We start from the raw sequence: 288,358 nt of genomic DNA on the forward strand, positions 1-288,358 counted from the left end.
CTGCTTGAAAACACTTGATGGATTGTAGCAGGATTACAGTGAACATGCAGGACTTTGGAGCAGGAGATGGCTTCCCTCCTACAGCTGATGAACACAGAACCACCTAACACTGAGCCTGACTCATTCAACCTGCTTCGCCTTTCAGCCAAACACACATGCTGGTTGATGGGGGATGAAAAACAGCAATATGGGTACAGGGACCAGTGGTAATCCAAGAGAGAGCAAAGATGAGGTGCCTCTTGGGTATCAAGTCTCCAGTTCTTGGCAGATGGTCAGTCTCAGGGCTTAGTGGCTGAGTCACAAATCACTAGCTTCCTGATTTAAAGGGACAGACTTTTTTTTTTTTTTTAGTTATTTAAAGTTTACCCCTGGGGGTTTCTTCACACTGTTAAGGAGTGAAAAGACAGTCTGTAGCAGAGCCCCAGTAAAACTAGAAAGAAGCCTGTAACATGCTAGAGACTTTATGTGAGCATCAGCTGCCAATTCTAGGATTTACATGGAGGAGACCACCACCCACAAGGGACTGCACCACTACAGCACTTCTCTCCATGGGATCAGCCAGCAGCCGGCCATGCTACACTCCTCAGTCTCCCACCAAGGCGCTGCTCCCAGAGCCAAAAACAATATAATCTGGAGCCGACGGTTAGAAAGAGCACTCCGCTCACCTCACAGCAGCCCAAACCACCCCCTCTCTGCTATGTCACGTTATTTACTGGGCTCCTTTGCAATTGCGTATTGTCAGGCCCGGACCTGTTTAATATTACCACGTCATTTCTTTTTCCCTTTGAATATTTTCTTCTTTCAGCTGCGTTCTCACTTGCAATTTAACAGCTTAGTCTCAATTTGTTACTTCCTGATGAAGTTTTAAACCTCGCTAAGTCGCTTAATTGGCTATTACCTTGGTTTCTGTCATAGAATTTCAATTTTCTACTCAAAGGGGTAATGCCAAAAGACTAATTTAAATGGATCTGGGATCCTGCAGTCTTAGTTGCTATCAAATCATTTGAAGGAATCAAGACCTCTAACCTATGCTGCCGGCACTACTGTTGCACAAAAAAGTGCAAAGGCCTCAGCAACTGCTCTGGCATTCACTTAATTTACTGAGAGATAGTCCAGTGGGTGCAATCTCTCAGGATATTCCAAGCATCTGGACAGCAATGATGGCACATTGCTGCCCCACAACAGTAAGGAAGAAGCCAAACCCACAAGAAAGCAGGGTCTTTCCTTGCAGTAGTTCATCCAAGTGCCAACGTCAAAGCCAGAGGAAGCTTCCTACTGAGGGTACAAGGAACAAATTACAAGCCCCCAAATGATGTGTACAAGACCAAGGGCAAGAAGAAGAACATCTGGTAATGAGAAAGTATGGGTAGGTGAGCCTGTGAGTAACCAGGCAACCAGAAAAGCTATCATGTAAAATAAGGCCTGAATAATACTAGGGTTTTCTGCCATCAACTCCCGAGTTTACTCTTAGCAACGGCCAGCTAGTTAAAATATGGTCTTGTATTACAATTGTGGTTTATTCCCCTTAATAAAATTGCAGCAAAGAGACCATTTAGTCACACAAGATCATTTTTTCAGTAAAGAAAGTACAAATTTCCTTTTATTATAACCATAAAGAGGGATTACTTTAACAATTAGCTGTATGTTCAGCAGTCAGGAATATATCTGTGCCACATAAAGTCAATTCTCTTACTGCTAAAGAAAGAACATTTTTTCTTAACAAAGCACTGTGTGCTTACAGGATGTTTATTGTCTTCTATTACAGTTATCTTGACAGAGAAGCCTCAGGATACAGAATAAAGCTCTACTCTTGGACCAAAATAGGAGGCAACATTTTTATTTAAAAAAATTAAAAACAGCAAGTTTCTAGTCAGATAATATAAAGCATCTTAAATTAATCTTTTGAAAGTATTTACACTATTTGTAAACGTAAATATCTGAAACTGTACATGTTTAAACAAATGTTCATTTAGCAAACAGGCTGTATAAATTGACTGTTCTTCTAATCTTTCAACCAGCTGTCCTAGAGCTGTCTGACTGCTCTAGAGGTGAAAAGATTTCACACAGAAGAGAGACTACTATAATGGTTTACCCTTCACATCTTTTCTGTACAATGTACTAAATCAGTCATAACTCTGTACAGCGATCATGCAATCCTTCTGTAAAACTTTTTAAAAACCTCAAATATACATATATTACAAGGCATTGGACATTATTTTACAGCCTATATTTCTACACAAGTATAAAGAAAGGGTAAGTTTTCTTCCTCGTTAGTTCCTTTAGTTAATTTTAAGGAGTTATGGAAGGTCCTATAAGTACCATTTATGTACCTCAGCACCATTGCTGCAACACTTCTCATGGTAGCTTTAAATCCTAATATTTTAGTCTCCAGCCATCTGATTTATAACAGCAAAATTGTCATATCAAAACACCACTGATGTGCACGGAAATATCAACATAATTCAAGCTACAGAACAGATTTTATAAATAAATTTAAAAAATCTGCCATGTAAATCACCATATTTTTCTTTTGCAGTGCTGCACAAGACAGACTTATACACTGAGATACCCTAGAGCTGCTTTTAATGTTTCATTCTATTAATGGAAAAGCATTTAGCATTCAACTTTCTGAAACAGTGTACCAATTAATGCATATTGAACACGGTGCATTGTTTACCAGTTACTGAGTAGTTCTCTTATCCCCTTACTTACCATGGTGATTTGATGGTGCTTTCACATTCATTTCTAACACCCCCTCACCTGTATTAACCTTTATTCCAGCACACAAGTTCCAGTCCCAGCCCTGCTCCACCGTGAGGACAGCAGCCCACTTTAAACAATGCAACACACCATTTGATCTTGGGTAAGGCAAAGAAAACAACTCTAACCTGAAACTAGCATGCCTGAGAACCTCAATGTTAAGTCTTGCCTTTACTGTAAAGCATCTGAAAACACAGTTCCCTCAGAAACAACAGAAATTATATTGCACAGCTTTCCGTTGCAAATCTCATGCATCTGAGATTCTTTACAAAGAATAGGTTAGAGCATGAACCTACAGGTCAGACCTTACGAGCTCCCAGTCACGAGAGTATAAAAAGAATTAACACATCAGGTGATTCTGTGAAATGAGGTGTTTCAAGAAGTTCAAGGAAAATAAAGTCTTCCCAACTAACCAGCTCCAAATTATGTTCAAGCACATGGTGGATAACCGGGATTCTCAGAGGGGTTAAAAAAATTGGAGCATGCCTACTAAAATCAAGTTGACATATCCAATGTGTTTATCTCCAAGCCCTGCAAATACCTACTCCTTTCTCCATTTGATTTCCTGCACTTTATTTACAGTGTGTCTTTGAAAAATGCTGCTTTTCACTGCATACATCAGCTTATTAAAGGAAAACAAGAAAGGATTTTTTTTAAACAAACAAGAAAACAGAATTCCAACCTTGAAGATTTTTGTGACTGGAAAAGGCAGTAATTGATCTTGCACAAGAATGACCAGCAAAGGGTTTTTTGCATTGTTATTTCCCTCTCCTCAAGCCATTAAATAACAAGACCTTCAAGGAATCTATAGAACTGATTTTCCCCCCACACACTAAATCAGAGTTAAGCAGCCTGAAGAGTTTTAATGCAGACTGGGCTGCACAGTGGGATCCTTTGTTTACTCCAAACAAACACCTTCACATCCCCTTCACTGCTGGGCATTCAGCTGAAATTTCCTTCAAGCAGCCTCACTGTTGGGCTACTTGGACATCGACAAAAGTAAGTTCACCTGAAAGACAAAGTGAAAGCCCACATTAGACAGAACAGCTAAGTTCAAGATCTGATGTCTGATATTTTAACCTTTAAAAAGAAATCCTAAGAAGTGCCTAAGGATTTACAGAAACTAGGAGAACCATTAGAAGTCAACTGGCCAAGATTTCCAGTCATCTCCCTACTCATGGGCTTCCTAACATGCAACTGTTGACCATGCTGACTAGTTCTTTCAGCAGTCACAACCTATTGTGTTAAAGCTTCTAAAAGACTGCATGCATTCTCAATGGATTCAAGGAAAAAATAATGCACTGGCAAAAAATGACAGTAACCATTTTCGTTGCTATTTAAAGCGCATTCAAAATCCTTTACAATACTTGTTTCCCTACAAATTACAATATGGTTTTCTACGCACTTCAGTTTGTAGGAAAAGTGACTCTAAGGATCAACAGATAAACAGTGTTAGAGGAAGCCAACTCCTCTATGACAATCCCACCTCTTTCCAGTGTATCACTCCTGCTCTGTGCTCCACAATAGTTACCACACTTCTCTATTGTTACATTCACTGCAGACAAATTCCTATTAACACTAAGTTTATCTGTTTAAATATTGGCGAATTGGGATAGTCAAGACTCTATCCACATTCTCTGGACCACTAAGGTCAAATCTACTTGGTTTCTGTCAGAGTATCCTAATACAGAGAATACTTAACACCAATCATCTCTGGGACTAAAGACCTTATTCACAGAGTTAAGTTTCCATAAATATCTGTACATTTTCTCAATGCAATTTACTTCAAATGGACCCTTATAATTCATTCCCACCGCTTCCTAAATGTAATTCCTTTGTATGCGCAGAGGCGTGTGGTTTTTTTTAAAGCATATTTACTACCTCTGATTCCTCCCCAAAAGATAAGGCCCCAAAATGGATGAAGTCTTCCAGCTGACTCTTTGCCAAGACATTGTACAGCCCAATCCCCCGCAACAGCAATCACCACCTTCAACTTAAAAATTGTCTTAACATATTCATTCAAAAAGAGAAAAAAAACAACCAAGAACTTTTAACTGAGAGTTCAGATTAACCCCGGATGATCAAATCCAGGGCTTTCAGGGGATAAAAAAGGAAAAGGATTCTGAACAACAAAAATATTAAAGTGAAAAGTTAATGACTTGTTGCTTTTTTAAAAAAAAGCCAGCCATGTGAAAGAGCGACGGATAAAACAAGGAGCTTCAATACATACCTGTTCCATTGAAGGACATGCTATGATCTGGAGATCTTCATTACTAAATTCTTCCTTTAACAAAGCATGGAGTTTCTGGAACATTTGCTGAATGTTATTCTTTTAAAAAGGGAAAGAATATAAAGAATCAATACTGAAATAACACAAAACTTATCTCAAACATAAGCTAGAATAAGCATGATGTACACAGAATAGCTACTGAAGTGACCAGGCCAGGAGATGTGGCAGAGCTTTAAGAGGTTTTCCTCTAAAACAAGCCCCAGAAGAGCAGCAAAGAACCCCAGCTGGCTGCGAAAAAAACCCTTCACCTAAGATGTGCTGAACTGAAACACTAAGTCCTACAGATTTAAAGGTTAAAGAACTCAAACTTGGTTCTTCTTGTGGGTTCACAAATGGGGTCCCTGCTGAATCTGCATCACCCTCCCTGTCACCAGTGCTTCTACCCATGAATAGCTGACCAAGTTTACAACAAGTAGGAGATGTACAGAATGAACATAACATGTCCTAGGTAGGCTGAATACACGGAAGAGCAGGACAGCATTTTTTTTTAATCTAAAAACATACCATTAGGGTTTTTTTTTTTGTCATATGCCTTTTCAACAGGCCCTTCACATCAGGGGCACCACGCTGACTGCAATGTTCTATTCACTGCTGCGTGTGCATGGTATTTGTCACGTGTTTACTGGCTGCACTGCTAGCCTAGAATAACTCTATGTACATACGTATACACACACACAAAAATAGGCTGAATGATCCTACAAAATGTGTTTAAAATCTTTAACTAAATTAAGGTCCAACAGCTACAGAAAAACATGTTGATGTATATCTAATAATACTCACCCTAACTGGCTTAAACAAAATGAATTCCGTATCTTTATTGGACAAGTATAATGACATGCTTCGTAACGTTGACGGCAGCTTTGTTTTTATTGTCTTGTAAGTGGAAGAGACCAGATCATTGACCTTTGCTGAAAGTAAAAGTAAACATGATTAACAGACTAAAATGCCCTTCTGCCAGTTGAAATCCACATTCCAGAAGATCATCTCCACTTTACTGGGGCTGATCATAACCACAATGCGGAGTGAAAAGGAAAGAGGAGGTGACTGGGCTGTACAGTGTCATCTCATCACATGACCACAACATGCCAGACAAGGCTCTTTTCTCAGGATCTGCTCAAGACATGACCCCTCTTTCCCTGTAGTAAATCCATCCAACCCATTTCTGCCAGCTCCCCACATCCTCCAGAAGTTCCTGAAGTTGCAGCCTTCCAACAGCAACAAAGGTCTACTTAGGCTTCCTTCTAGAAAACTTCCTTACCTGGAAAAGTGACTGCTGGGGAATAAATAGTGCTAGTAAAGAGAACAGCATATCACAACTTCTCCTTACTGTCCATATGCCATGTCTGCAAGAAGAAATGCTGCATAGCCATCTGGATTATGAATCAACCAGACAGGAATCCTGTCTCAGACAAGACTGTGTTTCTTTACTGCTAAATATTTTAATGGTTTTACAAAATCTTTGCTCCAGGGGCAGGGGAAATATATATTTCATTGCTTTAAATTCCCAAAGTTAACATATTATGTTTTCTTCCTAAATTTCTACAGTATCTAAATTTTCTTCCACCTACTCCTGCTTCCCAGACAAATGACCCCAGGAAACAGCACAAGCTCTGCTTACATCTGCCTCTACACACATAATTATCTCCAAACAAATGTTAAAAATACTCCTGAACAAGCAGGAAATAAGGAAGAGCTCAAGTTAGCCCTTGAGATTGACTGAACTGTGGAGCAGCACTGAATTATGAATGAATATGGCTGGCTTTGCATTTTAAGAACATGATGCAACAGAAGGTTCCAATGTATGAATTGGAATAATAAGATATGTCAGTGCCATGCGTAAGCACAACTTTGTAACATGAACAGTAAAACCACCCAGGAACATCTTAATTAGGCCACACTACCAAATCTCCTTATGAAACATTTGCAATTGAGTTCTTAGGAAGAGGGAAACAAAGCTGGATTCCATTTTCAGATAGTCACAGAAAAACTGAAGAGGAAATAGTTACCAAATGTATGGATAATAAGAGCTTCAATATTGACTCACTTTTTCCTATAAAAGCAAAAGTTTTATCTTAATGTAAGCAAATAATTTCTTAAGCACATTCTGTATTCAGTTGTGAAAATGCTGTTTTCATGCAAGAACAGTCACAGCCTGAGAAATGCTGAAGTCATTCATCATCTGCACCAATTAAGTGCATACTCTGAAGTTTGCCAGGATTCGATTTAGAAGAATCTTAAGACATTTAAACTAGAATATAGGTCAAAACGTAAGCCAAGATTTTCAAGAAAAAGGTAGAGAGTTCTTAGGTACTCAGAATTTTCCAAATCAATCATATTCTCAAAATCCACATTAAAATGCCCAACTTTTCAGATTACTATTTTTTAGAAGTCATGCACTGAAGCATGCATAGAGACAAATGACATTCTGAAATACTCTAGCTCCATATAATGCAGCTTATATTGCTCTACTAAAAATGATGAGTGGAAGGGGTCTTTTTTTTTTCACTTGAGGAGAAATTTTCAGAAGAAGTCTCAAAAAAGTAAATGAGTGTGGCTTTACTAACATACAAGCATCTCGGAGGTAACATGAAGAGCACAAAACAAAGCAAATACCTGGTTGTGCCCAAGGTTGCTGGGAAAGGCTGTACTTGGGACCTCCTTGCGTGGCCATTGTTTTTAAAGCAGCCACCTAAAACAATCACAATCAACAAAATGGTATTTATTTCTTTTGGTTGAAATCACAACAAAATGACCCAGTAACAATTGCACAAGTCTCTCAGACACTGCAGTTACCTTACTGAATCTTCCCCCCTCTCTCTTTTTTATGGTTTGGCTTAACAACAAAGAGGGGAAGAAGCTTGACAGAAATGCAATTCAAGCACAACCATGATCACTTCTGCAAAGTAAATTCCAATGGGATCAAATTTACAAAGATACATAGGCATGTGGAGAAACCTCAGCAGGGATTTATACTTAGGAAGGTCAGGCAAACTCCCCAAAGTCCCAATGAATAAAATCAGGATCATCTGGACAACTCTATCAGTTTCACCAGTTACCCATCTATATTTTAGGCATCTTAATGGCCCTTCACCCCAGTACTACAGGCATCAGTAAGTTTAACAATGCAATCTTCTGAATTCTCAAAAGTCAGCAACTGGCATGTTTCTGGTATCCATGCAACACTGTAGCCCCAACTGCTGAGATGTCATGCTATAAAACCACTTATACTCAGCACACAAGGATCCACAACACACTTCTTATTTTCCAGGATAGATCCTGCTGTGTGATTTTCTCCAGATGTCTATGAATCCTAAGTTCTAGAGCAGGTTCTAGGAAGAACTATATTGTAACACAATGCCTTTTTGTTCCTGACTCCTACAATATCTGATCTTTCCACCCAAGTCTTGTCAGGAACTTTTGTTACAAACTGGACTTAGGAGGAAAGTCCTGCTCAGACAACATCTCGCTGGTCTGAAACTTACTGAAAATTGACAACCTTTAACAAATGTAACAGCCATATTCTCAGACCTCCCTTAAAAGCTACATGACCTGAGACTGTTTTTGAAGGCTTATAAATTCAGCAAGAATTGGATAGTAGGCCTCCTGCAAACAGAAAAGCTTCTGTCAAATTTCACAGACCTGTTTCAACTCAATGAAACAGGAAAAACTTCTTGATGAAAAAGCATCAAGAGTTGCTTTTAAAAACAAACTAAGGTTCATTCCTTTAATCCTTAGTCTCAAAAATGCCTGGACAATTCTCGTTGAAACTTAAAAGGAAACATGATCTTAAAATGGGAAATGCGATCATCTTCAGCTAACCAGACAGTACTAGCAGACTCTCTTATATTTGATTTAAAAAACAATTCCTTGACCTACCAGTTTTTCAGTTAAATTAATAAACATACAACACCTTTGTACCTTTGTCATGAACTCCTCCAGCTGCTCTATAAACTGTTTGGTCTGCTGCTGAATAAACTGCTCACAAGCTGATTTCAGATGACGATCTACATCTTTTTTAGAGTCGATATAATGTTCTCTGATTTCTGGAGTACCCTTGAACAGAAGACAACAATTCTCTCCTTTTTATTTGCCAGACATCACCACCCTTTAAATGACTAAGTTTTTCTTATGCAGTTAACGACTCTGTATTACCTCCAGTAAGAACTGTATCAAGGCGTTGTTGCTGTTTAGCCTAAAAAATCTTGAAACTGTCTTTGGGTTCAGGATTTTAAATGCTGCATCTGTGAAACAAAGTCACTCACATTGTAAGTAGATGGGATTCAGCTACAGGAATCTAAAACACTAATCACTCATTTACTCATTAAAATGGCATAGCATGATTACCTCTAAAAACATTAGGGATCCCACTACTGCTAGGTGTACATGCACGGGCATGCACAAGTGCACACGCACAGAAATGCACAGACACACACACACAGTTTGATCCACTACTTCTCAGTTGAACATTGTTCTGGGTACAGTAAACCCAGTTCCAGTGGTTGCACAGTCTAAACAGATAAATACATTACCTAAAGTAACAACTGACTGCTACTAGTTGTAATGCAGGAAATACTGCGAGCTCGCTTCCATTTGTAACTCTATCTACAAGTGAAAAAGATTTCACGCAAGTAGCAGACTAAGCAGTTAAAGAAAGACAAGCAGAATTTGGCCCATGCTGCCTTGGAATACCAAGTATGGTTGCACAAAATAACTCAGAACTGGCACCGTCTTCCTGTGTAGTTAATTTCTGTAGTTAGGACTATACAACAAAACATCATTTATAGTCTCTGCAGAAGTCGCAAAAAGGAAAAGCAGTTACGTCTGCAGGTAGCACAAGATATTGAAATTATTCCTACAGTGTCGGATGTCAACCTTAAATCTAGTCAAACTGGGGGGGAAAAATATCAATACATATCAATACAGTTTCAGTAGTGCCTGTGGCCCCAATATCATTCATTTATCATCCTATATCTCAAACTGTTTTTTTAATTTTAGAAGTAGTTCTCTGCCCCTGTTTCTGTGTAAAACAATGGGAGGGAAAACATGCACAACTTAAAGGAGTGCTGTCAAAGGCATTAAACAAAGAGCAAACAGCAGGCACACAGGCTTGGCACTAAACTAAGAGTCTGCGGTCCTATGTAGTTAAAGGCGACAGCAGAGGAAGATTCATTTCCTTCTCTGAATTATTTCCTAGAAACTTCACTGATTCCCAAAGAGCCTAAGTTCTTAATTAGATGCCTAAGAGCTAATCAGTGTGAAAACCTCTCCCCACTGTGTCTTTCAGTTATAACAACCTTAGCATTATACTATTAAAAAAAAAGTGTTGAAGCTTGACTTTTACATTAAGGAATGTCCCTTTATCTATGAATCCCAAGTTATACCTACGTGCAGAAAGCTTGGCTAGAAGTCAGTAAAACTCCTATCAGCCACGTTATTTTTGCTTCCACAATTCAACACAAATATAAAGTCTCTAAAGCCCTACTGGCTTATGCTATACTGCATTAAGAATTAAGCACAACTTACATCTTTTCAACCCCCACACATAGCACAAAGTGTTTTTCATTACTTACCACCATCAGCTGCAAAGCACTGGCTGGCACAAAAATTTATTCAATTAAATAGAGAACAAACTTGTATGTCAGCCAGGATAAGACACCAAAAGGATGTATTTACCCTCTAACCTCTAGTCAACTAGAAACTACTCAACAGGTAGGAGGTTTCATTGATGTTCAAATGCAACAGGTGAAATGGTTAGTGTAAGAATTTCTCACTTCAAAGTTAAAACAGCAGCATATTAGATAGCAGGAAAGAAAAGTTACTTCTTCAGCTTTTTCTTCTGGAATGGAAGTAAAACCTGACAAGCTTCTGATTACTTTTCCCTTTATATTTATAAATTTGAAAATTCTACGACCCTTCACTTTTCCATTGAGAATTTTTTTCCATGCATTTCACAAAGCAAGCATAGTACAGTTTTAAAAGCCAGGGCCATTGCTCTCAATTTTCCCTTCCTACAAGAGGCATGCTTACTTCATAAAACTATTCAACAATACTGCTTATTACATTTGCAACAAAAGAAACCATTTCCTAAACCAAACCTCACAGAAAATCTTAATTTATTCTAGGCAAGTCAACTATGAATTTTTAAATTAACCAGCTAAACAGCAGTAACAAAAGTTATTCTTGTAAAAGGTCAGTAAAGGGGAGAGACATCTCTGTGAAACGGAAATGTAAAGATTACTTAGCTGTTCTTAAAAAGACTGCAAACACAAGTTATATCAGCAGCAAAAAGCACAGTCAAATGCATTTCATACAAAAAGTGAAGAAGTTGTTAGACATCTTGAATTGCCCTTAGAGGTGCCTTTTTTTTTGCTTCAGAAAAAATAAGAACAAAGCAAGAGATTAGAGCAAGCACACAGGTCATTGCAGGTGAACATAAAATAAACCCAGAACTACTGCTAGCACATTAAGGGAGGACAATCCCATCCCATTCTGTAGCCAGCAACTGTTTAGTACCTCTAGTTTTCTTAAGGTCCAGGGAAATTTCCTTAATGGTGAATTCAGTGTGGAAAGGAGCAATTTGTTCACGAAGAATCAAAAGGTGTTTTATTAAGAAAAGCTGTCCATCAACCTGGGTCTACAGCACAAGAAAAAGAACATGCATCATATGTTTAAAAAAACAAATAAACAAAAAAAACCCCAATAAATGAACAGCACAGTTTCAATACCTCCACTTTTATCAGTTACTTATTATAACAAAATTAATTCTAATAGTCTTACAAGTTTTTCCCATTAGTCTGTAGCACCATTAACTACACTCTGGGACCAAGAAGCCCCACTTTGGTACTATTCCTAATACATTGTTCTACTGAAGCAGACTTTATTCATGCTCCTTAGAAGAGCTGGATTATACAGCTGTATTACCAAGTCCACGTTATGTACAGGTTTGAGAGATTATTTGAGATACAACCTAATTCTTCATAACTTAGTTGCTTTATATAATTCATATTTCATGTAATTCATAACTTACAATTGAAAAACATCAGGGCTAGATGATTAGAAAAAATCAGGACAGATAATCAAGGTTATTGCAGAAACATTAACTGTGCTATTGTGCATTCTTCTCGTATCATTAAATGTAAAGCTTAGTTAATTTCTAAACAGTATAGCAAAGACACAAAGAATAAAACAAGGCCAAGTTTTCACCACTGAGACAATCGGTTTTGCACTGCTTTTTATTTTAGCTATGTGGTTTATACTGCATGCAGCTTTTAATCTTTAAAGTTCATGGCTCACTGAGGTAATTGGAGGAGGATTCGAGAATACTTATTTGCTTTGCAAGCTGGAAGAGAACTTTTCTTGACATAATATTGTTAAAACAGTAAAGAAATTATTTATTAAAACTGTAAATTTAAAACTAAGAGTGTTACTAAAAATAAGTGGTGGAAGGGTTTTGAGTGTTCTTTTGTTTGTTTTTAATTCGTATATGCATGATTTCACCTGATAATATCAAATTAACATGCACCAAGAGCACAGGGATACAGATCCCAGTCCTGGGCCAACCTGTCTAGAGCTCACTGCAGGATCAGTTTCAGTCTCTACAGTCAAGACTAACCTGATGTTTAGTGCTGGAATGGATAATTAACTGTAGAGCTCTGTATTATATATGAACTGGTTAACTGCTCAAGTTCAAAGGAAACGTTTGGATTTTTTTTTAAAGATATGTTTACAAGATTATATTTTTAAAAGGACACTGTCCGAAGAAATACACACTTCAAAACAATTCTTCACTTCTAATAGCAACTGTAACTTCTTTCCATTACTAAGTATTTACTCTTTATAAAAAATCACCAAGTTTAGCCTACTAAGACTGTTTCTTTTTTTTTTTTTTTGGTATCAATTTCACTTCTTGGCTGTTAGGAATTAGCAAATTGGTACAGTATTTTTATTAAAGAAACTGCAACAGGGAAAAAAAGGTTTCATCTAATTAAAGTTACATTTAAGGCATAAATACCTTCATGAAACTGCTTCAAACCTGAGGAACAGATCATAGGAAACCTTTTGATTATAGACAGATCTGATCAATGAATACTTATCAAATCTCCCCAAGGAAGTTAATACTTCGAAAAATATTTGAAAACTAAAAAAAACAGAGAAAGGCAATGACAACAAAGAAATATAAGGAGCAGAAATTTCTATCAGAATTTTTCTTTAGGGGTCACTTGACTGAATTCTTGTCCGTTACAGCAGCCTGTAACCATAATATGCAATTCTGCTTTTCAGATGGGCTTATATATGAACTTTTATCTTTGTTTTATAATATCTTACCGTAACTAAAAGCTAGCAATTCCTTCAGATCTCTCGGGACAGAGTAACATACTTTAACAGAGATTTCAATAGAATTCCAAAAAACTACTGAATTGCTTTTGGTATACATGAGGAAAAAAAAATCATATCCAAAGCACACATTCTGACCTTATTTTTGCCGATAGAATCTGCAGCTCCCAGCAGCGAGTGAATGCAGGCAGATAAAGCCTCTTGTGATAATCCCTGAAACACTGCCCTCTGCAGGGATGAAAACAGACAAAAAAAGTGTTCACAAAGCTTGAGTAGAATTCAGAGTTGTGGCTTGTGAAGTATATGCTTACGGGAACACAAAACTACAGGCTAATTTGCTAAGAGCACGTTGTCTAAATGTAGTAAAACAGGATGGAGCCTTCAAATATAAAAGCCTGCTACTGCACCTAGTTAGACTGGTATACACTTAAGCAAGCCCTATCCAGCCTCCGGCTGGTGCACCCAGCTAGCGACAGGGTCAGTGACACCCAACGCTACCTGCACAAGTAACGCTCACTGGGAAACCTTAGATGCTTCATGTGTCAGAGGAGCAGCGGGTGCAATTTAAACCTGCAATAAACGTGAGATCATTTGAGTGAGCTTAACCCCAAGAAAAGTCAAATTACCTCACATTTGTCACAGGTTAGTAAACAAACATGACAGCCGCCATGGCCCAAGTGACACAGAGTAACTCACTAAGCTGCAGCAACTAGATCATACTGAGCTGTACAGTTCAGAGCTGGCCTCCTTCTCCCAGCAGTCCAAGGTAGCAGCCCTGACTGTCCCAAGAGTTGTCAGTACTTCATTCATTTCCTCTCCTCTCTAGAGGAAGCCAGCAAGCCATACTAATTCTACTAAAATACCTCAGGGCAAAGCAAGAAAGAAAAAAAAACCCACAAAACCAGACTGTGTAGACACACCGCAAATGAGCTATGCAAACAACTGAAAAATAACCTCTCCTCCAAAGGTCCGGTCAGGAACATCACAGCAAATATTCATCTACCTTAACAAGGCTCACATATTAAGTAATAAGGTATTACTATTTTCTAGTTTATTTTTAAGCAAGTAACATCCTGGCAGCAGTTCACGTAACACCTCTCAACAATATGTTGAAATGCATTAACATGTATTTAATAAGACAGAACACATAGAAAAGCAAAAAACATTTGCAGCAAGTTTGTCAGAGGCTTACTCGCCTTTTATGTTGGTAGGTGACAAACAAAATCAGCTTTTAAAGGGAAAGTCTCAAAATACTGATGAAGCAAATACTGCATTTGTTTTTGTTAGATGTGCAGATTCCTACTGCCTTAAACACTGGATAATGTAAACAGTTGTTTAGTATCTATACATCAGTTTCCTAAATTTTTAAAGATGTAATGATGTGCCACAAAAAATTGAAGACATTTAGAAAACGCAGAAATAGAATCATCATTTTTAATACCAGAAACATCACCTTGTGTGACGTCCTGCAAAGACATAGCAAGAAACACACTCCCCGAGTGGTTTCAGCAACAAGTTCACTCTAACTGACTTAGAACTTTCTGCTTTCACCTGTCTCATTCTCTCCTCAACTCCAGTGTGATGAGCATCTTAAGCATCAGAAATTGAAATATCTCTATAATAGCAAATGCTATAGATATACAAACCAATGCCTTTTTTCTAATTCTACAGATACAAAATTGTCTTGGAAATGATGACCTACATTTGTCAGTTTACTTGGTTTACATAAAGATACCGCAAAAAGATTAACAAGAAATAGCAGGGGCCAGTGATTATCCATTCCTAATTTAGATTAAAATATTTAGAGCTGGTGCTACATGCTTCATGATTTCACCTGAAACAGTAGATAAAGAAATATTTGCGTACGTCTATGCATCTGTACAGTTTGGAGAGGCACACTAGAGTCCTTCTGACAGTAGGATACCACATTCCATGCAGATCCGCTGGTGAAATCGTCGTCTGGTGCCTGGGATTAAGAGATTCTGCTGAACCTATTTAAAAGTAAAATACACACATGAAAAACTTATCTATCTGTCCTTTCGACTGAAGGAGACTGCAATATGGACTGCACTTTATATTGATCCCTATAGTAACATAACATATTTTATTACACCGAAATTGCTTAGTTTTTTTCCTTCTCAGCAGGTCAGAACTAGGTTCTGTGAAAGACATGAATTCGCTTTCAGGGATGGTTCAGCCTTACCCTTTTCTAATGAATGAGTTTTACAGGCGTGTCTCCAATGACCCCCTCACTTAGCTCAGCAGCTGAAAATGGTCAGACAAAGTTACTGACAAAAGGTGTATAGGAGAAAGGGGACTTCCCAGGGAACTCTGGGAGATGCTCAGAAAAAAGAAAAACAATCCTTCCAACAATTTTACTTTGTCACGCTTTTCCTTCTGCTGTGGATGATCTTACAATGACTGCAGAAGTGCAGGGTTTAGACATCATGTTATTAAAGGCAAAAATGATTCTGTCATGGGGTTTTCTGTAAACATTAAAAAAAGCCCACCTCCTGGACAACCTTTGTAATATCTCTGTATGCGCAAAATGAATTTTCCCAGAAGATGACAGATAGAAGTCTTGTATTATTCTCATTTTCCCCTTAGATGTTGGGAAATGGCTGAGCCAATAGCATGAAAGCCTTGATTCCTATTCGCAACATTCAAAAAAGTTAAAAGTTTCACCTGCTGATGTAATAAGCCCTTGTGAGTTGTTTATGTGGTCAATGTGCGGAATTGTCTAAAAATAATCCAGTAATATCCTTCCCCCTTTTGCAATAAAAAAGTTATTGTCACAGGTCTGTCAGACCTTGGGTGTTCTGTCTGAGGTTCCTAAGCTACCTGCTAGTCACTTCAGCTCCTTCTGCAGGCACTGAAAAGGGAGAGGCACACCTCTGAGGGGCGACTAATCCCCATCATCTCGGAGATCTTAGAATGGGATGAAGGACATCATATAGGTTCCTCCCTTCTCCTGAAGGCTGGTGGGGTCTGCGTGACTTGCTACTTGCCTCAGGCTGGGCATGCGGCATATGAACCCTGCTCTTCACAGGGTTTGTGGACTCTTAACTCAAAATAGCCAGCAAGATCTGTGCACACCTTGCAAGCCAAAAGCAAGAAACTGCCAGGTAATCAAAAGAAATACGAGAACCAGCTGAAAAAGAACTAAGAAAAATGCTGCTGGGAAACACCACCATTCTGACAAATGATAAAATAAAAGGAGAAATTCTTCACAGATCTTAGACATATATTTAAAGGGTTGTAACACTCAAATGACTGACATTAAACGAACCAAATTCCATGGAATTTGCTCCCAGTTCACTGTAATTTACAGACACAGGGGTCACAGATATTTAAAAAGTCAAGGACTGTATCATGAATTACTGCAATAGCTAAAACTATTAGCTGGTTTTAGTAAGTATAAACATATTCAAAGGAAAAAGTCACTTCTCCAGTTAAAGGCACACACAAAACCACTCCTGAATACCTGAAGTATTCATTTAACAAATGAATTTTGCTTGACAAACCAAAACCAACCTTCTCATCTTAGCACAGTTAACAAACAGGAACATCCTTAAGTACACATCTTGGTGGCAGGGGCATTTTGCAGTAGGTAATATAGAAGCTCACTTTTATACAAAGTATAATAGATGCTGTCAACTACAGAAGCAGTTGCTGCAAAGAATGGATTACACTGCAGCACAAGAAAATGTCACAGCCACCAAAAACATAAAATTAATTTTCTCCTCATTCCAAAAAGTTAACAACCCCTAGACAAAGTTTACCTCTCAAAATCTGAAGTTCTCTGGGAAATTAACTCTTTAAGATACATGCAAGTTTCTCACTGATGGTTCAAGTTAATGCTCACTCACCATAAGCTTTATGCATCAATTTGGCAGTGTGATATGCAAATATATTTCAAGACATACCAGATTTAACTAAGCTGCAGGACTCTGGATCTTCTAGCCGGACATCTGAAAACGAAGCTTCAGATGGCAGCTTCTTCTGTTCATCTTTTAAGCTCTGTGCAATTTGCTGCAAAGAAAAATACCGTGTAATTTTTTTTTTTTTTAAGAACCATTATATTTCTCTATTTATAATAGAGAAAGAAGTAATAAATTGTAAAAGAAGTCTGCTACATTCAGATCACCAGTATTTTAGAGAAATGAAAACACAGCAAAGACAGCTTCTACAACAGTAGCAGAAACATGTTAACATCAATTTAAGACTCAGAAGCATTATACAGATCTGTGTAAAGTGCAGTTCTTTCCATTTTGCCCATTTTTACTGATCCATAAAGATTAACCAGTCAAGCACCTAGAAACAGAAGTTCAAACCAGGGGAACCCAATTCAACGCTTAATTGGATTTCATACAGATAATCTCCATGATGGCTTTATTCCTATAAACGTTATGTGCAGATAGCCCTGAAGTGCTCTCTAGTTTACTCCCTGCAGTTCAACAAAAAGCTTTCCTAACATTACTCAACATTTTTATACTTCAACCTTTTTCACCAATTGGCCTGCTTCAAAGCAGCTACAGACAGCAAGAATGAGGAAAGAACTGCATTAATATTTGAGCAGAACAGCATAAGAAATAGCTCTGCCCTGTGCTTTTAACATTTTAATAATTTAGTTATCCAGACAAAAGGTCTCCCTAAATACGAAAGTTTCAATGTTTAAAAGCAATCAAGCAGCAAAATGAATCCCAAACCAGGTGAAAAACAGAGTCTTACGAAGACATACAAAGAACACCATATTTCTCTCTCTAGAATGAACTGTAAAACTCATTTTCTTCTTCTCCCTAACTGAATGGTCATAGAACCCTAATCAGAAAATAAGGCCTGGTGTAGACTAGGATGCTGCACTGCTTGCCTAGTTATGCACAAGTATAACTAACATTATAAAATTCTCACAATCTTTTTTTTCTCCAGTTATACTGATGCAAGTTTAGGGGAAAACAAAACAAAACAAAAAAACACTGCAGTCCTAACAGTTTTAATAGTATAACTTTTGATCACCATCCATCACGAAGAGAGGGATCACATTTAGCTGTATTTTGCATGGTGGACTTTTCAATTACTTGTTTTGGCTTTTTCTTTAAGAACTTTTATTAGTCATTAAACTTTCAGAATAAAATGCACGGATTCCATAAAACTCACCAGCTTAGGGATTATGTGCTTTCCTAAAAACCTATGAATCTCATTTATAATCACCAAAAGATAAATTTTAACATAACAGTTTTAAATGTATATAAAGACAAGTTTATAGCAATGTGAACTCAACACTGAGAAAGTTCTCACAATGCCTGTCAGGTTAGAAGCGAGAATTGCAAACAATAAGGTACAGTTATACAATGTTAACTTCTTCCAGACCACGGGCAATAAATATAAAACAAGCTTTACAGGAAAGAAAAGCTCTGATTCTGAAGTCAAGTAACAGCTTCTCTGCTGACTGGTCAGCTGCAAATAAATCCTACAATTTTCTGAGCACTAAGAGCAGAACAGAGGAACAAAGTCCCAGTCTTACTAGTCCATGCCAGAATTGCCATTCTTAGTCAACTCAATCCTTCAATAGATCAGGTCTCTTTTTATGAAATGAATGGCAACTGCTGTTTTGGAGGATTTTTAGTATGCCTAATCCCTTCCATGTAATACTAGCTTTCAGCTGCATATCAAATGCAGTTTGCTTTAGTCAAAAACTAATTTAAGGACCTTCATTGACCACTTATTTTATTCTGTGAGTAGTTTCATTCTCAAATCTTTTATCACTTTAGTATTCACCATTTAAAATAAATAGAATTAGTACGATTCTTTTCAATAGGAACATCGACTCAGAGGGCTTAGAATGACTACTAAAATGGCTAATAATAAGAGCTTGAAAAAGGTTACTGGAAACCATTGCTGACCTGTTAAGTTATCTAAAGGTACAACCAAACCTCTCCCCAAGTCCATCTGTGCATAGTGTGCACACATGCATACCAAACACTAGCTGACCAGTAATTCTGAAAACACACCTGTAGCTAACTGTGCGTGTCTAAGCTTCTCTCTTAAAAAAAATAAAAACCAAAAAACCATATATCTAGTAATAGCTGCTACTCATGAAAGTAAATAAAAAATTACTATTGTGAAAGGAAAATTTACAAGCTTCTAGTTTAGATAATATTGTTAACTGTGAGAACTACAGCCAGTTTTGCTGAGCTGGATGTAAAGTGTTCTTTGACACTGAGTTTGGGGTCATAATTTAAAATCAGCAGATGCCACTTTGATGGTGCCAGTAATACTACCCACAGGTAAGAACTGAAAAAAAACATCTGCAATGCACTATACTACACAACTGTATATACTGTCTATTAAAAAAAAAAAAAAATCAAGGACAACATATAAACTGATACCTCCATCATTTCCAACTTGTCAGGATATGCAAGATCCCCTGGAGCAGGCTTGTAACCTATGATATCAGTCTGAATATAAATGTGTGTCCTGTAGACAAGACGCTCTTGTACATCCTCTAACATCTGCTTGACACCAGCAGCAAATGCACCCAGTTGCTCAGCTGAAAAAAGACACAAATTTGTTAATTTCATTACAAAAACAATTTTATGAATGCAAAGGTTTAAGTATCTCACATAGAACTGTCACAAAAGTGATCTGCTGCAGAAGTCAGAACATTTTTGAAACAGCAGCATGCAAATAAATTTGTGACATATCAGGAATTACAGAACTTCATTTTGGAGTCACTTCAACTCTCTAAATTTTCATCAGACTGGGGAAATTCAATCTCAAACTGAAAACCTCAGCCACCATGTTAAGTTTTCAGATTATTTGAAAGAGTTATCAGAACTAGAAGCATAAGAGCAGCATTTCTGCCTGGATACCAAACCTATGTGCTTCTTTGGTTTTATCATACCCAGTGTCTGCAGGGTGCCTGTCAAGAATTGACAAGCAAACTCATCTACCTATCCCAGTAGAACAGATGACCCAGAGCAGCTCAAGTCCAGCTTTAGAACTATTGTATCCACCTAAATTTTAGTAGTAGAAAGTCTCTCCTTAAGATTAGCCTAAAGACTATGCTACAACTTTTTCCTCATTCCCAATAGTGTTACAATTGTACTTGCAGGAAAATGAACAATTTATGATACCTGCACAGTTTCCGAGATGAGTTTCTCTGCCAGTTGGGAGATGAGTTTTATATACCAGCTACCAAGTGTGACTTCTATTCATTGCTTGTTCAAAGTTAGGACTGTGAAATGATTCCATTATACATTGGTAATACCAAGAAAATGAGTTACCAGACTTTTAATGATGGTCAGCCCACTTCTATGAGACCATGAACTTGGAACACTTTCAAAACTCTGAAGTTTCTATCAATTACATAACCCCTCTGCTAACATCACAATCTTTAGCATGGGAACCGCTATGTCAAGGAAAGAGAGAAAGAGGGAAAAAAAGAAAAAGAAAAGACACACCACCAAATAGGTTTGAATTCCTTTTGTTTCATCATCATGTATACAGAAGGCTCTACATGGATGGGTCAACTATAGCAATTTATTTACTTGAAAAGATCCATTTAAATCAACCCTGATACATGTATACACACTGGCTGGAAGGCTGCTTGCATTAGTACAGTTTATAGGTAATAGGACTCTACAACACCAGTGTATTACTTTAAATAAAGATAAAACAAAGACCTTGAAAATACAGATCTTTCTATTATAAATAGAGAAACAATTTATTTAAAATAACCTTATCTCATCATTGAGATATTTAAGGCCCATTAGAAAACAAAACAAAAAATCCAGGGAGTTTGCCTCTGCAATTCAATAACACTTTTTATCATCAATTAGGAAGACAGCTAAAAACAATCAGATTCCGCCTATGAGTTACCATTGTTCTGTACATGATCTTCAAGCATCTCATTTTTGAGAATCCCACAGAGTTCAGACAGAGTCTCTAAATGAATAACATGGATGATCATTGGCCTCAGAACATCATATAATGAAAGACACAACTTCTCCAAGAGTTCACTGTGAAGAAAAAATAAAACATAGCATTATAAGCCACACTTTCAGGATCTCAAAATACCAAACTAAAATTGTATCACAAACAGGTTCCTTTATGGCAAAGGTTTTTAAAGTGAGGGCAAGAAAGCAATGCAACAGAGTATCATAGAAGTCCTTGAAAACAGCTGCTTAATGAACAACCCCCTGAGCTCCTGACAGGTCTTTTAAGAGATACAGAATACCAATCACTTAAAATTGGGGTAGAGTTTTGAATTCATCAACAAAAAGAACGCTTGACCTATCACAAGGGGAAGATGTTGCAAATTGATTTACCTGGCTTCTGCATAAAGAAATGTGCCTGCTGAGCTCAGAACCATATCCCCACTCCCCCCTTGAGAAAAGTCTCATCCAATTTCAAGTATTCAATAGTTTATGAGAACCAGGAACAGAAGCTTGGTAACCTCTACTGAAGTATTCTCAGCACCTACGGTAGCTATTCTCAACATTGTGAGACACACCTTCCAACCTAACTGAAGTTATCAAACCAGTACAAAATGCAACACCACCAAAAATTCCCACTTCTGTTTATTTGTTAAATAATCATTTCTTGTTTTAAATGATGCGTTAACTAAGGACATGTAATATTCACTGTAGGCTATATTTGCCACTCCCAGTGCTCCCTTTACTAATCATGTATTAGCTGATAATGCTGTTGACATTATCTGAAAATTTAAATCATCTCCCAGTTTAAACAAGGAAGTATCAAACAGTAAGGATATTTAAGTATTTACAGTTTGGAACAGCTAGTTTACTACAGTATAAAAAAATCCTTAAACTTCCTTGTTTTGTTCTTTATGTTCTGAAAAGGACACTCAGTTCCTTTCAGAACATGAACAAAAAATGTTAGTAGGAAAAACATTTTGAATCCGTCTCGTATGGCATTCCATAGCTTTAGGAGCAACTTGGTAAGACAGTAACTCTCCTCAAGTTAAAAGCACAAACCAAGAAGAAAGTTTCAACAGCCTAATTAAACACAACACTATCTCAGATCTCTACTCTTGTCCAGATTTTTGGTAAGCTCTTAGACCTGTACACAGACACCTAACTAATATTTCTTCAGATCATCTCAGCATTTTACAAAAAAGAGGCTATTTATTATGCACCTAAGAAAAGCCTAATACAGTATCTACTTTTCAAAACATTCCTTTCAAAATAAAATTCAGATGCAAGCAAAAAAGGGAAGTAGGTTGTTATGACAAGGGATATCAACTTTCCATCAAGATTCACAAATTACCAAAGTTGTTATTATTCTTGGTTTGAAGTGCAATAGTGATGAAATTTCTGTTTGAACAATATTTTACACCAATTTCAATTAAGGACACTTACTTCAGGAGTTGAACTAAGTTAGCTAAATTGGGTTCTTAAGCCAATTCAGTTAGGTCACCTCTAAACCCGAGTATGTCCAGCATAAGACCTCAATTTTTCAGAAAAGAGTTCCGCTTAAACTGAGCAGGAAAAAAGAAAAAGCAGCATCACAACCACAGCAACTCATACTCCCAAGAAAGAAGGGACAGACTGAGGGTAGAATTACTTTATCTACTTGAGACATACTTACAAAAGTAATCACTTAGCAGATCCTAAAGACACTGCAAATATAGTATAGTTCTGTTCTTCTGAGCATCCTAAGCTTAGCTCCTCCACGACTGTTTTAATATCCTCCCTTTTCTCAGGCTCCTGCTTAGAGGAGTATTCCTCCAGACTCCACTGAATGTCTTGGGCTTGAAGTCTTTTGTGGGTTTTGGATATCATTTAGATCTCTGGCAGTATGACTCATTTTTAGTGAGCCTCTATGCATTTCTGTTTTTGTTTTAGTTTTAGATGACAGGGAGGGTAGCAGGTAGGTTTTTTTCCAGGTTACACTTACTCAGCTCAAACTCCACTGACTTGATACTAAGATAATGCAACACTCAAAACAATTGTCTCAGTTATATTAACAGGAATATGCTTTATTTATGAACTTCATAGCAAGGGAACATGACCTGCCCAAATTTTAAAATTAAATGTCATTAAAACATACCAGCAAATTGGAGAAGGGGAACAACCTACTCAATTGTTCACCTTTCAAAGCTCTGTTGTAAAAAAGCTTATCATACTTTTAGGATGCAATTTCTATGCAAAGACAAACACCCTGTCTCTCTTCCAGATCTAGGTGAAGCAGATTCAGATCTCATCATTCCCAGATATCTGCTATCCTGCCTTCAGTTCAGGTCATAGACAGGAAAATGCAAATATTCCTTGTCTACAAAGTCAGCTCGTTAACCCTAAATCCCTGATGAAAATGGCTGAAGTTTATCAACTTAATTTTACACTGAAGTAGATGAAAAGCACTTCTGCAATTCACTGTGCAAACCTTAGGCATGGAGGCAATATGAAAACAGCTGAGAGCTGTAGCACTGTAAACTTCTACAGCTATTTCTGTGCGTCTATCTCTTTCAAATCATTTACTCAGATAACTTATGGATAATTTATCAACTTTGCTTGAAGAAAAAGAACCCCAAGAACATCAAAATCTGAAGCATAAAGTAATTTAAGTTTTTTTTTCCTTGCTGGTTCTTACCAAACAACTTCAACACAACTGTATTTGCCATATAATGCTGACTGCTATTATCACAGCACAGTAAATACTAAACGCAGTAAAAGAAAAACCAGTATGTACCACCTACTCCAGCTTTGGTGTTGGTTTTGTGAAGAACTCATTGTAAAGCTGGTGTTCATCTTGGCATACATGGACCATAAAGGCACAACCACTTCGTACCTGTATTCAGAGAAATACATATACTTGATTATTAAACTATTTTCCTTGCACCAATACTGAAGGAAGCATTACAGACACTATTACTACAGCTAGGATTAAACTGAAGTTTTGTGGAATTCAGAATTACTCAGATCAAGTATCAAACTAAGGACTTAGAAGATTTTATTAGCCAAAAAAAGCTCATTGTGCAGCTGCTGTTCCTTTTTGTTTCTCGTAAAATTTAACACAGTTTACGTTTTTGCAAACACCCCTTTGTGAGGTTTGTTTCAGAGCAGATACAGAAGAATCTTCCACAAAAAGAATCTTTCACAAATAGAATATGGAATCTTCCACAAAACACACAACACTACCTGAAAATATTAACAAAAAATTCACATGATTTAAAATCGTAAACAAAACTGACAATTCTACATGTAAGCAGTTGAATTAAACAAATGAATTCTGCTGAGAGAGAAGAAAAAAAAAAGAAAATATAACAACACACCCAAAACACACCACTATTTTTCCTACCAGAGCACAATGATCTCTGTTGTTCTGACTGGTTAATTCCGTAACAGTGCTAGCGATACTTGGACCAAGCAAAAGCTCCCTCTGGTCGAGGTAACACTGATGGATTTCATTGAGAAGTTGTTGATACCTGGCCAAACAAACCAGAAATTAAAACAGTAACTGCATACTGAGGCTTATTTCCTGTTAAGCACAACATTCATTATAATATCCTCTTTCAAGTCTACAATTATGTAACTTGAAAATTTTAAGGTTTTTAGATTTTCAAATTTTAAAACTTTCTTTTAAATGAAGTATATGTTAAACACAGCGTTTTAACAAAATATAAAGACTTTCAAAAGTTAAAATATTTGAAAATAAATTATGTAGACATACTCACTCTGGCATTTTCTCAGATCTTTGCTCTATTTGCTCAATAAGAGTCTAGTCAATAAAGAGAAAAAAAAGAATCATCAGTAATCAAATTTCTCTGATCATTGGAAAGTAGTTTGGAAAATTCTTTTTTCATGGACAGCTAATACACAATCGTTGCATTCACCAGTAATGAATTTAAAACCCATTTTCATGGCTTCCCCATTAGCAATTAGTTACCAGTCTACTTACTCTGACTTTGGGAGCAGCTGCTCTGAATTTTACATAAAACAGTGTGAAGGCATTGTCAGTATTTGGCACAGCTGAAGGATCCTAAAAGAAGAGATGAGTAATTCATTAAAAAAGGAAAATGCTGTATTTGGCTTCTAGTAACAACTGGCTGAGATAATTAGGCTCTAAAACAGGAAATGGGTTCTTCACATTTATATTGTCAGCTGAATAACTCTTCACTGCTTTCCACCCAGAAAGACATGCTTGTTTCAGAACTCTGATAAAGCCAGATGGAAGAACAAAACCCATAACAAAACCAAAGACTCAACCAAAGGTCTCAACAGCAGAAGTAACACTTTCAGTAATTACTGCATTCTCCATTAGAGATAATGATTTTCCCTGGACCTGCTACACTTCCACAGATTAAACTGCAACAATCAGTAGAACTGAAATAGGACAGAAATCTCTCTTTTATGCATCAGTCTTGGAGCTGAGAAGTAAGTTTCAACTGGAATGCCAGGTTTTGAGGCAGCAGCCCCTGCAGCTCCTCAGCTTAGCTAGGTGGACCACTAAGACTTGAATGTATTCTAGCACTAACAAAGCAGAGCAAGCAGAGACCCAAGACAGCTGCCAGGCTTTCTTCCCCTTATGCCTACTAACCTACAGAGAAACAACAGCACCTCTCCCTTTAAACATAGTGAGGACAGGAAAACTCTTCCACCTTCCCCCACTCCTCCCTTCATTCTACGATCAACCTGACCATCCCCTTCTACAAACGCAACAAAATTCCCAAAGTTCACATTGCAGGAATAACAAAGAAGAATGTCAAGACCTCATCAGCCCCTCTGCAGTTCTCACCAGACCTCTTTTGTGTTCCAATAGGAAATCACATCACCTGATCACAACTGAAATCTCACTTGGTTCAGTACTCCACTTCCAGCAGAAGCACAAATTAGATGTTTCAACAAAATATGCAAAATCCATGTAGCTAGTAAGGGGGAGGTCATCTGTCTCCTAAGAGAGGTTTTCTCCTTGACTTTCAATAACTAAGCAGCAGTTCAAACCCAGAAGTGAGAGGTTTAATTACTTTCTGTAGACATGCTTAGAGATATCCAATCTCACCTGAACTCAACTCAGCCATAGCAATCCAGTGGCATCAAGCCAAGTCCTGCACCTACAGCACTAAACTACAATACTTTTTTAAAAAAATTAAGAAATTAGTTTTGTACCAAACATCGACAACATTCAGGGCCAATTAACCAAGGTCTTTAATCCAAGAGTATCCTTTAGCAATAGTTTCCATGAATATTGTCTAAAAACTCTTTATTTGTATCAGTTCTCAATTTTAGCACCTTTCAGTTTCACTGGTTATCCCTCATGACACTTACTTTGAGTTATAATAGGTCTGAGCACAAAGCACACAACAGTTAATTGGAAAAAGAAAGAAAGCAAGTAGAAGGAGATAACTCATTCTCCTCCTTATCCTCTGCTAAGATACTGCAGCACTACTAATAAAGTTTTTATGAGACCAAAAAAATGTCCCTATTGCCATTGGAGTTAGTGGGAGTCAATCACCTACCTCTTCCCTGCGACTCTCAAACATCGTTACTATTTTAAAACTGACCGAAAGACACTGCTAAAACCAGCAGGAACTTGCCACAGTTACTCTGCAGATAGCACAAAACATTGCAAACTTATCCCAAAATACTTGCCGTCTGATACCAGAAGAGTCACATCATGAACTCTCAGGTTTTTGGTTTTAAACAGGTTTTATCCTGCAATTCCCCTGTTCTTGCTTTCATCCTTCAAGTATTCCCTGCAACGCTCCATGTCTCCTGTGATGCATCTCCAAAGTGGAATCTCCGCAGTGTTCAAATGTTTCTTGCACACCCTCCTCACTTGGCAGCACAGGCAGCTTAGACTATGGCTGATGCACAGTAACCAGGGCGCTAACTGGTTCAGGCAAACATGCTCTCTGGACCAGTTGGTTGCTGCCTCTCAGCAGTTTTAACTTGCATGCTTACCCATTCCTGGCCTTCAGTGAAGTTACTGCTCATGTACCAAGCCTTCAATTTGCAGGAACTTTTTAATCTTGTACTCATCACTATGCCTCTGTCAGATATGGCTGCAACTTGGCCAATCAATACAAGCACTGTGGTATGGAGGACAGAACTGACCTATTTTCACATGCAACTGCTGACACCTCCCTTCCTCCTCCTTCCCCTCCCCAAAAAACAATAGAGAAGAAAACTATCTGTATTACAACAGACATTTCAGTACAGCTCAAGTTACCACTTACTGATTTGCCTTACCCTTTTCATTAACTGGCTTGTGAGGTTCTGTAGTGTGTTCACAGTGTATGTCTTGATCAGGTGCATAGCTTTAGAAAGGCATTGCTTAAACTTGGTCAAATATACAGGATAGTCTTTAAAGTTTGGCTGTAAGAAATAAGAAATCCATTTTAAATATGAACAATAAAAGACAGTTGCAAAATTTATCAAAACTTAAGATACTTGTTTACTAGCTAGAAATGTTGGTTTGTACAAACTGAAAGTGGTATTTCATAAATATTAAGCAGAAGAATAGTAAGTATATTCAGTTAAAATACCTCAATTGTATAAACTGCCATCTTTGCTTTCTTACTGTAGTTAGCAAAGAGACTATTTTGCAGGAAAAGAAAAACAAAAAGTTTCAATAGATGGTTTTGAAATAGTATTAAGATTTAACTAAAACCAATATTGAATTACTTACATGTGAAGAAATATATGCAATACAATCATCAAGCTTAGCCAGCATGGGAATGAATCCTTCACTGTTCACAGACAGCGTAGGGGAGTTCAATTTCTTTGGAAAATAAGACGATGCATCAATTGCAAGGAACCAAAACAACTTACTTAAAGTTTTAAAGATTAGTATACTTTCACTTTTTAAGACTATTAAAAGTGAAATATTACTTACTGTGCTAACATTTTCCAGCTCATTAAAATAAGAAAGTTTCTGCTGGATGTTTTCAGCCAGGTCAACAAGCTCTGACTATTCGAAAACAATAAAAAAAGATAATCAGTAACCCAGCAAGTAGTTTAAATTTTAGAAATTAAGTCTTCAGCCTCCCTCTCCCCAAAGTCAAGACATAAAAAGCTCTCAGCACACACCAGTGTTAACTAGCTCCAAATAACCTGCATCCAAATAAGTACAATAAAAAATGGCAGAATACAGCAGTGCTCTCTCTCATCAGAGAAACACATATTACTGTATTTGTATTTAAAAATGTGTATTCTCTATGTTTTTCAGCATTCCACAGATACTACCACACACAAATAGCAGGCCTGTCATCAGTATTACAAAGAACTCAGGAAATCCTGTATTTCAATATTGGAGCCTTTAAAAATTCTCCCTTAGCCAGTTTTTGGGTATCTCCCATAAAAATGCAAAAAAAAAAAATCCATGTAGATTTTCAGGGACAGTAACTTTGAAGACTTTAATCTACTTGCAAACCCTGCTTCTCTGTACATCAAAACAGCACACTTGCAAACGCACTGCATCCAGCAGACCTTCCAAAGGGTCACGAAGCATGTAGAACAAACAGTGAGGATGGTCAAAAGCTGTTGGGACTATATTTTGGTCTGTGTATTTTTGTCTTAACAAAAATGCCTGACAATCTACAACATGGAGGACTTCACAACCAATTTCAAGACTTTGGCTAGTGTTTCTAATTCTGACTTAAGAGTTTGAGGCCTTTCTTCTATCAGCTATCCTGGAAAACTGGTTCTATTTCCACAAAGATGTACAGTTACCACAGCAGCTGGGGATGAAGGCAGCACATACTAACAAAAATTTGCTTGTTTCCGTTCTCCAAAAAGACAACAAAAGCATCTTCTCTAGCATCATTCTATTACAAGATATTTCTTTTTTTAAAACATAGACCTGTTCTGATTTCACTATGATTTGTTAACAGGTTCATTCCTACCTATTAAGAATGCGATGTCTCTACTATTTAGAGTTTCTGCTTTATTAAGTGCATTCATACAGTATTTAAAATGACTCAGCAGTTCATGAGTAAAAGCAAAGATGACAACAAAGTTCTGTGATGCTCCCCCCCCTCCCCCCCCCAGAAAAGCAACAATTAAGACTGGTTTTGAAGCAGGATCTCTTATGATGACAAGCTCTGAAAGGCTTAGATTTTGATTCATGCTGGACCATGCTTCAACAACCTTATGTCACCAATATTTTGAGACCTAAAAAGGCATCTTCATTATACTACTGTTGGAACAACTCATGAGGAAAAAGAAAATATCTAGGAGATAAGCTGGTAACTTCAAAAAAAAAAAAAAAAAAACCCTCTCTCCTTGCAAAAAAAACAGTTCAAAATACTCCTGTAAGTAATATGAATTACTAATCTCAATACTTGTCAGGCATCAATTACAGAAGCCCTCATCAGCTAGCTACCCTTCTTGATTAAAGTGTAAATCAACATGTACTGAACGTTTTACACAGAGAGCCTGACCCTCCAGCTGGAGGTGAAACACATTGATGGGGTCCCACACAAAGGAGGGACTGTCACCACAACTCACAAGTTTCTTCAGCCTAAGAAAAAGGAATTTTACTTTATCGCACCTTAGAAGCTTCCAGCAACCCTCCCAGCAAAGATTACCTGCTCCTTCAAAAGTTGTTCACAGGCTTCATGTAGTGTTCCTGTCTTTGTCGACACAAAAAGATACTGTTTCTGCAATGACTCTAGATGCTGAAGGGCACTATTCACATCATTCAGTATAGCATCGCACTGCTCCTGAAACCCAGACAAGTAATCCCTCATCTGTCTAGAGAAAGAGAACCAAAAGATAACAAAAGTAAAATTACACTTTCCATATTTGCAAATTCAACAGCCTACAGTGACACTGGCACTATCTTTCCCTGAGAGAAACCAGTTCTGGGGAAAAAAAGACCACTTGCACGAAGCAAGTGTGCACAATGAGCAGATACTTCCTGACCTGCAGATGTAAAGCCATAGGGTTCGGAACAGCCACTGCAGTAACTCTGGTTCCCTGATATCCCTTATAGCAAGCCTACCCAGAAAGCAGCAGCATGTCTAGAGACTAGTCTAGAGACTAGTGCACACACTGTCTAACTGAGCAGCACAAACATGCTGACCACTGCAGGCTACTGCTAACAGCTAAATTCTACCTGCCTTGCTTTCAATAGGGGTGTTAATTTGGGTTTCTTCTTCTATACAACTTTTAATTTCCATTTAGAAATGAATTTTACTTTTCTAAAGTAGCTGCAATTAACCAGATGATTCAAAAGTTATCATGAGGATTGAAAGAGGCTGAAATCAAAAAGGTTCAGTATCTAATGTCGCCAAGTCTGTCTAAAGCTCAATACAGATATAAACTCTAAACGATTATTAAATATTTGCCAAGCATAACATTTAAATAAGAAATAATTTAAAATGAATTACTCCTGGATGACAGGTGAAACCACTGTGTTCTACCTTGCCATGTACAAAGCAGTATGTAAAACCACAACTCTGTCTCATGCAAACCTTTAGTGTACAACAGGCAGAGAAATAACTCATTTTCCTCCTGCAGGTAATTACAGAATTGCCATCCTACAAACCACCCTGCACCCATGATACACCAAAGTATCTGTATGCATTACAAATGCCAAGTGTACAGATGCCCTCTTTTTTTTTTAGGTTGTTAATGATCTGAACTCAGTATAAGCTTAAATCTCTGATTTTAGGAAATAACATGCTCAAACATCAAAACAAGAAGGGAAGAGACAGATCAGATTAAAGCACAAAAACAGGACAGGGGAATACAGCAGGGAAAGTTCTTAAAGTTTCAAAATACAGGTCAGTTTTCATAAAAGCCATTAGCAGATTTTGCTGAGCCATTCAGTCATGCTTCAGATAAGACTCTTGAGAATGTGAAAGTCAGTGTGAAGGCGTTCTTCTGAGCCTGGTGGAAGAGTCAGTTAGACAGAAACAGATGAGAATGCCATGCCCCAAAAGCGGAGCTGAGCAATGTGTCAAAGAACGCTGGGAATGTGAATACAGACTCACAGACATAGCCACTGGTGAACTAAACTGTGATATCTGCACCCATTTACCCAGTCTCTCCATCACAGGATGCCATTTTGACAGCAGCTGTTGAAAAGGCATGTGATAGTCCTTAAACTGCCATTGTCTACAGTCCAGCCTATAAGTCAAAACTAATTTTAATTTGTCTTAATATATCATTGGGCAGGTCAGAAAGAAATCTGTGTTCCTTGTAACTGCCCTGTCACAAGGCCAACAGCCTTCAGGATGGGGCATACAGCTGTGGGAAGGAAATAACTTCAGCTGTTCCAATACATTTACCGACAGTTTAATTTGAATGTGTGCTAACATTATACAGACAAGATGAAGGTCTTTGAGGTTTAAATTGTTTACAGTGAAAGCAAATGAGGAAGAATACATACCTGTACTTTGCACCTTCATCTTGATCCATCTGTGTCTGTAGTTGAGCAAACCATGAGAAGAACTAGAAGAGATTTTATGGTGTCAACAGCACAGATCTTATGTGCAATAAGTTAGAAAAAAAAAGTCTATGAAACAGAAATTCAGAAAATGAACTGCACCATTTCTCTTGATAAAGATAGTGAGATTTAAGAACTTAATTGCTAAGGAAGAAACAGAAGAATAACTCCACCACTAAGCTAAATAGGAAAGATTGAATTTCATTGGATCTTATTTGCATAGGAACAAGGCTGTTACACTAGAAAGAGATTTTTGTCTATTATGAGCAACGTCACTTTACTGAAGTGATGCCTTACCCTCACATAAGACTCCACTCAAAAAGGGGAAAGTATCTGTTACTTCAGAGCTAAGACATCAACTTTTTTTTTTCTAAGTTTCTTCTTATACCTTGAACACTAATAAAATAATTTAACTAAACCACCAAAAGCTAGGCAGGAGACACAGAAATTCCTGTTCTCTGAAAAAGATTACAGTAACTTTGAGGAGATTCAGCATCATTTACCTGCTGTGCTGTTTCAATTCTTTCATCCTCCATTCCCAGTATGGCAAATCCTTTCATGAGAACATCCTCTGTAGATTCTGGCACTGCGGCCGTCAGTGTAACAGTTAGCGACTGCGATGTTAGACTGCACAAATCTTCAATTGGAAGCTGCTCATGAAAATCCACAAACTTTAGTTAAATGACTTACTAAAAATAATTATATTCAGTTCAACTACAGTAAACTCAATCCACAGCATTAACTTCAGAAAATCACATTTTGTTTTGGAAAAAAAAAAAAAAATGTAATGGACATTTTATAAACCTATGCAACAATAAACCAACAGCCAGCATACCAATATATTCAAAAATACCTAACAAATTTTTTCCGTTACACTCAGAAAACATTAAATGGCATTTTGTATTAGTATATGTTTGTCTAAAGAACTAAAATTGAACGTACAGGTACCTGACATACTGATGAAGTATACATTAATCTCCAGCTGAACTAGCTATATATCCAGACAAATGCACTAAAGTATCTGAACACAGAAGAATTCAGAACTCATGTAGAAGCAAAAACAAATGTCACTATTGTTTGCACTGTGCAACACCACCACAGTACAGGAACCATCAGATTTTTTTGCCAGGTATTCAGAGAAAATTCAAGGCTTAACAATGCTAGAACTTATTGAGGACATGCATATTCTTTCAAACATTTCTAATGAAGAAGTTAAGCTAAAAAGAAAGGTTCTTCTAGAAAGGCTCTGCTGAATAGGAGTTATTAGCCACAACAATTTTTTTTAAGCAGGAAAAATACAGAAAAAGTAACTTCAGAGTAATCTTGTTTAAATATAATTGGAAACTTTATTAGTTTATATTGCAAAATGAGTTCAAGAAATGAAATACTGTTACATCATTTTAATTAGCATAATACCCTTTGGTTCACTGACAATTAAAGGATGTTTTCTGAGTTGCTGAGAACATGAGCAACAGAAAAACAGAAAACACTAAAAACGAATGAAAAGAGAAGCAAATCCTTGTATCTCTCTAGAAAATTACTCACTTAGTAAAATTCTTGCTTAGTAAAATATTCATTGTCTGAGAACGTTAGTCTGGTAAAGAAAGACCGATCAGTGTTTCAAATATTTGAGAACTTGACCTCTCTTTTTCAATTTCCACATATACCACCCCAAAATGTTTCTGGGTGAAAAAAATGGAGTCGGGATGAATAGTCACCAATAATGGAACTGAGATTTCAATCATATTTCCAGAAGTAAAAATTGAGTAGGCAGGACCCTAATCATGAAGTCAAGAATTAATTCTCTTGTAAAGAGAATCAGAGCCTATTTTTTCTAAAAAGCTGAGAGCCACCACCCCAATGCACTTCAGCAGGAGCCAAGACTGCCTGAAGCCCTCAAACTTCATGACATTCCAGCTGTCCTAACTGTAAAATGCAGTAACTGCCTTGTTGTAAAGGTGTTTTAGATCCTTAAGAACATCCTCCAATAGCAGGACATTCTTCTACAGTCATTTTGGATATCTGCCAGCATTTACTTTCCTACAGCTGCAAACAGCTTACAGAAGACAGAAACCGGAAATTCTGAACAGAACAGGTTCTGAAACCAAACAGCTGTATTTCAAGAAGGAATGGTTTTACCCTCCCTTTGTTATTGAAACTTTCAAACACTTGTTGGCACCCAACTTTGTTAACTTTCTGGTACTATAACTTATGTTACAATCCTTTTCAAATAGAAAACCTCTCATGAAAAAAGACAAGTTACAAAAGGCTGTAAACAGTCTTTTCTGAAAGCAAATCAAAAACTTCCTGTACGTTTAACTAGTGGATCTTAAACATGCTATTGAGAGCTTAATATGTCTTTTTTTCTTTTGGTAGAATAGTTTTTTCCTCACTATTCTGATTTGCATCAAGAAATTAAATATATTCAGAGTGGTGTGTAAGAAGAACTGTAAGTATGTAATACTGTTTAATAGCAAGAAAGCAGGCAAGCCTGACTTCCTAGCAGGATATTCACAGCACTTAAATACACTTTGCCACTAATTTTCTACAGGAACCAAGAAGTAAAGGAAATATTATAATGCACAAGTATAGCTTAACATTGTACTGAGCTGCTTAAATAAAAGCCAATTTTATCTCAAATTAGATTAACTTCCCTCTTGTTAAACAATTGTTTCCCAATGCAAATCAATACAATGCTGATTTTAGCATGGCAAAGAAATGCAAACATTTCATTCCTCCTCCCCTTGCAGAGATCACAGCAAGGAAGCATTCATGAATAACTCACCAACTTGTCAGGGTTTCTTTAATATTTTATAACTGTATGGGAGATCATGTCTTCCATTGTAATAATGGATGGACAGACTTTTCACCACTATTACTAGTTGTATATGGCATGCTAAATCTTTCTTAAATTGTTACAGAAAGTGACATTGCTCTCACAGTAGCTATGAATTGATTTGGACCAAGTTAAAAGGATGAGAAAGGTGACTGTGGTCAAAGCGCTCAACTTCAAGAGGACAAACCCTGACGAACTAAGGGAACTAGTTAGCGAACACGACCAGTGCGAGGAGCCCATGAACAGTCCTCGGATTTTCTTTTAGGAGAGAAGCTGCAAAAACTGCCTGTGAACCCCCCTGCGAGCAGGGGTGGGCAGGCACTGCACCGAGCACTGCTGGACACAGCACCCGGGAGAGGGGAAGGAAGAGGGCCTGCGGAAGAAGGAGAAACCGGGCGACGAGCACGGAGGGCGGCTTCGGCCGCCAAGACGGGCGAAGGCACCGCGCTGCAGACGAGACACCCCGAGCCCCGCGGGGAAAGGGGAGAGCGCGGGGCGCCGCGCAGCGAGCCCCGCGGGAGGGGCCCGCCCGGCCCCGGCCCCTCGGCCGCGCAGCCCCGGGCACCCCGGGGCCGGGCCGCCGCCGGGCGACGTGGCGCCTCGCGGCCGGCAGAGCCGCTAGGGCCGGGGCCGCGCCGCCGCCCCTCACCTCAGGCGGCACCGGGAGGTTCTCGGCCGCCGCCTTAAGCTCCAGCACCGAGTCCGTCTGGCGGTCGCTGAGCGGCGCCGCGGGCTGCGGGCGGCGGTCCCACAGGCTCAGCTTGTCCCGCGTATCCCGGTCCGCCAGCTCCGGGGGCGGCGGCTCCGCCATGCTGGCGCGGGCGGCGGCGGCACTTCCGGCCGCGTCCAACAGCTGCCGGGGGGGCGAGGAGCGGGGCGGAACGGCCCGAGCGCGGCGGCGCTTCCGGGGGGAGGCACGTTCCGCGTCGCGTGGCGGCGACGCCATTGGAGGGGAGGAGAAGTGCGTCACCGAGGGACGGGAAGGAGCGGGGCGGTAGCGGGCGCGCGGCGGCGCTGGGCGCCCCCTGCGGGCCGGGAGGCCCAGCCCGGGGGCGGGGGGGGCGCAGCCCCGCCGCCGCCCCCAGCCCTGCCCAACTCCTTACACACGCATCCAGCCCCCCCAGGCGTCACCACGGAAAAGCATGCGGCTGCCACCAACGTGTTCAGCAGCTGCACATGCTGCTCGAGCCCTGCAGTGCCCAGCTGCTTCAACCAGGCACGGTGCCAGTGACCAGGAAAAGGCCAGACCCCGCCGGTCCCTCTTCCCAAGGTGTCGGACCTTCTGCCTGCATACAAGCCCCCAGCAGCAGCTCTGATCTCATTTAAGCTAAAGCAACCTGAAAGAGGAGAATTGTGCAGTGGCACATAACTACAGCTGTACACATCAGATTTAGTTTGACACCACAGTTAAAGCTGATTTAACAGCTGCCTGGCACTAAGAAGCAACTGTTCTCTCTCCCCTTTTGTCAGCATTGGCACATGTCCAGCCTTGAAGTAGGCCAGTTCAGGGAGCTAAATCAACAGATAAATCACTTTTCTGCAGTGGTAGCTTTACTGGCACACCCTCATAAAGGTCAGGAAAGCACCAGCAGTAATATAAAGAGGCAGGTAAATGAGAACACCTCACCCCTTCCTTCAATTTTGATAGCATCTTTGCTACAAACTACATTGCTGGAACTGGTTCTTACTCCATTTTCCACAGCATCACCTATTAGCTAGGACTGCTCACTCACCATGCCTCAACCTGCTGCACACTATGTTCTTTACTATGGAAATACACTCTTTTTAAAATAAACTTAAGTCTTTTATCATTACACATTCAATTAAAACCTAATCCAGACATGATGGAAATGGAAAGAGAGCTTGAAGAAATAGCTTGAGATGGTCTCTGCAGCAGTCACCTGCAGCTGACATCTCGAACACTTCAGTTCCCTGTTTTGATGCCTCTGGCACTTTGTAGCTCATTCCACAGCCCCTCTTGCATCGCGATCTTCAACTTCTGAAAGGTAACTGGTGCAAGATGTTATTGTGCTGTTGTTCTGAACTGGCAGGTCTCACCCCTTCAGAGCTGTTTATCACAGGCTTGTTGCTATCGGTCTAATAATTTATGAGGAAGGGGAGAGCCTTTATTCTTGCTGTGGCCATTAACCTTATGAGCCCAAGAACCACATACCTCCATCCACATTTGCACATAGCTTTACATTAGATTAGGAAGAGCCAGGCTTGCTGATTGAGCAGTAGCTTGTTCAGCCTTCCTCTTCTCCTGCCTCCCTCGCTGATCCTCAGCTACACTGACCAGGCATGGTCAAACTAGAGCCTGAGCCTGTCACTGTCTCTTCCCCCCTCCACCCAGCCTATAGCTTTCCCACACAACTCTGCACTTCAACACACCATTACCTGCAAACAGCCAAGATAGCAGCAGAGTTTGGACCTGAGCACAGGCTCAAGCATATAGCTAATATCCTGAACAAAACAGTATTCCCAGACTCCTTTAAGTATGAACACTAGAAATCCACAAAGGTTACAGGTGTAATATTAGCACTTAGTCTAGCTGGTTACTTGAGCAATAAATACATTTTCCATTACATAAAACCAAGTTAACTGATCTGCTGAAGACCAAGCAGTCTTCACTGAGTGGGCAATCGTCTCACAGTTTAAGACATGTGAGAACAGTGAAAGCATACAGTTAGTGTTATTCAACAAGTAGGTTACAGGAACATAAGCTTTTAACTACAGGAACTTTAGTCTGACTTGGCTAAATAACTAATTACATCATACAGTTTAATGCCAGCAATGGTTAATGGTTCCTTTGTTAATCTTAAAGTATTTCAAGTGTCCCCTTGGATTTGAAACTTAGAATCTGAAAGCAATTGTTCAGAGTGATTCATTGCATAGTTTTAAAACTTTTAATAGGCTTAAATGCAAAACATACAGTTGGTTTACATCCTGTACAAAATATTTACAAATATTTCTATTAAAGCATAGAAACAGCTGTAAGGAAAAACTAAGTGCACATGAGCATACCCATATACATAGAAAACATTTTTGTGCCTTAGGAAAGAAAGTGCCTTGTGCATTTAAAAAAAATTCACTTTGTGAATTCAAAATCAGCAATTAAGTGACAATAGTAATTTTGAAATTGCAGTAAGATTACTTTAAGTGGAATGTACAATTAAGCAACATGCTTTAAAAGACATTTTAATATACTACATTGTCACAAAAATGCAAATCCATGCACCCTGCTTTGCTATCTTCTGTAAACACAGATGGAGCATCCTACAACTTGCATGTCATATTCCCTTGCTTGGCATTCAACAACATAAGAACCTTGACAATAACTGTTCAGCTAATGGCACTGAAGTTCTGAGATACATTTAAACCAAAAAGTAATGTTCTAAGGGAGTTGCGATTTCTATAAAAATGTTAACTTGTATGTAACAGCAACTTGGGCCTGTTTGTTAGAAAGTGCTTAAGAGTTCAGGCCTGAGGTTTGTTTTTTAAAAAGGAAAGTACCCTTTGCATTAGACTTTCTTTTTTCCAGGGGTTTTGATCTTTTTACATAGGTACCTCCATTAATCAGCCCGAGCTGCTCAGTGCAAGACTTGCATCTTTCAGAAGATATGTAAGAGAGTAACTGTTACAAGCAGTTCTTCCCAACAATGGAAGAAGCATGAAAGTTTCTCTGCAAGACAGGCAGATGAGTATGGACTTGTCTGAACTTCATTCCTAAGTAAAAATTTACATATGAATGTTCAAGAACCCCTTATGCTGAAAAACAAGAATGATGCATTTGAAGAGCAACTTTCCTTAAACTATGCAAAACTGACAACTGTACCACCAAACTTAACTGAAGTTGGATTACTCCCAGCAAGTTATGTTGACATCTTAAACTTAGAACACAGTTAAGCTCTAAAACCAGAAGCAGATTTTTCTGCAGCAGGTATTTTGCTAGACTGAAAAGCAAAGATGTCTTGTTACACTGTCAGTTTATATCTTTGGAGCTTCTAAATAGCCATTATGGCAGCCACAAATATTACACATTCAGAAGACAGGAAAAGCCCAGTTCTTTGGTACTACCCATCTACCTTCAGAGAAAGATGGTTCTTTCCCTTTAAAAAAGAACCTAAAAAAGCAACAGCAAGAACACTTTCAAGTTGCAATACAGATCTTCACATTCAAGATCACTTAGAGTTGACAAAGTATTCCAGCAAGTTCGGTTCAGTCTTGAAAGTAGTGCACATCATCCATTGAATTATGTGATCACTGTTACAGGAGCCAGTGTTTGCCTTGAAGTCACTTCTAGGTAGTCCTAACTTACAGTAATCTTGTGATGAACTTTTTCTTTTGCCAGCATCTCAGACACTAAGAGAAGGTACTCAAGAGCAATTTAAGTTACTCTAAATTCAAATAGTACATGAGCAGAATTCATAACAGTTCAACACATCAGAAGTCTAATTTCTTCAGCTGTTCATATGTCAGAAAGAACTGGAGCAGTTAATCAAGGAAAAGTTTCCGGTTCACCACTCAGTGCAAAGTAGTCACTACATTCACTAAAGGACAGTGACTTGTGTGTGAAATTTCATTCTGCTGTTAGTTCCCTTGTATATGATGTGGCTTGTTGACCATTTTTATTATGCAATACTCTGCAGAACAATGAAACCTGCTTCAGGGCACTGCTATACATCAAAAGCTTCAAGGATAGTGAATCCAATTGCTTTCCCATTCCTGTTCCTGAGGATTTTAAAGAGAACTGAGGAGGCAGGAGGCCATATTATGCAAGCACTTAGATTCTTGAGTCACTCAGCTTTAATAGCCTAAAACAGGTTTGCTTATAGGAAGGAGCATTACTACCAACTCACTTAGCAGCCAACTGCTTAGAGCCCTGTGAAACAGATTAACAAAGTTGTGCAAGACAGACTGAAATAAAGAGATTAAGGCCAACTGCCAACAGTTTTACCTGTTCTGGAAATAACCCCCACTCCTAACTGTCTGGTAGGAAACAGACATAATTGTTTTGCAAGGAGATAATATTCAAAGATTCACCCTGCGTAATGCATTACATACATGGCATCTGACTGGAAGCAGTTGACTGAAGAAATGAACTAAACATTCCATTCATGAAAAAGGGAACATTTATAGTGATGTAACAATTTCCATATGAAACATTCTAACCATCTATTCACCACCATTCAGTCATCTATTAATACTTGCTGTTGTATAGCTAGTTAAGAGTTTCACACCTTTGAAAAGGATACAATAATATTCCAAGGACCAAGCCTCAACCAGTTTGGCCAAAATCCTTTATATAAAGCAAAAAAGCCTTCATTCTTCCATGTCTGGAAAAAGCAAGAACACATAAGCGCTTACAGCATTCTGCACTAGTCTAGACAGTATCACAGCTAAAGGGAGTCTGTACCACCAAAGGAAGCATTAGTGCCACTAATCTTAATGGAAGTGTTGTCTGTTCAGACAGGGAAGCGTTTCACTTTGTAATTAATAATTCTTGCAGCACTAGTGTACCCCAGAAGAGAAAGAGGTAGTCTCACATTTAGTATCCAATCTGAATTTGTCCAAATCACATCCTTGGCCTTCTCTATTCAAAACCTTTCATAGAGCTGCACATGAGCCTGCTGCTTACACTAGGCATCTCTTGTGAAAGGTTTTTCAACTTGTTGACTTCAGATTCACACTGGGCAAGTTAAAAAAAATACTTACTCCAATGCCTCTTCTTGTTTTCTAAGTCAGTCAGCTATTTCACACTGACATTCAGAAGAGTAAGTGCCACAGTTTATGCATATTCATTCCACCTCTTGCTTTAAATCAAAATCAGGGAAAAAAAGGACAAATGGGGACAGCCAGGGCAGTTCCACTCTCAGCCTCTATGAGTGTATTTTAAAAGTTAGTAAAAACTTGTGTGTGCAAGCAATAAGATAAGTGACTACAGATTTGGTTTCCTGGGTCAAGCTTCCTTTAACTTGGCTCAGATTTCTTTACTGTAGAATTTACTGCAGCATCCTGGAGAAAGGAGACATGCATCCAGCCCCTCCTTGCTGCTCATCCACCATTTGACTAACAGGAGTTTAGAATAGTGGTACCCTACGGTGCTGCATAGCAGAAGGAATGCAATTGCCAAGCAAGGCAGTATAACAGTAAACTTATGAAATAGCCTTCAGATACCTTGCAGAAGAGTGACTCTCAGCATTCAGAATTTTGTTTTCTTGCAGTTCAACCTACTAACTGCCAAAGCTGCTTTTGACAGAACTGTCTTCCCTCTACCAGCATCAGGTAGCTGACAAACTCCCTAACTAAGCGAAGCTCCAGCTTGCTCTAGGAAGAGAACCTGAACAAAACTTCCCCATAACAAGGGTTTGAAGTCTGTTGTGTTCTCCAGTCTCCCTTGTTTCTAGAGGGAAGCTTCATAAGCAGGATTTGAACTCCAGTCTGACTCCTTTACAAAAAAAACTGTTGGCAACTTTCCCATCAGCTAGCAGTAAGGTTTTTGCAACCTTCTCTCCCCATCAGGGAGTCCTAGATCTCTTGCACTTTTCTGCTTTGTCCACTCTGCAGCTAGGACATCAACAGCTCCTATCCACCCTTCTCTATATGCAGGACCATCCTGCTCCCTTGACATTGCCTTTGTCTATACTAGGCTTTCCATTATCTAGAGTGCAACAGAATGCAACCTTATGCCTCAGAAAATGTTGTTCAAGAACTAAGTATGAAATAATTGTTTTAGCGTTCTAACAATGTTTAAAACTAAGTAAAAGACAATACCATCAAGAGATTCAGTCTTCTGATGCAAGTACTGAAAGGAAATAAAATGCATCTGCAGTACATATACTATACCAACCACTTTCCTGACATTCTATCAGGACAGTACTTATTTTTTAAACCAAATGCATTATTGGCAATATAGCCCTTTCAAGTGTAAGTTAAATTAAAAAAGCATCTTTAGGAGTTGTGTGGATTAATTTCTAGAGAATTTTAGAACAATTTCAAGTTCCACACCAAAATTCTTGCTTGATGGTACAAGCTTCTACTTATGTTGGTATGCAAACTGTACTTACTTGTAACAAGCAATTCAAAGTACCCTTGTAGCTTGAGTGTGTCCCATTTCGTTGGCTTTGATTCATCATGCGTGTCCTCACAACATCAACTGGGTTAGATGCAATGGCTCCAGCTAACCCACAAGTAAAACTTGAGCTAATGAGAGAAAGCATTAATGAAGCTTGACCTACCACATTTAAAGATGCATAAGAATTCCTCTAAACAATGCCATAGTAATGAGTGCTTTTAATGCTTTTAGTTAAAAGTTACATCAGGTAATAGATGCTAAAACTACTCTTCATTTACTACAAAGCATCATTCTGAAGTCTTGATATACAAACCTTGTATATGGTACTGTATATTTGAACAGATGTTTACGCATCTGAGAAAAGAAAACATTTGAATGGAACTTTCCTCTAATATCAATTTGCACAACTTAAATGTTCTGAACATTTACAAAATAAAATTCCATTTTGGATTTTTCAAAAAAATTAGCTTCCCTGTTACATGCTACAATTTGAGAAGCTACTGCATTAAGAAATACATCAGAAGTATATTTACATCTGGATTGATAAAACAGAATTGGATTGCTGTTTTATCTTCTATCTTCTGAAGAGTTCAAAATTAGAAGATTCATTTCCTAGGATGAATTTTGAGTTATGCAGCTGAGTAACGTAGGCAGTTATAGCTATACAAACTTACAGGAAGTGAGTATATACTGTGTCTCCCATAAATCCAGACACGATTATGTGCTTCTTGGTAAGGTCATATACTGGCAGCTCCACTCCAACAACAATAGCTGCTCTCTGTGCCGTCAGGGATACTCCCTGGCAAAAAGAGTATAGCTGAAGGTTAAAGCAGCCTTTGTGCACTGTCAGCTTTTCTAATACAAAGCAACACACCACAAGAGTGCGTTAACACATTTAAGAATATTGTAAATTAAAAATGACCTTAACTTAGCATAGGTCTTAGATGCATGCTCATAAAACATGTAGGTTCAAATAGGTAAAGCTCTTTCCCACATTGAATGGCAATTTCAGTTTCTTTATGCTACTCCATCTCTGTTTAGCCTCCAGATTTTCTTATATCAATGATCAACTAAGATCTCAGGCAGGTGGTACTAGCTACCTTTACTTGTTCAAGTTTTCCATTAGTTGTAAGGAAGATGAAAGGAAAAGCAAAATGGAGATCACTAAACTTTTCAGAGAAAAATACACTAATTGAAAAATACTTTTCAGCTGTTTCAGAATAGCATTCCATTATTACAGCCAGTGACTGTATGACAACTAAAGAGTTTAATTGGCCTAAAAGAACCTATAAGACTGAGTACAAAAACTCCTGAGCTGGAGGGGATGTTTATTAGTACCTTTACTTCCAAATGTTCTTTAGTATTTTTGGAAAGAGCAGAGCATACAGATTAAGAGATGTTTTACACACAGTTCTTGATTTAGTCCCAGAGATCATTACCCCAACTTAAGCCTCCAAGTTTGTTTGCCCTTTTTTTAAAAAGTGGGAGCAATACTTCGAGACTGACAGCAACCCTTTGCCAAAATGTGCTGTAACACCAGTGGTAAGACAGTCATGACAATCTATATACATCTTGGCTGTTGCTCTCTCCATATTTTGGTTGGAAACACTGTAGAAATAAATTAAGTTCAGCTGAGCAAGAATTAAGAAAATACAGGATAATACTTCAGGATAAATAATTCAAAAACTTGCCTTCCATAATCCTTTAGTGCCTTCCTTTTGGTAGATCTGTATAAAGTTGCCCATCATTCCTCCTTGTATCATACTACCTTGGGCTTGCATTCTGATCTGAGATTCATTTGAAGATCAGAATAGAAAACAAACACTTTTCAAATAAGATCAGTAATAGTTTAGCACAGTTGTATCATTGTAAATTACTAGCTTAAGTAAAATCAATTTTCTCCTTGAATACAAATTGACAGCTGGTATTACCATAAGCATGATGCGATCTTTGCAAGTGCCTTAGCTATCCTCTGCCTGCAGCGGCTAATTTTGAATGTGTATGTGGTGTAGTTCTTAGCTGCATTAAGTCATTTCTATTTCTATACTCATCTCCATTTAGATTAGACTGACAGATGGTTTCTGCAAAATGTCCTTTATAATGTTCTCACAGGAACATCTTAAAATGAAAGGTTAAAAAGATTAAGGTTTCAGCTAGTAAGAACCAACTTTTGGTCTTTGACCATGTCCTTGGGAAACTGCCCTTTTAACTGCCAGATATATACATTTGGTGAAAAGCAAGTCAGTATATGGACATAACTATGGGAAATGACTAGCTGAACCAATGCTCAAAACAGAAATGAAATTATGATTAGAAGCAGCCACGTAAGTCACATGTTAATTTTGTAAGTTAAATACCACTAATCCTTTTTATTAACTGGAAAAAGGTCCCCAAGTATCATTAAACTAACAGATTTTAAAGAGGCAATGGTTTCGCAGATTCAGTTCAAATGACTGATAACTAGCTGGAGCACTATTTCCAGGAGCACTGGACTACAAAGCCTCTAGCAGAAACAAAAAGAACTTGACCTATGGGATTTTCTCAAGAATCACATAACCCAAATACCAATCACTGAAATTCTCACCTCTGAAGTGACCTTTTCATATTTTAAGCTCTAGAATCATTCTAGAGTAACAGTATTACAAGAAAATTAAACTCCCAGATTAAAATATGCAGTGGGGCTTCCACACACATTATAGCATGAAAGTTACAGTAAGAGTAATCTTAAATGATTCTTTTTTCCAAAAAGAAATAGCACATGGATCCAACTACCTCTCCAGCCATCAGTTTCCCAGGACATACTTCTAAATAATTAGTGTGGACCAGAAGGTTGTTGCAAGAATTCAGGACTGACTACATTCTTGAAAAGGTAGTTTAAGAAATGAGAATAAATGTTACAAAACAGAATCCCACATGCATCATCAGATTCTGCATTTCTTCAAGACAAGAAACTATACTAAGGACAAACTATGTAAAGCATAATTACCTTTAAGACATCTGTAGGGTTGGCAATAGATGATGAAATTACTCCCGAAAGAATGCCACACAGAACATTTATCATCAGGGTTTCATCTACTCCATGAACAGAGAAAAAAGTTTAGCTGCAGATTTATAAAGCATAAGAGGCATCATGGCAGGATGCTGCCTCCCCTCCTATAACTAGAGACAGCTGACTACAGAAGTCTTAAAATCTGCTCTGATGCAAGTTTCCCTTGCTGGCTCACTTTGTTGTATTTGCTACATGGAATGTCTTCTTAAGACTTATTCAAACCACGGCAATAAGATAACAAATGGAAACAACCACCTCCAAGCAAACCAGTCTAACCAAAATTGGAAAAAAGCACCCTCACCTTCTGGACGCTCAACAATCATTCTTTTCAAACTTTGATAAGTGCCTATTTTTATAGTTCCATATGAAGCCTGGCGTAGCATTGCAGGTGCAATCCTGTAAAAATAGGCAGTAACAGTATTTACAACTTAAAATTGTCAAAGATTGAAGGATTAGCAAATACTTTAGACTGACCACAAGATATCTACCACTGAAAGGTTTGTTCATTTAAATTTTCAATTTAAACTCACTGTAGACAAAACAAGGCTTTTTATACAAAGTCTACAAGAACATGAATGAACAGTGGAAGGATTATTTTAGAGCATGCTTCAACATGTGGTCTATAAAATAGCAGGCAAACTTGTCTGAAATAACTGCAGACTACTTACCCCCCTGCCACAGTTGTTTTTTGGAAGAAAAGCACACTTATTCACATACAAAAATAGAGAAAAATGGGCTAACCCATGTTCATTTACTCTGTTTCCTAAATGAAAATTAGAACAACTGTAGCAATACTGCATAGAATAAGTTTATATTTAGCTGTATTTTTTATTTTAAAATAACTCATTTCTGAGCTGAAATGCTGATGTAGAATACTTCAATCTTTTCACTCTAAGCTTGAGCTTTTAGTTTCTTAATTCTCTGGTGAGAACATTACATTTTCTCCAAATACCTTGTAAAACAAACTCAAGAGTTTGAATACTATGGTTTATGCTCATTATCAGACTGTTCAGAAACCACTACAAGTCAATTAGTTTATTTTACCCAGAGTACAGTGCTTTCAATCCTTCTTCTTTGCATATTCTCACTAGTGCATGCACCATTCCACGGTAGCGGATCTCTTTATATTTGGCATCATTAACTTGACCTTGAACTTGCAGACGTGTTTTGGTCAGATCAATTGGGAAAGTACCTTAAAAAAATAAAATTGGGGAGAAAGTCTATTAAGTTAATCAAATTCTTTCCTAACCAAACACGAAGAACATCACATGAGAAACCACAGCCTTTATTATACACCAAAATATATAAAATTGCTCCTGAACAGGGAAGTGTATCATCTCTATTACCAAAGCTTTCTGTTGAAAACAGTACATTCTATGTTACCTTGTTTTTCTAAACCAAGATCAGAAGCCCTACCTGCTTCCTATCCATTTGTTTTATGCTCAGAAAAGCTATCATTATGTTTTCAAGCAACATGGTGTTGCCTGGTTATAAAAAGCTACACCAGATGGGACACTACAATCACAATAAACCAAAAAAGTTGCACAAGTCTGTATTCTTCCAGTGTCTTTGAAGAAAATTTCATTAAAGGGAAAGAAATAGATGCTATACAGCAAGTTATACAGATTCTAATCTAGGATCTAGAAAGCAATAGCAGCACTACCCATTTCTATTATTGTTTTTCCAGGCCATTGACATTGTCCATATTCTTAGTCTTCCCTTTATTAAAGAACTCTATAAAGTATAATATTCCACCACACCTTCTTCTTTACTAAAGGACTACCTCAACATTCAGTATTCACCTAAACACTAAGAATCAGAATAAGCTACCTCCTTTCTAACCAGGTTTACCAGGAAAGCATGACTTCCATGGATTGCCCATCTTTCCCAGGAAACTTTTTGCACTATTGGCCACTATCAAATCAAATAAGACAGAGGTCTCAACTCAAGTTTGAGCAAGATTCATGAGAAGAGATGAGGCAGAAGATGAACAGAATAGTAGTCTTATTTAGCAAGTAGGTGCTTACATCAGATAGACTCACAAATGGAGTCTAACATAAGATATCAGACTACTTATGAAAATAACCATTTTGCTACTTACAAAAATACAGTTTTCCTTTATTTTCATATATATCTATATCAGATAAGATTTAAAAGGATGCTAGTATTTTAGGTTTGCCTTTAGATTAGGCACTTAAATGTCAAATGCATTATTTCACCACAGTAACTATTCTATGTAATACACTAAATAAATGTAAGTGTTCAAGTTGAATCAGCCACTGCCATTCAAGAAAAAGGAATGTAAACTGCAACAGAGCTACTCAAAAAAAGCTAAAAGAACAGTTTTACTAGCTAAGAGCTTAGCTTATCTACTCTAGCAAAACAAAGGGTGTGTAGACCTATGAGCATTGTCTATAAATAGATCAAACACTGAACAAGAGATAGAAGCCAAAGGACAAAGTTTGTATACAAACAAGACTGAGATATGAGTTTACAAAAAAGTGTTTCAACATTATAACAAGGTTCTGAGCAACTCTGCAATCCGTAGTGGAGGAAAAACTCCTATGCTCTACTCTAAAGACAACCATATAATACAGCATCATTGATTGACTTGATGGAACCGAGCTTGTTTTAGAAGGGACCCTCTGAGTTAAGAAAATCATGTAAACAGTTAAAAGAAATGCTTACCACATTCTGCGGTAATTGATGCTAAACCTCCATAGATAAATGGCTTCCAGTTCAGTGCTGACATTATTGATTCTTCTTTCTGTGAAAGACAACAATGATTTAAAGCTTCTATGAATAAAGCTAGTTTTATATAAACACATGCATCTGCAACATTTGTCAATTACAGCACTAGGTGGGGTGCATATGCTAACATTTAATACAACTTTGCATTATCCATTTAAGCTGGACTTGGCAAACATGCTAAGGGTAACAAAGCATTTAGTACCTTTGACAACCAGAACAAAGATAATATTGCAGAAAGGCATCTGGGTTCAAATCAGTGTCTCTTTGGGCAAATCAGTTTTCTGGTTCAATCAGTTGTTTGGTTCAATCAATTGTCTTTGGGCAACCATTATCCTCATTGTGAAAGGTGGAAGTAGTTCATCTTCCAGACATGATCTTAAGGAGCATTGTAATGAATAACTTCTGCTAATTCTGACCAAGCTTAAATTAGTTTGACTACGTCCTGGATTCAAGTGGCATTTTAAGACAGTCATTAAACTTCTGTCCCTTCTTTCTCATATCAAGATTAAGATGTACAGAAAATATGGGAACACAGTATATTCTGCTTCCATTACAGTATTCATTCCTGCTAATGTTACATGAAACTAGCATATACAGATGCATAAGGCCTTTTACAGTAAAAGGCTATTCCAACTTAGAAGTTAATGAAGTGACTTTGACAAACAAGTGACTGCAAATGGTAAATATTTTATGATATATGCTTTGCAAGAGGCTAAAGTAATCCAATGATAATCTTAGAAAAGAGATAAGAATTGCAAACCAGACTAGTCCAGCCCATTCAAGATTGCCCTTCCCAAAACCAGTAGGTCTCTTCACAGCTTATCTTTCCCCTTACTCATAAACAAACACTCTCTGCTTCCATTTTCTATAACATCCTCCTAAACCCTTGGATTCTCCAATCTTTTGCCGATGAGTTTCATGGAATAACTGTATTCAACACTGTACTTCACTTGCATTTCCACTTCCTGTTACTTTGTTTATTCAGCTGTACCATCCAGCTTAAAAGGAGTCCCAGACACTTTCACCAGTTATTTGGCACTGCTTATTCTAAAGATGAACCTGCTTTGGCCACTTCCTCCAACCAGAAGTGCCAGTAATACAGCATCCAAATGAAGTTAACAGAAGGTGCACATACTGAGCATGCCTAATGAATAGTTACTGCAGACCTACTTTTCCTCTGTCATCTTTATTTTACAAAAAAATTACCTGTCTTCAGTCTTCTGACACTCAGAGTAGGATATAGGAACTCACAGCACACATTTCAAATACTCCAACAAATCAGTAGAAATTCAGCTTACTCTTCAGGCTTCTGAAGAGAAAACCACTGATGTAAAAAAACAGAAGAAAGGGCAAACAAGGGCACTCACTATATTGCCAAAAGGAGAGCAGCAGAGTGATCAGGAACCACTGGCATAGACTGTGCCAGTTTTTGGATACAAAAGCAGCAGAGCCACATCATGTGTATATGATACTGCACCAGAGGGAAGCCACTTCCAGCTCCAAGTACCTTATATTCCTCTGTGCTGCCATGATTTATGACAGACCCATGATTAACAGGGGTAGAGCCAAGCTCAGTTTTCCCTACCACCAGCCACACATACTCCTTTGCTTTTAATAGACCTTATTATCCAGATTAAAAATACCAGTTAACTTTTTACTTTCAACATACTGAGATACATTTTATATCTATCACAAATATAACAGTTAACACAAAACTTTAAAAGATACCTGTACTATTGTTTATATTTTATATTGCATTCACCCTAAGCAATGAAAACTCAGTTTTCCCCTGTAATTCTGGTGCATTAACACATGTATAAGTATGCAAACTCTATAAATAAAATCTTCTATTTAGATACATTTACTAATACTAGCTGAATGAAGTTTGGATACACATAGGCTACCCAGAGAGACATTTTTAGAGAGCACTTTTCCTTTGACTTATCCCAAGATAAACACCTTGCATATTTGCTGCCAAGGTTTGTACCTCTGAAGGGCTTACAATATTGGTCTCTGCCTGTCATTTGGGTCAAACCAGCAACTCAGTCTTCCCATTTATTTCTACCTTCCATCCCTTCCACCTTTCCCTACTTACAGAAAGAAATGCAGTGGCAGAGCTTGGTTCAAAAAAGAACAAGCAACTTTTTTTTAATCTCTTACCCAGAATTTCTTCCCTACACTGGTAAGAAAAATAGTAAGCATCTCCTTAGAAGAACTTCATATTACATGCTTGAGTTGCAAGAAATTAAAAACAGAGTCCAGCCATCATTATAGATTAAACTGATGTCCTTAATTTTACTAGGAAAAAAAAGAAATAGTCCTTACCAAAAAAAATACTGTGTAGTTCTCTGAAGCTAAGAGGACCCAGTAAGGTGGCAAAGTAATACTAATCAGTACAGGACACTGGGTTACATTAATACAGAGAGTCCTCCATACACTATTTGCAAAAGTCAATGCTATTTTGATTGCTTTTACTTAGCAACTTGATAGAAATAAAATGAAAAGCCCAAGTTTAGTAATAGAACACATTACTGAAAACGAATAGAGTTCTCTAAGGGAGAACAGACTTCAGAAGTCTAACATCAAGTTCTTCACTGGTTAACTTTAAGGCTCACAAATCTCACTCATTAGGCACAACAGACTACACCCCAAATCATAACAGTTTTAACTTTTTAAAATGGATTTGACCCTTCAACGCTACAGAAGACTTATGTTAGATGACTTATTCGTCCAAAGAGTTAGTACTTGCAATATAAGCATGCCTATACAGACATGATTAAAGAGTACCTTCTGACTGCACAGATCACACTTTTCAAATGCATAGTGCTTAGGCATCCTCAAACATGATGCAGTCAGGACTAAAACTAGCAGCCATTGTATTAAGCACTAACAAAATACCAGCTGTCTTAAAAATACGGAAGTCAGTGAAACTCCCTGCAACCAAAGGCATCCCCTGAGAAGCACTGCCAGTCTATAAAGACCTGTAGCCAGAAAGACGCAGCAACAGCTTCTAGGAAGCAAAAGGAAAGCAACAACGAGTGCGCCGATTAACTTCCTCTTGGTGATGAGCAGCCAAAAAAACGAAGCCTACCTTCCTCCAGCCTCGGTACGAGATCAAGAGCATCAGGAGAGCAAAATAAAGAGGCGAGCGAAGCTGTACGCCAGTGACCGGGAGAAGAACTGGGAAACCCAGAAGGGTGCCAAGCAAAGCTCTCCACCCCCCCACCCCCCTCCTGAAGGGGGCTCAGGGAAGCTAACTTGATACACATAGGGCGGAGAAATGCCTCCGCCCGGCCGGCGAGGCGGCAGGGACCGGCGAGGCGCACGTGGCCGAAGGGCCACGTGCGCCTCGCCGGTCCCTGCCGCCTCGCCGGCCGGAGGACGGGAGGGGACACTCAATCCCCCCGGGCTGAAGAGACGACTGCGGCCACCTCCCCACTCACCGGCGAGGCCTGCCCGTCGGCTCCCGGCGCAACCGCCGCCACGCAGAGCCAGACACCCGGCACCGCCCCGCGGCTTATAAAGCCCTGCCCCCTCCCCCGCCTCCGCCGCGCCTCAACGCAGCCGTCGCCGACGCCCCGCCCCGGGCTGGCAGCCGTTGGGGAGCGCGGAGCCCCGCCCCGGGCTGGCAGCCGTTGGGGAGCGCGGAGCCCCGCCCCGCGCTGCGGGTGGGGGAAGGGGAGCGGGCGGGTTCACGGGATGGAGAAAGCAGGCGGGAATGGGGGGATGGGGCGGCTTAAGGGGCGGTGAGGGGGCAGCTTGGTTCTGGGCGCTGTGGAGCAGGGCCAGGTCGAGAGGTGCATAAAGCCTTTTGCAGTGAAAAACATTTCCTCCTCCGTACAGGAGGGAAAAGGAGGGGTTTAAGATTGCAGGAAACTCAGCAAGCCACCTACGAGCGAAATCCTCTTGGCCCATCTCCAGAGTGGCCAGAGCAAGCGCTGAGCCGTCCTGTCATAAACTTGGAAAAAAATAATCGCCCTGCTCTTCTAGTCAGAAGTTTCTCCCTGTGGTGATGGCCTTGAGAGACTCCTGACTGGAAAGGCAGGGAGGTATTTTCCACTGGTTTGTTTGACAATACCGTTCCAGGTGACTGGAACAGGCACCTCAGGTTTTTCAGTGCTGCTGAGTTAATGAATAGGTCGCTCACCCCTCAGGCTTTCTCTTTATCATTAACTACAATAAGTTGACGGTGTCCCTCGGTTTACAGTTGCATGGCCATCTGTGCTGCCCGGTGACACTGCACCATTTTCTGGGTTAAGCTTCCTTAAATCAGTGTAGGAACCACAGATGTATGTTCTGCAGAGGAACAGAAAGAGGGAGTGCAGGTTTAAATACCCAGCTCCTTTGCTGTTAGAAATACCCTGGTGGGTATTTTTAATTAAACAGTTCCACAGATGATTTTTAGCATGGGGTTCTATGCAATTCTAAATATGCCTCTTTGCATTACTGCCACTGAAAGTATGCGCACAATACCTTATCTGTATGTTGCATCACTTAATATGATTATATATCCAGTTCCCTTCCCGAAGGATCCCAAAGCATTTTACAGAACATCAGCTGTAGCCACCATAATGCAGCCCTGTCAGAGGAGGAATGTGGAGGCTTTTTAAAAGGGTAGGTCTCAGTCTCTTGACAGGCAGCAGTGACCCATTCCTTAAGCCTGGAAGAGAACCAGAACCAGCCCATTCCCTTGGTTCAGAGCCCAGGACTCCCTGTGAAATGGCTGAAATAGCTCTCTTTCCACTCCACCAGCCCTTCCCCGAAAGGCAGTCTATTCTGACAGCTCTGTATTTTCCTTTTCTGACTGAAGGAAAGACATGCTGGTGGGATCTACCTGGATAGCGCAGCGCCACTGCTGCTGTCACTCAGCTGCTTCGCAAGTAGAGGGGGATGCCTCACCCCTGAAGGGGAAAATCGTCCTTCAGTACTGCTCCCCCTGCTAACCTCCAGACAAGGCTTGCAGCAGAGAAACTTTATTTAAGCTTGCCAGCTTGTGGAAGAAGGGGGTAATGCCCATTCAGCTCTCACTAGTAAGCTTGCTATTGCTCACAATAATCTATTCTTATCAGTAAAAGTGTCAATCCAAAGTTTGGATTCCAAGGCTGTAAATGCTTCATACAGTGGAAATAGGTCTGTATTACCAGCAATGTCCATTAGAGACCTATTCTCTCAGAAACTGTAAACTTTCAATTGTTATGGCATGGACAGTCCCACAGAGCTTTTACTCCAACTGCAGTATTTCAAAGTTGTCTTTGCAGAGGGGTCTCAAAGAAGAACAATACAAACTTAACCCTCAGAATTGGTACTTGTGTTCAGACCCCCTTTTGAAACTCCTCAGCAACTTTACTTTCCAGGTTTTTTATCTACAGCAGAATGGATCTTATTTGAAGTCAGTTTTGAATGGCTCCTTTCTTCTTTTCGCACAGACATCATTTGGACTGATTCTAACTCTGAATGATTTTGCAGGACTGCCAGTTCTGTTTTCAGACTTACCAAATTTCTGTCTGACTTCCCAATTTTCTCCTTTTAAGAAGGACTTCAACTCCAGTTTGACCTTAAGTTGTCCCTAGCATTTAGCCAGCTCCTTCTGTTGTTTTTTATCAGCTTAGATGCAAACCGGTTCCTGCTCACATGTTACAGCTTGCATCCAATCACATTTCTAAGGTATCTGTTAGTACTCAACCATGTACTTCTGACGAAAAAGGAATTCAAGATGACTTCTGATATGTTCAGTGACTCTTGTATGGGTCCTCTGAATAACCCTGTTCCCTGAATTTCCGACCCTGTATATGCTATGAGATACTTAGCACTTTTATCAACAGCCAATAAAGTCTTTCTGGCAAGCTGCCCTAGAGTCTGACATCAGAGCCATATCACTACTAACCACCCAGTAGTTGACTTTGGTGCTCAGCATCTTTTCACATGTCTCTGTGTGACCCATGTGTGCTACTGGTCACATGGTCCTACAGCGGTTTTGCCCAAAAGCCAGAGCTTTTCTGCTGAGGTGTGCAGGGCTAAGGTTTGATTGCACAGTTCCCAGACCCCTAATCTTACTGCTCCTGAGTTTCTGCCCACATTTTTTGTGTTTCTTTTTTAAACAAAACAGGTTCATTCTCAAACAATTCTACCAAAGAGCTGTACTTTTTGTGCCTTGATTCTTGCTTCACTATGTTTCCACTACTGCCTACAATGGAAAATCATTTCTGTTCTGCTCTCTGCAATGAAGACAGTTTTGTCCAGTGTCCTACTGCTTAGATGAATGGTTAGTGAAGTGATCCAAATGGTTACAGCCATTATTCAAACTGGCTTATCATTTTGTCACCCACTCGTCACCACCAGTTTTCTTTGTCCCATGGAAACTTCTATAAATTATTAATCAAATAATTCATCTGCTTTGTTCATGTCCCATTGGCTGCACAGTGGAAACAAATCTAGCACATGGAAGTCAACTGCTCCCTGCCCTGGCACAGCTTTCCCATCTTCTGTGTTTGCACTTTCTGTCTCTTGTTCTGACCAGCCGGTATTTACCAAAAAGCCTTTATGTTTTTGGAGCTGACTTCCTGAAGTACTCCAGATTTTCAGTAGACTTTGTCATCCCAGTATTTACTATTCATTTGCCAAGAGTTCAAAATCTCAGATAATCAGTGCTCTGGTACAAACAAGCACATAAAAAATATTGTCTCTGGGTCGTCAGCTCGTCTTGTCTCATGCTGGATCCTCACAAGCCTTGGTTAAGCCTTCATGGCAGGCCAGGTGCCAGTAGTCTGTGCTGTAGTACTGTTGATGGTCCAGACCTCCCTCATTCTTCTTCAGTCTATAAGCAGATTGATCTTAGCCATCAGTTTATTACCAAGGAATAAACCCAGATGATGAAACACAAGTGTTTGCACACTGAGTCCTGCAGGTACTTCCCTTCTATGTTTACAAAGATTGCCCACTTCCCTCACCTCACTCTATGTTCTTGATTCTCTATGTTTTGAACATAGTGAGATTCTTCCTGTAAGGCAATAGGATATCCAGCAGTCATTTCATCATAGCAAATATAGCTGTCTTCCTCCACCACAGAATGCTGGAAGGTTAAATACATTGTACTTCCAGAGAGCAGTAGAAAGCTAACATGTAGGGAAAATTCAGTTAGAAGAAATATAAGTTCACACTTAGATAAGAAAGGAAGATGCAGATACAGGCTAGGGAACAACTGGTTAGAGAGCAGTATGCAGAAAAGGATTTAATCTGACACTCAGTCATGCAGCAGATGATGCTGTTGGAAAAAAAAAAAAAGAAAACTCAACATGCTATTGGCATGTTTAAAAATATAAGACATGTTAAATAATCCTTCCGTTGTGTTTGCCACAGGCAAAGTCTCAGGTGGAGCACCATGTCCAGTTCCATGTGATGCATTTCAGGAGGGGTGTAGATCAGCTGGAAGGATTGCAGAGAGGAGCTAGGAGAATAAGGAGAGGGCCACAAAACATGATCTGCGAGGGGAGGAGACTTGTTTATTTCAAAGAAGAGAAGACTGAAGGTAACCATCTTCAAGCATGTGAAAGCCACACAAAGGAAAGGAATAATCTGTTCCCCACAACTTACACTAGACATTAAAACAGACTTCCTAATGATATGGACAGTGAACTGCTAGGAGAGACTGACTGGGATGCTCATAGAGCCTTTGGCATCACAGGCTTTTAAAAACTGTTAAAGCAGCTTTTTATCCGGAGTGGCAGTCTGGATGATCCTGCCCTAGCATAGGGACAGACTCTCAAGGACTTTTCCAGCCTTTTTTTTTCTGTAATTCAGTGACATTTCCTGCTCCGGCTTCTAGCACATGCCATGAAGGCATACAATGCCAATATTGTCTCATAGTTTCTAACTTAGTAAGGGACTCTGCTGGGCAAAGCTCAAGGAGAAAGGAAAGCGAAAGCAGGAATAACAGTAAATGCTATCCCCTAGCCTTTTTGTTAATAAATAATTTTGAATATCTTATTTGGACTCTTGCATTGGCAAAGTCTTTATAATATCCTAGTTTTGTGGATATAGAATGAGCATGGTGTTTGCTTGTAATGTTTAGAGGTGAAGTGTAGGTAATATTTAGTTGAAAGAACTAAGAATAGTTCTGGGCTTTGAGTGGAAGATAGAGTCATACAGCATGAGTTCCCAGCAAGGCAATTCTAGTTAATGTAAACCTGTGATCCAGATGAAATTTTCTGAAAGTGTTGCAATCTTCCAACAGGTCCGAGGAAATTGATTTTCCTTCATTTCTGAGACTCTCTACAGAGATAATAATTTCTGTGTGTCAGGGAAAAGCAAGGGCTGGCTGCTCCGCAAAGGAACGTGAGCCAGGACTGGAGCACAACATCAAGGCAGGCGCAAGCAGTGACATCACCGGCAAGGAGCCAGGATGTGATCAGGATCAGGGCCAGAAACAGAGGTCAGAATCAGATACGGCCCACTGATCACCCGGCAAGTCCGTAGTGATGAGCAAGGTCCAAGGCCAAGCTAAGAAGCTGAGCCGGCAGGTCCAGGTCAGGGCAAGACACGTGGGGGTCTGAAACCGGGCACAGACGTACCTGCTGCACAGCTGAGATGTAGCACAGGTGGGGGCCAGCAGTACAGCCTCAGCTTAAAGCAGTTCCCAAGGGCAAGGAGGGGCAGGCATTCCCTTCTAGTTTTCTTCACAACGGCTCTTAGCAGTGAAGGAGCTGACCTTGGACACAGCCCACTAAACTCCTTAACTTAGCCAACGAAACTCCTAGAAGGGAGATGCGCTTTGGGCTCTGACACTATGTATGTCACGGTGTTGGATTTAAGAGGTTATTTGAATGAGCAAATGAAAAGCTGTTAGAGATTCTCAAATAGGAAGGCACTGGAGAAGACTTATTCACAATACTTTCTAAGAGCAACAGGCTATCTGAAAAGCAGGCTGTTGTCCTCTGACTGTTTGCCAAATAAAGATCAGTCACAATTGCTTCACAGAAGCTTTCCTCCAACATGGCAGTGTGGCTAAACAAGTAGCAGCTGGAAGAAACGATGCCAGTTTGAATGATAACAGATGCAAAACAAAGAAGAGCAAACATGCTTCTATGCCCTACTAAAAGTCAGGCAGCACATGATACAAGATACTGATCTAACCTTTCCCACAGTTGATGATCCAATGTTGAATGAAGGACAGAGAAGTCAGTATTACTCCAAAAAACAGTCATATGGTACATATTGTATGTTTTCCATCACTTCAAGTATACCTCAAATTCCTTACTTGGCAGTACTCAAAAGCCTGGGATAATAGGAAGCATCTGCTGGGTGAAATACGCATTTGTGCTTGACAGTCCTGTGAAAGCAGCATTGCAGTTGGAGTAATTTTGCAATAGCAGAAATGCTACTCATACAAGACAGTGGACAGTCAGATGTGGGGGCCAGATGACCTCGAACAATGTCCTTCACAATGCGGGATTTAGGCTGATCAAAGCATAAAAAAACAGAGTAGGAAAATTTCAAACTTTCAGTGCTGTTACTTTTTAAATTTAAAGCATACAAAAGAGCCTCACTATTTTCTTTCCTGATTTCCAACTTTTGATAATTTTCTCACAGTGTTTATAGCATATTTTGTATTAAATCATTACCCAAATGATCTGGCTTTTCTTCTGTTTACCATAGCCTGGCTTTAGGTAACCCAGATTTTCCTATCAGCATTTGAATATTGTTTTCTTCTTTTTAAATTTAAAAATGTACTTTACAAAATGATGTAAAATGCCAGATTTAAGCAGCATCAGGATCTTTTGGAAATAAAAAGGTTTTGAAAAGATAGGACACTTTGTAGAGAAATACTTTATTGCTTCACAAGCATGCTGATTCACAGCATGAAGACACCAGTGTCCCAAAACTAACACTGTTTGGCCAAGATAAGCTGATTGCCATTAATCTTGCTGGACAGCAGGGGAAAACAACTGTAGGATTTTGTCCTTACAGTAGTCATTTGACATCAAAAATTCATCTTGGACAAATCTCCCAGGATCTCTAGTGTGCACTGGGATTCCTTGCTGATGTCAGACTCTTGCGAGGCAGCATCCACAGGTAGGACTCACATCTCCACTCACTTGCAGCACTAGAGCCTGCTGTAGTGTGGAAGTGGTGGTCTTCCAGGGGCCGAATGGGTGCAGACTGCAGTGCTAGGCGGCATCTGTGGAAACAGGAGAGCTGACGTGCATTCAAGCATCTCCTTCCATTCCCCATAGCTGTCCTTCTCTGCAAGGTGTCCAGAGGATACCGGCTTTCAGATTCACTGTGGCTTATGCGGCAGCATCAGTTTGTGTGGCAAAGTGTCTCACAGCTGCAATGAGGGTATTTTGCAACATGGCAGCACAGATGTTCATTGCCAAAAAGAAAGACGGACCTTTCCCTTCCTACATCTCTCTCCTATTCCCAGACATGGTTCTGGCCCTTCGCTCACACCAGGGATAGCTCTTGTCTGACTGGGAAGCAGATTCAACTCACTAAGTTTGCAGAATGTACCCATCAAAAACCTAGCCCTTTGCCATCCGAGTGAACTGAATTGGCTTTACATTGGCACCAGAGCCAATATCACAGAAGCGGCAGAGGTGCGTGACATGGAGTGGGTTCACCCTTTTTGGAAGCATCAAACTATTAGATTGGCTCAACACCTCATGGGACATAGCCACATTATGCTATGCCTGGCACAGCAAACAACATTTGGGTGTTGCAGTGTGCATACTGATTTACAGCCATGTCCTGATATCTCTGACCTCCCAACCGGCTTGCAGTGTGGACAGGAGGCTGCATGAACCATCAGACTTCACACACTGCCCTAACAACCTTTCCCTACCTTTGTCAAGGTGAGAACAGAGATGGCAAACCAGGCAGAGCCACCGTGCAGCCCAGGTCCAGCCTGCAGGCCTTCGGCTGGACCAAATGTAAAAGATCGTCTAAGAGCTTGGGATGGACTTCTTCAGTACAGCTGAAAACACAGTTAGAGACTAGCTAATTCATGCAGGAGATGGATTGGCCTTGTTTAAGATCTAAATCCATGGGAATCCAGTCCTGTAGGATCAAAGAACCAGCCTACAAATTTCCCTGCTTTTAATTTCAAGTGCAAAGCCAGGAAGAAGACAGGGTGAAGAGAGACAAAACGTCAGTTGAGAGAGATGTAGACAAACAAGAGAAGACAGTGCAAATGAAGGCTGAGACAAAAGACACAAGGAGAACAGACATGTATTAATTGTGCCTGGTCTCAGACTGGCTGAAAGGAAAAGAGGGTTTTTGCAAGTGAAAAGAATAAGGGTTCTTTTGAAAATAGATGGGCTGCTGCTTCTGTAATACTTGTGACATGAGGATTAGGGCATTTAGGTGGCCTGTTCTAGAGGAAATCACTGCTGGGGAGAGCTACCTCTCTTGCCACCTTCAGCAGTCTGAGAGCCAAAATACTGCAAGGAAAGTGCTTGGAGGCTGAGCTGAACTTCTTGGAAGAAGTCCTGAGGGACCTGGGAAGGTGGCAGCACCATGCTGTCACACCTTGGGAGGCCCAGGATGGCCATCCATCAGCCCCACTTGGAGAGCAGACCGTTGCAGTAGGTTATATATTTCCCAGATGGAGTTAAATTTTGGGGGGTTGTAATACCTGTACATTTTATGGGAAACTAGCCCAGCTCTTACAGTTCTGACACATCCTGATTTTATATGGTTCCCAAAGACCTTCTAGATCCACTGTTTTTATTATTTTTATGTCTTAAATTGTAGCACATCGTCCTTACCCAGAAAAGCTTCTGTAATATATGTATTATATGTGTATGAAAATTTGGTAAATATACAGGCTATGCAACTTTTTTTCATCTGCTTCTCAGTAATACGTAGGTGACAGCACTTTTGCTGATGTGGATTGTCACTGCAGACTTCATAGTAACACTGCATTTCAGAGTTTATAAAGAGGATGCTCTGTATTTCTAATGTCCTGGAGTGTGGAAGCAGTTCCAAAAGCAGGGGAACCCCAGAAGATGGCCTTTAATCAATATGTGTACAGTATGTGAAAGAAGTGGAGAGGTGCATTAGCAAAGACAGAGCAGTGGGGTGTACAATATAGAAGACTGATTTTACTCTCTATATACTGTCTGCAAATAGTACAGGGATTTAAATGGTGTTGTTAAAGACTAGGTAGGGAAGAGTCATGGCAGGGTGTAGACTTCTGCAGCTCAACCTGGTTTATCTGAACAAAGCTTATTCAATTAGCTCAGCAAGTCTCTAATCAGCAAAGATCTTAGTTTAACCACTGCCTGCATCACTACTACAGAAAGATACAGCTCCCGAGCTGAGCTGCCCTCTCATCCGACTGTGCTAAAACATAGTTATGTGTCAGCTAAATGCTAACATCCCTAACTTCAAAGGATATCAAGTGACAGATTAGTTGTATATGAAAAGCATTATAAGCTTATCCAGACATTTGCACTGGATACCTGCCCAGAATGGTTCTAAGAATTTACTTAAGCCACTGTGATCTCTGCAGCACTTCTGCATTGTGCTGAGATCCCATACAAAAAGTGATACAAGACAGAGCTGCAACAGTAATTAGACCTCCAAAACTTCCCTTACATGTTGCAGGAAGACAGCATTAGGAACTGAATACTCGGCATGCTATCACAAGGGTAGCACTTCTCTTAACAGGAGAAATCAAAATCAAAACTCTTATGATCAAAGCTGTTCTGTGCTTCTGTGCCACAGATTTTTATTTTGCTGTTTTGCATTAGAAACAATGGGACCATTTTTATAAATAACATTCTTGGTCAAAATTGGTTTACCCAGAAAGTTCAGCTGAACAGCTTCTTTGCTACTTAATTCTTCTAAATCCTCTCCAAAACACATCAGTTCTCTGAAAAATAATTGATCAGACAGGCCACAACATTTTTTCTCCTGTCCAATGGTCTTTCTCCCAAGGGTTTTAGCAATCCTGGAGCACATATACCAGGTTTGGAGGTATTTGTCGTTTGCTGACCAGTGGCAATGGGATCAGGCTCTAGACCTGCTCACTGTTCATTCAGAATACACTTGTTTCTTCTCTCCTTTTCCCTTTTTATTTACTTCAGTTGCATTGAAACAACTGGCAATGTAAATGTTAATGAATGCAAGGCTTATTAAATGGACCTAGGTTTGCCTCCAAGCTTTAGCTGATCCTCTTAGCCATGTGGGGAGTGTACTGCGGGAATGTTTCAAAAGCCAGAGCTTTGCTTAAATTGGAGGGCAGAGGTGGAAGGTTGATTATTACTCTGTGAAGTTTCCAGGACAGAAGTTTTAGTGGAGAAAACAGGAAAAAAACCTCATGTCTTGAATGAAAATCAATGGCAAAATAACGTCCCCCCCAGATTTTTGTCAAGACACTAACAACTACTCATGCTAAACCAAGGGTCTAACCTCACATCTTCAAAGGAGGTGAACATTATGGCTAGAAACCATAATGTTAAAATGCTTCATATGCACTGCAAAAGATAGAGCTGAATTTATAGAGCAGCTGATCCTTCCTACTGTACATTAAGCCTAGAGACATGCTGTTAACACCAAGTATTGCACTCTAAAATTAGAAATGTAGGTTTGAACTTTGCTCTGAGCTCATGTAGGCTTTACTCAGTCAATTCTAGTTGACTGTGGCTATTGGGGCGAGGAGTCAAAGACAGCAGGACATAATAGTAGTCACTTTGCATTTTTGATGACAGACACTGGCAGGTTTTATTCATACTAATGCATTGGGCCTTCTTAGCTCCAGTGTGTTTCCATTTTAAAACATGCTCAAGCATATACTAAAATGTTTGCCATCATTGAATGCCAGATATCCAAATATAGATACTCTCCACCCGTCTCCCAACCTTACTTCATACGTGAAGAGGTGCTTCCAAACATGAACTTTAAAAGATTCAGGCTTCAGAGGGCAGTCAGGAGCTCTGTGGGATAAGTAAAAGTAAATAATAAATCTCCCTTCTCAGAACTGCATCTCATCTCTCTCTCCCCATGTTTTGAGCGCAGGTTTGAACGTCTGAACTCTTCCCAGAGTAGCACATGACAGAGCGACTTTGTTCCAAATTCCAAAACTGTCTTCCAGAAACCTGTCCTGACCAGAGGTGGGAGCCAGTGCAAACAGCATGACCTTACTCAGGGTCATTCTGCACTGGTATATTAAAAAGTAAGCCTTTTGCTTTCTGCTTTACACCTCCATAACTACATTAATGGCTTCATGTGCAAGTTATTGCAAGCAATATAAAGAGAAAAAAATACAGCACCTACAAAATAAAAGTGTGATCACAAAAAATATGGAAAAGAATGCAAATTAAAGCTGTTTTTGTATTTGTAGAGAATGCACAAGGGCCTGTAGCAAATGTATCGTGATTTTTGGTAACACAGTGCTGTATTTTATATCAACTGTGCATGAATCATGAATACTTTTTAACATAAACCTTGTCTATGGAATACAAACTTACTGTGCCTTAACACATTCCAGATATTCAGCTCAAATGCTCTTCCTTGCAGAGCAAGCATTGAAAAACAAGCAGGAATCACAGAATCACAGAATCACAGAATCGCTGAGGTTGGAAGGGACCTCTGGAGATCATCTAGTCCAACCCCCCTGCTCAGCAGGGTCACCTAGAGCACATTGCACAGGATTGCATCCAGGCGCGTTTTGAATATCTCCAGAGAAGGAGACTCCACCACCTCTCGGGGCAACCTGTTCCAGTGCTCTGTCACCCTCACAGTGAAAAAGTTTTTCCTCATGTTCAGATGGAACTGTCTGTGTTTCAGTTTGTGCACATTGCCTCGCGTCCTGTCGCTCGGCACCACTGAAAAGAGTCTGGTCCCATCCTCTCGACACCCTCCCTTTAGATATTTGCATACATTGATAAGGTCTCCTCTCAGCCTTCTCTTCTCCAAGCTAAACAGGCCCAGCTCTCTCAGCCTTTCCTCATAAGAGAGATGCTCCAGTCCCCTAATCATCTTGGTAGCCCTTCGCTGGACTTGCTCCAGTAGTGCCACATCCCTCTTGTACTGGGGAGCCCAGAACTGGACGCAGTACTCCAGATGTGGCCTCACCAGGGCTGAGTAGAGGGGGAGAATCACCTCCCTCGACCTGCTGGCAACACTCTTCCTGATGCACCCCAGGATACCATTGGCCTTCTTGGCCACAAGGGCACATTGCTGCCTCATGCTTAACTTGGTGTCCACCAGCACTCCCAGGTCCTTCTCCACAGAGCTGCTTTCCAGCAGGTCAGCCCCCAACCTGTACTGGTGACTGGGGTTATTCCTCCCCAGGTGCAGGACCCTGCACTTCCCTTTGTTGAACTTCATGAGGTTCCTCTCTGCCCGCCTCTCCAGCCTGTCCAAGTCTCTTTGAATGGCAGCACAGCCCTCTGGTGTATCAGCCACTCCTCCCAGTTTTGGATCGTCAGCAAACTTGCTGAGGGTGCACTCTGTGCCTTCATCCAGGTCATTGATGAAGAAGTTGAACAAGACTGGACCCAGTACTGACCCCTGGGGGACACCGCTAGCTACAGGCCTCCAACTAGACTCTGTGCCACTGATCACAACTCTCTGAGCTCTGCCATTCAGCCAGTTCTCAATCCACCTCACTGTCCACTCATCTAGCCCACACTTCCTGAGCTTGTCTGTGAGGATGCTATGGGAGACAGTGTCAAAAGCCTTGCTGAAGTCTAGGTAGACAACATCCACTGCTCTCCCCTCATCTACCCAGCCAGTCATTCCATCATAGAAGGCTATCAGATTGGTTAGGCATGATTTCCCCTTGGTGAAGCCATGCTGACTACTCCTGATCACCTTCTTTTCCTCCACATGTGTGGAGATGGCTTCCAGGATGAGCTGCTCCATCACCTTTCCAGGGATGGACGTGAGGCTGACTGGCCTGTAGTTCCCTGGGTCCTCCTTCTTGCCCTTTTTGAAGACTGGGGTGACATTGGCTTTCTTCCAGTCCTCGGGCACCTCTCCTGTCCTCCATGACCTTTCAAAGATGATGGAGAGTGGCTTAGCAATAATGTCCGCCAGCTCCCTCAGCACTCGTGGGTGCATTCCATCAGGGCCCATGGATTTGTGGGTGTCAAGTTTGCTTAAATGATCTCTAACCCACTCCTCCTCCACCAAGGGAAAGTCTTCCTCTCTCCAGACTTTCTCTCTTGCCTCCAGGGTCTGGGGTTCCTGAGGGCTGGCCTGAGCAGTAAAGACTGAAGCAAAGAAGGCATTCAGTAACTCTGCCTTCTCTGCATCCTTCGTCACCAGGGCACCCACACCATTCAGCAAAGGGCCCACATTTTCCCTAGTCTTCCTCTTGCTACTGATGTATTTGAAGAAGCCCTTCTTGCTGTCCTTGACATCTCTAGCCAGATTTAATTCCAAACGGGCCTTAGCCTTCCTCGTTGCATCCCTGCATACTCTGACAACATTCCTATATTCCTCCCAAGTGGCCTGTCCCCCTTTCCACTTTCTGTATACTTCCTTCTTCTGGTTGAGTTTTGCCAGGAGCTCCTTGCTCATCCATGCAGGTCTCCTGCCTCCTTTGCTTGACTTCCTACTCATAGGGATGCACCGCTCTTGAGCCTGGAGGAAGTGATGTTTGAATATTAACCAGCTCTCTTGAACACTCCTACCTTCTAGGGCCCTCACCCATGGGATTCCTCCAAGTAGGTCCCTGAAGAGGCCAAAGTTTGCTCTCCTGAAGTCCAGGGTTGCAATCCTACTTGGTGCCCTGCTGCCTCCTCGCAGGATCCTGAACTCCACCATCTCATGGTCACTGCAGCCAAGGCAGCCCCCAACCTTCACATCTTCCACCAGTCCTTCTTTGTTTGTTAGTACGAGGTCCAGCAGCACACCTCTCCTTGTTGGCTCCTCCACCACCTGTGTTAAGAAGTTGTCACCAATGCTCTGCAGGAACCTCCAGGACTGTTTGTGCCTAGCTGTGTTGTCTTTCCAGCAGATATCGGGGTGGTTGAAGTCCCCCATGAGAACCAGGGCCTGGGATCGTGAGGCTACTTCCAGCTGTCTGTAGAAGGCCTCATCGACTTCCTCATCCTGATCAGGTGGCCTGTAGTAAACACCCACAACAGTGTCACCCATGCTAGCCTGCCCTTTGATCCTTACCCATAAGCTCTCGACTCGCTCTTCATCCATCCCTAGGCACAGCTCCACAGGAAACCACAGAAAACTGTACCCAAAATTTTGCAAGTCTTCATTGGTTTGGTTGATTTCCTATTATTATACTCCATTAACATAAGAATATGTTTGAACTAAGTCAAAATAAAACCCTGGTGTCACTTACTAGAGCTTGCAAAATAAAACATTGCATTGTAAATCTCAACTCCTGTCTTTCAAGCTGCATGATTACATAATTTAACAGCTACACTCAATATTACTTCTGTATCATGCACCAGACAAAAACAGAACACAGATATTGCCCATTCCTTACCTCTCAGATTTCTACTATACATGTGCATTAAAAGCTTAAAGTAAGCTGATCACCAGTACCTTCTCTGTGGGTTATAAATGCAAATCCATGTGCGTAATACATGCAGTCTGCAGCTTTCATTTTTTTCATGTAACAGAATTACGTAGAGCTAACATCAGTTAACACTGTGTGTGCCTTAATATAATTTTTAATTCTTTGAGATAGATCTATGGATGATAACAGTATTGTTGAAATACTGTGGGAATAGCACAAAACTCTGCCTCTCTCTCCTTTGTACCTCCTGATAAATCCATGGCTATTCCTAGTTGCAGGTTCTTAAGTTAGTAGGTCCTTTATATTAATGGTATAACAGGGCAAATAAAAGACTTCAAAATTCAGCAAGAAGAACAAAAGGAATCATATTACATAACCTTTCCACGCTAAACACCTATTTTTACAAATACTGGCATATGTGCTCAAAGAATAGGTCGATCTACTCATAGCAGGTAAGTAAAACGCAGGCATGGTTGCTAAACAGAGGCACAAGTATCCATGCTGTTTGTCTTTACTTATTCAGGTTAGAGTCTGGCTGTGGTAAAGTCTCAGCAAAAAATGTGGTTGTGACAGGACTGAAATTGCATTGATAATGAGAAGAGGCTGGAGCAGTGCCTGCTGTTGTTCACATCTGTACAACTGGGCTCAAGAGAGGACGAGTACAATTCTTACATGCTTTGTAATACACAGCCCTCTTCCTCAATGCTTTAGAAAGGTCTCATCCCATATACTGCACTTCAGTGCTCTTAGTAATGTGTCTTCACAGCACTTTTGTGTGGTCAGACTTACTGCCTACAGGCCCAATTTATGAATAAAGGGACTGAAACCAAAATATTGAAGCTCAAACTGAGTGTGAAGATCAAGACCTGAACATCACAAGATGCTTCTACCACCTCTGAGAATCAGGAATAAATTACCTAGACTCCTAAATACAGATTTATAAACTCAGTACTGAACACCATAGAAAGCAACACTGCTCCAGCAGGGCTGGGACATGGGACTTCCAGGTTGTCAATCCAAAACTCAGCCCTTTTCATACTCCTCTTTCAGGGTTAACATTCTGAAACCTGGGTATGCAGGGCCAAATGCCACACTCTGAAAACAAACCTTGCAACTCTGAGAAAATCAAATTCTTGTGTTGGCACCACTGACATTCTTTATCATGGTAGTATCTCAGGTTCTCATTATCTTTGTTGAATAACCACTATCTTCTCCATATCTTTGTTTCCCAACCTGTGGAAAAATGTATTAATAATTTGTCACAATTATGCTAAATCAAAATAGAAGCTATGAATGAAGAAGCATACACGGTCAGCATAGCTACCAACTGTAATGGCTATTTTGGGAATGGAGCATAGGAATCAAGGAAATGACGAAGAATAATCTCCATGGCCCTTAATTTTAAGTGGGCCACAACAACCAGAAAGCCTTTGTGTTTGGGCTTTTCATGTGAAAGCCTCAAAAATGAATTGCATGTAAAAATCACTGCCTCTGAGCTTCTGTCTGTCTATGTGAAACTCCAATTAGTACAGACACATTGTACCCACAAGGTGGTTTCTCTGGAAAAGCTGACCCTCAGGAAAATAGCTTCCCTGTAAGCCAGGACTGCGTGCAAAAAACTGAAATGAGGGCTTTTGTGTTTAGCAGCAGAAGGACTGTTCAATGAAGCAATGGAGAATCTTTTCTTTCTGTCAGCACTAGCCTTACATGAAGCATGCAAGTGTGGGCTTTGGATAAAAGCCAAGTCCTTAAATAGCACTGACTCCCAGCAGAGAAAGCTAAAGGAGTAGATAATAAACTCAGATTAACAGAAGAAAGAAAAACTGTCTGCATTTGCATGGCATTACTCTTAAGTGGCTCACCCTCCTTCCTTTGCCCCACCACAGAAGAGTCCTTCACGAGTTTGAAAGCAGAAGCCAATTTCTGCCCTGCTCTCTGGGGGCCAACCATCGCTTCAGGCAGCACTGGCACACCAAACTCTCTCCCGGCTCTAGCCACGTGTCTGCAACACCCACTGTAACGAAACCTAACTCCTTAAATTCTCTCTCAGGTGTTAAGCACAAAACCATTAATGAATGATGAGGAAATGCACCAAAAGACAAGCAGAATAATTTACATACATTTGATGTTCAGCATACTGCATCTGTTGCATGGTTTTCATATTCATGCTGTTCTCAGTGGAGAATCATTTGCTTTGTGTTATAACAGCATATGCCCCCAAGCCTCTTTCTTTTCTCTATGTCCTCTTGCTCCTGTATATATTCATTATTTCAATGGGATTTCTTCCTGCCCTCCCATCCCCATAGAATAATAATGATTTGTTCTATCAACCCTCACAGTAGGTGGATAAACATTACTAGGCTCATTTCATGCATGGGGAATCTGAGACAGAAGGGTTATGCACTGACTGCAGTCACAGAGAAGAGTGGCTGTAAATGCCAGTTTTGGCACACAGGAATTTCTTTCTTGCCTCCCAGGTGCATGCTGTGCTCCTGCCAGCACTTGTTGAGCTTTTTAAAACTGAAGGACAGCATAACCTTTTAGGAAAAAAATAACAAAAGATATCAGCCACCATGTGCAGCATCACCACAATGATTTTCATTTACAGCAGAAAAATATGCATGCTCAATTTTGGATGTGCGAGTATGTCTTTCCCGCCCCTGACATGCTTTGCTTGCTTACAGGCATCTAAATGTTTGCAGGTGTAGTTGTGCATGTATGTGTGGATGGCCCTGACAGGAATTTTGCTGTCGTCTAATGCCTGAGGAGCCACAGGTAGAGGAATACAGGACTAGAACGTTCTGCAGAGCAACTCAGAAATAACACAGACAGAGGGGCCTGTGGCTGCCCAAAAAGACTATGAAGGGTGGATGTGATTTCTTGGCATGTGATTTCTTGGCGTACAAAGCAGCCTCTGTAATCCTTCGCTTATCTAGGGATATCCAACACTACCTTGGCTGGGCACTTGATCAGCAAGGAAGCTGATGGCAGCAAACGCACCTGACACGTGAGGGTTTGCTTGCTCTTTCAAATGTCAAAACCAAGTCAGAACTATGAGACAGCAAAATTAGGCTGGGAAAAATCCTCGGGGAGGCAGCTAATGAGATTAGCATAGCTGGGAGCTGGTGAGGCAGAGCGGGCAGAGGTCCTCCCTCACCTCAGCATGGCCCCACAGCTTGCCAAGGGTTATTTCAGGCCAACAGCCAGAGAAGATTTCTCTGCCTCATCACAGCCTTCTTACCCCCTCTCCCTTCCCAGAAATTCAGATGTCCCTCCCTGACCCTGCACTTGATTGATAAGCTAGTAAAGAGTATTCAAGGATACAGGAGATTGGTTCCAAACCCATTACCCATCAAACCCTACAGATCTATGAAGAAGAAGGTATATTTTGTCAGGCTCATGTGTGACCCCTATGCCTACAGGAGCTGCTCGTTGCTGCTTATTTATGTAGTGGTAGCATCTGCTTGGGTTCTTGTAGATCATAATTCAGTGGTGTCTGTAGGGTCCATGCCCCATTGTGCATAGAACAGCCATACTGGACCAGACCAAATGCTCACCTAATGCAGTCTCCTGCCTCAGACAATGCTTTACAGCAGATGCATAAAGGGAAAAAAAGAAGGAATAGGGCAAGCATATAGGAATATTTCAGTACTGTATTCCCCAGCCTCCAGCAGTCCTTGGCTGAAGGGCTTTTTCCTGAGCCAGAAGTGCTTAATAGCCCTTTCTGCATTTTTTCCATGACTCTTTATAATTGCTATTGCAATCATCTAAATTTTTGGCATCCACAACATCCTGAAGCAATAAGTTCCACAGTATGACTGCACACATTGTATGAAAAGGAACCTCCTTTTGTTTGTTCTGAACCTGTCATCTCATAATTTTTTGATGTTTCCATAATTCCTGTATGCTGAGAGGCAGTGAAGTAGAACGAGGCAGGCTGAGGGAAAAGAATCTAAGCATGAGACGGAAATCACGGAAATCCACTTTACCAAAGGTTATGATCCAGCCTATAGCTACAGCACTCACAGGGGGATGGGAACACCCAGGCCTCAGCCCCTGTTTCAGTAAATGTTTGTTCTGCAGAGGACGTGGGGAGTCTGCATCATCAGGGTTTTGAAGAACAAGGCAGACAAACATCTCCCCAGAGTGGTGCATGTCTAACTAATCCCTCCAAGGCATGAAGACTGGCTGATTGACTTCTCAAGGTCTTTTCTAACCGTAATCTTTACATGCCTAAGATTATCAGCCCTCTCACAAAAAAACAAACAAACAAAAAAACCCCAAACCTTATTTTCTCTGAGCATTTCGGTGGGAGACAATTTGCAAAGAGCTTCTCCTACAATCCTTCACCATTTCATAATGCATCCTAAAATAAAGCTGTACCATTCTAGAACAATATAAACCAGAGCAATCCAAAATCACTCAAAAGCTGGGTGATATGTCTTAACCCTCAGAAACGTCCTTTGTCACTCAAGTCCATTTTTCATTTTCACAGAAGGGGGGATAAAGTAGTCACAGAGTCCTTACTAGAAAATAATAAATAATATCTGTCTTGGGATCTGGCCTTGAAAAGAACAGCAGGTTTGTATTGGTGACTAGCAAGTATTATGAACTTCAGTTACTGGACTGCAGCTTAGGAAGCTGTTTTCCAAAATGACATCTCTTAGTCCTGTTACCTGCTTCCTCTACAATATTTTAAATGATGGGATGCCAAATGATGGGATGCACAGCTGGGATGCCAAAAAGGTTGATCCATCTATTTACTTATAATGGCATCTTTATTCCTAACGTTCACCTGCAGTGTCTGCAGCAAGGTTTGCTTTATAAGCAAAACTGAGGGCATTCCTTATTTACTGCCTACATCCGTTGGCAAATCCACTGCCATAATTTTAGGAATGACACTGTCACATGCCACATGCTCTGAAGATTATCTTTTCTATTGACAAAACCTCCTAGAGCTCACACCTCATAACAACAAGCTAGAAAGCATACAGCAATGGATTAAAACTGCAGAATCAATTTCAGACTTCAAAACTTTTGTGAAGCAAATGCCATTCTGAAAAATGGCAACCTAGTGAGTTTAACAGGGCAGGATTAGCCACTTTAATGGTTAAAAACTCACTAGACCTGAGTTGTTCACATGGGAATGCTAATAACCTCAAGAAAACAGTGTTTTTGTGCAGCGTCGGACTGGCTGGGAGCCCAGAAAGGTCGTATCAGTTACCAGCCTACGATCAAACTTTCCTTGCACTGGTTCTGGGGCATTTCAGGTAATTTAGGAATGACACCAGTGGAAAAAGCTCTGGCCTCCTACCAGTGACAGCTTGAGCAGTGCCCTGCCTGCCATCCACCGGCTCCCGTCTCGCCACCTAGTGGGGTATCTCCATATATCACAGGCACCCAAATAAGCAGAAAGTGGTGTATCTGGAGAGCAAACGCAGAAATCTAGTGGGGGCAAAATCTTTTCTGAGTCCTCTTCATGGGGCTCCCCAAGTTAACTGAGGCCATAGTTCAGCCCAATGTCTTCAGGCAGAAAATAGGCAATAGGCAGGGGTTTTATTTGGCCTTAGAAGAAAGCTATTCAAATTTACAGGAGTTTCTGTATATAGCAGCCTAACCTTGGGTCAGGCTGCAGGAAAAACAGCTAAGGTGTGAGACAAGGCATGAGCAGCCTCACTAGGGCCCTCTTCCCTCCGTGGCTTGGGAGCCACATTTACACTCGGGCCCTTCCCTTGGTCCCAGCCCCAGTGTTGCTGCAGCAATGCCTGTTTCTGTCCCTGTACCCCGCTGAACCCAACCCTGACCAACTGACTGAACTTCCCAGCTTGACCTTGGACCGGCCTTGTCACTGCGGGCCTGTGTGGTGGTCACTGGGCTCTCGGCCGACCCTGGCCACTGTTCCTGGACCCACTCTGTTCACCTTGCATGGGGACCTTGTCAGTGAGGATGCTGCCCTGCCTGCCTCAACGTCACCTTCGGCTCCCGGCTCCTCTTCCCCTGTGGAGCAGCCCTTGTTGCTCCCTGCCATGTGGGATTCAATTCACTTAACATCTGTACAATATCTATGATTTCAATAAGTGCAATGAGCTCATTTTACAGACATTACTGCCAAAAGCACGTCCTACTGTCCCAAATTCTCTCCTTCGGCCCATCTCCCGCCACATATTCTTGCTACTTACTTTGTGCTATCTCTGGCACTCACTGGATCCCTCTGTGAGCTGATTCAGCTCGGTAACTTTGCAGGAAGCTAACACAGGGAGTTGGGGGGAAAGGATCAATTCCTGTTAGATTAATGAGCTACACTGGCTCATGGAAGGGTGTGCAGAGTGCCAGGGCCAGCCCAAGGAAGGGGGCAGGTGTAAGGGGAGCAAGACCTCCCCCTTCGGGTATCTAAAACACCACGGATGAATCGCACTATAGAAATGCCCATTTATTTCCAGTGACTACAAAGGAATCTAATGATGAGTCATCTCTACTGTGGATATTAAATAGGATGAATTCCACCCTCTTTTTTTCCAAAGCAATTGAACCAGTCAGTCATGCATTGCTTTTAGAGTTGTGGATGAATTCATAGCTCTTGCACTGTGCTGTAAGAGCAACCAGAGAGACTCAGGCTCTGTGCACACAGATTAAGCATAAGCAGAGCCTGATCACTGCAAGCACATGTTGTTAAACCACTGCTCCCCTTTGCCTCAGGGTTGGCATGGAAGGAGCCCTTTCTGCAGTGCATTTGACTCAAGGGACTGTATAACACTGTATTCAAATAGAACTAAAAATAGAGGATTGTACAGGATTAAAGCTTTGGGCACTGCAGAACCTGAATACTTTCCCCTGTGTGCACATGTGAATTCCACACAGACGCATCCTGCCATGCGGGACAATGAATGCATTCCCTTCTGATAATGTCCCTTTTCCAAACTTTCTTGCCCATTCCAATTAGGAATAAGAGGATATCATTTTTATCCTAATTGCACATCCATTTTAGACAGGTGTAAATGGCAGGATGTAGTACAACTAAGAATCACTGATCATGTAGAATAGGGCTGGAAAGGACCTAGAGACAGTCTGTCACAGGGCAAGATCAAATGTGGCTACACCTTCGGGCAGCATCTTTGCTTTACAGTCCTTATCTTAGCAATTTCAGTCCTGTTTTTCCTGAAAAGCAATAGTTGCAGTGCAGGCCAATGTGACACCCTCACATATCCCCACTGGCAGGGTTCTAGGTAAGCTAACTAGTGCATTTAATGTCACAGATAAAAATCGGGTTTTTTGCTATGCAGTGACCTCTCTGTCTGTCTGAAGAAGTGCAGCCAGCTGTCCTCAAGAGAAGTAAGAGCTGTGGGTGTAAAACAACAGAAGCAGCAGAGGATTTTCAGGAATCCAGCTACAACAGGAAGAATTGTAAATGCTGTAAACAGTAGGGTAACAACATCTACATTTCTGCTGAGGAGTGATTTCTAAGCTGAAGACCTTTCTTCCATTCTAAAAAGCGATGCCTTTGTTTGGGATATCATTATCTATCTAATCTAGTCTAATGTATTCCATTATTTGTGAATAGCTCAAACCTGATAAACTACACTGGTTATCAAACCTGAACTTCTTCCAAGTGCCAGTATTGAGCTCTGGGAATCTGGCTTAATACACTGCCAAAATAGATCTAAATTACGAATTTTGACTCGAGATCCCAAGGTCTCCAATGACTGACAGAGACAGGAAAGCTGGCTGTATTGTGTAACCTAAAATGCCTCAAAGAGTCAAACTGATAGCCTGGTTCTCTGGGGTCAGTTCCCATTGACCAGTGAGGGAGCAGGGCAGGCCAGGACAGCCAGGGCCAGGGGCAGCCCTGAGACCAGGGCATCAGGCATCTCCATGGGGACAGGAATGGGCCAAGGCCAGAAGGGGCCAAGGCCGGGCCAGGAAGTCAGCCCATGGGTCAGGGTCTGGATCGGGCCTGGTGAGGGTAACCGTGATGACCAAACATGTCTGTGGTGATGGGGTCAGGATGAGGCCGCACCAGACAGTTTGCCTGCTGTTGGGAGTCCAGATCAGTGGGGCCTGTGGCCAGGGAGAGGCACTGCTGTGGCTCTGCCTGAACTGAAAAAAGGCACTATTAGGGGCTGCCAAATCCAGCAGCCTGGTAGAGGTGACGCTGCTGCAGCTCCATGCACCCAGGTCTAACCAGGAGAGGGGCTGAGCATGTATTCCCCACAGGCACACACACACACCTACAACACATACATACATAGACACACGGCTGGTCACACAGGTTGACACAGACAGAAACCCTCAGCACTCACATAAACACAAACAGCACCAACGGCCTCACCCTGTTGCCCACTCTGGCTGATCAGGATGAAAGTCTGTTAATAGGAAATATATACGTATATACAATGTGGATCCCTCCAGCAGGTGGGCTTAGACATGCAGTCTATCCAGCAACTGGCTCTTGGATCCCAGGTCTCCCCAGCTGCTGGTACCTGGGTTCATGAGCCCCCATGGCCCCACTCCAGTTGCTGGCACTCAGACCCCCTTGCACACACCACCACACATACAGACACATGCCCTGGGCATCCTACCAGACACACAGTGGCCCTGGATCCTCGCTCTCCTCACTTGCCTCCCATACAGAGACACACACACAAACAGGTCTCTCAAGCAGCTGACCTGGACCCTCTAGTCCTTCTGGTAGCCAGCTTCTCCAGCTGTCTCACTCACAGACACACACTATACCTGGCTCCCTGGACACTTAACCTACTTGCCGGCTAGTCCAGCTTGATATTTGCTAGTGATCACAGCTGATGTATGCACCCTCACTTGCTCCAGTTGCTGGCACCCCAGACACGCAGCCCCTATGGCCTGCGGTCTGACTCCAGCTGCTGGCACTTAGGCCTCCACACACACTCAGGCAGACATGGAAGAGCCCCTCACTTGGGAAAATAGTTAGAAATGGAGCTTAAAGAGAAGACAGGACCGACTGCACTGATCAGGCACAGGGCACGGCCAGACAAGTGTGCTGACTGGCAACCTTCCTACACATGACCAGCTCCTTTTATCCCCTTATCCTTCTATTTTTCCCATGCTTGTTCCTCACCAAACCACCCTGATCCCTCCCTTTCCCTGCCTTTGCTTTGTTTCCTCCCCGAAACATCCCATAATAAGTCTGATGCAATCCCAAAATGCTCGTCCCCTGCATCCCACAGCAAGTCCCACACCTGTAGGCAGTAACTCCCTCAGTGTGCAGGGTGGTCCGAAGAGCTTCTCCCATTGACTCATGGTAACGGGTGTCCCCCTATCCTGGCCCCTGGGGCTGATGCTCTCCTGGGACAGCCCTGGGAAGAGGCGGGTGGGGGTCTCCTGTGATGGGCCTGGGAGCAGCCAGCTAAGGGCATTATTTGGGTTGCCTTCCTGGCATTGTTCCTCTGTGCTCCTTTGTATATGTGGAGGAAAGCTTATCACGTAACTTAGAGGCACACCAACAACATAGCTCGGGCAGGGCCTATGTGATGAGGCCTGAGCTGAAGGGGGGCCTACGGGCAGGGTATGGATGGGAGTCCCCAGTGAGGCTGGTCAGGGCCACTAAGGCCCTGAAAGCAGCCTCCGCTCCCAGCAAGGTGTGTCGTCACACCTTACAGGGGTCTGGGCTCAGAAGGGACTTGCTGTAGAGGGACTGAATTGCTGTTGGCTGTCATGGGGCTACTTCAGGGAACATAGAGGCAGCGCAGGGACAGGGAACTGGGAGAGGGGCATGGCTGGGGGGACTTGGATCCAGGTGAGGCTGGGGGGGTCTGGTAACCCCTGGGGGGCAGGAGCAGAGGCTGGGCAGGCTTGGGGGTAAGGGAGGATGCTCAAGCTGCCCCTGGGGAATCCTGGAAGTCAGGTGGTCTTGGGGGGATTGAGCCAAGCTGCCCTCAGGGAGACCTAGAGGCTGGGTGGGCTTGTGAGGGGCCTGGGCCTGGGCAGGCATGGGGCAAGGCCTGGCAGGGCCCCACTGCCGCTCCACTGTGTGTAAGGGGCAGCCGGCCAAAGAGCATGCCCTGCTGCCTCTGACACAGGGATCAGGGAGCAACAGAAACGCTGTGCTGGTGCAAACTGGAAGCCAGTTTCAAGGCAAGGCGTGAGAGCCCACACAGATCATCTGACCCAAAAAGGTGCTGGGAAGTCCCAGCTCCTGGGGAGCTGAGAACACCCTACTACTGCTGACCCAAGTCCAACACAAATGACCACAGGAAGGCTGCCTCTCCACCACATCCAAAAATGATGTAAAATATTTTCATTACTATGTGACTTTCAAAGCCTCCTTGAAGGTTGGGGGGAAGACCCTGCTCCTGTGCCTTATCTCACTGCCCAGCCTCATTTCTCTTCCTCCTTCCTCATGTCTCAGCCATTTCTGCATACTGGACCGGACAGGAGACTCAGCTGTAGGCAGGATCACCTCCCTTCTCATACAGTTCAATGGGAGTTGCAATGATGGGCAGAAAACATACTGTTTACTTAGTGAAAGAATGGCAAACTACCAGCTGTCATCTGCCATTTTAATCCAAGGAACAAATAATTAGTTGAGCACACTCACATCTAGATACTTATACTTGATGGAATTAACAACACTGCAATAATCCATGACTAGCTGAGATGCATCTTCCTGAGAAAGGTTTCTTGTGAGAATCTGCAGACTCATGCCTAGAAAATCCTGCTGAAACGATATTAAAACCTCCATCTAGAAAAACACACGACTTCCATCAGTTCATGGGGATTCACAAGTTCCCAAGGATGAGGCATGCTGTCAAGAAAACCTGTCACAACATTTAAATGTCAACTGGCATCTAAAATGCCCCCTGCTGCAGAGGAACCACCTTTTTAAACAACCATGTTGGAATGTATTAACCCTGGCTCAATGCAAGAGGTGCTTGAAGGGGCTGCCTGCACAAAAAGCAGTTGTAGAGCATGACATTTGTCTTCAAATTATGCTGTTTTCTGAAAAAAATGATTTTAATACATTTTCTAATCTATTCCATCACAAGGTATCAGTACATGCCATATAGTTTTCTGTTAATATAGCATCACAGGAAATTCTCAGCAACAGTACCTCAGAGTAGTGCTTCTTGCAAAGCCTACACCAGTTAAAATATATCCAAGATTGGTCCTGGGATTTATTCAGGGTTGTCTGAGTTTAAATCAGCTTTAAAAGCAAGACAGTTAAAGGGATGCAAAAACTTTTCATGTCAACATTCTTAATTTCATTTAAAGCTTTTTAAACTTGATATTGATTTAGCTTAACTCCAAATCAAATTAGTGTTCAGACAGGAGCCTTGACCTATTTAACTAACATATTTTTAAATAATATCTCCCATCTCACAGCTGCAACTCTGAATACGGAAAAGACCAAAAGGCAAAGCAACTTGAAGGGCCATCTACCTTACCAGTAGTGGCTAAGGGTTTCTGCCTTGATCCCAGTAAATGGAGTCAAGCACTGAATTTTTAAGAAGTTTCAATATTACCAGAAATATTCATTTTTCTAGAACAACCTCTTCAAAATACAACCCAGTGAAGAAAATCTACGAACAGGATGTTTTTAGCTGCATATTACACTACAGAGAAGGAGCCAAATGTTCCCCTGTCACTCAGCCCACTGCTAAAGATGTAAATTCCTCTTTCCCCAAGGTGGCAAGGCTTGTAAGAAGTGAGAATATCTTTTATCAGGCCAGCTGATACTGGGAAAAAAACAGATATGCTTTTGGGCAGAAGCCCCTTCTTCAAGTCTGAAATAGCAGTAACAGTCTTAAAAGTGAAACCTCGTAGAGAACTATGCTAACAAATACAATTAGATTATGTAACCAGCTAGACAGTCTGAGAAAAAAAGGTCATTGATATCTGTGGAGCAAAGGAAGGGATAGCAGGGGAGGAGGAGATAACACACTAGCTCTTCTGGCATATACAGAGAGAGCGATGAGTAATTTACTGCCTGCGGAGGTGTGAGGGACAGGGAATTGTATCCTATGTCTCAATATCACTATCAGCTCCATGATTCTTAGCGTTCATTATGCATTTTAGGTCTCACAATGTCTTTTGAAGGTATTTTATCAATCTCCCCCATGAATCAGGGTTCAAGGGAGGACTATATTTATTCCCAACTGTAACAAGCTGTTGCAGAAAAATATGTGGACAGGGAAAAAAAGTCACCTAAAATATTATTTTCTTTACTATCCTTCTGCTTTCATCTCAATCCCTGATTGCTGGGCCTCTCCCTAATCACTGGAAAAATAAGAGAAAACGTACCTGATTTTCTTTCCTGCCCCAATCAATCCTTCAGCAGGCATAGGAATGGTGCCTCTGAGCATACCCTACTCATTTTATCCGAAGAGCAATAAAGGAGGAGTCTCACAGCTTCTTAATTCTTTGTCCGTTAAAAGATACAATTTGCCTGGAGAAGGCACAAGTCTCAGCATGACGAATACATGTAATGCCCATAACTACAAGGTATCAGGAGCTATTGTATGTCCTGGCTCATCAGGAGAGGGGGAACGCAGCCAGAATTGCAATACTCATTACAGATGATGGAGATCATGGGGAGATACTCTGCAGGTGAGAAGGCAACAGCTGGAAACAGGTCAGGACAGCCGATACAGTACATACATTATCAGGCTGTTAATAGTGTGAACACAGCTGATGACACAGTGCCATGAAACACCCCCGGCTGCTGTGGGAGATACAGACCAGCACTTCCTAAAAATGCCTGGGAAAGGCTTAAAGCATTTCTCCTTGAACAGCGAACTCGCGTCAAGAGTAGGAATGAGATTCATGCCCAGATAATGAAAGATCAGCAAGAGGAAAAAGGCTACTGCTGCTGCACAGATTTGCAAGTCAAAGCACACGGAGCCCTGCTACACTGATAAACCATCTTCACCTCTCTATGCCTGGCTTTAGACATTGCATAAACAGGGTTTCTCCTAACTTCAGCAACTGGGAGTGCTGAACCTGTCTTTTTCAGTGTTTATGTTGCTTACAGATTTATGCAAAACAAATGGTGCATTCTGACAATTTGCTGGGTTCCTTATAGGACTACTTGCAATTTCCTCCCTCTCCCCAGCGTACAGATACAACTGTCCTTTAGGGATGGTTCTATTTACATGTGCAGGAAAGTGATTTATGCTAGCAGCAAACTTCCCGTCCGCCAAAAGATGCTGGCTACTTAAATGACTCTAATGGTTTAATTGTAGGGTCGGCACTTAAAACAGGCCGGCTTCTCTGCAAGGGAATTCCTTTGTTCTCTAGCTGCCTACGCGTGACAGCACTTGGAGGGGGGAATGCAGAGAGTCTTCTTCAGTGCCAGGATGGAAAATAAATCGAGTTTCCCTGAAACTCCCTGACGCCCTTCCTTCCGCCGCGCCGCCGAGCCCCGCGCACCCCGCTCCTGCGGACTCCATCTCGGAAAGCCCCCGGCTCCACACAGCAGCAGTGCTGGCAGGAGCAGCCCCGGAGGCTCCGCTCGTCTCCCCTCCCCCCGCCCAACGGCCGGCGCCGCGTCGCGCGCCCGCCGCGGGGAGGATGTGCGTGCGGGCGACGTCACAGCGTCGGGCGCGCGGAGGCGCGCCGCGGCTGATGACGCGGCGGGGACGTGCCCGCTATATGAGCTCCGCGAGGCGCTGACTCGGCCCTTTCCGCCTCGCTCCCGCCCGCTCTCGGGTCGCTGCGCAGAGACCAGCGCCGCCGCCGCTCCCGCCGCCCAGCGCCGCCACCATGATCATCTACCGGGACTGCATCAGCCGTAAGTGCGGGGGCACGGTTTGGCGGGGGGAGAGGGGCGGCACGGGGCGGGGGAGGGGAGAGGGGGGGAGCAGCCCGCCGGGGCCTGGGCCCGGCTGCCGGGGCCTGGCGGTGCCGCGCATGTGCAGTGGGGCTGCCGCGGGCGGGGGGGTGGAGCGGAGCGCCCGGAGCGGGGCGTTGGGGCCCGGGGCGCTGGAGGCCGGAAGACCCGGGCCCGGAGCGCGGCGCGGGGGCGGCGGGCGGCGGCGGTGGCTGACGCGGCGGCGCCCGGCTGTGTTGTCCCCGCAGAGGACGAGATGTTCTCGGACATCTACAAGATCCGGGAGGTGGCGAACGGCCTGTGCCTGGAAGTGGAGGGGAAGGTGAGCGCCCGGCGCGGGGTGGCGGGGAGGGCGGGGGGAGCGGCGTGCCCCGTGCTCGGGGCTGCGGTCAGACCCCTCTCGCTTCGCTGTGGCTCTGGCGTCGTGCCCTGCTGTCAGGTCACAGATGCGTAAGAGCAGTCGTGTGAAGGTTTGTGCAGAGCCTTTAAGTTTTTTGATGTCTCTAATCTAGATGGTCACCAGGACAGAGGGTCAAATTGATGACTCTCTAATTGGTGGCAATGCCTCTGCTGAAGGTCCTGAGGGAGATGGAACAGAAGCCACGGTCATAACTGGTGTTGATATAGTAATAAACCACCACCTGCAGGAAACCAGCTTTACAAAAGAATCGTACAAGAAGTACATCAAGGACTACATGAAAGCGTAAGTGCCAGTAGGTTGGGTTTTTTCTTCCTTTAAACCAGGTTGCAAAATCTTTAGCTTGTCAAGATTTTAAAAACATCTACTAGGAATAAAGTTCACCAATGCTGTTAGTTCTGAGGCAAGTGCCAAACTGGCTGTGAACTTCAGGAATGTCTTAATACTTGGCAAAACTGGAGCAGTAAAGAATTGATACTGGGATATCTAAGTTTATCTTGGCTGAATTACAGTACAGGACTTAGTCATGTGCTTCGGCTGTTATTTGTAACCTGGCTGTTGTCTTTCTGATTCCTTGATGCCAAACCCTTGGAGTGGCAACAAAAGTTTCCAGAAACTTGCCTAATTTGATGCTAGGTTAATGTGTATGAATGGATCTTTTGGCTAATTCAAAGTACAATTTCTAGTGCTCACCTTTCATTTAGAGTGAGGTGAAGATACCTTCTCTGTGACCCTGATGATGACCTCTTGCTGCTGCGGAAATGGCTTGCTAACATCTATCTAGCACTAATCTAAACGTAAAATGAGCCTAATGCAAGTGGCAGAGACTGATCTGCTAATTCTCTAGCAAGGCAAAGTTAAAAATTTGGTGGCTCTTAGAGGAACGAGGGAAGCATAGCCACACTGAACAATTTCTCTGCTAGTGACTTCATTTCTGGTATGAAGCGATGCTGCACAGTGAAGTTAACAGGCTAGAAGATGTTTTCAAAGAAAAATTTGTTTTTTCTTTTCCTAGAATCAAAGCCAGACTTGAGGAACATAAGCCAGAGAGAGTAAAGCCTTTCATGACAGGGGCTGCAGAACAAATCAAACACATCCTTGCTAACTTCAAAAACTACCAGGTAAAGAAACTTAATGTTCACTTACAGCAGTATTGCAGTGATATGAGTTGAAATTGGATTAGTTGCTGAGCTAGCTTGTTGACTTTTGAGGGCTCCTGTCATAAGGACATGTAATGTACTCTTAGAGTATCAGAGCCCTGAGAGATAGGGAGGAGAAATACTGAATGGCTTAGACGTATTTGAATCTGCAGTTAGCTTTCAACACTGCTTCCGTTTGTAGTTATCAGCATTTAGGAAATGTGGAGTTATAAAGACTTGACAAGCAGGTTGCTTAGGCCCCTGCTCTGTCTTAGTCTGCTGTTTACAGTAATTGTGGTAATGTTATTTGGTGCTGAAATGGACTTGAGGCTACAAATTGCAGAAGGCAAAATCCCTGCAGCTGGTCAGGGAGACTCCTACGCTGAACTTGGAGGTGTAGTAGCTTCTGTGTATGATGGGTACTGTCTCCTGAAATAGCTCCTTGAATATCTCAGTAACATGTTTCTTTGAAGTTCTTTGTAGGTGAGAACATGAATCCAGATGGTATGGTGGCTCTTCTGGATTTCCGTGAGGATGGCGTGACCCCATATATGATTTTCTTTAAGGATGGCTTAGAAATAGAGAAATGTGTAAGTACTGACCTAAATCAAATAAATGTGCTTAACTGCGTGGCTAGCTTTTTCAACTCATCACTTGTTCTGCTATGTTCCTGTTAAAATTTAAAAGTAGTTACCAGTTTAAAAACTTAGTTTATGCAAGTACAGCCTAATTGCTGCTGTATATTATGCTAAGTGGCTGAAACTTCCCTTCTGTACTACAGAATCATATTAAAGGGGGACATATTTTCACTGCAGTGGTTCACAGTGACTTAATAGCTAAGGAATGCAGGAAGAGCTGCCTTGGTGAGATGTGTGTAATTGGTAATGGTTTTAAGCTGTTAGTTTAAGGACAATGTCCTCTGAAATGGAGTACTTCTACTTTGGATTCCTCTTGTGTAGGTTAATTATGGAGCACCTTAAATGATGATGTTCCATCCTCTTTCACTTAATCTGATGGCCTTATTTTGTTATGCAACAACTGTCTGTTTAAATATTGCCCTGAATTTGAGAACATGGTGATACTTGACTGAGTACTTAACCTTATTCTATCTGGAAGCTCCAACTGTCTGAGCTCAGGCAGCTCTTGTGGTCTGCTTTCTCTTAATTATTCTGGATTTGAATGTGGTTGTAATGAAACAGTATTCAGATCTTGAATACTCTTTCGTATTTTGCCTTATTTTGAGAGCTGCATGATTCATTGGTGATCCCACACTGCTAGCCAGTCTCGCCTTGCCCAGTTATTGCAGACTTATGAAGCCTGTTTATAGCCGGCTAAACTTATCTGTAAAGCCTCTTATAAGCTTTTTGGTATGCAAGTCATCTAAAGATGAACCAACTTCTACTTTGACACAATAAGCCAGTAGAGGAACAATTTTACTGGCAGAAATAGACATACCAGCTCCTGCAGCCTGACTTAAGTGTGATGTCTGTCATGGTCCCTAGAACAGACAGTAACCTGGAAGCACTTCCTCTGAGCAGAGGCTTGTGTGCATCTCATACTTGGGCAGACCTTTTGGATATGTAAGATAACTGCATTTACTTTTGGATGGGTTAAAAGATTAGCAGCAGGCCATTCCAGTGGAAAAAACTGCTACAGCTTCTTAATACCTCTCAGAAGAGGCAGCACATATGTCATAAGCTTTAATACCTGTTTAGGACATGCTCTTATTCAAGAGGAAATCTGAAACTTGCTGTGTCAAGCAAGAAGGATGTGAATGAGCATTCTGTCTGGCTTGATCAAAGGCTGATGTTAGTTGTTCTGCATGGTCATAAAAGTGCTCAGCATCCTCTGATAGACCATGAGCAATTTTCCTGTTGCTCTCTGGTTTGCACTGAGATGCAAAAATAACTTCCTTGCACTTTCTGCCTGCCTGACTGTGTGGCAGCTCAGATTGAATTAGGGAACATGCAAATAAGTTACAGAAGCTTACCATGATTGTCGTGACCTCCAACTAACAATTGCTACTCTTGTTACAGTAACGAATCAAACAGTATGATTTTTGGATCACCTGTCTTCATAGCTGGCTGCTGTTTCTTCTTCATCAGCACAACACCAGGACTCAGCAATGTCTAACAACTGGACTGATGTCATCTTGAGCTTTATTCACTTATTTTGACCCTGATTTGGAGTGGAGGCATTGTTTTAAAAAGAAAACAAAACCAAACATCTGTCATGTAGGCTGTCTAAAATAAAACTCATTTAAACCCATTCTAGGTGATGCCTCTTGGTCTAGTGTGTTTCTTAAGGTGACTTTACAGGACAGGTTGCAGCAAGATCTTTGTCCAAGGATCTGATACTGTTAATAGTATAGCCTGGTCCTAGGTCACTACAACTTGACTGTCTTCAGATAGACTTCACGCAGTTTCTACTTGTGGCATTGGAGTGCAAGAGCAGGCTGAGGTGAATAAGGCAAAGCTCCAAGAAATGTCGTCATAATGAAGTGGACCTTCTTCATCTCTCACGATTGTACAGAGACTTCTCTCTCTGGAAGAGACACCAAAATTAATAAAAAAAACAAAATGGAATATGCACTATTCAAGCTGAGTGCTGGCTGAGCTTCTTTATCAGACAAGGATATTTGAGTCTGTCCTCAGTTATAGTATGACTTCATCAATCATCCTACCTTAATCTTGGAGCAAGAGTCCAACACCAGCACTCTGCCTCTGAGCACAGGTAGTGGGAACATGGTGGGGGGAATTACTAGGTTTTCCCCCACTTACACCACTTAGCCTGGCTGTGGTACTAGTTCCTTTTGTATTTGGCAGGTATTCAGGAGTGGATTAAATAGGCCTCATTCAAGTTATGGGATTGAATTTCTTTCCTTGCCCTCTCTTCAGGGAGAGAAATGGCTGAAGAGCATAGAGCTCTCCTGAGATTATTAGTTATATAGAAGGGGTATGTCTGGATTTAAGATTACCGGAATATTTATAACTTGCTGTTCCTGCTGTGTTCCCCACCGAGCAATGCATCTATTTGACAGACCTGGAGCAAATGTCCATTGCTTTTCTGGTTCTTACAGAGATGCAACAGTAATGGGTTCCTTGCGCTTTCTACCTGTCTGGTCTTGTGGCAGCCTGGATTGAATAAAGGAATACAAATGCTTTTGTATAGCCCAAATTAGGAAAAGGAGGGTTTATGCTGCTGCTGCTGCTGCTTGACAATAAGATTCTGCCTGCCTGCCCAGAGCAAAACTAGGCTTATTTAAGGGGCATTGCCTTAGACTGGAAGTCATGATCTATTATTTCCTACTACAGTGGTAGTGCTATAGGAGATGTAGCTATCTAAAAAGGGAGGGCATGACCCACTCATTAGCTGTTGATATATGAGGCCTCAAGCCTTGAACTTTAGTGGATTTTTAATTTAGCATCTTGTCTGGCTTGTATCAGGCTTTTGCGCTGCTGGAGGGTTGAGGTCGAGGTAGGTTGCTGTAGGGGTAAGATAGACCGGAGGCAGCAGGCTGGGGGGAGTGAGATACTGTCTGTGGAGGTGGGAGCAGAGTGTGCTCAGAACAGTTATCATCTCTGAGGTTACCATCTGTTTAAACACACCCTATTTTAGTTATGTGAGAACTTCATTTACATATGTATTTCCTTTAGCTTTCACAAGAAAGGGTCTTGAGCCAGCTGTACTTCTGGCTGTGATACTATTTTGGTGTAACCTTCTGTGCAATGCGGATGAAAGCTTACCCCATCCGGAAGCAGCTGAAAGGCAGCGAGGAGGCATGTTCAAAGTCCGGATAAATTCACTGTGAGCCAGTTCTTGGTTCTCTTGCAGAGGGTTGGTTTAACCAGGCGGGGTGATGAGGATGTTGTCCTACCCTTCCCATTGCACCTCAGTTAAAAACTGTTAGCTTTAAGGATGGAGAGACTTAAGCACTTGCTTAGTTTGTGAGACTCTTGCTTCTCACCAGAGTAAGTTAGTGGGGGGCAGAGCAGTGTTTGCGTAGCTGTGTGGCCCCTGAGTTAGCTGCGCAGTGCCAAGTGTCCTGCAGCTAATACTGCTGGCTCCCATTTCCAGTGAGTCAAAGTGCTTAAAACTCAGCAGAGCTGGGAAGCGGGACTGAAAGCAGCTTGCCTCCCCCCCACCCGGCTGCTTGTCTGGTTTTACTGGGGCTATGGACCTTAGGCAAGGCTTGAGGCATGAGCCTGGAGCAAATGAGTGTGGCAGCTCTGTACAAATGGAGAGGGGCTGCTTTGACAAGCAGGTGCTTAAGAGCATGATGAAAGCAGCCTTGCTACCAGGTTAAATGGCTTACAGGAACCTGTGTGCCATCTTGTCTATTTGCACTTCAGTCTCACTGGAATATTTAATTGATATATAAACATGCCTAACAAGCAGGTTAAAAGCTCTTGTGAATCTCGTATGCTCTTGTGCATGGCAGGGCATCTGATGAAAGTCTTTTAGCTAGGATAACCTGTTTTGGTTAGAGCCTCTTGTGGGAAAGTGTTTGCCTCTCCAGCAGGCTGTGAGAAGTGGTTTTCCTCTTGGCTGCACCATACTTGCCAAAAATGCAAGGCTGGCTGCAGTCTCTCGGGGAAAAGGGCAAGTTTTGCTGTTCTGTGGTGTCAAGGCTGCAAGTCTCGAGGGAGGACAGGTTAAATGACTCTGACAGCAGTAAGGCAGTGGTCTCACTTAGCTGCTCTGCCCCTTAATGGAAGGCAAGGGAAAATCAGGTTGCCGTTCCTGGAGTTAAATAGAAGAGTCACTACAGGCTTTTAAGTGGGAGAGCTGTTGTCAATAAATGCACTTATAAACTGTCCATGACACTAGCTGAGTTAGCAATCTGTACAGCCAGGTATCCCAGTCCTTCCTCTGGCTCCTCACTCTCCGTTTCTCCAGTGTGGCCCTCTTTTCCGGTCCCTTTTCTTCATATCATGCAGCTGTTTCTGGGGCAAAGAGGCTGAAATGATTTGGTAAGGGGAGAGTTTATACCAGCGTAGCACCGCAGCTTTGGAGTTACTGAACTGATAAAAATCCTCAGTCATAACAAATTACCCTGGTGTTACTTAAATATAGGTCGAACTGAAGGACAGCTTAAAAACACACCCTTGTCTTGTTTTAAAACATGTGCTTGTTGGGCCTGTATCTCGCATTCCTGGGCAGATACTTTCGGTGGCTAGAAGGGCTCTGGTGCTGGGAAAGGATTCAAGTAGCTTTTCTCCTGAGTGTCGAAGAGCGGGTTAAGTGGCCAGTGAAAATCTCCTCTGCTTTCGACGGCTCAGGTTTCCGGCCCCGCGCACTGGCGGGGCTGGAAGACCGCTCGCGCCCCTCTTGCTTTCGGTCGTGCACCAGCCGAAAGGCAGCTGGCTGCAGGGGAGGGAAGGCGGGTTGGTAAGGGAAAAAAAAAAAGGGAAGGAAAAAAAAGAAGTCCTCCCTTTTTTTGTCTCGTACTTTTCGTGCTTGTGCGTGTGATGCACCAGGGCCGTAGGAAGAAACGGCTTTGGTGGGCGCAGGTCCTGCTTGGCCTCTTTTCGGCCGTTCGGCAACCTTACATCTCCGCTGCCGCCTCGGTGCCTATTTTTCTGAACAGTTTTGCTGCTCCAGCTGTGTCTTCCTCACCGTGGCTCAGCCCTCTGCAAATCCACCCTTTTCCGCCCTTTTAAAGCTCTCCTCTCTAGCCGTGGCCATCGGGGCCGAGTGGTTTGGCGGGCTAAAAGCCAAGTGCTAGTGGAAAATCCCGCCTGCTGTAGGCCAGCGGACGGGCTATTAAAACCCTCGTGCGACAGCAGCTGTTTCTTGCTCCTCTGCCAGCCTGCTTGGAGGAGAAGGCGCTCAGGCTCGCAGCTGTTTCTGTAACGGGAGGAACATTTGGCATGCTGGCGAGAAAAGCTGATGGGGCCATAAAAGCCAGATGCCCCCATCAGCCCCTTTAGGTACCCGGCTGTGCGAGCTCGAGTGCAGCAGATTTTTTTTTTTTTCCGTGTGGCTTAGGTCTAGGCCAGGCAGGACTTATCATAAGCCTAGGACATGGTTGTTGCCAGAGAAGGAAAATTAGAATTTTTTTTTTAAAGGGGAGGAAAAATAAAAAAGCCACAACTTGCTCCCCTCCCATTAGTAAGTCCCTGATAGTTGAGTTGCATCAGGCTGGCTCATTGCAGTTCTGGCACTGTTTTTAATGCTAGCTGTCTAGGGAGGTTGCTTTGATTAAATAGCAATAATATCATCTGCATCAAGACTCCTCAGCTTTCTTGCATTGCTATTGATCACTTTTAGGGCAGGTAAGAGGCCCCCCTGCCATTAACCTCCCCGTGCACTTCGGCTCTGCAGCCAGTTCCCCTGGGACGTGTCTGCAATTGTAAACCGGGATGTTTAATCCTCCACCAGGCAGCAAATAAATCTCCACGTCGCCACTAGCCCGCAGCAGGAGAGCGGCAGTTAAACCCTACGTTAATTTAGCTCGGAGATAAATGTCGCAGTAGGAGGGAAAAAAAAAAAAACAGCCAAGCCTTGGACATCTTTGTCATGAAATGGCCCAAAATCCATTGCCGGGAGCAGAAACTTGCTGAATCGCGGTGCCTGCTCTGGCAGGTTCATTTTCCCTTGCTCTCCCGTCGGCAGACTGACAAACCTCCTGCGAAGTCGCTGCTCTTGCTTAGCCGGCTCCCGCGGCGAGAGCTGCGCGGGGGCCGCAGCCGCCTGCTCCCCCACCGGGGAGCTGCAGCTCCAAGGCCACGGCCGGTCGCCCTGGCGGGTGTTGGAGGCCCTGGCCAGGGGATGCTCGTGTATCGCAGGCCAATCGCTTCAGAAAAGACCTCGAGGAGGAAATCTCCAGGGTCGCTGCTGGCCGGTGGCGTTCGGAGGGGTCAGGAGAGCCCCTCCGCCGCCTCCCCCCAGCGGCCCTGGCAGCCCTCTCTGTCTGCAGCCACAAATAGCCTCTTCCCAGGGCTATTCCTGGCCGGGACATGGGGTAAGGCTCTCCAGGAATCCACACTTGGGTTTATATGAGCCTCTCTGGAAAAAAAAAAAAAAAAAAAAAGACCTTAAATTAGACCCGTGAAGCCCAAGGCACAGCGGGCTTCGCAGGTCGGGAACGAGCCCAGCAGCAGGACGCAGTGCTGCTGTCACCAGCTGCCTGGGAAGCAGCGGTAACACCCGAAAGACGTGCCACTGGGGACCAACTCCAAACAGAGCAAGGCTTCGGTGCCTCTCTCTGCTACCTGCTTTCCTCACCTTTGAAGCAAAAGGGGCCTGATTTTAAAAAAGCCCTTTTTTTTTAAGCATAATTCCTACACAAATGTGGATTTTGTCCAGGTCAGGAATGCATTTCCCAGGACTTAGGCTAAAACTCAAACCAAGCGCGAGGCCTCTGGAATTATTTTATTTCAATAGGGTGGTTCCCTGTCACATGCTGCAAAGGCAGAAAACCATGCAGGATTTACGTTTTTTTTGGTTTAACTGCAAATGATCTCTCCCTCTGGCTCGGGATGGGTTGCAGGACGCCACCCTCGGCGTTTGTCCGCCCCGCAGGAAAGAAAGCCCCACCGAAACGTCAGCCCCGCGCCAGAGGAAGCCCCGCGCGGACCGGGGTGACGCGCTGCCAGAGCGGCCGGAGGCTGGGACGCTCCCATGGGGTGGTGTGGCCAGACACCAGACCGCCCGCAGTTAGGGGTTTGGTGGGGGCCGAACGGGACGAAGAGCAGCATTGTGGGGCGTCAAGAGCCTGTATGTGACTAACCGGTTCGAAGGTTTTCTTTTCCGCGTGGCTGTTCGAGTCGTCCCTTGCTCATCCCACGGTACCGACACCGCTGCCGGCACAGACCCGCGGCGCTCAGCTGGCTCGGCACGGGGTCTCCTCCCAGGACCCTGCGGGTTTTTGGTGCTGCCGTTAGGACCAACGCAACGGCTCACTCGCATGAAGAAATACTCACCTCTCCCCCTGAACAACAGCATCACAGGATCAGCCAGGAGAAATTTTAACAGGCAGCGCACCCAGTCTCAGCTTACTCCTCCCCTCATGGAAATCAAACGCATTTCCAGGCAGGAGCTGCTGAACAAGTCGGCAGATCTCCGCCAGGGCCCCATTTCATCCATGCTAGGTGTTTAAGGACACTACCTGCACTGCAGCTGTCTGGGCTGGCTGGTTCTCCAAAGGCCACCGGTGGAGCCACCTGCCCAGCGCTCGGCTCGCAGGGGCTCCAGCCTTTTCCTGTGCTGCCGCTATGCGCAGTACGGCCCCAGTGCTCGGTCCCGCTCCGTTCATTTTATCCTAGCTCAGAGAGGTGTTGCCTAGCAGCGATTTGGCAGAGGCCCAGCTGGCTTGGAGAAAGGATTCGCTCTTGCTTCTTTTGTCACTTTAAATCAACTCTTTTCCCCTGCCTGCTCCTTCGATGTTGGGTACGGGATTAGCTCATTGCCTTGCAGTTGCTGAAAGCATCGTTAAAGTTGCGAGGGAAGCAGATCGTTATGTTTCCTGAAGCTGACCTGCCCTAGCGAAGCAGAGCTGAGGCTGCCCTGCCCGGTTTTGTGTCCGAACTCCCCACGAGACGGTGGTGATGCACAGGGAGCCCCTTGCTCAAGGCACTGCCGGGTTCTGCGCTGCTCTGCAGCGGGCAAGCACCGCTCACCGCGGCCTCCCTCATGCTCGGGCTTGCCCGCTTCCCTACTCAAATCCCATTCCAAGGAATGTGCTTCGGCTTCAGAGGTCAAACTTTTATAATGGGTTACAGGTGAAAAGGAATGGCAGTTCACTTCCCTTTGTGACTGAAAGCCAGATATCGCAATTTCCCCTCGCTCCTATTTATTTGCCTCCGATTGCAAACACAGCAGCTGCAAAAGCAGAAGCAGCTGCAAGTCCCTATCTGACACGTTCAAAATCAGAAAGCGCCTCTCTCAGCAAGCTGGGCTCATCCAAAGGATGTATTTTGGCTTTTAGGACCAGTATGATCAGTACCAAGCTTGTGCTAGGGTTTGTTGAACTGGGATGGAGAACAGGGTGGCTCCAAGTTCAGCTGAGGGTGCTTAGCTTGCTCATCACATGAGATCTAAGCATGGTTAGTTGAAATGATGTTGAATATCATCTGCATTCATCCTTGTCCAAGTGGGACAAGGATGTTCAATCCTTGTCCAAGTGGGATGGACATCTGCTAATAACAGCATCTTCTCACGAAAGCCAGGCCTGCTCCAGATGTGCTGTTAGGTCATGGGAGTGAGAAACGCAGCAGGTTGCACCCAAGCAAGGGGCAGAGCAAGCCTCCAGGTGAGTCTGGAGAAATGCTCAGCTCCATGAACGCATCAGCGAGCAAAACAGTTTGTTAGGAGTCAATAAATAGTGAGTAACGAAAATGCCATCTCAGCGACAGGCACATGCGAGCGTGGGCGGCCACAACTGACACACGCGAGAGGCATGTTCGGCTGGAGCCAGCTCCAGGCAGCTGGTAAAGACAAGACGTGGCTGACTCAAAGCATGGCAGGGAGCGCCTGCTGGGGCCAACACAGCGCGTGAGCGTGGCTCCCGCTCCAAACGACGACGCTCACCTTTTTGTGTCAAAACCTCGGTGTCAGACGTGCGGTTCTCACAGATGTGGGACTTGCTCCCGGCCTGCTGCTAATAGTCACGTGTTGCTGCCTAGGTGCAAAACAAAAGCAATCACTTTTTTGTTCAAAAAAGACAAGAATTTTCGGGTCAGCCTCTTTCTGCTTGGTACTTTCTGCCCCTTTCCTCACGCTGCGTTTCTCCAGCCTGTCTTGCCGTCAGGCTGCGAGACATCAGGGGTGTTTCCATGTGGCAACGCTGAGGAGGAGACAGCGGAGAAAGGCTGATGTTCAGACCCATGAGTCCACCAGGTCTGTAAGAGAAGAGAAGGGAAGGGAGCGAAGCAGCACTGGGACCACCTTGCAGAGGACATTTAGGCTTTTTCAGGTTCAAATCCACCCAGCCCCTTCCCACTTAGCAGTGCCATCTCCAGGCACTTCTCTTTTCAGCTGCTTGCAGCCCATTGGCATGAGGGATCTCTGCACTGGTGTAGCCGGGCATTTACAACAGCAAAACTATTTTGGTGCAAAATCCTTCATCAGTGGCAAATTCCTGTATTAAAGCTGCCTAAAACAATTAGCCCCATTCCCCTGGGGAGAGACTGCTTGCTGATCTAATGCCAGCATTAAAATGGGATATCACTTTTTGACACCTCCCCACTCCCAGGCTGCGTTGCAGAGTGCGGCTGCTAACATTTCAGGGATGCCTAGTGCACGTTTCTGTGCGTGCAGTCCCCGTGCCTGCAACACCATCCTGAACAGCGGGAATCCCCGGTGCTACCCCACCTTGAATCACACTGCAGCGAAGAGCTCCCCTCGCTCCTCACATCTGCTACTGCACAGATCGCTCGCAGTCACCGTGCATAAAATTTCTGATGACTCAAAGAACTGCTCGATAGGGAGAAGTAACATGAGAGAGCAGACGCACTTTTAATTTTAACGGCATTTACTTCAACTAGCACCTATGGGACCTGCTCGTGGATCAGTGTTTTGACTGCTAATATTAAAGAACATCTGCACTAGCAAAGGGTTGGGCAGCGAGCAGAGACAACAGCACATGGGAAGACCAGCAGGGAATGTCTTCATCACTGCTGTGAGTTCACAGTCTAAATCAATCAAATTGCGGGGGCCGGGGAATCAGAAATGAACGCCTACAAGCCTCCTCATCCTCTCTCTCAGCAGATGGTAATCCTGTTAATAGCCCTTGCAGTAGGTCCCCTTGCAGAACAAGTGGAGCAGAACTAGGGATTTTTGCTGGTTATTATGTGCTGGATCCAAACGAAGTTGCTCCGAACGCTATATATTTATCGCAGTCTAGCCTGAAGTTGGGCCAGTTCCCCGGTACCTTGAGTTATAGCAGAAGGGAGAATTCAGGGCCAAAAGCAGTGCATCCACCCCGCTGCTTCTGTCTCCAGGGCAATGTGTGCTGCAAGACACAGCTGCTCGGCTGCAGGCTGGTGACGAAGTGCCATCAGCACGGCCTGGGTCCCGGCGATACAAGGGAGAGTCTTTCATCACACAGGTCGGCACCTCTGCGGGCTGCTTGTGCTCTGCTCTCAAGCCATGTGGATTTTGTGCCTCTCTTGGGACTAGAATTCCCGTTGCACACTAACAAGCTAGAAAGCCTTCAAAATCATGCTGGAAGCAGGAAAGAAGTGTTTAATGAGCTGTCTGGCTTCCAGACTGTGCACTGGATATCGTCTTCTAGTTCATGCTGGCCTAAAGTTTCATAGTTGTTTTTTGAAATGGAGTTTCCTCATTGTCCTGCTTCTCATTTTATCTTGAAAACCGGCAGTGTTACTTGAAGAGAAGCCTGCAAGTAAAACAAGGTGCCTTGACTTTCCTTAATCTTTTTGTTCCTTGTTGGTTGAAAACTCTACTGCTAGTTTACTTCTAGCACTCTCCATATTTTTAATGATGCCCATAAAAATTAATTTTATGTAAAATAAAAACCAATATGCTCTATACCCTTAATATTTCCTTAATATTAAGGAAAGACTATTTACTCTGTCCAAAGACACTCTGCAGGTCAATGAAACACCTACTTTTACTTAGATATTTATCGCATTTCATGATATTTTGACTAATTATGCCCCTCTCAACTGAAGACAAGTTGTGAAACAGTGAACTCAGATAAAAACAAAAAGTATATCCAAAAAACTTTCCTGCTAGGTTAATCCTGCTAGCTTTAAGCCCACTAAAGGTAATTAATTTTTCCCCTCTAAAATGGTGCTGTTGTTTTTAACCTGTGACCGTGAATCACAGCATTGCTAAAGCAAGAATTGCACAGCGTTCCCCTGCACAGTTTTATCTGGCCACCTGAGGAGCAACACAAACGAGAACCCAAACCGGAATTTCTAGGCATCTTAGCTGCTCAAACATGGCACCAACGCAGCAGCGGAGCCCACCTCACTAAAAGGAAGAGTCTCAGCCTACGATGCTCGAGACACAAGTCTCTGGAGGGCTTGAACAGCACGGGAAAGACAGCAACGCGTGCAGGCTCTGGCTCTGGCGGGGGAGCACATAATGTACCGCAGCTAAAAAAGGACGCCGACTTCCTGGGTTCCTTTCAGCATCCTCAAATATCTCCCACAGCAGTTACTGGATACTGCTAGCAGAATCTGAGGAGACAGGAGTAAATGGCAATATTTATGAAAGCACATGCAAACCCATGGCACATGGTCTGCTTTCTGAAAAGACTCCGTAGTCCATCTACTACAGATTTGACAGCTCAGGTCTTAGAAAGTTGGGAACCAGCTGGAAGCACGTGGGTACACAGATACTTACCCGAGCAATTCCAAATAACCGAGCTGAGCAAAGTGAAAATGTGTGACTTATGCACAAAGGGGTCAGAGCTGTTTTACCAACCTTCTAAGGCATTCAGTTCCCCTCCTATGCTTTTATTGCTTCAAAGTGTACCCAAAATTGAATGTTTGCTTTGAAAATACACCAATTATTTTATTACTGTGTGCATAAGTGATGCACACGTCTGAGACACATGAGAGAATGTGACAGTCATGCTATAAAATCTCATTTTCTATTTTGCTTACCGGTTTACTGGAGTGATGGGTCTTTCCTCACTCTGTTTTCCTTGCTCATTTTTTAGCCAAAACTTTAGGAAATATAATGAAGCCATCTTGTTCCATCTCCTCCCCCCCTCCTCCCCCAAAGGATGATGAATACATAACCCTTGTAAAGCGCATTTCAAAAATGGGGAAAAAGAGACATGGATACATTAAGCAATCTTCTGCAAAACACATGGAAACCCAATGGCAAAGCCAGGGATAAAAACAAAGTTTTAAAAAGAGTTTCATACCTACACTATCTAAATCATAACATATTTTCAGTCAATAACATAGATCATTACTTGGTACAAATTAAAATACCGCTTTTATTGATATGCTTAAACATAAAACATCAGTAACATTTTAAAAAACAGACAAAAGATAAATCTGTTCCTTGATGTACCTAATAGGCAGACAATTCATTTTTTTCCTCAGTAATCACGTGGAAGAGAGTGTATTCTTCACTGACCTATGTGTCAAACAGCCTTTGCTTTTGGGTTTCTTTTTTTTTTTTTTGTGTTCATTTGTTCCCATGAAGTCTGAGGACTGCAATGAGCACCATGGCTGTGGCTATTTTTCCTAAAGCCTGACCTGCAAAGGAGCATAATGTCCGTGACTCCCAAGCAATGTACACAGGACTGTGCATCTTTGCAGCCTTCCAGCCTGACCCCTTAAAGGTCACAGCAGGAGCGAGTGTATAAACTTGGTACTACTGGAATGCAAACCCACAAAGTTATGGCTTCCTCTAGGACATGTTTTCCTTCAGAGTCATCAAGGCTTAGAAAAACCACAAAGCTATTAATAAAAAAGTAAAATCAGAACTCAAAAGATCTCTAATAAAGATAAACTAATAGCTGTTTATTCTATAAATATTTTTTGTCCAAAGACAAACACTTATAGAAACTTACAAGAAATATTCCTTTGAAAAAAATGAAGCTAAGGAAAATTACAAAGTATCAGTTGTTTTAATTTAAATTTAATCTTGTAGAATTGAGCTGCGCTCAGTCCTGTCTGTAAACCCACAACGGTTTCCTCAGTGCAATCACTCTAATCTGTAGTTCTCTTTTGCTTCATAAACAGTTTTGTTAATCGCTCTTATCTTCTCCTTGATAATGTCTGTATTCTGGCTTCAGCTCCCATGTGTTTTTGTGGGTCCCCTTAACGTTGTAGATGCCTATTTCTCTTAAAATTTCTTTCAAGTATATCTGAAAGGAAACAAAATTTCAAATTATAAAGACAGGCGATTACCATAGATCTTACTTATAACCTGATGCCACAAGATCTGCCAAATCACATTTACTTTGCTAATAAAAACAGCAATGAAATAACCTGACAGACAGCAATAACACGTTTCTTTATACGGTTGAACTGCACTAACTTCTGACACGCTACATCATTAGTTGTGTGATAATTACTATCTGCTTACATTTTAAATGAACACATGACAGATTTTAAATCCCCAGACGACGATACAGATTAAAGGAGAACTGGTTTAACAGTCGAGCTGTGGGCTAAGAGGGGAACGCCCAAGTCCCGGACCCAAGAGCCTGTGCGCTAGCCACAGGCACAGTCCTGCCGGGGCACCAAGAGACACGTCCTGGAGCAAGAGATGCTCCAAGGGTCACCAAAAAATAGCCCCTAACTCCTCTGCGAGGGTGATTCGGGGCAGGGCATTACAGACCTGCAGCAGCAACACCTACTGGTAAGTTAGCAAGCGATATTCTACAGCACTGCCCTAAAATTGGGGCTCTTGAAAAATCAAAAGGCTGAGATACGCCCAACAAACCCAAAGTGTTAGACACACAGTTGGTCTAAAAATCTGTGTACTGTTTTGTTTCTTAGCAAACTACAAAGGAGTGGGGGTGCTGATATGTTTGCTGTTCACTCCTGCGATAGACACTTAACTATGCAGATGGCAATTATATGTGCGCAGAGTTGCTGGAGGTGGTTGTAAGCTGTCTCAGCCACCACAGCCCCCCGGACAGGCTGCTGGCTCACACTGCATGGGCGGATATGCAGTTAAAACCAACACTATCCCTTCTAAGCCACAGATTATAAAATCTTATTTTTAAGGTCCTTAAAATGATCTTGGCTTTTCTCATCTCAGATTGTATTTTGCCTGCACGCATCTTCATTTGTAATGGTTTCCAGTGACCTTCAGTGCGAAATTCATATAGCCAGTTTTAACATTGTCACTTTATGTTTTTGTAAAACCTCAGGGTTATCTCAAAGACCTTCTTCGTCCTGCTGGAATTTCATCACTTGAGCTAACACCTCTCGGCTTTTCAGTAGAGGGGCCAGCTGACTTTGGACTTTCTGCGCTCTGAAATTCACTGTCTTATTCTGATCCCAGCCTGTTGGTTTTCAGGCTGATTTGCAATGCTTTAAGCTTTTTATTATTGCCTTGTTTTTAAAGGAATGGTGAGTAGGTGCCAGAGAATTTTCTAATATATTCATATATTAAGGCCAGTAAAGAGAAAAAAGAAAAAAAAAAGGCATGATAACCAGTAGTATAACCTTTGACACAAGACAGCCCACAAATATCACTCTTTATAATAAACACCAGTAATTTGTTTTTTTTTTTTAAAGAATCATTTTCCTGTTTGTTTGTTTAAATATTAATCAGTATGGTCTTCAGTGGATTGCCATGGCAACCACACACCACAGTTTGAGAATCTCCACATTAAATTTATAATTGCTTTAGTTTGGACAATTTAATCCTTTTTGGACTGGAATTACTGGAACCTTTGTATTTTCTATATCTACAATTACACTAAATGATATTATCAACTTAGCCCAACTCATAAAAAAGCAGTTATTTGTTGATGACATAGCATAATAAAAGGGCTGATTGCCCAACCTCTTCTTTACACTCTTCTCACTCTTCACCAAATAAAAAAGTTGGGAAATAAATAAAATTATACTAGAGTATGTTTTCAGTCAGTAAAAAAAAACTCATTTAAAGAAACTGATAGCTACTCTAGTTACCCTAGTCTTGATATACCATTTAGACTGGTGTAGTAAAACAACTCTTAAAAATCTACCCCACGTCAGTGAGAGCTATTTAAAAGATCACTTCATCTTTCGAGTAAGAAAAATCAGTACAGCAGACTGCATATTCAGACTGTTTTTTTTTGTCTCTTCTCTCAATTCTTCAATTAAAGTGGCCGTGCACTGGAGCAGAGCACGAGAAGCAGGCTGTTCATTTTGCACCACAGGGATGACTCTTCATGCCTTCGACAGGAACCCCAGCAGGTGGCAGCAAGAGATCAGTCTAGATCTTCTAATACACCTTACTGAATCTGATCTAATGTAGAGCTGCTGTCATGTTTGACATCAGACAGGCTAGTCAGAGAGCCAAGACAAATGTACTCACTGAAACAGCAATTGGTGTGCAAACATCTTTGTACAGCGATAAGGCTATTGCACAGCACGCTTGTAAAGAGGTGAGCAAGGCAGGCAGAAAAGCTGTGTATGCATATGAGTATGTGCATATACTTGTACACGCACGGCTTTGTTTGCAACCCTTGTGCATGCATGCAAGACAGCTTTCCACAGTGCCACTGACAGACACTTCAAAATATGTCAGAGTGCATGAAGAAACATATTCAGATTCAAGGTTAAATTCTGCTCTTGACCACAAGCACAGATTCATGAGAATTCAAAAAAGAAAAAAAACAAAACCCAAACCCAAAATACCAAAAGCAGCTGAGTCCCATTAAGCACATCCACATGCAGCCACCGGGCTGGGTGGCTTAATCGACATCCTGGGAGCAGGTCACAAAGTGCGACGATACGAAGGATCCAGGCTGAGCATAACCCTTGGGGCTGCCGCGGTGCGCAGCTCCCAGCAGCACTGCTGCTACGTGGTGGCAGTACCGGTGGGTGGCATTTTCCACTAGGCAGTTCCCACCTCTAGCTGCTTGCTCAGGCCTCCAAGACACCCACACTGGTAAAAGGGAGCTACTTTTAACTGAACCCAGTTCTCAGGCCCTGTTGTTGGACAGCTCGGACTTCCAAGAGTGCAAATTCAACAGAATAACAAAACTGAACAAAACCGCCCCAAACCGAAGAGCGACGTAGTGTCTCTGCCCCCAGCAAGGGCAGGTGAAGGTGGCCGCAGGACTGCAAGCTGAAGCACCTGCGGACGGGGAACATACTTGCGTTTGCCATCCCTGCTCCAGGGAGGGAACGAGGCACCGTCGTGCTCCACTGGAGCAACTGCCCTGTCACATTAGACTATACTTTTACACACGGACATGCAAACGAGTGGAGCTACTAGTCCAGTTTACAACAGGAACACCTATAAACCTTAATACTACAAGCAAGGGTGTTTTTTTTCATTTTTTTGTCTGTAATGTCACCATAAGTGATCAGAGGCCAAGACTTTGGGGTAAGATTTTGGGGAGAATTTTTGAAGGACATGCTTGAGGGTGTTAAGCTTAACAATACACTTAGAGTCCACTTTAAAGACTGATATTGAGACGATTACAAAGATATGTCAGTTAATTCACTGCAGCGTTGCAAGAAACAGAATATATATATTTTATATATATGTATATATACATGCTAGGACAAAGAAAGATGTGTGGGCAACAGATAATGTTTTGAAGAGCATCTTAAAGTATACTGCTCAGTCTGATACTATATCATCTTTCTATCAACAGAAACTGCTCATTTCCACTTTCTTCACAGATGCCAAATACTGCATTTTGGACTCTGGTGAATGCTAAACGGGGATCCACAATCTCATCTGGGAAAGGGATTCTGTAATGTTTATAAACATATAATTGTAACACAGAAATTAATCTGTGGATAATCTGTTGGTATATTTAAGACACCCTCTGCTCTCTTACACCTTTCCTTATTTTTTTATATAAAAAGTGAAATGTTGTTATAGAATTAGGGGATAAAAAATTCTTGAAAAGCTGCAACAGAAGTTATCTTCCAAGTCCTGAGATCCATTTTGAAACTCTGGGGGAGGGAATCCAAACAGCACCACATTTAGGATAACCCACTAGCTAAAGCTTAAATATAAGGAAAAACTGCAGACAGTCTACACTATTTTGAAAAGATATAGTTCAAATTAGACCACTGGTTCCATTCTTCATAAATATTTGATTGCTCACATAAAAAGCGTATTCTGTTCTGAGTCCAAATCTAGAATTTCTGCAATGATTTCTATGCAGCACTCAGCATTTACCTCTGGGTAGGTGACAACAGGTTTGCCTACTACCACAATTGGTTATTTTTTGTTAAAAGCATACAAAACCCAGTTTCCCTTAATATGGCAGTTGCTTGTACTCAGAACAGACTTACTTTGCGATTCCAGGATCTCAAAAGAAAGATGTCAGTACCCTCCTGTGTAACCTTTAATATATTCTGTAGCAAGGATTCCATTTACTATTTACATTTACCATTATGCAAGAGAAATGCCTTCATTTATCTGTTACTTCACTAACCAAGATTTTGATTCCTTTAGAAAGTGCATTTTAAATATTATTAGCCAGTGGTGTAAGCATCTAGAACTTCATTATAATGGGAGCTGAAGAGACAGCAGCAGTAAAATTTTTTTTCTCAATTCTGAAAATAACCTCAACACTTAGAAATTCAGAGGAGAAATTACATACCCAGAAAATCTTAGACACTATGACAGAAAATAAAGCAGTGAACACTTCAGCAGAGATTAATTAACAGCCAACCCTTTACAGCATTGGGAAAACATGCCTATTCAACCTGTTGGCATTTTAATTTTTTTTTATGAGGTATAGCAGCTCTGTGAACAATAATGTCACAGGGGGCATTAGGAACAGATACTTTATTTTCAGAAAAGAAAAAAGTTCCACACCAGAGGTTAAAGTCTGCAGCATCAGGAAAACTGGCTACACTGCAGGAAACTACAGCTAATATTTTTTAAATGGAAATGAATTCCATTAGCAGCTCCCTGGAGAAGTTTTTAAAGGGAACCCAGTTGGGAAATTATGGTAGGTTTAGATGAGTGGTAGATGATGTACTGAAAGACAATTTTAAATTTACCACCATATTGGCTGTCAAGTGAACAAAGAAAGACGTCAGGAAGAGGATTTAGTTCATTTATCTTCTCCGAATATCTGGTTATGAGGAAACTAGAAGGGCATAAACACCTATGGCAAAAATCCATCTGTGAATTAGCAAGGAGTCAGTACTTTCACGCACAGTTCGAGACTGAGACTGCACAGTCCACTCAGGGGGAAAGGATTTAACAGTCTGATAAATCTCAGGAGCCCTCAGATAAATAAGAGCATATGGGCTGTCATCTAGACACTGCCTAAGCAGACGGTGAGGGACCAGTGTAAGGACCAGCGCAGCCACAGAGCCCTTCTAGCTGCTGACTGTGAAACTTCGGGATTTTTAGCCATGGCTAGAGAGACTCAAATGAGAAACAGAGATGCAAAGATATTGCCCAAATATAACCTGATGTTGGGTCAAATTGGTATACAATTTCTTTTTATTAGTCTGAATTACTATAGTGGCTGAAAATAATGGTTAGGTTTGCTAAGATGAAAGTACATAAAATAGATCCACTATGCTATGGGCAAAGTACAGTTATTCAGGAGCATATCATGAAAACAGCAGCGAGTATATAGATTTGGTATAGACATTTATCATAAATGTAATAAAAGTATTCATGCGAGGCATTTTGTAAACACAGAAGACAAAATTACCCTATACCGTCCAATCCTTAAGGCAGTGACTAAGACAAAAAATTTGATTCATTTTGTCCAACTTTTGGTGCTAAAGAAGAAACTTGTGTCAGAAGCACAGTTTTTCCAGGCTCCTTTGAGTCAATACAGAAAGACAGGTATATCCAAGAGGCAAATCACAACACAGGAGGAGAAGATCTTTTTTTCCCTCTGATGGCTAAAGTGGGAGTTGAGGGTGATAATATTTCTAGCTGGGGGCCCTCAGTTATGTTAGATGGGATATATCTGCACCTACTCACATTCAAAGTGATCAGGATAGTGACTGTAACACCTATCTTCTATAAAAAAAATCCTGGAATTTTCTTGCCACTCTCTCCATATGTTCCTCCTATTCCTTCTTCCTCCTCAGCTTCCACGTCCTACAAGCCTTCCCTGCCACACAGTTAAGGAGCTGACTCATTAGATAAATAAATGAAATAAAAGAAATGAATACATTATTTGACAGTTTATGCTAAAGTACTACAGCAAAGTAGACCTACAGGTATCTGAATTGGGTAACATCTTTGTGCAGCTTCTCAATGAATGGATTGTGCATTTTATATTATCCAAATTCTCTGATATAGATCCACTTCATCCATAATATGAATTTGGACAAAACTGGTGTTTCCATTTTTTCCTGTTATTTCCAAAGGAATTAGTGTTTCTATAATCCAGCTGTCACTGTTCCTTCATCTGCCTCCCTTCTACTTTGAAATTGTTGGTTAATTTAAACTCAAACATAATTAAGTTCCTTTAAATTTCCTGAAAACCACAGCTGTGCTGCGGATAGATATCAAAGTCAGTAGTGGAAAAATCAAAAGTGTCAAAGATACCAACACCACAGAAGAAAACAAGCAAAACCAGCTTTAATAAATGCTGTTCAACAGAAGCCAGCTGACCGATAACCACAATGTGAGTTTCATGCAGGATAGCAGGAGCATGGGAAGGGGGCTGGGAGATGAAGGTGGGTAAGGTTTAGGGAATGTAAATCTTTGGAAAACAGGCTCTGCTACTCCTACAAAATAAGCTGTTTATAAAAAAAAAAAAAAAAGAAAAAAAAATAACACTGATTCTACAAACTCTGAATTTTTCTGTGTTAGAACTTCATCTCCTACAGGTGCACATTTGTGATAAAGCAAGCAGACAGAAGGAGACAAAGACATTGGCAGTAAGGTTTCCTGACCTGCCGCCCCATCTCTGCTCAAGGATTACAGCTGTTGCAGCTGCATTTGGTTGGCAAGCAACAGTCACCCACTTCATGTGTCACTGCCTTCCCCCGCTGCTGCCTGGTCTGTTCAAGGAAAGCTTGAACAGGGAGAGAAGGGAAAGAACTGGGAAATAAGGGTTCACAATAAAGGGCCTGGCAAATACTGCAGGATAACAGAACCATCATGTGAGCGTAGGTGTTCATGCTTTTTCCAGTTCATGTATCAATACAGTGTTTAAAAACAAAACAACACAACTCCCAAACATCAGATTCCAAAACTTCCACTCTAAAAATCCATCTATCTATAAAGGAAATCAATTGATCTGGGGGGTCTTGGCATGATGCCTGAGCTCCTGGCATGGATAATGTGTGCATTTAATACCAATTCTATGAAATCTGAGACAACACCACAATTTTCTAGACCCACAGACAAGAATAATCCCTCTTGCTACTCAAGGTAAAGGTCAGAGGCTGGATGAAGGTCTGACCCGCCTATTTAAGTACCCTGTTGATGACAGCAAGAGAACTAGGTTATTACTTCAGTAAGGACAGGAGTAACATCGGAAACATCAGAGCATTAGAGAATTTGATTTCTAATATTAAACAGAACCCAAATGAGAAAAAGACCTTTTAAGTTACTTGAACCCATTCTGGCAAATAATAGCAAGCTCATTGCAATGTTTGGTATCCTACATAGTTCTCCAAAAGTGAACTGTAAAACGTGATGATTTCCCTTTGTTGTAACATTTAGAGATCTGTTTCAAAGGCATGTGCTATATATTAAACTATTTGCTATATATGGAAAATATACACAATAGTAACTACTGAAAATATTTATATTACAAGACTACTAGTACATACCACCGGCTGTTTGGTTATGTCCACCAGGTCTTTGATGTTGTAATACTGATGTTTCTCAAAGGCTGAAAAAAGCATGTCCAACACTTGCTGTTTATCAGCTCGAGCCCGTTTTCCATCTTCTTTCTTTTTCTTTTCATATTCAATCTATCAATTAGATACAAAACACATTTAATAGACATTCACATGTAACACTGGATAATTCTCAGTGCTGAACATTAAGACATAAAAAAACTATTTAATAAAACATTATTCAATGACTCAGTGCTTTTCATCATTTTTTTTGGAGCACTCAAATGCTCTTTTATAAACATAAACTAAGCATTTTGTCCTCAGCACAATAAGCTTTTCAGATAAGTGAATATCTCTGCTTTAACCAGTAAAAAAAACAGAAACAGAGCCTACAAAATGTGCCCAAATCTAAAGAGAGAATTGACAACAGTACAGGAATCTGAACTGAGCTGGTATTTTCACTCCAGCTCTCTTGATATCAACTTTTGAAGTATCATCACAAATATTAAACTCAGCAACTTACAAATTACCATATTCGGGAAAATCCACAGACCGACACAGCTATATCCGCCATCACCACAATATATCCAAAGCACACGCAAATGTCTGTAGTATACAACCAGGCCTGTAGATACCACCTCCTCTGTTCCAACGAGAACATTGAGACAACCACTATCAATATAAACCCAATCCCTACCATGTAAAGACACACTTCTGGCAAATGGGTGGTATCTCTTCAGGAGAAACCCGAGTATCACAGACAAACTTACTATAGTCCCAGAAGAAAACCCCAAGCAAGTACAGGCATCTCATTGGCACCTTTCACCCTATTCTAGAATATATATATGAAAAAGTATTCAACTACTACAGTCTGCACAAGATGATAGTATCTTAAAGACATTTTTGCAGAAACTTTTATCCCCACAAGCCTCCAACCATACTTCTTGCATTTTACCAAATACATCATCAGAAGTAAGATTTTCACAGACAGCACACACCAAACAAAATCCAAGCATGACAGAGCAATAAATGCAAAATCTGCTAATACATCTCCTCAGCAACTTCAACAAATCCCTCAAAAACAGAACTATCAAACTCCTTGGACCGACCTATGTGTCCCACAACTTAATATATTTCATGTAATCATCAAATGCTTTCAGGGAAACTACATGGGTGGATCCAAAGTAGCACAACACAACATTCACACAATCAGTAATGGCCTGATTGTCAGTGGGATAATATTTTTGTAAAAGAATCATTCTGCCTCTGATGTCTCAAAACTGATCCTCAAGAAAAACCTTCAGAGAAGAAGCCTAGAAAGGAAAAGTCACGGCTCTACAGGATACTAAAAATCTTATTTCTCATAGAGACATTAGTTTTATGGCACAATTTAATTTTTCCCATAGTTCATCTCCAGCTAACTCCCTTCTGTGCTCTGAGTGATAACAACCTGTCTCCTGGTATCTGTTCCAAAGAGGCTAAAGACTATTACCCTTGCTCATAAGCCTCTGGCCAGCCAACCTCCTCTTTAAATTCTGAAACTGCTTTATATCATTAAATGGAGTGAGAACAATTGTTCCCAACCCGTAGCTTGAAGTTTGTTTCTTCTGCTCACAGTCTGAAAATGGGCTTGAGTATCCAAATACTTTTCTGCCTTTCCAACTTCATGACAGTGTAATAAAAGACACAACCTCTCTGCACAAACCCACACAACTGATTTTCATCCAGTAATATATTTTTGTGATTTATTTTATTGTAATGATTCTTTAAATCTTTAGCCTCTTTATTTAAAAAAAATCTTTAAAACAAGCTTTGTAACAATAGCAAACTGCAGCATCAAGTAACACAGCTTTACATAACATCATCTTGGGTGCCACGATCTACAGCAGAACAACTGCTCCGCAGAAACTAGTGTAGAAGCATAAATCTAGGACACTGGCTTTGCTATAAATAACAGTATGTTGAAATATTTCTTTTCTTCTCAAAGTCCAACAGACAACTCATTAGGACTCTCTGTTGACCTTGAAAAAATTTTAATTGTGAGCTTTAGAAGCCCTGATGTGGATTCCATTTCTTTTTCTCTACCAGGATAGTCTCACTATTTACCCTTAAATAAGTATAATACAAGTAGACTGTATTGAGTTGTAAACACATGCAGTATAACTACAATGATGTTAAAAAATATCTGAACCAGTCTTCTCAACTACAAATCCCAAATACGATCAGGACCCTTTATTACAACAGAAAATCACTACGCAGATAAAGAGCACAATACATTTTCCTGACTCTACGTTGAATTCTTTACGAAGCAGCATGGCCAGAGGTGTATTCAGGGCTACCTGCCTTGCAACTTCACCAGCAAAGCAGTCGGCTAGTTCTCTACTGGGTACATTTGCATAGTCATGCAGGTACCGAAGAAGAAAGGAAAATCTCAAGTCATCTAAAGTCCACAATGACCTACAGGCTACATTTGAACAGGGAGGAAACACTGATGAGTCTGCAAAATGCAGCACTACCCACATCCTGCTATGATAACAAGGATTTCTGTATGCAACACCAAAAGCGACGATCCAAAGACTGGGAATGAGGAGGAGACTGGCCATTTAATGCATGAAATGTAGGATGAAACATGAGATGTATGAGAGGCGAAGTGCCTGCTTCTTCTGCTACCTGCAACATAAGCAGTATACTCAATCTACTGTTTGGTTGCCAAAAGTTCTTTGCATCTCATTTTCAATTGATCTGACACCAGCCAAAGTTTGCAGTGTTAAAAAATGCATTTAATTTACACCTGGTTCAAGTGAGAATCTCCTAAGAAGGTATATGCTGAACACTTATATTTTTCCTACCAGAGAAAGCATTTCTCAAGAGCAATCATCTACTAATTATGCATCTACCACTGTCATGCTCTAACTCAATACAAAGGTGCAGGGACTTGCTGCAAGGACATGGGTGCATCCTGAGGACAATGAAGTATGCAGGCTTCAAGACACGCATTTTAAATCTGTGTTGTTATGATAATTGTCCCTTTGGTCTTAAAAAAAATACATGCATTTGTCACATCTATCTCAGCCTACAGTCTAAAGTTTATATTTCATGCTATCATTGGAAAGCACCTATTATGATCAGAATTCCATTTCACTGTATATTTTGGAAGTCTTTTCTTTTGGTACTTCACAGTCAAAGACAGGAATTACTACCCTGTAGGATTAATTAACATAAAATTTGGTGGAGAAATCTTTCATTTACACTTAGAGAGGCCCCACTTTGCAGAAAGGATTGGACTGGGATGTTTGTGTATTTCCTTGCACATAGCAAGGAAGGTAAGAACTGCAACTTTATGGGGTCCTCTTCAAAACTCAAGACATTAACACTGTATTTTCTTGGAAGCAGAGTTTTCTCAGGTTAGCCGCCACAATCAATTGCAATGGGCTTTCTTGAGCCTGAGTTTTCAATCTTCTTTGACTTAAGGATCCACAGAATTTTCCAGTGAAGCTATGAATCGGTGTCCTGGCTAACACCACCAAACAGCACTGTACTGACTTCACAGTAGGCACCTATTACATTCAAGACAGTGGTTGTGGGACACTGGGGCTGGGGACAATAGCTTGATAATGATGTTTTAAATGTATGCACGTGCTAGTATTTTACAAGAGGAGGAGACGGATTATCTGGCCTTAATTTGTTGCCAGAAAGGCATCTGATGCTTCCAGAAGATAGCTGGAAAGACGATGCCATCTCTATTTGTACTGCTTGACTGTGCTCTGGCTTCCAGTAAACATTTGAGGTTACTCTTCAGTGTTAAGATCTCTGCATCTTTTTCCGAGGTTGGTATCTTTTCTCTGACTCAAAAACACAAGTTGAAAGATGTGGTGTGAAAGCTGAAGACAGCCAGTTACAGGCTGCATGAGACTGCTACAAGTGCAGCTATTATGTCTGTTCTTACCAATCTTTCTGCAATTTTCTACCTATCCAAACAACAAAAACAAAATGAACAAGAAGAATAAAAACAGAAACAGAAACCAATTGCAACCTCCTCAGGTGGAAAGTAAAGCTGAAATGAAGGAAGAAACCAATCTTATCCTTTTTTGCTTTTTGTTTTCTTTTTTAGGAGCAAGAACAACAGGTAAGTACTGAGGCTATTCATTCTGTATTTGACACAGTTATGGGAATAAAGAGTAAGCAATATGGGTATAATGGGAAAAGTTACAGTGACTAGCAAGACAATTTCCAAGAACAATGAAAAAGATCCAAGGTATTATTTGTACCTCTTCAAATAAGATATAGTGACAAATCTGCTTAGCTAGCAACTTACCTCCACAAGGAGAAAAAAAAAATTCATGTTTTAACATTGATGCTTCCTACACAAAGGAACAAAGCAATGATATGGAAATTCTCAAAATTATCTTCACTGATGCTAAGTCTCTGATAGGACTGTTTCATGATTGGGTATCAAATCCTAATGATCTGAAAAACAGTCTGCTGGAAAAAAACATAAAGTAGTATTTTTAACTGAAGCATAGTCTTTATTTGCTAGTAAACCCTAATGCTCAGCATTCTTCTTTCTCTGTTATTTTAGCAGCTCAGTGAACACTTCCCAGTAGGACTTTCTATTTTACATTCTTTGGATTACCTAAAACAAATTGAAGAGGAGTGTTTTCATTCCCTATATGCCTGCAATGTGAATATTCTAAAATTCATAATTCAGTAATGTATAAAACCAACTCATAAAAAACTGATGATCAAGCCCTCCCTTTGTTGAAAACAAGTAATCTGCAATTGGTGTCCCAGTTGCCAATATTTTAATTAGCAACACTACTATTTGCCTCCAACTTCAGCAACAGCTCCCACTGTTGTCTAAAAACAGAGAGCATTGTGAAATGCTATTTAAAAAAAAAGCATGGTATCTGTTGCTGCTTTCTTCTTTTGTCTTGTGAATACACTGTTCATACCAAGTTACAATGTACCCTTTCATTTTCTTGCTTTCTATTTTCTTTGCAAACAAGATGTTTTATGCAGTAAGCTCAAAATACTTTGAGAGTCATGTTACAGAATGCATGCACACTGTAAACTGATTTAGATTTATTTAAAATAGTGTAGTTTTTAAATTTAAAAAGCATTAAAATATGATTTGATTTCAAGGAAGGACCATTTTAGAACAAGCTGTCAAGAGTAGAAGTTGCTAGTTTATCCCTGCAAGACTTCATACAAAAATCAATTTCTCTTTGTTTACCTTCACAGTATGTTGCTAAGCTTGCTGAAAAGCTGCCAAAATTGCCTTCCTGAAGGTATCATTAATACAGAAACTATGTATTACACTTCTTTGGCAGACAGTTAATACAAAGGTGATAAAGAAGGCATGATAAGAGAAACCAAGAAGTTTCACCTGAAGTCGTTTGAAAGAAGTATTAAAACGTCTTACAATTTTTTCAAAATTCCTTGAAACTGGAACTGGGAGTGCAAAGCCTTCTTTTCTTTTTTTTAAGCCTGTGCCTGAACAAAAACATTAACCTCAATCTGAAATTCATCAGTAAGCTCACGAGGACCACCACTATTGACACAATATTCTACAGACTGACAAGGTGAGAAAACAAATCTGCGTCTTCAAGTAAGGCCTTTGCCACGCTGAAGTTTTCCTGAACAACTTTTCATAGGGTGACACATCACCTACAACTTCTGGTCTCATGGACAGAGCTACATGATATCAAGGAAGATGTAAAGGCTCTCACGCCGTAGGGCTTCTTAAGGTGTATATATGCAGCAGACAGCCAGAAAGAGCAGTGGAAGAGGAAACTGGTTAAGTGAAGGCAAACCATCAATAGAACAGAGATCTGTAGAAGACATCTGCAAAGCAAAAGTAAGAGTAAATGGCACAGAGCAGGGCTTCCAGCTAACTAGAAAAAGAAGAATTTACATAAGAAGAAGAACTTACTACGGAGGCCACTTTTTTTAAACTCTCCTCCACTCACTGCTCATGTTTACTGAACAAGTGCAACTTACTTTTAAAAAGTGTTGTTTTTAACTTCCGTTTACAAGAACGTGAAATTAATGTGGTTTATTATTCTGAAGACCATCTCAAAAAGGAAATGGTGATACCTATCTATCTCAATATCTATCTATATCTACATGTACAATAAATCCATGATACCTGGTGCTAAACTGGAGAAAAAAGAAACAAATTTTTTCCTACCACCTGGAACACTGGTACTAACCTCTACAATCACAGAAAATGAGAACAGGGGGAGAACATAAAGAAGAAACCTCTGAAGGGGCAACCAGAACCATTCTTGCCTTGAGACTGCTGTAAGGATTACACATATATTGGTTACAATGCAACTCCTGTTATCCTGAGGCCTTCTTCCCACATTTTTCATACAGTGACATCATCCTGGTTTCTGGTACTGTACAAAATTGAGACGACCCTATCAAGTATCTCTTGCTCTGTGTGTACCCCAAAACAGCAGAAAGCAATCTCCATGTTAAAATTTGACAATCAGGCTCAGCCTTCACAAAATTGTATTAACACGTTAGCCATTTAAAATGAACGTTATCTTTACAAAAGCATCTTTACAACAGCAAACAATACTACAACTCTAGATGTTAATCAGGCCCTCATGAGCTCCACAGGCAAAAATTTCTGCAGGGTTTGGTATATGTCGCCTGGGGATTTCAGGGAAATTGAAAATAACAGTAGATGTCCATAATTTGATTATACATTCCTACAAACATCAGTTTTTTGTAATCCTTATTATGGTAGAAGTAGCTGAAAATGGTTGGATAAAATCAATTATTTTGTTCCCTGTAAGGTCATAAATACTCTGTTCTACACTAATAAGATTTAAAAAAAATTAAGTATGATCATTGCCTGTATAATGACCCAGATATTCTGTTTATTTGCTGAAAGATGTGATCTGAAAGTGATGGAGGGATGGCCCAGTTGGGCCCAGAGAACTTTCTGCTGAAGTATGAAACATAATTACATAATAGGAAGATTCCAGCTGCAAGAACATTAACATTGCAACCCTGTAGACATGTGTTTCATTTATGGATAAACAGAAAATGAAGGTTCCTTTCTCAGAGAAGAAAAGCTAAATTATAATTATGGTATACATTATAATGGAATTGTAACTTCTGCTAATAGAAAGGCAGTTTTAATATAATTTTTGAAGAGAAAATATTCACTTTGCCTTTCCTTACTAATGGCAAAATTGGTATTCTAACAAGCTATTGCTATTTCCCGCCTGCATGGCTAATTCCTTTCCTTCCTTTTGTATCTTCATTTAGGGGCACATGGAGCAGCCACATTTAAACTCCATTTAATATTCTATCATCTCTTCCTTCAGGAAGTGCTGATTCCTTCCTCAGAAACTCCCTGGAAGATGACTGAACCTAGTCAGCATGTGTGGCAACTTGTACCTTTTGCTTTTGTCTTGTGAAAAGTCTTGTCCCCAACAGAGCTTTCATATAATTAGAAGCAATGCAGTGCATTTTGAGAAAGCAGCTGCAGCTTCAAAACATCAGAAAAATAAAAAGCTTGTGGACTTGTTCTCCCAATCTCCTGCCCTTTGAGCCATCTAACCTGAACTTTAACAAAAGACATAATGAGAGGAAATATGTTGTAGGAAGTTGTCCTGCCTGGGTCTTCAGGGTCACGGGAAGGCCGAGATGATTCAAGCACAAGCATGTCCTATTGGACTTCTCCCATCGAAATGCCTTTAGCCAGATATGAAGGGTAAACATGTTGCCCAAAGACTTCCATTAAATGGACAGCTATGTAACTGCTAAAAACATCATCATTAACATGCATAAGCATCATAATTTTTTAAGGAACCTAGTTACGCAGTTATCCCCTGAATCTTACACAAGACTCGAATTTATATGATGCTAACAAGACAGCAGTTTGCAACTGGATTAAAGATTCACAGATTGTCTTCAGGGTACAGTTATATTGCTAGTGTCAATGAAATGGCAGAGCTTCCCAGTATAAAGAGAATTTGTATATCACTATAGCTTATCCTAGAATTAAAGAAGGAAAATAACAATAGCATCATAAAGCATCCATATACTCATATAAAATTGCATTTACATAGCAGGATATACTGGTGTGACTATTTTGATTAAATGTCATTCCCTTAGCTGAAATAGTTATATCGGTATGATCATCCATGTATAGATCAGACTTTGAACAGTAACTACTCCAGACGGTCCCATGAGAGAGAAATGATTAATTTTGGTTCTGGGGAAATAGACTGCCTTGCAGAATAATGCTTAAATATCACACAGTATATTGTCATTTGTTTTATGTAAATAAAATCTTAATAAAAAGTGTAAAAGTTTAAATGACTAACATGGTGACTCATTTTTAGTATGACTTAACATTCCTCACATTCAAACAGTAACAGTGATTATATATGTATACATATAAATTACTCAGGATCTTTAAGAAAAAGGACATTACAGTTTGTATGTACATCAACTGATCTGGAACAGCAGTGTGGGTGTATTATTGACAAAGCTAATGATGCAGATAATATGTACCGTGAAGGTATGAAACTATAAAAAATTATCAGTTGTTATTCTTTTCTACTCAGGCCAGTCCCTGCAAAGGACTGGAATCTAAAGATATTTTTCTAGTCATTTACCCACCTCCATGCGATATTTTATTTGGCCCAAAGGAGTGCTTCCACACCTCATAGCCCAAAGCCAAAACTGCCTTTCATCCCAAAACTTCAAAATTACATTTCCAAAAATGACCAGAGAAAGAATGTAATAAAGAAATCAAAAAAGGCTGGTATAAGGGAGATCTGCCTGCTATCAGGTAACACAAGAGAGTTAGAATTGGTAGACCTTGGTGATGTTGGTCTTGAGAGAGAAAGAAGATATCCAGAAAACAAACTAAGAGAAAAAAAACAGATATCATGGAACATTTCCAGTGATAGCGGCCTGCTAGTGAGCGACAGGACTGCAGAAAGTCGGGACAGCAGGTCCACAGAGATTCTGAAGTCCCGAGAGATTCGTACTGGCTAAGAGAAAAAGTGAAAACATTAAAAGTTACTTACGTTATATTGATGATTAGCCACAGGTTTATAATTGGTGGTTACAGCTTTGTCCAGCTGCTGTGAGAGCCTGACAGGTTTAGAAGATTCTTCTATCTGTAGTCTTCAAAATAGAAGAAAAAGAGAATTAATAAAAGCTTCAGACAAGCACACATACAAATTGAATTCTAAAAATCTGCAAGTACAAACCAGCCCTTATCAAAGGTCAGCTGCAAACAAATAATAAGGTAAAACAAATGCACTTCTCTGAATTAATTTTCCTACTCTATTTTTGCTTGAAAACACCATGGATTATTAGGACATCGTATGTTACAGCAGATACTGCAATACTGAAAACTAAGCAATTTGAAGGGAAGAGAAAACCAAAAACTGCTTTTAAACACAAACTTTATCGCCAAAGCCTGACACTCAGGTGGAAGAGAAGCCCTTGCTCTTCAGTAAAGTCCAAAACCAATCCAAACTAAAAGAAAAAAAAGATCTCCCAGATTACTCAGCTGAGGGCTGAAGAAGCTCTCAATTTACCTCTACAGACTTTCAGACAACAGTGAACATCAGACTTCACGACTGTCTCATATTTTAATGTAAAAAAAAAAAAATCCCTAACCTTTCTTTTGGCATTATAATTCAGCAACAGAGTCCAAGTAACTTTTTGAAGAGCATATTTTAAAAAAAACATGAATACAGACAACTCCATCCAGGTTCAAAACAATGTGCAATCAAGTCTCAACAAAACAGTTAACTAAAGGTGACCCTTACTTAGTCCTACTTTGGAAAGACTATGGGAAGGTCTGAGGTTGAACAAATTTAGCCAAGTTCATCCCTGTGTAATTTAAAGATTACTTACGATGGTTCAGACAGAGTACTCCATTTACTTCAGTTTTAGCACTGAGGAATTACTATTTGAAATGGAGGCGCAATAAACCAGGCTTCAGGAAGCTGCAGGATAATGTCCCTTCAGAGGGAAGGTCTTCATGACACATCCCGTTAATATTTAGATAAAGCTAAATTGTTATGATCAGTGAAGTAATTTTGTTTCCAAAGGCATATTTTATAGGCAGAAGAATCAATTTTCATGAGACGCAATGTAAGACTTTTACAGCAGTAAATGTAATGATGTTTGCTTCTTTGGAAAGAAAAATAAATATGATGACATTAATGCAAATAGTAATGAAATGTTTACTAATGTAAAACACAAATGTGATAAATCAGACAATACTTTAATAAAAAGAGTAGAAATGTTAGAGCTCACTGATTTCTTTTTATTTCAGTAAAAAAACATAACATATCCAAAAACCTATATTTAAATTGACTACACTTGACACTTGAACAACCTAAATAAATCACATCTGAAATAAGTGTTAAATTCAGAAGTAAATTCACTAGCTATAGCAACTGGAAATAAAACCAATCTTTCAAAGCCAGTATCTCTGAACGATACTTGCCAGCAGTTTTTATCTTCTACATAGGTATATATCTGCTTCCTTCTGAATATTTTTAAAGTTGTAATTTGTTTTATAGTTTTAACTATGCTTGAATGACCACTGCCTTGTTTTCTAAATTTGTAAATCAGGAGAAGGTACGTCAATGCCTAAATGTAGCATGTTTTTTCTTAGCTTGAAGGAAAATCGATCTCTGGGTAAATGAGCAGTGAGCTCTTTTTACCACTGCTCTAGCAAATAAAGGTAAAAGTTTTTATCACAAGGGTTTATCTTTTGGCCTTCAATCTAATTAAACAATTTTACACATTTTATTGATTTTGTTACCAAAGGTCTCCCCAATGCTTAACTTTTGCAAAGAGGGAAGCACCGGGCATTACAGGAAAGCTAAATTAATATCTTCTTTCCAAATCTGTGTTTTCCCCCACTTCTTTATTCCTTAATCTCTTTCTCTTTTGGTCTCAACGACATCTTTGTATTTATTTATTTATTTTTATAAAAGCCTTGTTAAATAGTTTGGGTTTAAATTTTTTATCAACTCCTCTTGCAATTCTTCCCCCCTTTTCCTACTGTTTTGCCCTGGGGAGTTTTTGAGTCCTCCATCTAGCAGATTGCATCAATCTTTTGCCTCACTTCTTGCCTCTCACCATTCTCCGTTCAGTAAAGGAAGCAGGCACACATTTCCTGCTAAATCTTTTTGCCCATATTTGCTCTTAGTCATGAAACGGGGGCTCCTGGAGACAAATTAGGCATCCAAATCCACCATGCTCTGAAAGCGAAGGAAAACTGGACAGATTATCTGTCATGAGACCACCAAAATAACCTTCTCTAGACCTTCTGGTCCTCTCCCTTTTCTCTGATTGCTTCCGCTCCTTTCTCTTCTTCTGTTTTTCCCTCCTGCCCTTTCCGCCTGTGTGAGGCAGCCCTTGCGACAGCGGAGGACAGCAGCTGGGCTGCTGCACGTTCTCAGGGAGCACCAGGACACCATGAGCACTACCTGGAAGTGCTAAGCTACAAGCCCTATTTATTTATTTGTAAAGATTTTTCATATATAACACCTATTCATTAATAACGCCTATGCAAGGCATTACGTTTCTCTTCTGACGTGAACCAATGAGGCCTAAGGACCACTCATCCCACAGATACTCTTCACGCCCCAGAGAGCAGCAGTGGCTCTCACAAAGCCGAACGGAGCAGCTGTGCCAGATTAAGACCCCAGCCAGAGCACTAAAAATGTGGATTGAACACCTCAGACTGTTCTCAGAAGGAAGAGCTTTTTGATGGCTATGGCAAAACCCCTCCATCGTCTTAATAAATTAGAAATTTTAAACAGACACATAATTGAGATCTCTTCAGCCTAGAGTTTGTCATGAAATTCGGACCACTGAATGTTAAAGGTCTCTGCTTGTTCTGGCATTTTAAAATTAAAATGCAGGAAATCTCATTGCCCATTTCAGTGCAATTTCCATAAATTAATCTTTTTTGCATAAAAGAACATCAGCAATTTTTTCTTAACACTTTTTACTCAAAAAGACTTGCTATGCATGATATGCATCCAGTTTTTTTTTATTGTAACCTATAAACTGCTAATTTCCAAAACGGTAGTCAAGAAAATGTGTAGGAGAATTAATACATTTATGAGAGACCTTCACAGGCTGATGACAGTGAAGTTCACCACAACACAATGCTGCAAGCAAAGCAAAACTTCTTGCCTGATTAGGAAGAAGGATGGAAGCCCACCGAATGGAAATGGAAATCTAAGTTTGTTCGTGAGATGCCAGAAAACTTCAGAAAGGTCTACAGGCACCAACTAACAGAAATTTATCAGCTATAAACGTATGCATCTCTGATGGAGATATCAAAGATATCAGTGCTGTAATTTAAGATTTCTCCTATCTGCCAAAAGTTTCCAAACTACGATCTATGGATCTCAGACAGTCTTTAGAAAACTGGCTAACAGTACAGTGAGAACTTCTCTTCCTGTTCCTAACTGATAAATTGCCGTAGAAAGAACTAAAAATATATTACATCCTGGTATTACTTTTTAATGGAAGCAATTACAGCAGTTGCCACATGACAATATGGAAATCTAAACGGGAGGCACAGTGGCTCAGGAGGCAAACCTTGCTATTAATATGCATTTATTCTATGCATGCACCTTGCTCCTCTTCTCCCTAATGGCTGCGCTTCTCATTTACATTTTCTGAAGTTTCCAGACCCACCGGGAGACTGACAGACCCTGAGATTGCTTTCCTTCCACAGGATTTCCATGCTGAATAACGGTCACGTAATCATGTTTGGAGCAGCCTCCACAGTCGGACTCCCCAGAATGCACAAATACAAACAAGCAAAGGGCATGACAAATGAGGTGCATACCCCCAAATCAGCAAATTTTTACTCTGTGGATGAAGCATGAAAATTTCCTTAGTGTATTACAGGGTAAAAATGAATAGCCTGCAATCATTTTACCCAGATTATTTGTTGGTACCAACACTATTTGCAGTGCAAATATGGTGTGGAGTTTTTCAAAAACCTGCCATAATTCTCCTATATTCCCAAAGTAGTATGTTGGGGGAATACAATTGTCTTTTTAAACTTGTAGAGCTGTTGCTTAAAAAGTTAACAAAATATATATTTACGTATTCTAGTAGTTACACACTCCAAAATTTACAACAAAAGCCACATACTTGGCATTATATCAGCCTGTTAGACTGATGCTTTAAAATGATACAGATATAATTACTTTAAAAAGCAATATTAAACCAAAATACTATGAAGCTTATACATAAAAATAAAGATTTTATACAGGTTTTTCTCAGAGTGGCTCTGCTGAATCTTAATTGAAACTGCTGGTAGGAATAAAAAAAAAAAACAATAGACATTCTGAGTCACTGCTGACACTGATTTAAAGGAGCAATGGCTTTTTACCCTATTACTCTTTATTATGACTGCCACGAATGTGACAGTTAAAAGCCTTAGTTATGGATCAGAACTGTACAGAAGTCTCCAAGGATTTAAATTCTCCACGACTCTTGTTGAAATAGCTAGCACTACAGTTCATGCTAATATCTGGCCTGAAAAACATTAACAGAATGCAGACTTTCTCCAAAACTGCCAATAAATTAACAACATGAAACAGCCACCAGCTTGTACACTGTAGTTTTCTCTTCCACCCCCAAGATCAAATATAGCTCCTCTGCCCTGAAATACAGCAAATAACCAGCATGGCATCAAATCCACTACAGTCATTCCCCAGTAAAATATATTTTATACCGCAATCTTGGTTTGTCATTGTGACTACAGTTGAAAAAGGGAAAAATAAACATTGAAGAAGGTTAGAAATAATTGTACAGTACTTGTCAACATGCAGCAGACTCATAAGAAGAGACAGTTGAAGGCAATATGCACATTCCTATGAAGAGATGCTCACTGGCTTTTAAAGATATTAATCTTCCAGCAACGAAAAGTAAAACCAAGAGCTTGAGACTAGATGATTTCCTCTATCACAAAACAAGAGTTTCAAAGATTGGAAGCAGGTATTAATCAGAAATGTTGCTAGAGCTTGAATTCTTGACATTTCCGAAGAAACTGTCATAAAGACAGGACTGAAAAGCTTTACTATCTTTTTGTGCTTGGTTTTATTTATACAGGGCCCCAGTAGATAAGGACCCAGCCTTACTGATGCAAAAAAGCAAAGGTTGATCTGCTTCTCTCTCCGTGCAACATCACACCACAAAGCACACTGTCATCTCACCTGAAAAGAGTAGGTCTGCAGCCCAAAGCTTTGGAGGGGTGGAAACACAAACTCTCAAACTCTGCACAATTCTGCAATGTTTTTTTTGACTCCTCACAGAAGTTCCCAGCACCATACCAGAGGACCGAACACCAAGGAACAATGCTCTTTTAGTCCCCTACTCAATAATTTTGCATTTGAACCACACACAGGCTGCATTAAATGATGTTTCAGGATACCTGGCGAGAGTAACAAAGTTTTTTTCTTTGCCTTTGAATTCTGCTAAGCGGCCCAGGCATGAGAGAGGCAGGTATGCAGCTTCTTTTTCCTGCAAAATCACTTCCAAAACAAGCTATTAAATTAAATAATATTTGTAATAGTATAGCTTCACACCTGCTCCTCTCGTGCTTATTTGGACTACCACATCTTGCTTAGGCTCTTGTAGCATCTTTTCTAACTTTTTTCCTAAGCAAGAGTATAAATTATATAACAAATGAGCTGATGATAGAGATGAACACTCCTAAGAGATGCTGAAACCTCCTCAAGTTTTCATAATTCAGGGATAACTGAGGGAACTCAGCACCTTGCTGGGCACATCCTACTAAAACAACTCTATGAAACAGCCCAACCACAAACTGCATAGGAAATTACAAGAATGACTTTGAATGTGAAAATGCAGATTAACTGCAGATTAATAATCATGACAACCTGTTGCTGAAGTACAAAGCATTTCGTCTATGTTATGAAATGTTAAAACTAGCAACATGCAAATTAAGCAAGTTTTGTTTTGCTGCAGAAGAAAAGTCCTATTGTCTCATGTTAAATGGAAGTGGATTAATTTTAGCCCATTGTACAGGTGATTCTAACAGTGTCTTTCTGACAGTGAATGTTACCCCAGCACACACACTAAGTCGAAGCAAGTGAATGCATCTCTAGTTATAAGGAATAGGGGCAGGAAGACACAAGCTGAACGGAAATGGCATGAAGTGCATTTGCCAGCATTAAATAACCAAATGTTTCAGATTACTACTATAGAATATTATTTGTAACTAATTTAAGTCCTGAAATCCTGGTATTTCAAGGAAAGTGCTGCAATTACTTTGGGTTCAGGAAATCTATTAGTTTTTTCTGAAGTTGGCATCTTGTGTATGTTGAAGGCTGAGCAATGAATCATTTGAATATACGGTACGTTCAGATCTAATATAGAGACAAGCACCATAGTCATAACTGATAACTCCAATTCTATATATTTTTCTCTGATATAACACAAGAGACGAAATGAATGACAATTCAACAATAAGGAACAATTACTTATGTATTTTATTTTCCAGTTTGATAAAATGGGAGTAATTGATTAAAACCACTAAAATCCCATTTTCCTCTCCAAGTTTAGTGTTGCAAAATACTAAAAGGATTCAAATCCTTTAGGGTGGAGAAGGTGAAGATAACTAATGTAAAAATAACACCGACTTAAGCATTCTAGGAGTGACATAGTTGAACGATAACATTCCCTAGTGTTATTCACTTAAGTGATGCCCTAGTGCAGCCAACATGAAGAAAATTATGGGATCTGCTTGGCATCACGGATAGGTTTAATCAAGCTCACATGTGTCTAATGGACACTTCTATAGAAGCGATCTGATGCTAATGGACTCAGGCTCTGGCAGTGACTGGCCCATATTGGGGACATGGTGGAGGTTTGTTATTCAAGGGTGAGATTGAAAAGGAATTGTATTTCAGAGATATCTTTTATGCAGTGTGACCATTCACCTTTGCGAAGCAAGGCAGCCACACGGTAACTCTATATTTTCCTTGCCCTTCTAGGGGGGCTTGAGCCAATCCAGCATAGTCCCTGAGCAGGATGAAAAGCTCCTTACACAGTCACCATGCTGTGCCTCTACGGAAAGGCCAATCACAGTTAATCAAACTTACTGCAAAGAAACTAACATTTTCTTGTTACAGTTCACATATATTGGAAGAACAGAGAATTTTTTCAGTTCTGCAGTTGTTGTCAGGATTTTGCAGTCCTTTCCATACTGCAGTCATCATATTCAATCACTTAGTGCCCAGAAGGCAAACGAAACCTCCTCCATTGGCTTCTACTGTATTTTCAATGTTTTCTTATTAGCACGCACAACGCAAATGTCTCTGTTCTGTCCAGTTTTCAATCTGACACAAATCCCAACACAAGTGAAAAGATCAAATTCAAGAACAAACAAAAACAGAGTGAGAAGGAACAATCTTCTCCGAGACCCTAACCAGGGTGCAGGTGCATCAACGCAAGCTCCATTATATACAGCGCTCGTATACAGAGCAGCTCATCTTGATTTCTAAGTGGGTAAAACTGCAAGATACAGGCATATCTATACCTGGGTAGCTACACTTGTGGCTCATTCCCATGACAAAAAAAAAATCTAAAACTAGGTTTAAAATAAGATCTGAAAGTATTTTTGTGTTGTCTGGTGCATGCAGCCTATCTTAAGCAGGCACATGAGACAAGGCATAAAGCTGGCAGAGTTACAAGAAGAAAAGATTAGGCAGAATGTCAGAAGAAATCAGAACAAAGGTAAAATTTAGGATAGACCTCTGAAGAGCCATAAAAATATACATGAAGCACTTCTGTTTTTCATGGAAAAGAGATCAGAAGGCAGCACAGAAATCGGAAGAGAAGTACGGCCAAATAGGAATCGTAGGACAGGAAAAGGATTTGGGTCGACATATTCTGGAAAAATATGCTGAAAAGTCCCAGTTGCCTTTGGATTTTTTCAGTTAAGGTTTTCATGTAGGAAGGATCCATCTAACCAAACACAGGCCTCCACCTCTGAATCATCCTACATTTTCTTTACAGCAATCTGTACAACACACGCAGATGTCTGTATCTTAAATGTGGGTAGGAATGAATACACAGTGAAATAGCTTCCTTGCCTGGAAGCACCAGGTAACTCACAAGACCATTACTAATACTACAGAAGGTAAAGACTCAAGATCTAGGAAAAGTGAATCATTAGCCATCTAAGTAGGACAGAAGTAGTACAGTCCTTTAATTTTAACACAAAGATTAGCCTCTTGGATTAAAACCAGATAAACTCCTTTAGAAAGAATCACATACAATTTTAACTGCATACATACAACGCTAAATACATGTTTTTGACCAAGTTTTTGAAACACTGTTGACAAAATTCAGGCTGCTAAGCAAAGACGGTGTGAGTTGAAGCCATGACAGAAAGGGTTGAACCCTGCCAACGCTGAGCACTTGAGTTTTGATCTAGGCAAGAAGTCATGCATGTGCCCGCAACAGGTTGACAAGATTTTGAACAGGAAAGAGGGACAAGCCATCTTTAAAGTTGAGCACTGCTCCTACCTCCACACCGTGTTATATACACACCTTCCTGAACATGACCAATTTGGCATCCTGGTCTCATCCAGACATCAGGGACTATTAAACAGATGTTTTGGTAGGGCGCTGCAGCTCAGCGCAGATGGCTGGGAAGAGCGGGCACACAGCAGAAAAAAAGCTTAGAGGAAAGCCTGTGATCTGAGCAGCTCTTGCTCTTTTCTTCTATGGGGTTGATGGGCAACCATGGTGGGGACCTGCCTCCAGCAAATGTCAGGGGCTGCTCTTCGCCGTGCCTCAATGAGCAGCGACTGCGTTATGCGACGTTGGCCTTCCCAGATAAGGTAAGCTAGGGAGACTTTCTCTGGGGCCACTGGTCAAGGTCCTGTATTTTAGGTCTATCTTGGTTATCCTGCCATGCCCACTCTCCCACCAACCTGCCTGTGTTGCAGTGAGTGTGCCTGTTCTCAGCAGCTTGCACAACTGAGCTATAAATTATTTCCTGTTTAAGAAAAACTTCAGCTTGAATAATTTCTTTGATAATGTAAACCAATTAGTTCCGATATTATACTTGGATGCATGACTAGATAAGAGGGAAGAAAAAATCTGACCTGCTAATGTAAAAAGCAGGACAAAACAGATCTTTAAAAATGAAGTTACGTTCAGTATTTATATATTTTAAGGACAGAAATGACCATTATAGTTATCAAATGATAATCTAAATTTTGCTCCTGTGTACCACTGACTGAAGAGTATTCAGTGATAGTTCAAGCTCATAATTTCAATTTTATTGTGCTGTGTCATTTATAGAAAAACATCCTGTCATGATTCAAGAAAACACAAATGAAGAATCACCATATGCCCATGCCTTTCTTATTGTATTTTTTAAAGCCTCCTTTCCCACTTCAGTTTTCAAAGATGCAGTCTCCTTTCCTGCTTCCATCTTCCTTAGTCCTCAGATTGCTCTGTAACTAATGTGTCTTTCTATTTGTTAGATATTATTTCAAACAACTTAGATTTTAGAAGAGAAATTTTAAATTCTCAACTATTAATTATTTCTAAAATTAAAACGAAAAATCCCAGTCTCAAAAATCATAAAATACATATTTTCTTGCCAAAAGTAATCTGCGGTGCTTGCTGTTACTTTGAAAACAATGGTACAAATAATAGGGACTGCTAAGTTTAGTCAACAAAAACCAAACATTTCTTGTCAGTGTCTGCAGATCCAGAAATAGTGTAATATTTTGCTATGGTTAACAAGAAAGGAGAACCTTAGGAAGGAGTATCCTAGACAGAAAAGCCACATCTTTACCAAATACTGAAAAGCCTAGGCCTTGAAGTATTGGTGAAAAGGTGGATGACTTACAGGCTCAGCCAATTTGCTCTGCACTTCTTTTGATGAAGTTGCTCATGCGGCTAAAGATAAGCTGTGAAGAAAGAGGCAGGCTGTTGGCTACAAGTCCCAAAATGAAAATAAAATCTACAGCACCTCTGCTAACTCTCCTCGACGTCTCAGGCTGAACTCGTCGAGTGGTACCGACTCTCTCCCAAAACATCTTTAGGGAATTACAGCTGCCAGCACCGTGCCTCCAGCTCTGCACTTCCATCTCACCGTCTCCACTTTGCAGCTACCTCCCGGCATCCCCAATAGCTCTGCAAACAGCAACAGCAGCTGCTTCCCTTGTGGATCTTCCCATTGAAATTTACTGTAAAGAATTTAACAGTTTGTGGCAATCTAGGAAACATTTGGAATATTTCCCCAGAAAACCTAGCTGGCTCAGACTTACGGTTTTCCTCTGCCTCTCCCTTTCTCAGCCTGGAGACCCAAAACACCAGAGAGCGGAAGGCCTTTCTGAGGACATCCACCTCCCCGCCATTAAAATAAACTTGGAAGCAACCAGCAAAAGATTGCTGCAAAGGGCATTAAAATGTGACTGCTTACAGAAAGCACTGTGCAGGCACATGTGTTAATGTGTCAATGACTGTATGTTGTCGCCCTAGCTTAAAAGCTAATCTTGCAAGTTCATCTACTGTTCAATAGCTTAGGCACACGCTCACGCTGAACTGCTGGCTTAACCCACCCAACACTCTCTCCAGCAAGCAAAGAGAACTGACTTGGTTGTAAGTGAACTCTGGATCCATACTTAATACAAACCAAATCAGCATTAAGTTAAAGAGAAAAGCTGTGTAGGCTCAGCAACTTCAGGAATGCTACACTATAAACAACAGAGCAGACACACAAAGGAAAAGAGACCCGTTCTTCTCCTTAGTCCATGTGAAAAAGCAGTCTTGTTTATGCTCCAGCTGGAAAACTTATCAGTTTCTCCTGCTAGCTGAAGAAACAAAGAAACCTAACACAGTGAGTCAAGGAGCCGGCTGAAAGATGTATCTGTCAAAGTAGAAAACATTTTTTTTTATGTTTGATCATCATTCTTTCAGCCAGCTGTATTCCCTTTGCCAGCTGTACAGCACTCAACAGCTGTGCTGTATTTGTTCAAGTAGTTTAATTATATTTTATCTCCTCTTATTTTGCAAAACAAGAGGTTTCCCAGCTCAGCCCCCCAATACATTACACACCTGCCCACCCCAAACCAGAAAACACCGCCACAACACTATCAAGCCGCGGGTTAGGAGGGGACGGTGCTCCCACAGCAGAGCGAAGGGCTGCACGAGGCCGGGGGCAGGCGATGGCCCCGCGGGGGGAGCCCCTGCTCCGGAGCCCAAGGGCTGTGTCCCTGGGGACCGCATGGCCGGGAGGCAATGCCATTGGGGAGAGCCCCAGCTCCAGGCACCTTCACCCAAGTCTGTTCTTTGAAAGGCTGCTGCAGCGGGAAAACTTCGGTTTCGTGCTCATTTTCTTTAAAAGTTGTCTTTGCTTTTGTGCATCATCTCTGGGGCTTAAGGCGCTAGTCCAGGCGTATGGTCACTAGCCACTGATAAGAGCCCTTGCTCAGGATTTTGACAATACCTTCAGGATTTGTATGGGGTGACTCAAGACTCGGCTTCAAGCTCTGCTACAACTTTAAGCAAACAATTCTTTCTCGCAGTCATTAGAAAAAAGAAACCTTTCCAATACATTCTTCAGTTAAAAACACACTGATGACCAGAAGGCAGAACCAAGAGATGGCTATGTTTTGAAGCAACTGAGCACAGACGTGTAAGATTTCATTTTGAATTTTAAAAATGTATTTTTAAAACTAACCAGGCCTTTATTTTGGAAAATAAAACCATAACCTTGGGTAGCTCTGAATATTCTCTTTTGAATGTTCCCAGGAGAGCTTATTTGTTAAAAAATAAATGTAGCCCCCTGCACCTCTGAGTTCTGCTACATTAATATTCTCCTCTTAATTGGAGACTTTCAGGAGAGTGTCTGTAACTTGTGAATAGGAGAAAACTCACCCAGGCTTTGTGAAGCACTACTTATTCTGTTATTAAATAACCCCCCCCAAAGATTTGATTAGAGATTCACCTGGCATGACAAATTCCCAAACCAGTTAGTGGCTGAGGCACAAATGTTGTCTAGCTTCCCTAACAGGAAGCTATGTAATTGGGTTTGTCCATAAGATCTGTGTCAAAGACGTCTCCATGCACATGTAATTTAGTTGAGTAAGTCCTCCACAGAAACACAGCTTCAAAGAAGCTTCAGGACTTTATATTTTAAAGCCTGCCCTGAATAACTTTTCTTAATGACATTTATGGCTGCAATTAAAAAATATATATACAGGAAGAGATGTTTTACACAAGTTTCATTAGTTTGTCATAAAAACTCACAGAATCAAATTTGACAATCAGTTATCTGAACATGAAATTTAATATACTGTAAAACTTCTTTTTGAGAAAAATCAGAATAAAGTTTGCCAAAAACTTCTACAAAGTGTCTTGAGATTAAGAGATTTTGTGAGCTGCAGAATTTTTACAAACATTTAACACCAATGTGGCAAATACTCTGCACTGAACAAGACCCTAACTAGATGTCTGCATCCACTGTTATAGCAGTAAACACAGGTCAGCTCACAGTGACGTGACTGGCTGGGTATGCGTGCTCTTTCAAATGGCATACACTGTACGTTTTGGGGGGCAATCATTTTATATCACATATACTTACCACTCATCAACAAAACAATCTTTATTTTCCCAGCTCATACATTTCCTAGTAAGTCCCGTTCTTTTTCCACATTTCTACCACCCTCCAGTATGTTTTTCTTGCACATTCATTACTGGTTTTGTACAAAAACAAAGTTAAGAGCATCCCAAGGAGAAGGGGGAAGACAAACCATCTTTTGTGAAAGTCACAACATTTGACAGCTTTGGAGTTGGTGGACAGGGTTTAAATTGCCTGGGAGCAGAAGAATTTTTAAATGCTACCCCTAAGCCTTCAGGAGTTAAGGACCCTCCAGAGAAAAAAACTGGGAAAAGGAATCACTTAAGAGAAACAAACTGATGTAGCAAATATTTCCTTCTGAAATGCTGAGAATAGTACAGCAATCACTCAGAAATGTAGGAAGCCTAACAGGTTTCTTCCAAATCGACACACTTATATCAGGTTATTTCTGCAATATTTTTCAGAGTACTTGCTCTACTCCACCACACACTTTAATTTTATTAACGTCACAAGACTTTGGAGATTCTCACATCCTTCAGTGCAGAAGGAAATGGAATATAAATTACCTATCACTTTCCATCTTTATTGCTTGCAACATCTGGGGCTGCAAGCATTTTGTTTTTGTCATAAGCGGGGAGAAGAAAGCTGTCACCGCTAGCATGTTTCTTAAGCTATACAGAGAGTCAAGACTTCTATGGCAATTTGTCATTTTGTCCCAAGTAGCTTCTGTTTTAGGGGCTGCAGAATCGGACTGAATTGGAGGAGACAGATACCGTATATTGTATTCTTTTCTGCATTTGGCTTAGCAAAAACAGAACACAAACAGCTGTTGCTGGTTATGGTCTTGATTATTTTAGGAAAGCCCTCCATTCTGAAAAAAAACAGGAAACTTTTTTACAATGGGAAAAATGCCAATTTAAGAGAATTTCTGTTCTAATTAATTTGAAATTCCTCTCTGCTTCCCAAATTAGGAAAGTAATTTGCCATCGTTTCTTCTCAAGTGTAAATTTTGCTAATGGATGCATGAAAACCAGGTTTGCAAAAAGGACGGGCAGTACACAGTTTTAAATAGAAAAAAATAATGAAAAGCAATAAGCAAACACCAAATCACAAAGAACATAGTTTTGTGGATTTAAACCACACGCCTTTACAATAGGGTATTCTGGTACGTGATACCCAGTGTAACACATGAAATAAACACCTTTCTGTAGCGAAACACAAGCAACCTGGAATGGGACTTTTCCCATTGCACATGTTCCATGACAGATGGCTACTGGAGTGGTATTTGCTGCAAACCAGATTAAATCAGTTTTAGAAACTGAATTCCATTGATAAACAGATTGCACCATCTGCTTCTACTAATGCACATTAAAGAATGTGTATTTTCCATATCTACATATTTACGCCATAATCCAAAGACTACAAGAGAAATAGGTGTAGCTTAGCTACCTAGCTTAGGCTAGGTATAGCTTGGAATGACTGAAGAGCATTCCCATTTGCGGATTTCAAGGGTGTAGATGAAAAAGCTGTTAGGTTATGTGAAGGCCATGTAATGAAGTAATGAAACAAAATTGAGCAAAAGAAAACTGGAGATATTACCAGATACTGCGGTGATGAGAGAACAACAAATGCAAAAAGCATAGATGTAATAAAGTTTCTTATTGATAACATGCGGAAAAAGAGAGAGAAAGTCTCCCAACTGAAGTGTTAAGTAGAGCTGGCTGGAAATCCGAATTTTTATCGCATGATTTTTGTGTTTTCAGGAAAAAAAAAAAATCTTGAATCAGAAGGTAAGCCAACATTTAAAATTTTCATGGAACAGAAATACTTCAAAAATTTGTTTTGGAAACCCAAACATGATGCTCCCAAAACAAAATATGCTTTCCCAGTATCCTCAGCAGCAGCTGACTGAAATTAATGCAATTCCTGTCATCTCACAACTGCTATTTCAGAGGTTTGCTGTAGTGACAAAAAAGAGAAAATGTATCCTAGCCTGCAGCCAGCACCTGCCATGGTTGCTGGCGTGGCTTGTCTCTGGCGGTCCAGCTGCGTGAGCTGCCCTGAAATCCCAGGGCCTGGCGGCTTCTCCAGATACCGATTGTCAGGGCAGTCGGCCCAAAGAATTCAGAAATCCTGATAACTCCTACATAGAAACTCATCTTACAGGCAGCCAAATAGCCAGGCTGACACACTGGTTTGGAACTCACCTGATCTGCAAGCTTTGAAAAACGAATCTGAACGAAATGCTTGAGAGGCCAGGGTGAGATTTCAACATTACTGTTCTGTTCATTCTCACTAGTGAGGATGCTGTAGTCTAAGGTCAGTAAAATACTACAATTAATTAAATGGTCTTTCACTGAAAGATGGCAGTCATCTTCGTAAGCACAGTATAGGAAACAAGAACAAAACACTATTATGCCCCACTATAAATTCGTAGTGCACCTGAATGATTAGTACAGTTCTGGCTCCCCTTTCCAAATAGGATATGAAGGGATGGAGATGAAGAGGGATGAAGAGATGGCTGAGGTCTATAAACTCATTTGACCCATGAAGAGAGTAAATAGGGAACAATTGCACTGTGTGAATATCAGAACTAGCAGGCATTAAATAAAACTAGAAGATACAGAAATTCAAAGGAAATACCGGAAAGGAGTTCTTCACACAACTTGTAAATAAACCATGGAACTCCTTGCTGCAGGATGTTACAGATGCTAAAAACACCTATGGGTTCAAAAGGATAAACTCCTGAAATTATTAAGGGCTATTAAACACCAAGACACCTCAACATTTCTTGAGGTACAAACTACTGGAGACTCAGAGATTACGCTGAGGAAGTATCCGCAAGCACTTGCCCTGTTCTAAGAGTCTTCTCTAAGTTCCCCTTTATTGGTAACTCTTGGTGACTGGGTACTTGGTGAGATGGGCTTTTGCTTTGACCTAGCAGAGTCATTCTTAAATTCAGGCCTTTTACATGGTATATCTAGTCACAGGACCAGCATAAAACATGCTGGATTTGCCAGGAAAATGGGAGAGACTGGGCACTCCCTCCTTCCCTTGAGCAGCGCAAGGGCATGAGGTATGTACTCTGGATCACATAAAAGTCTGTCTACCCTTTGAAACTGCCGCATAGCTACATTCAAGTCTGTAAGAAAGAGATGAATATGTGGATGTGCTAAGTGCTTCTTTCAGCTAAACAAAACTGGCAACCCAGCGAGAGGAAATGTCCAAGACATTGTTGTGATTTCTTCTCATTCAGTTGAAATGACAGTCCTGAGAAATGTTAATTACTGCGACAGTAAATCAAATATCATAAACTGCTATAATAGGTTAGAAAAAAAGAATTTTAATGTCATTCCAAATATGTGGTAGGTTTAATTAGCTTCTACGCAAAGGTACCTTTTAACAGAAGGGCAGGATCCAATACAGGGATACAAAGGCATATATTGTAACCCTATTGTTGGAAATAAAGAGAAGAAAAATTAAAAGGGAGACTTTATGAGGGAAGAAGAATCACATATGACCCATATAGAGAGAAAAAAATGAGAACCAGGTTTTGCATGAGGCTTGAAAATGAACTAGAAATTCACAGAAATTCTGTTTATGCAGAGGAACACCACCATTTCACTCCCCAAAGCTGAGCTGGTCAGCTCCTCCGTACATGTGTTTCCCCACTTGAAAGTATGGCATAAAACTGACTCTTTAAAATACAATGCCCTTCATGACCCTTGGGTCAGAAACATCTTACAGAGTATCAGTGACCCCCACTGGGCCATGCCTCGGATATGCGAACAGACAGATGTACCTCTTCTGAATAAACTGCAGGCTGAACAGGTAAGCCAAACATAGGTAGAAAAGCAAAAAAAAAGGAAACATTTATTGCTGCTGGAAAATGAAATTACAGAGAATTTAAACTACTTGCTCAAGATGGACATCCACAACCAGGCTGGATATGATATGATAGAAAAGAATGAAACAGAAGTAAAAAGTGTTTGGAAGTGACTATATTTAGGTAGGATAAAGTAACATACTCATGATCTGATCAATACAAAGAGAGTCTCAAGAAGAGAAGCCTATGTACCTGTAGAGGCACACATGTAGCTTCAGATAGGCTAATTTCCTAAAGCTAGAGAAAATAAACAAGAAAAATACAGAGAGAAAAATGTTACAGAAAATCAGGAGGTTTTTAGGAAGAATTTTTTAAATAATCAAGAAGACACAATTCCATAAAAAAGGAGACTTTCTGCCAATAGGAGCAATGGCACAATATGGAGGAAAAAGGGTATCCAGCAAGAGGAGAGAGAGGGCAAACAGAATGCAATCCTAAGTTATTAATTTTCTGTACTTCACACAGGCAACAAGGGAGAGCAGATAGACTTTTGTTCCTATATTAGGGGTTCTTAGCAGAAACGGATCCATTTGTAGGATAGAGAGAGTGAAGCTGCTATTACCCTTTAAACTCCATCCAGAAGTCAAAACAGAGCATCCTGAAGCTATTCCAACGAGGAACAGAAATTGCTGATGGAGTCAAACTTATTTCTTCCTCGTAATCTTGCTTTTTTAAGAAAAATGTATACAGTGGCATTTTCCTTGGACCGGCTACTAGCTGCTTGCTTTGAGTCATTTACTCCAACGGAGTTGTTTCCGAAAGGTTCCTATCTACTACAGCCAGAAACTATGCTTGAACAAGATGCTTCTCATGTCAACTGGCTTTTGTATAACCAAACCATCCAAACCTGACTTTTCTTTCCCTTATTTACTAATATTGCCATGAACTGGAAGTACTTCTATGTCTTCCAAAACCTTCAACACTTCATTTTTTTCCTTTTAAATTAGGAAGCATTCTGAGCAAAACCAAACTCTCTCTGTCTCTCTCTCTCTCTTTTTTTTTTTTAAATAGGAAAGATGCCGATTCTTTGATTGGAAACTACTGATTTCTCTTTACAGAGGGCAATCCGGGAGTGTGTGATAATTGTCTGATCTCCGAGAGCTCAGCTCAGATGACTGTTTCGAGCCTCAATTCATATTACAGAGGACTCCCAAAGCACATTCAAAACCAAAGACAAAGGCAGGTTCAATTTATTTTATTCAGACAGTAACCAAGTCCAGGGCACTTGCTTGTGCTCAAGGTGATTAATGAAGGGAAAAGACATAACTGCCAAGCCAGCCTGAGAAGCCAGGTTATCTGAGGAGCACTTCGGGCTACAGAGAAACTCTTAATCATCCTGAATGCGGTGTTACAGAATGGGTGGCCTCAATCTTGCATTTTGTTTCAGGGGAAAAAATAAAATAAAATAAAATAAAATAAACACAACAGCAATATCTTATTTGCTTGCACAGTAGAGGCAGGTCAGTGAGAAAAGCCAGAAATATTATATGACCACAAAATACAGTTAAGACACAAGATTCTGCATCATGATTAAAGGTTACATTTAATAGCTGTGGCAGTCGATGGGAGTCTTCCTGCTTGATTTGTTAGGTTTTAGGGATCAGGCCCTAAAAGCTCCTAATAACCGCTTGGTTGATGTAACATGTCATGACACAGCAGCTAATTCAAAATGTCACTTAATTTTTGCCTCTTAAATTTTGCCACATAGATGTCTTGTACAAGAGTCACTTTTTATATAAACACACAAATACATCAAAAAAGCCTATATAAACATCAAAGCTGACTGCTTAACAAGATTTCTTCCTTGCTTCCAAAAGAGACACAGATCTTTCTGAACTTAGTAAGTGCTTGCACGCTTGCTTTCTAGCAATCTTTCATGCATACCTACTTTGCATTTACCATGTTTCCTAAATCCTTAATTTGAACTCTCTATTTATTCTTTTATTAAAATGATTGTGTATGAAGTATTTGGACAAATTTATTTGGACAAATTTATTGTTTCTGGATTATATGTAGGACACTTGGGCTTCACTCATTAGTTTCTGAAATTCATCTACCTATAAACTACGTAACTCCAAGTTAGTTCATGCAAAATCAGGCACATCCTTGTTTTCATTATTCATGTTTACTTCTGTAATATTCACACAGTGCCAATCATACAACTGTCTCTGTGCAGACTGGAACACATCACCAATCACATATGTTTAATTTGGTTGTATTCCTCTACATAAGAAAACGTTGTTTTCAAGTGCCTTGTTCCATCCTCATTACCCAAATGTTCAGGGACCAAGAAATCACTACAGTATATAAAGTCATTTGAATTTACTGACCCTTTCAGAAAATAAAAACAGAAGTGAAATATGTATTATATTTATTGTGTGCATCTACATCTAAAACATACCATCCTGGATTCCCTGAAGCTGGCAACATTATATCTATGATTCCCTACATACTGTATTACAATTTGCTGTTTAATTATAATTAAAAATATCATTTGTCTCTATTTTATCTATTTGAAGTTTGAAATCTTTGTCGGGAAACAGTAGCAATAGATCAGTTCGTAATTCATCTGCTCTTCTCTCATCAGTTCAGATGAACAACTGCAGCCTTGCTTAGTCCAAGCAGCTTTCGCAAATCATATTTTGCTTAATAGATCTTAATTTCCAGTATATACACAGAAGAGACAATACAATCCAATTTATTTCCTCATACCTTTACCTAATCCTCCTTTTTGCCAGAATCTATACTTTAATAAATTATATGCTTAAGTAATTAAAGCATGTGAAACTGCTCTTCCAGTTATACTATATATATTTTTAAGTGTGAAGTACTGCATAATAGAAAATAACTTCTTAAGTTTCAAGACCAAAGTAATGAAACAAATGCATACTGCATATCACTTCCTAGCCTAACATTTCATTTACATATAACTAATGAAAATAAAAAAAATAATCCTAGCTACTGCATAATTAATAAACATCCTTCTTAGCAGAATGCATACTAATAACCACAGAACATTTAACTTTAATTTTTTTGAAAACAACAGAAGGATATAATAATCAGTAATTCTTTCTGTGCCACACCATGCAACTCTAAGTGCTTTAGGACAAAGGGAAAAGATATGTTTTTATATTTGTAACAAAATGGCTTAAACCTGAAAGAACTATTTTGCTAGACTTGCCCTTGTTAAGGCGCTGCAGGATAGTGTATTTTGTGGGAAGCATCTTCCCACTGAGAATGAAGGGGCACTACATTGGATATTTATCTACTGTTACAAAAAAAAGCTAAAAGGAGTTTGAAAAAAAGAAAAAAAGAAATAGCAATAAAAACAGTTTTAATAATCTGCCATTCAGATTGTGTGGTCTAGTGTGAGTTAATAAAACCTACATCATCACTCCTACTCCACTACACGCATAGCTAAGCTGTAGATGTTTCTCCTCAAGCTACCCAGAGTTTCTTTCCTGGTCTATATTACAATAATAAAGTGTATTTTATATTGACTTTGATTTGGGGTAGAAAAATAGGGAAAAAGGTTTTAAGCATAAATTTTGCTTCTGGTACATGGTTAAAAGTGAAGGCAGATGCTTTCATTCTTCAACAACTTAATAGAATATATTTGAATGATTCAGTTTCACAGGATGTGTGAATATAAACCCTCCAGGGATTTAATTAGCTGTATTTTATCATAAATTGCATTCCCATAGACAGATGCTGCTACTACATCATGCTGATAATAACAAAGACCAACCGACACTTAAGACAACAACTGAAATGTGTTTTTCTGAAGACATTAGGTACAGTAAAAGAATCGTTAAATAGTGCTGATTTAAAGTACTGTTGGTTTTCTCAGTTGGTTTACCATACCCATTTGCAGGACAGTTTATTTTACACAGTATAAACAAATTAGTCTTCTTTAGTGTCATGAAGTTATATATTTTGCTAATCTAAAAATAGCTTTTTTGACTTCTCATACCAAAAATAATGTGCATGAAAATTCTTAGTTTACTGTATCCATAGTTGTGCTTTAAGAGAACCTACATAAACACCCACTTATCTGAAAACCATCATTTTGATCTATTAACTGCTTGTTAACTAAAAGGTCATTTTTGCAATATGGCCATTAGTGCATTAAGCATTTTGATCGTAGATTCAAACCTTTAATATGTAGTAGCGTTTATTCCCTGAGTTTTACTTCTGAGTAAGAACACCTACTTTTCAAGGACTTTGTTGAAAAATCCCTTTCCAACAAGAACCACCAGTAGTTAAATGATCTTGACTTTTCTGACTAAGTAGTTCCCAAAGGCCACAACAGGAGCCAATGTCTGAGTTGAAATCAGAATTCAAAATGAAGCGATTATTTGAAGTATTATTGGAAAACTAGGCAAATTTTTTTCTTTTTGAAAAGTATTGTATAAATACAGATCCACTGCATATTTATCACTTAGATAATATCAGATAACATCTCCAGGTATGTGTCCATATATCAGTGTTGATTTCCATGTTGTCTGCTATTTTTATCGCACATTTTTATACTCCCGCCTACACTCACACTGAAATTTCTCTTTCAAGATGATTTCTCAATTCAAAACATATTCCAGAAAGCTGGGAGTTTCTTCTCTTTTTTTATATAAAGAAATCTGGCCATGAATATTTTGGGTTCCCACTTCTTCTGTCTGTTTTCCAGTTAGTGAAATGGAGGGAGCTACAATAATGTTCAGCCTTGTAGCAGGTTTTGAACATAGGGCTTTTTTAACCTCAGAGATAGAGCTATAGTTAACACTGCTGGAGAACAAGAATTCTTTCTTTTCCTTCTTTCACACAGGACACAGGAACTTTTCTTGGTGAGCTTAGTATCCGCAGTATGTGTCTACTTGCTTCTACACCCAACCAAACAATTTTTACCAAAATGATTTCACAAATTATTTTTCATTTTCCTCTGCTCTTAAATTTGAAGCTATTGAATTGCTGTGGTTGTAATGGTCTAAGGATTAACAAGAGTCTGGATTCATGGGGAGAAGTTAAGATCTTGTATTAGTCTATTTTTCACATTTAGATTCTTCAAATATGAACTGTCATGTTTGCACCTTTTTCTAACCTGAGTTATCACAGTTACAATTGGTTCTGCAGAAAGAGAGAAGTCCATTGGCGTCTACTGTCTGTCGGCTGGAATCATAAAGTCAGAGCCATATGTTATTCATAAAAATGAACCCTGTAAAACCCCAAACTTCTCTATGTCTATTAATGGGAGATCTGTACAAAGACTCAGAATTGAATACAGTCCAAGAGCAGAAGTAGCAGAGGAAAGCTCATGGGTGAGCTGTTTCTTTCCCTAATTCATTACTATTTCCTCTTTTATCTTCCTCTTTGGCAAGATGTCAGTCAGTACTCAAGCACATACACACAATCTGAGGGAACAGCAGGACAGTAATTCAAAATTGTATTACATGTTGCAGGGTACAGTTCCTCCTAATTCTGACACTAGCATTAAAAAAAGGGTTAGCTGGGTATTTCTGCAAAAATAATGAAGTATTCAAAAACCCAGTGTAGACACTTCATTGGCGCCAACCTCAGCCATAACTAGAGAAGGAGTCTATTCACACCTCTCAGTTACTGTTTGAGAGTGTCTATGACCAGAAAGATAGTGCTGTACCTGTTAACTTCTGGCCAGTCTTTTTGTACCTGCAGCAGAAGAATGAACTCTGTGCAAAATTTCCCAGGATGGTTAAACTCATTCATTAAGAAAGCTGGGAGTTTGATATCTCTGCCATAAATTTTTTGTAAAATAGCATCTAAGTTGTCATTAATACCTCATTTGTGTTAAGCACCGTATTACACTGCTTTATATTTTAAACCTGCTAGTGAAGAAAATCCCTGGATAAGCTTACATGCATTTCCATCTAAGTCAGACAGGACCACCCTAAACTCCTATCAGCAAAACTTCTACTTTGCTTGACAACATTAGGAGCACCTGGCATAGCTGAAGTCTGAATGAGATAACTGGGGTGGATGAGAGAGGGAAAGGAAAAGTGGGAAATGGAGGAGACAGCAGGAGTGAGAGAGCAAGGGAAAAATCTGTATGTTTTCCAAAACACCCCGGTTTTGGTTCAGTCTCCTGCCGAAGGTTTCACTACTACCTGCCTTTACCCTGTAAATGTAAGTTAAGGTCTGTACACATAGTGGTTTCTAAATTGTCCAGAGATAGCCAAATTGGCAATGGCTTTAGATAGCTAAGTTACAACACCTTGGCAAAGAGAGTGCATTCCAGGAAGAAAATAACGAAAGACAGTTTTGACAAAGCAGGTGACCTACACACAGAGGTATCAATAGGCCATAGATAAAGTCACTAATTCAGCAGAAAAACAGACCCAGTTGTGCACTAAGACGTATAACTAATAGTATAATGACCACTAACCAAATGAAATTACGTTTATCAAAAAAGATCCATCCGCCCAAATTTTTGTATAAACTGAAAGTTTAGCTTTTGAAGAGAAAAATGTACATATTCAGGCATTTAATAAACCTTTTTTTCCCCCTTTGGTTATTATGTACTATGGGAGAGAGTTTTTAGGAACACCTATTTCCCACTGGGTATAATGTACAATCCTGCATTGCTTCCTGCCCCTTAAAGGTTTCTGCGTAGCTGTGACATTCCTATTCAAGGCATACAAGTTCTGAATTTTTCTAGACATGATCTACAATACCCATTAAAAAATTAGTTACTTACTCTGCAGTAGCTGATTCTTTCCTGCATATTCTGTCTACAAAGATCTCACTGGAAATGTGTGCATTTTATAAACAAACAGGTTACTGTTGACAGCACTCTCCATTGGGCTTGCATCCAAACTCTGGATGCTCTCAAGTTGCACATCTTAGGGCATAAAAGAATGGAGATGGCCTATTAGCCTCTCATGTCCTTAGTCAATAGACAATCCTAACACAAATGCACTCTGCAAAAGTGGGAGAGGAGGATGCGTCCCAGAATCAATGTGGACAAATTGTCTAGTTCTCTGCCTTCTACAACACAAGAAACTTCCCCCTCTGTGTACTTGTGGCTATGAATCCCAGTACAGGTGGCTGATTAGAAGTTCTCCTACAAAGGTGCTAGGAGAAAAAACAATATAGACTGTAGGACTGCCGTAACTAGGCATTTTACCTAGTAGACATGGGAAGTAAAAGAAAAATAAAGGTACGTGTTCTAAAGTGCCTGACCTGAAGCTCTCCAGACATCTCCTAAGTCTGTCTTTAGCACTACAAAGCACCTAGTCAGGCTTTTGGAAATGTTTTGTGGAGGTCAAGATGTGGAGTCTCTTGTTAGCTGCAGACATCCAGGTAACAACACACATGGCTTGCAAATACCTGAAACATGAAGGAGTTAGCAATTCTCAACTACCTGCACTTTCCGTTTAATGTTATAGTTGGGCATCTCAGGCTTTTCTTGAGGCATTGGGAAAAGATGGAGCACTCGCCTAAAACAGCTTCCTCCAAATTCCTTCGGCATTTCTGCCCTCACTTAATGGGCAGGAGTTCAATTCATTATCTTAGGGGCAAAATTGATTTCTCAGCATCTTATAAGAACCTAGTCCTGCCTTATATCCACATATCACTTCTATAACACGCACACATACCTATAATACAAAAACCAACCATGTAATACAAGAACGAATTCAAACAAAGTTATAAACTAAAGTAACATTAATCCTAAATCTTAAGGACTATAGGGTAGTCAGCAGACAGCTGCTCAGTTTGAGCTTGCCATCACAGACAATGGGAAAGGAAGGAACTAAGTAGTAGTGGGTCCACAGAGCCCTCACACTCCCCTACAGGGGTACATCACTGTATTCAAGGCGCAAGGATAGCTTGTGCAGAAAAAACTTAGGTTGCTAACCTCAGGTGTGGATAAAGCACAGCAGACCCACAATGGTTTCCTGTGGGCATTGTATTATACAAAAAACATAGTTACGTCCAGATTTGTAATATGCTTCCTACCAGGGCAGAAGCCTATGGGTTAGGTCCCACTGATGGTACCGGCCTACTGTAGTGTAACAAATGCTGAACCGACAATGATAAAGTCCCAGCCAAAACCACTAATTGCAAACAAAGGAAGCAACAGCTTGGCAGAAATATCATAATAGATCCTAACCAGAAACTCCAGGAATTGTACGATTATTGTCTCCAAGGTTCATTTAAGAAATGCATTTCATTAAAAAGCACAAAGTAACTTGCAAATTTCATACTCAGTGCAGACTCAAAACGAAGGAATATTTAATGATGTGTACATCACTAATATTGGCATTTAAGTTACACTTTGTTGAAAAAATATCATTTAAAAGAGAAACCAGATCATTCTCTCACAGCTGTGTTGATCTTGCAATGGTAACAATAATAAAATAGCAGTATAAATTTCTCTTAAGGCAAAAAGCAGATGTGTCTATATCTAAATGCAGGCTTGGAAAATACAAAGAGATTGAAAACCATTATTTTTATAGAACTGTTAAATTTGTGCATGTACATGAATATGTAAGAAAAGTATTTTAGTCAGTGATCTCTTCTATTCATTTTTGCTCTCTTCAAGGTGTGGAAAGTAACATTCTGAAGAAAAGCTTTTATGAAAAATAATATTAAAAATGATTTGCACTAGATTTTGCAATGACAAGAAAACCCCTAGGATTTTAAAGTTAATTTACAGTAATTGCAACTCAGGTACAATTTGCTGGCCTCTAATACTGACAGCCTCATTTTCACTGTCCAGGTAATTCAGTAATTGGAAGGATTTTACATATATATGAATACATATATACATACATACATTTACACGCACACACACACACTCTTAAACAAAAGTGACTTACTATTCCATTTCATTTTATAGTGTTCATTTGAATTCAACTCCCAAGCCATTAAAAAAAAAAAAAACAAAAACAGACACTGGCATTGGCAGGTGGCTCACAATATTTTCTCTTTTGGAAAATGTTTCAGGATTGTGGCTGAGTGCTAACTGATGGCTGCAGCGCTTCAATATCTTGTATGAATACCTGACATATCTAGAGAACAAAAGATTCTCCTATAAAATGTAATGTCGTGATTGATTTCTAAAGTCGGGATCATTTGCTTCTACAGAGTTGGTGAGGAGCACAGCAGATATCCCTATTAGCTTCCCCAAATGGTATAGCTGGCCCAATGGATTTCTAGGAGTTAAGTCACCACTGGGATTCTGCCCATGTCTTCAGAAATTAAATCACTCACTGCTCAAAGGGAACTCCAGTCTGACAAGCACTGAAGCTCTACAGATAGATATTCCTCACAAAAAACCCTCAGAAATAGAGGAAGGATGGCCTGTCATCTATGAACTTGTTCTGAACTTGGCTATAGCCCAAGCGCTATATGGAGGAAAATATATGAACTTTGTCACCCTTCAGACAATTTTAAGGCCTCCTTTGAGTATCGAGAATTTCAGAAAGATTTTAATAATCCAGGAAATCAATACATCACCAACAGAGCTTGCCACCTGGTGATTCTTTGATTCTGCACAGGCATAACTTTTAATACTCAGTGATATCATGCAACTTTTGGAGCTACTTGGCAGCAGGATAACTGTTGGACGATACTAATCTGCTGATCTCTCACAAACTGCAAATACCATCCGTAGTATGTGAACAAAGTCGCTTAAAAATAGAGACGTGCTGTGGTGCTGACATTCTACATATTGTGTAAATTTGAGCTAGTCGGTCTGGTGGTTGCCAAAGCAGCTTTGCAGCATGCAGAACACCCTCAGCATGACTATAGCATCTGGCATGGTGGCTAGAGAAAAAGAGATCCATGAGCTCTCCTCTGCAACAGGGAAAACGAAGATCTACATCTAAACCATATCGCTGATGTAGAAATGGCCTTGTATATGCTAACTAGTAATCCCCACCTTCCCTGACAGAGTCAAGCATGATGGTAAACAAAAAGAACAGAGGGTTATGATGGCTAATAACAGGGGATAAGTCATGACAGTTAAACTTGCATCCTCCTCCACAGGTTTCCAACCAAGGAAATTATAATGTGACTTCCAAACTTTTCAAAAGAAGATGAAAAGAAGGAATTATGCTACTCAAATGCTGCTGCTGAAGTCCTGGGAACAGGAAGGATGTCCCAAAGCCATAACCCCAGTCAATACTAAATAAGTACTGGGTTGAAATCTGGAAAGCACTTTACCAAAAGACACATCTTTGTGTGGTAGGTCGGGTACCAGTAAGGTACTGGTACAGACCACCAGCACTATACAGCTCCAAAGACTTTGGTTTCAAGAGAAGGAATCTGTGCCACCGACATCTAGGATTACTGAAAATACAGGTACGTAGAAGTTCTGGTGCTGAGGGCTGCTACGAGTAAGGCTTTTTTTTTTTTTTTTTTTTTTAATGGCTATGACTGGAGCCTGAACATATTACAGACTGCCTATTTTTAGCCTCCTGCCTTTCAGTAGATAAAAAGGAAATGGATGTTTCTTAGGCTAATTAGCACAATGGCAAACTAGATATGTTCGTAAATGCAACACCTCTGACAGCAGAGGAAAGGGAGCAGTGCAACCAGCAGAAGAAGAATACTGTCGTTTGAAGTCTGTTTTAAAGAAGCTGGCCAATGAGAGGAAAACTCTTGGATTACAACTGTTGATTCCCTTCCCTGGGAAGCATATATTCACAAAATATTTGCCATAAACCCTTCTTAAATACACGTCCCTAAGCATCTCTACTCTGCTTGAGAATAGTTTTCACACTGGGCACCTGGAAACAATGTGCCTTTCCAAAATACACACAAAACATTCGTTATGCCCACCATTAAGAAGCACAATAGCCTCTCAGAAGAGAAGATCATTTCTGTGCTGTTTGTACTCCAGAAGAGCAAGCCAGACAGGGACCAGGATGATTCTGGGAGAAACAAATTCCAATTCTATAAATACATTTTCTCTTATCACAGGATTTCAATTCCAGAGGAATGCAGGTATGCCTCTCACCTGCAAATGATGATATTTAAGACAGAAAGGTGGCAGATTACATGCCATACCATAGTAACGTCATTTTAAGGTAAAACAAAAGGAGAAGGGTAGATTATCCACCTAGGAAGCCTACTTCTCTCATGCTGTGTCTCCATGCATTTTCAAGTGGAATGAAGCTCAGAGCCAACAATTTATACATGCAAAACCTGAGAGTATCAGTTTTTCATAATTAATGTGATCCATATGCTAGGAAGTATATTGTAAAACAATGGGAGCGCTTCATGTTTTGTTTTTTTCCCCCCCTTAAAGTAGCCTGTATACACCTGGCTACTTATAGCTGAAGACAACATGGGAACAAAAGGAGAGAGTAATCCTAGCATTTAACTGTAGTTGTAAAAAACACACGATAAAATATCTGCTGGATTACAAACAGTAGGCTATTTATTAGTTTACTTAGCTTATTATTAGCTTATTAGCTTATTTATTAGCATTATTATAATGGCCACAAGCAGTGACCAAAATTAGAACCTTTTCACTTCACTGCACAGAAAAGCAAGGCAATATACAGACCCATTAGAAGACAGTCTCAGACCAACACTTGTAAGAACAGTAAGAGAAGACAGACAAAATGGGAGGGACAAGAGACAGAGAAAAGAGGCCAAGATCACAGAGCGATAGTAGCAAACCAACAGAAGCAAGTCTCCCTGCCTCTGAAACCAGGGATAACACTCATTCGTGCCGCTGAACTCATCTCACTTTAACCATAATTTTTGTACTTGCTCCTCTCCCTTACTCTATTCAAAAATGTGAAAAATGGAATGAGAAACTCAAATACTTAGGCACTTACTACTTTGTAGTTCAATTGTTCACAAGTAGAATGGTATTTGCTTTATTTGTAAAAACTGATGGACATCTGGGAATTAATGGAGATACAGAATACATCTCTTAACATTAGAGTTTAACCCTTACGAACATGGTTGTTACATACTTTTCTGCAAATCGCACATTATTCTCTGGAAAAATTAGGAAAGGAAATGTTTTCAACACATGGAAACATATTTTTTTGTACTTACTGAGAAGTTACTTAAAACCTAGCTAACTTATTATTTAAATCCTACTAAATGACTTTTTATATTATGCTAAAACTTATTTCAAGACAAAGAAATTTATCTTCAATACCTGAAAATCATGGTTGCAGTGACTGACAGCAGATGCAATCTCAGCTGAAGATAAAAACGGCCTCCCACTTCAAATGAACCTAACAGCATTTGTGCAGCATTTTGTGGAAAATGCATGAATTTATTCATACATATTTATTTTGGAAGAGAATTCATAGCCGACTGAGCGTATCTACAAAAATACATAAGAAGTGGCATGCTGGTCAAATTATTCATTTTCTTTTGCTAGTGGGGGAATTTGGAAAAAACGGCATAATGTTCATTTCACCAATATACTGAAGTGTCAGTCAGTCAATACTCTCGGAGTATTTTAGAGAAGATGAGCAACTAGTGCAACTAGTCTACATTAATTAAGCTTCATGTGCTTGGCCTAGACCACCAAATGTCAGGACTTTTACTGGCCTAATTAATATGATTATAAAGAAATGTGACTTTTTAAAACGTGAAACTTCATTAATTATTCTAGAACAGCTTACTACTCACTTCTCTTAAAAGTCTATCATGCTTGTTTATTCCACTAGCTTTTTCTAGGGGCTTTTTCCACATTCTCTGTAGAAAACTCAGACAGAAAAAGCAAGAACACATACAAAATTCCTGTGTCTTGTTATGAACTGTTATGATGGCAAATGCCATTTTCACTAATGATACTTCAAGATGTATTTTTAAGTTACTTAGGAGAATTACAGTGGAGTATCAGCCTCACTCTGGTAAAGATTACAAATATCTTACCTGTCTTAAAAGTCAGCTCTTCCACGCCTTCTGAAATCCTGGAACTTCTTTTTTTCAGTTTGATATACCATATGGGAGAGTTCAGTAATTCAGATTACATTTATTTGAGGCAAAGTCTCCCAAAGTCCATTTCTAAAGGCTGCCAGCATTTCAGGAGAATTTGAGAATGAAACAAGGGATCTCATTTTATTCCAGTTTTTACATGGCATTCGCTACTCTTGGGGAAGCATCAAACACTGCATCCAACAAATACTTGAGCTTTACAGATCAATAAGAACAGACTTTGCATGTGCCTTCAAGACCACCTCCCAGAACTGCTAGCCTGGAAGCCAGCAGGCCACTTCTCCATTGATCTGAGCAATCCTAAAGGACTTGCTGTGGCCACTGAACCGTCAGTTGGAGTCAGAGCTTTGCAGAAGTCTCTCCCAGGGATTTTTTTTTTTTTTAACTTTTCCTCCAAATGAATTGTAGTTTGAGCACATATGATACTCAGTGTGCTCAAATTATTTCTGAAAAAGAGATTACCCAAATAAGTGTTGTCTGTGAGGAAAGGGAGAAACAGAAATAAACAAAATGGGGAAAGGAGGACTAAAAAATAAGGGGGAAGGAGAAGGTTTAGCTACAGTCAGAGGGAAAAATAGAAGGGATGGAGGTGAGAGGACCTGCCCAGGAATGAAAGCAGGCAATCAGGCAGAGGAAATCAGAGATGGGATCCATGCCAGTCCCGTATCTTTTCTCTTTTGTGCTAAACAGAAACCCTTCAGGAGTATCAACACCTTCTCATCTCTCAAGTGAACTAGAGCCTGATGGGATCCTGAATGTTTGAAGGAGTCCTCTTCCTCTGTGCCCCCTCCTACCCAGTGCAGACTAACACCTTGGAGGACCTCCCTCTTCAGGGGGTCCTTAACCTCAAGGGGATTAAGCACTGGGATCAGGAGATGAAGGTAATGGAAATGAAAGTCTTTTAAGCCTCAGAAACAGAACATTAAGGGACAGATCTTGCCTCCTTGTGGTGGAAAGCCAACAACAGTGAGAGGGAGAAAATGATCTAGTTTGGAAGGGGCCACCAGGGTGGACCTGGAGCCTGCCTCTGACAGCTTGGAGGAAGCAAGGGGAAGGCAGCCTACCTAGGTGACACGCATGGTGGGGCACGAGACTGGTGCCAAACACAGCATGGGCTGTATAACAAACCACGCGTGCGACCCAGTCTGCGATACACACCCTCTTCTTATGTGCTACAGGATGGGGCAAGAAGGGAAGTATCGACTAGAAAGAGTAGCATAGGGAAGGTATCTTCTGTGACCATCACACACGAAAACCATCCACAATCCAGGACACAGATTCTGTCCTTTTTTTTCACCACACAGTCAAAATATTTTTAAGCAGCATCATGAGACCCATTCCCACAATAACCCAGTGGACAGAAATTGGGAGAGGTGCCTGGAAATCACATCCTATCTTTCAGCTAGCTTCAGTAACATCACCAGCAGTAACTATAAACATGTAACTAATCATTAAAATGTTACAAAGAACAAATCTGTTCTTAATAAAAAAAATTCTAGGAAATTCAACAATGTGAAGATTTACTAGTGCAGGATTGCAGGTGTTTCATGGTATTTGTTCCCCTTCTAGGATTTCAAGTTCAACAAAATGAAAAAAAAACCCTGCCAACAACAAAAACTCCAAAATGGAAAATACTGAGTGAAGGTACTTGGTCACACATTTGTTCTACCTTTCTGACTAGTTATCCCTAGACACACATTTGTACCTTGCCTTTGTTTTGTTCTGAATATAAGCTGTCTACACCTTCCCTGCAATCAGATGTTAAGCCTGCTCCTTGGGAAAAAAAACCCTATAATCTGCCACATTTGACAACGCTTTCACCCATAGGCACATCTCATCTAATTCTGTGCCTTCATTAGCCATCCTTAAGCCCACATATCACACTTATCTCCCACCTAACTGCTGGCAGTCCCCATGATGAGACCATCACTCTGTCCGCTCATTGAAACACTACAATGCAGCATGAAAATCAAATGCTACGCCACACAAAGTATCCATCAATACATTTCCTTGGGCCAGGTACGCAGCCAGGTACAAGGAATCCATATCTGCATTTAATAGCAGGGAGGCAAGTAATTCCTTTTAGTTACTGCCAGCTTCCAGAAAAAAAATGAGTACAGTTACTGGAGTGTGCAGCTTAACTTCGTTTTCTAGATCTTCAAAGTTTGAAGCAACTGCACCTGTTATTTAATTTTATCTCCTTCCTGAACTCAATTTACTATTGTAGCACTTAAAGCCTACACAACAGATTTGCTGTTTTATCAATATTATCAATTCCAACTTTGGAGAATTTCTCTCATGTAAAGCACAATAGTAAATAAAAAAGCAAATAAAAAGGGTTTTACACAAGGGTTTAACACAATTCTATAACTTACGCAGTTTATCTTCAATGCTCTTGCTTACTTTTTAGCACAAACAGACACTGCAGCATGCTGAGGGTGGGAGAGCGCAAAGGGAGTGAAGAGAAAAGTTAGATTCTGCTACTCAAATACCAGAAACGTTATTTGGGCATAGACCAAATTCTTCTGAGGCTGTGATTGCTAAATCTGCTAAATCTCACGCTGATTTCCACCAGATGAGATTTTTTTTTTTTTTAACTTGATGGTGAAAGACAAAAAATCTCTAACAACATGAAAAACTAAAATCTAAGCATATAGGGCCTGACAATATTTCTAAAGGAAAGAAAAAAACCCACTCCTGTCAGTTTGCAGCTTCCCAATGCTTCCTAACACAAAACCTGCTTTCATGTTCATATCCTTGTGTGCTCCTACAGGAGTTCAACATGACAAAATGTAAGTTCAAGAGGGGCTGCATGCATGCGTGCTTGACAGAAAGAATGCTGACAAATTTAAAATTTGGGTAGTATTTCATTAAAGCTGTCAGTTCTGTTTTTGCCTCCTGCTGTGGCCAAACCACAGGAAGCTCATCTGATCAATTAATGGAACTCTGCGTACAAAATCCAAAAAAAGCACTCAGATTGGGCAACTTGTGATTAAAACAATTATGAACGAAATACATTCCACAGATTCTATTCATATATATTTAAATTTGCCAGATTGAAACGACTCCTGTTCTAGTAACATCGCATTTGGTTCATACTCCATTTCACACTGATGACAAAAGTCATGAGAGCAATTACAAAACACAGACTGAAATGAGTTCATAGTGCATGAGCAAATATATGGTACTGATTTGCCAACAGCTATAACGTAAAGCCTGAAAACTGAATAAACACAGTAAGGAAATATTAGAGCAGTTAAATCACAGAGCAGGTTAATAAAAAATTAGATACCATAAATGTGGCATATGATACCTAGAAAACAGATCAGGAATTGTGAAAAATCACTTTGCCTTTTCTGCATTTTTCTGGTGATCCTAAAACTAAGGCTATGTGGCTGATGATTCTTTTTCTGAAATTTCCTGTCTTGCATTTCTCTATTTATAACAAAGTCATAGGGGGTGATTTAATTAAAACAAACATGCTTATAATACACAAGTATGTAATTAACATAATGCACAATTAAATTCCAAATCTTATTAATAGAGAGCATCACCAAGTTAATTACACATACAATATATGAATCACATGCTGAATTCTAGATGTATTGGATGAAATTTTCAAAAGTCACTAAATGATTCTGTTTAATTTATGTCTTGTGGTTTCCATATCACTTCTGACAATTTCACCCACTACCTTTTTATAGCAATCCCCCCATTTAGGTCTAAGACTTCTCTCTAAAGTCTTTCCTATTTTGGCCATTTTAAATATCTTTTCTGAGGGGCTCTTTATCTAGCATGGTACAATAATACATTAAGCATTTAGTAGAATTCAATTTGGGCAATCTGCACAGACACCTATATGCAAGAAGCTTATCCTAACAAGGCCAGTGCAAACCTTTAAGCTTTCAGTAAATTCTGCTTTAATCACATTTAAATATCCAGACATACATTTAGATATGAACAAATATAATGCGTGTTCTAGTAAGAGTTACATATGTGATGGAAATCATCCCACCAGTTAGTACCAAGGGGAGGTACAATTCTCACTCCAACCTTCATTCCTTCCTTCTGCTAAATCTACCCCAAAAGGATGAACAGTTCCAATCCTATATAAATCCTACATAATACCATGATAATACTGAAGTCATCCCTCCCTAGTAAGACTATAATAAAAGCATCAGAATAAGATATCACATATCCATTTGTAATAGAACAGTCCTACCTTTTCAGTTTCATATAATTTTCACTAGCTGCAGGTCTGCATTCAGCACGTTGTACCACTATTCCTTCCAGGGAAAGTTTGTCTAGAATGGAAAAACAAAGCAAAACCGCGCATTAAAATAAAATTCACCAACACAGTCAGCATCTGCATTATTTTTCACTAATGCAGAGTTTAGTAAACATAATGCAAGTTCTCAAATCTCTGCTAGTTAGATACTGAAGAAAAACAGAAAAAACACACCTGCACAGCTGGTATCCCCCCCACATCCTTGTTTTGCCATCAGATGTTTTACATGTTATGAATTAATCACAAAGACCAAATTTTTAATAAAAAGCTAGTAACTGTGTAGCCCTCCTTTTTCAGTGTTGCACTCAGCTTACCTAGGAACTGTTTTCTAGAAAAGTGCATTGAATACACCCAGTGTCTCTGAAAAAATAATTTACAAAGAGGACCCAATCAGAGTATCCAAAATCAGTGGAAGATAAAATGAGAGCAAATGTTATTTTTACCCTGTCTGACTTTGGTCAGAAAAATGGTAATCTATTTTCATTTCTATAACAATAAAAAATATTCTTCACCAAAGGAGCGTAACACAACAAAATAATAATATATATGCTAACACCAGGGAGAAAAAAAAAATCCTGCAGTTAGTAATCTAGAAGTTGGCCTATGTAGGAAAGTTTTAGTTAACACTGTTCTCTGTACATTCACCTCTGTAACAGTCACTTTGCAATCTGATGTCAACACCTTTTTGCCTAAAGCAAGAATGACTGCCAGAGCAGTACAATAGTACCAGCCTCTGCTGTAAAGGAGGAAAAGCATAAAACCCGAAAACAACCTTACACAGAAAGCAAGCAAAAGTGACCTTGGCTAAGCACCTATTTTTTCCTCTAGGTTATTCTAATACCTAGTGAATGAGTGCGGTCAATTTAACCCTATCTTTTGGGCATAGACAGCGCAGTAGGTCCAAAATATACCCCTCTGGAATAGCCATCTGTAACACGAAAGGATGAGCTTCTTAACTTCAATGAATTGATTAACTCTCACTATTTAAAATGTCCTTCCAAAAGCGTCTCATCTTGCTACTGGTGTAGGGCACACCATTGCCGCTGTCACTTTCAGCTGTCATAGAAGATAATAGAAATGCTTAGAAGAACTGAGTCACGTAACACAAGGCACTCCTTCCGCAGGTGCCCCTGATTTTTCCAATGCCTTGCAGACTGAAATACCATTACATCTGTAAATCTAAATCTGCTCTCTTTAAATAATGCAGAGAACAATTATTTTGACACCAAGTATTTTAAAATGATTTCATTTACACTTCCTTGCTTTGATTTAAAAATTAATTAAATCCTTTATGGGAAGAAGAACAACACACTTCTTTTCTGGCAGTTTTGAACATATCAAAGTAAAATTTTATGAAAATATGTCTGCTTTTACAGATTCATAATGGTTTAAAGCCAGAAGAAAGAACTTAGTCTACTTGCCTGACCTCCTGTGCATCACAGAAAATTAAATTTTATCCTCTTCTGTGAAGAACCTAGTAACTTATGTGCGACTAAGGTGCTATTAACATCAGTGCTTAATTTCTAACGTGAATTTGTCTCCAGCTTCTAGCAGTTAGTTCATCTTTCTGTACAATGTTAAAGAGACTTTTATTACCTGGTATTTTCTCCCTGTGAAAGTACCTATACATTGTAATCAGGTCACTTCTCAACCCCTCTTTACAATAAATGAAATAGTTCAAGCTCATGCATTATCTAACCATAAGGCATTTTATACCACACTTAAATCAGTTCTGTGGTTCTTATCTGCACCTTAATCAATCTTTCAATGATATTTTAAGAACACAAACTCCATAAAGTAGATGTAATACTCCTGTACTGGTCTTACTGTACCACATAGAACAATATAATAACCATACAAAGATAAAATAACAGCTATAGGAGAAGAGTTTTTACATCCAGTTTGGAATTTATCTCAGCTCACTTCATCCATCTCAAGGTTATTCAGTAAACTCTCCGAATTCAACAGAGAAAGGGAGGAAGGAAGACTTTCAGAAGACAATTGGTGCCATCTCTTTCAGGATTCAATGAACTGCCCTGTGTTGCTAGGGGCTTTTTCCTCCACTGACTGTGCTTCATGTTTAGATGGCTAAAACTGGGTTATGATCAATTCCTCTCTAAAATCAAGCTCAGCAGCTTGATGAAGCTGACTCTCTATTATGTCCTTAACACACCTATTTTGAGCCTTTTCCAAGCCTTACATTCTACAGACGTGCTTTGCATGCCCTCTTCATAGGTATATAATTGCCTCTAGCTTGGTGAAAATGCTTTTTATTTAATCAGATTCTGTGAACTAAGTGATCCAGGTCAAACTATAATAGTCCTGTCATAGTTATTCACTGTCTGACCAGCATTTGTGTCAATCATGCCACATTTTATGAGCAGTGATTCCATCTTACTGCTGGCCCTCTTGCTAATCCTGGAGGAAGCCCTTCAAACTGCTACTTGAGAATGACTTCCTACCGATAATTACTTTCTGATAACTGTCAGCCAGTTCTTCATCTCATTCTGTGCTTGCTGATTTTCTCTTTAACATAAATCAGAACATTAAAAGATACTAAATTATGTGAAATATGAAATGCTAACAGACTGCAACCATGCTGTTACTTTATCAGTCAAACTTATAATCTCAAAAATAAATGAAATTAGGTTTATTTGACCAGAAAACCTTTACATTAAGCCACGTTTGCTAGCACTCATTATATTTCTGTTCTTTCCTTTTCTACTCCCTGAACTCCATCACAATTTTTCCATTAGTTTGTATAGTACAGGTGTAAGGCTAGCTAGCCTATACTCATCTAAGTCATCCATCCTGCTACTGTCTGAATGCTGACATGTCACTATCAATCTCTGTGAACTGCAGAATTTTGAAACTATTCCTAAGTTTTAAGAATCAGCATCAGTGAACCAGGTATCGCCCACACCAATCTTTTAGGGAATTAAATAACAGTTGTTTCAACCTTTCAATTAAAAATGCTTATCCCTAGTAATATCTTATGATTTATTTCACATCTTTAGTAATATCCTCTTTTAATTACCAGTGGTCTGGGCTTCTTGGGTTTAATATTCTATTATTTCACCAGCTGCTTCAGTGTACAAGGCTGCCTACAGTCTCTGAGATCATAATGTTACAGCTAACCTGGTCTGCTGTCAAAACTTACCCACTGTCCAGAAGCCAAGGTTCACGTCCCACATTTCCTGGGCCGTCTTGGGGATTGTAACACATCCAGAGAGTCTATCAGAATAAATCTACTCTGGCAAAGATGCACTAAACCTCCAAATGTAAGACTGTAAAGGGAGAATGCAGTTTTTATTCCTTTCACAGCCTAATTAGTCTTCATTCACCAAAATACCATGTATCTGTTTGCTAACTTCAGAAATCTAGATCGCTTTTCTCTTGTTGCAGGGCCAGAGCTCCAATGAAGACATCCCAAATCTTACATGTCTATCCAGATACGTGGTATTTCCATAGTCATGTTAGTCTGGAACTCAAAGGATGAACAAGGCTTGAAAGCAGCAATTCCCCACTAAAATACCAACCCAAAATAAAGCATACAGAAATACACAGACGAATAGGCTAGAGTCAGGAAGGGTAGACAAGTTCAGTGATTACAAGAGAAAACAGAGAGACCTTTCCCAAAGCTTCTCACACTCCGAATGGTCGTTACGTGAGGGGAAGATACAAGTACACGGTGAATGCAGCTTTAGACAGGTTGGTCTACACAATCCATAACTGCATCGCTAGCTGCCAGATGTATGCTCACCCCTAAATCCCTGCCTGAACACCCCAATGCCAGCCCATCAAGGAATTTCAGCCGTTGACACTCTTAGTGACAGGTGAGTGATGTGTGCTGTGCCAATGCTGATTCCAGCTGCAACTTCTGTTGACAAACCCCATCAAATAAATAGAAGGTGGTTAAAATGCTGAAGGCGATCTTAATAAACAGGCACAGGGGAAATTTACTGGGATGGTGCAGCAAATGTTACTGATAGGGTTTTTAGAGAGAAAGAAAAAGAGAAAGAGAGAGAGAGAGATTGTCTAGGAGATTTTAATGTGTTAATTTTCTAGTCTGACTGCACCTGGCTCCAATTTACAGCCACTGGGTCTTGTTAGACCTTTGGCTGCTAAGTTGGAGAGCTTGCTATAAAAGCTTTCTGCCCATTCAGGCACTTAGGTACTCTCCCCATTTATTAGCCTAATAAATCACATTTTCTAGAATCTTCCATTAGGCATGTGTTTTCCAGCTTTTTAACCATTCTTATCAGTCTGAGAAGGTCCAATTTACTAACGTCTCTCCTGAACTGCAGGTCTCACAGGCAGGCTTTATGGCGTGTGGGGCAGGACCCACAGTTTGTTAGCCCCTGCTTGTCGTGAGAGCTGACGGGGAGAGGCACACGGGAAGGAGGACATGGAGACCCACCTCAGAGGCTGCCATTCCTAAGAGGCAGGAAGATGTGAAGGTGAGGAAAATGTGGCCAGGAAAGGGTCTGTGTCAGGCAGTGAGCTCCAGCTCCCCGGCAGGTGGAGGTTCGGCGGTTGCCTCCCAGTGTCCCAGTCAGGAGCCCCAGTGGTTCCCCCTTTCCCTTGCCCTGCTGTGCTGCTGCCCAGGCTCCTGCACTTCAGGGCTGGATGGGGGCATCCCCGCTGCAACATCTCCTTCCTTATTTACTACGCCCTTTCTCTGTATCATCTTCAAGCTCTATCGGTAACCACATTCTCCTTCACTGGCCAGAATAAAATAAATCACTGGCCATAAATAAATAAATATATAACAAAGAACCAAATCACAGCAGCATTTCAGTGATAATTCTCCGCTTACGTTTACTAGTGTGAGACCCAGCAGATAGTTTTTCTGCAGAGTTAAATGAAAGGGAAACTAATACAGTATACAGTCTAATTCAAAATGACAAATGGGATCTGCTCACAGATTTAACAGAAAAAAGCATTACCTCCTTTGATGATCAAACTTGTAACATAAAAAAATCATTTTAAATTGAGACAGTCCATTTTCCCTATATCTTTATTGATTATTATTATATTACTCTTCCTTAATTTTTAACTGACTGACCCCCAAGTCAGATTTTGTATTGTTTTGCATATACTGTTACTTTTCATTTTTAAATACTTGGGTCATCCACTTTACCTTTTAAATACTGGCAGAACATTTGCTTTTTCAGTCTTGTAGAACTTCTGTAGTGCTCAAAAATTATTGAAAAAAAAATCAATAGTAACTGTTGATAGAGCTTCTTGGATAGCTTTTAAAACTCTTGAATGAGAATTGTTCAGACTTCCTGATTCAAAAATCTTTAATTTTAATTAGTGTGTAGAGCTTGCCTTCAATAGCTGTTAATCAACATCCTTGAGTTATTAATGGAATGAGAATGTCTATGCCACTACTACTGTAAACCAGTAATTACTAAATGGTTTAATTGTCCAGTGACCTAGCCAATTTTCTGTGTTATGACATTAAATGACTAACAAATTACTTAGATAACCCAAACAATTCCTGAGCATAGCTTCCTAATACACTTCAGAAATTCTCTACCTCTTATAGCTGTAGATTTCCCCTCATATCCTTTTGTACTGTAATAAATGAAACCAGCTGTTTTCTATAACTCATGTCATTTTCACTGAAAATAGACTCTCAGTGAAGCTGATGCTGTTCAAATGTAGAGCAAGCTGAGCCCTTGGTAAAGCACCAACTTTTCTGTGGTGTGCTCCAGTCCTCAGCTTCATGGCATGGTCAAGTTTCAGGAGGTGCTGCTTCCAGAGCAGGAGTTTCAGGAGCACGATGGAGGAGCAAGATCATCCAAAAGCAAATAAGACAGGACGAGGGACAGATCCCTTGCCCTTTGCCTCCTTAGAGGATTTGCTTTCCTGTGTAGCACTGTACTTCCACTCCTAGGGCACAAGACTGGTCAAAAGTCTCTAAGTTCAATTGCAAGAGATACATATATACCTTTACCAAAATGGACTTCTGGACAATCTTTCAGAGGAAGGACAGAAAGAAAGAAAAACATCATTCAGTTCTTCTAGGACTATCTACACCTTCAGAAAGCAAGGAGCTATATGCAGCCACTGAAATAACTCTTACCTCACTAGAACTACATGCACTGCAATACCTTATGTATCACTAAGTGTTTATGAAGAACAAGGACTGTTTGGAAAAGTTGTTCTGTAGCACAGCACAGAAAGGGGAAAATTTTCACAACAATGTGTCAGGTTTAAATTTTGTCCTACAGATGGCTGTCAGCTGCAGTGAAGTAAAGTGGCATGGGTTTGCAGTGCTGAAAATTTTACATCAAGTCTATATTTTTCAAGTCTCAAAGGTTTAAATGTAAATGTTCTTGATCTTCACAGAGTATATTTTCTGCATCAAATAAACTTTGAATTTTTTATCATATGAACAACTAAAATGATTTTGCATGATCTTTCAAAAAATACTTGTTCGTGGAAGTGGAAAATTTTGACTGCAAGTGGTGGAATATTCAGAAGACTATGAGCATGTAAAACTAAATGAGTAGATACTGTTCTGTAAATGTTATCTCTTAAAACGAAGACAGTTTAGCTTGCCATGAAAAATTTCATATCCTTTACAAATCCCAGTTTTCCTTGGAAATCTCTACCTACCTTTGCCAGAACTTTCCCAGTTCATCTTCAAAAAACTTCAAGTTCACTACACAAGATGAAAGCATCACAGAAACCATTCTCTCAGGGCTTAACAGCCACTAACAGTTCAGCATTGTAGCTATATACAATCTAAGCATATTATCTCAATTTTCCATCACTTGACAATAAACTGAATTTGAACAGAAGTCTCCTGCAATGGCAAAAAAATCGACCACACTTAAAACTATTCAGCTCTTTCATTTCCTTGATCATATACTCAATAATTGTGAAAGGGGTTAATTTTGAAAAGGTCTAAATGTTTTAAAGTTAGAAAATGATTGAAACTTCTTTGACTGAAGTGATGCTAAATAGAGTGATGGCATCAAAGAGTTAAAATTAAAACCATGACTAATTCCTGATAAACCAAATCTAATTAATAATATCTGCTTAATATACCACATGCAGCAGCAGAAAAAATTAGTGTATCAGTGCTAGGCAAGGATAATAGCAAGTCAAAAAAAGTGCATTTATTTCTACTAGATTCAGTTAGCAAGTAATAAAATGTAAGAGTGATGAATCTGTAGCATTGATAACAATTAGTCTTACAGACAGTGGGAGCAGTGTGAATAAAATCTTGAGAGACAGAGCAGAAGAATTTACAGAAGAATATAATCTTTTTATTGCTAACAGGCCAAAGCAAGAGGCATCTACCTGTAAAGTGAAAACTACAGCTTGGAAAAAAATGGAGCGTCCTTTCGAGGTCCAGCCGCAGGTAAGCGCTTGCCCCGGCCGGCTTTGAAATGCATGCTGCGACCGCTGCCCTCTCCAGCCCGGGCCCTACGGAAACGCACAGTCCCTGTGGGGAGAGCTTCCCCTTTCCTGCTCTAAGCTGCAAGCGTTTAAAGGGGAAAATCTTTTTCTTTTTCAAAAGGCAACTGAAAACGAAGCTCACATCGCAGTTGCACGGAGAGGAAGCAGCCAGCCATTGGATTCACGCCTGCTCTGCCGCTGCTCCCCCCACCCCCCCGCACTGAAGTGTTGCTAAGCTATAATGCTATGTGCTGTTCGGAGGTATCTGCAGGCACACGAACCCTTTGCGCCACAGGGCAGCAGAGTTGTTACTGCCGAAAATGAAACAACTGATGCTAGATAGCCTTGGCGACTTAAAAAACATCACCAATATAAACAGCAAAGAGCTCTCTGCTCTAAATAGTTTTTATCTGTGGCACAGAAAAAGACACGCACACACACGCACACACACACACACACACACACACACCAGTTTGGCTGCAGTATTTGCATTGGTGAGGATACATCCTTCAGTTGAAAATGGAAGCTTGCACCACAAACTTAAATAGGTGGACCAACAGGTCCTCTTCAGCATCATGTTTAAAGTATCTTCTGTGAAAACATCATACCATTGCGCACATGTTCAGTAAATGAGGAATATGTGCACGTGTTCTATAAATGATACCTTATTGTACAAAAAAGAGCAGCTTTTGGCCTGCTGTATAAATCAGGTACCATAATCAGTACAAAAAAAATCTGAAAAGGTGCTTTGTGAAGATTAAAATCCTCAAAACATAAATAAAGCTATCTACTTAACACCATAAACATGAAACGTGATTGACTAGTTGATACTATAAATACATTTTAAGGTATTAAAAATATGTTATTTAAAATAATATTGTTCATTTCTGTGAAGAACTCAGAAATGATGTAAACTTCCTAGACTTGAAAGAGAGGCAGCTTTTATACTGTTCTTCCCTCATACAGTTAAATGCAAATTCTCCTTTACAGTCATATTCCTGATATCTCCCTGCATACATAGCTGATACGCCACCTACTGCAAAACTGAGCTGACAGCCCGTGCAATGCCAGCAGCATTTCCATTCCAACACCGTGCCGGAGCTGAATAAAGGCACCTTTCAAAAAAAAGAAAACAAAAATCCCTTTTCAAGCCAAAGGGAACACAGCAAGATAGCTGTCTTTTTCTCCTGGCTTTGGCAATGGAGCAAAAAATAAACAGAAGAGAAAAGGAATATGAAGAAAAACACAGCAACTCTGAAGGCTCTGATCAAGACAAGGACTGTAAAACGTCTCTGATTACTCTGAATGTTGGTGGCTATCTATATATCACACAGAAACAAACACTAACCAAGTATCCAGATTCTTTCCTTGAAGGTGTGATAAATGGAAAAATAATGTGTCCATTTGATGCAGATGGTCATTATTTCATAGACAGAGATGGACTTCTTTTCAGACACATCCTGAACTTCCTACGAAATGGAGAACTTCTTCTACCAGAAGGGTTTCGAGAAAACCAACTTTTGGCACAAGAAGCAGATTTTTTTCAGCTTAAAGTACTATCAGATGCCGTGAAATCAAGGTGGGAGAAGGAACAGCTAGCATCCAGAGAGACTACTTTCCTGGAAATCACTGACAGCCACGACCGTTCACAAGGTCTTAGGATCTTTTGTAATGCTCCAGATTTCATAGCAAAAATAAAATCTAGAATTGTTCTGGTGTCCAAAAGCAGGCTGGATGGATTTCCAGAGGAGTTTTCAGTATCTTCAAATATTATCCAATTCAAATACTTCATAAAGTCGGAAAATGGTACACGACTTGTACTGAAGGAGGACAATACCTTTGTCTGCACCCTGGAAACTCTTAAGTTTGAGGCTATAATGATGGCTTTAAAATGTGGATTTAGACTGCTGACCAGCCTGGATTGCTCGAAAGGGTCAATTGTTCACAGTGATGCACTTCATTTTATTAAGTAATTACAAAGGCAAAGGAAACGAGCACGCAGCCACGAAACCTCATTCGGCTACAGCGTCCTGGCATCACAAACGATGTATCTAACTAGCCTTGTACCACAGAGCTCTGCTGCTAATCAATTAATGTGAGCTAATGGTATGTAAATCTCCTAATGACATCCATCTCTGGGTTCCTTAAGCTGAACGAAGATTTTACACCTAAATTTAATAAAAATGATCTGCTAAACACTGTAAACACAGATTGAATGCTTTAAGCTATTTGTAATATGTGTTTTCTTCATGCTGCCTTTCAACCAGAGAGTCTAGCTGAATTTCTGTGTACTTGTATGACTAACATGCATACACCTAATTGCTCTGCTGAACAGCAGTGAGAGTATTTTCATATAATATGCAAGCTTAAAATATGTTTTGCTTATAACAAATTCAGAATGGATTTTAACTGGAATAAATGATTTTGAATGTTCTTTAGTGGTTATGTTAATCTGTTGTACTGAATTTGCAACATCATGAAATTGCAAGAGGATTTAAAATTAATCAATCAACTTGATTTTAAAGTTAAACAATTTATCAGCTCACTTACTTGAAACCAAATCTGCAGCTGTATTACTAAATTACCAACAATTTCTAAATACATCTAAAATAGCAAAATAATGCTGGGGAGGATTAGTTGAATCTGCATAGAATGTTAAATTTTCTAGTTTTTCTTTTATATGTGTATATATTTTTTATATATATATAAAATGGCTAACAAAAACGTTGGGCATGAAGTTTCACGTAACAGGTTTCCAGTAATGACATCCTACAATGCCAAAGTCGCTATTTCCAACTAATCATTGCTGTTCATAAAGCAGGCAATTAACACAGCCCTTGCTTTGCACAATGGCTTACTTTAAAAGCAAGTAGTGCTATTAGTTTTGAATAGATCACCTGCTGCCATTTAAGATGCATCAATTTAAGTAATAGAAAAAATATCTTCTTCCTTCTCATCTTTTCTATTTATCTAGTCCTTTCATTTATATTTTTAATAAAGTGTTAATATCTTCTATGGAACAACTATAACTAATTTAACCACAAACATTACAAACCAGTCATTCAGCAAAGGTGGACAGAAAAACCATCATATAAGGCAAAATGAAGCTTCACCAGCTCTTTCTAAGTTCAAGTTTTGTTTGTTATTGGACCAAAACTTCATTTACAGCTCAAATGAACCCAAAATTCAAGTAAAATGATATTAATGAAAGAAAAACACCAACCAAGCAGTTTCTTAACTTTCCTAGAATGTTGATTTTCTATAGAAAAAATATTAAGAAAGTCAAAACAAAATGCACTACTACCCATGCTAGACGTGACAACTGAGGAAAAAAGCTAACACAAGACAGGCTGAGAACAGCTTTGTCTTGGAACAAGACAAGAACTTTGCTCTTTTAGAAAGAACAAATCCATTTTCAGTAGTGACTGGGAATACAAACACAATGTCCACTAATCCTGCAACGCGAAGCTGTACTTCACTTGTAACATGCAGTGACTGTTGTTAAGTGGGTCCCTTGCCAGAGATGATTTTATAACTGAGACAGACTCTAGATCTCCAGACCAGGCAGCAGTGACTGAAAAATATTCCACTATGATTTTATCAAATGGGAAAATCCAATCTCTCTAGAACGCCACTTCGGAATGAGCACATTGACTAGAAACCATGAACTTTTCTATCCAGTCTCCAAGTTACGGACTGAAGGATCATAAAAGATGTAGTTTTAAATGGAAACTTCTCCAAACTAAACTATTTAAAAAACAGATCACTCTAAATTTCAGGCATACAAGCTGAAGAAGGGTTTGTGTGTCCCAAAACTTTTCCAAGTTTGTCCAAATGCATTAACTATTTAAAAACGAAAATAAATATAGTAAATATAATTCTTTATATACCCACATCTTTTACATTCCTATGCTATCTCAGCTAGAAGTATAATACCATGTATTGTTTGTGGGTTTTTTTCCCCAAAATAAATTATTTTCAAATTGGTATCTTCAGAAATCTTCATTAACCATTAATCTTCTACATACGACAATCTCTAGTGCTTTTGTGAAAAGTAAATGTGAAAGTTCACCTGAAAAATTCAAACTCTGTTGGTTTTCTAAGAACTAGAAATACTGCCGCACAGAACAAGTACATGAAAAACCATTTGTGGACTTACTCCTCTACATGAGTGAGAAATATTGACTAGACAATCTGAAAAAGCTCCATAAGTGATCTACAAGTTTTAAAGAAGCACGCTTTCAGTGCTGTCAAATACATAACCTATAAAAGCACAAAGTCTGGAGGAGGCTGTTGCTCCTGAGATGTCAAATCACCCATTTTCTCTTAAATGCTTTTGGTTATAACCGTCAGTTAAAATGAATACTTGAATGAGATGTAAAATGTCTGTACAGTTTAAAAGAAAAAAGAAAAATTACTTTCAATTTCAAACAATTAATAAAAATAAACTGTGGTTGTTTGCCTTTCAGTTGGACTCTTAGGAGGCCAAATACCAAGGAACTCTTAGCAGTTTGATATCAAAAAACAGTACCAGATTTTCATCGTAGAGTGACTTCACTCATGGAAAAGCAGTAGAGAATTTGATGGTTCTGCATCTGCTACAGAAAATGCTTTTGCAATAAAGATATTCACACACTGGTAATCTCAGGTAAAATCCATACCATCTGAAATATCTTGTAAGAATATTCTATAGCTATTACAGAATATATTATTATTAAGCTTATATTTGCAAAGCTTCTGGTTCAGAGTACCTGCTCCCCTCTTAACCTCTGAAAAAGAAAGAGCAGTTGAACTCTATTTTTTCTGTAGTGAAAAATACAAATATCTAATCATAAGTAAAAAGAAATTCCTCTGCTGTTGTATTTTTGTTTTTTAAAATTCAATGATTCATTACATTAAACCCTTTTCACTGCAATTTTTCTATTTCTGTGTCAATTACACTGACATCAATGGCATACATGTTAAGTCATCTGCTGTAATACTAACTTCAATCTTGTCTGTCTTTCCCATTTTCATGAGCACTTGTGTTTGTACAAGTGTTAGGTTTGAAATTTTTATATGCTATCTCTGATCGAAGGCACCTCACTCAGCAGTTTGATTTGCACAGCAGAAACAGAAGGCAGATGGGGGATAAGAAAATCATTCTCTCCCCTATTTACATTGAAAAAACCCTGCAAATATGTTGAATCATATCATATCAGCTACAATCAGATGCTTCAAACTAGTTATAAACTTGAACAATTTTTCTAACCAAGAGGGGGTCTTCTTTTTGTATATAAACAAAATGACCACGTAGAACTTCCATACTGTGAATAATAAAGTTTCCTTTTCAGTCCACAGATGCTCATCAACAAATATATTTTGCGTATGTTCACAGTTACTTAAGTGGATGCTTCTGCTCCAACACTAGACTGTGCTGGGAAAGGTAGCAAGTTATACAGCAGTTACCTTTTCTGTCTTAAAGGTTGGAAATTGCATACCTAATACTACTCTTACAAAGGTAAAGCTGCAGAATCAAGTGTGTAAGTTAGAAATACTAATGCTGTTCTAAATTTTCTTTGAATATGATATACATGCAAGATATTCCTATTCCTCTTTCTCTCATTAAGAGTTAGATCACAGAATAGCCCTACAAGTAACAGAAAGGAACTATAATTTTCATAATTTCTCTAATGGTCTTCATTGCTCAGGTAGGAGTAAAAAGTCACCTTCCCTGTGCCCCCAAGCTAAGACTTAACTTGCTCCTTCACACTAGGCCAGCTCCACTAGCATGAGAAAGAGGGCAATCAAGAGACAGTTCCGAAGAGAGAGCAAGCTGAAGGCACGACTAACCCATACATGCTCTGGAAAAAGAATATCCTTGTGTCTCATGAATTCCCTGAATGACTGCTTATTAGAAATGATATATACTGATTCCAAATTGATCAAAATACCCATTGTACTCTTCCTCCCACACTTGTACACTCATTATTTCCATTAGTGGAGATGAAGCCAATGGCTGTTTTATCACACTTGGCAGTATGCTGTCATAGTTATCACCTGTTTGGCTTGTTTCTACCTAAGAACAAAAAGTAAGAGTGGCTGCAATACCTCGGACTGCAGGTCAAGTATCCCCTGGTGACTGTGAGCTCCATTTCCATCCCCTGGTGACTGTGAGCTCAGTTTCCATCCCCTGGTCCTTCACATCTCTGGGTAGAATCCCCATTTTTGATCCTTTGACCCTCATATCCCTCCCTGTATCTCGTTTTCCCCCAGCAACACACACCTTCGCATTCTTCTTTTCTCTTACCCCCCGCTCCCTGTCTTTCATATGGAGGGCTGTGGGGCTTTGATAGGATTGGGCATCAGCCTGACTCCTAAGAAGAGAAACCAGTAAAGACAGTGGCCAAAAGCAGATGCCTAAGAAAGAGCATCAGAACAATACAAACACATATGATGCTCCCCAAAGTATTCTCTCAGTCTCCAACCACTTGCTGCCCAGGGACTTCTAGAGCCAGATGTGGTTTCCAGAGTGAGCCTTGATGCTATAAGATACACAGACAGTGCAACAATGTCAAATTAAAGCTGTATCTCTGTACCATCAGTGCCTGCTTGCCCAGTGACTAATGTTTCACAGCATCATAATTGCACTATTGACATTTTCACGCACTTGTGTCTTATTTTCAATTGTATTTTTGCACTTGGATAAGTGTCAACTGGTCACATCTTTCTTAAGGTAGTTAAGATTTATGCCCCAAAAGCAAAAAAAAAAAAAAAAAAAAAAATTACAGTATCATTTGCACCAATCACTGGCCTTGTTGCTTTCACCTCTGAGTTAAAAGCCTGACAGAGTTTACATTCAATAAAATGGGAACAGCTTAAGAAACTTTTCTTCCTCCTTTTCTCTCCACTAGTATGAGCAGAATGAGGGCAGACAACAAATATTACAATTTAATAATGGCAGTGCCTCATGCAAGAATTTGTTTATTTGGGTAAAAGGGTTTGGCTGCCCTAATGCTGTTGAATAATAAATCAGCAGTGGGAGATTAACCTGGGTATATGACAAAATACGTTTTTTTTTTTTGCCTGGAAACATTTCAGCTTTGCTAGATAACTATTACCTACCCTCAATTTAGTCTCTTGTTTTACAAAGCAGGGCAGAAATGCTTATATTGACAAGAAAGTGACTACTTATTAAAAAAAAGGGTATTTTCATATGAAGATATGGGCTTGTGTAATTCACTAGGTTGAAACAAAGCAATCGATAAGGCAACAGAAATTTGAGATCAGTAAATTAATATTATGGTTTTAAAATTACTTTCGAAAATGACTTTCTGTAAGTACGATGTATTGGTATATCACATAGAACACTGTCTTAAAACACTGCCTCTATAAATCATCATTTACAAGGTAGAGGGCAAGGTATGATGACCCCTGAGGAACTGAGGAGCCTGGATGAGCAAGCAGTCTGAAAAGGAAAATGCAGTTGCCTTCTAAAAGAAATTGCATAATATCCTATAGAACTAGATGGTAGGTTTCTTTTCCCTAAAAATGTGTGCAGTAGGAGTATCACACACAGCTAAAAGAACAGTTTCCAAAAAAGCTGTTTCTGTCTGCACTGGACACAGTTTAACATCACTGCCATTATCATTTAACACCACGTTTGCTCATTTTAAGCTTCAGAAAAGACTACTGCTCTGCTGCCTCAGAAACCAAAATGTTCACAAAACTGGTACAATAATTATAGCTGTAAACAACAGCCACTCATTTAAAACATTATTAGAACATGATGACACTCAACTTCAACACATTAAGGTTTTAAAACCAAGTAATTAGAGGATGACTGTTAAAAACCAATCCATCCTGAAGGTCTGTAGCCTCCTCCTGATAACAATAAGAATGACTGCAGTATTACTTGTTTTCTGGTGTGGTGACTTTTGGGGATATAACCTAGGTTTATTGAGAGTTCATGAAACCTATGATCTTCTTTGATATTAAAGGGGGACTCCACTTCTTCCACTCCAAGTGTTATTTCAGTTACTTCTACAACCAGAGAGCTAAGCTTTTCCAGGATACATCTTTTTTTCCTTTGAACCCCCCACAAAGTCCTGTGCCTGCAGCAAAGCTCCTGCCCCAGGAAGGTGAGGGTCCAGGCTCAGCAGAGCCACAGGCCCGAGACCTCAGGAAAAGTGCTAGAGTCCCCAGAGCAGTGAGGACAGGCAGGGAGCACTACAGCAAGAGAGGTTACAGTACCTGAGCACAAGGAGACAAGGAGGAGGGTAGAGGGACACCGTGACAGTGACTGTCACCTTGGGGCCTCTGGGTTTACAGAGAAGGCACAGATGCCTACAGAGTGCAACACCAAGGCTGTACAACGCAAGTGACTGGTCTAATTATCTCAAAACTACTCGGAAAGATATCCTCCTCTGACTTTTTGTATGACAAATTTCAGAAAGGCAATTTTCTTTCTTTTCAACACAAGTCAGGGGGATGGCAAGATTCACATTTTTTATTTGTCAATACAAAATTCCGAGCTACAGATCCACTGCTGCAGCTACACTGAAAGCTGCTTGTTATCTCAAAAGAGGTTTTGGGTTTGTACCATGATGAACAGATGAAGAAAGAAAAGAACAGGTCAGAGGTGGGTACAGACTCTCTCAATTAGGAAGAAAAAATTAAACAAACAAAATAGCAATGAACAGGCTAAGCATTGAAAAAATGTAAACAGAATAAGCAACTGTAACACCAAACCTAGTCATTTATTGTCTCTCTACTACTTAAAGAAAGCCTTTGGCAAGTATTAGAAATAAGGCAGTACATTTTCTCAATGCTGAAATTGGGTAATCTCGTAGGAAACAAATTAAAGGTCCTGCAAGCCAAGCTGATAAAAATCAGCAAGACAGAGAGAAAGGCATTCCCGGGGTACTATTCTTATCAGTACTAACTTTATCTAAGGCCTGCAGCATTGCCAAGTCTTGTGATATTGCTAACACATTTTTTAAAACTTATAACAAATAATGTTCTTTCCCCACAGCGCACAAATCTAACATGTAGGCTATTTTATGTCTTCTCATATGATAATAAATAAACTCTATAAAACTCTTCTGCCATGCACAGATGATGATTTTAGGCCTTGCCAATGGGGCACAGTGCAGAAATCCCGAAGACAACCTGCATCAGTAAGGCAATATGCTGTAGCACAGCTACACACTGTTCCTGCTTGTGTATCATTACAGATGTTTGCAAGATGCTGGGGCTGGAAAAGCCTTCCAGCTCAGAAACAGCAGCAAGCGAGCTCTGCTAGACTGCTTCCAGACTCAAAAGTGCCGAACGCTTGCATCCTACCACGCTGCGGGCTCCAGCGGTCTCACATCTGTGGTTAGCAAAAGATTACACACAACCTAGAAGGGCTGCTCTTGCCTTAGCCTTCATTGCTGTCCCCCTCAGAAGTCACTTTCATGTAGAACCTGCTCATTCTTTTTAAGTGGCTAAGGTTACTAAGTTATGCTACGTTTCTTTTTAAGTGGTTAAGGCTATTAAGTTATGCTAAGTTTCTTTTTCCTCACTATAAAGTGCCATAAACAGTTTGTGGTGACTAGGGAGAGAAAGGGAAAGATTGTCATGGAAAAAGTTTACTACTAGCTCATTATTTAAAGATACAAGCAGAGGCTTGGGAGGAAAATATGTCATCTTCACAACTAGGTGAAGTGATGGTACTATTGGAGGAAAAAAGTCTATGAAATGATTAAAAAGAAGAAACTTCAATTATCCATGATGCAAGCTGTGTAACAACAGTACAGAACTGCTACCTAATTGGGGGGGGGGGGGGGGAAAGGGGGGGGAGAAAAATAGAACATGAGAGTAACAGTATTGGGTCAGACTAAAGGTCTGTCTTGCCCAGTACAGGCATATCTCATTTTATTGCGCTTCACTTTATTGCGCTTCACAGATATTGCGTTTTTTACAAATTGAAGGTTTGTGGCAACCCTGCGTTGAGCAAGTCTATCAGCGCCATTTTTCCAACAGCATGTGCTCGCTTCGTGTCTCTGTGTCACATTTTGGTAATTCTTACAATATTTCAAACTTTTTCATTATTATTCTATCTGTTATGGTGATCTGTGATCAGTGAGCTTTGATGTTACTGTTGGAATTGTTTAGGGGTGCCACAAACTGTGCCGTATAAGATGGCGAATTTAATTGATCAATGTTGTGTGTGTTCTGACTGCTCCAGCGACCGGCCGTTCCCCCATCTCTCTCCCTCTCTTCAGGCCTCCCTATTCCCTGAGACACAACAATATCGAAATTAGGGCAGTTAATAACCCTACAATGGCCTCTAAGCGTTCAAGTGAAAGGAAGAGTCGCAGATCTCTCACTTTAAATCAAAAGCTAGAAATGATGAAGCTTAGTGCGGAAGGCACGATGAAAGCTGAGAGAGGCCGAAAGCCAAGACAGGCCGAAAGCTTGGCCTCTTGCGCCAAACAGTGAGCCAAGTTGTGAATGCAAAGGAAAAGGTCTTGATGGAAATTCAAAGTGCTACTCCAGTGAACACACAAATGATAAGAAAGCCAAACAGCCTTCTTGCTGATATGGAGAAAGTTGTAATGGTCTGGATAGAAGATCAAATCAGCCACAACATTCCCTTAAGACAAAGACTAACCCAGAGCAAGGCCCGAACTCTCTTCAGTTCTGTAAAGGTTGAGAGGTGAGGGAGCTGCAGGAGAAAAGTCTGAAGCTAGCAGAGGTTGGTTCATGAGTTTTAAGGAAAGAAACTGTCTCCATAACATAAAAGTGCAAGGTGAAGCAGCAAGTGCTGATGTAGAAGCTGCAGCAAGTTATCCAGAAGATCTAGCTAAGATAACCGATGAAGGTGGCTACACTGAACAACAGATTTTCAATGCAGATGAAACAGCCTTGTATTGGAGGAAGATGCCATCTAGGACTTTCCTAGCTAGAGAGGAGAAGTCAATGCCTGCCTTCAAAGCTTCAAAGGACAGGCTGACTCTCTTGTTAGGGGCTAATGCAGGTGGTGACTTTAAGTTGAAGCCAATGCTCATTTACCATTACGAAAATCCTGGGGCCCTTAAGAATTATGCTAAATCTACTCTGCCTGTGCTCTATAAATGGAACAAGAAAGCCTGGATGACAGCACATCTGTTTACAACATGGTTTACTGAATATTTTAAGCCCACTGTTGAGATCTACTGCTCAGAAAAAAAGATTCCTTTCAAAATATTACTGCTCATTGACAATGCACCTGCTCACCCAAGAACTCTGATGGAGATGAACAACAAGATTAATGTTGTTTTCATGCCTGCTAACAACACCCATTCTGCAGCCCATGAATCAAGGAGTAATTTTGTCTTTCAAGTCTTATTATTTAAGAAATACATTTTGTAAGGCTATAGCTGCCATAGATAGTGATTCCTCTAATGGATTTGGGCAAAGTAAACTGAAAACCTTCTGGAAAGGATTCAGCATTCTAGATGCCATTAAGAACATTTGTGATTCACAGGAAGAGGTCAAAATATCAACATTAACAGGAGTTTGGAAGAAGTTGATTCCAGCCCTCATGGATGACTTTGAGGGGTTCAAGACTTCAGTGGAGGAAGTAACTGCAAATGTGGTGGAAATAGCAAGAGAACTAGAATTAGAAGTGGAGCCTGAAGATGTGATTGAATTGCTGCAATCTCATGATAAAACTTTAACACATGAGGAGTTGCTTCTTATGGATGAGCAAAGAAAGTGGTTTCTTGAGATGGAATCTATTCCTGGTGAAGATGCTGTGAACATTGTTGAAATGATAACAAAGGATTTAGAATATTACATGAACTTAGTTGATAAAGCAGCAGCAGGGTTTGAGAGGACTGACTCCAATTCTGAAAGAAGTTCTATTGTGGGTAAAATGTTACCAAACAGCATCACATGCTACAGAGAAATCCTTCGTGAAAGGAAGAGTCAATTGACACGGCAAACTTCATTGCTGTCTTAAGAAATTGCCACAGCCACTCCAGCCTTCAGCAGCTACCACCCTGATCAGTCAGCAGCCATCAACATTGAGGCAAGACCCTCCATCAGCAAAAAGATTACGACTCACTGAAGGCTCAGATGATGGTTAGCATTTTTTAGCAATAAAGTATTTTTTAATTAAGGTTTGTACATTGTTTTTTTTTAGACAAAATGCTATTGCACACTTAACAGACTACAGTATAGTGTAAACATAACTTTTATATGCACTGGGAAAACAAAAAATTTGTGTGACTCACTTTATTGTGATATTCACTTTATTGCAATGGTCTGGAACCAAACCTGCAATATCTCCGAGGTATGCCTGTATCTTATTTCCAACACAGAGGCCAAAAGTGGACACCCATGGAGAAACCTAAGGACAGAGCAAGCACATACGATTCTCCTACTGAGTATGTATTCAGCCACCAGCTATTTGTAGCTTGGGGTCCTCTGCATGAGATGTGCTTTCCAACTCAGTAACCTGCACTGGATTTCCTTTCACATACCACTCTGGTCTCCTCTGAGGTCATGTAAATCTTTAGCATCCACCACATCTTCTGGCATGGTATTCCACAGCTTAAATGCATTTTGTGTGCAGAACTACCTCTGTGTGTGTGCTTTTAAAATGCCTCCTGCCAGCTTTACATCTGCTACACACCAGTCTTTTACCAGCCAAGAGGGCAGGCATTTGATCTCTCTCTGTCCCCTTTGATCCACCATTCAAGACTAATTTATATTTGACTAATACAAGACTAATACGTATTTGAAAAGGCTGATGATGGAAACCACCTACTGTGGTAGTGCTGATAGGTGGCTGAACTGTAATAATCTGTAAAGTCCCTCAAAGACAAAACAATTTGTGGAGTCAGGATCTGCAGTCCCAGGCATGGTCCTGAAATTTCTCAGAGAGACAGAAAGGAAGGCCAAGAACTCTGATATGAGCCAAAAGCGTACTTCAGCCTAGTGCACTACCTTGACAAGCTGGATACTGGCATGGTTGAAGGATGGAGAAGGCTCACGGCACTAACTCCCACTATGTTATACCAGGTTCTGTTCTCAGGATAGAGACCACATAACAAAATCACAGGTCTCTAGTGAAAGCTCTGAAGAACTTCACAAGATACATGACTTTTTCAATTTATTTTTTAAACTGGATGACATTTGGGATAAATCTTAATTGCTACCAAAAGAAAGATGACTGCAAGCTAAATACATCAGTGCTGCTCAGTCAAAAAGATAAATATTACAATACATAGTTTTCCATTAAGGACAATACTTCTGTAAGTTTAAAAAAATTTAGCTCTAATTAGTGACCTAGACTAAATCCATGTTCTTTTTGCTGTTCTATCAGTGCAGCTTCCTTGATTCTCCACAAAGGTTATTACATCCAGTGTAATAGACTGACTATATATTTCTTAAAGCATGAATGGTTGCATCTGTGTGTATTTTAACAGCTATAAATGGAGGTTCATCACTGAACTACCATTCCCAGAAAACTACTGAAAAGTTCACTACGTAAATTTTCATTGTACTTTTCTGCCAACAGAAAGCAGTTACATTTCCATCACAAAAACTGTTTCTACAGCTGGAAAACAGCACATTCCATATCTAAATTATTTTCAACACTGAGGTTTGAGCTAATATTTAAACTGGGGATTATTGTTTTACTCCTCTTGATCATTTTCCCCCTCACTGTTAGTTTTGCTTTTGAAGGATAATTAATATTTTAACCACTTACATGGAAGAAAACAAACATGAGCCTAAGAGAAGTTTTATGCAATTCTGTGACATAACATAAGAACTCTGTGCCTTTGTCAAAGAAATTGCAAAATTTACCTCATGTAGTTCAGTGTTTATGGAAGTGCTTACACTGAATTTCAAGTATTCCAAAACATATAATCAACACCTGAAAATTTTTAAACAATTATCTTTATTGCAATATCAAAAAATGAGGCCAGTGTGATCTACAGACAGTTCAGATATTACATATTTGTGTTCACAAACATGTACATTTGCAACTGGCAAAATTTTAATACCAGGTGCATGTTATATTGGCTGTGGCACCTCAGATAATTTATTCCTTTTACCCAAAGTCAAATAGGAAACGGTCTTGATGTGTCTCTCCTCTCACTGGAAGGCATTAATATAACTTGCTGACAGGTTTAGGGAAAGGGATGACTAACATCTTCCCCAAAAGCATGTTAAGTTCTGATGGCTGCTATTTGCTGTGAACTTATGCCAGACTTTAACACCTGAAATTTGGATACAATAGCAGTGCACTTGGTTTGCAGCAGGTTCAGATATTCCAATGAGTACATGAACATAACATTCCCTGATGTACACATTCCTGAAGAAAAATATGAATCTGTAGTTTGCACACAGAGTTGATACATACACACACATTTATGAAAGAAATATTATGCTTTCAAAATTACTTTTGCAAGGCCTAGGCAACATTATAATCAATTGCTGCCCATGCAACATTAATTTATTGCATTTCCACAAGGACAGTACATCACCATCCCTACTTATATGAAAACATGTTTCTTTAACAGCACCATTCTTAACAGACTACAGAGGCTCAGGGCAGCAACTTTGGATATTTTTATTTTGCGGAACGGAGGGAAATCTACTCATCCCATGAGACCCTACTTATTGCAAAGCCTTTCATTGAGTTTATGTTTATCTGAGGTGCTATTACAATCAGAGATAGCAGGCTCTCAGCTAGGAATCAGCTGTTTTAGCTGTCAGATGTTTTTTATAATGCCTTACACCACACACACATCAACTGAACAATTCTCATCAGCTGTGCAAAGACATTTATCCCCATCAAGACAGAAGTTAAGACAAGTGGAAGGCCTGCCCAATGCCACACAGAATCTAACAGCTGAACCAGAAGTAACATTTTAGATCTCTTAGAGACTCGCCTTATATTGACCACTACAGTTCACACCTTTAATTGATGAAATTACTTGGTTTCCACAGCATCTGTCACCACTGATAGCACTTACAGGTATTCAGGCACAACTTGTCACTGGACATGCAAAAGAAGACGCATGCAAACAGGAGCCACATGCACATATTTGGGTTTAAATTACTTGCTCAGCATCATATAAGAACCAGTAGAGACAGTTCTCTTCATTTCATTTTTCCTGACTACCTAATTCACTACACTCCTTTTGCATTGAACACCAAACAGCCTTCAGGCACTACACAACATTGGTTGAAGCCCAGAGCGCTGTTTATCACACGTACTAATCAAACAGGATTTCTGTATGCAGTTATCAAACAGTATATGCAAAAGAAAACCACATTAGTTTAGGCAAACTTGTTTCAGATATGTCTTAAATCCTGACCATTTTGATGGTAACCTTAGCATCATTCAAGACTTGATGGACACTAGAAGTTTACATGGGTTCAGAAATCAAGAGGAATATTCATAGAAGAAAAATCTATGAGGGCCATTTAAATAATGTGCTCTGGCTCTGGAGCTCTCTGAGCTGCAAATCATTAAAGGCAGGAAGAAGTATTTTGGGGAGGTATCACTATTCGCTTTGTTCTTTTACTCTTCTCTAAGCATCTGCTACTGGCCACCTCTGGAGACAGATGGATCTTTGGTCTGACCCAGTATCACATGCTCTCTTTCCAGGCAGTATCAAACTGGGTGACAATGTTGGTAACATCTTGCTTTTTAGCAAGTGGTTCACAACTGTCCCTACAATAAATGTGATTAAAAATATCGTAGTACTAATGATTTATGACGTAGAAGAAATTCGAAAGATTGACAGTACCCTCTTAATCTAAAAAGATTGGGGAACTTCTTAAGGAAGTAAATCCAAGAATTTCTGAAGGTTATCTGTAGTCTTTTAATATTTTGTCTCATTCACTTCCTTTCTTTACTTTCTAACTACAAATAAGCTTTATGTATTTTTATTACAGTAAGACCTAAAAGCAGCCATTAGAGTCTTGTTGTCCTAAAATATCACACAGATATATAAAGGGCTCATTTTTGCCTCAAAAGTACTTGTTGAAGGCCAACATAAAGTACATAAATAGTGAAATGGGACACTGAAGCTGAATTACACAAAAGATAGTTTAGAAAGGGTCATTTGAGTTCCATGATGGTTTTGAGAGAAAAAAGAAGTGGAACTGATCACTAAGATTCTTCCTTTAAATGCCATTAAATCTTCCTTTAAATGCTTATTCTTCTGACTGAAGCAAAAATACAGACAAGATTCAAGCAAATGCCTTATTTCTTTGACTTTTCTACATTCTGCTGTTCTGATTAATAAGCAAACATGTGGTCATCCTGCATGATTTAACCAGGACAAGAAAGAGAGGGGAAGAGTGAAAAGCAGACAATTCAATCATTCAAATAAATAAAAATCAAACAAAAAATAAGGGAGAACTCCTACAATTAATGATTAGAGAAATGTGATGTAAACATTACAATTCTGACTCATTCTAGCAGTTAAATTCTCAAGATCTGCTTTACATGTAACATTTCACAGCAATGTCTCTGTTTTCTAGTGATATAAAATACTAATCTTTAGAAACTAGCCCTTTATTACCTTAAAGTCACATCAAAATTAAAATATAATCACAGTGAACAGATTTTAACAAGTAACTGAAAAACATTTTAAACTATAAGCAACACCTTGGATTCAGTACAAGTCTGCAGGCTATAACATCTCTACCACTAGTCATAAATCTTTGCAACTATAAGCCACTATAACAAAAGGCATCTCAATATTAAAAATAATACAATTCCTCCTCCAAAAAAATCGTACTCCTATCCACACACAAAATAAGTATATGCTTTTGACAATCTTTGAAGCTGAAATGCAACTCAAATAAAAGTCAAATATTAGGAAAAAAAATCAGACATCTCCATATAGTGTCTGAAAAATTACATTCCATAAATCATTTTCAAAACCCACTTGTGTTAGGATCGTGTTTAGGGATTACTTCTGAGGAAGGTGGGGGTGTGGGACTCCTTCCAGTCCATCTACTGTCTCTGCCATTGCCACTTGCAATTGCCAGCCCAGTCCCAGCTATCCCTAATCTGCATGCATCATAGGAAATCCTTCTGCTAACAAGACTGAGATTTGTCTATGTATTTTGCATTAGCTGTGTCTAGTTTCCCAAGTTCTCAGGCTCTTGCTAATACTATCACTTATTTGCTCTAGTACATTAATGATATTTTTGAAAACATCTCTTTCTTTAATAAAAGCAAAAAGGGAACTTTTATTAAACGCTACCTGACACTGTGAAATTCTCATGCTGTCATGTACATACCTAGGAATTTCATTCGTGTATGCCCAAAGAATTTAGCAGAAGGGAATGGAGCAGGCTCGGACCACGCAGCCTCAAGAGCGCTCTACTTGAACTGCTGGGCAATTGCACTCGCATGTACCTGTCTCAGAATAAACCAAACACTTTCTGGAACTATCTCTTCCCTGACCGTAAAGGAAGTCCTGGGTACATTAGCTCAGACCTGGAAATAAATTCTTTAGATTCCCAAGCCTATCTGATATAAGCATGTTGTTGACTTCAGAAAAAAGTATCAACCACCTGAAAGCAATACATATTCAACTTTCATTTGCTTCTTTGAACAGTGTAAAATATTTCTACTATAGCAATTACAGTTTCAGCTGTACTCTTGGAATTTTTAACGGTACTTAACAGTACTAAGACATTCCTGGACTGACTAATATGTAACTGGCAAGTAACGTCACTAAACTAACGATTCTTCCTCTTCGACTCCAAAGAATTTATTAATCTTTCACAAGCATTAGGAAAACTGAATACAATACAATACCAGAACACTATTTTTCTGACTGCTTAGTCTGTACAAGCAAATAAAATACCTAAAGCTTTAGAAATCTGTCACAAACTTTCCAGTCAAGAGGAAAGAAGTAAAACTATGAGATGCAAACAGATAATGAACCTAAAGAGATCAGAAATACCAAACCAACAGTGAAAAAGAGATTCTAAAACATTATATTTTTTAAAGGTATCATCATTAGGTATTTTTTATTTAAATAAAACATATGAATAATTTAAGCCTTTGGCTGTAGCAGACAATCAATTTATTAAGTCGTTTTTCAATTTTATGATACTCTACCCTAGAAATACAACAAAAAAGACTCGAAGAAATTGGTAGATAAAAAAAAAAAAGAAAACAAAACTGAAAAACTGCAGTCATAAATTGTTTCTTAAGTGTTTCAAAGAAAGTGTCCCACACTCACCAGCGCCGCTGCTTTCAGATTTTTCTTCTGGTTGGCTTTCTGGAAAAAAAAAAATGAACAAAAAAGGAAACAATGTTTCTGTGTTGTTTATTTGAAATTAAATCTAAGAAGTGGGTTGAAAAACAAAGAAGAATAAATTATGATAAAATCACAATCACTGGGTTCATTTAATGTCTATAAATTTACTTTTTGAAAAATAATCTGCCAGAGGGAGCAACAAAAATTTCCTTTAGTGTTCAAACTCACAACACATCTTAAATGGGAGGACTCCATTACATTTCTGAGCTCTGCATGAATGAACTTACATATTTATACAGAATCAGTATTAGGGTTATGCTTAAGCAATGAATAGCATCCATTTATCTCACTGGTCTCTCTAGTCAAATGAATATTATTTTGTATATTTAAAAAAAAAAAAATCAGGATTCTGCAAAAGAATGCTTATAATTAGCATGAGGTGAATTTTAACTTGAGCAATCTCTTCTCCAGCTTTTCTACAGCTTACTAGCTCACACAAGGATTTTTTCCCAACCTTTTCACTTTCTGATCTTTGGCCCTCACATGTTACTGCTGCCCAACTTACTAGGTACAAAAAAATATATGTAATCAGAAACACGACCTGTTCAACAGAACAGAGAATCAGAATATATAAGAAGGAAGGAAAGAAAAGGACACAAGCTGTCAAGTGACTTGACAAAAAATTACCACTCAGTTCAACAGCAAAGTCAGAACAGAAATCAGCTTTCTCTATTAGATTACAAGCCAGCCTTTCAAGAGATGAAAGCTAGTGGATGCATTTTCGTGAACTGAGTCCTAAATATGTAAAAAAAATCTTATGAAAGTATATCCCTACATAAATTTGTCAACCTGAAATTTGATTGCTCCTTATTTTTACATATCTTCTAAGGTGGAGAATAAAAAGAGCATATTCACTTATCTGCAATATACTCCACCATTTTGAAAGTGTATTTGTCCTTAGCTTTCAATTCAGACATATCACGGCTGTCATTACAGATTATTTACTTACAGCCAAGAGTGAATTACTGCTGTAACTCAGTGAGTAATTTTTGAGTTCAGTTAGTCTGATCATTTCTGCTGTTTACAGGCTGGGTACTAACAGAATTGAAAACGTGACATATTTTACAAAACCTTTTTCTTGGCCACTGGTTCTTGCTGATTTCCATGGCTGGGGACACTATTTTCTCAGTGAAAAGACTGACAGCCTGAGAACTAATGTAAATGGAAAAAGTAGTATCTCACAGATCCCTCTTTCTTGGAGGCTTGCTGTTGTTAGTCTTAGGAGCTCAAGACATGTGTTTACTCACTGAGGAAACACAATTATACACAGCCTCTTCCCACCCATAAGCATTCACAAAGTGAGTGAAGATCCCTGGCAATGTTCAGATACACTTGCAAGATAGTCCTGTTCTATGAAAAAGATGTATTTTTTCATTCACATTCTTCTTGTGTATTTGGCACATTTACAGTGTAAGTTATAACCCAAACAATATCCTAACTCAGATATAAATTATTTACAGAAAATATCACTAGACACACAAGAAGTAAACAGACTTAATGAAGAACATGCAAACATACTGAGGTAGCCGTCCCTAACTGGACCAAGATATAAGGAAGCAGTTGGATTTTAAAGCTATTTCTTTTTAACTCTGTTTTTAAAAAAAACCTCTTGTTACAGACCATATGAAACATTTCCTTGCTTAAGTATTGGGATATCTAGCCAAAACTACCGCATTACACTTAAAAATCCTTAAAGGCACCTTTGATTCAAATAACAATATATGTGTATGATATCTGCAGGTGGGGTGAGTGTATTCACCTGTATGTAGCAACAGAATCTGCCCTCAGCAGTATAAAAAAATAAAATTCAAGTCTTGCAAAGAAGTGTATTTTTCTTCTCACCATGAGGCAATTTATTTTTATTACGTTTAGGTCACATGTCTCTGTCTTAAAAATCTTCTCACTACTACTGCCATGAAGAAAGTAAACAAAGTACTACAGTACTCTGTTTACTTCTTATATTTATCCATGCAGATTATAGCTGCTCAGCCTCCTCCACAACATGAAAGATTCCCAGATATACATCAACAGGACTTGACATTTTTACTCATACATCAGTGAAACTGAAAAAAAACAAAGAAATTTAAAGTCACTGAAGTAGACATAAAGACAATTCTATTCCAATCACAGTGAGTCCATTCTAATACTCCATACATTTTGTACATTATACTCTCAAAACAATTTATTTAAATTCATACAAGAATTAAGAAGCTATAGTTGTAACAACGCAAGCGAAAAAAATTAGGAGCTTACCCCTGACAGCCAGCTGAACCCACTTTACAGTAATTTGTTAATCGCACAACACTCATATGAATCAGGCAAATAAATAACCTGTCCATTTTTTTAGAGATGGAGAAGAAAGATGATATAAGCAGCTGCAATTGTTTTTTAATGGACTGAATGTCATAATAATAGGTATGACAGCTTGACCCACTAAAATGCTGTCTGTTATCAGACTAGTCTGAGCAACATACTCTGCTTTTCCAGTCATGGGTTGCATCTTCTTTATGATCTTCACAAATAGTTTGAAATCTGCATAAACACCAGAGAACTGAAAGGCTGCTGTTGCTTCTGTTTCTCTTGATCATGAGGCTGCCAAGAGGTTTTCCTCTCCTGCTGCTAGCAGAGAAGGAATAATACTCCCCAGGCAGCCTGCAAGAGGCTGAAGTACATACAGGAGAAAGGACCTCAAAGCATTCTGAAGATGAGCACGTATGGTTAGGCGACAGCCTCATACAAATAGAGAAGACTGGAAAGTACTGTAAAACTAGACAGGTATATGTCAAAACTCCCTCAGCAGGCAAAACTAAGATGGCAGAATGACGAGGGCACTTATTCCCTAAATAAGAGTTTGATGAGTAAATTGAGAAATGAAATATCATTTGATGAGATTGGAAGTAATATCATAAAACATTAAGATTCTGAGTGCTAAGTATTTTACTGGAAATAATTAAATGTAATTATAGTAGTAACCACTCTAATGGAAGAAAGAAAAATTTTCCAAGATTTTTTTATTAGTGAAATCTCCCCTCCACATTTCTTTAAACGGCTGGATGTATTTGATACTTCAAAGACACAAGCCAATGATGATAAACTCAAAATATAAATTCTGAATATTCATTTTGACTGGAATACAATAATGCATTATAAGTTATACAAAGGGTATGATTCATGCACAAACTCAAAAAAAGTTCCTTTCACATCCTGGAAGTTGTATAAAAAAAACGAGGGGAGAATATTTGAGGGGAGTGGGAATAAAGGAGCTATTCTAAGGAATACTAGCAGAATTATCTACATTATTGAATAGAATTACAAGAAACATTGTATTTCATGAATCAAGATTCTGAAAGAAGAGAAGGAAGAGTCAGAAAAATGGACAAAAATGTGATGTTAACAGTCAGAAATCTTCAGTGACTCTTGAAACAACGAAACAATCCACGCATGAATGCCTCTTGAAAAGAGACAGCTCTGGTAGACATTCTGTCACATAATGGAATTCCCAAAATACTTTTTACTCATATATCAGTAAGATGGAACAAGTATGAAGAAATTTAAAATCACTAAAATAGGCATTAAGGCAATCCCATTCATGAAGGCAGAGTTGTGAAGATAAATTCAAAATTCCAATAAAATTAGTCATCTCATCCAACTTTACAGAAATATCTTACACTTGATTTGTGCCTACAGTGTAAAATCTTTCTGTCCATCTATCCCTTACAGTTAGGGGTGCAATTGCCTGCCAAGGTCTGTGTTTTCCCAAGTCATATTAGTAGTACATTTACCAAGCAATGTTCCCAAAACTAGATCAGTAAGAAACTTTTCTCATCATCTTTAACACAACTGATTTTTTTTGTTTATATTTAGAGCCAGCAATACTAAACTACCTGCTGGCAGAAAAATGATACAAGAGGCAATTACAGCAGTAAGCAAATTAATTTAAAACCACAGTCAGAAAAGTTTACTGTTAAATATTTAACAAAAGCACATTACCATTTCTTCAACCAGGATAGAAACTGTCAAGTTATGCCACTTTCTTATGCCAGGGTGCCTGCTAGTAGGAAGCTTGGGAGGGGGGAAATCAAACACATCCCTTATCAAGTCCAAGATTTTCCCTGAAGAGTTCTTAGTTATACATGCATAAGAAAAATTCATTTTGTTCAAAACAGCATATCAAAATATATGCAAAATGCTCTCCTTTCCTCCCGCCCAAAAAATTACAACTGTGATAGCTGTTGAAAAAGATAAGATAAAATGACTGGAAGCACAAATAGCATTGTTGCATAGCAACTGTTGATGTACATATGGTGATGTTTATGGAACAGAATGTAGTTCATATTTAATGCAAAAATAAAACTAAAATCAGCCTAGACAGCAAGACCTTGACAGCAAGAGACAACTGTGCCTTGGATCCCTCTGCGATCTTCAAAAGCCATGCTCCCCCTTAGCTCTGTTAAACCGATCCTCAGGAACTCTGCTGCAGGTCTTCATGATTTGCCCAGCGATGTGAGGCTACACAAATGTCTCACACAAGCAGCCATGCTTGCAGAGGAAGCGGGCAGAGAAAACATGGCTGCACAAGATCAAACAGCCGAGATCAGCTGCTGGGAAGTGGGTATCCATTCTTAACCTGGACCAAACTCTTGCCACGTCATAATTTCTTACGGTTGTCCAGTCAGCAGTTGAACATGGTATTTTGCACCTAGTACTTTTGGAGTGCATAATACTACTTCGTATTATTCACTAGAGCCATTTCAAAATACATGAATGGGGGGGGGGAGTGAATAGTACAGAACCCCAGAGTGAGTCAATATAGAAAGTGCAGTGTGTGAAAAGAAGAACAGACCAGATTTTTAATGGTACCTGGGATGGGATCCACTTTATCTAACTATTAGCTCAGAGCTAGTATATGTACTGCAGAAGACCAAGAAACTGCAACTCATTAGACTTTGGACATAACAAATGTCACCTCACAAGTGCTTATTTCTGTCCATTAACTAATGTGGGACTACCTGAGTTGTAGAGGTTTACAGCATAAATATCTGCATTTGGGTGGAGAAGTCCTCCTCCCCAACTGCTCCCTATTACACATGAAGGCATCTATTATCATCTTCAAAGGCATCCAAGCACCTCACTACCTTTGCACAGATTTACTCCAAAAGGCAGACTTAAATTCAGAAGACAGTCCCATATGAAGAACTAAAGTAGTTTCTTCTGACTACAACAAATATTAGGAGCCAGCTGAGTTAGGAAAACCAAAAACCCCATGAAACCCATTCAGCAATCCAGAAATTATATCATGCAAAAATGTTAAATTATTCCTCAAGTTTGATCTCTTTCGCTTGGTCTAAGTGGCCCGAGAATTTGACATAAAGTGCTGAACTGGCCAGAATGTGTAAACTCACTGCAGCATTTTCCATGATTACAAAAGATTTCATAGGCAGCTCTGTCATCCCTCATGTTTTCTGAACCAAGAAGATGGTTACTACAACATAAGGATCCCAGGATTAGAGGATGGAAGACAGAAAAGATCTTTGGTCTCTGAATGTGCTCCAGAAAAATGGCAAAAAAATATATATATATATATATACATATATGTGTGTGTGTGTGTGTATATATATATATATATATATATATAAAAGAAACCGAATCATTTTATGCAATTTGTTTCATTTTAGGTAAGTTCAGTTCCCAAGATATTGACTGAAAGCAACACCATATGATGCACTTGTTTATCCATATTTCATTCACATTATTGCTTAAGTGGTTCTTCCAGATGTAACATTAGAAATACCATTTGCAATTCCGTATCAACTTAATCTTTCGACCACTTTCAGAATCAGTATATTAGTTATATGGTGCATTTTGCAAAAGAAAAAGGTGCGAGATCACCAACGCGTTTCACAAAAATACGCCAACTATAATTTGAAAAAAAAAAAAATTCTGTGGATGTAAGAATTAATGAATTTTAATGTCCTGTGACTGTCTCTTTCTACTGATGTTTGAAGAAGTGCAAGCTTTGATCGAGCCTTTTCCCATGGTTGATCCAATAATGGTTCTTTTCCATGTGGACTCTGGCATCAAATAAGGTTTGAGCTTATATAGCAGCCTTTCTTTTGGCTAGGGTATCCATATAGTCTCGTTCCACTCTTCAGACACCTGTTTTCTCACTAACTCAAATTAACTGTAAAATTGCTGAAATTGCCATGGAGCTCAAAACATATTGGAGATACACATTCAAACACAAGAGCATTGCTGCATGAACACTGTTTCTGTAAGAAATCAGCCTGAGATCTAGGATACATTTGTCCCATTCATTTTTACAAACAAAAAAAGTCATGCAAGAAAAGCACATTAAAAATTTATTTTTGCTTGTATTGCCAATACCAGCTCTAATACAAAAGCAACATGTTTTAGCCATTCTACATTTATGCAAGTTTCATGAAAACTCACTGATTGCATGTCATGCTTACTAATCTCCAGCAAAAACAATTCTGACAAGGTCTATGATTATTCAGTGCTTCTCTCCAAACACTTCTAATTTCAGCAACTATTCTTTGCTCCTGATTAATATTATAACTTCTGCTCCATAGATTCATGGTCCCTGCACAACACTTTGTAGTTGTTTTAAGAAATATCAAATGTTTTAATTGATTAAATGAAAACAGTATAGCTTTTAAGTAGCTAGTAGTCTCAAGACACTGGAATTATAGATGGTAAAACAGAAATAAATAGGCATCTTCTAGCTATCACATTGTAATGACTTTCATTCTAACTGATGACAAATATTCTACATTCAACTTACACATCTGCACTCACTGCAGCTTAAGTTACCATTAGAGGTTTTTAAAGTAATATTTTGTATAAAAAAAAAGAATGTCTCGGAAAGCAAAGTCCCATGGGATAGCATATATGCAAAATTACTGAATATATGTTCCAAAAACATCTTCACACCTGAATTCTTTCAAGCATTTCACAGTTCTTTCAAGCATTCTGAGGCCAGGGCATAAAGAAATGAGAAAGGATGAGATACCAATGAAATGCTTACAACTTCCTGAAAAATTGGTCAGCTATAATTCTCCCTCACTCATTTGATAAAACATTACACTGCCATCCCAGCAATTATTTGCCAGCCTGAAGATCAGAAGGCTTCAATGGGATGCATGGTATGCTTTTCGCCAGAAGAAATTCCAGCTTGGATAAAACAGTAATATGTAGCCATTTTTAAAAATAAATTTAAATGGCACATGCCCTAAATATAAATAGAAAGCATAAGTAAAGGCTCCCAAGGGTTTGTTTTTCCCTTTAAAAGCACTTCTGCCCTTACTGAGTTCAAAACTAGATGACATTACAACTGAAAAGAAACACAGCTAAATTCTGACACCACAAAATGTTCCTTTTTACCATTAAATTTACTAAAATGCTGTACAATTTAAGAGAGTTAGCAGCTTCTTGCCATAGGAGAATCAGGACACAAGTATTTTAGATGAGCTGTTGCAGTTTTGGATTGAAGATAAAAAGAAAATGTGCTTTTTGTTTTGTCATTTTGAATAGTTGGCCTTAACTGGTACTATTACACATGTTTATAAGCACCTGCTTTTAAGAGACTTCTGATAACAAGTCAAATTGTAGAATTTTCTGCCCCACAGAAGGCAGAAATATCAAAAAAAGATTTATTCGTCTCCGGGGGACACCAAAACCTAAGTGCCTGGAATTGAGATATCTTCTACTAAGCTCTGCAGCCATCTTACCTTCCTCCTCTCTAACATCTAAAACACGGCTATGTAATTTCGGTACAAAACCTTACAGCATACTGGAGGTATATGCAAGGTAGTCTGCTGTGCATATTCTACAGTATAACACTACCAGCTATTCTAAGTCTAACATGCAATGTAGGACACATGATCTTGAATATGCTAATCACTCATTATGCACAGCTACTGAGCTATACTTAAGGCAGGCCAAACAACTGGAATTCAGTGAGAAAAAAGATGATGACTACCCTGCTGTTGCACTGTTCAGTATTATGACCTTATTAAGCTTAAATCACAGTTTCACTTTGCAGAAGAAAATCTGGTGAACAGATGTTGTGTTTATTGCTAAAATGGATCTTTTCAACTGGATAGAAGGAGAATTATCATTCTTACATAACTGAATTCATAGCAGAGATCAATTCAAGAAGAAAAAAACAACTATTATTTCATCCAAAAAGCATATGGAAACACAAAAGAATTTTTCCACTGAATACCCTTAAAAGGGGGAATACACAATGTATCGCACTCTGTACTCTTTTTGTTTTCTCTTCAGCAGACCCACAATTGAAAGCTACAAGATAACCCTCTCTGGAGAACTTAAGTTAGTTGCTCAATCAGATGAAGAAAAGAAGCAGCCGCAATAAAAGAGTAATATGTATGCAGATAACCACAAAACAACGATGAAATCTTACTTCTGAAAGTCTGAAAGTCTTCCAGCCTTTACAGCATCCAGTTCATTGAAATCATATACACTGGAATTGTAATAAATAACTTTAATTCTAACTTACCTACTGAGCTTTCTGTGAACACTGTTAAGGTCTGTCCTCCCACACTTTGCAAAAGAAATGGATGTTCCCTTGGTGCACTGACTGAAGCAGGTTTTCCTCCAATATCATTGATGCTTGCAAGCTCTTCATTCAAAGTAAATGACACCTAACAGTCACAATTACCACAGTGTTACTAAACAGACTAAATTATACAGCTTTTAAGAATTACGGGGAAACAGAAAGAGAGAAAAAACAAGCAGTACAGCAAATTTCTATTTTAAAACATACAGGATGGGAAAAGAATCTTAATACATTGATCTCTTGTTGAAATGCAGTATGCAAAATTTTATGTACTTAATGCAATTTACTCATCTTTTTAAAATTTTACATTACTTCCTCTTAAGTCAGAGAACAATTTTTTTTTTTATTTATGAAAAATTAAGTCATAATATGTTCTCAGATAGCATTCAGTATGAGTGCTTTAGTGTGTTTCACGCAGCCAGTTTAGTTCCTGTGAAAGTGCCAGTGTACCACAACAAGTGTGATCAGCCTGGGACTCCTGAGTTGCATGCAGCCCAGAAGCAGTTCAGATATAGCTCCTTTGCCATGTTTATATCATATGCTCAACTAAAGAGTTGAGGAAGTGCCAGGGCTGTTGGGTAACAAAAATCCTTAGCCACAGGACAAAGCAAGAATCCTGAACAGGGAGTACAGCACCAAGTGCAGTATTTTCCTGTACATCCTCTTTAGGCTTGTCCCACCACACAGCAATAACATCCCTGGGAAGCCATCTGTTTTCACTGGATTCCTCACTACTTGGCTCTACAAAGTCTGCAAAATGCACTTTTTGGCTCTCATCCACACCAAGATATCAGTGTGGGGCTCACAAAATTAGGAAGGTTGGCCCATACTCCAGCCTGGAAAAGTCCAATCAAACTTTCAAAGCTCCAGTGGAAGTTTCTCCACTTATTGTAAAAGGAGTTTGGCCAGGTTCTTAAAAGGCTAATGCAACTTGCTTCCCTGCATTTTTTTCCTCCAGAGTTTCTTCCAGTTCAAAGTGACAGACCTACTTGATATTTTAAGTAATTCTAACTAATGCAACTTCCCTTATCTCCTGTAAAAGACACATGAAGTTACTATTATTCACTAAGCTGCTAACAAAAGTAGTTACCTTTGCCTGCAGAAACACCTTCAAGTTGCTTACTGCTTTATATTTAATAGGACCAACAAATTCCAAATATAGCATGGAATATTTTCTGAAATTGCACCCCCCATTTCCATCTTCTGTTTTATCATTATGATCCTTAGCTTTAATATAGCCTTTTGCACTAAAACATCTCAAAATGTTTAGAGAGAAGGTTGTTACTATGATTGCTGCCTACAGAGGGGTAAACAAACACAGGGAGACAAAGGGGCTTGCTGAAAGTCCCACAGTAAACCTGTGGGCAGAACTACAAACAGGATTCTGTCTTCCTGACTCCCTGGTACACTGCTTCTTCACAGGTGTAACAAAAAAAGAAATCTGATATTAGAAACCAGCATGTTCTAAACAATTTTTAGAATTCAAAATACAACACATTCACAGCCTTTGTATTTAATAATTACTTACTTCTGTTCTTCCTTGATTTCTGCAAAAGAAAATATTTATTGTTTTAGTTTCCATAATCTATTTCCACAAGTTTAGCTTCCCTGATAACAAAGCAAATTCAAATTCTAGTTTTGTTACTCATCTTCACTGCTGAGCTTCTCAATTTCTCTTGATGCTGATGCCCAAGAATAAATGGGAAAAGTCAGCAGATGAGAATAGAAGCAGCAAAGTAGCACATAAATAAGTTAAAGGAGATTCTCCAGTTAAATGTGCATATTTCTTGGGTCTGTGAAATCAAGCATCACATTCTGGGATACAGCTGCTCCCCAGTATAATTTCACATATTGATCTGTTTATTATGTATATATTGATAATCACTACACAAGCAGGTATCTTTCAGTTTTCAGAGAAATATGCACACAATGTTTGCAAGAAACAGGATTATGTAATCTAAGAGATGCAACATAAACTATTTTACTGCAGGTAACTTCCTCTGTGTACAATGTCAACAGTTTAAGAATTGTAATCAGCAAAGGTAAAATAAAGGCTTACTTGGCAATCCTTAGTTTCCCCACTTCACCTCTTCCTGAAGCTTTATTCCATTGTTGGGACAAGTATTTGGGGACCTAAAAAAGAAGATAGATTTCAAGAAAAGCAGATTTTAAAATTATATATAAAGTGTGTACATAAGTATATTTAAATGCTTTCACACTTAGTGCTTCACTTCAGACTATAGCAAAATCTAAACATAGTAGACAATATATTCTGTTAGGGAGGGAAAAGAAAAAAACGTAGCATAAAAATAAGTATGTACTGTCTGTTTGTTCCAAATGAAGGAAGAATCCTATGTATGTTGAATCTCAAATACTATTAGCTAAACATGAATTACAAAGAGGATCAACGCTATACTTCTAAACTAAGAAGTACCAATAATTTTATCAAGTAAATTACACTTTTAAACATTCATTAGAAATTCTCATCTCTCTGGGTGAAAAAGAAAAAAAAAAACAGATCTATGAGAAGATGGACAATTACGACTCACATAGACTAAAAGTTGCTGCAAAGGGAGGTTTACAGTTTGGGAACCTTAGACACATTAAACAGCAAACTGTAGCCCTGCTCCTACCAGATTTGCATTTCTTCAGCAGCAGAACTAGCTTAGGCAGATCTGCCTCCCATAACTCATTCCTGTCACTCCGCTACGCTGGAACAAGCTTTTGTGCAGCTGTGTAATATACTGAAAGAGTAAACTGATCTGGCTGGGAAGTGAGGGGGATTTCCATGTTTTGGCTGGGCTGATTTTATATTTTGTGGGTGGAAGAGCCAAACGAGCTTCTCAACCCAGTTCCCTGAACAGTTGCACAAACACTTGTTCCGGCACAAAGCAAAGGGCAGCGCAGGGACAGGAACAAGCAGCTAGGAGTGGGAGATGGTAAAGTAGCTCTGCTTAACCTGATATATCCAAGGAATAAAAGCTTCTGCACTGGTGCTGACTGAGAGTTGTTATGAAGCCACAAAAAGTGTTTGTCTAATCTATACCCACATTCCTTCAAATACGAGGCTTTTGGCATCTGCAGTCTCAGGTGGCCAGGGCTCTTGATGGACAGTAAAGGTGCCTCATGGCATCTAAGTAACTAACCAAGAAACGGGAAGCTGGTTTTCCAGGCAGGAACATTTTTCTTCTTTTCCTATCAAGGCAGCATTAGCTGAAATTATGGCCTTTCTCTTGACCCTCTGGCCAACAGAGTACCGGACAATTACTGTCAGATAAACTGGACTCCAAAACCTGGCGCTTCTCCTGCCAGCCTCAATGCCTTGTTGCGGGTGGTGTGCCATACACCCACACTGCTCAGACTCCCAGATGTGTCCCAGAATGCAGGCCTGTGTGTGTCTGCAACAGCACATCATTTTTCTGCAGATAATGGTTCCAGATAATGTGCCTAGTGCTTGTCAGAGTTACCCAGGTCCTCTTAAAGACCAGATGAGCTTAAAGAAGACAAATAAGTTTATTTTAGGAAATCAAAGTGTTAAATATCCATTTCAATATACTATAAAATTTCTGTTTAGCTGACAACCATCTTTAATCTCAGCACTTATATGAAGGCACAGTTCCACAATATTTTAAAAGATGGCCTGAGTCAGTGCCTGCCACAGCCTTGCCCCAGTGATGCGTTCCCAACTCAATCCTCGCAGCAGTGCATTCAGCCCTTGTCTTCTTCCCCCCAAGTGCTATCGGTCCTTCTATCCATGTTTGCCTTTTCTTGCAAAAAGTCAACTGAACTGGTTATAAACGCACAGTGCAATGTTTTGCAGATCACATAGTATAGTTTTTCCCCCCACTGTTCAGCAATTATGACTGCCTTTTGGTATGATGGCTTTTTATAGAGGCTGAACACGACACATTAATACAACAAATGTGAGACTGGAGCAATTTCCCCCTACACACATGCCTTTAGATACAGAAGTACTGTCACATTGAGAAATGGAATATAGACCTGAGACAATAAGGACAATTTCATATCTGACTATGTAGAACTAAACTGTAAAGTGTTCAAGTGATATGGAAATCAGAGAATTTTTTTCAAAAGGAAATAGCTGAAAGCAGCCTAATAGAAGTTTACTTCTTTCTATAAACTATTCCTTTCTAATGAGAAAGTAGCAGTCCCTATGAGAACATTATCTCAAAGAAGTAAAGCAGTTTCAGTGTCTAGCACAACAGCGAATTGAAAAGAAAAATCGTTTTACTGCTCCAATGCCATGCACTTAAAAAGTGTTCAGATACAGAAATTTTGTATCTTTCTTCTGTATATGCTCATGACACATCAGGACAAAGTAACATTTTTTAATTTGGAGCAATAGCTTTCCTTCACAATACCAGCACAGTAAAGTTCATTCTGACCCACACAGTCCATAGCTGCTGAAAACACCAATGCCCACTTAGAAAAACCTACAGGCAACGTAGGTTGTGAGACACAGCCAGGGAGAGAGAGAAACATTAAGTTCTGTTGCATGATATCCAGGCAGCAGAAGATTCTTCTGTTTCAAGCACCAAAGGGGAACTTTGTAATCTGATGTTTGTCTGGATTAAAATAAAATGTAAACTAAGTTTTAATTCACAGCTGGGGAGGCTAAGAGTCTATCACAGAAAACGTGTTGACAAACGGTAACCTAGCAAGTTACTATAACTCAAATGAATTTAATAACCTCACATTTTTCTGTTCTTCATAAAAAACATGACATTTTTGTACTGGTGCTTAGCACTTCCCTTTAGTCTCACAGTGTCCTCATAAAGTACTATGGAACAGCTAGAAGATCCAGATGTCTTCAATTGCTCAGCCAAAATAAATATCAGTCCGGGTTTCCATAAACTCTTAACATTGGGTCAAAAATGTCTCAAATGAATGACAAAAAGCAATTAATTGGCACAATCTATTGATTTATGGTTTTTCACAGTTTTTGAAAAGGTAACTTTCTACAGATTTCATGCCAGATCAGATACCATTTTCTTCCCACAGCCTGCATAAAGCCAAAATAAATGCTGTGACATGTGCTCTGGCTCACTTAGTAGAAATATTATCACATGCTCACACCTAATCTGGACATAATTTATACTGCCAGGTAATAAGGTACACAGGCATTCAGTATCACTGAACAAGGAACCAAGGACCCTCATGCTGTTAAAATCACTAACTTGCTATATAATGTAATCACACAAGGAATTCATTCAGATTGGGACGTTGCAGATCAATCATACTTCTTTCAACTGCAGGGGAAACGGTCTCAAAGAATGCAATTAATCATCTTTCTGCTAGCCTATCTGGAGTCAATGGTTATGTAGAAAAAGAAAAGAAAAGGGGCTATGATGGATTGCTATCAAAGGGTTATTTCAATCTATACACCACTGCTTGAGCTGAAATCAGATAGTACTCCCCAAACCACAGGCTGAAATCTGTAGCTCCATGCTAATGGCTTAAGCAATCACAGGAAAGATAAGTATGTCTTGCACACTGCAGACATCTTAATCGACCACTTCCTTTTCAATTTAGCATGAAATGAATGTAATTTAGGGAGACAGTTGGTTTTCAAAATCTTAGCAGTCCTTGAAATAACGTACAGAAAACAAGAGTGACCTGCTTTTAGAGAGCAAAAAGAGTTTTCAAAGACTCTTAGGATTTTGGAAGCTACGCACCCACTGAAAGACTGACTTGCGGAAAGCACATAATGAATGACATAGTTAAAGTCTACTTAAAATTTTCAAGACAAGTGGCCTTTATTCTGGGATATGTAGGTAAGAAAACTCTTCTTGTCAAAAAACATGCAATTTAATCATATAAAAAGAAACCTCTAACTATGTTTTTTATTGCCTGTTAAGTAGTCTCTCTGGAATACTTCCTGTGCTAGCATAACACATGCTAAAAAGAAAGTAAATAAGCCTTTTTTTTTTTTTTACTAGAGCTTATTTCTCTCTCCCTCAAAGCAAGGATAAATTCAGCCCAGTTATCCTAGCTAATGATGATAAAAAGTACCCATTGCTTCCAAGTTTAGATCCAGAGGAATCTGAAGGACAAAAATATGCATGTACCTTGCTATGGTCTATCAACGTTGGCAACTTTGGAATTTTTTCTTAAATATGCCAGAAAACAGCCAAATTCTAAATTCAGACCGCTTGCATGAATGGTTATTTTAAAGGAATATTAGGCATGGACTTGAAAGAACAATATTTAAGGGCTCTTGCTAGTCCAGTTTTCTCATTAAACCATGCAGCATCCTGTGCTCACAGAACAATTTCATCTGTAAGCACAGACATGCCTAAAAACTCCTGGCTCGCTTAAAAAAACACAAACCCATGTCAGACTAATGGATAATCAAGTTCAGTATCCTGTCTCCAATGCAGCCAACAGCAGACACTTAGGGAAGAGCAGGAAAACCAGACAAGACCAGGTATTTCCCCAGTATGCTCTTCCAACTTCTGCAGTTTTTGACCCAGCACTTCTTGAGGAATAGGAGCATCTTCATTTTTAATATCTCAATACCCTTTTATTGCACAAATTGATCTAATGGCTTTTTGAGCCTCTGCAAAGTTTTGACATTTACAACACCCTATTGCAACCAGTTCCAAAACTTAACTATGTATTGTGCAAAAACATTTGCTTTGAACCCCCACCTCATGCATCCCTAACTTGACACATCCCAAATTCTTGTACTAGAACTGACTCTTCCCTATTCACCTTCTCCTTGTTACTCATGACTTTATAAACTTCTATCAGATTTCCACATCAATCATCTTTACAGCATTAGCATATTAAGGAGGTCCCTGCACAGACACCATTCCTCATGCCTCTGATCATTCCTGCTGTCCTCCTCTGTACCTTTTCTAGTTTTACCATATTTTCCAAGATGGGGAGGATGAGACCAGAGCTGTACACAGTATTCAAGAGACAGGCTACACAAGGGCAAAATAGTATTTTCTCTTTTGTTCTCTATATCTTTCCTAATAATGCCCTATCTGAAGTTGCTTATTTGACCGCCACTGACACGGCACTCTCACAGAGCTATCTTCATCTATTGTAAACCCAAGATCTCCTTTCTGAATGACAATAAGCAACTGAAACCCAATTATTGTGCAAGTATAATTTGAATAATTTTTCTCTATGCACATCATTTTACATTTTTCAGCTCTGAATTTCAGCTGCCATTTCATCATCCAGTCACTCTGTATCATGAAATAATTCTGCAGCTTTCTGCTGTGAGCTTTTGTTGTTATTGTTCTGGATAATCCACTACAATCAGAGCGCTAAGTTTTCAGTAGGGTTTCACAAAACCAGACATTCAGGTATCAGTATGAAAAAGGAAGCCAGATGCACCAACCTACCCACCACCGCCAGACTTGCTTTGCCTTGCAGAACTTCTGAAATTCCCCAGCATTTTTTCCAGAACCACAATACGTTGCTTTGGTAGTTGAAGTAAGATACTGTCACATCTTCCCCATCACCAAAAACAAGTATTTTGGTACTCCCCTGTCCCCGTGGGTTCTTTCAGGCAGTTCTGGGCCTGCTCAAGGGGTCCCCAAAGGCAGAAGAGAAGAATGCTATCGTTTCTTCCCAAATGCTGGTCTAGAAAAATGGGGGCACCGCCACAAGGGACTAGAAGGAGGCCAGTGCACATACCCCTCCAGTGGCCAGTGGGCCTCCTCTTTCCCGAGCCAATGCTAGTTTGCTGTCAGCAGAAACAGTCAAGTGATTTTGACAGAAAGACTTTCCAGAAAATGAGGCTGATGCATATTTAGCGATGGCCTAGTTAGCATCACCACACACAGAAACGGCCCTGCTCCCACAGCAGCGCTTGGTTTTGATTCAATGATCTTTACACCGGCGCACTCTTCCCTTTCACGCTGACTTTGCTGTAGCTGCACCTCTCAAGGTGAGCTGAAGCGGTACGACAAACATAAAGAAGGCGCGGGAGTTCTCTTTGTTTTTTTTTTTTCTTAGCCAGGATATAAACTTGGGAGTTCTCAGTTTCATAGATTTGGGGGAAAATAAAAGCTACGGTATCTTATTTCTTACCCTTTACAAAACGTCAGCCAGAGGGCAGTTCTCAGGTAACCCATTTTTGCTTGCTCTGTTTGATTAACCTGAGCGCCACCGGGGAGGAACGCCCTTACCGGCGTCCCCACGCCGCCGGCGAGGCGGGCAAACCCCAAGCGCGCCGCTCCCGCCGCGCCGCCGCCTCGCGTGGCTCCCCCGAGCCGCTTCCCCGCGACCCCTCAACCCCCGCCGCGGCCCCGAGGCCCCGCTGCCGCCCGGCACGGCCCGGCACGGCACGGCCGCCACAGGCTCGGGGGTGCCCGGCAGCCTCTCACCTTCACCAGCCACATGCCGGTGTTCTGCTTGGCCCCGGTCAGGTCCAGCTCGCCCTTCTCGCTCATGGCGGCGGCGGCGGCGGCGGCGGGCGGCGGCGGGCGGGCGGGCGGGCCGGGCACCCCCGGGCAGTCGCCGCCGACCGGAGCGGCGCCGGACAGGAAGGGGAAGGGAAACGGGTGCGCGCGCGGAGCGAGCCGGGAGGCGCCTTCCTGCTCCCGCGCCGCGGGCCACCGTACCCACCCGGACGCAGATGGGAACCGCACCGCGGAGAGACGGTGGCCCGCGGCGGACCAACTTCCTCCGCCCGGCGTGGCGCCGGGAGGCGGGGCGGGACTGCGGCGCGTGCTTGTCGGTGCCTCGGGTTCGAGTCCCCGGGCCGGCGGCCGTGCGGGGCCGGCGGGGGTCTCCTGTGCTGGTGTGCAGCGCCTGGGCTTGGGACCGAGTGTGGAAATGTAGTGCAGCGGGGCAAAACGGGAAAGGCCACGGCCCTAAAGGAAGTGTGGCAAATGAGGGGCAAGAAGTGATTTTGTCAGAGCGAAGAAAAATGATTCTCTCCCTGCATCTGTGGTGCAAACGTGACCGAGGAGGCCGATGGCTCTGTCGTCGGCCGAGGAATGAAACTGTCAGAATATGCCTCCAACCCGACAAAGCTGAAGTGCGTAATAACTTTTTGCATCAGGTTAACTGTAATGAAATGGCAACCCCGGTAATAGTTGTGGTAATTAAAAAAATAAGCTAATAAACTGAGATAAACTGAGTGGTTTCAGCTTGTCCTGGGTCCTGGCTGGTGGAATCTGCTGTCGATAGCAATTGCAACCGCCTGGGGAGGGGGGTGGGCATGGGCAGCCCCGGGTGTTAAAACAGGGAGAAGGGATGGTCACAGACCTGCACACTTGGCTTCAGTTTCTGGAAAAATATTAGAGCTAATAATGAGACCAATTATTTGAAAGAACCAAGAAGAAAACAGAGATGAGAAGCAGTTAAAAGGAACTGGTAAAGAGCAAAGTATCCTACCAGCCTAATTTCCTTCTGTGTCAGGGTGATAGACCTTGTGGACAGAGGAGAAGTGACAGATGTCAAACACCTCCGCTCTGATCAGACTTCTGATATTAACTCCTGTGATGTTCTCAGAAGCAATCTGGGGAAATCAGTCTAGATGAAGCTACTATCGATGGATGAAAAGCTACTTGGAAAACTGTGCAGGGAGAGAAGTTATTAACAGATGACTATCAAAAAGAAGCGGTATGTGTGTGGTGCTCTCCTCGGTCTAACTTTGTTGGACAATTTCACTGGTGACTTAAATGATGAAATGATACGCTGGAGGATGCTCATTAGATCCGTAGATAACATGAGGATGGGAGGGTTTATTGCAGCAGGATGGAGAACAGCGCTTGCATCCAAAATGAGCTAGAGAAACTGGAGAAACTGTCTGGAGAGAAAAGGATGTGATGCAAATAGTGTTGTGTGACTGTTCTCTCCTGTGCAGATGGAGAAGGCCTGGCTGCGTAGCGGCTCCGAAGAAAGGGATCCAAGCGCTATAGTTGCGCCAAAATGTCACACGGGTGAGAAGAAAAACAGGTAAATCTTGTCCTGGACCATGCAGGTGGGAGAGTCGCTTGTGAATCACACAAATTCATCCCTCTGCTCTACGCCGTCCTTCACAGGAATACCTCACACATTGACGGGCAATCAGAAAGCCATAGGAGAGGGTGGGAAAACGTGAAGCAGGAGGAAGGATGGAAAGAACGGAGGCGAGGCAGCAGATTGACGCTCTGCATCAGACCGCACACTGTGGTGGTAAAGCTGTGTTTATTTGCTTAAATGATTTCCAACTCCCCTGGTTGCCCCTTGCTTGCCTTCCCGGGGGTTTGCAATGCATACCATGCATTGGCACAATGGACAGGACAGGGCAGGCTAAGAGGAAAAGGGCATCGGTAGCTTAAGCCTGTGTTGGAACCAGATGCTTCATAACAGGGCACTGCAGCCTGAGGGCGGCGGAGAAAAGGACAGGGCAGAGAATATGTTAATAACCTTCACATATGGGAAAGGACAGATGAAAAGGGAAGTGGGAAGTTTGCTCACCATGTCTGCAGTGGGTAAAAAGCGAAGTATTAGGGCTAGATGTCTGCAAAAGGGCACTTGCTTCAGTAAGCAGCAAAGCCTTGGAATGGGTTGCCCGAGTAGGGGATGCAGTCTCACACCATGAAAATTTCTTAAATCAGGGTAGAACAAGCATCTGCCCAGTGCAGCTGGCTCTGCTTCGAGATGGGAGTATTGGATTTAGATAGCCTCCATATTATTCCTTTCAACCCTATTTTATGATTCTGTCCCTATCATTAGGGAAGCTTTCCACATCTCTAGACTAATTTTCCCCTGTTGCAGTTTAAGCTCATAATTTCTGATTTTGTTCACTGCAGATGTGGAAAGCATTTTATTACCTTCCTCTTTGCAGTTACCCTTTACTGCTATGTCTCCCTTTGGTTTCTCCCCACTGTACTAAATAAACCTAATTCATTCCATTTTGTCTCATAGGTCGTATTTTCTAGACCTCTGGTCATTCCCATTGCTTTCTGAGTTCTCTCCAATACTGGTTTACATCTTTCTTGAAGTGTGGTGCACAGTAATGAAGGTCATACTCTGCCTGAGACTACACCAGCATCAAGCAGAGAATAATTATGGTACAGTATACAAGATATATCTCATGTGGCTTGCAGAAAACAGTCTCATTATTACATCTTGGGTATGATAGCCTTGCTGTCTAATTATAGGCAAACACCTAGGTAATCAAAGAGGGCAAAGTTTTCTGCATGCCCAAAGCAAAACCAGGTAACACTGAAGTATTCCGATTAGGATTAATTAGATTTTAAAACTTTTTTTTTTTTAACATTAGAATTGTACATGTCTGCACAGGTCGAGAGAGTGGATGTAGCTTGCACTGTTTGTCATGTTCCACGGCAAATTCAAAATTCAAATCCTGACAAAAAAGGAAACAGATTCATCTCAACAGCAGTAAAAAAAAAAAAAAAAAAAGCCACCATTTCTGGGAGAGTCTGACCCCCAAATATTACAGTGCTAATATACTTAGGATTTGTTCACCTGGAAGGAAGGGTGTAGCTACACTGTCACTTCCCAGTTTGCTTTTGGGTCATATTCTGCTGTTGTCCATGCTACACAAGGGACAGCTCGTTCCCGGGCTCTCTTCTAGAGCAAGCCACTAAATTCCCTCCAAGAGAAAAGCCAGGGGCACATCGGTCTACCCGGGAAAAGTTTGCCCCACTGGCCACTTCTGGCAAACTGGATGCAGCCAAATCCTGTCTGACTCTCTCTACCCAGGACAGTCCTCCAGCATAATTTGAAGAAGCATTGCACCCTCAACTCCATCCATGTCCTCTTGTGTTTGTCTTCAGTCTATGTGCCATTCCGTACCCTGCTACAAAACAACTCGGTGATGGATCTAGCAGAAATGAGGCACTTGGCACATGGCAGGATTGCACCTGATGCAATTTGTCTCTAGGATAAATAGTGAATTAATGAGAAAGTTACCTCTGAGCTCCCACTTTTAGCTCAGTCTGCATGCTCCGGGTGCACTTGCCACCATTAAAAAAAAAAAAAAAAAAGAGGTGGAATGAATGTTTCCAACACAAGTGACATTTTCAGTAACACAGTGTCATGGCTGGTTAGTTCGGCTGCATGTCGCCTTCTCACTGCAGGCCAGGCAGTTAAAGAAGAGGAGTGCAGCTTACTGAGGGCACAGCTGCACAAGAAGGCAACATAACTAACCAGCTCGTGACTTGTTAGAGAAGTTGCTATATGAGAAATCGTCGGTCTTATTCAAGGCATAAATCACAATAGAGAAAACATCTTTAAAAGCCTGGCAATTTCGGCGGCTCAGCTGGCAAACCGGAGCAGAGAGCTGGGAGGCAGCGATTTCCTTCTCCCTGCTCCCTCCAGGCAGCCTCGCCAGACCCGTTCCCATGGGAACTAAATTTAAAGGGGCAATGAGAAGGGAGGAAGAGTTTTCATTAATTCCTCATTTAAAACCTGAACCTGATGTTTGCTGCTGAGACACTTAGTGCCATGGCTGCAGATCCGGGGGCCAGTGGCCGAGATGTGGATCCGTGCGTTAGGCACCAATTTTGTTCTGGTTTGCGTGGAGACAGGTGTGAAGTTTGAGGACACTGGTGGCAAGATCTGGCCTTGCAGAACCTTCCTCTCTCCTTTATCTGCCCAAGTAGGTGAGACCAACAGGCTGCGGCGGAGTCAGCAGCTGCAGACGGTTTCTCTATCAGTTTTAGGAACTGACTAATGGCTGCAAACTGCAGCGCTGATTGAAAAGCACCACATTAGAAAAGCTAGAAGCACGAAAGGCTTGATGCAATCCCATAGAGGTCGATGGGAGTTTTGCCATTTCTGCGCACACGCTTCCCTCAAAGCCCAGAGCAGGGCAGGTGCTCCCCGGAGCTGGTGCTGGTCCCACACAAGCTGTCAGACAAGGGCACCAGCAGATGATTTTAGGTGAAAATGCTTCTCAGGAGTAGGATGGAGTTTCCAGATGGAAGAAAAAAAGACCTAATGGGAAAGGGAATTGCACAAGAGAGTGCTCTAACCGCCAGGCCATGTCTTTTGTGGGGGACGCTTGATTTTTGCCATGACACCTGGCATTGTCTTCAGCTCCCAGGTCCGGGTGCCCTTGGTGGCCGCTCTGGGTGTGGCTACTGGGGACGGCACTCGTGTGCGCTGCCACCATTCCCTGACTCGCTGGCTCCTGCGGGGGGATGGAGACCTGGATGAGTAGGCAAGCGCTGCCCGGTTTGTCCAGAGGATGGTACCAGCACAGCAGGGCTTCGTGCAGCACACCTGCTCCCTAGCTTACAAGCAGCCTCTCCCTCCCGGTGAAACCAGATTTCAATAAGCAGAATTTCTGGCCAAAAGAAGTTGCTTTCTGACCAGCACCAGTCTACAGGCCCTGTAGGAAAGAGCAAGATAGCAGAGAAGCTGATGAAGCAGATGTTCTTGGCCAGCACCACAAGAAACGCAGCAAGCAAGGGGTATGTTGGCTGAGAGGGGATGTTGGGCTCAGTGTTCTTCAGCTGCTCTTGACTCAAGAGCTCCACTTCCCCATTGCCAGCTTCAGCTGAGCTCCTTGGGTTGGCACAACCTCTGGGCCAGCCGCGGGCACTGACTGCATCAGGCTTGGGCAAGAGACACCAAATGCGATCTGGCTCTTGTCCTCCAGTAAGGCCTGGAGCTGAAGCCAACTCCCCTCTCGTGATTTTAGTTGCAAGATGCTTCGACATAGTTCTTGTTTTCTGCCTGACATGAAGAAGTCATGGGATGATGAGAGTTCCTAAATATGGGAGGTCTTGATGAAAACTACGTTTTTCTATATTTTTCTTGGTGCAGAGAACTCCCTGGGGAAGCGAGGCAGGCTGTGCACAAAAGGAAATAAAATGGAGCATATGGTAATTAGCATGCTATCAGCTAACACAACACAGAGATCCATAAAGTTCTTTATGCAGATGTCCCCAAACCTTCCACATCAGGTAAAACAGCAGATGACAAGCAGTTTTCATATGCCTCATCAAACAAATCAGCTATAATAACACAAAACTGCAAGCGTTGAATTATATTAAGCAGGTAGGACTCAACTTGTATTTCAGCTTATAAACAAGGCAGAGTGCGTGCATGGAATTTTAACAAGGACAACAACGCTTCAGCACTCTGGGTGCATGACAACAGAGCAGAAGATCCTTCCTTTGAGAGACAGAAAAATGGAGCTACAGCCCTCTCTGGCTCCATTTCGCCACTCTGCTGCCAGTGAGTCTGCAGACCCTCTGAGCTTTATTCCCTTCCCCATGGTGGATGAGGTGGCAAGGAGTGTTTCTAGCACAAGGGGCCAAGCAAGCAGAATAGGGATGACAGCTCCTGGCTACTGTCTTGTGAAATTATGTTGAGCACTAGAAAGTCCATTCCTGCCTGAACGGCTGCAGCTGCCTTCTTGCTCTGAGACCTCATGCTCTAGACATGGGGCCAAACTAGCACAGCTGTGCCAGCTCACGAGCAGGAAGGGATGCGGCAAGAGGATGGCTGCTGGCCCAGTGATGGGGGAACATGAGACAGAAGTCAATGAAGCAAGTCGAACAGGTTTCAATCTGTGAGACAGGTCTCAGTCCGCGAGAGCGACCATGGGGCCATGAAACTCTTCAGGGCACAGCCAATGAATCTGCATCCTCGTGTGGCTGGGGAGCAGCCCAGGACACGCCGGGGTGGGAAGAGCTTGGGACTACCCAGTTTAGGCTGGCCCAAGAGCTGGGCAGCCCTAAAAGTCAGGGTGACTACCTCCTTCCTGTGGCCAATTGCAGCTCACTGAGCTTGCAGCCCAGAGGGAAGTATCTAAGACCAAAGGGTTTGCTGAGATTCAAGCAGCTAGAAGACCCTGTTTTGGCAATTTTTCACTCCTTCTTCTGAAAACCTGACTTCCCACCTGCTCATGGGACAACTGGTGGGCACTTACTCTACTTCTGCCTGCTGATGCCGAGGATGTTGCAGGACCACCACCTCCTTGGTGGTCACACTTGGCATGTGATGGGGGACTGTGCCATGTGCAAGTGACCGCTGCTAGGTTTGGGATATTTCCACGTCTAGTTGTCCCCACGTTTCCAGAAGGCATTTCACCAAGACGAGGTGAGGCACCAGAGCATGATTTCAGCTCCCCTCCCCTGTGCATGTGGCAAAACCCCTGCCCATGTCTTCTGGCTTCACCACGTACTAGAGAAGCTGAGTGCTCCTGACATCTGGATACATTCAGAGCTCAGCCATGCACACAGGACCTACACTGAGCCGCCAAAGGGTGGAAGCGTTTGGATTTGGATCTGGGTCTGAACTCTGCCGCCAGACACAAAGCAGGAGCTGGCAGAAGCTGCCTTTCACTCTGGAGCCTTTTGCCAGAGAAGAGGCTATTGCACCAACTGCTAACGCTCTGACTTCATTCATTCCTGTCAGCCAAACTCCTCATTAACAAATTAAAGTGAACAGAGTGCTCATCTTGGAAGAGGGGAAAAATGGAGTTAGACTGAAACAGAGCTTCTTGTCCTACTCCATTAGAGATGCCAGCATTTTCATCTCCTGCTCTGCCCACCCCTTGGTTTAGGCAGTATGGCAGCACAAATGTGGGGGTGTAGCTTAGCCCCTTTTAATGGGGCTGCATGGAGTTTATCCACCTCTCATCCCAAAACAAGCAATGGGCAGGTGCCCCCAGGTCGTGACCTATCCTTGCCCCACTGCACAGCGTAACAGCTCTGCTGACCAGCTGCAGTCTCTCCTATAACCCTAATGTCTGATTTTGCAGTCAGCAAAGAATCCACTGCTTCAAAGTCTGCAAGAATAAAAACTCAGAATGGCCATTAATGCTTGAACTGCCAGGGCAGCCCCTTTTCCAACATCACCCACGATCTGTTATTCTCTTTTCATCAGTTTACCTGATCTGTGTAACCTGGAAAAAGAGAGGACATAATACAGAAAGAGGTAAAACATCATCTGGGCAGAGTGTGATCACGTACACTGGAATGAGAAAAAACAAAGTCTGAGTAACTAATTCCCAAAACAGAACCTGAGCTTTTGAACTGCACATCTATTTCCTTTGGCAATGAAGGTCTTCAGAGGCTGCCAAGATATATGTTGCAGCCGCTGAGTTTTCTGATTGCCTTTGAACACTACATTAGTAACAGCTGTGTTCACCCTAAACTGTTCTGTGCTGGAGCATGGAAGAGCATCACGCCCATAGCTTGTTATCTATGATATTAGGCAGTATAGAAACTTAAGCTTTACACTTCTGTCTGAAACACACTTCAAAAACCATTTCTGATCAGGAGTCAATCTTCGTTCTGAATCCTTTTTTTGTTCTCTGTTTGTGTTTATAACCACTTTTATTTATATATGCTGCACATTTGAAAACACTCAGGGTTCAGGTGAGTGGAGTTGCAGCTGTGCTTACAGTTTCATCCATACCATGTCTTCCTTCACATTAATAATGTACGGTGAGTTTGACTGCAGGCAGCTTGGCCTCTTGCTTGTTTGGATTCTCTCTGTAGCAAGGAAGGAAAAGAAAAAAAAAGAAGAAATTGAAAGATGTAGCTGCAAATAAATAAAAGAAGAAAACACCGTTCAGAATTTGAGAGAGATGCTTTGTCTGAAGCTAATTTAAAATCATTTCTTAAATAGTGACTATAAAGTTGACATTACCTCTTCAAGTCAAGGTCCCTTTTGCCTCTCTCTGACATAAAAAAAGTATTAGCTAGCATTTTTCACCAGCATCTCTCAAGAAGGGGTTTTAAGCGTGCGACATTATGAACCAAATAATAGAACAAAAGTAATGTGAGCTCTGTGCAGTTTGTTGCTTTCTGAAGTGTCTTTTCATTGCAGCTGAGGGGAAGGTGCTATATAGAACTGAATCCTACCTTTTTTCCAGTCCTTGACTCATTTACATTTTGTCTAATCCTTGCATTTTCTCTAGTGACATACCACCTCAACATGAGAGGTCAGCAATACCTGCAGTCACTTATCTCCTGGACTTTCCAGTAGCAGCTTGGTGAAGAGTGAGACATTTTCTGTTCAGCTACCAAAAAAAAAAAAAAAAAAAAAAATCTGTTTACAATGGGTTTATTTCCCCTTGGGTTATAATTAAAAAACTTCGACAACATGCCTGTAATTATGTAGGTATTAATAACATGTTGTTGCCAAGGTATTTTATTGATATATAAATTATCTTGTAAAGGACTGTTATTTTGCCAAGGGAGCCATTCAGTGATCCTAGGACAAAAATGTAGGTGGTGTGTGGTAAAACATTAATGATCAGAAGAACACATCTTGAAGACCACTGAAGAAGAGCAGGAAGCTTCTGTTGGGAAACCAGCCAAGGTATTGTATAGGGGTTGCATCATTTATGCATCACCATATAGAGCTGGCTGACAACCTATTGCAACTGCCCATGATTGACAGCACAGGCAGAGCCATCTTTAGGCTGTACATACGACTGCAATAAAAACACCTTATTTGTGGGTGCTGTTGCTTCAGAACCGGCCACTCCACTATCCCGCAATGCTACCTATGTAAGTGCTATCTTTAAGGGAAACAAACCATCAGTGCTTGTGCCTGGCTTCAAGTCCCACCCTCGAGCCTGGTTGCAAGGAAGACGTAGTACCTCCCCTAACATGCTCTGAATGAGATAACTCATCTGAAATGTGAGAAGTGTCTGCCTCATTACTCCTGCTAACCACGTGCAGATTCCTTCCAAAGTCTTTCACCTGGTGCCTGATGACTTTTACTTTCAGCCCCCTTTCCTCCCTAGCGCTGACTGGTGGCATTTTTCTAAAACAGTACTAACAATATAATAAGTATTATTATTTCAAAATGGTTCATCTCCATATTCCATAAGCTAACGATGATATTACTGACCAAAGTGAAATATGCTCTCTTTACCAGAAAGAATTCTTTCCTACTGAAATAAATTCAATAAGGCTGAAAACATAAAAAATGTTAGAGACATACAATCAAATTACATTTTACTGGGTTTTGTTGCTGGATGAGGTTAGATAAGGTCTGAGATTTTGCCTTCTAGTTAATTATTATGAATTAAACATGAAAGGAGAGCAGAAATGGCATTTTAGGCAGTGGGACCAAAATAAACAGAAGGGAAACAAAGAGAAAAGTGAAGACAAGAAGATCCAGTGAGAAGATGGGTGCCAAAGGGCAGTGAAAGGGGCAGGGACTCCATCTCACCTCCTGGTCTTGGGTCACTTTATTTTCTTCTTCTGGCAAAAGTCTCTCAACTCAGGTATTGTGGAAAAGAAACATGGTGATTAGGGGATTGTTTGTCATCAGAGACTATTTCTTCATAGTTTGCTTATTGCCAGAAAACCCAGGCTCCTTATTTAGAACGATTTCTCCTGGACGACCAGCCATTTGGCAGTAGCAGCCCTCAAACAGGCGCTTAGAGCTTGCAGGGTGCTTCTGTGAACTTCAGAAGTTCACAGATGGTTTCACATACGCTTGTCCTTTTTGGAGAGCCACCATGATCAGGAGCTTACTCTTTGTATCATATGTGCTTAAGGAAGAAGCCAGAAACTTTATCTAGTAAAGCTAAATGTTAATTTCTTACTTAGAAAAGTGGAAACAAAGTTACCAGAGGAGGAAAAATCAAACAACAAAAGGCCATTTCTGACTTCACTAAGCAATGAGATTCCCTTCAGTGGCTCCAATGTTTTGACTAGCTTTGCAAACCTCAGCCTGTTACTTCATGCTGCCCTAAGGCTACCAGGACCTCTTGTCTTGGTCTTATGGTGGCTCTTGCTGTCACTCAGTGCAATCAAGCTCTTGGCCCTGATTTTATCACATTATGTCTTCATTGCACTGTTTTTTAATATGCACTCACTTAAATAACCTTCCTGTTTGTTACAGCTTTTTCAAGGCTTGCACATTATATTCCTAATGGTATTTCTTACACGTACACCCTTCTGTACTGCTCTTCAGGATGGGATATTCCACCTCTGCCTGCCTTGCTTTGCCCTGCAGATCTGGTCCATGCCTGCACAACACATTACCTGGTTATTTCTTAGAGAACAAATGAAATGTAATCCTCTTAGGAACCCCTGATACAAGTCACTGTGCCTCTCCTGCCTTCAAAATCTCTGCCTCTGATGCTTGTTAGCCTACTGATTTACCATTAAAGATTTGCTATCATTGCAGACTCTGACTCAGCTGTCTTGCAAATAAACACCAAAGGATGCAACTGGCTCCACCTGAGCTTTTTGGTAATCTCACCATCCCCGCTCTGCCCTGCTGTGCATTACAAGCACTCCCAATGTCCTGGCTACAGCTGAAATCCTACCACTTCTGATCCAGAGTTTGGACAGCAGTGACTTGAAACCAGGCAGTGCCTTTATCCTCGGTTGCTGGCATGTTATGCTAGGAAGTAACATCTCCCTAAGAACAAGGTGGTTAAATTACCTGAACTCTCTTTGTTCTTGGGGGGATTTTCTGAACGGTGAGAGAAGGCATCATCCTGGCAGGATGGAGTAACAAAGTTAGATTTCTTGTCGATTTGTGTCTCTTGGTTGACTGACTTTGTGTTCTTCTTTTGGCTTGGAAAAGCTTCTTCCCCATCCGGTAAATTGTGAGTCCTGTACAGCCTTTTACTAAGTTCTGTGATTCTTTTCTCTTATGGAAAGACTCTACTGAAGTTGCTTTCTTCAAAGGCATTGGGAAACTAATAATCTCCAAGATTATTTTCATTGTCAAAGTTGGTTGAGAATCAAAAAGTGAGGACAGGTGACTAAATGGGCAAAGGGACATCCCGTGTGTTGTAGCAGAAGCTTTAGTTCCACACTAAAGAACAAACTCCAGCCAATGGAAGGTTATTACAGGCAAAAATGTTCACAAATAGGTACTAAAGGACATAGCTCACATCCAAAAGGCAGTGGAAGGTGCAAGTGTAAATCTTCATTGTTTCTGTTGGCCTTTGATACTGCTGGGAGTTTGGTGTTTCCTCAAGCTATCCAGAGTGGCATTAGGTCCACAAACCTCAGGTAAGTGCATGGTGTCCAGCAGAGTGTGGCGGTGGCATCCATCCACTCCTTCCTTTGCAACTCTGCAGTCACAAAACAGTCATGAGTCTCAATCATGAAATCTTAAATAGTAGCACTACATTAAAGTCGTACAACTTTTCAACATGTAGAGGAGGGTTCAAACTGAAAAAAGAAAATATATAAGGACTTTATCAGCATGTGGAGAGGTTAGTGGCAGAGCAAGATTAAATTTCTGGGACTTTTTCTTCTTGCCCTTTTGTCCTGATCTCTCAGTCACATAAAACTATGCTGCTGCTGAAAAAAAACCAGACAGAAGGAGTCCCTTGTGCTTGCCAGCCCATCATGGGCTTTCCAGTCAAATGAAATCCATTACAGAGGGAAATCTCCCACTGTATTAGTAACATGGACAATATGAAATCATCATGATCTTTGCACACTAAAGCTCGGCTTCTGAAAATCAAGGCAGGTCATGTTAAGTGTCCTCACATCTTGATGAGTTGTTTGTTTGGCATGATCTCCATTTTGAGCACTTTGGGGTCATCGCATTTTTCCTCCTGTAAAACATTACTGATTGAAGCACAATTATGGCTTTGATGAGAGACTTTGAAGTGGCTGTTTGAGTAGCAGGTAAATTCACATGGAGAGTGGCAAATGTAGGAAAAATGTGTAGCAGTTTCCTCTGGGACAGATGTGTGCTTATCTGAGATGTCTGTGTCTAACAAAAGGCCTGGATATTAAACCATCCATTGCCTCTGCTGAAAGATAGTGCAAATTACTTCTGACAGTCATTTAGAGGTGCTTCAGTTAAGTGCCCAAAACTGTGCAGCTTTTCACTAGAAAATTTCCTGGTATTTTGAAAACATTGTGATACTTGCTCAGTCTAAGAAATCATTGATAACCTGTCAAAGATAAATCTCAGCCCTAATAATTACTCTAACCTTCTAGAAAAAGTGCCAGATATTCACCTTTCTCTTAGGAAATGTAAAATTTCTGGCAGCTAATAACTTTATTTTTTGATATTTACAGCAATTGCCCATTCTGACCTTCTCTAGAAATGTAACTTGTGTAAGCTGTTTTCGAGAGTGCAGCAAGAGTGTTGGCTGGTAGCAGATTCCCATTCTTTCACAGTTGTTAGCTTGTACTTGTAAACAGTGACCCCAAAATAGAAACATGAGTGTTGTCTGAACAGCTAGTATTCGGTATGAAGAAAGCGGCTCCAAAACTAGGGGCAGATCCTACAGCCTCTACTCAAGTGAGTCATCTCTGTGCACACAAGTGGAGCTGCCAGGTTCAATCAGCCTGTCTCTGCAAGGCTGGAGGTCCAAGTGTGTGTTGCATGGCTACAAAGATGTGGATGGCTTTTGTGTGGCTGATCATACTGGCGTATGCTGGCTCATGTGTTCCTGAGTCTACTGTCAATCAAGTGTGGAAAGGTGCATGTAAAAATGGTAAAAAACCAAAACAAGATTGAAAGATTTCTTCTCCCACCTAAACACACACTCCATCAAATGTAATGTTTTTCCCCACAAGGAAGCCTTATTAAAAGGTTTCCCTGAAAAAAATCATTAAAACTGAAAAGCCACACAGCCAAAGGTTAAAAGAGGCCAAAATTTAGGCTGCCCACACAACATTATTTCTGTACATCTATGTTTCTGCATTATAATAGAGCCTTGAATGTCATGATTACATAGCATTTAGCTTGTTTTCCTAAGGGAAGGAGGCTTATGTGATCATGCTGTCTGTGTAGGTGTATGTCTGCTTGACAGTTGTCCCCTCCCCAGCTTTTGAAACCATCAGCTGGTTTCAACCAAATTTGAGAGTGGGACAGAAGTCTCAAAAATAATATATTGCCACAGTTGTGTGGAAAGCAGAGGTCCAGCTAAGGAAAGAGATCCTAAAAGAGATCCAGTGAAAGAGCGCTAGCAGTGTGAACTCAGCCCTTTTTAGATACTTCAGGAAGCAACCAGAGGGAGAGGTGCTAAAAATACTCCAAGTGTGAGAAAAGGCCCATGTTTTATTACACACTTGGACAAAGTTAAGTTTTATCTCCCATGCTGGTCCTCTGAACGGGATAAATATGTATAGCTCCTTCAAAAGGTGCTGTCACGTGGTTCCTCCTGCAGTTTGAGTATAATGTATTAAAAAGCGTGTTGGCCATAAGACACGACCCCTGGGGTGCTCAATGGGCTCTGTGAGTTGTACCGTTCCCGGAGCGCCCCGCTGTCCCAGACAGCCCTGCCTCGTGCAGAGGTGGCACCTCCTGAATGGGGATTTCTGCAACGTAGATTTTATCTCATGCTGGGTGTAGTCCCAGATCTTCTTTCCTGCACACTGTCTTCAGTCAGAAGCACTAATTCTTCGTGGGGTCTTCTGTGGCAGTTCTGTGTACTTTGAGTAATTTACTCTCTAAAGTCCCCAGTGAGGATATCTGATTTCAAGGAGAAGAGTCTCAGGTCTTCTCCAGCTGTTGAGCTGCTCAATAAGGATATTATGCAGGTGTCCCGGTGTATCCCGATGGGATACACTGTAAACTGCATGTCCTGCTCACGTAATAAGGCGACAATCAGATGTTGTAGAAGCCCCTGAAGGAGACTCAGCCCCACATCTGGGAAGACTGGACATCCTCAGGGGCAAGCACAAGCAGATGATGGATCCCTGGTGACGAAGGATGCAGAGAAGGCAGAGTTACTGAATGCCTTCTTTGCTTCAGTCTTTACTGGTCAGGCCAGCCCTCAGGAGCTCCAGACCCTGGAGGCAAGAGAGAAAGTCTGGAGAGAGGAAGACTTTCCCTTGGTGGAGGAGGAGTGGGTTAGAGATCATTTAAGCAAACTTGACACCCACAAATCCATGGGCCCTGATGGGATGCACCCACGAGTGCTGAGGGAGCTGGCGGATGTTATTGCTAAGCCACTCTCCATCATCTTTGAAAGGTCATGGAGAACAGGAGAGGTGCCCGAGGACTGGAAGAAAGCCAATGTCACCCCAGTCTTCAAAAAGGGCAAGAAGGAGGACCCAGGGAACTACAGGCCAGTCAGCCTCACCTCCATCCCTGGAAAGGTGATGGAGCAGCTCATCCTGGAAGCCATCTCCACGCATGTGGAGGAAAAGAAGGTGATCAGGAGTAGTCAGCATGGCTTCACCAAGGGGAAATCATGCCTAACCAATCTGATAGCCTTCTATGATGGAATGACTGGCTGGGTAGATGAGGGGAGAGCAGTGGATGTTGTCTACCTAGACTTCAGCAAGGCTTTTGACACTGTCTCCCATAGCATCCTCATAGACAAGCTCAGGAAGTGTGGGTTAGATGAGTGGACAGTGAGGTGGATTGAGACCTGGCTGAATGGCAGAGCTCAGAGAGTTGTGATCAGTGGTACAGAGTCTAGTTGGAGGCCTGTAGCTAGCGGTGTCCCCCAGGGGTCAGTACTGGGTCCAGTCTTGTTCAACTTCTTCATCAATGACCTGGATGAAGGCACAGAGTGCACACTCAGCAAGTTTGCTGATGATACAAAACTGGGAGGAGTGGCCGATACGCCAGAGGGCTGTGCTGCCATTCAAAGAGACTTGGACAGGCTGGAGAGGTGGGCAGAGGGGAACCTCATGAAATTCAACAAAGGGAAGTGCAGGGTCCTGCACCTGGGGAGGAATAACCCCATGCAGCAGTACAGGTTGGGGGTTGACCTGCTGGAAAGCAGCTCTGCTGAGAAGGACCTGGGAGTGCTGGTGGACACCAAGTTAAGTATGAGGCAGCAATGTGCACTTGTGGCCAAGAAGGCCAATGGTATCCTGGGCTGCATCAGAAAGAGTGTTGCCAGCAGGTCGAGGGAAGTGATTCTCCCCCTCTACTCAGCCCTGGTGAGGCCACATCTGGAGTACTGCGTCCAGTTCTGGGCTCCCCAGTACAAGAGGGATGTGGCACTACTGGAGCAAGTGCAGCGAAGGGCCACAAAGATGATTAGGGGACTGGAGCATCTCTCTTATGAGGAAAGGCTGAGAGAGCTTGGCCTGTTTAGCTTGGAGAAGAGAAGGCTGAGAGGAGATCTTATCAATGTGTATAAGTATCTGAAGGGAGGGTGTCGAGAGGATGGGGCCAGACTCTTTTCAGTGGTGCCGAGCGACAGGACGCGAGGCAATGGGCACAAACTGAAACACAGACACTTCCATCTTAACATGAGGAAAAACTTTTTCACTGTGAGGGTGACAGAGCACTGGAACAGGTTGCCCAGAGAGGTGGTGGAGTCTCCTTCTCTGGAGATATTCAAAAGCCGCCTGGATGCAATCCTGTGCAATGTGCTCTAGGTGACCCTGGTGGAGCAGGGGGGTTGGACTAGATGATCTCCAGAGGTCCCTTCCAACCTCAGTGATTCTGTGATAAGCGGTGGGGGTGATAATGGGCCATGAATGGCTCATCCTGAACCTTGTCTTCCTGGGACTGAAGGAGATGGTTACATCCTTATTTACACTTGGGAAACTGAGGCACAGTGAAATGAGAGTTCCAATAATCAGAGCTGAGAACTGACTCAGGGGATTTAATTGGAGATACAGGGTAGGACAGACCTGTTCAAGGTAACACGAGTGAACGTGCACGGGTCCATGCATGTGGCCTGGGGAAGCCTGTCTCATCCTGCTTCCCTTCTGCCTTACCCTGTGTCTGCTGGTCTGTGGTCGCAGCCTCAGCTTAGTGGATCTGGTGGCTTTTACTTACCCAAACACTGGCCATTTGCCTCTTCTCTCCTGTAGACGAACCCCTCAGAAGGGACCATGACACAAAATCCCTCCGAGAGAAGGAGCTGCAGGGAGAAGAGCAGTGCTGCTGAGTCTGCAGGACCTTGCTGTTTGTACTTTTGTTTTAAGCTGGTTTGGTAGGAGTTAGCTGTAAAAGATGAACATGGATTGCCATGTTGCCCCTTTCATCTAGACTTGCCAGCCATAATTTCTGTTCCAGTTCAGCCTCTCCCCTCTGGGACCTGCAACACTCCTTCTCCTCCACAGCACTTTCTGGTTATCACTTTTTGATCAGGTTGAGAGGCTGGAAATGAGCAGAAAGCTGACACCAATGAGGCAAGGAGATGCTTGCCCTCCAAAGAAAGAGACAAAGAGGCATTTCTCCAGGGGCAGCACCTGAAGGAGGGAGGAGGAGGCTGAACTGGACCAGAAATTGTAGCCAGGGATCAACATTGCTAGTCAAAGATGAACCCTGATTTTAAACTATTGCTTAAATAAAATCATATTGTACTAAACAAAGTGTGCAGTGAAACAGGTCATAGTGTTGCATTTCTATGTTTTATAAAGCAGACCCAAGGAGTATGCTGCCCCTCCTCTTTCCAGAGTATGTAGCATTTTGGAGTGGCAGTATTGCTACAGCCAAAGGTCTAAAGATACAGATTTGTAGGCAGGTGTAATAGCTTTTATTAAGTCAGCTAATATAGCTGAAGAAACAGATAGGGTTTTGGGCACACACATTCCTTGGGTTTGGAACAGACACAGTGAATTTCAGACATAATTGCATATTGGGAACAAGTGTTCTGGGTTTAATTAGATCTGTGTCTGAGTTAGACCATCTGATGTCAATGACAGTTGGTACCTATGGAATATAAAGAGGATATTGGTGGTTATCTCCTAAGGAGAAAAGAGAGACAGGTAATTTGTAGAATAATAGTAGCATAATAGAGCACGGAGAGATTAGTAAGCATGGGGAAAAGAGGAGGATTGTAACAGGCTCTAAAACTTTAGCATTCAGAAGAGTGATGAGATTTAATTCCCAGACTCATTTATGGAAGGTTTTGTAGGTTTTCTTTGAGAATCAGGGCTTAGAGATCAAGAGATGAAATAACTACATTGTGAGATAAAGGGCCTGTTGGAAGCACTTTATGCCAGCTGACTTATACAGAGAGTTGGAGATTGTATCCCTTGGCAGGCTGAGAAAAATGCTTTCTTTTCTTCTGCCATCATAGCTGCAAAGTTGTGCCCACTGTATTTCAAACTCCTTAGCATTTGGCAGACCTTCACTATCTCTGCTTAGCTGCTAAACCAAGAATTCCTCCTTGTAAAGAGTTTTTACACTACTTTGCAGCCAAAATTCCTCAGCCTCTAATTTAGGGATGTGCAGCAGTCAAAATAGGATGATGCCTCAGCTGCCTGCATCTTGTCTAGTCTCACTCGGTGTTGCAATACAGATGCTGGTGGGGGTCTCTGTCTTTCCTGTGTGCTAAAAGCCAGTCAGGAGATTATAAATCCACTATTTGTCAGTGTTTCTGCTTTGGGAAAAGGATTCAGGAGATTTTAAAAGGGATCAAGGAGGTCTTAAAGGAGGAAGCTCAAGGTCCATGTTTCAGAAGGTGAAAATCTCCCTTTGGGCTCTACCCACATCCCAGTGCTAAGGAAGACCACAGCAGACACTGTGGCAAGGCAGCTCCTTCCACCCTCAGTTTTCCAGGGCCCTGATCAGTGGGGTTAGAGACATGGGGATGGGACAGAAACTTCACTGGTTGCCCTACGTGATGACTGGGCATCGTTTCTTCCTAATAGTGGACAAGGTGACATACATCTCTCGACATCCTCTGAGACAGCGAACCATGAGGTTTCCACAGCCACAGCCACTGAGAAGACTGGCAAAGTAGGGTGGACCATCCCCCTGTTCACAAACCTGCTCAGCCTGGCATTGCTGCATCTCCTGCCTGCCAAGGGGAGGAGATCTCACCCAGCCCCTTTGCCTGGGGCTACAGCATTGCCAGAGAAAGTTTCCTGGAGCTGTTCCTCAAACTCCAACTAGTCTCTCCTCAGCATGTGTGATCTGAGAGGGTCCAAGGCTTGCAAACAGGGGTGGATTTGCCAATAAAAAAGCACTTCCCTGACATTAATGAGACATACCTTTGCATGTCCCGATTTTAAATACATATTCCAAACCAGAGCTTCTCATCAACCAGAGCTGGGAATTCTTTAATATTAGCAGGGCTACCTGAGTTTGTTCTCTGAAATACCTGAAAAAGAAAAATAATAAGGAGTCTTGTAGATGGATCAGAGATAACCTCTGGGATATGTAATGTCAGCTGACAGTGTGTTTCAGGAAAGCTATGAACACATGAAAAGGAGGGCATCTCAATGACCAGGTTTTAGACAATGTTTACAGCAGATGTCACAGCCCTTTCCCCTTCTGACTCCTGTCCACTCACAGATCCTTCCAGACCAGGCTCTGGCTGTCAGTGTTGTGCAGCACCCTCCTCCTCCAGTCTCCCCAAGAGCCCTGTCCATGGACCTCTGTGAGAGCACAACCCGTAGCCATCAGCGCTGTACTCCTTGTCTCAGGTGGTGGTGATGGTCACACTAGCTCATGTCCGAAAAAAATCAGTCTGGCAACTGTGTTACCCTCCTACCCCGTGCAGCCAAGGCCTGGGTTAAATGAAGGTGTTGAGGAGTTGATGCTTGATTACAGCCAAGAGAAGTGCCAAAGGCTTGGATGTGAGTTCACGAGCTTTGTTAGATGCTCACGTTTTCCTAATAAGCTCCTTGCCTGTATACAGCATAATAATGACTAGAAGAATTGTATGAAGCTTTTTGCATTGACCTTGATTTCTCTACTCTTGGAAACACTTTTTTTTCCCCCTCCTTTTTGTGGAAGCCTTTTAAAGTAATGCAAACATCAAAGAATTAAACTTAAAGTATTGCATTCAGTAAGTGACTGTGAGTGTATCCTCTTGTCTCTCTTGTTTTCCTCTTTCATATTGATTTTGAAGAGGCAATTAAAACCCCAATGACTTTTTTAAAAGACAGTACAGAGAAGAACAGCACCTGACCCATGCGATCCAATGCATGAATAGCTATCTACTTTTCATTTTATAGCAACTGAATTCTCTGGTGGTTGCCAAGGATACCATGCCATTGGCACGACACAAAATTTTGCAGGCCTTGACTCCTTCATTTCCCCAGAACACCCCTTGAAGTCCTTGAGGCAATAGGCAACTGAGCACTCATTTGGCTCCTTCATGCTTTGATGTCTCCAGTACCAGGGCTATGGATTGGTGTACATTCTCCGTTGTGTATAAAAGGAAGTGTAAAACTAAACTGAACTGCACCAGGCAATCTGAGGTTTGACCTTGTGGACACTATGTATTAATGGAGTCCCTGTACATGTGCCTGCCAAGGGTCTAGAGTCATGACTCCGTCTGGACATTGTCTAGGGTAATTTTGATTTACCTAACTCACCTCTGGTAATAAGTGAGTCATGAAGGTCCATTCACCATGGCTGAAAGCAGTCAAGTTCTCATTCCTGGTGCTCTGCTTTGGTGGGCAAAGTCTGGAGGGGTGGAAAGAGAGCAGCCATTATTAGAGCAAATGTGGCCACACGTGGCCTTTAGTGTGCATTTCACTTTCCATCTCAGACCTATTATTTGTATTCTGCTTATGTGCTCTTAAAGGCTGAGCCTCACCTGGATCACAGAAGATATGTTACCTTGGAAACTGCAACAAATCCTTGCTAGTTACTAGACAGCATCCTCCAAACTGTGTGTGCTTTGCACACATCAGGAGTCAGGTGGTGTTCTTTCCCTTAAGTTGCTATTTTTCATCATACCTTTTCTGCCCAGATGTGGACTGACTGCTTTAATTTGCAATCTCTTGGTTATCTGAGGTCCCTGAAACACTCTGGGGAGGAAAATGCACCAGGAACAAGCAGTGAGAGATTGACTTGGCAAGCTTCATGCAGCACAGACATTTCTCTAGGTAAGGGAAAACCTTCATTGCCCCAATAGAAGAGGTACAAAGCAGCTGAACAGGAAGAAGAAAACCCCAAAGCAGTGGAAAGGATCATTAGTCTTCCAGGGCCTCAATGCAAATGCACTCAAGGCCTCCTGCATTTAACATGGTCAAATCAGTATGTCTGAGATAGAGTGAACCCAGTCCCCACTTCCCTTGCTGAACACAACGCTGTGCCTGATTACTGGGCAAGATATTCAGCCAGCAAGCCTGCTCATTGCTATGGGGGGAGGCATATGGGAAGGATTATGGAACAGCTCATGCTAGGATATCTTAGCATATGGCTGATTCATTTGTTCCAGTTATGTCTCTCTTGTAAACTGTATCTATCTGGAAGACCTGAAAGGCCAGTGTGTCATCTGTAACTCCCCCATGCACAGTGCAACAAGAGGAGGTGAAAGACAGGCAGAAGAGAAAGATGCCAAGAAACACAACACAAAGCCATAGTAATGGTGGTGGTGGTGGTGGTGGGTATCAAAGAGCCAGGAGGGGAAACACTGCCCTTTGTCCTATCCTACAAAAATAGTCCCTTACTAGCAGTCAGGGTTTTTTTTCCAATACCAGCCTTTACTGAGATCCTGGAGATCCCACTCCCAAATTCATATTGGGCTCCTTGAAATTATATCATGTTTTAGAGGTCTCCTTCCAAATGATGAGTGGTGTTCAGGAGCTCCCATACTTAACTGCTTTCATGCATCCATAGGCAACCATATCCCCAGAAAGCCTTTGCTGGAGGATTTCATGCTGAAGAGGAGGGATTCAGCAGCATAGCTTTGAAGAAACTTACAACATGGGATGTGAGCCCTTCCAGAGTATGCAGCACGACTTTGATGTATGCTGCAAGTCTGCAGACCCTCTCCGTGTCAGGGGTGTCACCTAACTGGGGTCTTTCAGGGAAGTGTATGTGACCCTTTCCAGGACTTGCCATGACACCTTCTGCAGAGAGGGTGGGTTTCCAGCACCATAGGGTCTTCCCATGGGATTATAACATGAGCTCAAGCCAGAAGCAGGACTGGGTTTTGGCTGGCCAGTAACATCTCCCTACTGGACTGATGAGCCAGACTCAGAGAGCAGCGTGCCAGGCAAAAGATTATGTAGGCAAAATGGTTACTGGGCTCTCTCTACTCCAAGGAATCATAAAACATTAGCCCCAAGCACGACAAGATTTGCAAGACTGGAAAAGTAGTAACTGGGAAAGGAAAATGGAGAATAAGAAGGAATTGGTGAAATGGTTTGACTGGTCTGATAAATGTGGCAGCACAGTGGAAGCCTGTCTGGAGATCTACGACATTTAGATGGTCTGTTTTCAGGAGGCACATAATATGAACAATGACAGATTTTACATCGCTACCGCTCAAGACCAGAGTTCGGGCTTTCCCACAAAACATCAGCACCAAAACTTTTATAGCGCAATATACAGCTGAAGTCTTGACTCTCCCTGCTCCCTGGGAAGCAGGTTTAGTGCAAATTCATTGCCAATGAAGCTGTAGAAGAAACAGTGAAGATACTTGTTTTCAAATCTATTCTGAGAGTAAGCCATGAGTTCAGCAGCAAGGCTGTTATCCTCACATAAACAAACAACACTAGTCTGCATCACCTGAGGTCCCTCTGAACAAAAGTGTGGTGGGTCTACTCTAAAAGCCACTCATACTCCTTATACATTTTTCACCTAAGGTAAAGTAGTCCTTATCTTAGGGGTTTAGAGTCATTACAGATATTACTGAGAAATTCAGCTCCTTCATGTTCAGCAATGTCAACGCATGCATTCGATGTGTGGAGGATTCTCTTTTATTCTGGACGTGTTCTAACTCTCAAAAGAGAAAGAACAGCAAATCTGTCACTCTTCTGCATGCCCATCATCACTGAAATGGGGTCAGACCATAACAAATGAAGAATCATAAAAACACTGCTTGGAAGAGACCACAGGAGGTCTCTGGTCCAAGTTCCTGCTTCGAGAGGGACTATCTCCAACACCAGATCAGCTCAATTGCTAGTTGTTTTTCCAAGGCTTGAAAACCTCTGAGGACGTAGGTTGTCCAGCCTTGCTAGGCAACCTACTGCAGTGCTGCACTGCTCTACCGGTGAAGAACTTCTCCCTGTGTTCTAATGAATCCCCAAGTGACAGCTTGTGGTCATTGCCCTTTGCTGAATGATTTGCTGTTACTGAGAGGAGTTCGGTGAGATCATGGTGAATCATCTTCAGGTATTGTAAACCGCAGTTAGATTCCCCACTGAACTCCTCCTTGCCAAACTGAAAAAGTCCAGCATCCTCAACATTTCTCATAGCTCATGTAATCGAGGCACCTCGCCAAATTGGTACTTACCTGCTGGACCCACCTGCCTTTCTAAACATCTATTGGAAGCCAGAGTACAGGGGACCTTGCCTAAAGCTCAGCCTACCATTGGGTTTGGGTTGGGGTTAAGGTTAAGGTTAGGGTAGGGTAAGGTTAGAGTAAGAAAGCCTGGAGCAGAAGTAGCAGTGGGGATGGAAAGGAGCTGCTGAAAGAAAGCATTGGCTGCAGAAAGGACTGTGCTGAGACACCTTTTTCATCAGGACATAGGCTAGGCGTCCTTACTTAATAAGGTAGCTCAGCTGACCATGAGGGCTAAGGTTAGTTAGGGTTAGGGTCATAGTGAGGGTTGAGAGAAAGAAAAAGCCTGGGGCTGGAGTGTGGGTGGGGCTGGAAGGGGTTGCTCTTCCCATAATGTCACATAATGTGACACATCCCACAATATGTCCCATACCACCTAGGCAGTAACCCCCTCAGTCTATAGTGCAGCTCAGAGAGCCTCACCATTGGCTCATCTCCATGGGATCCAAAGGGCTGATACTCTCCTGGGACAGCCCTGGGAGGTGCTGGGTCGGGGGCTAATTTCTCTGATTAGGTTATTGGTGGCCCTCCAACTGTAATGCTCCTCCGTGCTCCCTCATGTTTGTGGAGATGGGCCTTTTATCACGTCACCTACCACACATGCTCTGGCTCCAGGCTCTCTCTTTCTCCCAACCCTGATCCTAACTTTAAGGGTGGTCTGAGTCCTGGTCAAGGCCCCTGACCATTGCCCGGACAGAAAAGTCCCTGTAGCACAGATCTCAGTGCAGCCCACCCTTTCCCGGCAGCCCCTTTCCACTCCCAGTCACCCTCCTGCTTCAGGTTTTCCCTTTCTCTGAATCCTTACCATAATCCTTACTTACTGGGAGGCTGAATTTGAGGCACAGCCCCGACACCATTGCCCAGATAGAGAAATTCTCTTAGCTGAGGTCTCCAGATTAATTCAGTACATAGCGAGGCTCTCAGCTTCCTGCCTTGACCTCTGTCTGCTTCATCTCCATGGACTTGTCTTGTAATTCATACTTTTCTGACTGTGGTGCCATCAGCAGACCTTCTCTGTTCCTCCTGATCAGGTATTTTGGGACTGCACACCTTGTCACTGAAGTCTGTGCTCCTTCCTGCCTTTCTGTCATCCTCAGCTCCTGGCTCATCTTACCTGGCCAGTCTTACTGTTCCCTGCATGATCCCTCTTGAACTGTGGGGGAAACCAAGGAAAGGTGCAGCCGTACCATTGCCAAGTAGCCAGGACTGATAAGTTCCTTGACCTGCTGGCTGCGGTCCTCAGTGCAGCCCGGCTTGCAGACCGCCTTGTTCGTGGTGAGAGCTCCTCGCCAACCCATCGTCAACTGGGTGTCCACCGTGATCCCTTCGAGGCAAGTGCTCTGGTTGGCTCTGACCTCATCTGACAGGCTGTTCTTCCAGCCCACATGTGCCCCCAGCCTCTAGTGAGAACGACGTATGAGCTGGTGTCTAAACTTAGTGAAGTCCAGGTGTACTACATCCACCGCTCTCCCTTCACCCACAGAGCCAGTTATTTCACCATGGCAGATTTGTCAGGCAGTATTTGCCCTTGCTGAACCCACACTGAGCAGTCCTGCTGACCTTCTTGTCCCTTATATATTTGGAAAAAGTTTCCAAGAGGATGCTCTCCATGATTTCTCCCAGGACTGAGGTGTGGCTGCCTGTCCTGTAGTTTCCCCAAGTCTTCCTTCTTCCCTTAAAGGTGGGCACAAAGGTAGCCTTTTTCCAGTCATCAAGGACCTCCTCCATTTGCTGTGATTTTTCACTGATGATAGCCATCGGCCTCACAGTCACATCAGCCAACTCTTTCAGCAGACTCCAGTGGATCCTACCTGGCCCTGCGGGCATGAGCACATCCAGCATCTCCAAGTAGTCCCAAATTTGCTGCTCCCCTACTTTTGGCTGCCTCCCTCCTCACCAGACTGGTACACACACAGCTTAGGGAGCAGGTTTAGCCTGTGAAGACTGAGGCAAAAATATAATTGAGTTCTTCAGTCTTTTACAAGTCTTTTCACAAGGTTGTTCCCCTTATTCAGCAGCAGACTGACATTTTCCCTGAACTTTTTTGTTGTAGCATCAGTCATGTCTTATTTTTGTAAAATGATTCAATGATTCTGTAAAATGATTTGTAGCCCTGAAAGCTGTGGGGTTTTAAAATGGGAAAGCTTTTGGGGTTATAAAATATGACATTGGCCCTCTCCTTTACCAGAGCTATTCACAGAGCCCAGCTGGGAAATGTCTTCCCCAGATATAAAGTATTTCCTGTGATGGGGATGCGTGAAAGGGTATATCCCATGGCCTCTTTTAAAAAAGATGTGATGGGAGGGTTCCTTTTGGAGGAGCTTTAGATTTTTTTGTTTGTTGTTTTTAGGTGTTTTAATTTTTTTCTGAGAGTGGACCAGACATTATTAAGATAGACTCTAAAAATATCTCCAAAGATATTAAGGACAATATCCACCACCATATGATGTGTGTGGGTCCAATTATGGGATGCAGGGTGAAAAGCACTTTGGGATTGTGTAAAACTCATTATGAGATGTTTTTAAGGGGCTTGTGGGCATGTGTGAGATGGATGTTAGGGGGAGGACTAAGAGTGGGGGTCAAGGTGGATTGAGAAGAAGCAGGGGAAAATAGAGGGAAAAGGAGATAAAAGAGGCTGGTCAGTACACTTGTCTGAGCACTTGATTGCTGCAATCTAGACTATATTGTCATTAAAAACTATTTCTAGCTATCTGCAGAGTGGGTGTGCTGTCTGTTCCGGCGGGTGCGTGTGAGCAGCGGCCAGCCTCAGGCTGGATGCGGAGGTGATGGGACGAGAGGTCGGTGCACCAGCCAGCAGAGTGGGGGCGCGTGTGCTGGCAGCGGGGGAGAGCCGTGGTCCAGGGGCAGCTACAGGGGAGGCCGTGTGTCTAAGGAGAGGTCCATGCAAATGTATGTATCCATGGAAACAAATATATGTATCAGTCTTACTCGATTTCCCATCAGAGCCCCGAAAGCATAAACGTCAGTGGTGGCAGAGCCAGCTCTCCTGCAGGAAGATGAGGCAGAGAAGCAGCAGCACTTGGAGAGGCATGGGCACAGTTTGCTACCCCTTGCCTTTCCACTGGGTGTTTTGAAGTTTTGTTTTAAGGAGATGGGTGTGCTTTTACTGCTCTGCGGTGAGTCAGCCTGTTCCTTGGAGCAGCTGGCCTTTAAAGGCAGACAGGGAGACTGAGCCGGCTTGGAAGAAGCAATCGTCAGTGCAGCAGAAGAGATCTAAAGTTTTGCAGAAATCCTGCAAATCTTCAAATTAAGCATAGCTCTAAAGATGGGAAGTTTTCTTTTCAAAGACCTTTTGCTTGTTTCCCTCTGGGCTCTTGAATGCCCAGTGGGAACACAGGTTTTGCCAAAAATATAGGGATTGCACTAGTACAAAATGGGTAAAAACAGAAGTGCAGATTTTAAACATAGACACAAAAAGGCTGTGATTTTTTTTTCCAGCATGAAGATCAACCTGCAATGGGAGGCAATATTCACAAAATGAGTGAACCAAATGAGGATATTAGCACATGGGACTTGAACAAGGCTCAAGAGCAGATAGTCCAGTGGGCTGCCAGGAACATTAACTGTGGGACAGTGGGATGATGACCTTGGATTTTCTTCTGCTGTATTTAGACCTAACGAACAAAAAAAAATCTGTGTGGTATAGATGAGTGTCATTTATTATATTCCTCATATACCATGCTAGTGTTTTAGAAACAATGTGATAGTATTAGTTATAGCAAAACACCTTACAAAGACGTTCTACCTGTCTTTGATGAAAGTTTCTGTTGCTCTGCCATTGGAGATAAACCTGAAAGCACCTTACAAAGCTTGTCTTGCAAGACAGTCTTACAGATTGTCTTATTTAAAACAAGTTTTAGATTATAAAATTTCAGAGAAGAGAAAACAGAGAAAGTCATTACTTTTCTGGAGCAATCTTCTACAGGAGAGTTTTAAGCTTTGTGCAGTATTAGACTGCATGCATTCTATAGAACATACCATATATATTATATTCAAACAGAAAATACTGAGAACTGCAGAGAGCTCTTACACTTGTTACAGGTCTGGAGCAGCAGCCTGAGTTCAGTCCCAAAGGCTGGTATTTCATTTAGAAGCTGGGGATTGGGGGAATTTCAATCATAGTTTTTATGTTCTGCAACAGCCTCGTTAGCTTAAATGAAGGCCTGGCACAACAGCCAGTGTTGTCACACTGGGGCTCATGAGGAGATGTGTTAAGCCCTCACAAACATTTTGTGGCCATAAGGAAGCAAGCAAGGTACAAGAGCTTTTTTAAAGTATTTTTTGCCAAGTGCGTTTCGGAATGCATTAGTTCCTTTTCTTAACGAAAAACACTTCAATTTCCAAGTGTATGCCTCTCAATTGCAAATAAATGCCTAGAAAAACACTGCTTGCAAGGCTACAGCTCTGTTTCCGTGAGGCTGTGCTGAGCTCCGATGTGCTCAGCCACCCTGAGGACCAGGAACGTAGCTGAGATCCACATGTGTAACCACCGGTTTCCAGGGGCTGTGGAAAGCGGAAAGAAACTCGCTCTCAGTGCCAATCCTAATCTTGGCATATCCACCACCAAAGTCGTGATGGCGAAGGGTTCCTGGAATTGCAAATGCTGTCGGCTAGCCGCAGCTTGGTGTGTTTGCTCCTTCGCCCATCTGCCTCCCTCCCTGTCCATCCCTGCCATGCTGTGATCCCTGCGGCCGCCTTCTTCCCAGGACCATGCTCCAGCTTAAAGTAAAAAATCCTCTCTGCCTCCTGGCTTGAGGAAGCTTTCAGGTGCCTACAGGTTAAAGCTTTGCAGATCACAGATTACTAGACTGATTAAATCTAGTTGCTCTCAGGCGCCTGGGAGTCCATCTCCCTTGGCAAACAAATCTTAACCACCTTAAACAAATCTTGACAAATCACCTTTTTGTTACACAGTCAATGACATCTTGGCCTGTTTGCTCCTTCACACTTGTGCCTCTCCAACTTTTTTTGACTATTTGCCTCTTCCAGGGGGGGTGGCCTCTGGGAAACATTAAAGTATATGTCAGCAGTGACGGGAATGAAAGGCGTGCAGAGATGTGTCCGGTGGGATCCAGATCCCGTGTCCTAATCACTTGCAGAGCCATTACAGTTTTAATAATGTATTTTTTCAGTTTGTCTTTAACTCATGTGAAAAGAAACAGGAGCGGCACTAACATTTTCTCTCCCAATAGTATTTGAAGGCAGAGTTTATGGCACTACAAATCACATGGTTGTGCCTTTAGCGTCTCCTAACAGCAATTTTGCAAATCCAGCCATTTCATTTAGGTAATTACAAGGCTTAAAAAATAATAAGAAAATAAAATAATAAGAAAAAAGCCACTTAAAGTCCATCGGATATTGGCCACACAACTGCTCCTACTTCACTCTGAAGGTGATGGCACCGCGCTTTAGAGAGCATTTTGAAGACAGATGCCGCAGCCAAGCAGTGGTAAAACCCACGCAGGGACTCCTGTGTCCCCGTGGCTGGACGTGGCTTCCCGAGCCCCACTGGGGCTGAATGTCTGCCCTCCAAAAACGCCCACTGCCCAGGACAAGAACGGCAGCATTTTAAGGAAGGATGCACCCAGTGAAAACAAATCCCCGCGGCGCCGTGGAGTGGGCTGGCGTAATCTGGCAGCAGGCATCAGGCAAAGTCCTCCCTGCCCCCAAGCTGGTGGTCGGTCGGTGGCGACCCTGGGCAGGCCAGCGAGGTTTAGGGGGGGTCGTGGACACACAAAGGAGCAGCCGCGAAACGCTGCAGCTCGCTGGATCTCAGAGCCCGGCCACTGGGCTGAGCGGCGGCGACAGCCACAGCACCTCTTCCCGGGCCCGTGGAAACTACTGCATTGGCAAAACGCTGCTGATTGATAATGTGCATGAGTACTCAGGTATGGGTACACGTCGGGAGGGAGGATCCTAGAGAAAGAAACCAGGAGAGGAGAGAGAGAGAATATGTGGTTCGCCCCAAGGTCAGGAAGTTGTCAAAATCCTCAAGTGAAGCGATCAATAGCAATTTTAAGCAGTCTGGGCCAGCCACTTTTTTTTTTTTTTTTTTTAAAGTCTACTTATGAGAATTGCTTTTGAATATTTATGTCTGGATTGCTTATTTGGAAGAAGTTACAGTTGCAGCTGCTCCCACTGGAGTGACAACAGTCTGGGCTGCCGTCTCCTAGAGACCTTAAGTTCCCACTCTAAAAGGTTTTTTTTTTTTTAAAGGGCTAGATTTGCCACACTGATTCAAAGCTTGCATGATTATGAAGAGTAATGAGATTTATTACTGCTTTAAAGAGCGGTGTAAGAAAACAGACAGACAGAACCACAGGGAACAGAGCGGGGCTGGTGATGCTGGAGAAAGGGCCTTTGGCAATTGCCGTGCTGGCTATGGCAGGAGGACCGGGAAGCCCGGGTGCTATATCTGCACGGGCAATACCTACATCTTCAAAATTGAAAAGAACAGAAATTCCACATTTATACAAATGATTTTGCAAAGTTACCACTTCCATTTGGCCGACAGAGCCAGAAGCATTAGGAAGATGGGTTTCACAGGAATGAAACAATAGGGGCCAATACTTTCATTCTTCACTGGCTTCTGATAACAAGACACCATCTTCATTAACGAACACAAGAAAAATTGAAGTTGTTGGCTGAAAGACACTGCATAACTTTTTTTTCCAACTGCTTTCTGTATGTTAGTTGAAAGAGATAACTACTTTTGTAGATACACTGTGCTCCCTCCCCCCCCCCCCCACAACAAAGCTGGAGAAAGGTGACACAAAAAAATACCTTTGACTGTTCTTCCGAATAAGGGTTTGGATTTATTTACGCATCAATTTTTAAGTCTTGTTGCTCAGACTGGCAGTTTAGTATATAAAAAGCTGCACACAATTCAAAATGACAGAAAATCACATGTATGTTCTACTGCAGAACTATGTAGTCATGCAATTAGACATTAGCAAGGTACATCTGTGAGGTGGCTGAAGTTAAGGCTGTATGTACAGTAAGTTTTGACAAATTGTTATTTTTATTGCTAAATTACTCTTAAATCAACATACAATTGATAACGTGTTGCCCAGAGATAATGAGGTTTACATTTAAAAACCAAAACAAGTCCCAGAGCACAAATAGCCCTGGACTTCTGAAACCCTCTGCATCATTTCAAAACAGTCTTTTACATGGAAAAAAAAAACCCTTTCCTACCAAACACAAACATACAAATGAAAAAGGTGGCTATTTTGACAATATTATTTTTGTGTTATCAACCTGACATCATTAGAGCCTCAATGCACAGCACATCAACTACTGTAATAGCGTAAACAAAGAATAACTCTCCATAAACAGGTATTTATATCAGAAAAGCAGAGATTTTTCTCAGGTGACAGTATTGCTCCACCAAAGTCTAAGAATTTTTTTCTGGATCAAACATCATAGTAGTTCAATATTTTGTCTTGAAGACAGATGCAAAGAAATCAGTAAGTTTTCACGAAATGTCTTTGCTGACCTTAATCGTTCCATGGTAACACAGCAGATTTAATATAGTTTTTTTTTTTTCTGTTCTTATCATTAACACATAATATTCCTTAAAATTCCTCTTAAATATCCTGATTTATCGTTTGCCCACCCCACAATGGCTGCATTTTTATTGGCTTTTCTGTGAATTGCCTTCCACACCTATCTGACATTACAGAAGAAGGGGAGCTTAGTCTCGAACAGGAATTATTTTTAACAAATGTATTAATAAATGATCTCTCTGCCATCAACCCCAAAGACAAGCACTTTAATATCTAAGCTGATAGGCTTTTTGCATGCAGGAAAATCTCCCCAACATTTTGTTACAAAACAGAGTTTCCTGATGTGCATCAAGTTGATATGCCACTGCCAAGGCTGGCAGCACAGAATAGCAATCAAATCCATTAATTTTGTTGGGAGCTGCTTACCAGAAATGTTACCTAGCAATTATAGTGAGAATTTTCTGTGAAACAACTTCTGTTTCTCAAAATGAGATTCTGAAAATCCCCCACTAACATTTCTGCAGAAATGCGTTATGGCTTGTCCAAATAGGACAATCTCATCTTTTCACACAAAAGCTTACAGAGCTTGTAATTTACTGCATTACTGTTTATTTTAATGACTGTTCTAGGCACTGACTTGGTATGGGTAAGAGGAGATTAATTTGTTATTAATGCATCTTGAAAGTTCACCCAATTTACACAAAGTAATGAAAAGCTTAATTTGAACTCTCAGCAGTTCCGGTTTCCCCCTATCTGAAGTTTGCATCACGTACTTTATCAAGTCCTCAAGAGGATGCTTCAGAGCAAAAAAAAAAAAAAAGATTAAGATGATCGGAGAAATCGTGTTCCCAATGTGCATCAAGGCTTTACTAATTAGAACTGCCTATCCCACATACCAAGGTGCAGTGACTGTAAAATTATGTGAAGTTGCATTGGCATGAGGCGCCTGTCAAAGCTCCTGGGGTGGGGTGGGGGGGCAGACCCTCCATGCAAACATGACTTCGGGGGAAGACCATGACGGGGCCAGAAAGGGGAGGAAGACAATAGCAAGAGCATCTCGGCTTACTTGGACAGCAAGATTTGGCAATCGGCGACATCTGATGTCAATGACACTCCTAAATTTGGAGGAGGAGGGACCAAAGAACAAAAATGAAAACCAAGAGCATATCAAGAAAACCTTACTGCAAGCAGCCCTCATTTGTGTGAACATTCACTTTAAAGATTGTCTGGATGAGTGAAGACTTCTCAATGTGTTTGTGAGATTAGTTCTTTAGGCATAAGGCAACATCTGACAATAAATCAACTTGTCAAGGCAGTAGGGTTTCCAAAACTGGGCATGAGGACCATTTTTTGTGAACCAGTATGATGCTCATTCTGTCATTGCTTTAGTTGCCTAAAAAGAACAATCACTGCTAAATATATTACGTATATTTAAATATATTTCACATGTTCCTAATGTTGCCTTTCCACTTAAGAAATAGTGGAATTGCCACAGAGATATTATTTAACCCCCAGCTGCAGAAGAGCTACTTTTGATCAAAAGGGGGAAGGAGACAACTCTGAAAGTAACACCTGAGACATTGCCGAGAAAAGAAAAGCATGAGATCCACTAACAAAGGTCGGTTTGAGAAGAGGAAAATAAAAGGCCTATGTTCAAACCCTTTTCTCCCCTTGAAACAAAAAGCCTCAGAAACTCAAAACTGACTGATTTAAAAACCAAAAAGCCCCCCCCCCGCCCCAAACCTAAGACAAAACCAGGTCCTTCTTCCCACTCAAGGCAGCTGATTTTTCAAACTACAAAGTGAATTGGCTATTAAAAAATACAGTCTCTATATGTTAGATATATTGTATATATGCATTCACTTGTGACAATGAAAATCCCCCAGACTTTTCAGCACATGGATACTGTGCCTTGGTCTCGTGCACATATGCAGTAAAATAAACTAATGACTAAAAGCATCATCTTATGTGACTTGTTGGGTAATGTTCATATAAATGAATGCAGACACAGTCTGTCACAGTAGCTTTTTCCCCAAATTACAGTGAACCAGATGGTGTTTAATATGTAAAGTGTGTGACACTTTCAAACATGCTGCTAGGGTCTGTTGTATAAAACTCTGTACATGGGTGGACCATATTTCGACCCTTTCTAATAATTCCTTTAAAAGGATCTGAAATGTTACTTGAGAGAAGACGACTGATTAAAGCTCAAGTCTTAACACAACTCTCACTTTAGGTGCTACACATGCACACACACATGAGCTAAAGAACTATAAGCATGGATGTAGATTTTTAAATAGCAAATTTATTTCCTTTTTGAGACAAAAGAACCATCCTGCTCTGCAAAGTAACTGACAAAGTAAGATTTATTATTGTTTGATTTTCACATTGCACTTGCTTAAATGAGATGGGTTTTCTGATGGATAAGCCCCGCAAATTGAAACTCAGCTCAGATTTTCTCTTCTTGTAGACCACTGTTTTATAATTAAATCTGCAAATCTTGGGGGTTTACTACCTCTTCTGCTAACACTAGCTCTCCCTGCTATAGTACAGAAATAATACTGCACATATACAAACCCATATTTGTGTAGACACACAGACACACTTTCAGAAATACAAGAAATTGTTGCAAGTGAAAGGTGTCATTTTAATTTATACTCCCCAGCGGGAACTTCAGTCAAGCAGTGTCCTGCCCACAAGCCTAATGGCAATTCTTCCGCGGCCTTCAGGTCAGGATGTAGTAGAACATATTCATGCAGCAAACAGATCTAAAGCATGGTAGGTGAAAGGAGGAAACTGTCAACCCTATTGCAAGATTGGTTGTAAAGCTCCTTAAAAATGCTTATTTAAATTAATTTTATGCTAACAAAAAATGACTGCTTTAAAGTGGCAAGTTTACATTATTTGTATTTTTTACCCAGCACGCTCTTTTATCAGTCTATTTTTAATATGGATGTTACATCCTAATATTTACAGAAAAGGAAAGTTCTAAAACAATAGGATATTTATTTGCATACAAATATTTACAGAAACATACTTAAAAAATTAAGTATTTGAAATTTAATTGATTTCACTTCAAAAAAGCTTCAAGCTTTTATGTTATAAAAACATACTGCCTTTACTATGCTCAAATTTAGTATTCAGATCTCTAGATTTTCTTATCAGGGCTTTCTTTTGTGCTTCATCAAATCGATTGACTTTGAGATCCTGGTCTCGGTCAAATGGCCTTCTTTCTTGAGGTTTGTTCTTTTCTTCAGATGCTTTGCTTTTTAGCTTTTTATGATGTATGTCCATGAGAGATTCTGACCTCCTTGACTCCTGGGAAAAAGGGAAGAAGGAGGAGGGAAAAAATATTATAAAATGTCAACAATATATAGAAAACACAAATAATCAAATGGGCCAAGAATTAGGAAGGCTAAGAATTCCAGAAAGCTTAGTAATTAGAAAACAGAATGGTAAATTTAATTTTGCATATACAGTGCAGAATAGTTCTGAGAAGCACAGGTAATCTTGTCTGTGTAGAGTAAGACACTGATAATTCAATTCCACTGATGTTAAAGATACCATATTATTTTGAAATCTTCACACACAGTAACAATAAAAATAACGTGAAGGAAATACGAAGATGCTCTGCCATGATTTGCAGAAACATAAGCTAAGACAACACGTCAGGAGAAAGATCTTAAAATACAGGCCCAGATTCTTATACACTTTTCCTAAGCAGCTGGTTTTGGTCACTGTTAGGGGCAGGAACAAATGAGACACCCTTTTGATCTTATTCTCACACAAAGTTATGTCTTTGATTTGCCCTCTTAAATTTTCAGTATTTATCTGCTGCCAGTCCACAAGACAAGGTCACAGGTGTGAACTAAAGCACACATTGAAGCATTTTGCCAAGTCAAGGACTCAGTTGTGTTGAATAAAAAGCATGATCCAGCCTAAAACCGATGTAAAACTTGCACTGACTTCACACAGGCACAGCATCATGTGGCCCCTCCTTTACTCAGATGAAGTGTATTTCTGTATCTCTGTGTAGTAAATTGCTCCAACTCTCAAACCATTGCAAACAAGCCAAAAGGCCAGTCCAAACCAATTCTCTCATCAGAGAGAAAAGATGAGCAGCTCCATCTTCTCTTATCTAGGAACACAGGACTTTTATTCTGAAAGGTTCATTTCCCATCACTCCCTGTTCAATCACTTATTTCACCAGACATAACAATAACAATCCATATATGACATAAAAAAAATGATTCCCATGGAAAACAGAAAATGGATAACACTTTTTCCTGATTTAACTGCATTGATGCAGACAGAATTGCACCAGAGAATAAATCTGTCACTAGCACTGCAGGAATTAACAGTAAGAAACCATTTTAAGAACTAAAGCTCTTTTCTATGAAAATATCCTCAATAAAAGTTAACAGAGAAAGGAAAAGGAAAGAAGAGACAAAAAATTTAATAGAAAAGAAAAAAAAACAGAAAAAAAGCCAATAAAGAACAAGCCAAGAAACTCTGTTCCTAAACAAAATGCCTTCTGCAATTTTGGAATAGAAGTCTGTTAACCTTAAAAACAATAAAAAGACATATATGTGTGTGTATATATATATATACTTGTGTGTGTATATATGTGTATATATATGTATGTTTTATTCTGGCAACAGAACAGAATAAATATATTCTACTACATCTATAATGGCAGTACAAACAGAAAATAGAGAGGAAATTTAAGGTAGCATACTAATAGCTCTGGATTTGCAAGTCCTGTAAATCAAGAGAGACATACGATTTAATGAACTACAAATAAATTATTAAAAGTGCCAGATAAACTCCAATCTTGTAATATAAGCCAAGGCTGTGATTTTCCAAGTTAATTACACTCTCAGGAGACCTGACTGTCTTCTGTAAGACTTCAAACCATAAATCAGGGGAGAACAGGAAGGAGCAGCTGTAAGGCAGGCAATAGACCACACACACTGGAGGATGGTGTGGACAGACAGAAAGGCAAGAGGGAATTTGATGTGGAATTCAAATTTTTTTTTGTGATCAACATCTGTCTGTGAAAATTAATTGTCTCTGCGGAGACTGAAAAAAACTTCATGTGACAATGCTGTTATAATGAGGCAGTTAGCTACAGAATTGCTCTGCTTAGTCCATTAAGCTTCTTTTTGGCTAATCTATATTTCACTCTAAAAATTAAACCTTTAGTGCCGTTTTCTTCTTCTTGGGATGTTGGTAATTCAGTGAAGCAAGCTAATGTTTGAACCGAGTTTGTCTGTGCAGCGACAATGTCCTGATGTGGGGATGCTTTAAGCAAAACAGCAACTGAAACTGCTATAGGAGAATGCATAGAAAACCCTATCCATACAAAAAACAATCCTAACGCCCTGTTTTCAGCAGCAGCTTAAGGACCCAATCCTGCTCTTGTTGAAGTCAGTGGGAAATGTTCTAATGACTAAACAGCAGTAGATTTGGGCCCTAAAAAGGAAGAATGTAGTGGTATCACCATGGAAACCAGCAGTGCTAGAAACGAGAACCAGAAAGAAAAGAGTGAAGAGTGAAGAATTAAAGGAAATTCGTGAAGAGGATGCATTCTGCTATTATACTTACATTGTATGAAGTCACCTGCTCAACAAGTCTCTTGTCTCTCCCAGACAATACAATTTCTTCATTATCCTTACTGGCTGACTTTTTTGCCTCTTCTCTTTCCTGATGAGTGGAAGCAAATTACATGTTATATTAATCAGAATGTCTGAAGTAAATAGCAAGGAAATCTACAGTTACTTTAATTAAATATGAAGGGTAGAGGCCACCAGATATTTTTTGCTCTGCTTGATAAGAGAAGAGACTGGACACACTGTATTTGGAAATTCAGTGAGCTGATACAGAGTGACTGGCTACTGCAAAAGACAGAGAGAAGAAAGAGAAAAATAAAAGAACAGCAATTTTAGTTAAAATGGTTATTTCCTCTCCTTTAGTCTGAATTCCTGAGTTTTGGTAATCTAAAGAGAAATCTGAAAAAAGCTTTCTCATTGAACAGCTCAGTGGATCTTTAGTTTGTTTTCACAGAACACTAACAACATATATACTGCCTGCATGTATACATGAATGAATAAATGCTCACTTTGGCTTTTCTCTCTCTGTCAGCTGCAGTATCTGTCCAAATGGATCTATCGCCTGATTTTTCATCAGCTCTTCTCTTGAATGTTCTTGGGCCAAACCCAAAACTTTTCAGTTCAGGTGGAAGCTCCGTCATCCATGATTCCCTGGTAACTTGCTTGGGTTCATCCTTTACAAAAGAAAGAAAGTGAAAAAATAGAAAAAAACAAATAACCCAAACTTGCCACCTGAATCTATTAACTTCCAGCAGAAATTATGGATTTTTTTTTTTTTTTTGTCTTAACAACAATTACAACCACTTAGAAAAACTGCAATAAAACTGCAGCTGGGTCCACATAGAAAAACTGTCAGGCATGGAAAAACACAAATACATCCACCAAAAAAATATTGAAAGAGAAAAATATCCAACTTACATTGTCTGCTGAAGTAAGTTTTTCTTTCATTCTCTGAGCTCTGCGTTCAAATTCTTTAGTTACATCAGACTCCACTGGTCCTTTTGCAGGCATTGGGCCTATAAGGTTGTCTTCCTCTTCACTACTATCTGTTACCTTCCAAAAATAAAATATTTCTCTCAATCATAGTGTTAAGACACTCAAGAAATACTTCAGCTTCATAGAATTAGAATGATTTTGTCTAGAAGAGCATAAAAATCTTACACAATGCATGTGCTAATCATACAACAAAAGCATAGATTACAACTCCATATTAGACCTGTTCTAGCAATTTAACATGGATATTCAGTCCCTGCATTTCCAAAAGCATCATCTCTTGTCCCCGAGGCAGGAATGCTAGTAAACACAGAAGCAGTACACAACAGGGTATTGCTACTTTATGCCGCTCTGCATGCGTTGCTGTAGCCTTAGTGGCAGTAGATAGATTAGAAACACACAAGCATACAACTTTGATAATCTGGGCTTCACCATCACTAGTGATGTTTGGATGCACCTCCACAATAAGGCTTGTGATTTCACACAGCAAGAGGAACTCCTGTCAACAGGGCTCAGATTCTGTATGGACACTAGGAAGACCAATAAGCAAGCCAGGGTAGAGGTGGCACATATGGAACGACATCCCTGGGTATAGTACCTGCTAGTCTAATCTCTTGGTTTTGTCATTCACTTCTTCAATCCCTTTTGACATTGCTTTCTAAACAGTTACGTTATTTGGAGAACTTCTGAAAAAGTTAAGTTTGAAACGGACTAAATATTAAGAAAACTCTTTCTGGATACAGGGTATTGTACAGAAGGCTCATAGGTCCCTCTGGGTTAAGAAGAGTAAAGGTGTAGAGGGCAGTAGAAGTGGACAGAATGCAGAAAAGGGGACACTGAGCAGTGCCTTGAAAGCAAGGGAGCCCGACATCTACAAAAATGAAAAGACAGCCTACAGCCTGAATGTGGGAGGTAAAGCAATGGGAGTAGGATGATAACGAGGTTGTAGAATCAGGCAGCACAGAGCATTGCTTGAGAATATGATGTGGTGGCAAATGTGTTTCAAGCAAAGGGTGGGGGAAAGGGGAGATTTGTTTCTGTTATGCTGAACTTCAGCTGTCAGGTGGACAACCTAACACCAGATGTGACATTACCAGGGAGGAGAACAAGAGTGCTGCGCAGTGCAAAACCAAAACTATGAACCTTCTGTGTAAAATAAGGCACCTGAGGCAAAGGTGATCCAGGGCCTACAGTAGAGAATTAGAGAACAAAGTACAGAATCCACCTAATGGAAGCATGAAAATGGAGGACAAGGGAAAGGAGGACAGCAGTAAAGGTACCTTGCAACACTGAGTTCAGTCCTTAATACTTAAGGCTGCTCATAGCTGGCATCCCACCACTGTAGAGGGATTTGGGCTAAGGAAGTCAGAAGACAGTAGGTGTGATATTAGTCATGTCATTCTTTTGTGTGCTGTCTGCTACAGAAACCGGTATGCCTTAATGACTGCTGCAAGCTAGCCAAGCCAGTTGACACCATCTGCTTTTAGGCCTTGGCAGAGGTAAGAACAGTGGAGAAGCAAACTTGCAAGTAGAAAGAGACACAGCTGGGTATAGCTGTGGACCACGAGGTATAAGAAGAGGCTTAACAAATGTAACAGCTGTATCCAATCTGAAAGGCTGAGCTGGATAAGAAATAACTGGCCATTTACAAACACTAATAATGCAAGTAGATAATAAGAATTTCTCTTGTCTTTTTGCTCTGAAACATTTACAGATTCAAATCTTCACATTAAACTACCACTGCTTTAACTTTTAGAGAATGAGGTGACCTCCTTCTCTCCCCTCTTTTTTTTTTTGAATGAATGAACAGGTGGTGAACAGGAAGAATTAACTTGAAAAAACAGCCTAATAAAACAATTCCCTCTCTCCACATACAAATAAACAAAAAATGCAAAGGTATAAGGCTTTCACAATAAATTGTAAAGCAGTTGAGGATGAAAGACAAAAAAAATTCCACACTGGGTTTTAATTGAAGAGGCATGTCTCATTGCCCTTCTCATTAGTGTTAAGTTCAATTCACTCCATTACCACCTGCCTCAAACCAGATACAATTAAACAAACATCAAAAAATAATGCCCCCTGTTTGAAGGAGAAATCAAAATAAAGTGAAGAGTCAACATGAAATAAGCTGCCTCTAAAGACGTACTGAAATACAAAATAATTAAACAATACTAAAACAAAGTAAGTAAACCCCAACAAATTATTGTATCAGATTCAAAGGTAAAAAAAGACAGGAGATTATCAGGAAGAGAAAAAAAAAAAAGAAAAAAAAGCTAAGTTCCATGAAACAAAGTTGATGTCAGAGATGAAGATCCGTATAGGAAAAAGATTCTTTTTTTTGTTTGTAAAATATATAAACAGCCCAATTTTGACATTCCTGTCTCAAGACATTTGTCATTATGATAAATTGCTTGATCGTTATTTGGAATTATAACATGACGAGCATCTTAAAAATGTCAGACAATCATTCTTGATGATAGATTATGACAACACTTGCTGTAGGAGGCAGGAGAATGATATACATCACAAGCACTAATCAAAAAAGTAAAGTTCCAGAGCAGCCTTTGTCTCATCCCTTCTTAGTATGTCCTATAGCACCTGGGAGTTAAACTAAAAAACAGTAAATATTTTAGAAATAAACAGAGTAACTACGGAAACAAATGATATTTTTTACATATTTAATTAATATTAATCAAATAGAATTAATATTTAGTTTATCATATCCTGAGAGTGATTCAGCTGCCTAACGGTGGTATCTAGTGTCATTTTGGATGTCCAGGGTATCTTGCCTGGCTTAGACATGCTGTTGCTCTGGAAGGATGCAAGTTTCTCTCAGATGCTTTGCCCTATCTGCCAGCCTTTTGCAGATGACCCACATCCCTCAGAATGCTACTGGATGCCCATGTTAGGGAGCTGAATCCTCCCCATACTTCCCACAGTACTTTAGTCACACATCTTACCCCTGAATGTTCTTTAGTAGTACAGGTATTATTTAGTAGCTAGGAATTAGATTATAGGGTCTCTACCTAGTACTTACACAACCTGATCAGAACAGTCAGACACCACAAACTGACAGGTGTGTCAGTGCCACTGTCCCCGATCCTGATGTGCCTTACCCCAAGGTACGGGCCTCATCTTGCTTGAGAAGATCAATTATTGACACTGTAGCATCATTCTTGATTGGATTCTTTTGAATAAATGTATTTAACACCTGCACTAACAAACATGTTAAGAAAGCGAAGTTTTGTTACATACTCAATCCTTTCCCCCATCAGTAAAGGGGTAAAAGCTTGAATAACAGCTAAATATTCACTCTAACAGGTTGCATTACTGCTTTAAAACCTTTAAATTTTGAACTTTGCCAAGACATTCACTTGGGAAGAACATGTCATACCAAAAGAAAGAATGGAAGAACATCGGGGAGAAGTACTCTGCAACTTGAGACACCTAGCTCTCTTGTGTACAGCCTGCAACATCCATTTAACAGCAAAATCACAACAAACCAGACTAGTCTTTTTCTTTTTAAAACTTATTTATGCTTCAGTATTTGACTCAAGCAAAAATGAGCCAGACACTTTCTGATCTAAAATTAGACTGCCATGCTAAAAAGTATGTCTAGTAGACTTTTTCAGGCTCCTACTTGTTTAAGCATTTCAGATAGCTTGTTCTAAAACAAGAGATGTCTGTTTCTACAAACCTGGGTACAGAATTCTGATGAAACGGAAGGTCCTATGGAATATTTGTTATTCCCAATGTCCTCTGAAGGTTTCCTAAAGCCAGGTGGTAATGCAGGACCTATAATGGGCCTCAAGGGGAAAAAAAAAAGTTTGTAAGTGAAAAAAGGAAGTAAAATAAGCAACATGGACAGTACATTAAATGACAGCCTTCTCTTGCTTGGTGCAGGAATAATTTTTAAATAGATTAACATAAAATTTTTGGTGAGAAGTGCGATTCCCTTCCCTCCCTGTGCCAAGTGTGCCCCCTCTGTGCATGTCATAGAAATCATCGAATTCACAAGAACAGTCTATCCCATTTTCAAGGAGGATCTCTGTAGATAGCTGGGAAGCAACAAAACTGGGAAAGTTGGAGCATGGGATCAAGAAAACCCACTTATTTCTTCCCAAGCTTCCTTTATCAGATTCAAGAGCAATGAAAGGTGGAAGGTCAAATACACCTTATTCTTTTGTCTAACAACAAAGGTGATTTTGCTATTCTTGCCCTTCACCACAGTTTCACAGTCCTTCAGTAAACAAAATCAGTGAACTGCTCTGATTTAAAATGTTTGTTTTTCCGTGGGGCAGGGAAGACAGAAGAGGAAACAGAGACAGGTTTTGAAATCCCAGTTAACTTCATTGATTTGATTTACATAGCAACTCTGCAAGGAGTATGACAAGTCAATTGGTTCCAGGGACAGAGAAAGGCAAGGATCTCTTTTCAGGGGTAAAAACAGTTTAAAGTGTACATTGAACTGCACTTACAGTATTGAAAAGACTCTTGTATACAAGATCCTCTTTTAATAGTCCACCATACTCTTCAAAGGTTAATAAAAGCTAATAAAACCTTGAAGAATCATCCCCTGAAGAATATCTAAGTGACAGCATCCTTAGAGTGTATCAGATGGAGACTTTATTTATTATGATCTCCAGTCTCTGAGCTTTTGGGCAATCAAACGTAACACAACATAAATTGAATTATTCTAATTACATTCTTTTATTAAATCCAATATAATCTAATCATCACAGCCCTGCAGTAGTGATGTGTTTGTCAGGATTTGAAGGGGGAAAAGAAAAAAGAAGGAAGTCTTGCCAGAAAGATACTAGTAGAGAGAATTTAGCTAACCACAGAGAGGCACAAGCACATGTGAGCTCAGGCCAGGAGAGGGGCACTGGTGAGGTTTCAAACCCAGGCAAGAAGTCTGGGATAAATCTGAAACTTCACCTCCACCTAGCTGCTGGCAGAGAGAAACCACCTTTACTTTCCTCCCTTTCTTTCCAACTACTTTCTTGTTAAAACCATGTTTTAGGTTTTCAATATAATTTGAAGAGTTTGAATGTAAACCCTTACAGACACGGCAAAAAGAATCCTTTATTTTAGTATACAGGCACCTTTATTTTGTGGGTAAAGAGATTTAAACCAAACTATAAATAAAGCTTTCTACTGAGACACATCAGAACATCTACATTGTGCCCTATATCTGTGCAACTTGTGAAAAAGAGCAGATATTAAATACCTTGCCTTGCTTCTGTCACAGCTCAAAGGCTCTTCCAAGGAACAGAAAAATGGTTCCTATACTCATCCTTCCCACACTCTTCATTTCTATGCTCTTCTTCCACATGAATAACCCTGTTGCTCAGATCTTTCCTCAGCAGCACAGAGCTGACATGATTCTTGACAGTTTCCTGAATGTCTAAAGGCTCTCTGACCAGACGAAGTGAATGTAAATGAAAACGTGTTAAATGCATTTTGCTGCTGTTGGCAAACTTCAGCACCTATGTACATATGCACTTAGAAATAAAACCTTTTCAGGAATTAAGCTTTCATTTAATGTATGCTGGATTTCATATATGGTAAAGAAAGCTTTCTTGTTGTTCGACTTTAAGTTCTCACTAATGCAGGATGTGCATTTCAGCATTCTTCTGATGTTTAACTTCAGCATTTTAAGGTAATGCTCGTTCTTCATCTTGATGTATAAATATTTCCGGAAAACTTAGGAATACTCCACTTTTGCCTAACTTTGGTAAAAAGCAATATTCTTTCCAAAGTTGAAGGAAATCTGCTCACATAGGCATTTTATGCTGGAATGATTTAAACATTTTTTAAAAAGCTGCAAATTGCCACGTGAGCTGCTCTTGATTATGAATATTTGCTTTGACAAGCCTGGAAAAGATGTAACTGAGAACAAAAGCTTTTCTAAAAGAACAAGCATGTCACACAGAGCTCACAAACATTATGTCCATACATTGAAACAAACAGTCTTACATTTGTTTCAATTATTCATGGCTAGATTGTCAGCTGTTAATCCACTCAATGCTATGGGCAACGCAGTGGAGAGACAGCTAACAGGATTGTGTCCATGCCCTGCACAGCTTATGCTCCTCAGTGTGCCAGTGTAACTAGACTGCCAGGTGTATGGGGGTGGAAGACAGACAAGGCTCTTCCCACACATTTCACCTTTTCCACCTATTCAGGGATATGGGCTGTGTGCAAAACAGCTCTGCACAATCCGCTTTTCCAGTGCGTGCCAGGCACAGTTGTATGATGAGCTAAGGCAAAGGAACTATCAGGAACCTTTTATTGTTTGAATCCCTCATACCTGCACACAACACCAAACAGACTCTTGCCCTCTGAATTTAAGTGCAAGTTATCCACCATTTTAGAAATAAACTGCTACATAGAAATAAAAGTTGGATGAACATTCAAAAGACTAAGATTACATGATGGGAGAGCACCTGTATTACTGCTCATCTCTCTAACCTTCAGACTACAAGTTACCTTTTCTATCCTCTTTCCCTTTGCATACTTTGACTTCACAACTTACCACAGCAGTATTCATGTCAAAATCAAGAAGGCAAGAAGGCTCCCTCACCTAATGCCAAAAGCTACAGGCATTTATTTATTTTGCTTTATTAGAGATTATATTATTTTTTAGTGATATCCCACATTTTGGGGAAATATTGAGCACAGCTTAACAACAAATTGGCTCACCTTCCTAGAACTGACAACTCATATGTGATAGGTAGGTATTGATTTATTTTATCTATCAGCTCTCTATTGCTCTGAGGAAGAGAACTGTGATCAAGAAACTCAACAATCTTTCATCAATGAGTCTTCCCTTGGAAGTAGTGATTTCAGTACGGACTATCATTTACACAAGGAAGTGCAAAGATTGATGCAAAGACTAGGAGGATGAGAGACATGGTTAATTTATGAATGGAATTCATAATTAGTTTTCTTTATAGGTATTTTATAATTGCGTACAATCAAATGGAAAGCTTTCTGATAGAGGCTATAAATAACACTTATTTGTTTAGACATGACAACTTGCTTTCTAGAAACCTACAGGATTCAGATTAGCTTTCTACCTGCAGACATGTAAACAATAATCCTCAGTGCATTAGCAAAGCAACAACTCCAACGCTCTGCATTGTATTATGTCACACAAAAGCTAAATGCCCTACTCTCTCCCCAGCCAGAATGAACTACATAAATACGGGTCCTTGTACCTATAGTTTGTTTTTCCTGCGCTTTTTTTGAGATATCATAAGAAACAGAAGTTGTTTGACATTCAAAATATAAATCAGACAATTTACATTATTTTTCCTTTTCCTCTCCAACCTTCCAAACAGTACTAGGAGGAATCTGCATTCTGTTTCAAGGGAACGCTGTTCTCGTTCTCAAAATATGCAGGAAGGAATTCTAATCACCTAAATCTCAAGTGCACAATTGAATTGTTCTGTAATAGTGACACAAAATATTTTAGCTTAAATAATTGTGTTTTAAGGAAACAATCCTGAGTATTACTCCATTTTAATCACCTCTCTGGAGAATCATCTTGTTTTTTAAAACCAGGAGGAAGAGCAGGTCCAAAAAATCCATCATCATCATCTTCCTGAATTCTTTTTGGCTTTCTGCAAATACAAAGATTTCACTTAATAATTATCTTGACATACAAGGCAATTATCTACATTTTAAAAAGGAAAAAAAAAAACATAAAAATGATTTCAGACAGTCTTATGTACTAAATATCTCGCTGTTTCCAAGGAAACAGTGCAAAAGGATCCAAAATAATTTGGAACAATTAAAAATTTGGTAGCATAAGCCTCACTCCAAAAATGCTCTGACATTTAAAAAATATTAAGAGTGCTTTTGCTGTAGAAAGAAGAGTAGTATAATGTTGAAATACCATTTTCTATTCACAAAGTAATTTTATATTCAGCACACTCTACACTTTTGTACACTGCCTGCTTTTTGACTAGTAGTTTTCCCAAACCAATTCTACTAAGACTGAAAAATTGGCGGATAAGGGAACAGGAGAAAAGTCATTAATATGTACTCCAACACTCATCAAGACAGCGTAATGTCCTTCAAGATCCTTACATAAGACCTAATACAAACACACACAAGTTCTTAACGCAGCAATTGTGAGTAATCAATTCCACTAAATTAGGATATGTAAAGACTCCTGTTATTTGCTAAACAATTCAAGTCTTTCATCACAGTTGACTTAGTCGAATATATAAACTCATGCCCACGAGTTCTTATGTTCTTATGACCTTGGTGCAAAGTAGTACAGCACACACAGGGCCAAATTCAAGCAACATTTATATGCTTTATAAGTGGTGTCTGTCCTCAGTATACACAATCAAAACATTAAGGAATTTTTTAGTCTAATTGGAGAACTGAACTGAAAGATGAACATATAAAAATTGGATTGTCCTACATAACCTAATTCCACCCAAAGGAGTCACACAGGTCAACTGAACATTCTTGGCCCAGAAGAACATGGGGAAGACATCATCACGTTTTACTCAGGTACAGGGTTTGCCTTTTTATTTGTATGCTATTGTCTCCTTCTCATATTTTATAGAGATACACTTCAATTCCAACTTCTGCGTAATTTTATGATGTAAATACATGAAAGACCTAAGAACATACTAACTTGGGTGTTGGAACTCCTTCTGACTCCTCTTCGGAATCTCTGTCTGCCTCTCTGGGCAGAGGAAGAGACTCTGAATCATCATCACTCTCAGGTGTTTCTGAGCTACAGCTGCTTTTATAGCCCGGAGGCAGCGCTGGTCCTGCAACTGAACACCGAGAGTTATTTGGGACATTTTATTAAACATTTCAAATGAGTATTACCCATCTTGGTATTCCCAAAACACAAATCTACCTGGAATTCAATCATTACTATGTCTAGCATTTAGAGAAGATATCTAAACAAACTCCTAGTTATTAAATGATTTTATTCAGCACCATACTGCCATGAACAGCCCCTGTATAGTACCGTAGTACATTATTAATACATTATCACACTAGTTACCTTCTGTACATTAGTTATCTTCTGGTACAGCAGCAGAAAGGCCTGCTTTGTCTAACAACTGATTTAAAATGTATATGGTATAGATTGGTATATTAAAAAGAAACAATTACATTAATCAAGCATTTGAAGCTTATTACTGAAGAATCACATCATTTGTCATACACAGAATGGGAGGCCATAGATTAGTGCAATCTAATTGCCATCCTGCTTTAGAAACGGTTTAGCAATTAAGGTTATTTCCAGTTCAGCTAAGCGTGAATAGCAGGCACGGACTTAAATACTCTGCTGAATAAGGGATGATTTAGGCATTCAGACTTCAAAGAATCACTGCTGTCGGAAGACCTAGGTGGTGGATGGAGCTCTCCTCATATGCAACCAACCTTTCACTCTCTGGAGTAGTGAGATACCCTAGCAAAGGACAAATTCAGAGACTAACACTTGTAATGGGCGCGAGCCGGCTCTGCCATTGTCCTCATCAGCATGCACAGTTATGGTATGACTCACTCCCTTGGAAATAGTACCACATATATTGAGTCCAGAAGTAGTTTAACCACATTCATGTGGCACTGAACCTAATAATAAATGCCCCCCAAACAAGAAACTTGATACAGATACCCTCCCTGGCTCAGCACAGAGCTAGCTGGAGTAAGGAAAGACCTGCAATTGTCCCAAGCTAAGAAGCCTTCCCAAATGCAGGTTATAGCATGCAGAGACAGCATAGTTTATACACAGCATGAATAACCTACCCATATAATAGATCTGATTGTACTGGTAATTTAACTTTCTGCAACACAGATGCCATGCCTCCTTTTAAGATTTCAAACATTGATTCCAAGAGTGACAGGACAGGAAGATGTTTGGTGGGGAAACAGCATTGTTAACTTATGAATAGTCAAGGGCTAGATGAAAAGATGAGATGCAATAAAATTACATAAATGAAGGGTAACAGGAAATTACATCTCCAGTTAAAGAACTACGACCTTTTTGATGGTGCAAAATAAACTAAATTTAGATTAAAGTTCCATTTTTAGCTGACAAAGGCTAGCAGAAATTGAGACCTTCAAATGAGCTTTATGAAGCTTTTATCTGTCTTTAATGCAAGACACAGAACAAAGGCAAATTATGCGGCATCACAGACAGATAGGCTGCTTATTTTGGTTCTGTTTTAATGAGAGTAACTTTAATCAGGACATGCAAATGCATTTCAGCACCAAGGAGGAAAAAAAAAGAAAACAATCTGTAACAGTAAGTTCAAGATGAGAGGGAACCAACAGATGAATGATAAATAGGAGTGCAGGCTACTACCAGGAAGCCTCCAATTCTGGTTTGAGAATCACCTTCACACACAAGGTGCTTTTTAATTTTTTTAATTAATTTATTTATTTTTAAATCAACCACTTTCTCTCACCCACTGGTACCCTGATATCCTGAAAGAGGAACTTCATTTGCTCTGAATGCAGAGAGGATAAGAGAAAAGTATTTGGGGTGAAAGGAGCAACCTGAAATGCAGTCTGATGAGTCTGATACCACAGAGGAAGAGAGAAATTGGGAGTGGCTATGTGAGCTGGAAAGAAGAAGTAAAAGCAAAACAATTTAAGAAAGGAAACTGGTCTCCCAGACACTTCCTCTAGCATCAGTGCCAGTGTACATGTTTTCTGTCTCATGATTTTTTCACACTACTCCCTCCATTATGCTGGTACAACTGTTTTGTTGACTGTGCAATAAATTGGATCAGGAAACTTATCAGGCATAAAAATAACACCGAAAAAAAGCAGCACTCCCCTGAAAGAACTGTTTGTTCATGGAATTACAGCCTAAGCAGGACATCCAGAAACAAAGGGAAGACAGACAAGGACTGGTCCTGATAAAGATACCATCAGTTTTCTGATGCCAGCAAAGCACGTTGATATCCCCTGGCAAGGTCAGTTTGAGCTCCCTCTAGTGATGATCTACGGGGAGGACAGTAACTGGTCCTTTTCCTTAGTTATTCCATTATCTCTAGAGGCTGAGATGCACAAGAAGATGAACCAACCCAGATTCTAACTCTGCTCATGATTCACAGCTTCAAACACCACATGCGAACCACAACGTGACGCCACAAGCTGAAACTACTAGTTCTTGATTTTTTTTAAATAAGAAAAAGGCAAGAAATCACATGCTAAAAATTACAACTACTAATGGAAGCTGTATCTTACCCATATAAGACAACAAGAACATAAATTTAAGAACAGATCAACAGACACGTTTTCTTTCATTTCCTACATCTAACATGGTAATATCATGTCAAAGATGGATGACATTAACAAATGGTTATCTTTAGTCTAACATTTATAGTACTGAAAGAAAACTTTTGGATGCAATACTCAGAACAGCTGCCCAAAGTTCTACTTTGTTGTTGTTTTTGGGAGATGAATACTAAGAAAGAAGCCTAAAACAGAAGTGGTTTTAGCAACAAACAAAGAGCAGCTCAAATATCAGTGAGACCATAAGAAAAAAAAAAGAAAACATAGAAAAAAAACTGTTTAGCTCTGGTTAAAAGAGTCAAAAGATCAAGTATCTCTTAGAATACAAGAGGCAATATTTATTGAACACATTTTAGGCCAACTTGTCTCAAGACCCACTAAGCATCACACAGTGCAGAAGATGCTTAGTTACATGGTAGCCTCACTGTGTGATTTGGCCACTCAGAACCTCCATTTGCAGGGCTTCATCTGGAGCTGTGCTTCTACATAGCAAAGCATGTTACAGCCAAGTGCTCACACCTCTTCTTCACTCTACTCTTCCCCTTCTACACTGCAGCAATCTGCCTCCTGTGTTGAGTGGATACAACTATTTATGGAAACAGACTGACTGGGATCCAGGAACTGGTCAAACTTAATAGTTACAAAACTTTTTGCTGCTTTTAATTGTTTAATTTTTATTTTTTTAAGGCAAATCAGTTCCTTTGCTCACTTCACAGAGAAATACTCAAGTAGCTGTGCCAGCACAACTGTGATGTTCACAGGGACAAAATGTGAACAAAATAGGTTGAATGTCTTATATCAGATATTGCCAAAACACCATGAAGCCATGTCCTAATGATAATTTTAAATTATTTTGTTAAATGGATTCAAATACAATTTGTAACATATATCAATTAATTAAGAGAAGGTAAATAGGTGATCAGCACAAATACATCACGAGTAAGAAAGACTGCATCAGCTCTAGCAGTCGTGTAGACAGACAGTCGTGTTCAGCACACATCCAAGTCACAGACAAGCAGCAGGCATCTGGAGCTTGGTGTTGCTATGGTGGCAGTTAAGGCAAGCAGCTTGGCTCTCTCTTCCTATTGCTCCCTCTACTGGATTAGAAACCGAGAAGAGCAGACAGACACAGTAAACCTTTTCCCATCAGAGCTGTTGTGTTTTGAATAACCAGATGACCCCTGAAACACAGCCAGAAACTGAACATACACAATAGTGGTCAGAGCTCCGACTGAGGATAGACACTGTTCAGGCTCAAATTGCTACCGCTATAGATATTGTTGATACTGAAAATAAGAGTGTCAGTGAGAGAAACTGAGCTCCAAAGCAGAATAGCCAACAACCTAGCTGGTCTCAGGTGGGATAGAAAATCACTTCCTATGTGACTGCTAACATTAGAAACGTCAGCAGATCAGGCATCACAACCTCACTGCTTCTGACCACAAGTCACAGTCCTATGTCCTGAAAAAGGTTGACCGAATTTTCAAAAAATATTTTGGTTCGGCAAAGGAAAAGATGCTGCAAAAACCTAACTGTCAACACCACTTTCATTCTCCCCACTAACTTTATAACCTGAAGCTACTGTAGAACACATCACCAAAAAGCAGATATAGGAACTGAAAAATAAAAATAAAAACCAAATTAGTTCAACCATTTTTTAAAACAGACTTGAGATGGTTTCATATCTGCACGATCCAGTCACATGAATTCTTTTCTAAAGAAGTCACTATAAAAACTACCCGTGCAGGTTAGCTTCCTCCAGGTTTCACAGTGGTGGCACATGGAGCTTTAAAAAACTCACTGCAGACGTGCCACAGCTGTCACACCACCCTCTCCGACACGCACAAACCGCTCTCGAGCCCGCGGCGAAGTTTTCTACGACACCGCCCGTTTTTTCACCACAGGAGCGCAGGCCCGGCTTAAGGCCCCCTGACCCTCCCTGAGGAGAAGCCGCGCTGCCCGTGAAGCAGCGCCCTCGCGGCCGCACGGCGGGGCCGCCCCGGGGCGGGGAGAGCCGTTGGCGGGGGCGGGGCGGGCGGGGAGAGCCGTTGGCGGGGGGCGGGGCGCCCCGCGAGCCGCCGCGCGCTCGCGCCCTCACCCTGGCTGAAGTCCTCATCCGGGTCCGCCTCGGCGCGGCGCGGGAAGCCCGGCGGCAGCGCGGGGCCGATGAGCTCGCGCGCCATGGCCGGGCGGCGGCGGGCAGCGCGCATGCGCGCGGGGGGCCGGGCGCCCCCTTCGAAGATGCTTCTTCCTCACCCTCGCCACCTCTCCGCCGCACTTCCGGCGCGTCCTGATGACGCACTCAAACGGCGCCGCAGCGGGTTTTACGTCGTGCCGACGGCCGGCCCCGGAAGTGACGCATTCGCGGTGGCCGCCAGTGTTGTCCCCACGTGTTGGCGGTGGCAGGAGGGAGCGCGGCGCGGCGGATGCACCCGGGCGGCGACTTCGGGCCCGACATGAACCCCTTCCCCTGGTACCCGCCGCCGCCGGGGCTCCGCCCGCCCGTCTTCTGCCCGCCGCCCGCCTGGGAGCCTGGCTTCTGGGCGCCGCCGGAGAGCTACGCGCCGCCCGGCGCCTGGTACCCGCCGGCATATGGGGAGCGCCCGCGGGGCCCGCACGCCGGTAAGGGGGGCTCGGGCGGGCCCGCGGCCTCCTCCCCCTCCGCGCCGGCGTGTCCCCGGGCTGCCCGCACCCCCTGTCCTGGGGGCTTCCTCGTGCGCGGGCCCCGCCGCGGTGCTGACCCTGCAGCCCCGGCTCGGGGCCCGCCGGGGAAGTGGAGCGCGTTTTAGCGGCTATGTGAGTAACCGGCTCTCTTTCTTTTGGCGATACGGTTTGCTGAAGGTGGCAATGGCAGTTTCCCGCAGGAATGGCAAGGCGAGCAAGCGCCGGGGTTTTATAAACGCTCTCCAGGCGGAAATCACAAGCAAAAGGTATGGACTGTGTCTGTCCCATGGGACTTGTGTCCACGCTCTGCTGCAGAGATGCGTACTCTTGTCTGACCCTCTTACTCCTGTACGAGAGAAAGCATGTAGCAATCAGTCTGTAAACCTTGACCCCACTGAAGGAATGACATGTTTATGCCAAATGTTAAAACAGCTTGAGTTTATAATAACTTTTTTCTTGCTGATGCCCAAATGAAAACGTAATGAATCTATTTGAACAATGCCTGGCAGGCAGATCACCTTCATGTGGATGGTGGGAGAGGGAGGGATCTCTACTGCCCTCTGAGCACTTGTGTGTCGTGTGACAACAGGCACAGATTGATGGGGAAGAGACTTGGGGATGTGGTCCTAGCTGTCCTCCCAGCTGTTGATAAATCTGTGCCTGCCTGGTATGTGTTGGCAGTAGCAATAACTGATGGGAAGATGGTAGCAGAAAGAATCAAGTATTGTGTAATTTGTTTGGAAGCTGAATGATTTGAACTTTAGTTTTATGACATTTTAGCTTATCTTTAAAACTTTTGAAACATTTTAATTCATGAAGTAATCATCAAAACACTTATGAAAGTGTTTCATGATTAAGAATAGGGGTGCCTTGTAATTTGTAACTGCTGTCTTGAAGTCTGAATGTGTCTGTCTTTCTTTCTTTCTTTAGCAGAACAAAAAGAAAAAAGAGCCAGTTTTCTCTCATTATTGTGATACCTGTGACCGTGGCTATAAAAACCAGGAGAAGTATGATGAACATGTTTCACAACATACACAGGTTAATTAGTTTGTCTTTTTTATTTAAATTTTGATTTTTTTAATTTCATGCCTGATACGTATTTAGCTTTAGTCACTCACTGAATGAGAGACCTATCAGAGATTTATGAGCTACAAAAAATGTTAACGTGTTTTCTGAATACTTGTGTAGGGGAGCTCTCAGTAATATTTTTGGATTTATTGCTGAAGTCATTTTAATGTCTCTTTTGCAAAGTGTTGCTAAGTCATAGGAGAATTAATTCATTGATGTCAGTAGGGCATGGCAATATTTTCGTGTGAAGAGGGTTTATGTGGAAAAAATATTTTAAAAATCCACTCCTTTATTGCAAATGACTAACAAAATTTAAAACTGCAGACCCTAGCAGACTTTTCTTTTCAGTTAACTTCATGTTAATTTAAAGTATGAATTTAAAAGTATGTTATTCCTTTTTACTTTTTTTTAACAATCATATGTTTGTTTTGAAACTGTATAACTTAAAAGCTCTGTGCAACTGTGTAATAATCTGTCACTGATTAAGTTTGTTTGAAATGTACTTGAATGCTTATTATAATTTGTTTGTAAAAACTTAGAAACTTAAAACTTAGCAGAAAAATGTTAACTTCACCCCCTTACCTTTATCTTACAGTGCACAGAAGAAGGTTGCAATTTCAATGCACATGAGAAGCTAGTTCAGATACATTGGAAGAATGTAGGTATCCCAGCTGAGCCCAAAATAGGAGTCTCTGCAATCTTTAGATAGGTCTCTTTTCTTATACTTTTAAAACTTTTCTTCATTCTTCTGTAATGAGAAAGTACCACCTCACTCTAAAGGCTGAAAATCTGTGCAAGAAAATCATGTAAATGACAATACATTGACTACTGTGTCTTTTAATGGGTTCACTTTCTCATTGCTATGCCCAATCTCAGCAGTATTGGGCATGCAAACAGTGTTATGTTAATGTAGTAGGTGAATTTTATTGTATTATTTTTAAACATGGGTAAAATGCTTTTTCCTTAGGTGCATGGTCCTGGTGCTAAAAAAATAAAGTTAGATACTCCAGAAGAGATTGCTAGATGGAGAGAAGAAAGAAAAAAGTAAGAAAGACTTGCTGCCTGTGAATTTGTCTTACTGTATTTTCCTTGTGTGATAATTGGGTGGCACTTGAAAGGCGGTAGCAGCATGCGCTTAGCTAATGCTAAGTGACGAATGTGCTAGGTGCATAGAGGTTAATTGGATGTTTATAGTAGGAGGTGAAATGTTTGATTTGGGTACCCCAGGTCAGATGATGTAGTTATTCCTTGTAGCCTGAGCACTGAGATGCTGTAGGTCAGAAATAACATTTCCAGATGTTCTTAACTTTTTTTATGCTGACTCTAATTATAATACTTCCCACTGTGTGCAAATTCCCACAGTTTAAGTTGTCTCAGTAGGGGCCACAGGGAGGTCTCTTAATTTTTAAGAACTTTTTATATTACTTGACACCCTTCTTTTGGATGAGAACAGAATCTGTGAGTGACTATTTCTCAAATAGTCTAACTCATGTTGTATCTGGGGTGTGAGGTAAAGTTCATATGTAAGTGGTACTTCTCATTCTGTGATGTTTAGCTTTCATCTGTTTACTAGCATTGGAGTATTTAAAAATTCACACTTTACCTCCTTAAACCTAATCCCACTGACTTTTCCTGAGACGAACAGGGTAAAACCTGCCCTTTTCTTCAGCAGATAAAAGATGCTGTAGATTTTGCTCACTTCTGCTCCTGACTTGGACTGCAGTCTTGTGAATGGTCAGTCCAAGGCTTTTGTCCCCTTGAGCGCGAGTCCTTTCTGCAGAGTGAAAAGTGACATAAATTTAATTTCAAGATCTCTTTACATTTTGATACTTTCACAGTATACTAGTCATCTTTTTTTTACTGAATGTAAAGCTGGTTATCTTCAGTGAAGTCTTACTGATGAACCTGGTGTGCGTTTATGTCAAAGCAATGCTAATGCATTCTTGTTTTGAACTTGGCTTCCCTTGACACATTATTACATAGTAGCTTTGTAAATAGAGTGGGGGGAACACTTCTTGTTAGCTCCAATCACTTTCTGCTGTGTTCAGAAGCAAAATTTCTCCCCTTGTAGTGGGAAGGAGCAAATCCCTGTAAGTAAAGCCACCTCTAAAGGAAAAGTTTACTTTTTTTGTGCAAAGGAAAATTTTCACAATGTTGGCACATCAGAGCAGTCAACTTTGTTGTTGTACCTGCTGTTCGTTTTTTACAACTGAAGGTAATCTGTAGATTCACCTTAAAAAAACCAGCTTTTGTTGATACAAAAGCACTTTTTCTTTTTTTCCCCCCTTTGTCCTGTGTTTAAAATGTCATAGTAAACTAGACAAAAATTGCTTGTGATCTGTGCGATTACATACTTGGTATAGTTTTGGTTACAACAATTTCTTTTATTTAAAGGATGTTAAAAATTAGGATTTATTTTTACTTTTACCATAGATAATATTGTCTTTTCTTCAACAGTGGTATTTACAAAGGCTTTATTACTTACAATGAAAAGCGTTTAGAGTGTTAGTAAAAAACATGTTCTTAGATTTCTGTCTTGTGAAGACAAATATACGAAGTATTTGCATGCAGTGTCTTCACCATTCACTTTCAGTCTTGTATACAGAGATTTCTGTTTTGGGATGTTCATGGAATTGTTCCTATCTAGTGGCTGATGCTAAGGTTGTGTTGAATGATGCTTAGGGCTGTGTGTGTAAATATATGCTATACTGCATGCTAGAGCATTAGGGAAACATGAATTGAATGTATAGTCATGTTCTGGGTACTATTTGCTTGGGTTGGGGGTTGTGGTCTGAGTCAAGGCAAAATGTGTCTACAGTTAATTGTAAGGATGATGCTGGATCTTTTTTTCTTAGCTTGAGTTTTTGGAAAATCTTTTGCTAGATATCACTTTTGCAGATCAATGTAATCTGCCTGGGGTGCAACACTGCTGAAAAACCTTTGCTTCCCGTGACATGGTGAAATAAGTGGAAGTGAAGTCACTAACACACGCGCGCATGCAATGTGGAATTGGGACCTTCTAAGCCAAGCCCACTAGATGGAGCAGTGCTGTGACTTAATTTAGTACTTCCGTTGCTGTGTGGGCATCTTGTTTGGCTCTAATGGATGGGGGGAGAATGACTACCTGGGTGGCTTTTGTTACTCTCTGTACAGTGAAGGAGCGGTGCTAACATCCTCTTTAACAAAAAAGAAAAAAAAAGCAAAACAAAAACAACAAAAAAACTCTGAAGCTTTTGTGAAGCAAAAATTGGGTCTCCAGCAAAGAAACTGTTTAGTGCTGAAGGTCTGCTGTTGACTCGCAGTAAACATTGCATTGTAAAGAAAAAAAAGAACACCAGAGGGAGTCTGAACTATTAGGCAGTGTGGGCTTATAGTGACAGGAAAAGCCTTTTTTCTTTCGAGAAGGTCCAGTCAGAGCTAAGAAAATCTTTTTGGGTCATCAGTGATATGTTTCTAATCAGGTCGCAGTGATTTAGTGTATTTATTTCCATGCTACACCCTTAACATTTTTGCCTTTCTTGTTCCTTCCGCCAGTACAAATAATTACTTATAGGATTGAGATTTTCTTTTTAATTATCTGCTGTGTTGCTCAATTATGTATCCTGCTAAAATCTATTACAATGAATCAGTGTTTAAAGTGCAGCATTGCTTATTTAGAGGGAAAAGGAAGGGAAAGGGGAGAGCAGGTAACAGGTGGGTGTCTTTGTTTAAAGTATGCCCGCTCTGTTTTGCTGTCATTCAAACTCCATACGATGTCCTGTTCATCACTGCAGCCTTTGTGTCTCTGTTTACCTAAAAGACTTTTTAATGGCTTATGGCCTACTAAATCTGCAAAGCCAGGCGATCTAGAGTTAGGCAGAGAGTGACAGAAGTGAAGTTCCACAAAATCTTAGGGCTTCCATATGTTTTGCAGGCAGATGGTTGTGAAGTCTGACATCAACTTTAGTGATTAAAATTGCTTTGTTCTGTGTATTCTCAGCATTTTTTTTTTATACGCAAGCTCAAAGAGAGTTACTTACAGTGGATGTATTGATGCATTTCCTTAACGTGTCAGAATGTGTTATTGCTGTCTTCCATTCTTTCCCAATGAAATCTGGATCCTGCTAGCCCATGTACGCCAACTGTTCTTGAGCAAAGGTTATTAGAAAGAATGCAGCAAGGCTGTTCTCATGTTAAGCGGAATCTTCAAACTTAGTTTTGCCTAGGTCTTGATGTAACATTAGAGAATTTTCTTGATTTTATGTGATGCTTGCTTCCTTCCCCCCCCCCCCCTTTTTTTTAATTTGTTGTTTTCTGGTCCAGTTAGGGACTGTCTGCTGCATTACTTTTGGAGTATTTCATGTGCTGAATATGCACTTAATGAACAAAGCCCAATACTGCTGACAAAACTACTTTTTGCTAATTTGTGGTCCTGTAGTTGAATAATAACCCTGGAGTAGCTTGGCTTCCTCCCTGAAGGTGCATTTGTAGTAGTAAACTGTGATTAAAGCAAAACAATTTCTTAACGCCTGGTAAAAGTGGAGAAGACAAAATAAAGTGGATTGATCGTATTGGTAGATCAAGGTAGACACAGATGAAATAGCTAGATTTACTATGAATTGCTGGTGTGCATTAGCAATAAAATGCCTAGGAGTCTCACAACAGTATTTATCAGCTCTCTGGGCCATACATGTCCCCTGTGGGCCATCCATATCCACTCTGCTGTTGGTTGTGCATACACAGTGAAGGCTAGCTCAAGAGGCAGTTTGGTTACGGTGCTGTTCCTATGAAGTTGATAAGCTTGTATTGTTCTGGACCCAGAAGTTCATTGTCTAGACTGCTGTAGAAACATTCTCTTTTCTGCTAGATGTTGGTGAAGCTCTGTGTGGTGTGTGTGTGTGTGTGTGTGTGTGTGATTTTCCCCCCCCCCCCCCCCAACTCCTTTCTTAGAACTACTTTATTCTGGTGTTTATGCAGGCAAGGCAGGGTGCTGCTGGACTGTAAAACGTTTATGACTTTGGCTGCTAACCTCATTTATTCAAAAAACATCTCTTCACTAAGGCATGCAAGTTAGTGGTTTTGCTCAAAGTCACCATTCTCTGTCTCTAGGAGTTTAGAGTATATTTTACTTGCATATCACTTTATCTGCATGTGTCTGCCTGGCATATGTAATGTACTTGTCTAAGCCTGAAATCCACAGTTTTCTGATGTTATCCTGACAATTTATACTGAAAATCTTCCAACTTGGATTATAGTAAGGGAAACTGCCACTGTTATAAAACAGGGCTGCTGCCTTCTTGGGCGGTACTGGGTCCTTCATGAAATCTGCTGTCCCTGTCCATCATGTCCTGGTTTAACTCCCTGTTCCATGAGAACTCGCCTAAATTTGTAAAGCCTCTATGGTGACTGATGAGGTTGCTTGTCTTCAAGCTCTGACAAGTTGTTTACAAGATATAGATGGTAGACTTTCTTCTACTATTTCACTTGTGCCTCTATCTAATGTCTTAACCTTATTTTATTGGGGGAAGAGGGCACACCTTCTGAGAAGGATGTAAAACCCAGTTAACTCATCAGTTTTAATGCATGGCTCTTTATGTGGAGAGATTCACTACAGACTCTTCCTTCTGGATTGTTGTGCTCATGTTCAGGAGCAGTCTTCCTAAATTTGGTCTTCCTGAGTAAGAATTCTCTATAGCAAAAAACTTCCCCTCCTTTTGGCCTCTCTTGAATACTTTGTGACTGTTCTTGGATACTAAAGTTTACAAAGTATGGGTCTCTTGTAGATCAAGACTGTAATGTTTGCACTGTAGGCATCTGCCTCCACTTAGGGACCAGTCCAATTTTGCTGCCTCCGTGGGTAGCTCTAGCTGATGCAATAAGTTTTGTCAGCAAGTTTTGTTACCGCACGATTTGTGCATCTATATAGAAATACAGTGTAAGCTCAACCTGTTGCCTGACTCCGAAAGAACCACCCTGAATTCAGTGGCTATGCTACAGTCGAACATTGTCTATGCAAAAAAAATCCCATTATCTATCAATCTCTTGCAGACAGATCTCAAGCAGTGGAACTTTCTGGTGTAGAAGAAGATGCAGAAAGCTGAACTGATATTGTTGCTGGGTTCTTCTATTTTTATTTTTTAAATATTCTCCTGAATTTACCAACCTAAGCTAGAGATGACCAACCTGTGTTTCTTAAACCAAATGCAACTTTCAAACAAGTCCATGTACTTCCTGTGCTGTGGCTGTGGTATGTGATGAGATGTGTAGTTGCCCTGATGCTGGGACATTGAGGTGGGTGGGTGACCTTGGTCCCTACTTCTACTGCTTGCTCCCAGCAGGGGCTACAGGGGTTTACTTGTCCCAGTCACCCTGGGACCTGCTGGTGTGTCTATCCCAGCCTTGTCACACAGCAGAGCGCCTGGGGAGGTGGGACCTGGTCTACCTTGTAAAGAGACCAGCGACCTGAACACTTGAAAGTCTAGGCCTTGCTGGCTGCAAAATCCTTAGACTGAAAAATAAACCAGCAGCCACTTACTCATTCATTGTGAATGAGGCAAAATGCTCAGTGCTTTCAAAATAGGTGCATTCTCTGCACGAGGTAGAAGCAGTGAGTAAAATGCTATTTAACATTTGTGTTAAGGAGACTTGGAGAAAATAAATGCAATTCACACAGGTGCTGTCACATGCAGGCACACTCAAGCTTAAGATGTGAGCTCCCTATAGCTGTTAGTTATCGCCTGTGTCAACTGAATGAGTGGTTTAAGAGAAATCTGCCTGTGTTGGCGTTGAATTGAACTAAGTGTTCATGGAGTCCGCTGCTGTGGCTCAGTGGAGGGAGTGGTAACTCACAGGAATGAAAGTGGGAGGCAGTCTTTTCTCAAATCGTGTTGAGAGCGTGTCTGAATATGTCCTTAATCAGCATAACTATGGGACCACTTTGAAAACTCATTTGCTCCAGGATTAAGGGTCTTCCTTTATGTCTTCTAAAGAAAAAAAAAAAGTGGTTAAGACAAGCTTAGGGTTATTTTGACCATAACTATTTATTTATGGCTCTTTCCTCCTGTGGACATTACTTAAGTGAAGGAAAACACTTTATCCTAAATCTATGGAGAGCTGCCAAGCACCAGGGGTCTTTGTGAATGTGAAGCTCTTGAGATTACATAATTCTCTCCATGCTCGCTGTTGGCTGGAAGTGTTATAACATGGATGAAGAAATGTAGCTAATGGGGAAGCGCAGAAATAAAACATCACATCCTTATGCTCTCTTGAGAACTATATGTCTGAATTTCTGGGAGAAATCCCAATGAAAATAGATTTTGACAGCTCATGTTTAAGTCCTCTTAAAGAAGACAAGTTCTGTAATGTGTTTAGGTGTGTCTTTTAGAAAATGTTTTTCATCTCTTTCTCTTGGTCTGTGGTTGAAGCTGTCATGTATCAGTCTGAAGCTTAGCATTCTTGTAAAATGGGGAGGGTGCATGTGATAAGATTAAATACTTAAAGATAGATGGGTGTCCTTTTTGATAACTGTATGTAGTGACTAGCTGTTTTATGTTTCTTGTTGCTCTATTTTACTAGACTTAAAATATTTATACCCCATGTTACTGTCCAGAAGAAGTTGCTTAGTGTGTGTGTGTTTCCCATTTATCACCTTTATCTCAAAGCACTGGATTTAGCTAATTAGTGTTTACCGAGCAACCAGCATAGCCATTTCAGGGCTTTGACAGTAACTTACAGCAGGCTTGCGTGTTAGAACCAGTGTGGCTTTCGTCCGCAGGGAAGAACAGTTAGGAAGGAGGGAGGTGGGGAATGAAAGAGAGGGATGGTTTGTGAGATGATTATAACAGTAGATTTGTTTCAATCTGCATGACTTAGCAATTTTTCTTGAAGCCAGGAAAAAAGTGCAGTAATATTGGTGAAACAGAGGTCACTGTGCAAGCACAATACTGAATATTGCTCAAGAGGAAACTTGTGTGCTTTTCTGTAGCTATCACAGTTAAGGGATCCTGTACATCCAGAAGTTGTTCTTTTAAACTTTTTTGATATTTAAAAAACTCAACTGGCTTGCTAAAGGTGTGTAGCACCTTTTAAGACCCTTCATATACTCCCAGTGAAGCACCACAAAATTAAAATTGAGAGACTAAATCGTGTGCTGTTGTCCATAGGGGCCGGCAGAAGCTCCACAGGCATGACTAAACTTTTTGCCTATAAGTTGTTCAATTGTTAGGTAGATCTAACAAAGCCTCTTCTGGTGTGCGTGTGGGTTGTTTTGTTTCTTTGACAGCCAAGTATGTAAACATAAACATGTTCTGGTTTCTTTTTCCTCACCAATGCCTTTTATAAGAAGGAAACAGTCTGTTACACTTCCAAGAAACTCTTTAAAAATATATCAAATTTGTGTTTATATGGGATGTTAGTTTGGTATAGGGTGAAATAACTAAGATGTATAGTAAACCTTCTAAGAGCAGGTGCATTTTTTTTCTTCTAGAAATTTTCCTACTTTGGCAAACATTGAAAAGAAGAAGGTGATGCAGATGGAGAAGGAAGAAAGGGGAGAAGTGCTGACTACTCCACTGTTTGGGTAAGCATTTTGAGGCAAGCTTTTTCACTTTGCTCCTAATGAGTTCAAAAGTACACTCCTTCGCTCTGGTCCCCTAACACTTACTGCTTTCACTGTACACGCTGTCTAGCTGTCCTTTAACAGAGGACAGGTCACTGACAAATTGCAGGTGTAATGCTCCTTTGTTTGCAGTGCTTCATAGTACATTTTAGTCAAATTAAACAATTATATTAGAAACTTGATGTTCTCACTGAATTCTGTGTTCTGGCATGTTTAAAAAAACCCACAATGTAATGGCCATTCATTAGAACACCCATAACCTTGGGTTGAGTAAGAAATAATGGAGATGGAATTAATACAACATAGTGAATCTACATGGTCTAATGCCGGAAAATGGCCAAAAGAGACTTTATGACTGGATTTGGCTTCTTACTCCCTTCTTCAGATGATAAATCAAAGCAGTGATCAGCTGAGGAGGGAAAATGTAACTTTATTTTCATTTTCATAGCTGAATTAGTGCTGCTGTTGCTTCTTTATTCTACCCTCCATCATCTTTATCTATCTGCTACCTTTGTTCTGGGTCTAATGCTTACTCCTCTTGGATTTTCTGTTCTCTCCCTCATACCGTGAATCATTTTTCCAGTGTAATCTCTGCTCTTTCTCTTCCCTCTACTGCTTTTTCATTAGCTTTACCTTAGCACCTGTAGGAAGACCACTTTTTAATGTTGGTATAATGATCCATGTCCTCAGAATGTCATCTCTTTAAGTAGAAAAGCTGAGCTGGAAGGCAAGAATAGACTGAATTTGCTGTGGTAGAGGCTCTTGTTAAATCCCATTTGCTGTTGCATGGAAGGGAAGTTGGACTTTGCCCACATTAAAAAAAAGTGGGAGGGGGGAGCCCTTCACCATGGTAAATCCTTAAAGATGAGCAAGTTGCACCAGTGCAGGATAGGGTTCATGCCAGGCTAGCATAACTTGTTAAATAGTAATAGTGTAAATTGCCTTGGTGGAGAGTGTGTTTCAGAAGCCAAGACTTCTTCCCACCCCCTCCAACTGGTTGCCTTTCATGACTTTTGAAGGCCTCTAGGAAGGGTTTATAAAAGACTGACGTAAATTTTCCTTGTCTGAAGGATATAAAGTTGCAGAAAAACTTCAGAGGCAAGGAACCAAACCAAGAGCATTGAAACTTAAAGCCCTGAACATATGGAATTGTGTCTGGAGATTCTAACAAATGAATTATGCTTGTTATGGTAACAAACTATTTGATGTCTACAGGTTTTTTTTTTGGTAACTCCTGTGGTTCTGCTAGTGAATTGAGTCAGATGCAGTACATGTCAGTCAAATTCCTGACTTCTCTTACATGTGTCAGTAACTTTACAGCTCAAAGTTACTGATTGTTTGCTTTCATTTGGTGACCTTTAACTCTGAGTTTAGAAGTATCTTTCTTTCTCCCCCCCCTTTTTTTTCCCCTCCTTCCTGAACTACCAGTGCTACAGATCTGATATACTGTCCAAAAAGTTGTCATTTGTGCTTTGTATATCAACAATAAAGATTCTAGAATAGGTGCTTATCTGGCAAAATTACTGATGCATGAGGCAAAAATAGCATATAGGTTGTTCTCTGCAAGCTGTACTATTAAAGCAAATAGCTCAGTAAGAATTAGAAAGGATTAGATACTTAACACTTCTACAGCACTTTCCATTTGTGGTTCTCTGAAGTGCTTTACAACTATTAATTCTCGGCATCCCTGCATATGAGATTAGAGATACCGAGGACCACTTTGGCAATCTGTGTGGTGTCTTGCAACAGCTGATTAATAGCACATAGCTCTTTGCTCCCTTTGAACAGGATGTGAAGAATACAACTTTCAGTAGAGGAAGGCAGAAGACATACTGGCGTTTGCTGGGATGTCTTCATGACCTTGGAGTTTCTTTTTGGGCGTTCAGTGGTCACAGGGAAATCAGAATGTTGGTTTTATCCCTTAGTCAAGGACAGCATTTCTGTTGAACCCATACTTACTCAACATTTTATAGGCTGTACAGCAACATGCTGAATTTAGAGCCCTCTTGTGCAAGATACTGTACAAATTCACAATAATAAAGTCCTCTCTCTTGGACAGAGGTGAATTGCGCAGGAAAACACTAGTCTGCTTTTGTGGATGAGACTTGTGTTTTGCACTACAGGAGAACTATGGTAGATGATTCTGTGAGAGCTGAGTAATCAGTGTTAGAAACTACTATGAAAGGACTGGAGAATGAAACAGAATATGTTTTGTCACTAAATGGCTATAAAGCCATTTTGAATCCTGTATGTGGTTCTTCTCAAGAAGGATTTAATAGAACTGGAAAGCTTTGGAAGAGAGGAACCTTAATAATGGGAAGGCTTCCGTACAAGCAAAGGGGTGGCTTGGAAAGGTTCTCCAACAGACGTCTAGAAAATTGCATAGGGAGAAGAGGTGAATATAATTATTTGCTCTTTCTTGTAACCCAAGAAAGTTGGGGTTATCAAATGACCATTTCAAGCATCAGAATGAGAACAAACTAAATGAGGTCCTCTTTCACATAATGTCAGAACCTTACTGCAAGACTTCAGGGATACCGTAAGTTTATACAGCATCCTATATCATGGCGTGCAAAACCATTAGTGTCTTAGACCATATCTGACTAGAGATATTCCTAGTGGCTGCTGAAAACTGGAAAAATAAACTAGAAATGTGACTGCCCTTTTTTTGTGCTCTTTGCTCTTTACTTTTTTGTTTCCTTATGTATGCTCCTGGCTGCTACAATGTACCAGGTTAGAAATACACCTTTGGGACTGTACTTGCAGATGCATGAATCTAGAAGCAGGGAGAAGTTTTGGGAAGAAACTCTTGCCCAAGTATGGTATTATACCCTTGACTAGAGTTTACAGGACCTCTGCCATGCTGTAGGTGAGACTGCTGGAGAGAAAGTACTGAGCAAAATGAACCATGGGGCTCATTCAGGACAGTGAGATTTTGCATGTCTTTTATGGTTGGAATGTGCTGATGATCATTTGCAGCCTTGTTTTGCTGAACAAAGTTTCTGTTGCTTGAAAAGAAATATTTTCAGGAAGCTGAAGTCACTTTTATATTTGCCTTTCTGACTAATCCAATACACCCTACTCTTGTAGCCATGGATTTTGGAGGACAGTTTGTTAGGCTGTTCAGGTACCTTCCTTAAACATTTCTTGTGTGGACAGAATAATCTGAAATATTACTAGAACTAGCATGCTGTGCTTTTTCTGTAATTTAGGAGTTGTGAGGATTTTTTTCTTTTTTTAACATTTTCTTGATAGAAATTTCCTTTTTTTCTTCCTCTTTCTCCATCAAAGTGAAAAAGATGAAAAAACATTTGTTAGCTGGAGTCAAGGATAGGTAATCATTGCAATTGACTGTGTCAGATGGCCGGATGGATTTAATGCAACAGGATCCTTCACTGAGCTGTAACTGGAAAAAGGAGATTTCGGCAGTGGAAATATGCTAATAGCAGATGCTTCCCTTTTAATTCCACATATGCTCTCCCTGTTTTGAATCCCCTGATTGCTTAAGTGATGGAAATATTGGCTTTATAATGTAAAATGAAAATGCTAGGTCATCGCACTGTAGATGATGATAAAGGAAATTGCTTAGCTCTCATACTCTTGTTTTGTGATTAAAACTTGTAAACTTCAGACTTCTCCCATAGGTTTCAACTTTGTCCCATTACCCTGTCAATGAGATGTTCTATGACTGTATGTGTGGTCTGGTACAATGTGTTAGCTGAGCTGGGGTAACTCCTGGCAGCACATTACACTGCTGTGCCTTGAGTGTGGGCCTCAGCCTTTTGGTTATTTCAGTTGATTGTAGGTTGTCATTTCTATAAACTTTGCATTTTTCTTCCCCAGCAAAATGAAGGGGATGTGGAAAGCTCCCGAAGATGAGGAGAGGTCTGGGCAGCAAGGAAGACAGAAGAAAAAGCAAAAACGCCAGTTCTGGAAGAAGTTTAAGAAAAATGGTGGAGGTGATAATGTGCCATCACAAAAAACTCAAAATGTAGCTAATGGACCAGAAGACCATGCATGTGAGAGAGAAGATGAAAAACAGCCTCCTTCGGAGTCTCAGGCATGTGTGAAGGACATGGACCCTCTCAGTCTACTGGCAAGCAGTGATGTTGGTAAGATAAAGGCACTTGGAGAAGTTTTATTTTAAGTAGCTCTAGTGGAACAAGCTGTTCACTAGCAATTTCTGGGGAGAGCTGGGTACTTGTAAAAACATGTAAACTGTGTCCTTGATTGGAAGTGGGCTAATTGGATGTGTTTGTAATAGAAAAATCTGTTAATAGAAAACCGATGAAAGTCTTAACAATGTTTTTGGAGAAGAGTACTTAGGAGCCTGCTGTCTTCTCTTTGTGACCGGGATTGCTGTGCTGTGGCTAGAGTAGTTCCAGGGTCAGCAGGATCATAAACTTGTAACTTTGAATTTAGTTGAACATCCCTGTGTCTAAAACTCACTTTTAGAACTTCCTTTTAAATGGAAATTGCTGTGCAGATGTATCCTGATTCAGGACATGGTCTTGTAAGAAAAGAGACAGTGTGATTATTGCTAAGATGGGCTCAGTGCTTTGCCTAAAGAAAAAAGGAGAGGGGCAACTCTTGCATTTCAAGGAGCTTCTGCCCTGGTAGGCTTGGCCTGTTAGAGAGGAAACAGTATCTCATGGTCTTTCAGAGTGAGAGATCTTTCTCTTGTATGCGTGTATCCTACTGATGCGTGTACATGTACGCTGGTAGGAGAAGCTAAAACCAGTAGGCTTGGCTGACATGGTTTGAAAAGAAGCTAAAATATAAAGTCATTGAAGATGGAGGAAGATTTTTGCTTTAGAAGAACACTTTAGATGCTGTCAACAATTAGGCACTTAAGTTTGTTTGTGAGCCAAGTTGGTCATGTTATAAACATTGAGAAAAATATAGCGGATACCTCTTACATGTTTGATTCTCCTGTATGAACTAGGAAACACTGACTTTTATGCTGTATCATCAAGAAATCTTTTATCTAAAGAGGAGAGGAAGTTGGGATACAGGATGTAGCAGTGTCTTAGATTTGAAAAATGTCCAGGTTGGGTATTTCTCTTATCCATATTTATTTTAAAGTGCATTACTAAATTAAAATCAATACTTAGTTAACAAATTGAAGATGATTTTTTGGGGGCTTTTAACAGAGCACAGCTCAATTCTATCTTTATTAAAGTGTTTGCTAAAACAATCTTATTCTACCTATCGTCTCCAGAGATTAGGAATGATTTTTTTTCTTTGAACATGCTTAGTTGGGAGGAAGAGTGATTTGAGCCACAGGGAAGTGATGCTGCAGTCATTTTAGGAAACGCAGTAGGGGTTGGTATTAGACTATCAAATTCTCTATTTGAGGCACTGTATAGAAATGCTTGCTTTCATCGGTGCTGCTCAGCTTTGGACTGAGCTAGCTGCTATAGGAAGACACACGGTTAAAATTTATGCTGCCTTTCTGCTGGAGAGCGGAGGGGATACGATAGCAGTAACTGGGGAGGCTGCCTACCTGCGTTTCGGCGACGATGAGGAGTCTGGCAAGCAGAGTGTAATGTGAGAGGAGAAAAGAAATAGTGTCAGAGTGGTTTTTTTTTTTTTTTTTTTTTTTTAATCTAGATACTGAAACTTTTGCCAGCTAGTCAGGGTTTTGGAAGTGCTGCCAAAAAGCTTGTGTGCAGCATTACATGTTCTGCCATAAATATTGCACAATAGCCTAAAGAACTCACACCAGCTTAAGTTACTAAACTAACTTGTAAAATAAGAAAATCTTTGCTAAAGCCGAAAGAAGAATAAAGTAATTCCACAATGAAATTATTTTTAAAGACTATTAAATATCCTTTTCTGTTTTGAAATAAAACAGTACTGAGAATGTGAAAACAAAACTGATTTACTTGTGTAAGTGAATTATTTAAAATGTTGGCATTTTTCTCTTTTGATACCAGTTTTTGCTATATTATCTAATTTGATCTTGATGCTCTCTGCATGTGACTTTTTAAAATATTGCTTCTTTAATTCTTTTGAGCATGTTTTGTTTCCACATGCTGGCAGCAATATAAACTCTGCTGATATAACTATTTATAATATAGTGAGCAGTGATGTAGGACTCTTAGAATATGGCATGTAATCTGACTTGACTACCTATTTTTAGCAACAAGGCTAGAATGCATCCCTTGGAAAGACAACGTTTGATGTTGAGGTTTTCCTCTTGAAAACATAATCTTCAATTAGTGGGAATAAGAACTTGGCATCCCTATGCAATTTGTTTATTCCACTAATCTGTGTGTTGGAATACTAAGTATGCTTAAATATAACTATTTTCCCATGGTGTCTCCATTTTATTTAATGATAAAAATCTAGTTATACCAAAGTACAACTGTTTTTATGAAGTAACTTCAGTTATAAAAAGTAAAAGAAGAATGCGGTACTTGCATACTGCACATTTAAAAAATACAACTCTGATTGTAATGAGGAATATATAACAGGAATATAACATAAATAATAACAAACATGATACCACTAAGAATTAAAAAAATTTTTTTAAACTTACGATTTTTGCTGTCTAGACACATTTTGTTGGAGTACTTAAACCTTCTTAGCAAGAGCAGCAGCCCTTTCTTTCTGCAGAGGCAATGCATTTGCCTAATGTATTCGTCCAAGTTCAGTTCAGTGGTTAGTTCCTTCTAGCTTGGAAGGAAGCTAAGAAATTGAGTGGGAGATGATGAAAATTTTCATCGATTTGTGAACAGAAACAGTGTAAGAGGATTAGATCCATCATCTCTAAAATTGAGGGATCTATTGAACAGAAACAGTCAATTTTATTCAGCAGTGCATATTACTTCCTACAGTAGGTTTTATGATTGAGTAGAAAATGTATCCCAATAAATGTTTTTCTGTTTTTAGCAAATTTAAAGTAATATTTTTAGCAGTTTTGGAAAGCTGTTTTTGCATGTCAAACTGATTTCTAATTTTATGTCTAACAGCATTTAAGAAAAGCTTAAAGAAAATAAAAGCAAAAGGTGCCCAACCTGTGTGGCACTTTACCATTTTGAATATGATAGAAGTAAAAGGTAGCTATGAATCAAAATACTTGGAAATAAATTCCTGTGCTTTGTAATTGCTTAAGTGTATGCAGACGCATTATATCCTCCATTAGAAAAATGCACCACACTTAGCATGAACTTCCCATGTAATTGCATATTGACATGGTTGCCAAACCAACGCAAATCAGCTCTTTTGCAAAGAGAGGACAAAGCAAACAGAGGCACAGTAGTAGTTCCTATAAATACATATGAATTTAAATCAAAGTTACTTTACCAAGTAGCAAGAGTTCCTCTATATCAAATTGCCTATTGCTACTGATATATTAGAAAAAAATAGAGGTATATTTGTAATTTTAAAAATAAAGAGCTTGTGTTTACTCCTGTAGTATCATCATCTTAAGAAGTATTAAGCAGCTTTCCTGCTGTCATATTCAAGCTTAGGCAGATGCGGGATGGGAGAGGGCCTGATTCTTTTCTCTGTAAAAATAACATTGCAACTAGTCTTCTCTAGAAGTTTCTATAGACTCCTTTCTGAGAACATTTCTAGTAGAGGGTTTTTAATATTTTATTTTTATAGGTTTATAATATATATGAAATGCACATACAGGTTTATTAAGAAATGCTTTTCAGTAAACACTGCTAAAGTTAACAGGGGGAAATTACCTGAGAGTTTTTGCAAGATCATAGTGCATGTAGGTCCTTTCCAACAAATTAAAATCATCATAATTTTATAAGTTTATTTTTAGGAAGCTTTTTCTGGTAGGTCCTTTCTGTTTTCCTGGTATCCTCAAATTAGGTGGTTTTGGTCCATTTGCCTCCTGTCTTACCTTCCTGGTATTCTTTCTCAAGGGCAGTTTTAGACTGTAAGATCTCATTTACTCAGGCATATCCATAATACTCTGTAGGGGTTTAGGTGTTTAACTATCTGAAGCGCTGCTGAAAACTGATTGCCTAATTTGTAGGCTGAGTGCCCTTTAGAAGAGTTTTTTGCCATCCAAAAATTTCTTTGCCTTTAAAATTCTCACTTTAAATGAGGAAATTCTCCTTTTTACATTATTGGCTTTTGAAGCCGCCCCTGCTGGACTAAATCCAGCAAGACTTCAAAACATATTATGAAATCCTTGCTCTTTCTTTACCTGCAGTTGATAATAAAACCTATAATTAAATCCTCTCTGTGAAGACAGAACCAAAAAGCCCAAGCTTTTTGTTCAGAGAAGTCACACTTTTTGCTCCTGTAGCTTCGCCTGCAGGTCTGTAAGCCAGTGCTTAAACAACTTTGCCACTGAATGTGATTGGAGGGTGGGCAGGTGTCATCCATCCACGACGCTGAGTGATGGTGCCCAACACCAGTCTTGCATACTGCTCAAATGAAGATTTAATAGCAAAGCTGGCTGTTAGTGTACAGGAGCGCCTGGAAAAATCCCTCTCACCTTTTCTTTCCACGCAGAATCTGACAAGGATGAAGCAGCTGCTGAAGACGGGAAACTGGGAACGACTGTTGTTCCCAAGCAGGTCACCTCGGCCCTGAGCTCGTTGTCGGCCAACTATGGCAGCGCATCCGAGAGTGAGCCGGAAGGTGCGAAGGAGCTCAGTGAAATTCCTCTGGCTTTTTCCTCTCCCCTTCTCTCTTCCTTCACCCCAGTGCTGTGAACTGCAAACACAGAAAATGTGATTAGAAATAATCTTTCTCTCTGAAAGAGGGGAAGTTGGAAGGCTTCACCCTTGGCTTTCTGCCCTCTCCCATTCCTTTGTACAGGCCCTATATATTTATAAATGCAGCGTTTGACTGCAGTAGCCCAGTGGCAGCACTTGTTGCCTGTGCCCCTAACTCCTGCAGTCTGTGGGTTATCACAATTTCAGTCAGAACCTATAACTTCTTGAGAAAAGACTTTTATAGGTACTGTAGAGAAATCATAGGTGTTACAGAGGGAAGTACAGCATGTGAGCTGAGGCTTACATTAAGCAAAGATGTTAACGTAGTGCCAGTTCAGGGGCTGTATCTCAAAAATACTCTCCAGTTTGCTTGTGGTGACAATGCATGCTAGTACTGGTATAAGTCACGTACAAAGAGGCTGGGATGAGTATGACCCCCAGTTTTGAGCGCTGAACTGGGTTACTGTGTAAGCCATTATTTTTTCCAAGTACAATGATAACTCCTGACCTTGAAGAAGCACCCAGAATATAGCGTTTATGCAGTCAGCCAGTGCACTGCACTAGAATGGCCTTGTCCACTTGGACTGTGCTGCATCTAATTCTGGTCTTTTTCTAGCCCTGCAGCATACTTTCTAAAGTCCAGAACAAAGTTTCCTGAAAGATTGGGTGGTTTTTTTTCCCCTCTTTGTTGCTTGTCTTTTCCCACCACTGTGACCTGAGTTGAAGGGTGGAGATAAAATTTGCCTAGGGTGTGTATCATTGAACTTCCCAAGCCTTTTGGAGTCAGGCAGTTGACTTTTTTTTTTTTTTTTAAGGGGGGGCAGGAGGGGGCAGCCTGTCTTCAGTCTCACTTCAGATCATATTTGAGGAGTGCCAGGAAAATGCTGTTACACTCACCCTGTGAACTAATTTCCATGGCCTTAAGGGCTTTTTCCATAGAAGGCTGTTGGATGTTGCAGTAAAACTTGAACTCTGTAGTGCTTGGATTTGGTGCTTCTCCAAGTGTATGATGCAGCTTGAAGAGGAGAGTTTCTCTTCTGCATCCCATTTCTGTAGTATCTGTGCTTGCCTCAAATTTTGCTTTAGGGGAGTCTTTGCAGTGTCAGTGTAAGGCAGGGAACTCTGCTGCACCTTGTTTTATAGATAGTCACTATGCCTTATCTCCCTAGATGGCTTAAAAGTTAGAGAGTGTCTGGCAGGGAAGGGAATTGAACTTGGGCATCCCATGCCCTAACTACAAGATGATTCTTTTCTCATCAGTCAAATTTGCAGCAAGATACTTTGAACTGGAAGCAATGCACTTTCGAAGTGATCACAGGCAGAGACTTAAGTCTGTTCAACTCTTGATGCTTCCCCCCACCCCCATATAATTGACTTTAAGCATCTTACTTTACTTTCTGTGAATATTCAGAGAATATTCTTTGTATTTAAAACAAAACAAAAAAATCCAAACTCCTCCCTTTCTCCAAAAAGCCATGCTCATCTTTACATTAGGGCAGATGAGTAAGAACAGTACTAATGAACTGCCAGTGCATGGGGATATAAGGATGTTAAAGAGGCCTTTAAGTTTGAGAGCTGAAAATGTCTTCTTGTCTTTAAGAAGTCCCTGTCAAGATTGCAGCAAAACCTGAAGAAAACCAGGCTGTGCTCAGAAATACATCTCAAGCTACAAGTGTTCCTCAGAATCCAAATCCGAACCAAGAACATGCAGAATCTACAAATACAACATTAAGAAGCTCGAATTCAAATGCAGGTACCCCCAGAGGCCCTGATAAACGGGGGAAGAAACCATTACCTGTCCTACCAAAGCGGCGTCCAACTCTGCTGGAAATGGTAATGATCTTAGTGCTAAAATAATGCTACTGTTGTAGAGCAGGCTTTATTTGAGTGGTTCTCCTCTCCTCGGCAGGAAGTTACAGTGGTCTTTTAGCAAAAGCCCTCTCTTAAAATAGTTAAGTGAGTGTTCTGCTCAGAAAAAATATAGTTGTTTAAATAGACAAATAGAAATACCTTGGTGTGCTTTCAGATGACAACGGACTTTGAGCAAAGATGACAACTTAATTATGTGCCTAAAGTGAGCTGCACAAAGGACAAACCTTTATTCCTCCCTCTCCCCTTCCTGTGATAATATCCTGTAGCTTGTGTGCGTGCGCTGTTCTGATCTTCTTCCCTTTTCCCTCAGCTTTGCTTTTCAGCTGCCCTCTCCTAATTGAGGAGCACACAGTTTTGTTTCAGACGCAGTCAGAGGTCTTGTAGATAAAGGTGTCATATGGGTGACATGTAGAGTGTTGTTGAGCTGCAACGACAGATGCATGGGTCTCTTCTCTGTAGGCATGTTTAGAGCAGCCTGTGGAAGTGACAGCAGTGGTGTCTCAGAAGGGTAACAAGAGGTTTATAGGGGTGATTGAGTCCAAGATATTGTGATTCTGTTCTGAGTAACAGTCTGAAGCATCCTATTTGGGAACTTGGTGGCTTTCTTGGTATAGACAAAGCTTTGATTAGTATTTTATTACATTTAATACCCAAAAGCAACATGAGCTAGGAGGTCAGATGAGGTAGGCTACCCTTCCGCTTCTGTAACTAGCCAGCATAACTTACTGCAGGCAGAGTGCAGGGGGAAAGCAGGGTGCCCCTGATATCAGTACTCTGAAACTGCAGGGGGTGCTTAGGCAAGAGATACCTGAATGGTCCTGGTGAGCCACATCCCAAGCTGCAGATGTGGCACAAATCCCTTGATAGTCTTTTTAGCGCACACTATCTTTGCTGCCAAGAATTAAAGCTGCTAGTGACTGAAAAGGAAGCGTTTGCCCTTTGTACAGCTCCCTAAGCATCCAGTCATCTCTATCTCTTGCTCTTCAAAGCTGTTGGTGATCAAAGCTATGAGGACTCTGAAAAAAGTCGTATGAAGTCCCACATGCTGAGAGAAGTGGCATAGATGCTGACAGAACGTTGGAAGCCTGAATTGTAGCTTGGCAGTATAGTCTGTTTTCGAAATTGCATTTTTTGCTTTATTTTTTGGGCTTTTAATGTTTTTCAAAACTGCTATTAAAGGACATGTACTGTGGCTGTGAATCGCAAAGGAGTGACCGAGATTCACAAGTAGACTTCTGCTGTCAGAAACAGTGTATGAAAATGTTGAGGAAGCAAAGTTGAAATTTTACAGTGGATCACTGCTGAGAACTTCTTCAAAAAGCAAAGAAATAGAGTTGCTTTAAAAAAAAAATTGTATCAGTGAAATGATGCTTAAAAGAAAGGTGGGGGTTAGAAGAATAGCTGCAGAGATCTTTATTGACACTCATTAGGTAGTGATCTTGGGCACTACTAAAACATGTTTATCAGTCATCCACATAATAATGTGTGTTTAGCTATGCTGTGTGCTGACAGAATAATGAGGCCTGCGTAGCATTGCTCTGCAGATATCTGTCACTACATGAAAAAATAGAATACAAAGGTGTTACTTGTCCAGTCTGAATAAACCATGGCAGATGTATGACAAACTTTTTTTGCTAGGTAGGGTGATGGTGCATCCCATCTGTGCCTTTGTGAGGCTGTTTGGAAATTCAGCAGCTCCCCCAACTCCTACAAAGAACATCATTACACTGCCTCTTCTCCACCCTAATGTGCATCTATTAGTTCAGTGGGGGGGGTTCCAAAAGCCATTTTAGCTGCCAGTACAGGTAAATATTGAAGGTGAAATGCTTGTGTTTTATAGGCCAGCTGTCTGTAACACATCTTAGTAACTGGTCTAAATAGAAATATGCACACTTTTTGGTGGCTGGCTAGACCCATTGTTGAAACTTATAACAACAGCAGAAAAGCTTCTCTGGGGCATTACAGGCCAAATTTAGCCAAGATGTGTACTTGATTATTTGCAAGAGATCTGTATTAGTTGTAGATTTAGCTAATTGCTTTAAACCTGTAGCTTGTTCAGAGTATTAGTTCTGCTGATACTCTCAATGACAAAATGTCCTTCAGCTTCTGGCTGTCTTGTGTGTGTGTGTGTGTGTGTGTGTTGTTGTTTTTTCTCCCCCCCCCCCCCCCCCCCGCCGTAATACTAAAATGAACTTTAGTGAGGCTAAAGGAGATGAGGGAGATCTCTAGCATTCTGAGTAAGCTATTAGAAGACTTGTTTTGGTGGATTATATCCCAAAACAATTATTGGTATTTAAAACCAAGGTCTGATGACTTTTACTTATACTGCCTTTTACTTATAAGTGTTTTCTAATAGAAGATATATGGGGTATTAAATTACAGGTGCTGTAACCTGAAAAGTCTAAATGATGCTAATGGACTTACCATCATGATGGCCTGTTCATGGCCCAGATTGCATTCTTTATTTCAGGTGTTAATTATTATCCATGATATGAAAACATGGTGATCTGAATCTACACTGGGAAATAATTGGGGAGGAAATTCCTGGTATTTAGATATATTCACTAACTTTGGCCACTTGAGCAAACTGAGAATGGTGACTTAGTCCAAAAGAAGCCATCAGATTTGTCAGCTTGTTCCACCTGCCTTAGTGCATTAATGGGGCTAAAAGTGGTCCTTAAACACATGCATGTTGGGCATGCGAGTGTTTCCTGTTGGGTCAGTGGGACAGTCATGTACAAGTAACTGTACTCAACTGCAGCCCTTGGAGGCTCTACAGGCTGCATCTGCAGAGCACTGTTGTAAAGGTGCTGTTTGACCATCAAACTACACTGCTTCAGCAGCTTGCTGCTGCCCAAAAGGCAGGTCTCTCACTGCCTCATGCTTTCTGGATGCCTGACCCCACTTCTTTTGTGGTACATTGAGCCTTTTGCTGACTCAGTTCAGCTTTCGAACCCCCCCCCCCCCCCCAAAAAAAAAAAAAAAAACCATTAGTCCCTTCTGTCAGGTTCATTTTCCACTAATTAATGAGTTCAGTTGACACAGCAAGGAGTCTGATCAGCACAAGAGCTGGCTCAAGAGAAGGGACAGTGAGCCTTTAGATCCCTCTAGCTGTGCTGTCAAGTCATAGCCCAATAAGCTGTGTGGTGCTCCTCTGAAATATGCGTGTTGAATTTGCCAAAACAACTGTAAATTGGGAGCAGAGCACTGAATGTGGGAATACATGGCTTCATGTGCTTTGTCTGGTAAGGCAATCTCCTGATCTCTGTTTCCAGGCCTTGAGAGAGAGAGCCAACTCTATATGTTTAAAGATGTTTAAAATTGCCAAGTAAAGCAGTACATCTTGCTAGGCTTGCATCCACTATGGGTCAGTAGAGGGAAATGTGCATCACCTTCTCTTCTTTCCTTCCAGTTACTAGCCCAGGACATCCGACATGAAAGGAACGTGATTTTGCAGTGTGTTCGATACATCGTCCGAAATGACATGTTTGGACTTCATTTAAAGACAGAACCAGCAGCTGCAACAGAGGCTGGTCAGACCTCTAAAACTACAGAGTTTTTGACAGACAAACTCAATGGATCTAATTGCTCTTGTAGCTCTGACTTCCAGTTAACAGGAGGAGAACAAGATGCATTATTAACAGCCCAGAGTGAGAAAGCGCCCGTAGATCAGACATCACAGATCCCTCACTCGGCAGATGAGGAGACATGGGAAACGCCAGCAATTCAGTGTGAAGAAGCACTGTAGAAAATGTTGTGGAAAATACAGCAAAGGCTCAGCTTTTCTACCTGACTGACATTTTTTGAAAGACATTATTATAACAAAATAATAATTTAAAAAAGTATATTGAGAACTGTTAAAACCACTTTTCTAATCTGTCCTGCGTGAGGTGACCTTTTCCTTGTAAAAATGGCATCCATGTTGAGTAATTGCTTTTCCCCTATGAATGAAAAATGGCAGTGGCACAGAGCATGGTCTTCACTAGAATATCTGCTGATCCCTGCTTTTGAGCCTCAGAACTTTGAGCACCTTACCTTGTTAAGAGGAAATGAATCGGAATTTAAATCCATCGCCAGAGCGAAGTAGTGTTGGGTAGAATGGTTCTCCCCCATCTGAAGTCATGGCCTAGAGTGTCTGGAAGTATCTGAATGTAGTTTTGAAATGATAATTCAGTGTCATTTTGTTTCAGCTATTATTGATCTGAAATGTAAAACAAAAGAAATGAAAAAAAATAACTGACCTGATTCAAAGTACTGCACCTCCCTGAACTAATCTTAATCTGTTAATTAAGTGGAGAAATGGAAAGACAGTAAGGATGTGAAGTGATACAAGAAGCTTTTTTTAAAAAAAAAAAAAAAAAAAAAAGGGAGGGGGGAGAAGGAGGGAGGGAAGAGTAGAGTCAATACCTACCAACTGCTTGTGTCAGTGCTAAACTGTGGGTTTTTTTGACTTCAGGCACCCATTGTTAAACCATAGGCCTTAACTGCTGTCATAGGCATTGCCTGACAGATTTAACTCTTGAAGCAAACTTACTACTGAGAGTAATAGATTTAATTTATTGAAGTTTACTAAACTTAGAGTTACTTGTTTGTCCCTTTATTTTTTAATATGCATTGGGAATTTGAGTTGGCCTTCTGGAAAAATGTCTTCCTTGGTATGTTTTTATGATGCTCATACAGCATCTAGTGATGTTTTTCTTCCTAGAATTGTGCATTCATTCATTCTTCTGTGTGATTGCACATACATGAGCTGTTTTTGAACACTGAAGAAGTATCAGCCAAGGTTTAGAAACAAGTTATGTCTTTTGAATACATTGTGCATTTGTTTGTCAGAATCCTTCTTGTAATGTGCAGGTGTGAGTTTGTCACATTGACACTGAAGACATGTCATGAAAGTAATCTATAGTCAAAACTTCCACTGAAGAGTAATTCTCCACTTCATCTTTTAGTCATGGTTAAATGTTGGAGTTAAATTGCCTTCTCAGGGATTGATTTTATTTGTTTTCTTCTTTGATAGAAGTCTAGCCATCCATACAACTGCCTAAAACATGAAGATTCACGTGGGGTTTTTAGTTGCCTAATAACTGTATTTACTGTCCTCTTGTTCTTTAATGTGTAACTTGTGCCATTTATGTGATGATGCATCTCACTTGTGGAGTGCAGAAAACAAGGAATAGATGGAAATTCTGTCCCACTGCTCTGCTATTTATAGTTATAACTGCATATTGTGTTTGTAATGCACTGTCTAAATTTATGGAATTATAAATATCAACACCCTTGTAGAAGTTGTGTGTCTTAAGAATATATGTGTAGAATAGATTGAAGCAGCGATCATAAACATTTATGCTTCCAAGACAGATGATTCATTCTTACCGTGATGGTCCCACAAGCCATCTCATTCTTACTAACTTGTATATGGCTTTTACAGTTTTACTGCAATGAAAATATCAGCAAAGGAATCTTGATCATGGATATTTGGCACTTGGGCAGAACCTGGTTTCTGAGTGGATTGGTACCAATGCTGTTGAACACAAGGGTAAAAACTGCACATGTGCAGTGAACAGAAATAGATTTGTTTTTCTCTGAAATTGCACTTTAACTTTTAACATGCTTCTGTCACTACTGAGTTGATGGCAGACCTTTCTTTGACTGCAGGCCCTGGCCCTATGTTAGAAAAGCTTTAATCTGAATTTGTTATATTCTTTTCATTCTGGATTTAAGAATGTTAAACTTTTCACACACACAAAAATGCTATGTCAGAAGGAAATCTTCTGAAAGTCTTTCCCATGGGGATCTTAAGATATGGGTTGCTTTTGGGGGAGGTCTGTACAAGGCCAGCATGGCATAAATCAACATTTGAATTATTTGTTAGGACTTGCAGTTTTGCATGTATCCAGTACAACTGGTGTTTTAGGGGTGAACCATTTCTGCTGACGCTTATAGCAGATACACGGAGACATATGGTGCTGTTACCTTACAGCATGAATTGCAGTCTTGGTCAACAAGTTGAAGTTCTCTATCCCTTCCTCTCCCCCACTTTTTTCTATTCTAAGCCATGCTCAGGCACTGCATCCTCCTTCCTGATGTCCAGAATGTGCTTTCTTAGTACTTTTAATCCAGCCTTTGGCTAGGAATATGGCTGCCATAATAACCTTTTTTTGATACTGTCAAATGCCTACAGGCTTCTGTCCCTACAATGTTCATGTTCTAATCTAGATTGAGAGGTGGGTTTTGTTTGCTCCTTCTTTATATTAAGATGCCTCTCTGGCTGTGTAAGAAGGAACCTATTGTTTTTGATACTCTGCAGGAACTGATGGCTTGATTTATTTTGTGGGTGGTTGTGGTGGTTTTAAAATTTTTGCAAGACTGTTAAAATGCCCCACTTCTCAGGCTTTGTGACTCACAAGAATCTTATGGGAATCTTACGGAGTTCAATAAAGGGAAATGCACCTGGTGAGGAATAACTCCATGTACAAGTACAGGCTGGAGAGCAGCTTTGCAGAAAAGGCCCTGAGGTCCTGGAGGACAAGTGCACAAACAAGCTAGCAATGAACCCCTGTGGCAAAGGTGGCCAACAGTATCCTGGGCTGCATTAGGCAGAGCATTGACAGCACGTTGAGGGAGGTGATCCTCCTCCTCTACTCAGTCCTGACACGGCCTTATCTGGAGTGCTGTGTCCAGTGCTGGGCTCCCCAGGACAAGAAACTCATGGAGCTACTGGAGTGAGTCCAGCAAAGGGCCTTGAAGATGATTAGGGGACTGGAGCATCTCTCTTATGAGGAAAGGCTGAGAGAGCTGGGACTCTTCAGCCTAGAAAAGAAAAGGCTGAGGGGAGATCTTAAGAATGTGTACAAATACCTGAAGTGGGGGGTAGTAAAGAAGATGGAGCCAGACTCTTCTCAGTGGTATGCAGTGACAGGCTGAGAGGCATGGGCATGAACTGAAATACAGGAAACTCCATTCAAATAGAAAAAAACCTTTTTACTGTGAGGGTGACTAAGCACTGGCACAGGTTGCCTAGAGAGGTTGTGGAGTCTCCATCCCTGGAGATCTTCAAAATGCAGGTGGACATGGCCCTGGGCAACCTGCTGTAGCTGCCCCTGCTCTGAGCAGGGGGATGGAGCAGCTGGTTTCCAGAGGTGCCTTCAAATCTCAGCTGCTCTCTGATTCTGTGGGCTGCGGTGCATGTGGTGGTCAGTATGATTTCTTTGTGTAGGCAACTGGAAGTTCTTCTCCTACTGAAATGACAGAGGAGGCAAACCCCTTAGATAACTTTGATCCTTTAGCTTTGTGTGGGCTAAGTCAAATGTTGAAAGGGAAGGTACCAGCATCCAAACTCTGAGTCAATGACCTAGATTTGTTTCCAATGTCTGCCTTGGTATGACCTTGGACTTCAGCTCTGTGCATCAGTTTACAGAGAGGGTAGCTGAATGTAACACTTTAACTCTCCTTGCGATGTAATTTGAGACAGATGAATGAAAAATGCTATGTAAGTGTTAGGCATTACCGTTACTTGGTGAGGTGAAAAAGAGTTGTGTCACTCTTGGTATTTATTTATTGATGCAGTCTGGAATACCTAAAAGAAACTCCCACTCTTCCTCTTTTTCATTACTCTGGCTTATGTTGTGTGACTCTATTTCGAAGTTGTCCTCTAACTTCTAAATATACCCTTCAGGCAGTGGCTCTTGTCTAATAAGATAGCTTTCTTGGCATAATATAACTTTTCCATCTTTTCTTTATTGTATACATATTTGTATGGATTGTGTATGGGTACTGGCTCTTGTATAAAGGAAACGTGAGCCGAGTAAAATAAAGCTAACATTGAGGAGCATCTGACATGCTGAAATCTCTAAGTGGTAACAGCAGTAGGTGGTGGTTTTGCGGGAGGGGAGTGGATTTCATCTGAAAACTTTCTTTCAAGTTAACTAACGTCATCATGAAGAAAATGATCTACGTATTTCTTGACAAAAATGAGACAATAAATTGGAATAAATGTAGTATGTAGTCAGATGAAAACAGCAGACTCATTTTCTATTTGTTATAGAAAGGTACAGACTAGGTTAAAACTGCGTTCCCGCACTCCAATGCAACTTGTATCTGGCTGTCTTACAAAAAACAAACAAACAAAAAAAACAATACAGAAGGGTGCTGTAGAGTTTTCTGATATGTGCACTGTTAAGCGAGTGCATGGGCAAACAGGGTATTTGTAAGCTGTCAGTTCTGCATTGCTCAAGCCAACAGTGAAATACTGACATCACTGCACATATAAATCTGGGCTTATGGTTGTGTATATTTTGTAAGTGTTGTGTTCTTTTCTTTAGGCAGAACAATGCTGCTCCTGAAAGGTGGCAGTTGTTTTCCAAGTGGTAAGGATTTCACTAGTGCTAAAAGTAGCTGCTTCTGAAAATGTCTTACTGTGGTAAAATGGTCTGTCTCCTTTACCTTGCCATACAGGACAGTGTGCTTTCCTTTCTAAATACTGGGTGATCTGCCTGAATGGTGGAAATATAACCTTGGTTTTGGAGAGGATAAAAAAAAAAAAGATTAGCACCATCAGTATTTGTGTCTGCTCATCCACTGCTCTTGTGAGCAGAGGGCACCTCGTGTCCCTGGTGCATTATTTAGACCAGGATGCCTTTTACACTCTGCTTCCACCACAAACATATGGGCTGAAATAGCTAGATTTCCTATTGGATTGACTTACAGATGGATCTGTGCAAGTGAGATTTGTTTTATTTCCAGTGGTGGCCTGAAAAATCAAAAAGAACGTAGGTTTATAATAATTCAAAAAGAGAGTTTGTTTTGATATCATAGTGGAGTGTAAAATTTCTGAGATGTGCTGGTTTTCGGTTGAATTAAATATTTCTTTTGATTTGGAGCAAGGGCATTTCGTTTCCATCGCAATGAAAGCGAGGAAGAGGAGCCCGGCTCCTCCTGGGTGTAAGCGACAGCAAACCCAGGCCCCCGGTGCCCCAGCCCCTGCGCCTTCACATTGCTCCTGTCCTCCTCCCCTAGTGCAGCCTGGATCTCACACTGGGGAGGCCGGATGCCTGCGAAAGGGAAAAAAGCCAGGAGATGAGTGACCGAGTCCCGTCAGTGTGCTGCTTGGGTATTTTTTGGGGAGAGGAGCACGTGCTCAGGTTAATTACCTCCTGAGCCAGTGCTTTTGCTGACTAGCCTGCTAATTAAAGCTGCCTGCTTCCTCCTCCTGCGCCTGGGTCGCCGAATCTGGTCCGCGCACTTTTGTTCCCTGGCACTATTAAGTACATTCAACCTGAATTTGAAATAGCAGTGGGATTACTTAAACCACGTTTCTCGGTGAGTATGGTGTTGCTAAAACTCTTCATCCTGCTGTACTTAGTTATGGGCCCTTTTCCTTGTTTTCTTTTGGTCTCTTAGCCGAAAGATTTTGACTTCCCAGGGCAAGATGTCAGTATTGTACCAGGCAATGTTGGAGTAAAGGAGATTGCAGTGTTATTGTAGCCCTCTGAAAGTGGAGGCTGCGTCCCAACTTTTCTATTAAAGGCAATTCATTTCAAATTTTGATGCATGTCTTTTGTGCTGTTAGGCAATACTGTTGCTACCAATCTGCTCACAAGAAATAATGAAAATCATCTGCCCTTGTAACATGGAAAGCAAATATCAATAGCGTGGTTAAAAGATTCTTTTTTAATGCCTTTTGGTTTTGTAGCGAGGCACACGTGTTTGCCATTTCAGTTTCCAATAGGCGTTCCTGAGAACCCAATGTTCGTCAACTGGAGACCTCTATCTGTGCATGGGAGTGCTGAGCTGATATCAGAGGCTGCAACACCCTCCAAGCAAACCTGAAGACAACCACCAGAATCGACATGTCTGATGCTTTCTAAGGAGCAAATGTGACACGGAGGGAACAGCATTCCAGTCTGTGCATGTATTTATTTTTAAACTGAATTTAAAAAATGCCTTTACATTACATTTGAACATAGATACGGGTAAAATAATGTAAATCTCCAGTACTTACAGGTTTAATTAAAATAAAATCTTTTTTGGCATTACAAACTGGTCATTTATCACCTTTTATGTCAAGAGGTTTTACTTTAAATTTCCAGTTTCAGCAATAGCGGTGAAGTGGGAGTGCCAGATTCATTGCTGATGTACACCCCAAAGTGCATGTTGACCCTGAAGTTATTTAAAGTTCTTATTTGACTTCCCTGGTTAACATTATTTCTCTCCCCTTCTGCAGGATACGTGCTAGCTCTCATCTAGTACCGGTGCTTCCCATCTTTGCAAGACAGGGAGAGAGCATTAATTCCCTCTGTGTTTTGGTACACAGCGGCTCTCTGGCTTGCGTTTGACCGAAAGTCCTTGAGAGCCTCCTGGGGCAAGGAGCTGGACCTGGCTGCCCCACATCTAAGGCTTGCTTTTGCCATGTGGCAGCCGCAGCTGCTGTTGCTTGTCTCTAGCCCAGCTGGGTATGTGTATTTAGGCTTTTTGGGGAAAAGGTTTCGCAGGTGCCGAGGAAAAACAAATCTTGTGCTGAATGTGCTAAACTGGGAGCAAGACCAGTGTTCATATCCTACCTCTGCTCCATGGTCATATGGAGGCTGCGTCATCACCTGCCCCAGAGGCAAAGTTAAGTGATTTCCCGCTCCCCAGGGATGCTCGAGGACTGTCGTTCTCCAGTGCCTGGGACAGAAACCGCACAAATGTTTCAGTAAATTATATTCCCTTTCCATGGGCTGGAGCACAGCCCCCTCGGAGAGAGGGGTGGGCACCATGGTGGGGATGGGCCGCCTGGTGTGGAAAACCAGTGGGGAGAACCCAAAGCATGAATATCGTAATGAAGGATTTCTTAGGCAGTCAGATATGGCCTAAGAAAACCTGTAACCTCAAAATTGGTTTTCTGGTTTTAGAAGCAATCGAGTCATTGTTGTTTTCAAGATCGGAGGTGCTGCAAAGCACAGGCTGTTCTCGGCAAAGGATTACTGAGTTCAGCTGGGATTTAAGCAAGGAAACGCACGCAGTATTTCCTTTTAAAAATCTCATGCTTAAGTAGCTGTTTTGTTTCTATGCTCAGAGCTGAAATGACAGGCTGGTGGTCTGTAAGTTTTTTGTATCTTCGTGCTTTTTGCTTGCTTGACATGAGGGTGAACCCTTGCCCTTCGCGGGAAGCTTTGCTCTTTGGGAAGGTGCCTGACTCAGCAATATGGCCCACGCCTGCCTGTCACTGCGACGAGCCCCAGCCCTGTGGTGAGCCGGCCAGTGAAGATCACAATTTTGGCATCTCCCCTTGGGCCCCAGTGCCCGTCCCAAAACTCTGTGCAGTTTCGGGCTCATTCTCGTGCAGGTTGCCCGTGATCCTGGAGACCTGCTCCAACAGGCGGCGCGAGGCTGGTGACCTCCACTTGGTTAGGGCAGCCTTGTCATTGGGCTGATGTTAGCTGAGCTGTGCAGGTACACACCAGAAAAGTTGATTACAAAATTAGTGTAATGAGTGCTCGGCCTGCTGGGAGCCCAGTCTCTTCCTGCCAAACCCAGCGCTGCTCAAGCACCTAGAAATTTCCAACATTTCTGTGGCCAACACATGTCAAAAAGACCCGCTGCCATCCTAACATGACATGCTGCACATCTGCTGCGCTAGAAATGTTCTTCAGTTGAAATTTCTTGATGAGGATGTTCCAGTGATCTCATTAATTGAAATACTTTAATATGCACAAATAAAAATGCAGAGACAAGTCACCTATGGAAGATGATGTAGGGTGTGGGTACCTACCTCCTACACATCTCATGCAAAAGGAGGGGAGGGAGGAAAAGGCAATGTCCACTGAATACAAGTAGCTACAGATTTTAATGCAAGTGTAGGTTGTGCTTCATCTAGTTAAACTAATAAGGACAAGACTTCTGCCCGCTAACACATCTGTGTCGCAAAGCCAGGAAGCCATTTGTGTGACCCAGTTTGAATTTACCACTTGATTCATCTTTTTCAGCGCTATAAATAATTCAGCTGATGGCAGTTCAATGGTGATAAATAGGGCAATAAACCTCATTCTGTAGCAAAGGCTACAAAGTGAGCAATGCTTTTTAATTGACTGTTGCATAGTGACTAGGAAAGGCAGGGAAAATTCACTCAACGCGCTGCACACACAAATGTCAACAAACAAAAGTTCTCTGATGGCTTTGAAGTTGCCTGGAGTCCTTATCAAAGGAATGTGCTGCATATAATGTATTTTCATATCAGAAGACTGCTTTAGATCTCAAAGTCATTGCACAAACTAATTTAACTTCATGGGACCACTGCAAAGGCTCAGTTTTATTCTACAGAAACTTCATTTGGAGCTGAAATGAAAAAGGGAGGAAGTCTTCTAAAACCCCTTCTTTTTCCCATCTCTGCTTGGACAGATTAAGAGGGGCAAAGATTTAGCTTAGTACAAAACAGGCTGCCTGCTGCAGCTGTCACCATCGCTGTGCTATGGCCGGAGAAGCGTCCTCCCAGCGCCCTCGTGCCCTCCTGGTGGATGTGACTGGAGGATCACTGTCTCCGTTATCTGTGCCCTGACTTCCCTGTGTTTTTTACTGGCACTGCTCTCATACTGGTGCATGGCAGCGTCTCTTGCTCCTCTCATCGGCCACTTGGGCTGCGCTGGAAATACCTTGCTCTGCAGCCTGCAGGCACGGCCCAGGGACCTTGCGCCTACAAATGTGCTTCTCCTCATCCTCCTTGGTCTGTAGCTCTTATTTCCAAGCCCTGTGCTCAGACCGCTCTGCAATACCCATCTCTCCATTAAAGCGTGTTTTCTTCTCGCTTGATAGCATACGATTCCCAGCAACATTTGCTGTGTGTCCTTCCTGCTCAGGTATGAACCAAATGCAGGTGCAATGATAGTGGCTTTGTGGGGTTGGCCTAGGAAGTTCCAGCGATGGTTACACAGTGTTTAAAAACTGTCTCCGGGGTTGCAGTCTGCCAGGAGAGTTGTCTAGATATCCTGCTGACCTGGACTGCACAGCTGCTTTTTGCATCCTGTTTATCCTGCAGCTCGGTGAGAGATTCCACCACACAGCACTTGAGTTCAGGCCTATTGCTGGCTGGATTTAACTGCTCAGGCGCAGAGAGCCCACCTGGCCAGCCTGTGTGGAGGGCTTTCGTGGTCAATGATAGTGGCCAACTGCTATGGAGACCCCTGGTCTCAGGGCCAATAACACCTGTGGTGTCCTCTGGCCTGTGAAGCCAGGCTTGAAAGCAGGGGTGAGCCCCAGGAAGCTGGGATGAGTAGCACGTACCCGGATTGCTATGTGAACTCACGCGTGCCACAGGGTGGCAGAGAGCCAGGCATGCTTGTGAGTGTTTTGGTAGTAGAGTAGAAGCACTGCATTCCCCTCTGTGGTCCTGGAGAGCTCTGGTTCGAGATTTCCAGTTCAGCGGAGATACAGCTGTGTCACCTAGAGAGCGTCCTGCAAGAATTTCCGCTGTCTGATGAATTAAGCTCATATCTTTAAGAATGGCCATTTTTTTGATGTGTGCCTATATTTAGTTTAATTTTTAATGGTCTGTTGGATTGCTCTGTAGTTAGCTAATGAGATCTGGTTCAATAGGTTACTGTGTCACATCTGTGTCCGGTACTGTCTGACTTGCAGCTGTGGGTAAACCAGGATCAGAGAATCACGTGCACATGGTTCCTGCATTGGTACACTGCTTATTCTGCCCTCCTCACCGAGCAGTCGCGTCTCCCTTCTTCCACTGACCACATCCCAGCATGGAGCGCAAGGGTGACTTATCTAACGGCCTATTTAAGTTTACGGGCCTGGGATTTCTGCTCAGGGTCAGAGAGGATGGGGGATGTAACCAGAGAGGATCTGCAATCCAGCAAAACCACTTCTTGGCTGGTACCAGCCCCACCGAGTAATGGTAGAAAAGACTTCTCCAGCCTCCTTTGCTCACTCCCCTGGGAGCTGGGATTGCTGAAAACTTGTCCGTTTCAGCAGGATCTTGGCCACCACTAAGAAGGGAGGGCTTACTGGGCAAGACATGGGAGAGAAGGGGAGGGAGGAGGTCCAATTTCCCTCACCAGCCAGGTTCTGATATACGGCTTTGGGAATGCATTCCCCTATTAAGGGCAAGCAAATAAGAGGGTGCTGAGTTATAAATACCCATGCTTTCTTGGGAGAAAAGACCCAAGAGACAGATGAACAACCAGCCTTTGGTTTCTGGACTCATTCGGAAGATGCTGTTTATACCAGCAGCCAACGACAGTATCTAAATATACATCTAAATCCGTAGCTCCAGCAGTAAGCATCGAAAGGGTTAACTACAATAAAAATCCGGCTTGTCATTGTATCTTTTCACTGAGAATCACTCAAGTAGAGATTTTCATTCTGACTTTTGTAGCTGAGCTCCAATCACTTGAAGGCCTCTTTAAATTCAGGCCATCATCCCCCTGAGACTGCACTGAGTTTTTCTTCTAGTTCTTTCAATTTTGTATTAAAAATGATTCTTCCAAAGCCATTTTGATCAACAGATACTTTCCAAACTAGGCATTAAGGTTGCTTCCCACCTGATCTTAGTAAAGAGAGATAGTTTTGCTCATAACATTTTTTTAATGGTTTTCACACATCAGTAGTAAAAAATTCAGCCTTTGGCTTCAGTATGTAGCAGTACGTCAGAGAAGGAGTATAAATTCAGCAGGCTAACAGGGACAAAGGGTCATTGGAGTAGACCTTGGCAGATAAGCTGATCCACAGTCCGGTACCTGGGTGGGTAATATATCACTGCTGCTGCATAGCGAGAGGCCACCCTGTAGTGCTGCTAAAATAGAAACTCCTGCAGTAATGGAGGTGGGGTTTTCTCAAATAGGTCACGGTGGGGTGAGGAAGATAAGGGATAAGGGAGGGATGGGGAGTTGTGGTGCACAGGTGGGGGAAAGAGTGTCTCTGTTTTTTCACTCAAGTGAGTGACTCTAATCCCTAAAATCACTGCTTGATGTGACTATTGACAATCAGAGGTCTGGCCATTTGCAACCGGAGATGCTAAACAGAGTATTAATTTTCAAGTAATTTGCTCTCTTGCATGGATAAGCATTTGCCTCCAGAAGTAGGACATATTCCTCCTTAGGACAGGAAGCCCCACTGTAAGAAGCCAAATCCAAGAAAGAAACCTGTATCCTGGCCTTTCTCCATGGGAAAGCAAACCTCTCACGCTCTTAGTGTTTTCTGTGGAATGTGTGTTCACTCTGGATGCACCTTAGGGATGGACGCATCATGTTTGAATTCTTTGATGTTGAATTCCTGATAGAGCCACTTGGGCTTTCAGAGCTGAAGACTCCCTTCTTTTGCCCGATGGGGTGATGACCTTCCAGCTTGGCATTTGTGGGTTCTGAAAAATCAGGCAGAAGTGTGCTCCAGTAGTGCCACTTTAGGTAAGAAGGTGCCACAGGGCAGTATGGACATCAGCTGTCATCGGTCACATCATTTGCCAGTGGCTGTATAGCATTTAGGCAGGTCGTCGCACCAGAATGTAGATTAAAAAATTCAGCCTTGGGACTCTCTTGTTTTCCCTCCCCAGCAGCGTCTGCCTGCCTGGCAGCCCTGTAGCAACCCTGTGCAGATCTCCAAGGCTAAAAACAAGTGCTGGGTTTTGTTTGAAGCTAGGATGATCCCAGTCACCCAGCAAATGGTCCTGGAAGACTGGAGCCATACTGTTGGGAGCTTTTAATCTTATTGACACAGAAAGAGGAGCACAGAGGTTGGAAAGTAGAGCAGATCCTAGCAGGCGTCCGGGCTTGGAGGGGAAGGGGATTCAAGACATGGTAAGAGATTCCTGGGTTAAAATTCACCAAACTCACTTGCAAAACCATCCTTTAGCTTCAGTGGGACCACAGTTAGATGTGCTGCATGTCAGTACCTTTCTTTAGCAGGCCCTGAGAGCAGGACTGGGTTGAGCTATTGCTGAAAGCTCTGAAAAATTTACCCGAGTGCTAAACTAGGACATTACACCTCACAGCCCGGATCAGAGATGGCTTTATCAGCGGGAAGGTGTCAGGGGAAGACACCAGGGGAGCTGTGGCTTCCTCCTTCCCATGTGTTAAAGTGTCCCAGGGCGGCACATGTGCATGCAACAGCAGCGAGGCTGCAGTACGCGATCTTCCTCCCTCCTTCCCCCATCAGCGCCACAGCCGCATCCAGCGATGGAGCTTCCCATAAGAGCAGCTCTGACCAAGCCTGTAAATCAGGCTATGCAATTATGGGCCCCGCTGTGGAATAACAGGATGAACACATCGGTCAGCAGCCGCTTTGAGGGAACATGCAGATACACTGGGGGGCCTCAGTGTGTGCTGGAAACAGTTCATGCTGAAGTCCTGATTGTCTTGACAGTTCGTCTTTGTGGTGATTTGTGCTTCTGCTGTCTCCAAATGCAGCTTGGGATCTGGTCCCTCCTTCCCAGCCTCCTCTGTTGGCTTTGTGAAGGGCAACTGTAAATGCACCGTGAACCTTGTCTCTGCAAAAAGGTTTGGAAATGAAAACAGTAGGCAAGACTTTGATTTGCCTCCCTGCCTTCAACAGCATGCGTTTGCAAAACACTGTTGTGTTACAAGGCTCTGCTGTAGTGCAGAGCACGGGTGCTGCATCTGAGCCTCCAGGCTCGGTGCTTTCGAGCTTTTAGTCATCAATAAACAGGATGATTATACACTTGCTTCTGGATGTGCTCTCTCTTCTGCAATGAAATTGTTTGTTACCATGGATATTGCTTTGTCTTTAGAGACACATAACCAAAATGGATTTAAACAGACCCTTACTTGTCAATATTTCCATAGGAGCAAATGCACATCTTGACTCTTCCTTGAATTCTTTTACACGTCCCTGATGTAATGACTACAAAAAACCCCGAGCTTTCCGTTGGGGAGATAACTGATGTCCCTTAACTATAGGGAAAGATGGAATAACTTTCATAAATTATTTTGTCCAGGCCCAGAAAGAAAAATGAACATCTCTGATAACTGCAAGCTAAAAGATCAGGTAGAAGCTTCTCTATTGTTTGTTCTTGACAATTTGAAACTACTTTTTCTTGCCAGTCCTAATTTTTTTTACAAGTGCCTTTCAGTCTGTGATTTCCAAGATGTGTCGTGTTGCAGCTCATAAATGGACTTGTGTTCTAGGCAAACAATAGTTGTTACTGTTTAACACAGAGATTTGATAAAATTTGATAATGACTGCTGCAGAAAATGGGCAGATTGAGTGGAGAGAAGTTTTTAGTTTCTACCCAGGAGCAAAACTCCCACTCCCTGTTTTATGAATTTCATTAGGTGGAACTAATTAAAGGGATGTTTCTTATTACTAAGATAAGAATCAGTCCAAGAGGAGTCCAGGGAGGTTTGTATGCTGCAGCACAATTGCTCCGTTTTTAAATGCAGCAAAAGGGTTGTGTCCTATTTAATCTGACATTCCTTGTGTTTGTTTCCCTTCGTGACTCATAGCACAACACTGGCAACAGGCCTAGGAAGTAGGTTATGGGATCTGGCGTAGGGACACTGGCAGATTGTATTACAAGTCTGGTGCTTACATTGCACCCCCGGCCACGAGAACAGCCAGCTAACTCTGTTCTTACTGCCCAGCGAGCCGGTGCCTTTGAAAAGCAGATTAACAGCTGCAGCAATGGTCCGAGGTGGGCCTAACTGAGCATTTAATTTGCCATTTCTATTAACCTAGCTTGTTCAATACGATGACATTTTAGTACAGGAATAAAAAAGCCCCACAAAGCAGGCACATCTGACATCCTTTTATTCACCTCCTTTCTTAGCTGTCGTGTTCTGGTTTTAAACAATAGGTTGAACCCTTTCAGCTTCTCATCAGTCCCCTGACTGATGCTGTACTGCAATCATCAGACCTCCATCAAAATAGAGTGATCAAGTAATTGTTGATGGAAACTGCATGAGGGCTTTGATTTTTCCCACTGATGGGAAGGAAACACATTAATTTGCACACTGATGGGGACTTGATGGCTGGGGACACAGCACGTGGAAGCAGCTCTGCCTCAGCTCTTGGTCTCCTGATGTGGACCCAGAGCTCAGATCTTCACTTCTTCTGGCTGAGGCTAATGAAAAGGCATGGACATTGTGCCACATTCATGGACTCTGAAGCTGACAACGCTAGTGATATGTCTCAGGAAAGACTGGGTAGTTTATCTAGCGTTGCTCTTCATTTGGTCTTCTGCAAGAGCAAGAACTTAGAGCAAAGCAAATATAAAGAGGTGAGGAGAGTCCTTTGAATTTGCATGGATTTTCCTCAACAAGAGCTCCTAAAAACCCAGCAAGGCAGAAAGCACAGCTGGATGCTAGGCTACTTCAAACCTGGCTTTCTGAACTAGATCCCCTCTCTGTAGAAAGACCAGAGAGAGGATTTTGCTTACTTGTCTTTGATCATTTTTTTCTGGAAGAAGACAGATGATTACTTGCAACTCAGTGACAGAAAATTAGTAATATTTGAGGAAAGCACCATCAGAATGAACATTTGCAAGAAGAAGAAATGTCATTAGAAGATGTGTTTAAAAGATATTTGTCTGAAGTTTCTACATAATCATGCTGGTTGCTTCTTGTGTCACTTAAAACAGTGTGTGCATTTTGCAATGCAGATACTAAAATGCTGTGTGTTTTTGTATGTGTTCTGCTGGAATACAGAGCTAAAACCTCAACTGACTGCAACTTATTTCTGAGGAATTTGCAGAGTAAGAGGTCAAGGGCAAGATACAGTTGTTTACACTGGCTTGTGAAGATATGAATAATGAAATTAATTTTGAGTCATTCAAGATTGATTTCTTTTAAGTATTAACCAGAATTCAGCTAAGTAATGAAGTAGAATGAAAACCATTTCTTTGACTTTCTTATGACTTGCTTTCTTAAGAAAAGAGTTGCTAAAAAGCAGATCCTGCCTTCAGAATGACCATCCAGTGGTCACTAGAAACAGTACAAATACAGACTTTACCAAGAACCAATAGTTTGCAAATGAACATCAAAGTTAAAAGAAGCTGTGGACATATAAAAGGAAGACACCAGGAAAAAGGAGCAGGTCCAGGAAGGTCAGAGGCATAAAACCATGGGGCCTGAAACACAGAATCACAGAGTGGTTGAGGTTGGAAGGGACCTCTGGAGATCATCTAGTCCAACCCCCCTGCTCAAGCAGGGTCACCTAGAACACATTGCCCAGGATTGTGTCCAGACGGTGAAAACAAGAAGGCAGATAACTGAAGCTGTGAGTCTAGATGCACTCCAGCTTCCTCCAGCAAAGAAGCTGATTAAATCACTTTGACTGATTGCTCTTCCCAGGCACAATTAACACTGTCCTTGATGGCAAGGGCTTAAGAGATAAGGCCTCTTGCACAAGACCTGGAGCATCTCTGGTGCTCCCCTAAATAGCGACATACCTGTGCGCTCTGCTACCAAACTGCAGAGTCAAAGGAGTGTGAAGGAAAAGAAATTTCCCTATGAATCTAAGGCAGCATGTACCCATCTCCTTATGTTTTCCTAGAAATGCTTGTTTGTATTGCATCTTGCTCTAAGACGCTCAGGGAAAATTTCAGAGAACACTTAATTCTGCCTGAAATGAAAAGCATCTTTTTTTTATTATTATTTTTGTAAGCTGTAGGTGTGAAGCAGCTGAATGTTATTTACTGTTTGCAAGCTCGCTCCAGCTTCTCTCTCTCACCTTTTCCATGATGCGCGCTGTGTCTTTGCAGGCTGCCTTGTGGGCTGTTTCCCTCTCTTTTATTTATAGTTACCCAGTGGAACATTTCTGTGGCCACAAGACTACTCAAATACATGGAAAAGTGAAATTAGGCAAGGCATTAATGTGTTATTTAGGTTTGGGCTTTTTTATGGTTCTTTCGCAGCTTGGAAGCAAAGAAGAAAGTCAGCACCATAAGCCAGCTGAAGACAGGCCGCAGCCTGAAGACATGCGCGCGCGCGCACACACACACACACACACACATCACACTCTCTCCCTCTCTCTTTTTTTTTTGAATTCTTGACAACATTTTTTAAAGCTTCTTAAACAGCTGTCTGGGTTCCCTTCTGGAAAAGAGGAAATTCAAGAGGGGAGCGACGACCAAGGCTGCCACAAGTGATTGCAGATTGGCAGTCCCAGCTGCCTTTTCAGCACAGGCTCTGTAGGAAAATAGATCCAAAGAATTGTTTCATCTGGTGTCAGAGCTGCATATTCTTTTCCTCCTGAGGTGTGATGATAGAAAACACACAATTGTTTGAGAATTCCTCCAAGATGGTGTTTTTAAATATATTACTCATTTTGATGCTAAATGCTGTGAAAGGGCAATCACTGTTGCACTGTTTTGGGTCCTAGAGCAGCTTAAACTCTATAAATGCTGTTACTTTGATTGTCATGTGATCCAGATCAGTTTAGTGGTAAAACATTGCATTTTCAGCGAAAAGCAACTTCTCCTTCCAGTCAGGGGTGTCAACTCTTCAGTATTCACTTTGAGTTTCTTTGCAATAAGGTATTTTCTCCAAAGAAGTATTTTTCTATGAAGAGAAACATTACAAAAGGTCTGATTTATCAGTTATAATGATAAAAAATTTTAGGCTTCCCATGGTAGGTTGACTTTATTTTTAGAAATGACATTTTGCCCAGTGTTCAAATAATAAGCACCATACAATGATGACTTCCTTTTTTTTTATCTTGTGCATATAAAATCAACTAGTTTATTACACTGAGAAGAATTATTTATCTTCTTACCTATTCTTTCCTCCTCAAGCACTGATTATCCCACAGGGAAAGGTTGTGTGTCAGCAGGATGCCCATTAAAAATGTAAGTGCACTTTATTTCTGAGATTTTAGTGTGAGGTCAGACAAATCCAAACGGAATAATCTGACTGCTGGGTTGACAACTTCAGTCTGACTCAACCTTGAGTCAGACTAGCGTTGGTCACTTGACTATACGAAAACGCCTCTGGCAATAACCTTTGATCCCCTGCTAAATGGTATATTTTAAAAGTACACCTGAAAGATCAAATAACGCTGCATAGATCATTTTCCCCTGCTCAACACCAAGTGACTACATAGGAAGTACAATAATTAGTATTCTTACTTTTCCCAAGCCAGGAGATCAATCCGTCTGTATGCAAGCTTGCTGCTCTCTCCTAAATAATGCAAACCTCCTTATGAGTATGTAATTTTTGCATGAAAACAGAATCTATCATCATTAAGCAGTAAGCTCATAAGGAGCTCTGCCTCACCTGAAGGTTTAATCCTTTGTTTGCAACATCCCAACTAGTTGCCACTGGAAAGGATTAGGACTCCAGGTGAGAGAAGAACAGGAGCAGTGGAACTCAAGAAGCTAAGAGGTGTTTTCTCCCCCCCACATTAAAATGTCTTTAAGACATATTCATTAAAAAAAAGAAAAAGCTTGGGCTAATCTATGCCCACAGGAAAGCTTGTGAATAAGTTTTTTCCCTATGTGTATTACTAATGTCTCCTGCTGTGTAATTTGAACCTCATTGTCATGGAGTAGTAGACAAGCTGTGTGAATTTTAGTACAAGGAAAAAATCTGAAATAGCAAAAAGTACCTATGCTTTGACCCTATAGAAGTAGCAATAACTGTTATTTGACATGCTTTTACCAGTATAATAAAACGAGTGGCTTCCCACTAAGACAATGGAACAGTGAGGGCTCGGGACTGAGCTTGAATTTAGCGCTGGGAAGCTCTGACCCTCCAGGGCATGCTGCTGACAGCCCTGCGGCTGTGCCAGCGTGTCCTCCCACGCGGCACGTCCTTGCTTGGGCAAGGGGTGTGCATGTCCGCTGAGAGCAAGCACACGTCTCTCCACGTTGGGCTCTTCTGCGTGGTGTAAATCTGCCTTGTGACCAAGGTAGTCACAGCCCAGCAAGCCTAGGCTGGTACTTTGTGTTAGTCCCCTGGGCCCTTGGAGACTCTCTTATTTTTTCAGGAACATGCAGCCAGCTTCGGTGACCTGGCCCCACTCACAGCTCGTGTTAAAAATAAATACAGGCTTGACCTCATGCCTTCACTACATCCTCATATGTTCACGCTTTAAGGGTTCAAGTGTAATGCTATACCTCCGCAAAGGAATAGGATAGGTGATTTCTTGGAAACTGCTGGTACAGACACCAAAAATAAAAGGTATCTGAGCAACAAGTAGAACTCCACAGACACACTTCTGCTCTTTCTTTTTTTTTTTTGGTTGATCGTTTTATATTACCTTTTGCTCTTCAGGATATTTGTGGGAGGCTATAAACATATTTATACAGGGTCTGTGTGTCGTTACTGTGGAAATGAATCTCTTCTATGTCCTTTTGCTTGTGACTGAGGCCAGGTTCTGCACCAGAAATCAGTGCCGGTGAGCAGGGCTTTTCTGGGAAGCTCTTTCTGGCAGTTTAGGGAAGGGAAAAGAAAAACTCAACCTTACAAGGTTGATATTGCTTATGTGGCACAGCAAAGACACTACACAAGGGATAGGGACATCTGTCCTAATTCAGGACTACAACATATGGCTATTCTGCCTCTCCTTGATCCCTACCTTGTCGTGGCTTACACTGAAATCCCTGAGTGCCCACTGCAATGAAAGGTTGGGGGAGAGATTCGACTTGCTCTGAAACATGCAGTGAAACATCATGACAGTGTCTGAATTACCCCCAAATGCTCAAGTCTGGGAAGGCTCCTTCTGCCTCCACTGCCCAGAGACTCTCCCATGCGGCTGAATGATGAACACATCAAAATTCGCTAGCTCCTGCTTTACTGGGAATGCTACTTGTAGCTGTGAGCAAAACCACAAGCTTAGTGATGAAATGCAACCTCTGTTGCTTTTCGTGGCGCAGCTCTGGAGCATTATATGGTTTCAATTACAGTGCCGGGACCTTTTGAACAGCTGATGTGGGACTGCTGGAGACGCTGCTTCCTTGCAAGACAGGTGGGAAAGCAGAGCGCGCTCTTCCCCATCAAACCAAGGCCCCAGTTTCGTTTGGGGCTGGCACAGGCTTGTGAAATGAATTTTACTGTTGCAAGCTGACTCCAGGATACCCTCTCTGCTTAGTTTCTGATTAATGAGACCAGGGAGAGCCAAACCAGGTCAGAAGGGCTGCAAAGCCTCTACCTGTTAACTCTGAATCTGGAAGCTGGGACTTCCAGATGGTGGCCATGTACCGTATGTCGTTAGCTTTGTGCAACATGTGTGAAGTCCTTTGAAGTTTGGGAGGGACGACAGGGGAGTCCCCAGGGAACTTTCATTAAGTGAAGAAGTGAAGAGCTTCTCAGCTCAGTGAAACAGGCCAAGCAGTGAAATGAGGCTAAATGAAAAATTATAGGGTGAATTTGGCCTCATCATCACAAACAGATAATTTGTTGCTCTAACGCAGTTGGCTGAATACAAACAAGCCTACAATGTGCCTCATTAATTGGAGCTATTTTTCTAGCAAGTCCCATGAAGACATGAAGTGGTTTCACTCTGCAATCTGTGATATAGTTTGCTATTAAATGCATTCAGTTTAATTGTGGCAATGTGTCTCGTTTTGGAAGCTTTCACAGTCACTGTGTAAAAATAGCCGAAGGCAGTAGAAACCCATCATGTGCTGCTGGAGCAGACAGGTGTGCTGGGCGAGCCTACACTGATGGCAGGGAAAGGCGTTTTGGGACAAGTGGCTTTCCTCTACCTGTAGCACCACATGGGTGAGGATGTCACTGGTTTTTGACTGCCCCGAGAGACACGATGCTCTGTCTGACCTTCATTCAATTTCTACCTTCCATCCGCAATCCCAGTGACAGAACTGTACATCTCTGCATAGATATACTGTCTAATGTTAATCATATCTGACTGTTTTATGCACTAATTCCATGACCTTCCAAAGATGAGATCATGCTGGGCTGTCGTATATCAAACATTTACATCAGCCTGCTGTTGACTTTGGCCATATGGAGTCAGAACAATGAAAAGAAAATGTTTCTAACCTTGAGCCTCTGAGGCTTAAGACAGTAACTTAAAACATTTCTCTGTACTTGGGGGTACAAAGTCTCTTTAAATGTACTGTTTGTTTTAATCTGTGTGCTTTATGTTGGACAAAGATCTACAAGTGGGTAAAGGCCAAAACTGATGAGGAGCTAGGTGAGCTTGCCCGTCTCAGAGATCTTTGTTTCTATGACAGAGCAGGGCTGCTACCTCCACAGTCAGAAAAGATTATTACTTGGCACAGCCAAACTAGGCTTGCACAATAATTGAGTGATTGGGTTTAGTCAACCACGCTGCACGGATCTGGGCTTTCATCAAGCTGAAAATGACTGAAGGTCATCCAACTTTTTCGAAGAGCTCCAGTCCAGGTGTTGGGAGGTGGCATGTGGCCTAAAGGGGTGAACAAAAATGTGGGTGTGGGAGAATGAAAGTAGAAATCAAATATTTCAGCGCAGGCCAGCATCTCTGCTTAGCCCTTAATGAGATTGCTAAATGGTGATAAAACACTTCTGAAGTAGTTTTGGGGATTTAAGGGACTTGTAATAGAAATGAAGTTGTGGCTTTACGTGTTGTAGTGAGAAGGTAGATCTCATTTGTGGGGGAAGCAATGATGCAGAAGTTTCTGAGGGAGAAGTTGCCCAGAGGTCCTATCTGTACAAGTCAAATGCACACACAGTTCAGTAATGTTCTGTGAACTCAGTGACATTTGGTAATAGAAAGCACCACCAGCTTTTAATCCAGTTTTGGCATGGTGGAACTGATGAGTAGTCTCTTGACCAAAACCTTCAGATGGCTTTCTCTATACATGAGTGCAGCACATCCTGGAAAACGTCAGTGCAATTTCACAGTACATATTTTTCAAGGACATGTACTGTGATGACACGTGTCATCCAATGTCATCTGTGCCTGAAAAAATGTGGCATTCAAAAGTAAACACTTGGCAGGAACAACAACACAGGCTGAAATTTAGACAGGAGTAATTTATGCTGTGCAGCCCCTGACTTGCTGGGAGGGGGCATGCTCTCTGGAAGGCAGGGAGGAAAATGTGTTGCTAATTTTGCTAGACAACTTTTTCCCTCCCCTCATTTTCATTTTGTAGTTGCCAGCCTCCCTGGTTGCTCTTAAAATAGAAACAGCTGATGCCTTGCCTGACTTATTCTGGGGGCCAAGGGGTAGAGGAGGTGCTGTAAACCCCCTCTAGCCTGTTGATTCAGTTCTTCCAGAAAGCCCTGCTGGGAATTGCATCTTAGTTTGCCCCCTGTCCCCAGCTTCATAACCCCCTCTCCCCGTTTTCCCTTTCCTGCCCCAACTTTGTAGCAACATGAGGACTTTCCTGCCATCATCCCATTATCTCACAACACTCTTAAGACACTTCCTGGGCACGCTGTAGCTGGAGGTGCTGACATGAGGGGGTGGCAAATTGGGCGACACCTCCTAAGGACCGTCATGGGTGAGGTGTGGAGCTGTTGACAAGTGCCACATAAGGGGGGACTTTTCCCTGCCACATGGGACTGGGCAGTGCCAGGGCACCTTTATCAGCAGCAGAAACTGAAGCCCAAAATGATAGGAGGCAGGGGTATTTAAGCATGGTCAGAGTTGCTCTCCTTGCATGTCAATGAGCCCGTTATTGTCGCCTGTTTGTTTGCAGTTAATCTCTCCATGTGGTATTAGCTTTAAGAAACGCAGCTTGGTCATGTTGCCATGCTCCTGAATGCACCCACTTTGTCATGAGGAGGGCAAATTATGCCTCCAAATAGTTCAAATGCTTTTTAGTCCATGTACAATGACCAGTGCAATGGTTGGGGTTCTTCTCCTTATTCCTCCCTGGTGGAGGGGGATTTCATTTTCCCTTAGTACATATGAAAAACTGGGTTGATTTTTGTTTCTCTGAGGGGAATAAGCAGAAAGAACCTGCAGCAGTGTCTGTGAGACTTCTTTGTGGGGCAGATTTTTCCATCCTTTCTTTGGGAAAAACTTACGAAATCCTCAGGCATGTGGAGCCCACAACAGCGAAGTGCTTGGGTCTCTTTCTGAGCACAAAGAGGGGCAGCCCATCCTTCCCTGGTGGACACGGCTGTTGAGCGCAGTGTACGAGCTCTAGTACACGGGACAGGAGTCAGGTATGTGGCCAGCTTCCCCATCATCACGTTGTAGCCTCATGTGTCCCGTCCCACTTAACCCTGGCACAGTCACAGGACAGTTCTCTGGGGAGGCTGCCGTGTCCAGTGGGTGCTCTGGAGACCACTTTTTTTCAGAACGGGTTGTAACGTAGCCCTTATGTCATTGGGCTAAATTCTGTCCAAGCCACACTATATAATTTTCTAGTTCTTGTTACCTTGCGAGCTCAAGAGTTGTCCCATCTTCTAAAATCCTCGATTACAAAGCAATAGAAAGTTGTAATGGAGCATAGAAAACACCAGTAAGAAATACATATGGATGAAAAAATTAAGAAATGTTTCAAGGCAGGCAATCATTCTTTAACATATTGTTCCAAAACTCATTTTCAGCCTCTAACTGAAAAGTCTGCAAAGGCCTTGGGAATGTAGTCTCTCGGTGAGTATTGCTTCTCTGTTTGTTTTCTCACGGCTTTGTGATTAGTGCAGAGGAACAGGAGATGAATATTAAGGTCTCAGCCCGATTCTATTTCTACAGCTCGGCTGAGGGTAACTTCAGCTTTGCAAGAATTAGCCTAAAATTGCAGGAATGTTCCTGCATTGTAATGGAGACCCAGAGAGCACTTAAATGTGCTAGGACTGAAACGGCCAATAGAGTTCCAGCTACTTAAAAACATAAACTTTATAAACTTCTAATTAGATAGATGCCTCAACAGCAGGATCCTATAACAAGTCCAACCTAGTTCTACTGCAGGGCTGCACACCACTGGAAAAACATAGTTTGGCTGTCTGGCACCTATGAGATTAGGAAGTTTAAATTGGATTTTAATAATACATTGAACCATCTGACACCACCACGAAGACTCAGAGGAAACCTGCTCTGCGTATGCCTTGAAGAGTACAGCCTGTGCTGAATCCGAAAGGGTAAAAGTAAAGCTGCTATTTCCTTTCAAAGGGGCGTCAAGCACTTTGCTATTAGAAATGACAATAAAAGCAAATGACTTGGGTTTGTCATTTCAGTTTTACAAAGGAAGCTGCAATTAGCTGACAGGTGTGTAAATTTCCCAGGAATACTGCTGAATACAAAGTGCACACTAGGTTGAGTCCATTCTTGGAAATCCTTTACGGGCTCATCTCCTAGAAGGAAGCTGTCAGAGTAAACCCATTATTTCCTTCTGAGCCTTGAAAAGTTTCTCCTAATTTGTTTCTCCAGAGAAACTGAAAGATTTCAAGATTGAAAAGATAATGATGGCTCTTAAAAGAAACTGACTTTTAAAATTAGAGACTAACACAAGAGACAGGAGAGACGAATGATCGGAGCTAGCAAGGTTTGCCACTCCCTCAAGGCTTTGTGGTATTCCAGCCTGAAACAGCTGTAAATCATTTCCACTTCTGATCCAGGCAGAGCACTGTCCGAGGGCCCCAGTGCGTCACACATGGCTTGCACAGCTCCCTTTCACTCCTTACTGAAGTCCCTGCAGGTAAAGGTTTCAAGTCCTAAATAGCTGGTGTAAATTATTAATCCCATGTGCCATTAAACTAGCTACCATATGGTTTTCACCTTCCAAATCGGAGCCAGATTGAACTTCTTCCTCTAGAAGAAAACTCCTGGATGCAGTCTTCTGGGTGTCTAGAGCTTTTATCATGCATTAGTTTCAGAAGACTAAAGAAATTTCTCTGTTCATCCTTCTCTGTACCTGTTGCAGCCTGAATCACAGGGACTCAAACTGAACATGTTATTTCGAGGGGGTCTCACAAGGGCTTTCTACAGGGGCAAGAACCCAGTCTGGCCCCAGCCACCTTGTGTAGCTGGACTCCTTGAGCAGAGTTTGGTGACCGAGATGGACCTGGCCTTAAATCTGAGCAACCAAACATCTCTGCCAAGTGGGAGAGGGGGCTAGGAGTGAGCAGGAAGGAAAAAGAGTGAACGCAGAGCAAGTCCCTCTGCTGTCCCAGTCCCCCTGTTATCAAACTTCACACCAGGGAACAAATCAGAGAAAGAAGGACCTTTATAAGGACTTTTTATGAAGCTGTGCTTCCACTTGGGGGAAAATACTGTGTAAAACTGCTTTGTTTCCATGAAAAGCAGTGCTATGAATTATTGCTCTTGGACTGGTAGCCTTCAGATTTTATGGAGATGAGGTTAAGAGGAGGCACCTTTGAACGATCTCACTGAAGAAACTTTATTTGTCAAATAAAGGCTAGATTCTCACAATATTAGTTTTCAAGGGAGGCAAAGGGGAGAGGCTGTTAAGAAAGGGCTCCAGTGTACCAGACATTTTGCATATAGCTAGAAAAGCACTTTTTTGCCCGAAGGAGCAGGCCATCCAGTTTAGGACAATCTCTTGTGTGTGTGTTGGCTGCCGGACCTGGTTATAGGAGTGGGAGGCAGCATCAGTGTGGTTGTGCACACAAGGAAGGAAGGCACCCACAGCAGCATGTGATGCTGAAAAAGGTCTTTTCTTAAACATCTGCCTGTGGTTTATGCCATCTTTAGCCTAGAAGCAGACGGCCTGTGAAACAAGGACTGTGTTGTTTCTCCTGGAAGGGCTCATTTCTCTCCCCATTGACCGCAGAGGGAGCTGCAGGTGACCGTCTCCAGTGCAGATGTGTGACCAATCCTATCTTCACTTCAGGCCTTGTCCCCAAGCAAGCACTTGATATTTGTGAAATGCAGGGATTGGTGTCAGCATTAAAATCTCCTTAGTGCCAGAATGGCTACCCAAAATGTCTCAAGTTGGGTTTGAGACACAACGATACCCCTCCCTGCCTCCCTGCCCGGGTGCTTTGGCCCTGCTCTGGGCCATGAAGTTTGGCACCACCAAACTTGGGAGTGTTTGGTCTGTAAATGAGCAAGCCAGGCTCCACGCTGCCAGGCTGACTTTCTTTCTGAGCTCTGAAATTCAAAAGAAAACAAGAAAAATTGGGGCTACTGTTAGATGGTCCTTTTCTGGAAAGGGAGCAGAGAGTGGGACGGCTGTGCCCCAGCTCACGCCGGCTCAGCAGGGCTGTGCTGGCACAGAGAGGAGATCACATAAGCTGCTGAGCCACAGGGTGCATGGGGCTCTGGCAGGAGCGCATGGGGAGAAGAGGTAAAGTGCCACTACCCCTGCTGCCATCCACGTCACCTCGCCAAGGCCCTGGTGGTCAACTGCTCCCTGGTTACGCCGGGCAGTGGAGGACCCAGGGCACCTAAAATATGGCTTATTTACTTCTCCTCTCCCTCTCCCTCTCCCTTCCCTTCCCTTCCCTTCCCTTCCCTTCCCTTCCCTTCCCTTCCCTTCCCTTCCCTTCCCTTCCCTTCCCTTCCCTTCCCTTCCCTTCCCTTCCCTTCCTTCTTTCTCTTTCCCTTTCTCTTTCTTTCTTTCCCTTTCTCTTTCTTTCTCTTTCTCTCTCTCTCTTTCTCTTTCTCTTTCTTTCTCTCGTTTTCTCCTTTTTTTCTTTCTCTTTCTCTTTTTCTCACTTTCTCTAACTCACTTTCTCTCTTTCTTTCTCTTTCTTTCCTTCATTCCTTCCTTAGGGGAGGAGAAAACTTTTCCTTCTCTCAGAAATTTTCTGTTGTTTAATTTTCCTGAGCTCTTAAACTTAGTGATGATCGATATATGTATATTTTAAGTGCATCCATCAGCATTTGAATCAACTGCCTTTGGAGCACGAAGACTCAGATGACAGCTCTCTCTGCTATGGCTGGTATGTGGAAGTGGAGTCTGCTTTGGCTTTCATTTTTGTCTGACAATGAACTGGTGAAACAGCTCATTGCATATTTAACTCTACTGAGGCTCAAAGGCTGCTTCACACTGGCTGCACGATGCCTTTACAGATGTTTACAGAGAGGGTCAAAAGGGAGCACCACACTTAACAATCAAGCTGTTAAGGCAGTGTCATTATGCTTTTGCAAAAAAGAATAAATAGTGTGTTAAGTATGTACATGGGAGTGTCCTATGTAAAAACGTGTAATGGGCTTAAACTACAGCAGGGGAAATATAGGTTACGTGTTAGGAGACACCATCTACGGGGAAGGATAATGAAGCACTGGAACAGGTAGCCTGGGAAGTCTGCAGGGTCT

The 288,358-nt window shown here is 41.0% G+C and overlaps 7 protein-coding genes and 2 non-coding genes across 15 annotated transcripts; 5 read left to right on the forward strand and 4 right to left on the reverse strand.

Moving 5' to 3' along the window:
• Window positions 1–1,821: 1,821 nt before the first annotated feature.
• COG3 (component of oligomeric golgi complex 3) lies at window positions 1,822–35,463 on the reverse strand. Its single transcript, XM_067292309.1, has 23 exons — window positions 35,287–35,463; window positions 32,305–32,451; window positions 31,745–31,806; window positions 29,937–30,102; window positions 28,244–28,318; window positions 28,037–28,129; window positions 27,598–27,723; window positions 25,307–25,387; window positions 25,083–25,126; window positions 24,707–24,833; window positions 24,105–24,196; window positions 21,266–21,405; window positions 19,774–19,934; window positions 17,311–17,416; window positions 15,251–15,375; window positions 13,523–13,612; window positions 11,564–11,684; window positions 9,203–9,291; window positions 8,969–9,103; window positions 7,664–7,739; window positions 5,831–5,958; window positions 4,991–5,089; window positions 1,822–3,769 (listed from the first exon to the last, which is right to left on the reverse strand). Exons 1-23 carry the CDS (start codon window positions 35,446–35,448, stop codon window positions 3,740–3,742), a joined length of 2,475 nt encoding a protein of 824 aa, XP_067148410.1. The 5' UTR covers window positions 35,449–35,463; the 3' UTR covers window positions 1,822–3,739.
• A 2,066-nt stretch (window positions 35,464–37,529) lies between these two features.
• On the reverse strand, window positions 37,530–51,000 carry SLC25A30 (solute carrier family 25 member 30). Of its 4 annotated transcripts, XM_067292324.1 has the most exons (11): window positions 50,956–50,994; window positions 48,719–48,821; window positions 47,450–47,528; window positions 45,806–45,953; window positions 45,063–45,157; window positions 44,699–44,784; window positions 43,404–43,499; window positions 42,387–42,511; window positions 41,705–41,840; window positions 39,893–39,973; window positions 37,530–39,122 (listed from the first exon to the last, which is right to left on the reverse strand). In XM_067292324.1, the coding sequence occupies exons 3-11, from the start codon at window positions 47,511–47,513 to the stop codon at window positions 39,081–39,083; spliced, it is 873 nt and encodes a 290-aa protein (XP_067148425.1). In that variant the 5' UTR covers window positions 47,514–47,528; window positions 48,719–48,821; window positions 50,956–50,994; the 3' UTR covers window positions 37,530–39,080. The 4 variants fall into 4 exon arrangements, with proteins under 4 accessions (XP_067148425.1, XP_067148421.1, XP_067148415.1 ...); XM_067292320.1 differs by lacking the exon at window positions 48,719–48,821 and having other exon boundaries at window positions 50,956–51,000; XM_067292314.1 differs by lacking the exons at window positions 48,719–48,821; window positions 50,956–50,994 and adding an exon at window positions 50,300–50,391.
• Window positions 51,001–78,634: 27,634 nt separating this feature from the next.
• Window positions 78,635–82,626, forward strand: TPT1 (tumor protein, translationally-controlled 1). Its single transcript, XM_067292335.1, has 6 exons — window positions 78,635–78,762; window positions 79,050–79,123; window positions 79,314–79,504; window positions 80,235–80,340; window positions 80,832–80,948; window positions 82,395–82,626. The coding sequence occupies exons 1-6, from the start codon at window positions 78,735–78,737 to the stop codon at window positions 82,395–82,397; spliced, it is 519 nt and encodes a 172-aa protein (XP_067148436.1). The 5' UTR covers window positions 78,635–78,734; the 3' UTR covers window positions 82,398–82,626.
• LOC136991197 (small nucleolar RNA SNORA31) lies at window positions 82,198–82,329 on the forward strand. Its single transcript, XR_010883241.1, has one exon. It is a non-coding gene; the product is annotated as a small nucleolar RNA SNORA31 (small nucleolar RNA).
• Window positions 82,627–83,381: 755 nt separating the features above from the next.
• LOC136991198 (small nucleolar RNA SNORA31) lies at window positions 83,382–83,517 on the forward strand. Its single transcript, XR_010883242.1, has one exon. It is a non-coding gene; the product is annotated as a small nucleolar RNA SNORA31 (small nucleolar RNA).
• Window positions 83,518–93,252: 9,735 nt separating this feature from the next.
• On the reverse strand, window positions 93,253–187,324 carry GTF2F2 (general transcription factor IIF subunit 2). Of its 2 annotated transcripts, XM_067292340.1 has the most exons (9): window positions 187,232–187,324; window positions 180,925–180,998; window positions 180,394–180,412; window positions 178,806–178,950; window positions 170,189–170,227; window positions 144,468–144,549; window positions 110,813–110,912; window positions 101,745–101,888; window positions 93,253–94,159 (listed from the first exon to the last, which is right to left on the reverse strand). In XM_067292340.1, exons 1-9 carry the CDS (start codon window positions 187,295–187,297, stop codon window positions 94,040–94,042), a joined length of 789 nt encoding a protein of 262 aa, XP_067148441.1. In that variant the 5' UTR covers window positions 187,298–187,324; the 3' UTR covers window positions 93,253–94,039. The 2 variants fall into 2 exon arrangements, with proteins under 2 accessions (XP_067148441.1, XP_067148447.1); XM_067292346.1 differs by lacking the exon at window positions 170,189–170,227.
• KCTD4 (potassium channel tetramerization domain containing 4) lies at window positions 153,152–153,925 on the forward strand. Its single transcript, XM_013948411.2, has one exon. It carries the CDS (start codon window positions 153,152–153,154, stop codon window positions 153,923–153,925), a length of 774 nt encoding a protein of 257 aa, XP_013803865.1.
• A 32,424-nt stretch (window positions 187,325–219,748) lies between the features above and the next one.
• On the reverse strand, window positions 219,749–237,572 carry GPALPP1 (GPALPP motifs containing 1). Of its 2 annotated transcripts, none has more exons than XM_067292348.1 (8): window positions 237,450–237,572; window positions 232,728–232,872; window positions 231,604–231,696; window positions 227,766–227,874; window positions 223,994–224,128; window positions 223,585–223,749; window positions 223,071–223,169; window positions 219,749–220,781 (listed from the first exon to the last, which is right to left on the reverse strand). In XM_067292348.1, the coding sequence occupies exons 1-8, from the start codon at window positions 237,559–237,561 to the stop codon at window positions 220,563–220,565; spliced, it is 1,077 nt and encodes a 358-aa protein (XP_067148449.1). In that variant the 5' UTR covers window positions 237,562–237,572; the 3' UTR covers window positions 219,749–220,562. The 2 variants fall into 2 exon arrangements, with proteins under 2 accessions (XP_067148449.1, XP_013803868.1); XM_013948414.2 differs by lacking the exon at window positions 237,450–237,572 and adding an exon at window positions 237,091–237,146.
• Window positions 237,573–237,739: 167 nt separating this feature from the next.
• Window positions 237,740–263,596, forward strand: NUFIP1 (nuclear FMR1 interacting protein 1). Of its 2 annotated transcripts, none has more exons than XM_067292358.1 (10): window positions 237,740–237,973; window positions 238,193–238,281; window positions 238,946–239,053; window positions 239,679–239,741; window positions 240,051–240,127; window positions 247,548–247,640; window positions 251,523–251,791; window positions 256,164–256,292; window positions 257,970–258,202; window positions 261,654–263,596. In XM_067292358.1, the coding sequence occupies exons 1-10, from the start codon at window positions 237,778–237,780 to the stop codon at window positions 261,987–261,989; spliced, it is 1,593 nt and encodes a 530-aa protein (XP_067148459.1). In that variant the 5' UTR covers window positions 237,740–237,777; the 3' UTR covers window positions 261,990–263,596. The 2 variants fall into 2 exon arrangements, with proteins under 2 accessions (XP_067148459.1, XP_067148462.1); XM_067292361.1 differs by having other exon boundaries at window positions 238,949–239,053.
• The last annotated feature ends 24,762 nt before the right edge of the window (window positions 263,597–288,358 follow it).

The sequence above is a fragment of the Apteryx mantelli genome, chromosome 1, assembly GCF_036417845.1.
Source record: "Apteryx mantelli isolate bAptMan1 chromosome 1, bAptMan1.hap1, whole genome shotgun sequence".
NCBI classification, from domain to species: Eukaryota; Metazoa; Chordata; class Aves; order Apterygiformes; family Apterygidae; genus Apteryx; species Apteryx mantelli.

Coding starts and splice junctions, on each gene's coding strand:
- NUFIP1 (XM_067292358.1), top strand. CDS start 237,778: ATGCACCCGGGCGGCGACTTCGGGCCCGACATGAACCCCTTCCCCTGG. Junction 239,054..239,678: donor ATGTTTCACAACATACACAG/GTTAATTAGTTT, acceptor TTTATCTTACAG/TGCACAGAAGAAGGTTGCAA. Junction 256,293..257,969: donor ATCCGAGAGTGAGCCGGAAG/GTGCGAAGGAGC, acceptor CTTGTCTTTAAG/AAGTCCCTGTCAAGATTGCA.
- SLC25A30 (XM_067292314.1), bottom strand. CDS start 50,347: ATGCCTAAGCACTATGCATTTGAAAAGTGTGATCTGTGCAGTCAGAAG. Junction 47,529..50,299: donor GTGATCTGTGCAGTCAGAAG/GTACTCTTTAAT, acceptor TGTCTTTCACAG/AAAGAAGAATCAATAATGTC. Junction 39,974..41,704: donor CTTTGAATTGCTTGTTACAA/GTAAGTACAGTT, acceptor TGCTTTTTCCAG/ACATGGAAGAATGAAGGCTT.
- KCTD4 (XM_013948411.2), top strand. CDS start 153,152: ATGGAGCAAAAAATAAACAGAAGAGAAAAGGAATATGAAGAAAAACAC.
- COG3 (XM_067292309.1), bottom strand. CDS start 35,448: ATGGCGGAGCCGCCGCCCCCGGAGCTGGCGGACCGGGATACGCGGGAC. Junction 24,834..25,082: donor AGATCTGAGAAAATGCCAGA/GTGAGTATGTCT, acceptor TTGTTTGGCCAG/GTATCAACAACTTCTCAATG. Junction 5,090..5,830: donor TTTTGTTTAAGCCAGTTAGG/GTGAGTATTATT, acceptor CCTTTTTAAAAG/AATAACATTCAGCAAATGTT.
- GTF2F2 (XM_067292340.1), bottom strand. CDS start 187,297: ATGAGCGAGAAGGGCGAGCTGGACCTGACCGGGGCCAAGCAGAACACC. Junction 101,889..110,812: donor TGGCTAATCATCAATATAAC/GTAAGTAACTTT, acceptor TCTAATTGATAG/ATTGAATATGAAAAGAAAAA. Junction 94,160..101,744: donor ACATAACCAAACAGCCGGTG/GTATGTACTAGT, acceptor GTTTCCTTTCAG/ATATACTTGAAAGAAATTTT.
- GPALPP1 (XM_067292348.1), bottom strand. CDS start 237,561: ATGCGCGCTGCCCGCCGCCGCCCGGCCATGGCGCGCGAGCTCATCGGC. Junction 231,697..232,727: donor GAAGGAGTTCCAACACCCAA/GTTAGTATGTTC, acceptor TTGTATTTGCAG/AAAGCCAAAAAGAATTCAGG. Junction 227,875..231,603: donor CAAGATGATTCTCCAGAGAG/GTGATTAAAATG, acceptor TTTCCCCTTGAG/GCCCATTATAGGTCCTGCAT.
- TPT1 (XM_067292335.1), top strand. CDS start 78,735: ATGATCATCTACCGGGACTGCATCAGCC. Junction 78,763..79,049: donor CTACCGGGACTGCATCAGCC/GTAAGTGCGGGG, acceptor TTGTCCCCGCAG/AGGACGAGATGTTCTCGGAC. Junction 79,124..79,313: donor GCCTGGAAGTGGAGGGGAAG/GTGAGCGCCCGG, acceptor TCTCTAATCTAG/ATGGTCACCAGGACAGAGGG.